This window comes from Poecilia mexicana, unplaced genomic scaffold, assembly GCF_051168715.1.
Source record: "Poecilia mexicana isolate PSO_F unplaced genomic scaffold, ASM5116871v1 scaffold_22, whole genome shotgun sequence".
NCBI lineage: Eukaryota > Metazoa > Chordata > Actinopteri > Cyprinodontiformes > Poeciliidae > Poecilia > Poecilia mexicana.
In genome coordinates, this window is record NW_028263391.1 from 14,527,088 (window position 1) to 14,815,445 (window position 288,358).

Below are 288,358 nucleotides of genomic sequence, written 5' to 3' on the forward strand. Positions count from 1 at the left end.
CCACCCAGTAGAGGAATCCATGTTTATGTTGCCTTTTTTTCCCTTCTTTTTTATACGGTTGATTACAGTAGCTTCACTGCAACGTGACAAAGCAGTGATGTAGTCAGAATTAAGGGCCATTTGCAACTCTCTCCTTATTTGCCTTGCTAAGGTTTTGAAATGCAGCTGTTTACATCCACCTTGGCAGAACCCCAGTGACAGAGTGGTATGTACAAAAGTAAGCCAGCCAAATGAAGCTCTGCAAACAAGGACTGGATAAACTGCAGGCATCAGTAGTTCACTGGAAACGTATGAAAGGATTTTAAGGCAGTCATCCAACTAACACAGTCTTCAGAAACTTTGTAATTACTAAAGGACATCAGCAGGTAGATGGAAGATTGACGTTTGTACCTGGTTGTATTCAGACTTTTTAACAATAACAAACCTTTCCCTTATTTTCCCTAATTTGCTAAATTACCTTATTTTAGTTTTAAGTTAAAGAACAGCATCATGGAGATAAAACTGTCAATAAAAAAAAGATGCTTGACACATGAAAAAATGATTTCTTGGGTAGATGCATTTACTTGTTAAAGAGGTTGAACTCCATCTACGCTAGACAACATTAACATGTAAGAAAACATACAAAAATAAAACATAAAATATATACAGTTTGAGAAAAAAAAACAATATTTGCATCAATGAAAGCCTAGACAAGTGTGGTGTGTAGTTAATGAGAAAAACAGGATATACATTTTGACTGCAAAGGTAGAGCAGCTGAAATCCCAGCCTGGGGTCTTTCTGCATGGAGTTAGCATGCAGAATGACCCCACAGGTCTGTGGGGTTTCATTTCAGTAAGCAGCTTCTTTCAGTATCCTAAAAAACCTGACTGTTTGGTCATCTGAATTGCTCTTGGGTATGTGCATGTGGTTGTTTAGTGTACTCTGCCTCTCACCCAAAATTTGGGTGAGAGGCAAGTTTTAAGTGCCCCTCAAGCACCCAACACAGATCTGGTTCTTTTGTCTGGATATAAAACAAAGAGCTTCGTTGTAAAAGTGTGGAGTGGAAAGTGGAGATCAATGACATCCTTTAGTTTTGTCTCGTCTCTGAAGAGAGACACTGGGAGTATCATAGTTTGTGACCTTTGTTTGGGATATCAAGTTAACTTGTTATTGTTGATGAAACAATTGATTGCTAAAAGATATTTTCCCCATACAGAAAAGACAATGAAACAGAAATGAATCTCTTCTACTAAGAGATTAAATGATATCAAAAGTCCAGATTATTATAATAAAAAAAAGAGAGAGACACTGACGTTCTGGTTCTGGTCGCCTTCAGTTGAGTCTGACTGTAAATTCAGTTTTTTTGAATTTAGCTGATTCATCTTCACACCCTGAAGTTTCACAATGGAGGTTTCCTTGATTCACGTGTCTGTCAAGTTGGTCACTTAGTTGTTTTTACCTGTGACCTGTTTATCCAACTAATTTGTGGACAACGTTTTGACCTAAATCCAAATTAGAATGACTAAAGTATGTCATCGTTGCATTGGTTAGTTGCTGACTGATGATGCCACGCTCTCTTGTTGTCTTCAGATCTTTTCATTCTTCAGTAAATTCATCCTTCATAGCCCTGACGAGCTCCTTCTCTCATGTTTGCCCTTTTAGATGGAAACTGGTTGATCTGTCCTTGTGGGATAAAGATAATCTAATCACCGTTTTGAACTAACCAACACTAAAAAACAGGAGTTTTAAAGGATATTATCTTTGTACAGTAATGTAAAGAAGTTGCTAAGAATCGCCAATCTCTGGGACAACTATCTTAATTTCAACATTTCGATCTCTATTTCACTTTTAGGAGGAATTTTGAATATTTCAGGGTATAAGAAGAAGAAGAAGAACTTTGATTTTTTTCTAAAGAGTTTCAAGACCAGATGCTCAGTTTGGAGCCACTTTTTCCATCACAGTGGCTTGACAATTCATACCATAAATTCCAGGAAGGTATTGGAAAACGTCCTTCAAGATTTTGGTCCTTATTGACACAGTAGCAACTCAGAGTTGCTTCATAATTATTTGCTGCACATCTACAGTTCCACCACATCTTACAGGTGGTCTGTTGAATTGAGATCTGGAGACTCTAATGGCCACTGAACTCATTTTGCTTTATGACATGATGCCAAGGCTGCATGCAAGACTTTCTTGCCATCAGAACTTCCTGGTTTTTGATGCTAGTTGGGGACTTTGTGAACTTAGTTTTAATGTTCTCCCCATATTCTGTCTGAGTACTCCGGCTTCCTTCCAAAAACAATATGTGTTCAATTAATCAACTATCCTAAAATGCCTTTACACGTGAGAGTGCGTGTGTATGGTTGTTTGTTCCTGTTTTATCCTGTGATGGAAAGAGAGACAAGGTACACCCTGCCTCTCTTTCATTGAACTGTTAGACTTTGACACAAGAGCATTGTTGAAGGAGGCAGCTAATTGAGCAACGGTTTACTTTCTATCTTGTCAAACCAGTTTCCCCAATATTAATGTCTGATTCTTGTTTTAAACTTCAGCAAGTCATTTTCTGGGTGCCTAAATGCATCAAAAAACTTTTTTATGATTGATATTGTGTAAGGAAGTAAATGTATAGTTTTCCCTGAATTAAACCATTCACAGGAGGTACTGGGAAACTTCCTTCAAGATTTTGTTCCTTGTTGACGTCGTAGCAACTCAGAGTTGCTACGATGTTACACATGTGATTGCCTTTGGCCGTTATCCTGTCTCTCCAGTCGGACTGTGTGCCTTTGTAAACAATCCTGCTCTCCCGCTCGCGATGGGAACCTCAAGGGTCTTATGGAAAGACCTTCTCACACAATTTATTGGCTTCCTTCCTTTTTCAGAGCCAGCAGTTGAAAGCTATGTCTTTCAGTCTGTTGTGTTTGTCTTGTTGGGACTTGTCGCTGGCAGAGGTTGAGTCACACGAGAAAATTTCTTCGGGTGTGTTCTATCCAGACTGGAACCAGTTCTTCCTTTAGAGTCTAGAAAAATCGTTTGCACCCCCCCTCCCAGTCTGAAAGAGATTATTGTCCACTAAAATGATAAAAACGCAGATGTTGAAGCAGCTGTGGAAAACATGACTTTCCTGAAAAGCACAACAGCAATTAAAAAAAAGCAATATCGAGAGGCTTTGTCCGAACAAGCTACCAGTTCATTCTCCATTTCTGACATGCAAGACTTGACTGCTTACATAAAAAATGATGATCGTATCTCACGCCACATTTTACTCGTTCCTCATTTTTTTCTGTTTGTCACTTTTGAGAACCGACTTCTTAGAAACTAAGGGTTTCTTCTTCTGTTCCTTGAACATAGTGGCTAAATTATTCAAACTGGACCTTGGAACCAAATGAAAATACGTGTTTTTTTTATTTGTTTTTTTTTTTATCCTCTGCTATGTAGATAGAGAATGTTATTGTTCTGAGCAGGAACAAGTCTGCAAGAACTAGCTTGCTCTGGCACAGCCGATGGATTTTAGCACACAGACTAAAGAAAAGACACAAAAGCTACACCTTACATAATTTCAGAAGGTGAATGATACTGAGACCCTTTGGGAGGAGGTGAATGGTTGAGCTGTTATTTGAGCAGAGTAAAGTTAAAACATTATAAGGAACACAATGCTCCTTTTTAAATAGTATTATGATATAAATCTCCATAAAAGAGCATGTGAAAAGTGTTTTGTTTTGGGGGATTTTCAAACCCACAGCAAATCTCTAAGTAAGACATCCCCCAAGCAGCAAATATGTACAAGTCAACGGATATGCACAACAACAAAATATGCATTCATGTTAAGGTGTGTCTCTTGCGTGTGCTGTCCAGAACCGTCACACACGTTCAGACAAGGAGAGAATCCTGTTCCTGGAAACTTAAAACATGGAAACAATAAGACTGAGTGTTTACCTATAAAAACAGAGACAGAACACCTGGTAGATATGCTACAAACTTAGACTACAAAAAGCACTGAATGCTTCCAAATGAGAAAAATCTAATAAATTATTCATGCCATAATTTGGTTTTACCTTTCATTTCTCCTCTAACTTTGATATTGTCAATACATTAAAGGTGAAGCAAAGATCTCAAACATGTCAAGTGTTACAGTTTAGAGTAAGCGTTAAGTTGTTTTTTTTTTTCAGATTAAAGAAAAATCACAATTTGAACAGGTTTTAACAATGGTTTTTATTGATCTGATGTTATATTCTATTGTAATGTCAATGCCCCAAGCAATTGTTACACATGGTGACAGGAACGAGGCTAAGAAAAGGAGGGGTCTGTAAAGAGACTATGTAATTACAGTTTTGCTGTGTTAATTTCCTGTGCAGGTTTTATCCAGTACAGGACCATCTTGACAGCTAGATGACAGCCTGTCAAAAAATACACAATATTCCTCCACTCTTGGCAAATTTAAGTGAATATTTTCATTGAAAAAGATGATTTTGACAAAGGAGAAAGATGACAAAAATGAAAAAGAACCCTAAGAGTTTAAATCTGAAGAAAAGTCACATGTTTCTCACCTAAAATCCAATTTATCCACCTGTATATGATTAAAAAAAAAAAAAAATGCTTTATTTGGAGTTTTGATGATTTCTACTTCAACAGCACAGGGTCTCTCTCACATACACACAGTATTTGTACACTACGTTCTAGTCAACATGTTGCTACAGTGTTTCGAACTAACACATCTAGATAAATGTATTATTTTGGCTTGCATTGCCAAGTGGCAGCCCACTCACTTAACATTTCAATGAGCAAATCGCACTGGCTTTGGAACTTGAAGCTGAAACAAGGTTAAAGTTTAAATTCATATAATTCCCAGATCTAAATTTGATCCCAGGAGCTGGATGGAAACTTATAGCCACCAGCAGTAGTTCCAGCCCAGGGAACACTTACATATAGGGCCCATGTGGCTAGAAATCCAGATAACACCGTCTTACATACAGCAACTGTCTGATGTGAATTGTCTGTATCAGATTCCAACTGGACAACTCTGGGTGGAACGTGGGACTCCCAGTGTCCTAGATGTGTTGTGAACTTCGACGAAATCTGAGCTAATATTGTGAATATCTATTACAGATCTTACTACGGCAACCAGATTGGATTTTGCATACTCTGAGTAAAATTCATGTGGATTTTTCTCCTAACTCTTGGGCTGAGTGGTTCACTGACATCCACTAAGACACAAGTTGAAGCAGTGTTGTATTACGCCCATGCAACATTGCTTTTGAGTACAAGACATTCAGATGAATTTTACGATGGAACAAAGGATTCAAGTAGACAGAGAAATGAAGAAAACAAAGGAAGACCAAAGGCAAAAGAGTGGAATGCTAATTAAAAGCTCAGCTCAGCTCAAGATGTTGTAAAAATAAGAGCGGTTCTGTTAAAAGCCTCTTATTGTCAGTGGTTTGTGGGTCCGTTTTTTTTTTTGTTTTTTTCCCCCCCAGATCCAGCGGAAACGGGGAGGAGGGAGGGCACGACTCTAGTTGTGAGATCCATGATTTTTGTTTAAGTTTCTTTTGGTAAAGTATTGATGGTAAAACACAAGCAGCTCGAATCTTGCCAGTGCCTTTTCAGATTCAATATAAAACAGTGCTTTGAGAGTGACGAGAAGGGAGCCCACAAAGGCGAAGGGAAGGAGGGTGGAGAGGAACATCTGGGGGCAGTTCTAGGGTTTCTTCATTATTTTAACCACACCCACGGCCACATTTCTCCTGTGCTTTCTACCTGTCAACGGGAGCCAAATCTGTGTAAAAAAGATCGGCACGAAGTTGAACTGAGACGTAATACAGAGGAAATAAATAAGCCGGTGGTTCTTTTAGTGAGATATGGATTGAACATCTCAAAGTAAGTGAAAGTAAACTATTTTGAAAATGTCGTGGAAGGATTTGGCAATGTTCATGTTCGCGTTTCAGACAGAGACGAAGTCTTGAGTCCGCACTGAGCAGACCTACTCATTATCTGTGATTTGGGATATAAGAATACTGACTCAGAGCGATTCTTCCCACGAAAATATTTCCAGAGAGCGCGGACAATTAGTGCGTAAAAGTCGTTTTTTCAAATGTACCAAGATTTAAGACGCTTTATTTGTCAATATTAGATTTTCTTCAACGAGAAAATACTCACAAAAGGAGACTGGCATGCTCTAACCTAATTTTGAATGTGACTATTTGCCTAAAAATGCCCTAAAGAAAAGACTGAACAGTTTGTGGTTGTGTAAAAAAAGAAAAAAAAACGTTGCTTCAGCTTGTCTCCTTTGTTGGCAGTTTAGTCACGGGCCTTTACATGGCTGTGATTTTACAAACGCTCTCTTGATATGATTAAGACTTCGGAAGTTGGAGATGTTTTTTTTTTCTTTTTTTTTTTCCCAATCAGCTCTGAACAGACTTCCTGATATTTATCTCCCTAGAAAAATGTATATTGGCTGAAACTCAACTGGCTCTGAAAACATGATGTTCGTGACCCTTTTTTTTACATTTCCACTTCCAGGTGAAAGGAGAAACGGTAACCATAGAGAGAAGAATTTCAGACAACAGATATTTGATTACAAGTCAACAACATGGACTGGAAGACTTTCCAAGCCCTCCTCAGCGGAGTGAACAAATACTCCACTGCGTTTGGACGGGTATGGCTGTCGGTGGTGTTTGTGTTCAGGGTGATGGTGTACGTGGTGGCAGCTGAGCGGGTTTGGGGGGATGACCAGAAGGACTTTGACTGCAACACCAAGCAGCCTGGCTGTCCGAATGTCTGCTACGATCACATCTTCCCCATCTCCCACATCCGCTTGTGGGCCCTCCAGCTCATCTTCGTCACCTGCCCTTCGTTCATGGTGGTGATGCACGTGGCGTACCGCGATGAACGCGAGCGAAAGCACAGGGCCAAATTCGGTGAAGACAGCAAGCTGTACACCAACACTGGCAAGAAACACGGTGGGCTGTGGTGGACCTACCTGATCAGCCTTTTTGCAAAAACAGGTATTGAGATTGCCTTCCTCTACATCCTACACCACATCTACGACAGCTTCTACCTACCGAGGCTCTACAAGTGCGAGGTGGCACCCTGTCCCAACGTGGTCGATTGCTATATCGGTCACCCAACAGAGAAGAAGGTCTTCACCTACTTCATGGTTGGAGCTTCGGCTCTCTGTATCGTCCTGAACATATGCGAGATCATCTATCTCATCTCCAAGAGAATTGCACGGATCATAAACAAGTGCAAAAGGCGCAATCACCACATGGCTGTGCAACATGACGACTACAACAACGACAACTTCCACAACTACAATGTGGCTTTGCCAAAGAGAGATATGGATGACAAGCCTCCATCCTTCAAGAACGTCTGCAAAGCATCAAACCAGCTGCAAGTACTCGGCTCAGATCCAAAGATACGGGCCTCTGCTCCCAACTTGACCCTGTCATGGTCATGAGGAAAGTCAGACAACGGGTCAAGAGCTAAAAACTGCTTTGGCTGGATTTTAAGGTTTGCAAACCTTAAAAAAAAATACAGATGCAGACCCATGAGCCACATTGCAGAATGTTTCAGAGCTGGATCATTGGTACTGGATTCATTGTGACTTTGTGTCCGCATCTAAAACTCTCAAGGAATTGTTTGAACTTCGGTCTCCAAGTCAACATCCACAATATTTATAAGTCAACTGTTAAATGTAAGTTTGATTTGTTGGTGATACGTGGTTGTCCTTTTTAGATACTATAAATATCTCTGTGCCATTTCAGCTCTTCTACTTTTTAAAATAAGCCAGTGAAAGTTTTATCAGCTTTACTTTTGAGTAGTTTTGGCACGGGGGGGAAGGGAAATAAGTATCACAAAAGAAGCAAAGACACACCTGGTAGAGGTATTCACCATCCCTACCCGTGTCTACACTGGTGTGTCAGAAACTGATGTCGTAATCTACAGGTTAGCTGTTAAAAAAGGATTTTTACAATGTAGTTTGCACTCAGATTATGGTTTTAGCTTCATGATTTCATGTAAATTCGAAGAAAAGGACACCCTTCATCATGGAAATATAGATGCTTCAGAGCTTGTATAAAAGTACTTGAAGGTGCCCAGAAATGAGCTGTTTTATTCTCACAGACAGAATTAAATGCATTTGTTTTGCAATTCTTGTTTTTGAAACCCTTGCTCTCTCTGTCAGGTTTGTGCTGCTCAGACTCCTTGTGTTTTGACACGCTTGTGCACAACCTCGCGCGATCCAAGACCACTGTTGATTCAAGTCAGTCTCAAGGGCAGCAGGGCCGAGCGCAAATCGTGACACCGCACCTCGTACTGGCACTTCCGGTGGCAGGTCTGACACCTGCCACAAGTGCCACTGCGTTCGGCTGACTTCGGCTGACCTCGGCACCTCTTACTGGCACTTCCGCTGACACCTGCCATTAGTGCCACTGTTTTCGGGTCTAGCTCTCAGTGTTGCTACTGACTTAGGCAAATGGACTACATATCCCATGATGCTTTATTACTAGTAGAAGAAGAACTTAAACACAGACGAAGAAGACAGAATTTAATAATTTTTTTTTCGCATAAATACTTATGTTAGCTGAATTCCTACACGTTTATTATATCATGTATGATTCGTTCATCCTATTTATTCACTAAAGTTCATCTGAATAATCCAGCCGACTCCTTCCGTCTTTGAATTAATCAAATACACAGAAGGTATCAGGGATGCCATTGGTTTCGGCACCTTTGTAACAGCTGAGTCTCGCCTCCACTAGAGCTGCTGTTAGATGTCCAGGATGTTTCAGAGCTGTCACAACTGTTTCCGATGTTTTGGGGGATGGCAATGACAGTTTTTTGAAAACGTGTTACTTATAATGCGTGTTTATAAAAAAAATTCAATGGTAATTGTATATTTATCCATTTAACACTTTGAATATTTTTGACTGAGTTTAATTCAATCAAGATGGCCAATTGAATATACTATAAAGTGTCACTATTACAGTGGAACCTGTCACTATGTTCAAAGACACATCTGGTTAATCACACATCACTGATAGTTAATAGGACTTTTTACTTAATCAAAATGACATTCAACCCTTGCCCATGTTTATATCGCAGAACAGTGGCTGACATAGTGCAACAGGAAGCCAAATGTTGCAACTGGATAATAGTAATAATAATCAGACTCTGTATAACGTATATTGTAGAAATTAATAAAGTTTGAAAAATAAATTTAAGCTTAATGATCATAATTTCTCATGGAGGAATAATAAGTTATTTGATCCTGATGTAGTAAATTCACACGTTGACTAAACATGAATTTTACAGTAGACTTCAAATTGCTGTTTAAAGTATTTACATACAATGGCTAATAAATATTGACAAATCAATTACTATGCATATACTTTGTGACATAAACTTGAAAAAATGTTGAAACATATCTGCCAAATAAAATAATATGTAAACAGCACAATTTTCTTTGAAAAAATCATTTGCATCTTAAGTATAAACTAAAGTAATTTTTATTTCCAAAAATATGTAACATTCTTGTTCTTAATGCTGCTTAAGATTCACACATTGTCAAATTTTTTGAGGTGTAAATAATTTGTGTTTTGACTTATCAATATTCAATATTGGTGTAAAAAAATTGAAGTTGTTTTAACTTGAAAGTGAAAATCCTCCTGCTGCCTTGAAAATGCTGTTGAAATGCATTTTTTAGCTCAGATTTTAGTCATTCTCTCATCTTTGAATAAGAAAACTTTGAAGACAATGAACCGAACCAGAAAAAAACACAGAGAAGCAACCTTCATTTATGCCACACAAATCTGTAATAAACTTGACAAATAATGAAAAATAGCGGGGATTAAATGTAATAAATAAAAACAAGTAATAACTATTTAAAAATGATTAACTGGCATTTTTGGAAAATTATGATAACATGTTTCTTTTTTTAAAAAATGCATTATCTTAACAAAAAACACTGAAAGTTATAGTGGCTGCCTGGTCTATTAGATAATAGACCAGGCAGCCACTATAACTTATGACATCCTGTGCACTGTCATGGAACCAGGCTGAACATAATGTCACTCTGGAATTGTCAATATCTCATGTTGCCACTGTCAGAAATGTTAACTAATAAGTCAATATTAGTGAACTTACCCGGTTTAATAATCAATAGCATTATATTAAGGTCATTGTATGAAAATAATTATAATCCGGAACTGACAGGAGCTTGTCAGCACTGACATACCATGGCAACCGAGTGTCAGTTGTAGTGGTAGGTACCTACTGGTAGCTATTATCACCTGTTGCAGAAGAGGTCCCATCTGAAAGCGCAGGAGTTGTCTTTCTCTGTTTAAGTCTGAACACCGGCTGTATATTTAAATATGTATGAGAATTATGTTGTAATTAAGATATATTTTATTTCTATTTGTTTGATCTAAAGTTATTCATATGCTACATTCTGTCTGAAACAGATAGAGAATGAGGTTAGCAGCCTGTGGCACCCATGGCCACCTTACTTGTGTCACCTTACCCAGTGGTAAGGTGGCACAAGTGGCACCTTACCCAGAAGCCCGTGGCACAAGTGACAGCTTATGGCAACTGTCAACATGTTTTCACTGAGGCTGTTTATTGGAAACTGAAATTTGAGACTGTATAAAAAATAGACCAGGGCATATTTGCTTTTTTTAAGGGAACAGAATACTTAACAAGAAATGCAATACTTTGTGCCAGATCCACCATTATTTTCATTAATTATAAATTCATTCATATTAATTCTGACACAGAAGCTGTCACCAAAGAATATTATATTTCTATTCTATTGTTTTCCCCACTAAGCATATTTAAATATGCTGAAGTATGTATAATACAATTAAAAATACTTTAAAAATACAACTGTTTATAAATATGGCTGCATGTATAAGGTTTCCAGTAACAAAACAGCGTGTTATGAAAGATTAAATGTTCAAATACGTCATTGTGCCTGTTAAACATATAACGCTGAGTGGAGCGGTCGAACGCTATAAGATGGCCGCCCTAAATCTCGTGAGCAAAAATAGGCGAGAGGGGTCCGTGAGGCGTGGGAGGTGCCAGTATGAGGTCGTGGCAACCCTTGGAAGGTGCCGAAGTCAGCCGAAGTCAGCCGAACGCAGTGGCAACACTGACAGCTAGACCCGAAAACAGTGACACTAATGGCAGGTGTCAGAGGAAGTGCCAGTAAGAGGTGCCGAGGTCAGCCGAAGTCAGCCGAAGTCACCCGAACACAGTGGCAACTCTGGCAGCTAGTCCCGAAAGCAGTGGCACTTGTGGCAGGTGTCAGCGGAAGTGCCAGTAAGAGGTGCCGAGGTCAGCCGAAGTCAGCCGAACGCAGCGGCAGCACTGGCAGCTAATCCCGAACGCAGTGGCACTTGTGGCAGGTGTCAGACCTGCCACCGGAAGTGCCAGTACGAGGTGCCGAGGTCAGCCGAAGTCAGCCGAACGCAGTGGCAACTCTGGCAGCTAGTCCCGAAGGCAGTGGCACTTGTGGCAGGTGTCAGCGGAAGTGCCAGTAAGAGGTGCCGAGGTCAGCCGAAGTCAGCCGAACGCAGTGGCACTTGTGGCAGGTGTCAGACCTGCCACCGGAAGTGCCAGTACGAGGTGCGGTGTCACGATTTGCGCCTGCTGTCTCTCCTCAAGGGGATGCTGCTGTTTAATTCTGTGTTTTAGTGCTGAATCATGTGGGATGAAAACTGGACAGACCTGGATGCGGCTTGTGGAACTGTAACAGTCCAATCTGGAAGTCATGTGGAAAATTGCAGATGCTGTTAATATTTGTCCTTTTTATAAAAGTGTAAATGTATGAAAACAATGTGTGTCTTTGTCGTTTTTGAATTGAGATTCATTATTAGATAGAAGCAAGAGAAAACATGCCATAAATATAGATTTTAATTATGCATGTGGATCCCGACAGTCTTCATCTAAGGAGCTGGTCATTGTTTTATGATGAATCCTGACGTCGGCATAAATTTGTGCCAGACATGCATCTGAATATACTGAGTCATAATGATGTACCATTTAAAATTGTTTCCAATAACTGTCAAGTGCTTTTCCAGGTGTTTCTTGGATGACGTAACAACCTCAGGTTGCCAGTTTTACTTGTCATTCAGGTTTCTTAACTTACATCAACTGAAATGCTTTGTTTTGTCCTGGATGTTTTCTTAGAACTGGAAATTTTCCACAGAGACAATAAGAAATTACGCACAATAGTTCCTCGGATGGTGATTAATGGCTCAAAATATGCTTCTTCCGGAAGAAGTATAAAAGCATAAAAAGGTGCATGTGACGCCCTCTACTGTTACTTTTTCAACTATGAAGTTGAAAAAGCTTTCAACTTCACAGCTGCCACATTTTTATAATCGGTGTCCTACAAAATTTCATTTAAAAAAACTCCAAACTTTTCCAGACACAATTTTCTCAATAATTTTTGGGAGTCTTGAAGCTATGATTGGCATTCAAGTACAAGCCATTTTCCAAGTTGGGTTTTAGGGGTTATTTTCCACAAATGCAGTTAAAACCCTGATGCAAAGAGTTGTGTAGGCTAATGAAGCAAAAACCGGTGAAACGGCTTTATCTCTGTAGGCAACACAATGTGCCTTGCCCAGAGGCACTCAGACACGCAGCAGGGGATGAAACGGGAATTTTCCAAATTCAAAACAGCTACTCTTCCAACTGTTGCCCTCGTTAAGTAAGTGTGTGAAACAGACAAGAACTGAAGCTGAGCTGTGGGAAATCAAATCTACAATCATCTAAATTGACGTAACATGCCACAGATTGTTTTCTTTAGATAACGGAGTAGGAAGTTTCACTTAGTTTTCCATCAAAATAGAAACGACAAGAGAACATTCCATTCAAGTGAGGCAGAGAAATGATATTGCAATGCATTTTCACTGTGTTTTATCAAGTCAGACAACTCAAAAATGCCTTAAACTAGACGCAGTCAAATCAACAACACACTGAAGGCGGTGAGCTGACAGCAGACTGACAGAAGTCAGTTGTGTAGGCCAACATCCTGGTTACAGGAACTACTTGCTGAACTACTCTTGCCCCATGCGTGTTGCTCTTCTTAAACTCACAAATACCAACAGGAAAACAGGTAAACAAAGGAGGAATGTGTGGAAAAGTTACATTTGCTAAGAGGTCTGTGGAACTCCCTGAGCCACATTTTTTTTTAATTTTAAAGAAAAATCTTGTGGCCACAGTCAGAAACTAAAAAAACATTTAATCAATTTTGCAGGTTAATGGTCTAAAACATTTTGTCAAATCAACAAAGATTTGATAAAATTAGGACTCCTCTGGTCATTGTGAGTTGACTTGTTAGGTGAGCTCTGCCTGGGTCTGGTCCTCAAAAGATAATATCCTGGAACCTTTTGATGGATTCCTTCTCAAGCACACCCGACTCAAACGAATGGTGAGGCTGTTTGATTCAGGCGCTTCAGATATTTATCTGGAACTTGATTGAATGATGATAAGCTTATTCTATTTGATCTGTTGGATCAAGGCCACACCTAAAACTTGCAGGACCCTGACACTTGAGGACTTAAAGCAGCCATATGTAACTTCTATCATAAACATTTGTCAAAACTATGACTATGTTGACACAGTATGAAACACAAACTGTGGAAAAAAAAAACTGAGGTCCTTTGCCTTCTCCCTATTGTCCTGTGCTCTGTCAGAAACAACCAATCAGAGCCAGGAAAAGGGTCTTAGTGCTGTCAATCACTCTTGTGTATACCCCACTCATAACCTCCCCCTAACTCTTTGCAAATATGTTTGCAAAAAACATATTTTTGCAAAAGCTACGTACTGTAACTATACTTTATGTCTAAGCTGATTCCTCAGTTACACATAAAACAAATAGACTTAAAATCAGGATTTCTCAAAGGTTTCCAGTATGAGATGATGCTAAAACAAATATTACATCCTAGCAATATACATCAGTAGACAAATGCAATCACAAATTACAATGTAAAATAGTTTTATTTTTGAAACTTTCAACTTTCATAAATATGTACATTTCAAATTTAAAGAGATAATTTAAATAAATAACCTTAAGCACTATGTTAAAAAAAAGAAAGTTTCACTAACCATTATATTGTCCAAACTTCGAAGGCATGATGGTTTCCACGGGTACATACTGAACTAAATCTTCTGCTGTGATATTAGTGATTTAATCTGTATTTACAGGACCGTGTGTCATTAGAAACTTAAAGTTAAGTCCATTCTTCATCCACTGACCACAAATTGACAAAAGCATTCATTTAAAAGACAAGTGCTCTTAAGAAACACAGATTTTACATAAGGCACTAATACAGAAAACAATATTTAACAACAATTTTTAGAGCGGTTAAATCAAACCACATTTTATTTTGCTTAAGTTTGGAAACTGAGGATGATATAGCCTTGGAAAAAGCCACCATTTCTTTTTTGTGTCTACAGTTTGCAGGTGGCTTGTGCCACTTTGGAGCTGGTCTTCCTGTTGATGGTTCGACAGATAAAAGCTCCAGCATCCATCAGCTTTGAGAGGTCCACTCCCTGACGTGAGAACACAGAGTCACAGCTTAAACGATTTGAGGAAAAGTTCAAGTAAAACATAAGTAATTCATCTATTTTTAAAGTTTACAAGCAGAGCAGCAACAACATAAGCAGACTGACAGAAAACAGGAACAGAATGAAATTATTCTCGATTGATCTAAGGTGAAAATTTAACTGCAATGTGATTGCAGTTAATCAATCTGCAATCATACATTAATAAATCCTGATTTAACGTTAATGTACTAACATTAAATTCTAGTTTTTAAGAAAATGTACAAGTCATTTAATATGCGACTGTTTCACCCGGAAGACAGAAAATGGATCAACGTGGGCATTATAAACTAATAATTGATGGAATAACTGCGGTATGTACATTTACCAGAAGTGTAATTAACAACTGGTTTTCTTATCCCTCCTCGCTGACTCCAAAGTAAAAAAAGGTAGATAAAAAGTGGATCTCTTACCGTTTTAATTCCAAGTCCATGCAGCATATAAACAACATCTTCGGTTGCAACATTCCCAGAAGCCCCCTGAGCGTATGGACAGCCGCCCAGTCCAGCTACTGATGAGTCTACCACGCTGATTCCCATCTGAGAAAACGAAACAAAACAAAATTAAAAAAAAAACAGAAAAACTTCACTTTTATAATAATACCCTAGATTGTTTCAGGGAAAGCTTTTAGATTCAGAAACATGAACTCAGCCTGACCTGCAAGGCTATGAGGATGTTAGCCAGAGCCTGGCCATAAGTGTCGTGGCAGTGAACAGCTAAAGCACTCACTGGCACCTCTTTGGTCACAGCTTCCAACATTTTAGTCATACTTCCAGGAGTCCCCACTCCAATAGTGTCACCTAGAGAAATCTCGTAACAGCCCATAGAGTACAGGCGCTTCGCCACCTGTGACACAGAAACAAATCTTAAGTACTTAGCGTCTGGCCGTTTTACAAAAGATGATGAACGACTTATTTGCTGAACAAACGCAACATCTTTTGAGCCATAACTCACATGCGCAACTTTCTCAGGCGCCACCTGGCCCTCATACGGACATCCCACGACGCACGAGACATAACTGCAGTGACGAGAAACATGAATGAAAGAGTTTAAGAGCAAGTCCGAATGATTTAAAGGTTTACTGAGAGTGGCGTGGATGCTGGCAATTATACCCCCGAACTGGCACGGCAGCTTCTTTAGCTGCCTTCATGACCTCCTCGAAGCGCTGTAAACTCTCCTCCACAGAGCAGTTTATGTTCTTCTTGCTAAACAGCTCAGATGCAGCACCAAATATGGCCACCTCTGAAGCCCCGGCCTTTAGCTACAGCACAAGAAATCAAAACATGTTTTAGAGCTATCACCTGCAGTATTAAAAACCTGAACATTCAGTGCCTATTCAGGGCTGAATCAGAACTACAGGAATGTGCAGCACTCACAGCAGCTTGAAAACCTTTCAGGTTTGGCGTGAGGACTGGATAAGATACTCCTGGTTTCTTACTGATACCTTTCATCACCTCCACCTGATCTGCCATCTGATAAGTAAACAATAGAAGTCAATCAGCATTAAAAAGAAAAAAAAAAAGCTCAATTCATTATTGCATCCTGAAGTCGGAGTGGGTTTTGTTCTAAAAGGCTTACCTGAGGAACCCATTTAGGGGACACAAAGCTGGTGGCCTCGATGACTGGAAGTCCAGACTCTGACAACATGTTAATTAAATTGATTTTTGCCTCTGTTGGAACGACAGTCTAAAGGGATAGAATCATAAAACCAATAATGAAGAACAGCTGATAAATAATGCCAACTATGCATGACTCATGTAATTTCACCAGGTTGTACAAGATTGCCACACCTATTCTTTTGCTCCCTGAACCACTGGGGCAAGGGTGCCCAAAGTTGGTCCTGGAGGGCCGGCATCCTGCATGTTTTAGTTCTCTCCCTGGTTTAATGCACCTGCATCAAATGATGGCTCGTTAGAAGGCCTAAGAGGAATATTGACAAACTGAAAAGGTTGTTGCTACCACCAGGGAAAGAACTAAAACGTGCAGGATGCCGGCCCCTGAGGACTGACTTTGGACACCCCTGCACTAGGGCAACAATTTAACTTTATATTTAAAGTTATTTTACTTTTTTTTTTTTTAAGGTAGTGTCTTAACCTGAATACAAAAATCAGCATCGTAACAAAACAGAAACAAAAACAGCCAACATGTTAGGCTTAAAACATCTTTGCTGTATTACATAGTAAAAATGAAAGAACAAATTGTATGCTTGTAATTTCAAAATTAATATGCTGTAATGCCTGTACCTACAGTTATTATACAAAAACACAATACAATAAAAACTATTTAATAATATAATTGCACCGTATTAATAAGACAAAAATATTTTGTTGTAATTGTAATTTTTTAAAGCAATAAATAAATAAATAAAAGGACCTGCTCTCCTTGGGTAAACATTTAGTTGTAAATCGTGATTAACCTTCATTTGGTTAATCTTATGATTTGAAAATCAAATAAAACCAAACAAAGCTAAAAATAAAAACATGATTTATTTATTTATACAAGTGTACCTTTTCATTTTGAAGACCGTCTCTGGGTCCAACTTCCACTATTTTCACAGTTTGTGGGAGAGCATGAGCAGCTTTTACACATGTCTGAGGGCAAAACACACACATATAACCACCAACAGTCAAATAAAAATAGAGTTAAAGCTGAACTGTAGCGTCTCCTCAAGAGTCACCAAACACTCTTGAGTGTTTGGTGACTCAAGAGTGTTGAGCCAGTGGAGGCTAATGGATATTTGGAGACCGACGTTCTTTACGGCACCAACTGTAAACGTTTAGTTCAAACAACGGGGAAATAAAAACCCAGAACTAACCGTCTTCTCCTTTGGTGCGGAGCTGAACGACATATATTGCTGGCCCATTCTTAATCTTAAAGTTGTTCTGTTGACAAGCCTCATTGTAGCAGCCATCACTAGCTAGCTAACAGCAGCCTGACGTCATACTTCCTGGAAACGCGAGTTGTGACGTTTTCTTTAAAAAAATAAAAATAAAAAAAATGCATAGGCGCCATCTACTGGCAATAATTAGGTAGTGAATAAGAAGCGTTAGGACATAGAACAAAAATCACATTTATTTATTTCACATTCTTTTAGTCACTACATAGAAGATAAAATATTTATCTGGCCTTGTGGTGCAATTGAATGTCAGCTTTCCAGAAGACCTCCAGGTCTCTTTAAACACTGGGTAAAAACGGGACCCTAGAAGTGTCAGTATAGCAAAGTAAAATATCTAAATATCTAAATATCTAAATATCTAAATAAATAAATAAATAAATAAATATCAGAAAATATAAGCTGGGCTAGATCACCTCTTCACACGTTCATATCCCCGTTTTGGACAGTGTTGATATTTTGTCCTAACTTACTTAAATCTGTACCTGAAAACAAACCCATTTCATACACCAACCACACAGCACCGGTTTATTTCACTTAATAGTTTAGGTTTAAATTCAATTTGAAGAAGGGAAGTAGAAAACAGTTCAAATATAACATGAAAATAATTTTATTTCTTGAAGACTGAGTGTTGTGGTTCATTTCTATTGATTGTAGTTTTGATTCCTGGTCAGACAACTTCACTCATGTAAAGAAAGCACACATATTTTCTCCTTGAACAAACAAAATGAAGCATAATTTGACATTTTATGGTTTTAAAACAAATGGAAAAAGTTTTCTGGAGTGTTAGTACTCAAATTTTTTGAAAGTAGGCTTCACAAAAATTATATTGTGTTAATTGGATCTCAAAATGTGCTATGACACTTTATTCATTTGAGTGACAAATTTTCCTTAAAAATTGTTTTTGTAAATACTTTCTCTAGTTTTTCAACTTGATGATTTTTCATATTTCAGAATATGAAAGCTAGGTTCTTTTTGAAAGTAAAATGCACAAATGAATAGCTGGTAGAGATATAGTAGCTTAGTTACAATTCACATCTAATGATGACTCAGGTACAGGTGTATAAAAATATCTTTAATGTGTCAGAAAGTAAAAATAAAAAGTAATAAATAAATTACAATTGATTATACCATAGTGCATATAATAAACAAGAAATCAGAGTGCTTGCAGAAAAACACTTAAAACAAAATTATGTCGCCTTAAACTTGAAAAATCCTTAAAAGCTGCCATTTAGTCTGAATCAACATTTTGGGTTCACTGCTAACAAAAAGTCCCAAATCTCTGCAAAGACATAGTGTCTTTTCATGCATTCAAATGAAGAAACACTTATTAAAATCATTGTAACACAACAACTCAATCAAAACAATAGAAATTAATATGCATGCTTTGGATACTGCATAACTTCAGCAACATTTACAAAAAGCAGGTTTTTTTTTTGTAAAAACAGTCTCAAAAAGAATGATTCCTGTGTTGGATACACCCAACAAACTGAGAGCCTACATCTCCAGGCTAGTTTTTTTTTGTTGTTGTTTATGTTTTTTATTTTTTTATTTTTGCATTGCTTTAACTCAGAGATGCACACTGCCAATATATCTGCACGTAGTTTGGTCCTTCTTCACTGCAGCTCCTCGTCGCTGTCATCCACTTGCTGGATGATGAGATCTGCACCTGAGTCTTCAGCGAGATCATCTTCGTCATTCACCATCCAGTTTCTCTTGGCGTCGCCCTCCTCCTCACCGTCCACACCTAGTAACAGCGCTGGCTCCTCGTTGGGCGTCTGCAGACCGTCCATGGGTATGTCGTCACAGCCCACTTCCTGGATACAGGTGGTGCAGATCCGGTAGCGGCGTGTGCCCTCACACACCACATGCCCGGTTTCCTCTGTCACCTGACATTTGCACTTCCTGCACACCAGTTTCCTGGCTTGATGAATCTGTGGAAAGCCAGAAAACAGTTAAAATGCAATTCTGTTTTTCTTTTATAATTAATTCCAGATTTGAGTAATTTATATATGGTCATAAAAGTGGTTAATATTGGTTGGAGTCTACCAGCAGAGATCGCTTGGCAATATTTTCCCTCTCTTCCATAAGTTCTCCAAATCTTTCAGACTGTGAGGACTTCTCTTACCCACAGGCTTCTTCTGGAGATTCAGCAGATGTAATATAGTGAGTGGTGGGGACTGTGGAGTTTCAAGAGATTTACGTAAAGGGTGGGCTTCCCACTCTCAGCCCAGAAAGCCCCCTGTGACATCAATGATGGGCAACATTTTGCCCATATTTAAAAATAGGGTCTCCGACTTACATACTAACTAATGTTTATCCAATAAACATTGGTGGATTTGGCTAGAAACACAGTTGGAGGTTCCACTGTGGGTCAAGTTTTTAGTTTGGGGTTCCACATGCATATTTACTGATGATACTGTTTTCTTCTAACCTAAACGTTTTCAATAAAATGTTGTAACATTTGGTACATCTGGATAGTATAAAACCTCTACATGTCCTGTAACCTGCACATAAAAAGTAGAACAGCCTGTCCCAGAGTGATGAAGAAAAAAAAATAGCTCAGTACTTTTACCTCGAGGCAACACAAAGGTATCATGACATCCCAAAAAAACATTCCTTTTTAAAACAGTTCGTTGCTAGGTAAGACTCCTAGTGCCTTTCCAAAGATGGGTATTCCCTATCAAGTCTCTCTTTCCTGTCATGCCACCCCCATTCGTCCGAGGCAGATAGTCACCCTTCCTAAATCTGGTTCTTTTACATTTCTTCTTGACTAAAGGGATGGTTCACCTATTCAGTTTACTTAACGCCTGCTCAGAATGGGAAACAGAATCCAAGTGACTGTCTGATGCATTTATTTCCTCTAAACTATAAAGTGGGGTATAAGAATCAAGCTAAACTGAACAGCATGTAGCTTCTTTTTAAATGTTATCCACTGAATTTTGTATTAACAAAGCTATACCAACTTTTTTACTATATTTTATGTGGTGTTGAATAAAAAAAGCACAGCTGAATGTTAGCTTCAGACTCTGAGAAGACATACTGTCTCAAAGTGACTACGTAGGTGCTCCAGGCGGGTGAAGCGCTTATTGCAGGCCTGACATGGGTACGGTCTCTCTCCGGTGTGACAGCGTAGGTGACGCTTCAGGTCTGCCTTCCTCTTCACGGTGTGTGTGCAAAATGGGCATTTAAAGCGCATAACAGGGTTGGAATCTGCAAAAAATGATAAGATATGGCTGAAATATTTGTCTTACCAAACAAGACTCATGTCATTCAAGTCTGTCCATCAACAACGTCTCTAGCATAGCTATTGATGGTGTGTACAGACAAACACACCTTTATTAAAGTGGCCAATAACACCAACGATTGGAGGTAGTGTGGCGTAAAGCTCCTCTGCTTTCTCAGCCTTTAGGGTTCTCGCCTCCTGAATATCCAGGTCTTCATGCTGGCCAGAACGAATGCTGTTGGGAGCTCTCCTTTTGGTCCCTCCTTTCCCACGTCGGCGCTCTGATCCTGGCAGTGTGTACAGAGGGTCCTGAGGGTCATGCAGGTCATCTGTCTCTGCACTGAGCTCATTAGTAGGGCTACTTGGGTCAGTCTTAAGGGCTGAGACTGCAACTTCCTGCTCCGGCTCCTTCCCCATAAAACTGGACTGGGACCTGGAGTTGTCCCGGGTCCAGAGTGCAGGTGGTGGGCTGACGGAGCGGGGGCCTTGCTGCGGATGCTCTGTAGACTCTTCTCCTGCTCCGCTGGTGAAAGAACAGGTCTCAGACAGGCTGTGGCAGCGGTCACTGTCTTCGTCCTTTACACTAATGTCCAGGGAAGATTTGATGAAGTTTTTGCAGTATGTGATGACACTGTTCATCTGCAAGTAGCTGGCCGCCGACATGACCTCGATCACATTGTGACTGGACAGATCCAGCTGCCCCGAGTAGATAAAATCCAGGATGACGGTGAAAGTCTCTGGGCTGAAGACGTCGAAGGTTGCGTTGACAGTTTCTGGCAGCCCGTCTGGCCCCCGGGACAGCAGCATCCGGAAGTAGCCGCTGCTGGCAAACAAGACGTTCCGGTGAGCCCTAAAGAGCTGGCCCTCAACCAACACACTGCAGTCGCAAAAAAGCTCCTGCCGGCGCTGCTCGTTTAGCTGCTTCAAAAGGTTGTTCTGGTGGGACGCAGTGATGTCGGCCGTGTTGAACCACCTCTGAGGTTGCCTGCAGGAGACAGAGGAGACATTACCAGTACTTGTAAACGAAAAAATGCAAACTGACTGCATTTGTCTCAACAAAATATTATTAAAGCAAGAGTTTTATATTTACAACCACTTAAATTACAATCAATATCCCCTGAACTTTTTCACATGTTGTCATGTTGCTGCCACAAATAAACAGGTAATTACGGAATAGACTGAAAAAAGCAGTGCATAACTGTGAAGAGAAAGAGGACTGATCATTTATTTTCAAAGTTGCTCGTGGATATAAATCTTTATAGTGTGGCATGCACTTGTATTCTGTCCCACAGAGTGAATAGTATGCAGAACTATTAGTCACTGCAAAAATACAGGCAAATCTGTTTGAGTATGTCTCTACCTGCTTTGGACATCAAAAGGTTTTAGCCATTTTTCTTTGCAAAACAAGCCAAACTCAGTTTGATGGGATGTAAAGCATCAATGAAGAGTGATTTTCAAGTCTTGCCACAGGCTTTAAATTGATTTAGGTCTGACTTTCTAATACCCTTATATTTTCATCTAAGCTATTCCAGTGTAGCTCTGGATGTGTGTGTAGGGTCCATCTCAAAACCTCTAATAGATTTTGTTCTTAAAAGTGTTTTGCATTCAGGCCAGCAAGGTACATTTTGGTTTCATCTCCCATGCACCACCTCCTTTAGTGGCACCCTGTGACTGGATTTTTGCACTACTTTGATTTGATCTATCCAGTACCAATCCCAATAAAATCTCCAGTTGCATTTTTGTTTTGCACGGTAAATTCACATTAACATAACAATGTAGTTATTGGAACATAAGTCTATAATGGAGCCAGCACCTGCTAATTGTTTGCAACCATTTTTTACACCAGCTTAGTCCTTTTCAGGTTGTAGATGCCTTTCTCCAGCAGTCATTTGGTGAGAAGTGGGGAACATTAAAAGTTGCCAGTTCATCACAGACGTAGATCTAATGTCCCTGCATACACTCACATAACATCTAAGGGCAATTTAGAGCAATCAATTAACTCAACATTTTTTTTAACTGTAGGAAGAAACTAAATTTGTATCATGTACTAATGCATATAATCACATTTAGCTCGATTAAATAGGAGATAGGCATTGAAGCAAAAAAAAAAAAAATTAACAGGCCAGACCTAAATCAATATAAGTCAGGGCAGGCTTACATTGATTTACCTGGACATTGTGTCTTTTATTTTAATTATGCTTTAAACCCAAAAAATGATTTCAATATTATTTGTAATATTCATGTGGGCAATATCAAAATAAACGAAACTAAATACACCCCAGATCAACCTGTAATTTAATGTATCTTTGTCTGCACTAGACGACCCCGCCTGCATGATTTCTTTCTGCACTGTGATTGGCTAAGAGATCCTTCAGTCAAAGGAAGCCCTTTTAATGGGTTACGCCCGACTCCAGTCAGAGAGGTTCGGGTGACAAACCTTTTAAACACCCCCGTATGCCGAGTTCAAAGTGTTTAAGGAACCCCTGATGATGAAACACATCCGACTAGTAGAAAATGATCTAAAAACGACTACAGCTGGACATGCAGCCCAAAGGAAAAGAAATAATAAATCTCTCTCAACCTCATTTGAAGAATGGTGTCTGTTTTTCTGAGGCATGAGAAATCTGATTCTTAAAGCTTTCGTATGCGAATTGCACCGCCGTGCCATCTGAAAGGCTCGGCAGCGCCCGATAAACCCACGGTGAAACACCCGCAGTACTCCGTGGCCATTTATTTCACACTCAAAACCAAGGGAAATATCTGAGCTGAGCCATTATCCTTTCACCGAGACACCATTCGACCTACAAAACGACACGACAGTGCTGCAGTCCTGCAAGAGAAAAGCGGGCAGCGCCGCACCGGAGCAGCCCAGCCTGTCCTGGAGCGACGCCCACTTCAGGCTCCAGCCAGCACACAATGGAGAAAACAGACAGGCGACCGTCCTGGGTGCAGAGCAATAAATGCACTGACACCGTTAAGATATGATGCGCTAAAAACGCCCGTTTTTTATATCCACAAGGCCACCCCCTCCCCATCCCGCCCCACTCCACTCCACTCCTCGCTGGAGGTCCGGAGCGCGACGAGCAGCGGGGGAGGATTCGCCTGCTGCCCAGATCGAGCGGCTCGTTCTCAGGCGAGAGGTGTCGCCGAGACCCGCTTACGCCCCATATCCTGATCTGCCCCACTCTGAAAAAAAAAAAAGAAAAAAAAAAAAAAAAAGAACACCATCAATACTCACTGGTGGCTGGATTCACCCGGCGCCCGATAGAGCCTGCTCGCCCCCAAATCCGCCACCATATCCATTTTATCTTATTTTACCTCGCCGCGTCACCCCCCTCTGTTTTCTTTCCCCCTCGTCCAGGGTCCACAGGCAGACACTTCCTGCTCAGCCCTAAAGACCGAAACCCGGTCGGAGCGACTGGAGCTCTGTGCTGACGTGGGTGTTTATTAACTGGGTGCCCGAAGGTTCAAGGAGCCATTTAAAGCCCCAGCGACCCTTTTAAAATGAACAAGTGAATAGTGCAATATTTACACAGTTTTTAGGAGTCTGTGATGAACTGAGCTCATTTTAACCTTATAAATGCAGATGGGTGCATATTGAAACCAGCATTGTTCTAATTTGCTTCTCTGAAGCCCTTCTATATTAATATCACAACACATTTCAACTTTAATAATATATCATAGATTTTTTTATGGGACACAAATCAAACTCAAAATGAACTGAGACAGAGAAAGTGATTTATTCTGTAGGAACATTTATTTATTTTCCCCATTTGTAAAGAATCCCTTATTAAACCTGAATTGCAAGGAGAAAAAAAAAGATTTACACACATTTCCTCTTGTATAAAATATCTTGAAACAGTTTATAGTTTACAGCCACAGTTTTCTGTGGGTGATTTCCAAAGAAGCAGCTGCAGATGCATCAAGAGGGTACGCCATTGGTGAATCCAGTGGGGTTCATGGATTGCCAGCGCCACAGGTCTTCACCTACACAATACAGGATGCAGAAACATTAGGAAGTTATTGTGGATGACATCTAGAGGCAGTTTTCTTCATTTTGTTACTTAAAAAAAAAAGAGAGAGATGCCTGTATGTTTTATTTGATGGATCAATATATACCGCAAACCTGTGAGTGTGGAAGAAAAATTATCACATGCTTTAAATTTCTTAAAAAAAAAAAAAAAAAAAAAAAATCTGAAAAGTGCGGTGTGCATTTGGTTTCTTCACCTCTTTTACTCAGATGAGCTGTTTGTAAAGACTGTTCAATCTTATCTGAAAGTGGAAGGACGAAGCTCTCAGAGGCCACATTTGCATTTCAAAGATTTTTATGTTTCAAGAAATGAAAACTAGTCCATCTGTTTCACACAAAAAAAATCAAATAAAACACACTGAAGCTTGTGGCTGTAGTGTAACAAAATGTGATACAGTTTCTGAAATGCTTTTGTAAAACAAAAGAATTAGTAAAAATTTAAATTTTTACTAAATTCATCAGATAGTGACGTATGGCTCACTTACACATTCTTTCCAAGTCAAAGGCAGCTGTCCAGCCAAGCTCTTTCTCAGCTAGTGTGGGGTCCGCATAGCAAGACGCTATATCCCCTTCTCTACGAGGTGCAATCTTGTATTTAATCTATACAAGGAAAGATAAAAAAAAATAAATTATATATATATATATATATATATATATATATATATATATATATATATATATATATATATATAAATAACAAAACTTGAAGAGAGAAGTCATCTTATTCTTTAATATACTGCATATTAGTAATTACATCTTCCAACAGGGATGCAAAACAAAACCATGATTTTGTGCTTGTGGGACTTTTATCACTTGCCTCTTTTCCTGAAGCCTTCTCCATCGCTTTCACCATCTGGAGCACAGAGTAGCCCTTTCCTGTGCCAAGATTGTAAACCTAAACACAAAAATAAAGAAAACACAGATAATAGACCAGGACTAACTATATCGGGTCAACATATATGGCCAAAAAATAACTGAAAAATACCTGGCATCCACAGTTGTCCTTCAGTTTCTTCAGAGCTGCTATATGTCCCTTTGCCAGGTCTACTACATGGATATAATCCCGAACTCCTACAACAGACAAGGAAAAAGTTGCATCATTCTGAATATTTAATTGGTACTTTCAAAGCTAAAAAGAAAACGCCTCTGTCCTTGCCTGTTCCATCGACTGTTTCATAGTCATTTCCAAATACATTGAGAAATGGTCTTCTCCCAACCGCGACCTACGTAGATCACAAAAAGGCAACAGATTCAGTGAGATGACGGTAGAATTTACACCCACAGAGTCCTGTAGATGCTGCCGTGCTTTTACCTGAGCTACGTAAGGCATCAAGTTATTCGGGATGCCCTGAGGGTCCTCTCCAATCTGACCTGAGGAATGAGCTCCGATAGGGTTGAAATAGCGCAGCAGCACAGCATTCCAGTCCTGCACACAAGAAGCAACAGTTATCCTCCGGCGAGGAGCAACGGTGCACGTCTCTGAGATTCTTTAAGCGTGGCGAATGGGTACCTTCTCAGATTTACAGTGATCTTTGATCATCTCTTCTATGAAGTACTTGGTCTTGCCGTAGGGGTTGGTGCACGCGCCCACAGGGTGCCGCTCGTCTATGGGGAGGTGCTGGGGGTCTCCGTACACCGTGGCAGAGCTGCTGAAGACCAGATTGTGCACGTTGTGAGCCTGCATCACCTGAGACACATGACGATGCACACAAAGATAGCAAGGTATACAGTTATCCGCAGAAAACTGAGAATAAGCAGAAAGCCTGATCTAGCAGAGAAATATTAAGGCAAACTTTTATTTCATATTCCAACAAAAAACTTTTTTTTTTTTTTTTTACAAATGAAAATATCATATGTGGCTGTGATTTGCATTTATCCAGCCCACTTAAGTAAATAATGTGCAGAAATACAATTTGTTGTAATTAAAGTTCATTAAATATAACAAACAGCTTTAAAAATCTACACTAATCAATGTAATGCTTTTTGTTAAACCAAAGTATTCTTCTAAAAAGGTCAAACTTAGCCTCAAAATGACTCACTTTGTAATTGTGATTTGGACTTTAACTAGGCCATCCAAACACCTGATAGAAGGTGAACCTTCTTCAGAGGCATTTAAAATGTTTTCTTGTAGGATTCTCCCGATTTCTCTACATTTTGTGCTGTGAACGATAACCAGCTTCCTTTTTACTGGCAGAGGTGCCGTTTCCATCCACAACTTGCATATTGAACGTATTGTTTTCTTTCTCCACCAAAATGACATACCATGTTCTATGTTCCCTTAAGCTGCAACAGAACGCCCCTGTGCCGTTTTTTCATTGTATTTTCCAGGGGTGAAGGCTAAGGGGTTTTTAAGCTCTCACATATTTCCTAATAAAATACATTTGGTGACAAACTGTGGCAAGAAATGCAAATACTTTGGTAAGAGACTGTGCATGCGGTAGCAGATGTTGTGAACTCGGCAAACAAAGGTGAGGAATTGTGCAAATACAGCTGAGCTTAGAGCAGGATGACGACAGAGTTGTGCAGACTGAACGGAGGCTGGTTGTGTAAGATGGAACTGACCTCCATCAGATTCATGGAGGCAGTGAGGTTGACTCTGTAATAACGCAGCGGCTGCTCCACCGACTCCCCGACTGCTTTCAGGCCGGCAAAGTGCATCACAGCACTGAAAGAGTGCTGCACAACAGATGAAGCAGAATGAAATTCAAGTGAATGCATTGTAAAACTTTTTAGCAGCAGTTAATGTTACTGTAAAATGTTTTTCTTCATGTGCAAGAGTAATTAGAAATCTCAAGTTGACTAACTCAAATCTAGCCTGAATCCAAATATGCTCATCAGTAATTTATTTGCATGATGATGGTGAAGAAACAAATGTGTCCAGAAATTGTTTTAATTCTAATCAATTTCCTAACTGCAACTTTCAGCAATAGTGTCACAATTAAACATTTTTGGTAACATTTTATTTGAAGGGGTGTGCATAAGACTGACATGACACTGTCATAAACATGACATAACACCTGTCATGAACATAAAGAAGTCTTGATGAATGTTTATGACAGTTGTCATGAGGTGTCATTCGGTAAATAATGACACTTTTAATCCATAGTTGCTCTAAAAATTGCATTAAATGTCCATTAAAAGTGCCAACTTTGTATGATTTTGTAAATTATGATAATTTAATGCAAAGTTGGCATTTTTAATGGACTTTCAATGTAACTTTTAGAGCAATTTTGCATTAAAAGTGTCATTACTTACCGAATGACACTTCATAACAACTGTCATAAACGATACATTACAGATACCGACATAGCAGAAACTAATTATCATGTCTAACAAAATTCTGACCTTTTTGAAGAGTTTTTCCAGTGCAGGTCGATCCAGAAGGTCTAGCTCATGAAATTCAATGCTGGTGTTGAGGAGCTTCTCTATCCTTCGAATGCTCTCTGCCACATTCCCCTCTCCTCCATCAAAACACAAAAGCACACATGGATCTTAATAATCAACAAGCTTCATTTAATAATAGTTTTTTAATCCTTCCTGGAGGAACTGGAGCTCACCTCGGACAGCGTTGCTGTAGTTATCCACCACCACCGGCTGGTAGCCTGCCTCGATCAGCTCCACCACGCAGTGGCTTCCGATGTATCCGGCTCCACCTGTGACCAACACCTTCTCCGCCATCCTGTGGGTCTGTGACATCATGCAGCAAGTCAAGCAAAGGATGCATTCTTCAGAGAATGCCGATCTACCTCATTTCTTCTGAACACACCTCAAGCGTTTGTTGGAGCCTATTAAAAGCTGTGTGACTCACCTATATTGTCCCACGTCAGCAGGTTGACCCTGTCTAACTGCAGGACACAATATTGAACTATAGGAGGTATTAACGTCAGCAGAAGCAGGTATTTTATTTTGGAACATTCCTAGTCTAAAAATAAATTTCTCTACTAAATTTTTTTTTTTTTTTTCATGTGCTTACATATAAAGCATGTTTTCTTTTTTTTTTTTTTTAATTAATTGCCACAAAACTGAAAAAAGACATTCAGAATTGATAGAAACACAATTTATAGCCTTTTATTTGCATTAGCAGTTTGTTTTCAAGTTACACAGAAGGTCAAAGTCCAAACTGCACACGACTGAAATAAAAAACTGACAAATAAAACCCCGAATTCCTGCTTAAGCAGCCAAATTACATATTTTTGCCACAATTGGACTAAAACTGAATTATATTTTACATACAACATGAGCTGTTTGTAAAATACTCACCTAATCTTTCTGTGTGGTTGGAAGACTGTCGCTCCAGGTAATGTTTCTTTGTAAATCTGGTCAGAGCAGACTTAAAACGAGGCGTTTAAATCAGTCTGCCCATTTAAAAAGACTTTACTTGACACATAAAGTCTTTACTTCCTGGTAAACGTGGAGAAGAGTTAAGTACTTGAATAACTGGCAACGTAAAGGCTATTAGTTTTCAAAATAAGAGAGTATATGTGAATATTTGAAATTTAACCCATAATTTTACGTTGAAACCCCCTTAAAAATTAAATAGTAATTTAAAACACTATTCAAAATACCATTCATTTCAGACATACTTGTATTGTGATTTTTAAAAAATACATTTTCTAAGCTTTAATTTTGAAGGGCAAAACGGATTTAGCTACAACAGAACTGTACACATGATTCCCATGGTACGTGAACGCCCCCTCGTACGTGAAGTTGCGTCAAAGAGTGTCATGATGATACCACGCCTCTTCTCAGCGATACAAGGAAGTGTTTGTGCAGAGCACCCGCCACAGAGGGCAAATTAAAGAGTGCCACGTTAGTAGGAACCCATGCTGCCAAATTAGGACAGCACCAAATGTAAACATACGGTCACTTACTGCAGATAATACATCCTTCACTCCATCTGGGTCCTTTGAAAACAGAAAATGCAGAAAGAAAAAAAAACATAAATGCCAACCCCCACCATATATTATTCATTTATTTTTAACCTTTTAGATGCCAGTTTTTTGTTTGTTTGTTTTTTGGAGGGAATTGCTCCACATGCTCCAAATGTGTGTATGAAAAACTTACATTTGTGAATCTTGGGAGTTAGTTTACAGCTTCAATTCCAGTGTTAGAAGTTAAAATTAAATTGGATTGTTCTCCAGTCTCACATATGTAAATTGGGAATATCAAAAATCAGCTGCAATATTGATCAGTTTTATGTTTTGGATACAAAATTTAGAAAAGGGACTAATTTGTTTTATTGCTAAATTGTAAAACTAAACAGAACCACCCTTCTATATCGGCTTGTTGAGCTTTTTAAAGTCTTCAGTTCTGATGCCGCTAACCCAACAGATGATGGGAAAAGAAATCTGACTCTACAAATGATGTACAGAAGATCTGAAACATCTTGCTGCAAACTCAAAAGGACCAAAGCTTCCTAGGACGTACAGTCTGTTCACTCCCTTTCTTGTGACTTCATCACTAAACACTGATGATTTAATGAACTACATCTTGATTCAATACAATGAATAATGTGATGGAAGTTTATTACTTGCCATTAACCATGACAAAGCAATCTATAAAGTTGCCACACATATTCCTTACTTTTGAGGCATGTCATTATGACATATGTTCTCAGAAAATTGTATCCTGTTTATAAACGTCTCTCATTTGCTGATATTTATTACCTAAAATGATCTTTTCATTGCAGACTTTCACAATAATAACAAACTTTTGCCAGTTTTCATGCAGGCACAAAACCATACAATGAAAATTTAAGAACGTATGAAGATACATAAACCTAAGGATGATTAATCATTTTTCCTTTATTAAATTATGAAACTATTTAGAAATAATTCTTGTCTTGTTTAAACAAAGAACATGAGGAAACTCCTTGAATTAAAACTTCCTGACATCCCCTTTTTGTATGACCTACTAAACACGTTCTGCCGCAGCCAAGCATCTTTCAGTTCTCATTTGGGTGAATCAAACTTGTGACTCTTTTAGGCAAAAGTCACGCTCACTTTCTTTTAGGATTTAACTTCCTGTTTGAGAGAGAGTGATGCTTGTCTCTTGCTTGGACGGATGACTAAAAGGGAAATGTGCTTTTTATTTCTTTTTATGACCTAACTATTGGGACATAGGACTTGTTTCTGAGTCATATAAAGGTTGTTTAAATGTTCACTTGAAAACTTCAACCAGATAGTTTACTGTTAAAACAATGACTGAGCTATCAAAATCTTTCTTTTTAGGAAAAGTCAGCATCACTTGATATTTGGATTCTCTCTTTGCATACAGTAAAACAGATAACAGTGATTGACACGTTGGTAGAAGTTGTCTGACCACCGAGGATATTGTTCCCCCAGCATGATGCTGCCACCACCACATTTTGCATTGTGTTCAAGTTGCCACGTTAGTAAACACAGATTCAGCAGACTGTGCCACATTTCTTAAACCACCGACGGTCCCGACAAACCCAGAGATATTGGCATTTGAAAAAAGACGCAGTAGGAATGGGAAGAAAGAAAATGAAGAGATAAGGAGATGCCTGGGAGGCGAAGTTAGTTTCTAAGAAATGGTTTTTCTTTGTTATTGAGGAATGTGGGACATATGAGAAAGGTCAAGAGGGTAAACAAAAATGGTAATATGATTCAGTACAGATACAGTGGAATAAGAGCAGAAAGCAATTTGAGTATTTAAAAGAGGACAGATAGGGCAAGAAGAAAACTAAGAGAATAAAAAATAACTGATTACCAATCAAGAGCATTTATTTAGGAATCCTTCTGATTTCTTTTTTTTAAACAAGATTTGTTTCAAACATAGTTGTTCTCTATTGCAAGTCATTGGCAAGAAATTAGTTTGTACACATTTTGATGCAAGGTCAAAAAAAAAAAAAACTAGAATGACATTTTCAAAATGTTAAGCCTCTTAGTTCTTGACATGGCACATAAGTGGCAGAGTCCAACACCTTTAAAAGGAATCTCATACCGTATTTCACTCTGCACTAAATTTTACATTTGAGCAGAATTTAACATCTCTGCAGCAATACAGTCAGGCAAATGACATTATCCAGACAAATCTCCAAAACCCGTCTATTTGATTGCCAAACAGGGAGGAATAATTCACCACTCCACAGAGTACATCTCCACTGCTCTCGAGGCCAGAGGAGGTGTGCTTCGTTCTGCTGGATTCTGACACTTTGTATGTTTGGTGTAAAGCTCGGATATAGCTGCTAGATTATGAAAACCGATTTCCTGAAGCAAATTCAGTCCTCTATGCTTTTAGATCAACTTACATGTCTAAGTGATGGATTTTACACACCTTTTGGCCATAGAAGGGATTAAAATATCCCAATTTAATTATTTGGCAGGTGAGTGAACAGTTTTGCGTTTTAATATGCAAAATATGGAAGAGGTGGACTTAAAGTGGAAAAAAGAACGCAGCTCTAAGCTCTTTGTTGTTTGGACAGGTGCTAGCACTGTGATGTTTCCTGACAACAATGTGAACGACAGTCATCCTTTCATGCAAGCAGAATACCATAATGGCCATAACTTCTTTTAAGAGGATAATACACACTGCCACAAAGTAAATATGGTGGAGGAACTGTTTGAGAAGCACAACATTGAGTTTGAGGTGTTGACTTGGCCTCCATATTTTCCAGATCTTAATTCAATGAAGCATTTATGGGATGTGCTGGACAAACATCAAGGTGGTGTAGGGGAAATTAGAACAAGCACACTGTTAAGCCATATTGTTTAATATTTCATTTTCTAACAATTTTATATATAAACAAGAAACAGATTTTGTCGTGCACTACTACTGAACTCAATTTCTTTTGTCAAGACCAACGAATTAGATAATCAGCTACATAAAAGGGTAGAGACTCATTTTGGTCTATCTTTGTGAGAGGAAGATGGAAGTGACCCTCAGCTGGCTTTTAGAGATTAGCTGCCATTAATTTAATTATTTTATAAAAGCCCATGGCAAGAATGGATCAGAACTAAATGCTTCAACCAAGAGAATTGACTCAGAGGTTATTTTTAAAGACATACAACACAGCTTCACAGTTCACAAGAAGAACTTTGTCATGTTTTGCTTTTTAGATGCGTCATAATTGTCACTAGAATGAGATTTTTTTTTTTTCATTTGAATATTATTGAGTCATTCTCTGTACAGAATGAAATGAACACAAACCCCTCAGGCTCTTGTTATACAATGATTGTTTTCTTTATTACTCTTTTTTTTTTGTTTACGTTTTTTAATCTTTGTTTCTTCCCGTCAGTTCCGAATTGGATTTTATTTCGCAGGCTGCTCAGGAAGGATTTCAAAAACTCTGTAGCTAAAGTAAAACAGTTCTGCAAAGACATTCCTGCAGAGTGTCGTAAGACTCATCGCCTGTTTTACAAACACTTGACAGAAGTTGTTGTTGCTAAAGGAGGATGAGCCAGAAATCCTCCTTGGACCTTTTCATGTAGCCAGCTTTTCCCCCCTTGCTGAATGAAACAATCTTTGAAAACATTTTGTATTTATGTAGGTGATCTAGGTTTGATGTGAAGAACTATTTGATGATCTGAAACAAAACAGAACAGCCAAAACCAAGAAATATGTTGGAAGCAAAAGACTTTTCACAGCACTGAAACGTCAGAAGCAACTGGATGAAATCTGAAGCATATTGGTTTATGCTGATGTGCTTCAGATTTCATCCAGTCAAGCACAGCAAGTTTGACTGCCCCGGGCATCACAAAAAAAAAAAAAAAAAACAGGAAGGGGAGTAGAGAAATGAGATATTTTGCAACAGCTGAGACCAACACTTGATTCAGCAAACAATAAGTTAAAAAAAAATGCAGTTAGAGCAGAAAAATAACTGCAATGGAATGAGGCTTTATATTTAGGGGATGCATTTAGGCATGCTTGCAAAATGTGCCTTTATTCTGAATTAATTGTACAATATAAAAAAGGGAAAAGCTCTTAAATGAATGCACATATTTGACACCTTAAACATAACTCTCTCCTAAGAAATAGTAAGAAAACGCAGCTTAATTAGATGTTATGTCTAAGTCTTGTCAAACCATAGAGTGAAATCATTTTTGGCTCCGTAACACGTGTCATCAACTCATCCACAAGAGAAGAAGAGAAAGTCTTGCCTCAAATCCAATCGGACATAAGTCACCCCTGAATTAAGCCACTATCATTTCCTCCTGCTGTCACTACTCCACCCAGAAAGCACAGAGCGCCGATGTACATTTGTTCTTTGAAAATGAAGGGAGAAAATGTGATGGATGGAGTGAAAGAGGGCGTGACCGTCCACAGGGTCTCCATCTGATTCTCTTTATCTCTCTCCACCTGAGTGCCAGTTAATCCCCCCCACCCCACTCCTCATCCCTTGGACTCCCAGCTGGATACACCGGCTCCTTCCGAGTGGCAGCCTGCATTAGCACTGAGGAACTTTCCCCCGCTGTCTGTTAGTAAAAGCTGATTGGAGATTACGGCCTGCTGCAGAAACACAGCCCTCCATCTCATCTCAAATCTCCTCTCTCTGCTTTATCTCTCCCACCTCTCCTCGTTTCTTTATCTTCTTAATCCCGGCTCTCCTCCTTTTCAGTGTCATCAACTTTTGCTCACATTTTTTGGCCCTCCATCACTACTCTTTCTCAGCAGCTGAATGGAGAGGCAGATGAAGATGAGTAAATGGGGAGAAAAGAAAGAAAGAAAAACCTTCCCCTCCTGAGTGGAGCCAGAATGATGTCATGGGGGCATTTGTCCTCCTGGTGTGGAGGCTTCCCTTCCTCTGCTAATTACCTTGTACAAACTCGAATCTGATATGGCGGATATGAGGCCCAAATACAATTATTGTGGGCTAACAAAGAGATATTGAGATTCAGGGAATGAGGGAGAGACCACAAGTGAGATAGAAGGCGAGCCACGTGCACGGTCCACGCGCGCGCACAGCCACCCACACACACACACACACACAAACACAACCACTTGTCCTTCCCCTCCATTCCCTCAGATAGGCTAATGTTATTACACGGGTAATTATCCTCATTAGTGCCAGCAGCTGTAGAGAGCCCATTGCTCGCTGTTCAAACTCCACCCCAAACCTTTCTGTCTTCAAAACCAGTCTTTGTCCTCTCCAGATCTCATTTAGAGACTTTGTCGTTATCCTTCTAGTTGTAAAAATAGAACCAATCGACCAGCTACAGGTGCATCTAAATGAGTTTCAATATTATAAATACCACTCAGTTATGTCGGTAATTCAATCCAAAAATCAAAACCGAAATACGAGGTAGTTTTACTGCACATCGAGTGATTTATGTGAGTTAGTTTTAATCTTTTTGGGGCTTAAAGAGAAAGAGAACCCACAACCTGGTTTAACAGAACATTAGAAGGTCACATCAGGTTAACAAATAATTTCTAATACAAAAATATTGTGCTTTGGCCTGACAGTTGTTCAACAGGAGTGCAACAAGTAGTATAAGCCATAAAGGGTTACTGGTAAAGAAACTGGTTTGTTCTCAGGAAGTGTGCTAAAGGAAAGTTTAGTGTAAGGAAAAAATATGGTAGAAAAATATATAAAAGTTATGAAAACTACAAAGATACGCAGAGAAGCTGTCTGATCTCCTTTGTTTGGCCACCCAGAGACAAAGTCAGAAGCATCTCGCCTGGGCCAAGGAGAAACGGGATTTCTTTTTGTTTTTGGAGATGAAAGAACATTTTGTATTTCTTTTGGAAATCTGGAGGAGGAGTGGAGAGGCACAGATCTCACATCGCTTTAAGTCTAGTGAGAAGTTCCCACAGTCAGTGTCATCTGGTGGTGTTGATTCACTTTATTAAGTCTAAAGTCAGCACAACAATCTACAAGGAACTTTTCGACCACTTCTTACTCCCCTCACCGGCTTATAATCATTTAGTTGTCTGATATAATTATCTAATTTTAAAAAAAAGTAAATAAATTTGAGCTATGACAGCTAAACAACAACAAAAGACTTGAAATGAATCACTTTCTGTGTAATGAATTATTTCACTTTTTTAAATGAACTAATTGATGTCCTAATTTACTCAGACTCGTAAAAATAACAGACCTGAACCAGGTCATCTGTAATGGTGAGACCAAAGGATTCTCACAGATCTTTAAAAGTTTGTAAAAAAAATAAATAAATCAAATTTTAGGGAAGGGAAAAATAAAAGGAAAGTTCTGTCAATCGGAAGAGTCTTCAACACAAGGTGGCACTGTTTGGTCTTCTGTGGCTGCCTCTCCTCTGATCTGCCTCATGTTTTCCTGCGTTTACAGGCCATTCTTCTTCAGAGTAAATTAGCTGTCAGAGTCCTTCCTCCTCCTGCATAATGACACTCTCTAAATTTGATGTCCGGCAAAATGGAAAACAACTGTATGCGGATGGCTTGGAGACTCTGGCTGTTTCCTTCTTGCATTTTAACTTTATAGAGAAATTATGGAACCATCAACTGAGGCGGGCAGCTTTATGCACAGCATCCCTCTCGCTCTGTGAGATTGCCTTTTTTGTTTTTATTGCCAGGGGCTGCTGCTGCAAAGACAGACAGTGAGTAACCTGTATTCCTCTAAGCCTTGCATCAGGCGCTAAATGTCACGCATTGCCTGTTTTTATTGGCTAATGTGCCCTGTTGTGCCCTTCTCCTTACTTTTTTATTTATTTCTGTCTTTTTGCAGGACGCCTTTGTTAAAGAGATGGTTGTTAATGCTGCTGACCAGATGGGCTCCTTCCCCCCACAGGTCTCACTCAGGGTGTTTACCATGCACTGGGTTGTGGATAACAGGTGAGATCGCTGCTGGGCTTTTCAGCCAATCAGAGAGCAGCAGCTGCCTGGCCTCTGCCTGTAAACCTTTATTTGGCATTTGAGTCCCTCCTCACCGGGAGTGCGTTTGATAATAACACTGAATCAAAGTGATTTCTGGTTTATGTGCTTTTCTTTTTTTCTATTTCTTTTTTCCCACATATGAGGTTTTTATGTGGCACCGTCACGCATGTTGCCTCACTCAATCCTCCCCTGGGTGTCATTATTTTCCCAGTGAGCAGCTTGGGTTGAGTGAAGCTTGAGTATCATCACGGGTATCTAACACTGAAAACCCACTCAGTCATTTAATTTTCGTTTCATGAAGTTTAGAGATAAATTGCTCCCCAAATGTTCCCTCATGTCCTGTGTGACAAAATGTTTCCATCGCTATCGCTGTACAAACAGAGTGGACATTCCTTTCCCTTTTTTTTTTTTTTTCTTCTTTTTTCCAATCCAGGCCATCCTGAATTACTGCAATTTGGTATCATGGCAACAGCAAAGGTAAGGCCGGGCCGGGGATTGTTGAGGAACGGCCCCTTAAAGCTTTGAATCAATCTGCCTTAATGGATGACCTGTGTCGAGCATGCATATGTGGATTAGTTTAGCTGGGAGCACCTGTCCCCGTTCTGTCAACAGCAGATCGGGTTACAGGCCCCTCATCCACCTGGCTGACACCACTTCCTGGGACTGGCAACGCCGGCACTCGCACTGCCACATGTCGAATTACGACATAAGCAGGAGATTTCAAGATACGTCTGGGTACAATATGTTTTTCTAAGTGTACAACCATTTGGTACATTATGATAAAAAAAAGAAGAAAAAAAAAAGAGAGAGAGAAAAATGCAGCTCACAACAAAGAGGTCAGCAGAGGGCTTTGTGTGTGGATCTCAGCACCCTCCCCATCCTACGACCCTCTAAAAGGATAAGCGAGAACAGCTAATGGATGGCTGGTTGGGTGGCATGGAGTAAATAGATGATAACCAACTCATTGAATAAAAATGCCTTGAAACAGAGTGGACTTAGGATGATGATGGAGTTAGATTGACGGAGTGACCCAGTGAAGTGAAGCCGTTTCTGGACTTAATGTCCTTAAAGGGAAATCTTTTGTCTACACCGAGGAGATGACTTTTGTGAGGAACAGGATAAATATTATATACAGAACACTGAAAAAGCATTCACGCATCTTGAACTTTTTTGCACAATCTCTTGCGTTACAACGCCTACGTTTGCTCAATAAACTGTTTCTTTAGGGATCTGCGAGAAAGATGTGGGGTAAAATGTGAGTCTGGTGAATGTAATATCCTCACTGCCATCATGTAGCCTGCAATCCTTAGACGAAAACATTTGATTTAAAGCAACATGCTGAACGCGAATGCACTTAATCACCTAGTTGAAGATCTACAGGGGAAAATGCAGCCTTATTTGCTCCAGCTGGAGTAAAGCTTGCTCATGTGTCCTTTTACTGGTGGTGCACTGTCTTCTTCCCTGATGATGGATCCCCTGAAGATGAAACAATTAGCTAACAACCGTTGTACTAACCACAAAGCTGGGCAGATGATAGATAGGGTATCTGATAGACTCTGCTGGTTGGTCTAGGGGCTTTGTCCCGGATCCCTGACACCTTCTATATTGTGATCAATGCAACCCCCATGTTTCTTCCATCTCTTCCCCAGATCCCCCCCCCACAGCTGCCTCTGACCCCTCATCATAGCCCTGACTCTGCTTGCCATGTGCTGGGAGTCAAAGGGTTCCCACCTATCGCTCATCAGAATGGAACCCCACCATCTCCTGCTCCTGTGCGCTAAATCGCAATCAATCGCTTGGCAGACAAAGATGGATTGGGACGTCCACGACCCTGTACCTTCCAGGGAACCCACCCACCCTTCAAGGGGCTGCTGTCACTGACGAATAATAGGTGATTCCAGGAGGAGTCAGCGGGTCAAGTCTGCTGGCCTTACAAGGAAGTTGCCACAAAGGAATGGGGGGATATTTTTTTCTCTTTAGGAACAATGTCTAACAGCATGTCTGACTGAAAGGAGAGAAGCGGTGGCTATGCAGAAAAAAAAAATATATATATATATATATAAAATCAATTTAAATCAATCTAATTTTCAGTCAGATGGTAATGAAAGGAAGTGTTCTCATTTGTAACATATGCTAAATATGTTGGGTAAAAGTATCAGTGCAGAAAACATTTAATTATCTTAAAGCAGGTTGTTTTTGTTGATGTTAATGTGTATTTTGAGTTAGTTTATGGAGAAAACAAAATCTATTTCAGATAAATCAGATGACTGTTCTGAAAATGACAAATTTCACACAGGAGCTTTAAATAAATTACATGTATATACATATTACGTGACATTCTAATTTTCGGAGAAACTGAATGATTATGCCGTCGCCCATAATCATTCAAAGGAAAGAATGGATGTCATTAATCTAACTCCTTCAATTGCCTTTCTAAAATAATAAAAAAAAGATGCAATAATATTCTAATTTATTCACATGCACCAAATGAGTAATGGTAATCCTGTTAACTAAGTTTAAAAGAAGTAAATAAGTAAATTAACAGCAGTGAAATTCTCTAAATCTCCTTAACAGAATTTAACGGCGTCAAATATCTATTCTAACAAAAATGTCGGTAGTTTACTCAGGTACATTTACTATCGTAGGTTTTTAGAAAATAAATTGGTTGTAGCTTTACTACACCATACTTTTTTTTACTTTTACTTAAATAATATTTAATTAATATTTATTATTTCTGCATCCTCTGCCCACTGAATGAAGAACACATCTATTTTAATCAGAATCATCTGCAGAGGAAAATTACCTGCCTGTCCGGCGTATTTACATGACTCATGTTTTGCGAGGTCCCCTTCTCCAATGATTTCAAATTTAAACATCCACCAGATCCAGACGCAAACCTGCAGTTATGTTAAAGCGAGACTTCTTGTTTGCACAAAAAGCTTTTGTTGTTTTCTATCTGTACCTTGTTAAAGCGTACACATAATTACCTTTTTGGTTTTATTTCTTTTCTCTTTAGTCTTTAAAATTCCAGAATTTGCACATAACATTAAAATACTAAAATAAAATAAAATATGAATAAAATATTAAAACAGACGTTATCAGTTACTCAATACTTGAGTAACCTCCTTCATTACTTTTACTTGAGTAAAAATGTTGAAGCAGTGCTACTTTTACTTCAGTACAATCTCTGGATGCTCTAACCAGCTCTGTGTGAACCTACAAAAAAAAAGAGAGAGAGAAAAAGAGAGAGAGAGAGAGAGAGAGAGAGAAATATCATTTTAACTATGATACAAGCAGTATTTTGCATATTGTATGTGCCTACTGTGCTCTGTCTTTGAGCTCTTTTCTCCACTCAGAATAATACAATCTTGACATTGTTCTGCAGACCATTGTGCCCATTTGAAGAGTTGCTGCCTGGTGCCTCCTGATTTACTTCACAACAGGCCGAGTGATTGCATCATTCACATGAGCACTGACAACAAATATCATTCAGACATGCAAAAGTCTCCACAATGCCATAACACCATGATTGGAAACGAAAGATCTCATTTGGTATTCACCGCCCGGGCCTCAAGGAGGATCATTCACATGTAGATGTGTCCTTCTGGAAGTGCCTCGGATATACAATTTCCATTTAGATAAGGTGTATACACAAATAAAGAAAGGACATTGGGTTCTTCATTTGATTAACTAATCATAGTCTTTGTAATTCCACTCTGGGACCTTTAAGGGCAGTGCAGGGCCACGCACCCTGATTAGCCAACGCATGATTGCTGCAGCTACGGCACAAATCAGTTCAAGTAACTCAGCCGACGACACAGTGGCAATGATTAAACAGGTGATTAAGGCAGAGAGAGTTTCTGTCTAATCCCTTTTCCCATTGTCTAAAGAGATAGCCGGAGTGTAGTCCCAGATCTACAATAACTGGACACCACAAGAATTAGAGTGGGAGGTGATTAGGGCCTTTAAAGCTCCCTGGAGTGTGGAGGCAGGTTGTTTGTGATTAGCCTGAACTTAAAGGTACATTGTGTCCTTATTGCCTCTTGCTGGACAGGGGAATTCATTATCTGATTCTTAAGCTGAGAGGGGGAAAAAAAATATATACACCCACAGGCCTCGGGGCAGATGAGGAATGGAATAATCCATGTTCGTGGCACCAGCAAGGAGGATTCAGACTGGCAGCATGTTGACAAACCAACAAAAACACTCCTCAAAGTCCTTTAACCCTCTTCCCACTTCTCTGCCAGCCCTCTTCATGCACTGCAGTGGCGTCTGCGCGTCATCTGAAGGCTGTATAGAAACTCTACAGCTCCTCTCCATGACTGATCTCTTTTGATAGGCCTCATTATGCAAACTGCTCCCAACTCCCGCCGCATAATTAGTGCTTAATTAATTTGAGTGAAATCTTTCATCTGTCTGTGTCCGGCCAGCTCCTTCCTTCCATTTACAACATGATATTAATTTCAGAGCTGGGGGGGGGAGAGGGAGGAGTGGTAGCCCAACGGATGAAAAGGCTGATATAATTAATCAAGTACTGTATCTTTTCCCTTCGTTTTTTTTTTCAGGAATAATAATAAGTGTGATGAGCAGAGTCTGATTAACCCTATTATGCTCCCTAATTAGGGTGATCATTTAATAATCAAGGAAGCAGCACAATTATAAGAGAATGCAAATTATGCCATCTAATGAAGGAGTATGCCAATTTTTGGGAATTCTTTGTTTGGAAAATCCTGCATTCCCAAACCAAATGCGAAGACAAGGCTCTCCTCTTTGTGTACGTGTTTTATGGTTGCACTCACATAGTCCAAATATCTGCATTTTGCATTTTTACACATTTAGATACCCAATGTTGACAGGAAAATCCTAACAAAAAAAGAGTCTTGTTCACAGTTTCCCACAAGCCATGAAGGGGCACACAGCAAACACAAAATAAAACACCAAAATTTAACATGGCATGCAGAATACCATGTGGGATGGAAAACTAACTTCTGGACACATTACGTACACAATGACACACGGTGGTGGCACAGTCATGATATGGGGAAACTTTGGAGGAGAGTTTTGGATGATGGATGTTGGTGGTAAATAAGGACTGGAGGTTCACCTTCCAGCAAGAAAACAATCCTAAACATGCAGCCAGATCACAGCATATTGATGAGTTAAAATGGCTCAGTCAAAGTCAGAGAGCTGAGAATCCTTGACAAGACATATGCCATCAATTTATACTAATCATTATTAATTCTCACAGAATATTAAAAATGTGTTACGGTTCGAAGGGACTTTGAACTTTCACTTTTTTTTTCATTATTTCTACAAAGTGCGACATGCAAAGTTCAACAGTGAATGTAAAAGTCAAGCTTTAACATTGTGCATTACTTACGTAGCGCTACGCTGATTCCATGTTTTAGCAGAGACTTTTGATGACAGTTTCGTCCAAAGTCTGCTTAGAAAGAAATCTCATTATAACACATCGCTTCAGCAAACTGCATCCATTTTGTGGCAGCTTTTTTAGAACCCTGTCAGGGATATTATACGAGCAATCATTTTTTCCGTTTTATTAGACTGTTCAAGAAAATGTATATGCATATATATGTGTGTGTGTGTGGGGGGGGGAGGGAGGATGCCATAGTCAGCTTGGCAGAACTTCAGCACCATGGCCAGCAGCCAGGAAACACAAACACATTTTGAGGCTTTGTTTAACATATAACTTTATGAATAATTCAAACAGCAGATAGTCGTGAATTCAACAGAGGTTTCACATGGGCCTAATGCATCTTTAGATGAACGGATACTAGTCAACAGATAAAGGATAAGGCCCATTAGGTCTGCCAGAGTCCATCTTTCATGCTCCTCAATGATCCAGCTGCTGTCCACACTTTCATCACGATAATGGCAACCTCATATACGGAGCCCATGAGCAATGGGCTTGATTTCATTTCTCTTACCAGCCACAGAGAAACAGAAGATGGACCTTCTTTTTTGTTGTTTACTTGTGTGAGAAGTGTATTGACTACTAAGCAAATGCCTGTCAGTGAGATCCTTTATATGCAGGCTGCTCTTGATCCAGCGTGCATGCCTCCTCCATGTCTTTGTATCTGGAAGGTGTGTACTGTGTGTGTGTCTACATGAATGTACCTCAATTTGCTCCTCTTTACCCCCATAGTGCAGCTGTGCCTCGGAGAACTCTTGTGAAGTAATTGAATGAGCCGAGGCCGGGTGGGGAGAGGAGGAGGAGGAGGAGGCAGGGAGGGGGGACCTGTGGCAGTGAATGTGGTGCCCGCTGGCCTTATTATCCGTAATACGGCAGCCGCTCTGCCTGTGCTTTCTCATCCACTCATGAATACAGAAATGAATGTGATGGACGTCAGAGGTGAGCGCAGCGGGGGGAGATGGGCCAGAGCCTGTTTTAATCAGCTCCCAGATAGAACAATCACTTTATCCACCTCCACAGCTCAGAGGTGAATTAGCGTTTAACATTCCAGGGCATGCTTTCTGACAGGGGACTCCACCCCAAACAACCAATGGACTGCAGAGATTACCGAGAGACACTCCGCTGTTTCTGATGAGGAAATTAGGGCTAAACATGCCCCTGGGATTCAAGCGACTGATATGCCCGGTCTGCAGGAAGATCTGTTTCTTTTTCTTTTTTTTTCTTCCCCCAATAAGAGGCTTCTTAGAATAAAGAATGGTCTATTGTTGTTCCTTTGAAGCGTTTGTTCAGGTGAACGTGCACGCACATTTTCCATATTCTGTTAGCAGGGGGAAAAAAAGAAAAAAAGAGCACTTCAGTTTACAGTTCAGATGTTGCTCATTTTGCCAAAAGGCCAAAAGAGCGGCACGGTACTTTTGCAGAAATGTTCTTAAAGCATGAGAAAAGAAGAAAAAAAAAACAAACAAAAAAAAACACATGTCCTTGTCTGCCAAGAGTGATCTGCATAATTGTCAGAAGTACCAACCACATCAGGGACATTCCCAGTCAAGTCCATGTGGTCCATTAGCCTTAAGCTCAGAGGTGTAGCACTTTGCAGAGCTTTTCACAGCAACTGGGTCTCATGGGCAACCTTCTAAAGTACACTTTAAAGTCTAGACAGTGACCTCTATGTTGCTCTGATGGCCAAACAGGCAATTTTCCCATTGATCTTTTTTTTTTTTGGTGCCGCAGCAAACCTCTTACAAGTGCTGCCTTTTCTTTTATTTGCAGCTGGAGTTAGAATGTATTTTAATACTTTGGATTCCCATAGTTTGCCCACAGATGGCTTCCATGGGCTTTGGAGAAATCAGGGAAAAAAGTGTGACCCAAACTTCCAGTTAACTGACGTGAGCGGCCTGCAAAGACCAACAGAAGAGGAAGTGGGAAGTAATTGTCTGTGGAGAAACTTTATGTGAATTTATGATCATATGAGTGATCATATCTGACATTTTATCATGCTACTGCTACAACTTGTTTTACTGAGACTTTATATATTTGACAAAGAAAAAAGGAGCACATAACAGTGTGGGAAAATAGAAGGATGCATAGCTTTTATTTACTCATTAAAGATCGTAATCTAATTGATTTGTTGAGTTCCCCAGGGTCAATCATTAGAGCCACATTTTGAACCAGTAACGCCTGCAAGTCTTTTGGAATACATTTCCAGTCATATCTAGAGACTGAAACTTTTGCTCGTTCATCCACTGAACTCTAACCGGCTTCCCCTGTTGATGAAAAACATCAGCCCCAGTATGATGCTGCCACCATCATCTTTCATCAGTGATACACAAAGGATTTTCTTCTTGTGGTCTGTGTATGTCTGCGGATCCTCCCGTCTTACCAGAGGCTGTTCCTCTCTCTGGGCTTTTTCAGGTTCTCCTTCTTCAGATTGTCAGTTTGGGTGGCCATGTGTTTGCAGGTTTTTAGTTAAACCATATAGATATATTTTTTATTTTCAGGCAATAGATTCAAGAGTTCTCGTTGAGATTTTTTTACCTAATACTGCTTTAAACTTTGCAATTCGTTTACTAATTTTCTCTAACAAACTCCTGAGTTCTACAAATAATGTGGATTTGCACTGACATGGTACCAGATGGACAGTCTCCCCCCCTCCCATTCTTACTTTTACATAACTTTTGAAAACCCGTTTCATTTTCCTTCCGCTTTATAAAAACACACCACTTCATGTTGGTTTGTCATTTAAAATCCCAATAAAAGGAAATATGATTTGTGATTTTAAAATGACAAAATGTCAAGATGCTCAAGGGCAGCGAATACTTTTGCGGGGCTTTGTAAATGTGATTTGAGAAGCTGAGCTATTTGACAGTAAGCTTAAGTGAAAGAATAGTTGTATTGATCACAGCTGAAAACAGTAAAAAGAATTTGACTAATTTTGGCTCCAAAATCTTGTTAGATCATTTGGAGGTGTTGCCCATTGGTGCAACAAGACTAATTGCGCTTTAAAATTATACTCAAAAACCAATTGGTTCATTACACTCTGGGGCTTTTGTGCTACACTCCTATTGTCTCTCCTTAGCTGGCTCTTTTCTACTCCCAGTTTTGGAGTGGACAAAGGCTGAGGCCGAGGTTGTGCTGTGTTCAAAGCCAGCGTGATTAAATCTGGATCCCTCACTGGCTCTCTCCATGGTGCTGAAAGAGCCCTGTATCAGATTACGAGCAGCCAGAATAGGACCTCAGATAATCCATTACAATAATTGATTGACGGAGCATTGAAAGTGGTCCTGTAGTGAGCACCAATTACAGTCATGTCCTGTTGCACTTTCAAATTGTCTCAGTTTGGCGCAGCACATGGAGGCAATCACTCATGTGGGAGTGTGCTCCTGTAAGAACAGGCATCCCCGCTGCACTGAAGTTAATGTTTAACAGCGTCGACAGCACGGTGTTTGCAGAAATGTTTGTGTGGAAACCTTCAGTCACAGGAGGAGAACTTTCCTGTTGTCCCCAAGATTAATTCTTCCTCCTGTAGGTGGTGCAATGAAGTAACTTCTGCTCTCTGATTGTTCCTCAAGCATCTGACCCGTAACTGTATGAGCCCCATCTGCAAATTGCACAGGGGTTTAGAAGTAGGTCTGGTCTTGGGAAAAAAAAAAATTATATATATATATATATATATATATATATATATATATATATATATATAGTACATATACATATGTATTTTTAATGATCATTGAAAACTTACTTTACTTCAGATAATAGAAACACAAAATTTCAATATTTCAATATTGCTAAACACATAAAAACAATTATACAAGAATGTGGGCCTCCTGATAAGTTTATCCATGTCGTGTACAGCATCCCATGGAGGCAATGGTGGAAACATAGCTTGGGAATTTCTAAAGCACAGTTGAACAAAACGACAGATGATGGAGGACCTCAAACAGGCAGGAACCTCAATTTTATAAATGAAATGTAAAAATGTACATTCATCTGAAAAGGGAACTTTGGACCACTGAGCAACAATGGTCCAAAAACTTGATTTGTTTTTTTCAGGCTTAACACAATACATGCAAAACACTCGTGTTTCTGTGTGGTGGTTCTTTAAAACAGCGACTCCAGTCTACGCCTTGTAATGCCTCCAACCTCTTGGGCTTTAATTAACATTTCTCTCTAAGCTGTGCTCAAGCTTTTTCAACGACACTTTCTTCTTCCACTAAACTTTCAATGAATATGCTCGCACTCTGAACAATCCAGCTTCCACACTGACCTTTAGTGGTTCATCCTCCTTGTGGGGGCTGTCAGTAACTATTTGCTGGACAATCATTAACACGTTGTATCAAAACTACAGTTTTCAACCTGGTCTGAAGTTTTGTTCCTATTTACTAAAAGAATACATTTTGAATTTTCATTAGCTAGAAGTCATAATCCTCTAAAAGAATGGAAGTAACCGCATTAAATATGTCATTTTATGTCACTATAAACATCGGTTTCACTTTTTGATTAGAATTACTGAAGTAAAACAACTTTTCAACAATAATTAATTGAGAGGTAATTGTAAAACCTATTTAACAAGATGAATAACATAAAGTTTAGAATAAAACTATAACTTAAAACAATAAAATAAAATCTTAAAGCAAGTGAGGAGGTATTGGAAAATATGGTCGAGTCTGCAGTGAAAACAAACGGCTGCAGCTGTATGCTAATTAGGCGCCTATGCTTCCCGTCCGCGCGGGGCAGCACGCGCCACTGAGCAAACACGCGCATGCGAGGCCGGCAACACGGGCCCACGCGCCCCACAGAAATTATCTCGAGGGAAAGAGGAACTCGTTAAAATGCCATCAAAGCTTGTAGTCCCAACAAACCACGACTAATAGACGAGCAGAGTTGAAGAACAACAAGAATCAGAGCAGAGGAAGCGAAGATGGCGTCAGGAAATTTAGGTTGCATTTTACAAGCAACATGAGCTAAATAAAGCAAAAAGCAAATTATTTGAAGTTATGAACTGGTTAAACATCTTCAAACCTTAAATAATAGATATCCGTCCCATTAAATCAACGCATTAAAACTTCCCTCCTCCTCCCACCCACTTTATAAAGTATCCCCCCAACTGCAGTAAGTTTTAATTCTTAAATATGATTCTTTAGTCAGCCCAGATCAAATGTATAATTTTGCTCGAACAGAACCAACATAACGGTGTGTTTTCAAGCAGGTGAGAGAAGGCTCTGGGACATAGAGGCCTATTGAAAGGGGGGCTGCAGGCCTGCGGCTCAGCTTCGATTGTGTAATTATTTGACTTGGTCATACTGCAGCTTTATGCAAATGAGGGGAACAATGAACGACGATGGAGATTAATTCCTCCCTGGTCTGCGCACTGAAAGAGGGGGAAAGAATGCGCCCTCTTCCAAGTGGCGCACTGTCGCATATAGGCCTGCATTATTAGGCAATAAATGGAAACCCAGGCAAATGTGCAAAATGCGAAGAGAACAAAGAGGACCTGTACTTGAAGAGAGAGAAAGAAGTAAGTTAAGTTAAACACTTTTATCACAACATTTGAAATTTGTCAAATTTGAAAACTTTTTTTTTTGTGTGTGCCTATTTTACAGCTACAGTAATAATAATACAAACTTTAGAGCTTCCGGAAAACAATATATTTCCTACAAGCAGATGCAACACCGGTTTAAAATATCAGTGCAGAATGTCCCATCACAAGCTTTGGCTGCTGCTGCCCTCCTCTTTGTCTACAGCGCTGATTCCGCCCAGCACGCGTCTCGCTGTGGCCCAGATTGCCTGCGAGTCCTTTTTCACAGTTAAGAGGTCAATTTGCCTTTGAAACGATGAAAAAAAAAAAAAAAAAAAAAAAAAAAAAGATATCCACGCACACGCAGACGTGGCCATTGTGCACAAAGACCAGAGGGCTTTCTTATTACTTATGTATGCAGCGAGATGTCTGATTTATATGTCGGGTTAAACTACCGAGACAGACGCGTGCCCTCAAAATAAAGAAATACTCCTCCTCCATAGGGCTTATGTTATAAAATAAAATCGGACAAAAACGAAAGTTGCTATATTCTGTTGTGAGCAAATAGTGTGCGTAAAGGTCGTGCGTAAAGATGGAGCAAAGGTATAGAGAACGAATATTTTTAAACCTGTTTTTGTGCTGCACATTTTTTTACCAACATCTCAGGGAATTTTTTTTTAGAAGAAACAAGCATTTTTACAACCTTCTGATTCTAAATAATAATAATAATAAAAAAATGTTAAATCGTGATGATTTTAGCACTGATGGACATTTCCCTTTTAGCGACTCAGAGGCCCCCCAGAGGAGAGCCACAAAGCAGTGGCACGTGTGCATTTGTGTAGGGGCCCATCAGACCGTAAAAAGAGGAGGGTCCCGGCGTGTGCCTCGGTCGGGGGAGGGAAGCTGTGCGTGCAGCATTAATGTAATAAACCGCCAGTACATCTGCTGAGCTATCTGCACATCCTCCAACGAAATCCACCGACCCCAGGCTCAGAGCCCTCCCACAATAAAATCCACTGGGATCTTGGTTTCATCCCATTGGTCGGGGATGCTGCAACAGGGGGGGGCGAGAACAATAGCATCATTCCGGCATAAAAAGAGTGGAGCTATGCCTTGGAGACGAAAACATTTCAGCAACAGAAGGATCGATATAGAGGGGAGTAAAAAGTCCCTAAAATTCTGGTGTTGCCATATTTTTTAAACCAACCTGGATACTCCAGATTTCAGCCACCTCTCCGAAGTGCCTTCCCGCTGTTACTCGCCAAGATGCCCAAAGGATTCCTGGTGAAAAGAAACAAGAAATCCGCACATGTTTCCTACAGGACTCGATCTGATGAGGATGATCTCCAGGAGCTACACACCCCAGCTGCCTTGCCAAGTCAGACGGACCCCTCCCCGCCGATGTCCGTGGCGTCAAGCCCCGACCGCGCCTCGGTATCACCAGATTTCGTCGCAGCCGACGCGCCGGTGCCAAGGCTGGAAAAGCCGGAGCAGTTCGGCAATCCAGAAGCGGTGTGCCAAGCCATCTACAGCCCCACCCGACCCATCAGCAAGGAGCACGACAGGGGATATTTTGAGCGAAGTTTCAATCTGGGCTCGCCCGTTTCTGCGGAGTCATTCCCCGCAGCCGCCTCGCTCTCCGGCCTGGACCACCTCCTGTACGCTCCGGTGGACCTGAAAATCGGCACCAGCAACAGCAGCCGGGGCGGCGCAGCCATCACAAACACCACCACCAGCAGCAGCAGCAGCACCAGCAGCAGCAGCAACAGCCTATCAGTACCAAACAACCGGGTCGCAACCAAAAGACCCGCCGCCGAGGGAGCAGAGCGAAAACCTAAAGCCGCCTCAAAGAAACCCAAAGCCATCAGAAAGCTCAACTTTGAAGACGAGGTGACCACTTCTCCGGTGCTCGGGCTGAAAATCAAAGAGGGGCCGGTGGAGATGAAGCCGAGGGCGCAGTCCTCCGGGGGAACCAAACCTTTAGGGGAGTTTGTGTGCCAGCTGTGTAAAGAGGCGTACGCGGATCCCTTCTCCCTGGCTCAGCACAAATGCTCCCGCATAGTCAGGGTCGAGTACCGGTGTCCCGAGTGTGACAAGATGTTCAGCTGCCCGGCGAACCTCGCCTCTCACCGCCGCTGGCACAAACCGCGGACCAGCACCGGCGCGCCGGCGGCGGCTCCGCCCGCGCAGGGCGTCAAACCCGACATGGCCAAAATGCAGCCGCTGGGCGTCAAGTCAGTCTCCGACGAAACCAAAGACATGAGTGACAGAGACACCCCGAGTCCCGGGTTGTCCGAGTCGGGCTCTGAAGACGGCTCGTACGACTGCCAGTTCTGCGGGAAGAGGTTCAAGCGGCAGGCGTACCTAAGAAAACACATCATGGCTCACCAGGCCCTACAGAAGAAGGTACTGGAAGAGCACGGGTTTCAAACCAGCGACCGTGCAGCGGCCGAGCAAGCTCCAGTGTCCGCCCCTTCCTCCTCCTCCACCTCCTCCTCCTCTTCCTCAGCATCATCAGAGGAAGCCTCAAACCAAAGCCCCCTGAATCTGAGCCCGGTGGACTGCCTGCTGTGCACGATGTGCGGGGAGAGTTTCACCAGCAGGGCCGGCCAGGAGAGACACCTGCGCCTCATGCACCCCTCCCAGATCTACCCGTGCAAATACTGCCCCGCCACCCTCCCCAGCTCTCCGGGGCTCACCAGGCACATAAACAAGTGCCACCCCTCGGAGAACAGGCAGGTGATCCTGCTGCAAATGCCGGTGCGCCCTGCCTGCTGAAGACAACACAGAACTTGTGCCTTTGATGGGGGAAATACAAAAAAAAAAAAAAGAGAGAAAAAAAAGAAAGAAAATAATAATAATAAAAAATAGAAACAAAAAAGTGGCTTTGGGTTTTAAAAAAAAAAGATAATAAAGTTGCCCACTGCCATAACTTTAGGCCAATGAAAGGCAGGGCTGTTTGATGTTTAAGTGGTGTCTTTTTCATGCCAATCAGTGATTGTTGAATGCTTGTCTCGATATTTAATTTACTTATAGGCCTATTTTGAGATTTTATTTCTCAAATTAGTTTATCAAAAGGGGGAAAATGAATACAAAGCGTTAGTTTGACTGTTAAAGGGTATTTTTCTAGTACAGCACATGCTCAATGATAGCTTCTAGACCTAAGAAATGTCTTAAGAAAAAACAAAATCTCAGAAATCTTTTTTTTTTTTCTCCCCATCAAAGTCTGTTGAATTCACCGACCGTGAATGCTCTATCACTGTAGCTTTACGCTTGTTTGTAGAGGACAGAACTTTATCAACTTTGTCTTGGTGGAAAAAAAAAGTGTGACTGAAGAATTTTCCCAGTTTAGTAGAACCACAAATGCCTTTAGTAAACAGAAAAGCCTAGTCTTAAATAGCCTGCATACACATCCAAATCCTGCTGTATAACTGCCTTAAAAAAGTCAACATAGATTGTTTTAATTTTGAATGCTGGCACATATTTTATTCGATTTATTATTATTATCATCATCATCATCGTTGTTATTATTATTGAAGATTGTTGCAATATTTTTCCATCATATTTATTTATTTATTCTAATTATTTTATGTAACTTATTGTTGTGATTTATTTTCTCTTTTCCTCCCCTGTGAATCTTTCTGGCAGTTTACATGTCGTATAGCCAAATGTCTTTCAATTTTTTTTATTTTTTTATTTTTTTGGTTGCTGTCTTTTATTTATTAGTTGTGATAATTGTGGTGGGTCGGGTTTTAATCATCAATCTTCACAGCTCTTGTGTTTTAAAAAAAATAATAATAAAGAAAAACGTAAAGCTCTTACCTTAGATGCAATCTTTTTTAAGGACAAGTTATTTTTCTTAAATGTTGGCTTTTATAGCGCTTTGATTGTATGTGTACATCGTTGGTGTCTATCGAAATAATAAAAAAAATATTTTCAAAAAGACACGCGGGCTGCTTGAACTTTTTCAAATTACTCCCTTTAAGAAAAAAAAAAAAAAATATATATATATATATATACATATATATATATATATATTTGTAGGAATAAATGCACTTAATCCAAATGATATTTTTTATGCTTTCAATGTGTCTGTACCCTCTCACTTCAAACATTAAAGCATAACAATCCAAAGAAAACAGAAAATGCCGCAAAAACGACAGAAAAAAAACACATTCCGACTTTTAGAAATGACATAACCTAATTTCTAACTTATTTTTCTTTTATTCTAATCGCGCAAATTGATAGATCTATCATGTGCGCACACCAGGACGATTAAATAAAGAGTTTGTAAACTTATTTATCATTTATTAAAATGATCTTTATGTCCGAGTTAGATCTTATTTCCATTTGTAAGTTTTACACTTTAAAAGCTTGAAAGTTAAACCAGTCGTCGGGAGACTCTCCCCGTGAATAACTAACGTCGGAACCGAACCTCTGCATTCAGTACCCCCCCCCCCCCACCACCACGTTCATCAGAGCGATTTTCTGTAAATCATCGCTGCAGAGGCTCAAGAGAGGAGAGGAGCACTTAGAGCCTTATCATAAATCCCCTCCTGCCTTTAATACCATGTCAGGACATGACAGCGGGACAAAGGAGGTGGTGGATCAGAGCTCACCTCTGGAGCAGTAAAACATCTGTCTGCTTCTTGAAGAAAAAACAAAGAGAGAGAGAGAGAAACTCCCAGGGTTTGATTTTTCCTGAGTTGTAAGATGATTTATGATTCATCAGGTCCACAACTGACTTTAGATCTAACTAGCAGGACACGTAAAGCTCGAAGTAAGACGCGTCAATTCAAACTTAAACGCATTGAAGTTTTTTTTGTTTTTTTTTTTGAAGTTGTGGCTCTTGTGTTGAAGCACCAAAAAAAAAAAAAAAAAAAAAAAAAAAAAAAAATCTAACGCCGGACAAAATTTCAGGACATTAAAAATGCTCCCAAGCGTCTCGCAGATGTGTTCACGTCCTTAGGGGTTTCCAGATTTCGTCACCTTTCAGCCAAAGAGAACACAGCAGAGCAAAAACATGATGCGAAAGGAAATTAAACACGGATACAAAGTGAGGCATGGATTTGTAATTTAGTCGCCTCAAGTCAGGACTTTGTAAGACCAGTATTTTTGGATGTAGTTATCAGCTTTGAACTTAAAATGTTGCCTCTTTTCATGAAAAGAAAAAGAAGCATACTCAGATTGGATGCAGATAATCTGTTAAAGTCTTGACAGTGGATTTAGGTCTGCACTTTGACTGAGCCATGAATGTTTTGATCTATGCCTCATCATAGCTCTGCAGTCCTGCCGGTAAATGAACATAAACACTTCTGCCATGCATCTAGCTCCATCTACCTACCTAGTGCCTCAATACCATTTTGCTGCCACTCCCTATGTTTCACTATAGGGATGATGTGCTTTACTTGTAGGTCAAACAGCTTAACCTCACCTAACCAGAGCGACTTCTTCCATGTCTGCTGTGTTCCCTGGGTGGGTCGTGACAAACTGTGTGACTTTCCATCAACAGCAGCTTTCTGGCTGTCATTCTTCCACGAAGGCCAGCTACGAATGTGGATCTCTGCAGCTCCAGTTACCAGGCGTATCTTGGCTGCTTCTGTGTTTTCGGATAATATATTGAACAGAGCTATGAAAACTTTTCTTCCTTTACAACCCAACTCTGGTCTAAACTTTTCAACAACCTTTACCTTCACCTGTCTTAATCTGCTATTTGTTCGCTAATGTTTTCCAACAAACCTTTGATGACTTCGCAGAAGAGTTAGGTGTGGTTAAGTTAAGCGACTTGTGAAGCATCTGGCTGCAATGGATTTTATTTAGGGATATTAAAATACAAAACAAACCAGCACTTTGTAAGATTTGTACCTGCATATACTTTCTTCACTTCACAAGCATGAACTATATCTGTCACGTAAAATCCCTATCCAAGACTACAGATGTGTAGGTGCACAAATGACAAACTGTTAAAAATATAATACACAAAAGTGTAGTTAAAATAAATAATGCAAATCAGTGAAATGTGTACCTACACATATTAATTTGTATTATTAAATAATATAAATACAAGAAAGACTTTCGTCACCTCGACTACCAACAGTAAAAAAAAAACAAAAAAACTTTCACCTCAACCTCTTCTGGCCTGATTTCTACTATAATTAACCATGTTTTATGAATATTCCACACCTGTTCACAGCAAAATAAACTTTTTTTTTAACAAGCATCCATCTCCCTCGGCAACACGCAGAGATATTTGAAACGTGAGAATGGACCACAAAGACATGAAATAATACAAGGCAGCAATCACAGTGTCAGCCTGTTCTGCTGTAACGTATCTAAAGTCAATGACGAGCGCCGAGCCCGGTGAAAATTAGGTAACATTAGGTTTATTCCCCACACACACATACAGATTCGGGGCTCCAATTATGGTCAAGTGCTTTTTCGTGTGCCTTTATGCGGCCCAGGAGAGGCAGGGGCACCTGTAGGTGCTGCAGCCGCTGCACCTGTACCTCCTGGTGAGGTTCCATTACGCAGGCCTCCTCTAAGTAGGTCTGAGCAGCAGGGGAGACAGATGGGAGGAGGGTCAGGTTACCCCTGCTGCTGATGGCACAGCCGGGCTGGGGTCAGAAAGCCCACGGAGACAGGCAGCATCACAGATTAAAAACCTACACTCGCAACTTCCCAGTCAGAAACACAGCAAAAATGTAGAATTTTAAAAACGATTTAATGAAATGTTTCAATTTTCACATTTCCAGTGAAGATAGCAGGACCTCGGTCATTAAAAACAGTTTTGATATGTTGACAAATGATGAAAATTTCAAGCTTTTTTTTTTTTTTTTGCTTTCTTATACAAAGATTATATTACAGGCATTAATATATTTATATTAAGAGGGCAATGAGGCCCCTGAAATTGACACAATGTACAAGGATTTCTAAAACGAGAAGAGGAAAATAACACGTCTAAGAACTAACTCATTTTCTTCACAAATATGAGACACACAATCTTGGTCCGAACACCTCCAGCGACTAAGCCACTAAAAGAGGAGTAAAACATCCCTTCAAAACACATTATTCTACAAGCTACAATCTTTAGATCCACACAGCGGGTTTTTCCTTCAAGAGACTTTGGGGGAAAAACAAAAACCATGGTTGCGATCCAGGCCTATATGTTCATACATTCTTCAAAAAGACAACCAAATAAAAAGCACAACAACATTTCTGCGAGACCCCCTGCTGTTTGGATTCCCCATATTCTGCTGTAGGAATGAGCAAACAAAAGGAGGTGAGATCTTGGAGAAAGACGGTAAGGCATAGTAGTGCAACAGATGGGGATAGTGTTGCAGCTTGGGTGGAGCTCTCAGAAAGTGTGAGTGTACAGTGTGAGTGCTGGAGGGTGGAGGGAAGAGAGGGGTGGGGGCGGGGGGTTGGACACCTGGCTGCCATGACGACCACGAGCGTGCAGGTTGTGAGCGCTGCTTGCCTGGCTGTTGCTAAGAGGTCTGGTGAGAGTTCAGCTCTGGCACGCCACCTAAACCCAAACTCAACCCCCCTCCTAAGCAGCCGGGGGCCTCAGGAGGACACATGGAGACAGAGAGGATCATGGGAAAGAGCAGGAGTTGGTTACACTCCATTCTGAGATGAAGATGGAGCAAGACGTTTAGAAACAATAAATAAATCCTAAATCCATCTGTTGTTTTTGTGGGAGGCACAAGACATGGATGTTTAGAGATGATGGAGGAGAAGGATCAATTATACCAATGAGATGATCAGACAATGTTCAACACGGTGGAAAAAGAAGCCTTAAATTTAGAGAAGCACCAAGAAATGAGCTTTCCCAGCAATTTTCAGCTGAAGCAGCCCATCAAAATTAACCTTATTTTCTAGTGGGCCATATCTAGCAACGCCACACTTCGGTGTGGATGCTGTTACTGAACAAAGACGACTCAAAATTGGCCATTTTCAGTCTTGGTAAGTTCTTTAGTAATGAAGTCATAGGAGGCACAGGCATAAGGGATTTGTAGTTTCCACTATATTAAGCTGAGAGAGCGTGCAAGAGTGCAAACCTTTCAGCAGATAACAGGAAGGCTAAATGGAAAATAGAAAAGTTGCTTGTTTTATCCCTTTGAGCTTTCAACCACTGTCTGTCATGGATGTGGTGACTTGGAAAGTATATGCAGCAGGGCATTAAGATTTTGTGTACATTAAAATGACACCATTTGTCGTCGCAGTGAAGCCGGTCTTGAGTGGCCTTATCCAAGTGGTATCAGAATATAACAAGAGTCCCCCAGCACATATGTTTGCAGCTCTAATTTTGAAGTTAAAAAGGAAGTAGTTCTTCAGCTGCTGGGCTGTGTTAAAAGTGTTGCCTAATAAAGATGTCAGGCTGACCAATAACATTTGGTAAAACCAGCTGTGAAGAGTCCAGGTACTCGGGTAGTAATATGTGGCAGATGGACAGACTGAATATAATGGATTTAAGAGGAATGACAGAACACTGCGACTAGCTAATAATTAGCTGCTAGCAAAGCTAAAGTTACAATCTACTTTGAATCATCTCTTTGGTGATAAAGGGCAACTAAACTGTTTTTATTGAGTCTAGACTTTATTAATAAACGACTGCTCAGACCTGAACCGGATTATTCTATAGCAAAGAGCGACTCTTTAAAACACAGTTTGAAATGAATGAAAATGAGAAAAACTGGATTTTTAGCTTTTTCTTCCAAAAATGTTTTAAAACACAATCCGATTCTCAAGAACCAGATGTATATCATCTTATAAGCTGGCTGGAATGTTAAATTTGGGTTAAGGATCTACATTCTCTTGAAATATACATGGAGTCCGCTGTTTTAGTAATGCTCGGTGTACCAACTGTGCTAATTGCTAATTTAAGTCTGAAAAGGCAGTTTTAAATGTCAACTCAATCATTTGGCCTTTCTCTAAAAAAAAAAAAAGTTCAAACCTGTTTTACAGCAACCAGTCAAAGCCGGAAGAATAGAAAAAATACTTTGAAGGCTATTATATCATAGATGTAGAAGAAAAATCTGGACGTGATAAAAATCAGCCACAAAGCTCATGTTGGTGCATCTCTAGATCTATCGGCATTTCTTATTACACAGATATTGTGAGAAGCTTCATAAGAGAGATTCGAGTACATGAAAACACTAAACTGTCACATACATCACATATATTTATACACACACACACACACACACGCACACACACCAGTGCATGGAGTAAAGTTTCACCTGAGGGTCTGGCGTTTTTTTCCTCTAAACAGCACAGGATTCATATTACAACAAAATGATTAATCAATTCATACAATTTAGCAAATGCAGAAGAAAAAAAACAAACAAACAAACAAATGAAAGCAACTTGAATCCCAAACAAACTCAGCAAAAGAGGAACATTCAATGCTAATGATGAGTGAGTGCAAAACACACCGGTAGGTTGGGAATGTTGGAATGTCAGTGTCATCACAGGACAGGGCAAACTGATGGCGGAGGAAAGAGACAGGAGGAAACTTATCCAATTACCGGACATAAGCCCAGGTTAATGACATCATATAACGATTATAAGCGTGGTCTTTTCTCATTCCACCAGAGTTGCATAAATCAAACAGTGACAAAATCTATTGGAATCCATTTAAAGTGGAAAATGAGAATGGTAAAAAAAAAAAAAAAATCATTTCAAGTTCAAAGGATGCCATCGATTGTACGATGGGGGGTGGTGAAGAAAAAAACAAACAGAAAAAAATAAAAATAAAAAAATAACTCGGACACTGCAGAGACTATGTGCCCAGGTGTGGTAGTGCATGGCGTACGTATCCACCGGGAAAAGTTTCCGAAAATGCAATCAGTCTTCCACAAACGTTGAATGAACTGGTGCTACACAGGAGGACAAGAGCTTGAGACCTCACCTGATGTGGAGTCACTGGCGTAGGAAGGCAGAGGCGGGTGCAAAAAGAGGTAAAAGACAAATATCTAAAAGGACACCAATCTCCTGTGCAAGTTTAGCACAAACTGTCATTCAGTGCTTTACATAAAGTGTTGAATTATCTGACAATGAAACGGCTTGCAGCAGTCTCCCATTTCCTTACTATAGTAAGAACCTCAGTTTTTCTAGCGCTTTCAGAGAGCGCTAGAGTCTTAGAATAAAAGTCACACTTGGATCACAGATTTGCATTAAGACTCTTAAGTCTTCCTATGATGAACATGGTTTTAGTCTCGTGCCTGTCTCAATTAAGCCAGTACAGCAAACTGAAATGTAGAGACAAAAAAAATCATCGATAGCCACTTAAATTAACAATGACACCACACTCAAATTAATGTTTATACGACACAAAAAAAAAAAAAAAAAAAAAAAAAAACCCGACAAAAATAAAACAATCTTGCAGTCCCGGCAGTGTGTTTGAGGTTCTTCCACAGCAGATTCAAGGCTTCACTCTTGAGGACGGGTGACGGGCTGAGGAGCTTAGTTTGAAGATTTGCTTATAGCGCTCGCTGATCTGCGGAGTTTTCCCGAAACTCTCTGTTTGGTGGAACGGGGCAGGGTGGGAGACACCTGCTCGGACGAGTCCGCCGTCGGATTTCCACCTTCGGGGCTCACGCTGCCAGTGAGGGATCCTAGCACAGAGATGGATGGAGAGTTTGCAGAGAGAGAAAAAGTTTAGCAGCTTCACACAAACTGTCTGCGCGACGTTCATCCCAGCATGCCGTGTCATGCATCTGACTCTTCATTAAACCAAGTTCATAGGATTTTCACCAACATTCACAAAGCTACAACCGAAGCTGCAAAAAGAAAAAATAAACAAACACTGGTTAGGATCTGAATTATTTCAACTCAAGTTAATTAGAATTAGACAGCCCATTATAAAAGTTACATGCTTCTTTTTTTTTTCCCACATGCTGCTGAAAAGCAAAGCTTGCTAAAAGAGAAGCCCATTTCCCCTTCCCAACCCCCTTGGCTTGCTTATATAATGCAAAAAGAAAGGCCACCTTTCCAGCTTAAAGGAAAGCATCCAGTTCACAGCGTGACGGCAAAATGCTCTGAATGAAAACAAAATTACACATTACACTCTTGTTGTGAATATTGGAGCATTCCCATTGTAGCACCTTGTCGTTTTTCGGACAAAAAAAAAAAAAGTTCCCATCAGTGATTATGGGACGACTAACGGTAATAATGCCGCTGAGGACAATCAAGTATTGTGAACATCGACTTTCTCGCTGTGCCCCCCGACTAAATCCGAACTACTGGGGTGGAGAAGGAGGGGGGGAAGGGGGAACTCCCCCCTCCGCCCGTTTAAACAACTTTTCTGCTTTGTTGAGATGGCATCTGCTTGCCTATTTTCTTTCCTATCCTTTTATTTCCTGCCATTTTTCCGAGGCATCTCAAGTTGCAGCGGCTAAAAGGGATGGCAGATGGCAGGAATAACAGACTCAGGCAGCACAGTGGACACCAGCAGCATCCAGCGCTGCAGGTCGCTGGGAGAAGAGGCCGGGCTGAGGATGGAACGCTGGGTGTGAGCATTGTGCAGGGCTACAGGAGGGGAGGTGAAATTGCATTCTGAAAATTCGGCATTTAAATGTAAAAGAGGGACAAGCTTGGCTGAAGCTGTGTGCCGGGGAAGTTTTGCATTCCTATAATCTTCACTGGAAGGCGTTCATTCCAGCAGTGAATAAAAAAAAGAAAACAAAACAAAAAAAAAAAACACATCTACCGTAAACACCTTCTGGCCAAAATGAAAGGAAGCTGTTAAAGGTAGAACACGCTCAGCAAGTACCGGTTACTGGTGACCAGCGTTTTTAAAAGTTATGGTTGAAAGCTGCTGAAGTTTTCCAACACATCAAAGGCTTTACATCCTTTATTTAGATGGAAGAGGAAACGCTGGACTGGTCAGTTTTCTTATGAAGGATAAAGTAATGCAGCCCGGAACAACTCCCCATTTGATGCTGTGCACTGCCAGTCAGCTGACTGAAAGAAAACAACTACACTATTTTCTTTTTAACTCTTTCACAACTGCAGGTGTGAAAGAGTTAAAGTGTACAAATAAAATATATAAAACATTTCCAAAGAAAAAAAAAAAAAGAAAAAAAAAACATTCTTTCAGCCAGCTGACTGGGAGTGCTCAGCAACAAATGGGGAAAAGGCAGTGCTGTTCCCCCCCGGCCCTCCATGGCTCTATATTTCCGGAGAAAGCTCTGATCACTCCAGGATTTTTTGCAGTGTCTCTGTGAAACTGATGTCCAACTTTATCATCTTTAAAACTTCACATTCTTAAACCCTCAATCTACCAGTAACCGGCCCGTTAACAGTAATATTCAATTATATTAGCAGCAGAAGGAATACCTGATGCTTTTCTCTCTTGAATAAAACAATTCACTACATACAAGCAACACATTTTTGGTTAAATATCAAGAAGCAATGGTATTTTTACTCCAGGTTGAACTGTAAGGATCTTATACCAGCCATGCCTACAGCTGCATTTGTCTCAGATTTATATTTACAGTGAACAGTATTATAGCAAAATATCATAAATCAAGAGGAATTGTGTTATCTGAATGTATATATTTCTTTGTTTTGAACCCACCCATTTAGCGCCCCCACCCTTGCACTCCCGTTTGTTTTAGAAGGAAAGAAGAAAAATTGAAAAAGGGCAAAAAGATAAAAAAAAGGGGACCCTTTAAATGGCCCTGCACTCCCATTGGTCCCCAGTGCAGCAGTTCAAACAAGGCTTTAGATGACAAAGACGTCTTCCAGTGCGGCAGGTGTTAGTCTCAGAGTATGCCCCAGGCAAACAGGCACACTCCAACAGGAGGAAATAAGGGGGTGGGGGGGTTAAAAAAAAGGAAAGAGAGAAAAGAGAAAAGTGTTTGCAGGGGGAAGAGATAAAGGCGCACCACATGCAGAAGCAAGGGCCAGAAGTGTAGCTTTATTGTTCATGCTGCTACTTAGTCAGGTGCTAATTGTCGCCACCGTACATCGCTCTCAATTACCAGGCTGGCCTGAACAGTAGGACACCCCCCAAATAAACAGCCCGGTTTCTCTTTCTTTTCCCATTCTGAAGCACATTCAGTAAATAAAGCTTGGTTAGTACTGAATTTAAAAAGAAGAGCGGCTTGGGTAAGAACAGTCAGGGTGAGTGAAGGGTAGGTAAAGCAGCCGGACCGAAACAAGCTTCCAGTCCGACTTTGGCTTACCTTCACCACATCTAGCATTTGGACCTTTAAGATATTTTTGTTAATCTAAAAAGGAAAAACAGAGTACATATTCATTTGTGAGGAAAAAAAAAAAAAAAAAGTGGAAACACCAGAAAAACAGAACAGCAACACATTGCTGCTGAAAATACAAATATTTGAATGATTCATGGGAGTTAGATGGATTGAGCTTCAGGCAGCATGTGTGGTGTTGTTGTTAGTTGTAACTTAGAGCTTTAAAGAAAGAGGAGGTTAACCAATTCTGGATAATGAGTTAATGAACAAGTGGCATTTCTCTGAAGGTACCGTTATGTTTGATGGTGCCCAATAACACAGAAGAAAATAAGAGCATTTTGAAAGCCAGTGAACAAACGGTGTGCAGTTCACATGGAAACAACAGACTTAGAAACATTTACCGCCAATGTTACGAGCAGAAAAGCAGTTTGGGTGAAAGAGCAAAAGATGCTGGGGCACCTCAAAGGGTCACGGCAGCTTTTATGTAGTTTCATCCTGAGAGAACCTTTATTTCTCCTCTGCCGTTAATCATTTTAAGAAGTACGGCAAATGACCACCAAAATCCTCCCCCCCCCCAAAAAAAAAAAACACTAAAGAGTGAAGAAAAGCAGTGGAAAGTGTAACACACTGATGGAGAGTTCGTGGGAGAGATGGACCGGTTCATGCAGGAAGCCATGATGTTGCACAGAAGCTGCCTGGTGAGAGTGAAGTTACATTGAGGATAACAGCAGCTGCAATAAAGTAAAGGATGAATGTGGGCTCAGGTCTACAGAAATATTCATTCTACTTTAACTTTTTTGACATTTTTCCACTTTACAACCACTCCTAAATTTTATTAAAATTTTATGCAAAAAAAAAAAAAAAAAAAAAAGGGAAAAAAAAATCATATTCATATACATTGACGCCTGTAAATAAAATCCAGTGCAACCAATTGGGACAATTATTAATTGCGCATATTTAAGTTTGACCTTTATAGTGGAGTGGAAAGAAGAAAAACTTTATAAAAGAACGTTTAAAGTTTGGTATATATAAAACATACAGCAATGAAGTGGAAGAAGGTGCAGTGGTCAAGTGAAACCAATATTAAATGCATGTTGAAAAAGTCATCATTGCACTCCACCTTACACACACTGTTCCTACAGTGAGACATGGCAGGTCAGGGAAGATGAAAGGGGCAAAACACAGAGGAATCCTCAAATAAAGCCTGTTAGAGGCTGCGAAAAAACTAAGAGGTTTACTTTAAAGCAAGAAAATTATCCTGATCATACAGCCAGAGATAAAACGACCAACGACACATTCAGAGGACCCAGTCAATATTCAAACTTAATTCTAATTGAGAACCTTCGTCAAGGCCTTAAAACTTGTATCATATTTGCAGATTCTTTCCATCTAATCTGACTGGGAATCAAAAATTAGAAACCGGAGGAAACTTAGGTCTTTACATCTGCAAAGCTGGTAGCGACCGATCCCAAAAGGCTTGCAGTTCTAAGTGCACAAATTGTAGGTTCTACAAAGTACTGACTCAGGGGTGCCGAGTACACATCCATGAAAAAAAATCCGAATGCTGAGTATTCTTTGTCTTCCACTTCACATGTACATTTAGTTGGTCAATGACAAAAAAACTACCTATAACATTCAATTAAGTTTTTGGTTGTAATGTGGCAAAAATATAAAAAAGCTCAAATGGTATGAACACTTTTGCATGGCAATGTATGTTATGTTTGTAATGTTCAAATCAGCATGCAAGGACCTGCAGTTGGAGTCAAAACCTGGATGCATCAACAGAAATGAAACGCAGCCTCTAGGGATCTGATGATGTCAGGATCAAACGACTGAACGGGGGATGTCAATGGGCTGAACGCCATGCCAAATATGAAGGAAACAGGCAGTCTTACAGTCCAGCTTGGCCCAGGGGTACTCCATGTCCCAAACCATCCCCGGCCAACGCCTGCACGCTGTCATGGAGGATGGATGACATGTTAGTGGCAGCAATGGCAGCCGTAGCAGGATGGACAGACGAGCAGATGGGGAGGACAAAGTTGCGTATAAACACAGCCCTGCACGAATGAAAGAAACTGGAGAGCACTGTACAGGGGAGTGAGATGGAGAGCAGTCAGCCAGCTAACACGGTTAAATGAAATAATATACAAAGCAATAAGACTTGCATGGTGTTGAGGGTCCTCAGAACTGAGAAGTCAGCATTTTAGGCGGATAATTAATGAGCAATTTTAAGCCAAGTTTTTACCTCCATGTATATCACGTACAATGCTTGTGTAGGGGTGGTGTGTAAAATCTATACAAACTTGACTGGCAATAGTTACATGTTTCCAAATGTTCCTCCAAAAGTCCTCCTTATTCTTTTTTTGTCAAAACATTAATATAAAATGATGGCTCATTTATCAAGGGAAAAAGCTACCAGAAGCAACTTGTCCATATGTGAAACAAAAGAGTTAGTCCTCCCAGCCCCATTAAATTATCAATCAATTTCTTTGTCTGGTCTGATTACTGTCTGACTTGAAGAATCACAAATCACTTGAGTCAGCTAAAAGATCTGAAAAAGAAACATATAATGGTCCGATTAATAGAAATTCAAGAACAAATGAGAATGCCCTCGACAGTCCGAAAGTTTGGGCTCCTGTGAACGAAAGATTGAGCAAAAATGGAGAAAACATGGAAGAGACGTGAAATTAACCAGGAAAAGCTGGAATATAAAAAATGCTCCAAGAGGGTGTCAATGCTAGGAGGTCACTGAAGAACTCAAAACAAGATCTTCAGCACCGCAGATGTGCATCTGCAGTGCTGAAGATCGTTTCTTCAAAATGAACAAAAAGGTCCATTACATCATTTCCAAAAATCAACTCGATGATTTGCAGGACTTTGAGAAAATGGTGAGACAAAAGTGGAACTTTTAGGAAGGTGTGTGTCCCAATACATTTAACAACATTTAAAAAAAGAGAGAGAATAATCTGCACAGTTAAAAATGGTGGTGGTAGCGTGATAAGAGTGGGTCTGGTTTGCTGTGTCAGGACGTGGGTGGCACACCAAAATTGACAGAACCGTGTTCTCTACTAGGTGGGCAAAAAAAAAAAAAGAACAAAGGCATGCCACACTTTTCAAATTGTGTCTGTAAAAACAATTTGAAAACCAGGTATATTTTTCTACTTCACAAATATGCAGCACTTTGTACCTGTTTATATATATCTATATATATCTATATATATATAAATCTGATTAAATATTTTGTACTCTGAAAGTTTGTGATTTTAATGGAAAAAGTAACTAAATTAACATCTGCTTTTTGTGATTCCACTTTTTATTATTCTGTTATGATTATGTGTAAATAAGATTTTATGCTTGATTTCTAAAGCATGTTAATTTAAAACATGATATAATTACTGACTTTTTTTTTTTTTACTTTTTTTTAAACAAAATATATAAATAAACACATTTAACACTGTAGAAAAATGTGCTTTCCTTTAATGTGTGGGTATTTTTTTCTTGCTACTGAAGAAGATTTAACACATCTGCAGGAAGGAGCGGCCGACGATATGGAAATGTGACTGACAACTTCTTGCCTGCCTGAATGTCACACCTGCTCCTTTCTAAAGTCCAACACAGGCGGAAACACTGGAAAATAGACTGCAGTTAATTTTCACTTGTCCACGCTCACAGTAAACACACTGCATGCACGCTAAAGCGCCATTAATACGTATAAGCCCCGACATATCTGAAAATGACAAGGCATCTGTGGTGTGGTATTGTGAAGTGCTTTCCTTGTCAAAACAGAATGTGTGTCGGGATCCAATAGAGTAGAAAAGTGCAATCTTGTATTGATTTCAGGGCTGCTGCAGATCGATCAGAGCTGCTACAAGGAGGAAGAACAAGATAAGACACGTTTTCCATTCTATTCATCATGGACTGATAAGAGGGCTGTGCTGACATCCGCGAGCTGCTGTTTGTCGGTCAGATCTTTTAAGTGTTAGTGACTGAGCTCATGAGGAAACACACACAAAGACATAAACACAAACAGGCACTCTGCAACTGGCATTTAAGAGGCTGCTTATATTCACGGGGGAAGTAATTGCATGGAAAGATGCAGTTTGAAAAAAAAAAAAGAAAAGAGGGATGAACAAAGTAGCGTGAGTGGGGCTTGAGGAAGTGGAGGAAGCAGTGTGTTTGAAGTCAGTCGGAGCGCATGAAGAGCCAGGGCTTGTCGTTTGATATTCATCAGTGAGCGTAGGCGTTGAAGAAGAGTGGAGGGGAGGGAGAAGGGGGCAAACAGGTGTGTTGTGAAGGAGGGCAGACTAATGTAGCAAGGGTGCTAAGAAAACAAACGAAGAAAGAGGAGAAAAGAACGGAGACAAACGATGCAGCAATGAGACGGACCGAGGGGGAGTTTTGTTTATTTCTCACCTGTTCCGCTCGCAGAATAGGCAGGGGAGGGAGAGAAGACCTGCGAAGCAAAGTCTTCAAAGGTCATGACCTCTCTGTGGTTCTGAACAATGGCCTCCAAGTAGAGTGCTCGCTCCTCGTAGCTGGCGGCGACTCGTTAAAGGAGCAAACAGTATGTGTAGAAAAAAAACAAAAGCAACTGGTACATGCGTCAAGTTTTTTTTTTTTTTTACATAAATTTACGTGAAACAATTCCTGAAGTCAATAAATGCATCATTTCCTGTATAGAGGAGAAAAAAAAAAGATTAATTTCTATCTTAGACACAGATAAATGTAAGATATGCTCAATATACTGCAAATATTTTGTCCTCACAAAAACACTGTCAATGCAACAATGCATGCGTGTCAAGAGTTCCCCCTTTACGTAGCTTTTTTTTTAATGAAATCTCACAGCAGGAGGCTCTCATACCACACATAGATAACTCCAACCATACTAAAGGTCACAGATATCGTCGGATGCACAGGAAAAAGAAGTGTACTCAGTACACATGTTCGGAGCCTTGAGATCAACTGGAAAGTCAGGACACAGAATGGTGTGCATGTGTGGGAGGTGCAGGGGTTTAGGTTACCAAACCAATTTGGTTCTGCGATCCCAAAAACTTCAACTTCTAAGTTGTTATTGTCTTAGTAACCATGTTTTAGGTAAAAAGGGAAATACTTTCCTAAAGTCACATTTCTGCAATTCTCTGGCATCTGGAAGAAAACCTGATGGCTGATCTGAGAGTCCCGTCGGCTCGTTACCTCCTGTGTTGGCCAAAAATAATCCACTCTGTAAAATTTAAATTTGCTTCTACATTCTTTCCATTGGAATCTGTCATCTCAGATGAGAAAATGAAAAGTATCTAAATCTTTAATTTAGATGCTGTAAAATGATAATCCGAGGCTCTACAACACTCTTCAGACGTTTTATGGCTTTAATCAGTGTCTTACTGAAAACACGCTCCATCCATTGTAACTCAGTCAAAAATAGTTTATAGTTAACATTTATGTTGTGTTATGTTTTACATTTGCTCTTGCTCATTAGTTAAACTGGGTTTCTTTGCTTTTTCTGGTCAATAAATAATAGGTAGGCAATCATCACAAAATATTACGGTATTTGTTCACATGACAATTGCTCACCTTTTCTTTCCTGTGTGAAAGGAAAGGCTTCCTCTTCAGAGACAAAGTTTATTGATAAGTTATTATTTAATCTTGATCATCGGTGAGAGGGGCTGAATTATTGTTCTTAAAGCCATTTAAAGGGACTGATAGTTGCTTCATAAAACACCGTGATGGTGTGATTTAGCTTTGCTGGACCAGGCAGCCCCATCATCATCATTCCAGCCAGAAGCAGAAATGGAACAATCAGCCATGCCACATAGCCCCAAATGAGAATGCAGTCTCCAAAATAATCATAAAAAAAGAATACATCAATGCTGGCGTGATGCTGAAAAGCTCTCCTCTTCCTACTCTCGTCCCTCTCCTCTCTCTAATAGAACCCCTGCTGCAGGCAGCATGTCTAGGACCACCCTCCCCGATGTGCTGCCTGCCACTTCTCCGTGCCATCAGGGGGAAAATTGGAGCCATTTGAAATTCAGAGTGACAAGCAGCGACTGAGGCCTGGGCAGCCAGCATGCAGGATGGATGGCTGGATTTGGAATGGAGGAAACTCCAATAAATAAATAGATAAATAAGCCTCCAAAATGGCTTCTGGGTGAGGGTGGAAAAACATTCTGATAGCTATTATCATATCATTATCATGGATATATCCTGCTAAGTCTGTTGTGGAATGGAAGGAAGTGTGGGATAAAATATGGGGAAGGGAACCATTGGGGTAAAAAGGACTATTTGATGCCATGATGACAGTAAGTACCCTGAGATTTAACAATGTGTGGGTGAGCGAATATCCGAGAATGAGTCGGACTACTCTCTGTGACCATGTTTTCTTCTCAAACAATGCCTGACAAATTGCTTGACAAACGCATGAACTCCCGAGCAGACAAAGCCGCAGTTATTGAACGCTGATGCCCTCCTCCCCCATCTCATTATGACTGCCTGGGTAGAGTGAAACTAGGCTGAAGTGGACGCCAAGGATGAACCAGGCTAAGCTGAGATAGGCTGGACTGGGCCGAGGGGCTGTGGTCTGGGTTAGATAGATAGGACAAGACAGTCACTGGGCAGGAAGCCCGTGGTGGGCACATGCCGCCACAGCAGGGGCCAAGGCAGCCATGACCAATGGCTTTGAGGGGAACCATGGCGAAGCAGAGATGACGGGCACCTGTGCAGAGACACACCAGCCGGTACGACAGCCAAGCTGTTCAGGGTAACGGACAAAAACCGGACAGAGGGCAGAGTAAGACAAAGGATTAGGTAGGAGAGCATGTTCCTGAAAAACAATCTCATTAAAAAAAGTACACCGTACCTTGCAAACACACTTATCTATTTATATGGATATTATCAGACACCAACCTTGAATCATCTTCTCACTTCATAGTGGAAAGACAAATTTTCAAAACTAAAATTAACCCACTTTACTCAGATATTCCTAAATAAAGTTTAAATGTTTAAAGCGAGATTAGATTACAAAGCAATATTCCAGGATTTGGACATCTTAAAGAAGGTCATGCCATCTATTGTCCCAAAACCCAAAGAGTATTGCACAAATGAAAACCTACCAACACATATCTGTCCACCTAATGGATGCCATTTTTCAGAATGAGCTAAAAACCTATGATGACTCTGAACGAGCTGCAGAGATCCATGACTCAATGTAATGACAGGACAGCTATTCGTTATGTTCTCTATAAATATGGCTTTCATGTAAAATTGAACAGAAGAAAGCCATTGTCGGTAGGAAGCTAAAAGAAATTTGTTCTGCAGTTGACTTCATATACAATGGCATAAAGCGAAGAAGGTCAGAGCTGATGGGGAAAATCCATTTCTTGTGGATGAAAACAATAAGTTGCAAAAGACTTGAGTGTCTACATGCGCAAACATGAAAGACAAATGCCCCAAAAGATATGCAGACTTAATTGCAGTGGAAAGTAGTTCATCAAAGTATTTACTGAAGAAAACTAAATACAAATCAATGCCACACTTTTCAATTTTTAGTTAAAGTATGCATCTCTTTCTTTCCACTTTACAGTTATGTACTTGTTTGTGTTGGTCTATCACCTAAAATCTCAATTACACTCCAGTATATGTTTCCGGTATGAATACTTTTGCAAATCTAAGAAGCAAAACTCAAACGCCTGCATACAGACATGTTTATAACACGGTTTGGGCCACAGAAAAGTGTCAGAAAGATATAAAATGTAAACATTAACACACCATAAAAATAAAAGCTTCTATTTTACACTTTAAAACGTAAGAAGACGACAGAGTAGAAATACTCAAAAGTATGTATTGGCTATATAAAAGCTCTAAAAGCTGCCAAATAATATGGTGTGACTAATTGATTGTTCCTCACAGTAGAGCAGCATGACTTTAAGCACGTAAAAGCACTTCCTAATGTGCTCTTTATCCGTCTTCCAGACATGCAACGTCACCGTTTTCTGTCACTTGCTGGAAACTGTGCTGGACAAAGAGTGGGCATCCCAGGCCCTGCTGCTATGGTAACACGGGTCACAGCTCTGTGTGGTGGGTCATGTCCAGGGTTTAGTGGATGATGGACAGAAAGAAAAGAAGCTTGCAAAAATAAAAAAATAAAAATAACAAAATGTACCTAGAGAGGGGACAAGTGGAGAGGGGGGAAAAAATACAGAAGGAAGGAAGGGTTTTTGATGAAACGACTTTCAGGGAAGCCGATAAATGAAAAACAAGAAGGGATGGGGACAGAGAGAGAGCCTCAGCACAGCGTGGGTCAACAGAGCCATATGGCGGTCCATTATCAGAGATGCAGATGACTGTGGGCCTGTTATTGAGATTCCTAAAGCAAATATTGACTCCAGCTGGAGCAGGCGCTCTCTGACTCTGACACACGCCTCTCCTCCACTACTTCCTTCCGCTGCCCTCTTTGTAAGTTGGACAAATGGATTACAGTGAGTAACAGAGAGAAAGTAAAAACTTAAAATAATAACAAAAAAAAAAATTACAAAATAGAGTAATCAGGAAGCGGGAGAAAATAAATGCACAATGGAGGTGAAAGATGGGTGACAAAAACAGGGAATGATTCAAGGTATTTTTAGCACGGGGCATGGTCATGCTCACTCACTTTAATGTTCAATGATATGTGTTGGCAAAAAAAATACCTGCAAAGAAATTTGACCTGATGTACATCAAGTAGCAATCATGTCTTCTCTCTCCCACTCTTTTTTTTTTATTTGCTTGTCCCTAATTGCTAATCCATGGGCACAGCTTGTTCCACTGCAAATGCACAGCTGCTGCCATCTCCTCACAGTAACCGAATCAGGGGACACATCCAGAGCAGTGACGCAAAAGCTATGTCCGAGCTATGGATACCAAGCCTGCTGATTCTGACCTACTTTTGCTGTAGAAGCATGAAGCATGAATTCAAACATGGGTGGTCAGAGCAAACATGCAGAGCAGGTAAATAGCAACAAACAAGAAATTAGCCTTCAGGATAAATTTATCATCCTTTAGGAAAAATACATGTTGCCAGTGAAATCTCCCAGCAAGATTCAAACACATTTGGGTAATAGACAAATGGGAAACCAAAAGGAAAAATTCAAACAGGTCTACATTTTCACAGATGGACTGCAACTCCAGTCATCCGTGACATAACTGTTATTTACAGCTGGACTGAGTGGAAGACTGTTGCGCCACTTTGGGAATTTCCAAGGAACCCCTACGTTCCAAGTGGCTGCATTTCTATTAGGGGGAGGAGAGGGAAACCAATGTAATGCCTATGGAGTGTGGCGAGCACAAGGACAGTAATGAGAGGGCGGGAAAAAAAAGGAAAAAAAAATCTTCCAGGTGTGAGGAGTTGTAAAACAAGTTGGGTTAGGACATCGCTTCCTAGGAATGGGGTGGCTCTGTAAGTGGATCTGGTATTGGGATGAAAGCGATGGCAATAAAAAAAGAGCAAGGAGTTTAATGAGACATTAGGATGAGAGCTCTTCACACCGAAATGCCACAATTTTTCTTGTCAGAGTGAAATCTTCTAATTGTCCTTTTACTTTAAGCCTCCATGAGCCTGTAGGACTCACCTTCATATATAGGGTTCATAATATTAGCTTAAAGTAAAACAAGAACTTTTTTCCAACAGTCAGACTTCACTTTGATGCTCTAACATTGGTTAATATCAGTCTCCTAACACCCCTATTAAAGGGCTGTAACCTTCTTATATTCTAACCTTCTTTTCTTCTTGAAAGCTAAAAAAATATATAGACTGATCAAATTTGGAATAAATTCTTCCATTCTGACAAAATCTTGTAATCAGTATTCTACACTAATCAGAAACACTTTAAATGGATACATATGTGTATGATATGCAAATCATCATACACCAAGATTTTCATCACGGGTTGCCTAATTGTTATCACTTAAATTTTACTACAAGATTTCTGAAAAATAGAGCCAAGAAATACTGCTTCCAAAAGATCTTCTGCAACTGAAATACTGCATAAACTGATGTTGCCATCAATGCACCATGTAGCTCTACAAGAAACCTGTTCTGTATTTGTGAACAGAAACAGCATAAAGTCATAGTTTAATCACAAATGCTAAATCGTCATCTCTAAAAATGCATAAAATGTTACACCTCTAACATCTACACATTTAGGATAATGCTAAAAAAAAAGAAGTAATTTTTTAAACCCTCTCCTTCTAGATATTTTATTCTTTAAGTTTAGCAGAAATGTCATTCTCACTACTCGTACCTGTGTAGGCATATGTGCATGTGTGTCCAGGATAATGCATGTGTGCATACATATGCATCTCGGGTTGTGTGCACATTTCGTTTACATATGCATGTGTGCTGTCCAGATGGCAGGGAGGTAGCTCTGGGGGAATGGTGGGGGTCAAACGTCTTGGTGGATCAAAGCCAAGGTCAGGGCAGCTGCAGTGGCCCATGTTCAAGGTGAATAGAGGCCTCAGATGGCTCTTCATTAGAAGGCTGCCCCATCCCTGCTGGATCCCAGCAGCCAGTCACTACCCTCCTGGACGAGCTCAGTTGTCTCACCTTTTTCTCTCCGCTTCTACAGAGACCCGGTATGAAAGCACTCAACTACTGAGATTCATCTAGTACTGTAAATAACTGAGCATAGGTAGAAACATACAGATACAACACAGTGTGGGTGTGTCGACAGACACAACACAGACATACAAAAACATCAAACCCCTCCATTTATAAGAGCAGTTGAAAGAAAATGAGCCCAGATTGACCTCTGAACTGGTGTCTCTCTGGAGAGAAGCATCCTGACAATCAGACCAGCCTGACTCTTTGTGCTCCCCAGTTTCCCTGCTGACAAAAGTCCTCACACCATCACTGGCCTCTGTCACACACACTCAACACATCTAAAACAAATTGAGTCTTCATGCACACATGCACAGCCAGCAGGGATGATTATGCATTATGGCCTCTGAACATAGTCCTGTATGTGTGTGTGCTGAAAGCCAAAACACGTTTGCTTAAACACCACATTTGAACAGATGAGGGTCTCAGTAAGAAAATGTCCAGGAACCCACCAGATCACTGCTACAAAGCTAATTTGAAAATTATAAGGGGCTGCAGAACAATTCTTTATCTCTGTAAATAAAAGTGAAATTATCTTTGTTTTTGTTTCCACATGATAATACATGAGGGGGAGGGGGAAACGGCATAGTTTGAACCTTTATCCCCCACGTGCTGGTTGGACCAATCAGCTTTAAAGGCCTACCTTCCAAAGGTTTCTCTAATGTCACTGCATAACTCAACCGAAGCCCAAGGACTGAAAGATTTTATTGAATTTCCTCCAATGAAAACATGGAGAAATATAGAAAGAAGCTATGAGAAGTAGGACGTAAAAATCCAGATGGGATTAAGGAGTAGTGGGGTCTTTAGAGCATCTAGACTGATATTTAACTATGTAAGCTCTGACTTCATCCAACAGAAGTCGGATGATGGGTATGTGGAGAGTGACTGCTTCCTCTTCTTTTGTCTATATGCCTTAATCATGCTGAATTTTAAGTAAAGCACTCCCCAAAGCTAAGAATATTTAGCTTAATTAGAACATTTTTATATTAGAATATGGTGAAGAAATGGAGGTCTGACCAGGTTTGAAAGTAATAAAGGCTTCAGATCAATCCTGGATTTATGACATCGTTTCAGGCAACAGAACTCCAACTCTAGGTTGGTCCATTTTTTGAAAATGATCCTCTTCAAGGAAATACATTTGGAAAATTTGTCCCTGAATGAACTCTACTCCAACAATGACAGTCAAAAAAAAAAAAAAAATAATAAAAAAAAACACAACTAAAATCCCACAGCAACCAAGCAAACAGGCGCATGTCTATTTCTTCCTAAAACTCTGACTCATGCATGTGGACAAAGCCATGCCGATGGCCCTCCGGCCTCCACACCAGCACCCAAGGTTAATGCTGTTTGTCAAAGCGCTTCTAGGGAAAGGGGCTCTTGTTGTGAAGAGGGACAGTTGAGAGATGAGGTGGAGGATTCCTCTGTGTGCTCGACCCCCTCCTCTGTCAGAACCCACATCTGCCCATTAACCTGGGCCAATCAGCTTGACCTTGGTAAGGAGAGGGCCTCAGGAGTAGCTCACAGTGCCATCGACTCCAAGTGGTCATGTAATTGGCCTGTTAAGAGGAAGAGATTTGATGGTAATGTTGGAGGGGTGCTTGGTTACTTTGGGGTGCGAGCACAAACCAACTAAAAAGCAGATGTTTCCCTTTCTTAATAGGCGTTTCATCTCTCCTCCCTACGTGAAACGGAAACTCGAGAACCATTTTTAACCACAGTAATGTTGTGTTCAGAGTAATGGTCAGTGCCAGTTTTCTGTCACGCCGAGCATTTTGTATGTAAGCGAAAAGTTAAAATCTTGGTCTCACCGGAAATAGCACTTCTTCCACATGTTTGCTGCATCCTCTGCATAGTTTGTGGCAAACCGCAAAGGGATTTTTGGTTTTATTTATCACTACTTCTCTATAAATGGCAGACTTGTACAGTACACAAACGCTCATCCTGTCAACAAAATTCTCTACTTCACAGAGAAGTAGAGAATTTCTCTGTGAAATTCTCTTATTGGTCTTATTGGGTATCCCAATAAGATACCTGTAAGTCTTTTATATTAAAAATGTGAAAGAGTTGAAGTGGTAACAATTATATGCAAAGCACTGTATGCACCAATATTTAAGTAAAAAAAAATGAAAAAAGAGGAAACTAAGTTATTGGGGGAAAACCATTAGCTAAACCATAAAAAGAAGGGATTTCACTGAAAGGGGGAAGAGGGTGGAGACTTATAGGAGGGAGGGGTAAGATGGAAAAGAGGAAGGAAAGAAAAAGAGATAAAGCCGAGCAGGTGTTGATTGGAGAGAGGCCGAGCAGTGAGTGCCAGCGGTACCTGTTGTCACAGCGCGGGCTGAGGTGTGAAGCTCGTCTCAGCAGAGGCCCTCGGAGGTGTGAGGTGATTATGGGCAAGAAGACAGAGAAATTTAGATGGAGAGACACAGGGAGAAAGATAGACACGGGCAGAGCGTGAATGTGGCAATAAAGCTGGCTGCAGGAATAATGGCAGAGTGGGAAGGAAAAACAGATTGAGACGGATAAAGTGAGAGCATGTATGACAGAAACCAGCAAGTAGGGTGATTGTACAGTGCATGTGTGTGTCCCTTTTTATATAGCAGCTACTCAACTCTTGGTGTCTCATTAAACAGCTTTTTTGGGGGTATAGACAGCTTTAGCAGCAGTACAGAAAATGTCTGAATGTGTCACAAATGCATTATGATGAATGGAGGTGTCTGCGTGTCCATTTTCAGGGAGAGCGTGGACTTTGACGACAGGGGATTCTCCTGAGGACTAGATGCTTTCAGAAAGTTTTAACAAGTAGTCTAATTAGTGGGCCCAGGATAACTGGAGCTGCAGGAGCACCGAAGGAGTCAGGTCAAACAGTAATCCCAGGTTAATGACACCTCCTGAGGGGTCGGTTTCCCACTGCAAGAGCTTTCTATGCTCCAACCTCCACACCTCTCTGCAGTTCATCTGGCATTCAGACAGCAAGACGAGGAGTTATGGTCGTGACATCACTCTCAACCAGTGACATCATCACTGCCCATCAGTGATTTCACGCAGGCTGGCCTAAGCTGAAGATCAAACATGATGTCTGACCGGATAATTTACGGGCTGCAACGGAAAAAGTAGTCACCCATTTTCTGAAGTCTCTGGCAGTTTACCGTTTCTCTGGGGGACAGTAAAAATTGATTTTTTTTGCCAAACAACAAATCACAGTTGTAGCACCTACACAGAGGTCAGTGGTGTTACCTGATTGTTGGGAATAAAGCTTAAAGTAATAAGCCACCGTTTTTCACCAGAGACTTTGGATAGCCATAAGAATCATGGTGACCTAACGTGGTCTTGCCCAACGTGGCAACTGTCAAAGCCTACTTGGTCTTATGTATTTAGATGAATCAAGTCTGTAACCAATCTCCTTTTCAAAGGACTCTGGCGTCCATTGATGAGTCCTAATACAGCAGGCTCAGATGTGAAACACAAAGGGTCGACATGATTAATCAAACACAGACCCATTATGGCCAGACAGTCACACCAGCCTCCACGGTACGTTAACAGAAAGTCATAATAAGATGAGCTACAAAAAGGCTGATAGGGATGAAGATTAACAGATACAGCTCTACGAGTGGCTGGGTGACGGTTGTCTCTGAAGGTCTCCTTTGTCAGTGACGATCACCAGAGTGACATGAACGTCGGAGCCCAATGGAAACATTATTAGGTTGGGACAAAGGTGGGCACGATATGAGCTATCTGGGGTGAATGTGAGTAATTTTTTCCCTTCAGTTCCTGACATTTGACTTGCTTGGAGTCGCGTCAGAACAACAGCATCTATCTGATCTCAATTTGAACTTTTAATAAAAAGTCGCTGATGAAACACAGAAGGGCATGTTGGACTCAGGTAGTGATTGAAATCCACCTGAATGCTCACAAGGCGGTTCACCCCATATTTTTTGATTAAATTTATAGAACAGCAATCATTATCAGCTTACAAACAAACTCTTAACATTAGGACTCTTGCTTAAAAGCACACACACACACGCACACACACACACACACACACACAAACACAAATCAAACTCCCCTGTTGTTCTTCAATCTGACACATACAGAAAACAGGCCAGACACTTAAATTACAAGAGTACAGCGCAAACTCTAGGTCATGCCAAATGACTCTGATTTTAACCATACGATAACATTACTCAGACAAGCACTGATGAAATATTAAAAACAAAATGAGCAGAAGCTTCTGCAATTTTAATGACGCTTGCGGCATGTGCAACAGAACAACAGTGATGCATTAATGCCAAACATCTCTGCTGACATAAAATCTCCTGTCCCTCCCGTCTATGGAAGGTTTATTGTGCCAATTAGGCTGTCTGGCCTTATGCAAAATGACAAGCATTTAGTAGGAATGATAATGATCAGTGCTATGCTGCACATGATCACATCTGTGGTAAATGTAAGTGCTAAGAGGATTTAGTTCCTGGAGGGTTAAAGAGATTTCATAAGATTTTAAGAATCTTATATTTGTGGAATAATTATTGTATTGAAACAAAAATATTTTACTGCACGTTTTATATGTGCATCTTTAGAAATTGTAATATTAAAAGTGAATTTATTAATGTAATTCAATTCAAACAGACATAAAAAAGGCCAAGCAATCAGATAAAGAAGGGTGGTCCTGTTCTGGGGACTGTGGAATAACTGCTTTACAACAACAGAGTGTCTTCTGTCAGAGGCTTGTCAGGACCGCTGTAATACAGACTGTTACAGGAGGTCCTTTCTGCTTACAGCTATCAGCATCTACAACAATGTTTTGAAGAACCCTGAATAATATGAGCTACAACAAGACTTAATTTCCCTGTGGGGTTATTATTTTTGAAATTGGATCTATACGTTTCATTTTTTAAATTAAATTTCTGAAATTAATTCACTTTTGCATGATATTCTAATTGAGATGCACCTGTCTTGTGCACAAAGATGCATTTTGTAGACAACGTCTTGTTATGATAAAGGACTGGAACTAAGGCAGAAGCAGGACCAAGCCGTCTCATTGTCTGTATATTAATGGATAAAGACGGTGAGGGGAGATGTATATGTGTATGCACACAGAAAGAAACTCGCACAGAAAACCTTGGGCAAAGAAGAAAATAGACTTCTGTGTTGGCAACAGCTTTTCCCTAATCCTCGCCCTTGGGCTATATTGTGCAGTCAAGCAGGCTATTACATGGCAACAATTAGGGGGGCTGCAGCCCAACACCTGGTCGTCCCCTATTCTGGCCCTTCAGTGGCAGCTGACTGTACAGTCTCACAGCCAGGTGGCCCTCCTTCAATGACATTAGCTAGTCACTCCAGGGTTAATCAGGAGCCAGCCATCATCCAGTGGGCAAGCATGAAGGCCCATTCAGACTGAAGGCTTTTATAGTGAAAATGGATGATGGAGACAATGTCCGTTATAAAAACTTCTTCAACTGAAGATCTCTGACAGAGATCCCACATAATCGAAATGGACTTGGGAGGGAAAAGGGATAGGGCCCGTGGCCCCTTTGGATTCACGGCATACGTTTGCTGCACTGTCTTGATTGGGTGAAGCATAGCTTACAGCATGTCAACTGTGCATCCTGCAGCTTATAAAGGACCTTTTCATGGGTGGACAAAAACAGATGGAGGAGCGGGAAGTACTATACATACAGGCAGACGGGCGATGATGTGGGGGGAGGGACACTGGATTTTTGTCAGCCGCCTGATACAAAAACAAGTGTGCGTAGCTAGAGCAGCTCCAGATATTTCAGCTTTTAAAAAGGGGGGAAAAAAAAATCCAAAGCCCCCTGGCTTGGAGATTCGAGGATAAATAACAATCATTAGAATAACAAAAAGCTATAGATTTGTACCCAAATGAGCTAGCATCTCATCAATAGTAATTAGAAGCTATACATAACTAATGAAGATGTGCACACTACATTAAACAAAACTATTGAGTTGTTCTGTTATCTAAAATTAAACCACTAAATAAGAGGAAAACTAAACCTCATATTGCATTTCAAACCACTAAGAAATATAGGCCAATACAATAAGAGGGGAAAAAAGGCTAAAAGTCAGGAGTTAGAAAAGTTAAATTTTACAGTAATGACACAGAAAAAACAAAAATGTCTTTGACACCAAACAACTCTGGAACAATTCAATGGTTTGCCAATCTGTGACTGAATGTCATAAGTACATAGGGCCACTTCCTGCTTCAAATTTGGATCCATGTAATAATACTATACTCAATTTGTAATCAAAGTCAACATGGAACTGGGAATAACATCACAACAGTGTTGAGAGCATTCTTGTTACAAGTCAGAAAACATTGAGATTTTCCATTTGTTTTGGTGCCAACTATTGCTAGCAATATAGGTCAACATATTTTTCTACACATTACAGTAAAATTACTATATAGCATGCTAAAGTAGTCGTCTTATGTCTAGTTTTTATTGGTTCTGGTCTGTATTTAGAACAATTTACTAAATATATATGATAGATGATTACCCCTGAACAAACAAAATACCCAGGTGACCGCCTGCTTGAAGCTGTTATTTCATTCTGAAAACTACATTTCTGTATAGGTGCCGACGGGTACATTAAAGAAACAGACCCTGAAATGTCCCACTGGTTGGCATGAATTGATGTACTGTTGGTATGAATCAACCAAAACCAAAGATGCAATATGGCGAAGGAACAAAATGACCAGCACACCATCAAACTCAGTATTATTACAGCCTGTTGCAGAGGAGGGACGTCAGAAGATTCAGCTAGCATCTCTCAATGCTTCTCTTTCAGCCACAGCCACCACTTGACAATAAAAGACAGACTATCAGAATTAACACATCAAAGGCTGCTTTCTGTAAGAAGAGGCAAACAATGCACAGCGATGCACACTTAAATGTTTTGTTTTTGTTATTGCTTTGTTTGCAGCGCTTGTCCATCAATACAAAAAATTCCATTTAGTGCAAAGATGCAAATGCTGGGAGGGACAAGGACGTCCACTGAAAGAAAACAATAGCCACAGGCCAGCCGAGAAGCAAACAGTGCCTTTGAAGTATTTAAAGAGGCATTAATGTGGAACTTATGAATAATCAACTAATTCCTTCTTAACACCATGAATTAAGTCTGCAACATTAAAAGCAATGCGGTCTTATAATAAAAGAGCAGAGTCCTGGGGAATTACAAAATAAAATGGTTATTTAGAAAGAAGAGCCTGATGATGTAACGACGCAAAAAAAAAAAAAGAGTTTACAAAACGAAGTGCTAGATCAGAGACGAAGAGATTCCAGCGGAGCGAGAAGAGTGACATTTCACTGACATTTCCCAGCAGCATTCAATGTGAGGCTGCCTCACGACAGCGTCGGGAATATCTATGGATATGCTTGAATGTGACACAGGCGTTAAGGGATGTGGGTTCTTTCAGGGGCCGGCCTCAGCTCTGGGGCCAGTGATGAGGAGCCTGGACCCTGTGAGATTGAATAGTAATCACTGGAGCACAGATAATGGATGATTGAAGGCTCTTTCTACTCCGCTGCTGGATTTCAATATCAGAGAGGCCCTAGAATTGGGATTCTTATCAGGGGTGGTGTGTCAAACAAAGGAGAGCCGAGCGTGAAATATGGGGTCCAACTCAGGCACACGACCACGGCGATTAGCACAAGGATAAAAAGGGCCGCACAAACAAAAGAGGGCAGCTTTAGCTGGACAACGAGCTGTTTCTGGCCTTGTAGTAGGAGACACGCTAGGAAGATGGGACATAAAGGAAAAAAGACAGACTACTTGCTGGTTACAAGAGAAGGGGACAAGAGTTTTTCGGCGATGGTCTGGAGATGAATGGTGACACAGTTGACTGTTTAAAGAGCCTTTCCATAGGAATAACAACAGACAAGCGGGGATCAAATACAAAGCACCTCCAAGTTATTTGTGCAAAAGCGCACATCTTTCACATTTGCAAAAGCGTGCATGGTGGCACGAGGCTTCACATCAATGCCAAATCTATTACAAAAAAAATATTATTCCCATTTATCCCCTGATTCCAAGCACCACCGCTTGCCAGTAAAGCTCATTAACCCTCCCTTCAAGAACCCTGAGACAAAAAAGAGGGAAAACAAAACATAACTAATCAATGGGAATGCACTGGGTTGGGAGGGTGCGGAGAGGGGGATAACACGATAACCTGAGAGGACTAACAGCTTTTGCTTTAGTGCTGTGCTCACTGGGTGTGGGGCGGAAAAAGAAAGTTCATTAATTAAACAGGGCTAGGGGTAACAGATGGAATGGCTAGCTGGATGCTAATCACTTAAAGCGGAGGGACAGGTTTTTTACACTTGAGCTGGAAACGGCAACAACAAACCAATCACACTGGACCCTGAGGCGTCTAGGGACTCTGGGATTACAGTATCTCAGGGGTGGGGCATTGAATTTATTTATTTTTTGTTGATATTAATATTTGAACTCATGTTCGGACAATACTTTGATAGACATTTCCAATCTAGATTTAACAATTCCTTCATATGGAAAACTATTTCAAAGGCTGGTTAATTTCAAATGTTTAAGTTTCTTTAAAAAAAAAACTTGCACAAAACAGAAACAACTGTACAAAATGATTCCAGGAATACAGAAAGTGACTTCTCTTATATATACAATATATCTAATAATACAAGAAAAGTAACTCCAAAAGTCTTTCAGACCAACAGGCTTATCCATGCACTTGCGCCTAATACTCTGTCTTAGGTTATGGTGAACTCAGTGACTAAATATTACGCCAAAATCACTAACCCTGCAAATTTAAGAGAAATTATACAACGTGTTCAAATTATAAGCCAAGTTACATTTACTTTAAATCTGGAACTGTGCAAAAACATATCTATATCTCTGAGTTACTGAGTAATGTTTAGTTCATATTCTAATTGTTAGAGATGCAGTTCTAAAACAACAAAACTGTAAGACAGTTTAGTTTATTTACCATAATGTCAAAATACAAAATGCCCCAACAGTGTGACACCAGACGGGTGTGTGTGTGTGTGTGCTACCCTTGGCGGGTCTCTGGGACCCTGCTGTCGGCCGTCTGGTTCTACGCCTGCCCTACCTGTGTTTTTAAAGGGGGGGCCCCCATGAAGCCCAGGCCCTGGAGTGCAGGCTGGGCAGGGCCTCCGGGGCTTTTCAGGGTGTGGGTGCCATGCAGTGGACGCCTTTTGTTACGGGCTGGGTGGCAAGAGGAGGAGGAACTAATGTGGAGGGAGGAGGGGTAAAAAAAAAAAAAAAAGGAGTAATGCTATGAGTCATTTTGCATTAGCAGCGGGAGTGGGAGACAGGGAGAGGGGGAGTAGATGAGAGGGGACGAAGGGCGAGAATACTTTTGCATGTTGTATGAAGCTAGACGCCATATGCCATCCGAGCTGGGCTGCCTCCTGAGTCAGGGCTCTTGGTTTGACAGGCCTGCGCTTGCCCCCTCCGTACACCCAAAGCTACCCCCTCCCCCCAACCCTAACACCCTCCTCCTTCTAGGCCTTTCTACGCTCCAGCAATGGGCTTGGCAATTGCTTTGGTTGTGCATGGTCTGCACTCTGTTCATCTGTGTGTGCATTGGAAGAAGTGTGTGTGCGTGCGTGCGTGCGTGCGTGTGTGTGTGTTTGTGTGTGGGGTGGGGGGCTTACTCAGTGATCTGAACACATCGGACATTGTCGTGAGTCCCGGCAGGAACAGCTGGTCAGCTGGAGAGAGAGGTGGGAGGGGGGAGGGATAAGGAGGGGAAGAGATGGGAGGCAGTGCGCTACACTGATAATGGGATTAGGTTAAAACATTCAGAGGGGGAGAGAGACCCCTCCCCTTTTAGTAGCCCTCCAAATAATGCATAAACTCCCAACCACCCTATCAAAGCCAATGCCAGCCACCGCCCAAAGAAGAACTTGCCAAGTCCAAACGGGGGCCCCTACCCACTCACTCATTCAGCAATAACTCAGTTTTAATAAAGTCGCTCCGTAAAGTTCAGGTGATGAAATTTACTTGCATTTTAAAGCAACTTCCTGGTAGTGAGCTTCGTTTCCTACAAACAGGAAGTTGGCAAGTTACACTCACATGAATCCTGTATATAATGACTTGCATGGCACCTCACTGTGCCCAGTCAAGCACCGTGTACCACGGCGATCCAGACTGCTGAGTATTATCTATGAGGCTGCTGACAGTTATGGCACAACAGCTGGCAAATTAGACCTATCAGCAATGCTAAATAATTCATGTGAGACAACACTAACATGGCAGATCCTATTCATGACACCCCATCATGCATATGGGAGCACTTTCATCTCTGCTAGGTGAAGAGTTTTACAGTATACAAAAGAAAAAAAAAAAAAGAAAAAAGATTGTGGTCAGACAGAGACAGGGCTGAGAGTGGGACAATAACTTGGAGGAAGGGCTGTGAGAATGTGTCACTAATAATTACAATGGGAGTCTGGGGATGAAGCATCAACACACAAAGGCGTGTACACAGGATATCATATCCTTTATGTTTTCACTTTCACTTTGAAATTATGTCCAGATATGTTAATGTGAGCCTGTTGGGGGAAGCATGACAGACTTCAGCAGCTTTCTGGGTTCCAACCAAAGAATCAAACCTTCTTCTCTTTGCTACACACACACACACCCTCACACACACCACCTAAAAGCCTGGCTCGCATGACTGGCGATGGGCAGAAACAGATTATGGTTATTGATCGCTGCCTGGAGATGGATCTGCGTGTGTGTGTGTGTGTGTGTTTACTTGTGTGTCAGAACAGAGGATGGGGACTGAGAGCAGTGTGCAAAAGCTATTGATTCTGTCCGGTAGGGAGGATATGTCTCTGAATCAAGGTCAGTTTTGCATTGTCTCACCTATTAGTAACTTGCCATCTCACAAATACACATGTTGACACACACACGCACACATACAGATCCATTTTTATCTTTAACAATGGCCCTATCACAAAAAGTGACGGACGGAGCATCAAACTCAAGTGGTTGTCAAAGAAAGAAATGAATCCCACCCTCTGGATGAGGAGATTACTCTATAGTGACAGCATGAACGACCTTCATACACAGTAAATGGAATTGGACAGCGAGGCCATCCTGTGACCGACTGCTTTCAAATGAAACAAACTTAGCTCTGTAATGCTACGATGCGGTATATTTTGGCCGAAAAAAATGGAGAAGGTGTAGTAGAAAAAGATGCAGTATTAGCCACAGCCTTGGGAGAATTGTGAAGCAAAAACCATTTAAGATTTTTTTTTTTTTGAGAAATTAACAAGGTGTTGAATGCCATTGGTATCAGGGCTTCAAGAGGGAGCACATACAGACTGGAGTGAGGTCGAGTGTGACGTTTCTTCAGTCAGAGAGGATCGGGTGAACCATGCCATCTGCAGGAGCTGTTTCTTCAAGTCCAGAGTCAGTGCTGCTGTCTATCATTAGTTTTTAGAGCGCCTCATGCTTCCTTCTGCTCACAATGTTCGAAAAGACAGTCATTTCATTTTCCAGTGGGAATTTTCTCTGGTCCACAATAACAAAAGTGCAAATACCTGCTTTGATGTCCGTTTTATCACTGTGCTTCATTGACTTGCAAATTGACATGACCTAAACTCCAAAAACGATTTGTGGAGTATTGCTAAGAGGAAGTCGAGAGACTTAATACGAATACTGAAGTAACCAGACCTTCCTTAATATATCAGATGATCGTCTCCATCCCACATCGCATTATATTTCATGCACTGTCCCGAAAAGCATTGGGTGTACATGGCTGGCGTTTCTGCTTTAAAAAAAAAAAAAAATCATCTATTGTTTTTAAATATGCCAAATTTCCAAGAAAATGAGCTAAACAGAAAGAAATGCTTAAAATAGATTTATATCCCTCTGGATTTAACAAATCTAGTCAATAAGCTGTAGCTTTTGCTTTGAATAACTTTTCCATTATATTCTATTTCATTGGGATGTGGCCATATGTGGATTTAAAACATGTAATGCTATAAGTCACAGCATTTAACTGTTAATCTAAAAATGTATTGGTCTAAAAAAAAAAAAAAAAAAAAAAGACATGGTTCAACTTTGTTAGGTCCTTTTCCACCATATCAGAAATGTTGATGAAAGAGATCCATTGATTGTTTTTGACAGGAAACCTGAATACTTTGCTGTTTTTGTTTTAAGTTAAACAGAAGAAAAAGATAATGTAACTCTAAGGGCTTTGCACATGGCACTCAGTGGTTCAGCCATCCATCTTCCACGTACTCCGGGGTCAGCAGCCTAAACAGAGGAGTCCAGACTTCGTTCTCCCCAGTCACTTGGGCCAGTTCCTCCGGGGAAATCCCAAGCCATTTCAAGTTTAGAAATGTAGTCCCTCCAGAGTGGCCTGGGTCCTCATCTGGGTCTCTCGTCCGTATCAAAACCCTGAGATACTTAAATTCATCCAATTAGGGCAGCACTTTGTCCTCGACCTGGAGATGGCACTCTACCCTTTTCCAGCTCAAGACCGGGGTCTTAGTTTTAGAGGTGCTGATTTTCATCAGAGCCGCTTCTCAAGTGAAATATTCTGGAAGTGGTTGAAATTCTTTCCCTACTGATTCAGACCTTAAAAACGCTGAAAGCAAATAATATGCTTTTCCAACCCTTTCAGGACTGTGTAGGAACCCAGCATACACAAGTGCAGAAATTACTCAATAAAAAAAAAACTGTGGTTTAAAAAAAAAAAAACAGAAAAACATTTTGTGGTCACCGGTGTTGACAAAGCCGCTGTGAAGGATAGACAAGCTACAGATGGGATGCTCTGACCACAAAGCCAGACCAGTTGCATTTTCTATCAGACATACATAAATAATAAATTATCCATGATGAGTTGTTTGTAAAAGGCTTGTGATAAGATTCTTATTAGTTTGAGGCCGATGCAGTGTCCTGACAGAGGAAGCTGAGACAAAATGTGCAAGAAAAGTGCAACTAGCAGCTGTGGAGCTCATGAAAAAGTGGATTGAGCAGGTCGGATTTAACAAATCAGCAGGAGAGAGGAAAAGGGGAGATGGAAGGAAACAGGACATAATGGGGAAAGATATTACGAGGTGGTATCCTACTGAAAAAACATTGTTGCCCATCCGTGTGTATTTTCCTGCAATGTTGCTGGTGGACATTTTTTAATATCAAATCTTATTAGCTTGAGAGATTCTGGGAGCGTTGCAGCGGACTGCTGGAGTCCTCTTGAGCCTTGTGACGGAGCGAGAGAGGGGGCTGCTGAGCCACACTGGCCTTTTATCTGGACACACAGGGGTCATATAGCTCCTCTTTGAAGAAATATTCTCTAATTACCTTGGAGAGTGGCCTCACAGGCAGAGAGCAGGCTGTGGATTGTTAAGGCATTGTGGAGGGGTAAACTAAGGATGAGGATTTTCTTCTTGCACAGAAAAAGGAAAACACACACACATCCTACAGGGAAAAAAAAACAAAAAACACAAGTTGTTGCTCTGACTTGTTAAAGATATAGATCTGCATATCTAAAGAAGCAAAACAATGCAATAAACGGGGAAATAAAACCGGAGCAATGCACATCCAGTGTTGAACACGGCTCAAAGCTAAACTTGAAACGGCATTTCCAGTTCCTACTGCCACTGCTGAACAATCAACACATGAAAGAACCTCAACTACCCTAAAATTTGTTAATATATAGCTTTAACAAACCATTACAGATTTCGCTATTTCACTGCCACTATCCTGACAAGAACTCTCATTCAACATACAAACATCAGACCTACAGATATTGGCAGTGTGCTCTGCCTGGCTCACTTGTTCATCTACTCTTGGACAGTGTGAGGTCTGGCTGCCTATCAGTGCCAGACCTCCAGAGGCAGCGCTTATCTCCTCCCATAGATCGCGCCTTTGTGCTTATTGCTCCTCTGCTAAGGAATGCCAGGTGAAGCCGTGCGACTCAACACAGGCCTGTTACTCGCCCCTCTCTCCATCGACTCCCACCACCCCCATACTGCAACCTCCCTGAGGCTCACACAGGCCGGCAGTGGCCCCACCACCTCTGCTCCCCCTCAGCTCTGGCACAGACAGTCACACTGGGCTAATTCACTTGGCGTTGGGTAACAGACATCTGTCACTCAGGATGCCCCAGGGGACACACAGACACAGCCTGATACTGGGTTGGGGGGGGGGGGGGGCGATGCGATGCATTGTGAAACGCACACGGACGGATGCATACTTACACACAGGCAACGCGGCGTGTGTCGCAGCTTGATTTGGGACAGACGGTGGTTGATGCATGAGTATGACGACAGGAAAGTTTTAAAAACAACAAGTACGTGCACCTGAAAACACAAATACAAGAACTTCCTTCCAAACTGAACACACTCCTTTGGGGGAGGTTTCTATAGCAACTACCAGTGGGACGGAGGCGCTGCGGTGAGAAGGTGCTGTACATGTAGTCCGAGGAGGAGCAGGGGCGTTTGAGGAGATCGGATTTCTCCCTCAAGGGGCCATCCCGATTCTGCCCCCCCCCCATCTCACCCTGCACCGCCAACAACTCCATGCTGCCGGTATTCACATGCTAATTTATCTCCACTGGTAATTACACTCTCTTTAAACCAACTGACAACTACAGCTGGAGTCAGGCTCTTAACGGCACACTGTTGGATGGGTGGAGGGACGCAGGCGTGTGTGTCTGAATGCACTTACATGTATTTGCTCATGGCGCTTTTATTTTGGCTCTCTTTTTCGTCCATATAATGGTAGTGATAGATGATGACACATTATCTCTGCTCCAACCCAAAACAGCCCTACAAACCTCCCATTTTGCTCCAGGCTGTGAAACAGCCCAACCTAATAGTTATATGTAAATAAGGCAGCTCATAAAGATCGCTGTCAGCACTCAGCTGTGTACACCGGCTAACACGACATGCACGCCACATGTCTCAATGAATTTGCCCAGAAGGGGTTTTAGTTTCACTATAAACTGAAGCTTTGGAAAGTTTTACCTCAATTGCTGGTCTTTTTCTTTTTTTTTTTTTTTTACACTAAAGCATTCAAGTGATGATCTGTTGTTATATGAGATAGTGAAGAAGACACGGTGGAGGTGTAAAGGATACAAGCTCTGGTAGAGAGTCAGCCGGGACTTGACAGCTCTGCTGGCATTGATACAAGTGACTCGTACCAAACTTGGCAACAGCGACCCGGTGACGATGGCGCCATTAAACAGAGGTCCAAAGAAAGGAACCTAAAGAGTTTCAGAGAGAAAAAACAAATACATGAGAATTAAAAGAAGAAAAAAATAATAATTTGAGTCCAATGATTATTTGTACAGTGCTTTTTTGTCACACGATGAAAAAAAAAAAAAAAAAAAACTGACCAAAAATGTATTTTATTTTGGTAAAAAAAAAAAAAAAAAAATCTATCCAAACCAATTAAAACTTCCAATTTACAAAACTAATTGCCCCTTATATCTAATAACAGGTCACGCCACTGCAATAACTGCTATCCAGTGTTCAGGCTAACTCACAATTAGTCTTTTATGCCATTATGAAGGAATTTTGTCAGACTTTTTTTTTTTGCAGAATTGTCTTGAGTGAGCCATTAATTGTAATGTCATAATCAGTTTCAAGCTTGGACTTTGACTGGACCACTATGTTCCTATTGTTTTTTTTTTTTATTGTTTAGGCTATCAGAGACTGACTTGATGGTTTGCTTCAGAACAAATTAATGCTGTCAAGTGCTTAGATTCAATGTGATTCACTGGAGCCCCTATGCCTTCAAAATATCTTTGTAACCCATCCCAGACTAATACATGTCTACCTTGTGATCACACAGGTTCTGTTTAAGGGGTTTCTTTGCTCTTCTGGCCTGGCAGTAAACACGTTGGGGTGTGGCTACTCATATAAAAAATGTGTGTGACTGTCAGGTAATTATTTTAGCAGGTGGGCGATTAGTTTTTCAGGTGCAGCTAGAACAATGTGTGCATTTACCTACATATTATATAATATAATTTGAAACAATGAGTGTGAAAAAAAACAACAAAAAAACTAAATTTTAAACAAATCTGTTATGGAGCAAATCCTTTTTCGCAGCACTGCAGGAGATTCTTGGATTAAAAATCTTCATGGATATTTCTTCCAAACGGTTGCTCCATCTGTTTAGGGCAAAGGGTTCAAGTTGAAATTGAATTTTTCCTAACTTTGCATGACAACTACACATATCTAATGCGAATCAATGTTAGGTAAATGAAATTAAAATGACAATCAATGCTATACAATGCCCTCATATTGAGCTGCTGGACAAATACAAAAGGAGCAATATGAATTTTAGCAACAGCCTGAGTGTGTGTGCGTGTGTGTGTGCGGGAGTTGTACACGCGTCTGTTCATGCATATTGGAAGGGGCCCTTAATCACCAGAGCTCAATAGTCATTGACCTGGAAGTTGACGCGAATGTCAAAGGGTTCCTGAAAGGTTCAACTTGGCAGTTCAGACACTTTAAGAGTCCAGTTGAATTAAAGAACATTTTTTATGGAGATGTTGTTCAAAAAAAGAAAAAAATATATTTCTTTTAGATGCAATCATTTTCTTTTATTCATAACATCCCACAAATATGTTAAGGATTTTTTTGAAAAAATATTCATGCAAAAAGAGTGTAAATAGATATTTTTGACCATCTGAAAGTCGTCATCAGTGGCTTTAGGAGTTTAGACATTTCACTGCCCTCTGTGAGGCCACACATCGAGTACAGCACTGCAAAGTAACCAAGATGAAAGCTAACCAACAAAGGGCAGTAACCACCTCTGAGAGCACATACCCACAGTGTGGGTAATAATGCACTGCTGGAGGAGAAGAGGACTGAAAGCCTTCAGACAGAAAACAGAAAGCAGAAACATCTTTTAAAAATTCACAAGAAAAAAAAAAGAACAGGAAATGTAGGGAAGAGATTGCATTACCACATAAACAGAGACAATATATTAAAACAGCACCGTGCTGTCTGAACACAGTTGAAGACTTTATGGTGTACAATTTGGCTTGTCACAGGAGGGGACGTTTGGATGTTTGATGATGGATCTTATCCATTAAGTGTCTCAGAAAGCTTCAACTGCGAACCAGCATGTGGAAAAGCAAAACCTTCTCTCAACTAAATACGGCAGGGTCTTTACCAGGATACCAGTAGGTTTTTACTGCCTCCACCACCTAAATGTTCAAAAACAGTATTTAGAATCACAGCTTTTTGGGTGGGCATTTGCTTATTGTGGGTTAATAATTTCTATTAAAAAAAAAGTACCGTAATAACCAGACTATAACACTCTTTCAAACTCTGACAGTCCAGATCACATAACAAGTCAATCCAGACTCAGTCAGTGGTTTGGAAAATTGCATAATTGGACATATATTATACAATGTGTTCATTTCTAGATTTGACAAATGTGGGGTTTTCTCCACAGTCTAAGTGTCAGTGCACCTTTGCAGACACTTTCAGTGAGTGAACAGCTAAAAAGAACCCGTCATGATCCCTGCTGCTCTCTGCCTGCCTGAGTGATGAGGCCTGCTCAGCCCCATTTCTGCTCTTTGAAAGTCCTATAGGAATGAATTAAGTTAAGGAAGAGAACACTAAGTTTCACAGGTTAAAGTGTTGTATATTATAACTGCTCTGTAAAACCCAGATAAACTTGTGTTAGAGCAGCAGAGACTGTCCAGGAATTCCAGGGGGACAAAAAAAAAAGCTTTTACTTCACAAAATGTACTGTTTCTTCCTTTTTATATGAAACATGTACACCAACGCATAAGCGTTAGTGTACATGCTTTCCAAAGAAGTACAGTGATCCCTCGCTATAATGCGGTTCACCTTTCGCGGTCTTGCCGCTTTGCGGATTTCTTTTGTGCAGTTTTTTTCACAGAGCATTGTGTTCTGCATCCTGATTGGCTAAACAGTCTCCGAGCTCCTTCTCTACCTGTGTGCCAATAATGTTACGGTATTTAAATACAAGTGATACAGAAAATACAAGTAATACAGATTGGCCATTCAAGAGATGGAAACTGAAACTTTGAATGCCTGCTGGAAAAAACTGTGGCCAGAGGCAGCGCGAAACCCGACCGGAGGCTCGCTTGACGAGATCCTTCGCTCTGCCGTAGATACAGCTGTGAATCTCGCGGGGCAGGTTGGAGGAGACGCTTTAATGACCCGACTCCGGATCACATTAAGGCCCGATTGATGCACACGCACATCCGCTGACCTGAAAACAGGTTTTGTTCTTTGGTTTCAATGTAGAGTATTTAATTATGCTGTGTAATAATTGTAAAAACTAAAGGTAACTACTTCGCGGATTTCATTTATCGCGGGTTATTTTCGGAACGCAACCCCCGCGAAAAACGAGGGATCACTGTACTAAACATTTTATTGGTATAGAGAAGTAAAAAGTCTTAACATAAATTAAACGAGGATTGTAACAACTCAAAGCTGCAGTAAGTGACTTTTATAAATGTTTTTATTCATATTTGCTACAACTGTCACTATGTCCTTTTTATTATAATATAAGACAGTCCAAAAAAAAAAAAAAAAAAAAATCGAGTTTCCTCCCCTGTGGTCCTTCTCCTACCCCACTCCCAGTCAAAAACAACCAATTACAGCCAGACAGAGGGTCTATAGTTGTATTGATTCAATTAAAGGCAATTCTCTCTTAAAGTGTGATTATTTGACTGAATTTAAATTTACTCTGGTAAAAATTGAATCCTGCAGTTTAACATGATGTCGTCCTTAAACTGCTCTCTGTAACACTGGTAGCCGTGTTCTGCAACTTTCAGATCCGTCTCCATCTCAGCACACCTGAATCAAATAATTGTATAATTAGCACGACTTTGTGGAACTTGAACGAATGCTGAGGATGTAATTTGGACCAACGATGCACGGTCACCGGACCTGAGCCCTCGACTCCGCTGCCTTAAAGTGACGATTAAAAAGCTCTACCACAGGAGAAAAAAAAAAAAAAAGATTTACAATTACGTTACAACGTCTATAAATATTTACCTGAGGCTTCTTAATGACCTGGATGAAATACATGTGATTCTTCATTGGGTAGATGATAATGAGCACGTCTCCAAAGTCAGTTGGGATGATGCCACAACGGTAGTCCCTGGTGTGCTCGGACCACACGATGTGCACCTCATCGTTGCCCAAGTGACGCAGCTGCCAAATAAACACAAAAATCATTCTAATCAAGAGCCTTGGTAGTGCATGTTATTTCCACTGTTACGGTGATGAAGGAAAGACGACAAATTTAGGCGGATTATTGCAAAAGACTGTATTGCTAGTCCGTCTTGTATTACCTCTAGAGACCAGGAGAGAAAACTAGAGCTGAGGGAAAAAAAAAACAAAAAAAAACAAGGCAATAAGAGATATAAAGAATATTTACTTGAAAGGTGCCCCCCCAAAAAAGTGAAACCATCTTTTATCACTGCAATCAGCAGGTGTAAGAAAAATCACAAAGTTTGTTAAAAAAAATAAATAATGGTTAACACTGGGGGTTGAGGTCCTGGATTTACCTCCTTTTATAGATTTTTCATTACAAATTCAAATAGCAAACACAAAATAGACAAAATTGCACTTTTAAAACCAAAGTAATTCAAATCCAATTAACCTTCCCCATCAGAGCTTAAATTGCTTCCCATTTCCACTCTATTCATAAACACAAATGAAACTGGGCAGGACAAGAAGACACTCTTAAATGACAGGAAATAGGTTGACAGTAGTTTATAAAAGGTAAACAGGTTCCCCCCCCCTTTTTTGAAGGCAAACAGGTGAACAAAGTCGCATTATATTCTCTTACAGGTTAATATTAACTATGGCACCTTGCCACAGTATTCCCACCCCTTGAAGTATTACATGTTTTGTCACATTACAATCGCAAATGTCAAAATCTTTATCTGAATTTCATGTTACAGGTCCACATAAAACAGTGCATACATTTGAAGTGAAAGGAAAAGAATACAAGGTTTAGGAAATTTTTTAACAAATAAAACAATGGACCCTTTATTCCAATACTTCTAAAAAAAACAATCAAATGGAACCAACGTTCCTCACATCAAATCCACTTGAGTGTCATTTCATTTCAGAGAAAATTGTGGAGAAGTTGAACACTGGGTTAAGTTATAAAACACTACTCAAAGCTCTGAGCATCTCAAAGGGCATTAGCCAAAAATAACACAAATGTATACCTGACAGTCTACCTAACCAGCGTCTGGGCAAGAAGAGCTCTGGCCAGAGAAAAAGTTAAGAGGCCCATTAACTCTGGAGGAGTGCACAATAATAACCCAATCTTTCAAACTCCATTATCGAACATGGTGGTGGTCGTATCATGCCATGGGAATGCTCTCTAACTGGTAAAAATGGATTTTGTCACAGTTGAGCCTCTCACAGAGAAATACTCAAAGAGAACCTTTTAGAGCCTACAGAGTTTCAACTTCGGTCTTCCATGGATAAAAAAATCACATATTCTGTTCCTTTCACTTGACAGCACTTCTTAGTATTGGTCTGTCTTAAACAAAATTCCGACGAAATACAATGATGTTATGATGTTAAAATGTGAAAAAGTTTGATGCGTCAGCTGCTAGTCCTGTGACCAAGCACCCTTTCCGATTCCCCCCTTCCGATTTCTATCGAGGACACTGAGAAGTGAGCCTCCACTCAGAAGAAAACATCTGCCAATGTACTGTTGGCCTAATGAGCCATTAAGAAACATGCCCTTGCCAACAAAAAATGCAATTAGCACATTCTATTATAAGCCCTTAATTATGGTAATACGGTAATCTTAAACAAATCCACGGCATGCTGATTACTGAAGCTCGGCAGTTCAGTCTGTCTGTCCAAGGATCAGCAGGTACCAGCCGGGTCAGTCACTGGGACAATTTCAGAGAAAATGTTGAATATGCATTTGCAGGAGACAATTAACACTGGGATGTTAATTTGGGTTAAGATATTAGCATTTGGATGAGCTGAATGACAAGTTTAATGAGGATGCTTATGCTCTAGTAAATCATCTTCTGCACAAATCTATTTACCCCTCTGTTAATCACATCCAAATGTTTGAGACTTCTTTAATAAAATGTGATTCGAGTCAAAGGCTCTTGTCCAATTATCCCTCTTTGACCTCCCATCCAACCACTGGGCTTCACACACATGGAAACAGAAAACCAGAGGACTCCAGAACAAAAGAGGCTCCTTATAAAAACAACCTGCAGCAGCCTAGTTAAGCTGTAGTGCCTGGGGGGGTGAGTGTGATAGCTAAGGCACCCGTCTATCTCGCTCCCTTTCACACACATGCACATAAGAACTACATGGCCTGACCCCAACCCTGCAGGTCGTTTCAATAACCCCATTACTGAAGCCAGCTGCTACTGCTGCAGCCTGCACTGCACTAAAACCCACAATTGGATTCAGGAATTTGTGGTTCTCTTCTTTTTTTTTTTTCTTTTCCTTTTCAGGATTGTCTGCCCCCCTTCTATCATCTTCAAAAAGACAAATCTGCTCAGCCAGAGCTACCCCATCCGTATCTCCCCACGGTATGCTTCTATGGTTACAGCCAGTAAAGTGGGTGACTGCTGGACTAAGTGTTATTTTTAAATTGACAGAGAAACATCCTACTTGGACAGAGACAAAGCCTGTTTTCTCATTCCAATTCTTCTTCTCCCTCCTATCTTTTTTTTTTTTTTTTTTTTTTTTTTTTTAAAGCATTTGCACCAACAGCCAGTCTGCCAATTTTTTTTGTCAGACTTGTGGTTGGTGTGGGGATCTGAGCAAGGTGAGCCAGAGCAATTACAGAAGTTTCTGGTGAAATGTATGGTGATGGGATAGCACCACCCTCCAGCGCCTCACTTTGGTGAGGACAGGAGAAACTCTTCCTTCAAACTCTACACTAATTTTCAGTGGCCGTACGAGAAACTTAGGCGCATGTTTGGAATGAGTAGTGTACCATTTAAAAAAAAAACAAAAAACAAAAAAAAAAAAACACAAGAGGGAGAAAGCCTGAGAGTGGGATTGTGGTTGGATATGAGGAGAGCCTGATGAATTTCCCTTCCCAGCAGGGTACTGTATGAGAAGATTGGCAGTGCGGGCAGGGGCCTTGCGGCTCATTTCTCCGTGCTAACTGCTACCGCTGCACTAGAGCTTAGAATCCCACAGCAGAACCCTATCGATTGCTCCTGTGGCGGCAGCAGGAATTGGATAAAAGGATCCTGCCGGCATCCGGCCGGCGCCTGCCCTAGCAGGGAGAGCTAATGGCTGAATCCAGGCCCTGGTCACAGCGCGCAGGGAGGGGGGCAGGGGCTGGCAGAATCATAGTCATTACCACAGCGGCACATGCCCTCTCTTCACTCACGCGCCTGCGATTCTCTACTCCTCAGGCCTTCCTGACCAGGGTCACTAATCAATGCCCGTACTTTGGAGTCACACCTCCTGATCACAGCTTAACACAGAAGTGGAGGCTACACAACACATGGCTCTGGGCAGGCATGACTGTGGAGCCATTTCACCGCATCTAATGTATAAAGAAGCTTTACACAAGTGTCTTTATGCACTCAGGTATGTAAAACCTTTAAAGAAGATGATAGTCCACATTTCTACAGGGTGTTAGATGAGCTAACAAGATTTTATTTTTACCTTTTTGGTGAGACAGTCATCAGAATCAGATGGCATCCGCGTGGATACATGGAATATGACTTCTACAGTGGAGGTAGCGTAATAGGGAGCTGTTAGACCTGTGCTGCCATTCCTTTGGAGTCCTCCCATAAAACCGCAGTGTGTGGCCAGGTCCACCTGAGGAATACAGCTGAGTGTATAATTTACTGTAGTCTGGAGATGTTCATTTAGGTTCAGCAGAGATGTAGTGAGAAAGGGCTGGTGAGGAGAATCAGATGGTTTTCAGTTTGATCAGCACTGATTGGAAACTTAAATATCTGATCTTTCTCCAACCAGCAAACGCGCCACTCTGACTGCTGCCGGTTGAAGCTGACAGCAACTCTTCAGGTGACTGGAGTCAAAAGGCATAAAGTTAAGCTGAAATGTATCTATACAGTTATTTTTTTTTTATCTCAGAAAAAACATTTTCTGTGGTGAAATTTTAATGTTAACGTCAGGTCTTTAAGGTTTCTAAGTAACTCAAGAAAGTTTTAAAGGACAATAAAAACGTTACACTTCTCGTGAACATGGGTCGGTTCAGAAACGTTGTGCAAACTCACGGATGCACACTTCCTCCTACCAACAGGTAGGAACCGTCCTACCTGGTTCATACAGAGACGTTCATACAGATCACGTCTCTGTATGAACGTGTTGAGCAAGACATTAACCAACATGGTAATTTTCATCAAACATTTTTCAGAGCACCTTCAATAGTGTGCTTCTTCATTTCATTACCTGAGATTACGACCCACGATTAAACCATTAATTAAAGCCCCCAGCTAGGAGAACATTTGAAGTCACATACCCAAGGCAGTCGTTTTCTGCTACGAGACAATTTAAGAATAATGCTGTTAATTTGAGCTCACTGCCTTTAATCACCTTGTGCAGTCGGCAGAGAGCTGTACTTGTTTTTATTTTATTATCAGTTTTTTTTTTTTTCATTTTCTATGTTTCCTGCATACAGCATTGACCGGAAAATTGGGAAATATCTGACATGAACTGCTCTTTTTAGATTTACCACAATGACAAGAAAATGCCTACATAAATAAAAAGGTACTGCAAAGTTCACTTCTTATGAAGAAAGCATTCAGGAACCCATTTTGGGAATCTGCCTAAAGTTGCTTTGTTTAATTCCCTGCGGTTTCCCTTTGCTGTTCGACATACAACATCCTCTTTTAAAAATTCTGCCAGATCTAATTGCTAATAGCAGATACTAAGCTCCATAATCATTTCAAAGTTGTTTAAAGTATTATTAAAACCCAGTATTACAGTGAATGCTCTCTCTAAAACATGGTGTTAAGTCGCCTCTTAATAACCACTCATGTCAGGAAGGCTTCAGAAAAATCCTTTTCACCGTTACATTTTAGGAAAAAACAAAGCTTCAAGCAAATTGGAGCATAGACAATTCACTGTAAAAAAAATAAAGTAAAAAAAAGAGCTGTAGGTGTTCCCACCTCCCATCCCAGTCCAGATACAAAGTCTTCATAGGCCTGACTGCCTGCGTAGTTCGACAAGATGGAGCACTTGTCTTCCTGGCCTTCTCTGATGTAGAACACAGCAATTTTGTGCGTCTCTCGGCTACAGAACATCATAAAAAGTAGAGAAAATTAGAGGTCAGAAAATATCCCGTAGTCAAATTGATAAACTAAGCAAAACTCAAAAAGAAAAAATAAAGAACATTTGCCAAATTTCTACAAAATTTCTCCTCTTTTCACTTGATTTTTGAAAGAACTGCAGCAAACTCTGCCCGTCCATTTCCCCTGTTGCCATGGCAGTGCATTGCTCTACGCTAGGTTTTGGGGCACTTTGCATGCTTGTGCACAAACTGTTATTGTCCTAACAATCTGGTACATCGGCGAAAATAAGCTTCAATTCTGTGGATTTTCTTCAATACACTCTTGTCATCGGTAGTGTGGGAAGTTTGTATCGATTGGGAGAAGAGGTACAAGAGAGATGGTAAGGGATTTTCAGAGTTGTGGTTAGTTGGGGCTTGCATGAGGAAAATAATGGTGTTACAAACAGGGGGGCAATATATTGCTGCTTTCACTCAGGCTAAAACAAGTATGGCAGAAAGCTGCAGCGGTAGTTTGATGATAGAAAAGAAGGGCACTAAATTACAGACAATTGTTTTCTCTGGTATCTCAAGCAAAACCTAGCGTAATTTAATCTAATTTCTGCTGTAGACGGCGAATAAAAAACAACTTACCACTGCCTGGAGTCCAAGTTCTTCAGCTCTCTTAGAAGTTTAGAGTTTTTCTTCAGCAAGTGGAAGCTTTTTCTTTTTGAAAACAAAAAAAAAATAAGATTCAAGGTGAGTTTTTTTAATACAGAGAAAAATCACAATTCATCTATCTATCAAGTTACCAACAACCAACAGGCACTGACTGTATGCAAATAGCTTTCAGGAGAAAGTTCAGGTGCTGATTTAGTTATCAAACCAAAAAAAAAAAAAAAAAAGAAGAAGAAAAAGGCACAGGTGCAAAATACAATCTCCTATTTGCTGTGTGCCTGTTGCACCATCACTATTAAGAGGTGTAAGCTTTTAATTTACGGGGCAGCACTAGAAAGATGTGGCTTTGTAGACGCTGATGAAAACAGCTGGGCACCTTTACCCTGCGGAGAGGAGATTAAGACCCAGCAGACTCCAATATGGCTTTAGTTTTACTCTCTCTTTAACTAACAAGGCAACAGCTGAGTTACTACAGCTGTGCTTCACAAGTGAATCCTTTGGAAACATCTTTACAAAAACATAACTATAACATCATTCAGTGTGTAAAAGAGGGGTCCACAAGTAGGAGAAGAAGCCATTAAAACAACTGAAGCAAACTTATTCTCACTGAGAAACCCTGAGGGACGATGTGCAAACATAACTTCAGCACCCGACAGCGCCTCAGCCAGCATAATTTTAAATAAAGTTTAGGACATTAGTTCTAAAAACTCCCAATTATCCTAATCCTAATCAAACTGTCCCTACAGAAAAACAGTTTATCTGATTAATTGATCTCTGTCTGATTCATTGGCACATCTCTACATATAACTGTAGCCCATTTCATTTGATAATACCTGCGATCCCATGAGTTCATGCCCAGATCATTAAGAAGCAGTCTGCAGAAATAGAAAGGAGCTTTTGGTTCCTGGTGGGAGGGTTCCCTCTGGCAGGCAGCCCGAAAGCTCACATCGGCATCCCACTTCCTGACTTGCTCCTCCTCCTGCTGAGTCTGACGGAGAATGGCCTCCAGTATAGTGTTCTCTTGTTCCAGGTTCATGCCATGAGGTGACGGGGCTGGCTGATTGAGCTGGAGCCGTGGCTGAGGGAGGCATTCTGGGCTGCTGTGGCTAAGGTCCTCCAAAAGTTTATCCAGCACATCGACCTCGTCCTCTTCGCAGAAGTTAGAGAGGGAGTCTGAGACGGAGCAGTGAGTTTTGTAATGTCCTTTCAGCGGAGAGGTTGGCTGGTTTCTGCCGTGTGTATTGGAGGTTTTTGAAAGAGGCGGGTCAGCTGGATGGAAAGCACCCACATCAGGGTCCTCCTGCGCAGTGCAGTACAGAATCGTTCCATCCCAAGAGTACTTTCCTGAAATGTCTCGGACGATGATGCGAACTTGGGAGGAAGGGTGCGGGGGTTGACCTGCGGTGGGCGCCTCGGCTGGGATCTGAAGGTAGGACACCAGCGTGCTGTCGTTGAAGACGAACAGCTGCAGGTTGGGGCTTTTAAAGACCTCAGAGGACAGCTCGGACGACTCCACATACGGATTGTCGTGGTTTTCGCTCACAAGGCTGTGAAGGAGAGCCGGGCCACCGCTGAGGGGATGGTGGCCAAGATGGTTCACCAGATGAGTCATGACCATCCGCGCCGTCAAAGGGATGAGCTCCATGTTTCGACGCCGCTTCTCTGACAGGACAAAAAAAACAAAAAAAACAAAACAAAACAAAAAAGGATTAAAATACTGAGATATTAGCTGAAGGAAAAACACATTAGAGAACTCTAATCGAACACTGGCTGCTTCATAACGTATCATATTCAATGCAGAATTTAAAAAGCTCAACATTTGTGTGCAGACATGCCATCATCTCTATTAGCTCCTTTTACACAAAGCCAAATCTCATTTATGATCACTAAAAGGTGGTGTTTTATTTATTTCTCACAATAGCTTGGCCAGCACACCTCTAAGTAGGTAGAATCTAATCATAAGAGACAAGTCTGAAAAGCCCATTGAGTCTTCCTACAATAGATGAGCATTGAGACCAGCCAGGTGCTAATGAGAACGAGCATCTTTACAGGCCGCTGAATAGAACTCTGCTCTGTGGATTGCATTTATGTAAATACGCAGGGTTTTTTGCTCCCCAAGTGAAAGGCATGCAGCGCTTTATTCTGCAGTGATGTGGGGGAAAAACAAGAAGATGTACTTTTGCATTGTGACAGTGCTATCAATACCATCATCCCTCATCAAAGTGGAGAAAGCTCTTTAGAGAGCAGGCCAAGCTGCATTAGAGATGTGCTGGCCCTTTGATGTGACTTGATCAATATGAGGTGAGGGCATGAATATAACTAGGCCGGCCGGCACTCTTTGGTTTGCCCTTTTGATAGTGTTTTGTTATTTCTACCAAGACTCCGTGCTGCAGTGCACCAAAACGCAGACGTGTGGCGAAATTTTACAGACAAAAGCTTTTTATTTCTAGGATATTTATTTTACATTGTTTCAGTTCACATTGGCACTCTGTATCTGGGCTTTGATGACTTTTAGAAGTTGAGGACACGAAGTAGGGAGAGAACTGCGTTGCCTAATGGAATCACAAGGTCATAAAAAGGGAAAAAAAAAAGAGAAAAAAAAATCAACAATTTTATCTAAACCCCATAATGGGTCTTCTCTTTACGGCTCGGCACTAATGCAAAAATTCCATTCCCTCTGATGGCTGATTTTCTTTTCATACTTTTAATAAGATATTGACATCTAATGGAGAGGCTCCAAATGGATGGACTACTTAGAGTTTGCTTTTACCTGTAACCATTTTTGGTTCTTTTTTTTTTTTTTTCCCCAAGGGAAATGTTGTAGTAGAGAGGGCGGGCATCGTCCTAATTTGCTACAGACAGGAACGACTAAATGCCGGTTTTCTCTCTCCCATGCTTCTGTTTTTACATACCAACACATGCCTTTGGACTAACATTTACCGTTTGCGAATTAATGTAAACATGACCAGAATTTTCTCCAATTCTATGGAGGATAAAGTATTGCTGAGCCGTTCCTTCCCCCCTCTTCTTTCATGTCAAAAACATGGACAACCATGGTCCCATCACCTCTCATTAATTGGAGCCCATTTTAAAGATATGCTTTGCAGACTAAGAGCAAGGAATAATCAATTTTTATCAATTTATGACTTAAATTTAAACTTAGATGTATTAAAAAAATGCATACTTAGCCTGATGACTTTTGTATTTGTAGGAACAATTACTTTTATGTTGCATTATATTGAACTTAATGTTTCATTCCACAGATTGTGCTTGTCATTGTCAAAGCTTTTTTTTTTTAAATGGAGTCTGGGGAAGACTGAATGGGATCAAATCCTTTCCACAGAGCACCATGCCTGCATAATGAGGCTTGTAGTTTTGCTACAGCACAATATCCACTAGAAACAAGGCAGAAGTACAAATGATGAAGCAAACGATTGCCGCCCTTTCTCAAATACAAAAAGAAACACATCCATTGTCTATACGCTCTTGTCCTGTGCAGAGTCGCAGGGGAGCTGGTGCCTGTCGAACATTGTGTGATAGGCAGGATGCACCCTGGAGAAGTCGCAAGTCCATCACAGAGACACAGAGGACAAACAATCATGTGCACACAGACACACACTTACACCTATAATTTAGAGACCAATTATTCCAACAGTCATGTTTTTGAACTATGGGAAGAAGCCAGAGCATCCAGACAGAACTCAACCATGCACAGGAAGAACATGCAAACTTGAACACAAAACTTTCTTGCTGTAAGGTTGCAGGCTAACTACCCAAGCAGACAGGCTATCCAATTAACCAGCTAATATTAGCTAGTAATACAATGAAAGTTTACCGTGCTGTATTCAGCTAAATTCAACATTTATTTTAATTACTCCATGAACTGAAATACATTAAAAAATAAATAAATAAATTGGCCAATATGGACAAAAAAACCTAAAAATCAACTTTGTATTAAGTGATCATTATTTCAACACAGTTTCAAATCAACAATCTAGTGTGAAATGGCTTTTGTTTTAAGAAAAACTAGAAGAGAAATAAAGTATTAATATCTAATGAGTTTTATAGAAGAAGAAATGTCAAATCAACAATTGTGGGACATTATGGATTAAAATAACATTAAGAAAATTACACTTTCTCAACTAGCAACATAGTGATGTACAAAACCCATTTGCAATATGTACAATAAACAACAGATAACATAATTTACACTACTAATTGCAATCACTTCTCCATCTTGTAAAATGTGTAACTAAAAGTGGCCCCAAATACTTCTGGACAGGCCACATATATCATCTATAGGTACTTAAGCTGAAAGCTTACTTTTATCATTATTGTCATCTTTTATTCTTTGATCAAGTTATTTCAGTAGAAGTATGAAAAGTTATTGCTCTTCCGTTTTAAATAAAACCCATTTAATCATTTTGTGCAGTTCTGTTTTGTACTTTTGTGTTAATGCTCTGAAACTGTAGGATGTTTACTCAATGTTACTGTGGGAAACATCACACTGGTCCATATTGTTGCGCCCTTACCCTCAGCTACTGTCAACAGGTTGCCAAAGTCTGCTGTGGTCATTTGGGAGGGTGGAGGCTCGAAGCTCTTCACCTGACCCAACATCAGGTCGTATTCGTTGGATAAGTCCGACAGACTGAGCAGGTAGTGGCTCTGCTGGGTGTGCAGGTTGGAGCCGGACACACAGCAGTGAAGCACCTAAGAGAGAGAAGGAAAAAATAAAAAAGCAGGTTGATCATGTCCAGACGAAGTGTGCTTGTGTTGTTTTTCTGTGACGTGAGAGCACGCTGCACTTTGAAGACTTAAACTCAACACTAATGCGTAAAGATAAGATCTCTTTGTGCCTGGCACGACATTGCGCAGAGATGCTCCTGCAGACCTGTTTGAGACGGACAAGATCCTGGAGCGTGCAAAGGGGGTAATATACGGTCTATTTACATCATAAGGCGAGGCCGAGTTGAGGAGTGGGGGGGGAGGGGGGTGAAGAAAAGAGGGTCTTTATTGCCACTAATCCATTTCTCCTCTGATGTGTGAGTGTATCGATCTACATAACAGATGGCAGAGCATCCGTTGGCAACACTAGATAAGGCGCACTGGGGCAGTTGATTACAGCCATTGGACAGGTTTACACTGTTTGATTTAATTAAGACATTATCCCTGCGCTCTGCTCTCACCACAAACATACACACACAAACACCTGTATAGAGCAAAATTTGCTGATAGGTAGATAAAAAATTATCAGACAGTGCAAAACGTATGCTAAATGTATGTAGATGAGGGCGCCTCTTATTCAGACTGGAGCAACTTGAGTAAAGCCATGCAAAAAAAAAAAAAAAAAAAAGCTAATCCCATTCAGTACACTTGGCTGAGAGACGCTTGGAGAGGCAGTCTGGCCCTGCCATGTGAAACAGTATTGTGTAGGGCAATGTAGACAGTATGTGGATGCTTCTACCAAGCTGAGTGCATGGGGGAGGGATTGGCGGCTTGATGCTGAAAAGACCTGAACCAAACAGCTGCTACACCAAAGCCCCAAAGAGCTTCCTCAGTGGAGAGGTAAAAAAAAAAAAAAAAAAAGAGGGAGGGGGGCACGGCTGTGCCTGACAAGTAAGTGAGTGCACCTCACATAGCAACAGTTCCTGGAAGGTAACAGAATAAACAAGCATAGCTCAGTTAGAGGGGCGCATATTGCGCAGAGATGCAAGTACACTGTGTACATAAAGATACATCAAATAACAAGGGGGCAGATGTATGTAAACAAAAATGCAGATATGATATTCTTGCCGTCTTCCTCCTTATGCACACACATACACACACACGCAGACACACACACAGAGGGTGGTGCAGCTGGCTGCTGAGGCAGGGAGAGAGAGAGCAGATGGAGAAGCTTGAGCACAACTCCAATGAACCACCGAGGTCTGGAGCAATGTTGCATTTTAAAGCTGTGAGCATCCACCAAAATCAACTTCTTTTGCCCCATTTTTTCCCCCCCCAGCAGTGTCTTTTTAAGCTGTGTTTTGAAAAATATATAAACTGGTAATTACAGGAGGCATAACACTATCTGTTACTGACACAAGCAAATAAGGGAAGAAAAGAAGTTGTTTCCTATTAGCGAGGTAATTCTCTGCTTGGTAAACAGAATAATTAGAAGCCAACGAGCCCATAGAAATGTAAAGAGATTTTGGTCCTGATATTGCACTAATATTGTCACACCTCAGATGGAAACCCAGAGGGACCGCGCCTTTTGTGTGCCGATGGACGACCAATCATGCCTAATTGTATTTGCTTTCATAGCAGCTGCAGTCTCTCTCATATTAAGACATATTCCATTCAAATCTCCAGGACAAGCGTTTAGAGCCTGAGCTTATCAATTGGACAAAAGGTCCTGTTTGAATAATTGGACCATTTCTTATCAGGGGTGACATCCTTACAAAGATCTGCCGTTGACCGCATCTGCCCAGACAGGAGGGAATGAATAATACCTCATTCATTTGTGCCTAAAGCCTGGCCCTCATCCTCAGGGTCAGAACATAAATAAAAAAAAAGTTAGAGGAATAAAAACGGATATGTAGATTAAATGTTGAATATTTTGCATGTTTTAAGCAATCAAATAAAGGTTAGAGTGGACTTGTTAAAGGTTTTCTGCATATGACAAATACCAATCATTGGTGTCAGCTACGATGGATGCTTCTATATGGTTATTCCACCATAATGTTAAATGAGGCATGGTTATGAGGTCATGGTGGAGGTGAGTCTAATTAAAGCTACAATCCCATGTGGCATTGTGTGCTGGTGGAGGGAGTATAGTTAAGACTGCTGTCTCTGTGAATGAAGGTTATGAATCTTCCAGAACACGCTAAAAAAATATGTATATATATGTTTGTTTGTTTTGTTTATTTTTAAGTGGAAACTTTCGGATTTAAACGCTCACCCTGTAGATGTAGTCCAGGAGCGGGGCCTTGCTGGGTGAGTGGGGCTCCAAAGACGACTTGGTGATGGGTTCTAGCAGCAGGCTCAGGGGAACAGCCATACACCAGTCCAGCAAGCAAAGTAGCAGCGAAACCATCATCTTAAAGTGACAAGATACATAATATTTTAGGTATATCTACAAGTGAATCTCGGTATATTAGAACATCAGGTTTTATTTTATTTTATTTTTTTCGGAATTCTTTTCAAAACAAAATGACAAAGTAATAAATTTAGTGTGTTTGTTATATTGAAAGCATAAATTCAGCTCTTTTGAAAACAAGAATGTTAGACAAACAAAGAAAAACAAATCAATCCAGAGGTGTCGGTTTTATGGTACAGGTTAAACTCTCTACATATATTTTTTTTTCTAGATTTTTCCATCCTAATCATGCAGAGCATTTTAGTACCAAGTATTGCCTGTGAATCCACTTGAATAGCAAGATCTTATTGCATGTAGTATCCACAAATAGCGAAAACAACAAATTGCTAAAATTGGTCTCTGATTTGGAGGGGCTCTCAAGTAATTTCTAACACTGTTTTTGATTCTACACCCACTTAGATGACCTTCATTTAATTTCAAAATATGGAACACTTGGAACTAATGTTTAGACTTAAAGCAGATTATTTACACCACAATTTGTACTTTGGAATCTTTGATAGTAAAAAATCCCAAAAAACAGAACTACATTTCAGAGTCTTTGAGAACCATGGGCCAACCTGAAGTTAAAGCTGTCTAAAAGCCAAACTGATAGTATAATGTGTCCTTCTTTGCTTACTAAATAAATGCATTCAGCCAGTGAAGCAAAATCAAAATAATGATGGGGGGAAAAATGTCAAGCTAGGACAGTGGTTGATTTCTAGACCTTTCTAGGGATAGATAAGATCGACCAATCACTGAACTCCAAAAATTAAGAAAACCTGGGATGATTCGTCATCTGGCTAACTTATCTGTGCACCACTATTTTCGTGACTTGTGAAGACTCAGTAGGAGTCAGGTGTCTCTCTGAAAAACAAGTCTATGTAATGTTGCTACACAATCCTCACAAAGCATTGTGCATCCCTGTTGCTTGTGAACCTTTTTTGTAAATGGCGTGTGCTGTGCTTGCATACCGCTTTACCAAGTCCAGAGGATTTTTTGTATCACATTTTTCCTACCACTGAACTTCCCTTTACTATATTCGGAAACAGCATTCTAAGCAGACAGTTTTCCACGAGTGTATAAGTTATAATGCAGCCCGTCTTTGCTGAGAATTCATTATTTTCCATGTTTCTTCATAATAATTAACATTTTTACATCAGTTGCATTTTTTTAAGTTGATTAGCAAAACAAATATTAAGACGTAACTATACAAGCATCAATGGTAACTGCATTACCACAAAGAAAAAAAAATGTGACAGGAAAGCCTTAGAGAGATGAAGGTACAGAAAAAAAGGATAACAAATCACTTCAGTGGAAACATTCCTGCAAATGCACCATTCCGACATGATAGATCAAGGGCCTTTAGATCTATAGATGTACCTTTTTGTCTGCTTCCACTGTCGAGTGCTCTGCGCTTGGCAACAAAAAGGCTATTGTAGCCACAAAGATCTGTGTTGGGACAAAACAAGGTGAAAAATAATTGGATGACACATCTATTGTTATGCTCTCCTATTCATACGCAGAGCCGTACTTGTGTAGGAAAATAACTGTGAAATTGTTGAATTTGGAGTATTTACATGCAAAAGTAAAAAAAAATGACTGATCCACCACTTCCTTTTAAAACAATAGAAATTTCCATCCATTACAGTATATGTGTATGTGTGATACCTCAATTATCTTCTTGGGAAGAGTTGGATCCAGTCTCTGGAGATGTTCCCAGTGAGAAATCAGCAGCTGAAACATGTCACAGGTGACTTGGGCCACTACTTTGTTCCCAAACTAAAGAAAGAAGAGGTGATATTAGGAACTTAAAAAGACAAATTGTCTTCCAACTGTAACAAAGAGTTCAGATAATGAGTAGTTAATTCAGCAAGCAGGAAAAAGTGAAGATGTTTATGCCCATCTCAGTAATAAGGTAAAAGGTAAAAATGTCGCATTGGTGACACCTTTTGAAAATCAGAATCAGCTTTACTCATCATACTACTCAGGCTGAAGGATCTTCATTGTGTTCATCAAGAAGAAAGTGACTCTGTGGTAGCTGAAATTTGCAAATAGTGCTCAGCAGTATAACAGTTTGTGTCCAGGATGTGTGGGGTCTGCAGAGGTATTAGCTGGCCTTTTCCTGATTCTACACCTGTCCAACTGCTGGATGAAGAAAAGGTAATCTCTGATGATCCCCAACAAAAAAAAAAAAAAAAACACATTCTACTACATAACAAGTGTCATTTGATATGTATTGTTAGTATGGATGGGCTGAAAGTACATATTCATATGGTTAGCAAATATTTATTGCCGTACAAGCAGATATTTGTGATGACACCAGTAAATATGCAACATGTTGTGCAGACCAAATCAAAAATTTGTTGACAGTGACAAAAACAGTTTAAACAATGTACAAAATATTAACCAAATAGTAGGACTGTGTGTTTTTGCTTGGATTCAGTTGTATAGTTTTGACCCTATTTGGATTGGATAAAATTCACGGTACGTTCAAAACTTTTGCATTAAGTTGGTTTAAATCCTATGTTTTGTCATTTTATCATAGAAATTAGTTATTCAACTAAATCACTAAAAACTAAACATTAATTTGCGATACAGGTCCAAATGAATGGACAATTTTATAAATCAATTCACCTCAATGTTTCAGCCTAACTGTGATTACTGCATGTAGGAAATGTGCTGTTGGAACAACAGTAAAGTGAAAGAAGTGAGCTGGTTGCTTTAAGTAAAGCAAGGCGCTTCCTCAGTGTCAGATCACGAACAGATTGATAATTTACAAGGAAGGAAAGCGCCGGGAGGAAACTGAGTGTGGTGCATCCAAAGCACCATCAGACAGACTAAATGTGACCACACTTTATCAGAAGATCAATACAGAAATCCTTAGACTGAGAGATAAAGACAACCTCATCACAGACAAAAAGACTACCTGGGAGTTTAATCATCAAAAGTCGTGACAAGAGAACATTTTACTCATCTATGTCTCAGAGGATGAATAGTGAGGTTTCTAAACCACTTTAAGGCTAGGGAACATGGACAGATGCTAACAATTGTTCATTTTAAAAGTCAGTAGATAAGTTATTAATGTTTTCTTTTTCCTGTGTGTGTGCTTCCGATCAGCTCAACAATCTGAACAAAAACCGCAGTGAGCTACTTTGCCATGTAAAGGAAGACTGGAGAGTGCTGAAATTTTCCCCTTTTTATCTGTGACGCGCGTTTCTATGCAAAACGATTATAGACAGACCAGTATACTTTGAAGCTTTTAAGTCTTTCAAACTTCCCAAAAAGTTGGCCCTCTGTGATGATCACTGTGAAGTTCATTTTCTGCTACTTGCTACAGCAGGTCTCACTCAAAAACCTGAATCTTACAGAAGCAGGAAGCCAAGGCTTATTGAAGATGGTGAATTAAAGTTTTGGCGAAAGTCGCACTTTCTGGAGCAAAATTCTCCGTAATTCTCCTTAAATTTAGTTTTTTCACTTACTGCGCAGATTATCAGCATAATTTCATTTCACTTCACCACCCTGCCTCATTTTCTCCAGACTCATCGGAGGAAAGAATTGAGCTGTTGACAATTTTCCTTCAAATGTGGATTTCTTCAGTGATTTGAAATTCTTTGTGGAGAAATAGAATTTCCCATTTCTTCCAGCTGAATGCCTCTCAACATGTAACAAGGGCAGACAATGTGGGGAGTACAGAAATGGCCAAACACAAAAAGGGGCCCTGAGAGTTCAGCACCTGCTTTTAGAAAAGAGACTCTCAGTGCCACTCTTCCCCCTAGATCCCCCACCCAGCCTATACCCTCTATTTTGGGGCTGGTTGAGTCTGTGTGTCAAGTTGTACAGGGGAGTGATTACTGCTCCATTAGAGAAGGGGTGGGGTGGGGGAGGCAGGGGGTGCTTGAGCAGGAAGCTGGGAGATGTAGCTGCTTAAATTGGCCCACATCTACCGAGAGCGAGCAGCCTGGAAATTACGCCACCGCCCAAAATCCTTTTCCATGAGGGGGAAAAAGGGGCAGCCTCCTCTGGTTCTCTGCATCTCTTCACTCAGCGAGAAAAGAGGGTTCTTCTAAAATATACCTGTGAGTCACATCACATCATGGACATGTTTTATTCTAACACTTTTTTCCTCGGTCTTTCACTATGTCCAAATTGTTCCACAGTCCTTTAACGCAATCAACTCTCATTTTTGCTAAAGCCCGAGCCCCGATAGGGATTGTAAAATAACAACAGCTATTATGTTCCTATTTATTTAAGACACAATAATTATCTGGATTTTGTTATTTTTTTCCCCCGTAGAAATATGATGCATTAAATTGCAAATGATGAAAGTAATTTAAAAAAGTGAAGCTTTCTGCTTCACAATTTGTGAACATAACTTATTTCTAAAGCTACAAACCTTTAGTGTTACTCCCAGAACATTGATGGCATCTTTAACCTGGTGGTGAATGTTGTTTTGCGTGAGCTCTTCACACACCCACAGGCCCAGGCTGCACACAGCAATGCACCTGAATGGCATAATCAGAACACGACACATGCAAATTAAGAAGAAGCAATGTTATTATTATTATTATTATTTTTTTATAAATCTATAAAAGTATTTCTGCAGTTAGAAAATATTTCTCTTTCCAGTATAAACACATAAACAAAATGAAAAAATGTATTTGATTGTCATTAGTTGCAGTACTATTAATAGAAATAAATGCTTCAAGTCACTCTGTAATTAATCTATCTTAATCTGTATTTTATGATGTTATGTCTTACTCTTTAAACTGAATGAGAAAAATCTATACATGTTTCTATGACATTCTGATTTATTGAGATGAACCAAGAAAGATATGTAGAAAATAATGACTATTTATTAAACTAAAACAAAAACTACCAGTAGTTCTTTAGAGTAAAATATTGAGACCAGCACAGATGATCATTACCTTGCTCCTTCAAAATATTCTTTTGTGGCTGCATCCAGAAGAATTTTAACCAGATAATTCTGAGCAGAAAACAAAAAAGAATAATTTCACAATTAATTCTCAAATAATCATTTCAAAGGCACTTTACTTGATTAATCTACAGCATTAAACCACAAATCAGCCTTTTAAGAGATAACCTGCATGAATTGCAAACTTTATGCTTCTGTGCAAAATGTGAAATTTTTGTGGAATAGTGAACATTGATCTGTAGCGTTCTTCAGCTTTGTGCGCGTTTGTTTCATTTGCATTGTGGACACTGAGTGGAATGGGTCTCATCTCTGCTCTGACAGCAGTCGGTTCGCTGAAGGATGACTGTGAGAGATTCACTGCAGTACTTAGGATACGGGAAGGGTTCAGGGCAGCACTCGCTCCTCACTCAGTCAGGACAGTTACTGCGATTGGGGTTTTCTATGTCGCCAAAGTCTTCAATACCAGAAAAATGTAACTAGTAGCTTTTTTGAAAAGAAGTCGCTGGATGTGTCTGAAAAGTCACCAACTATAGAGACAAAGGCCCTAAGTTGGCAACAGTGTTTTCCCTCCTCCTGAGTAAACCCCCCTCTGCCCATTCCCCACACTCGCCCCTCAGTGTCCCTTGGCACTGCCCACAGGTTGCATTTTTCAAAAAATGTCTGGGGACAAGGCTATGCTTTCACAGTGGGTTGTTACACTGCAAAACTTGTAGCCCTACTGACTTAAAATCAGCAGCTTAGAACTTTACAAAGGTTGGGAATTGGTCCCAACGTCTAAGAATGAGGCATCTGTACAACATTTGTAAGCTAACATGGTGATATTAGGAAAGGCATTAGCAGGAATCCCTATACAAATGAAGTCATTTGTGAAGATAAACTGCATACCTTTATAAACTCTACAAAAAAGGAGGAATGTTTAACATTTTCCAAGAGAGACCTTATATTGATGAATAGATGCAGCATCAAAGCTGCTGTCTTGTTGATGATGACAGAACCAGTTGACAAACAGCTCTACCACTAACATTGGTTTGCAACTGGATCCCCCTATTTGCTACCATCATCCTGCTGAAAAACATAATTTGTTAGTTGGATATAAACTTCCTTAAAAATGTCTCTTGGAAATGAAGAGCATCTGCTGTAAATATTTTTGTGGGGGCTGCCAATTACTACTTTGTCCTCTATTTATCCAAGTCCAGAATTTTTAAGGACAAACTGCATCTCTTGCTAAGACATGAATCACCTTGTTACAAAATACTTTACAGCTGTCAATTTTGGTATGTTTAGCAAGTTCAACTTCAGAAAATTAATAAAAACCAAACAAAAAACACATATATTCTTCCCCCAGACTGAAATGAAAGGGTAAGTCGACGTCAAGTACCCCCACCCCCCAAAAAACAGAAGCAAATGTTAAACCCCTTTAAAATGTGATAAAGTCTATTTTGAAGCACAGTAAAAAGAAATAATGTGAGCTAACAGTTTGCATGTATTGCACATATAAATGCAGTATGTTTTTTTTTAATGTCTGACTTCATAAAATTGAATTTTCAAGAATCTGTCTAGCTTCATGATTGTTAAAATCCAAGATATGGCTAGATTAATTACTGAAACCAACACTGATGGGCTTTTGTTTTGAAATGTTATCACTGTTTTCACCAAACTCACCTTGATATCCTCATTGCCTACACTGATGTCATTAGAGCCAGGCACAGAGTGCAGAACAGGAATCTGGAGGTACAGGTTGGGGAAACACACAAGGGAGCCCAAGATTGTCTGAGCCTCTATCCTTGGAGCCTGGCAGAAATGAACACACACCCAAAAAACAAACGTCAAGTGAAAACTTACAACATGAATGCAACACATTTATAGGACACCAACAGGAACATTACTATTAACTTTAAATTTTCTATCTTTACAATTACAAAATAGCACCACCTCTCTTCATGAGCGTTCAGATCTTGAAATGAATATGATTTCCTACCAAGTCTTGCCTCCAAATAGACCTTTATGACTGTAATATTGCAAACACACTGATATATAAATATAGTTGTGCTTCAATATGTTGTTCAGCACTCGTTCTTAACCAGTTTGATTTGTGTTATTTTCAAAATTAAATTCCTAGTTTAGCATTTACTTGCTTTTATTTCTTTTTAAGTCTTTATATTAGTTAGTTTTTGTGTTTTGTTAGGATTATTATTTCCATAGTATAAATAGATGTTGGCTAAATAATAGCATTCGTCATACCACTGACTCCTTATAATCAGCAGTAAAAGTTATAAATAACATGGTTATGTCAAATTATTACTAATCTTGAGAAATATAAAGAAATCTCCTTGGATTACCTTTTAATGCAACAGATTGCTCATTGAAAAGTTATAAATAAATTTGTATTTACATGGGGTCTGACAGCTTAGACTGATTTAGGAACGCCAATATAGTTTCAAGCATCTCAATATTGCTGCAGTACAGCATTGTTTTTGCAACCTTTTCTGGTAATTGTTTCGAATATTGTCAGAAATCATATCGAGTCTGTGTACACAGCATCACATGACTTTCCTAGCTCTGTTTGAAGTAATAAAAATGGTGTACATTATGACATGGACCATTAAACACGATACAGGGTTAGTTTACCATGGAGAATATAACAGCCATGTGTGCTTAGTGATTTATTTTATTAACAATGTATCATTAATCAGAAGCATTTGTTCAGTTTCTAATAAAGTACTGTTTTTGTCACAAATACAGTCATGAGCTAAGATTTTTTTTATTTTTTATTTAGTTTCCAAAGACAGTAGAACAACCTTGTTCCATTTTTTAGTAAATCACAGGAAAGTAATTTGTGGTTATAAATTCTGCCATTGTTGCTCACTCCAACGTTCAGGCACAATAAGGCAAGAATGCTGGAAGGTTTTTCCCAAAATTACATTCTTGAGTTTTGTCCAAGTCATACAAATGACAGACATTTCAAGCATTTCTTATATCTTCTCCTAATGCTTTCTTTTATGCCATCGGTAGATAAAAAAATAAAAAAAAGACAAACAGTGAAAAACAAAGTGAATCAACCAATTTACACACTTTCAAAATGTGTTCAATTAATAAAAAGCAATGATCCATTAACCTCAGATCTTTATTTTAAAAGAGTGATTTGAAAGTTTTCTGTCCAGCATTCGACATTAACCTTCATCACATTTAATTCAGGCACTTCACAAGACGGTTCCAATCCACATTCAGAAATACAGAACCAAATTAAATCAACACAATCAAAACCATACAAAAAATAACATTAACTACTTATTCCAATTTGAATTAGTCGTAAAACAATGTGGCCAAATTTGGTTTATGGTATTAATTAGTGAAAAACAAAATCATGAAAGGAGCCAAAGAATGTTTTACTCAAGCATGTTGTGGTTTATGTTTATGGATATAGTCAAATAGATCTATAAATAACTTGCAGAGCAAGAACTAAACTAGTACACAAAAAAATTTAAATAATTCAAAAAATTACATCACAGATAAAAAAAGAACAATCTACAGTAGGATTACCATAACTTCCAGGCAACTGAATGCATCTTAATAGAAGCTGCATTCACAAATTTTGAAAAGAAAAAAAATGACATATGTAGGGTGCACTTTGTTATAAGTTGCAGGTGTCCTTGTGCATAAAAAAAAAACTTTAAAAATGTTTTGTCTTTTTATTCTATTTTTCCCCCATTTCTCTTTTATTTTTCTCAAAACTGTTAGACAAGAAAAAAGGTCTTTTGTGTCAAAGCATTCTGGATGCATATTTGTATGAGTCTGTGGGGGTGGGTGCACATGCATCATTTAACTTATTATGAAAAAAATATATTGATTGAAAATGATTTAATCGAATAGAATCCGGTTTTCAAATATATTTTTCATAAAAAAAATTTTTCATAATCTAGATTTTTACCAGTTGTACTATTGACGATCTACATAAGTTCTTGCTATTATGCTTTTTTATTTCAAAAATAGGATCTCAAGACCCCACTCTTGACATTTCACTCACCCCAACTCTGGACACCAGAGATAGACAATTATTGATAAGACAATCAGATGCAATTTATATACTTAGAAGTATGTGTGGAAAAACTTTGATTGAATCCATATTTCGGTGCACCATTAATACTCAAACTAAATCTGAATGTAAAACTTATTTGTACCTCTTTGGAGTCAGAAGAAAGGACACGAGCAGCAGCAGTGATAAAATCTCCAAGCAGCATCGTGAAACCTGGTAGACCAAGGAAGAAGAAGCGGGGCGAGCAGGAGCGGACGATGGTATTCAAAACATCCTATAGAAGTGAATGGACACAAATAAATTAATAATATAACTAAAAATTTATAGTGACAGATTTCTGACTGTTACCTTGGAACAAACTAACATTTTTACCAATCTAGATTTACGTTTTCTGCAGGCCATGAGTTTTGAAGAAAACGGACGCGATCTTTCCTTAACGGATGAAAAGACGCAACATGGTGAAAGCTTTTCACTACAAATGGAAGGCTGGTCATTTAGACCAAGACGATTAAAGTTAAAGATTCAAGAGTAAATGACAATATGGAAGAGGGGGGAAAGAAAGACAGACGAGAGGCAGCAGATGGATTGTTCACACTGGATAAGAGGGAGGACAAAAGACTTCAACTTTCATGAGTCGTATGTAGGTACACACACCAGCAAACCTGTAATTAAAGCCAGAGACAAGGTATTGTTTTGAGGCGGTACAGCGGCTCAGTGGCAGATGGGTACTCTTTCAACACCAACATATGCTGTGCAGCAGAGGGTTACGCACAAACCTCTTAAATGTGTACAGTATAACACCAAACGCACATACAAAGGGCATTAAGACGTTAAAGGGTTGACACCAAACTGAAAATACTCATATATACAAAACATATACACAAAATGGTATAAGAATGTTGCTTCTCCACAAGAGCAAAATTACTCCCCCTTATCTGCAGCGTGTATGTGAATATGTGTGTACAAAGCCAAGGTCCAGCTCGGAAACACCTGCCTTCATGGCTATAAACCTGAGCAAATCCGACAGTTCAAACATCAGCCTGTTTGTACCTGATCCGAGGGCCACCTTAACAAAACGCATGCATACAATTGCAGCATCGGAGACACACAAACACACTGTGCCACCTATGTATTTGTGACAGAAGTAACCCCAAACCCTCAGTAAACAGCTATGCAGGTGAACAAAAGGAAAATAGAATAAACACAGACATAAAAAGCAGGAAGTCAAACCAACATCAGTGCTGCATGCGGAAAATTGGTGGGAAGAGCTTTAGAGCTGAGGGGCCAATTTTACCCTCATTTTGTTGGTAATTGACCTCTGAAGCATAATGTGCAGTGCAGTCAGAGGTAATTAGCAGGCAACAAACTGTTTCTTGATTGCCTGAAATAAGCATTTTAGAGGAAGCTACAAATGCAGACGGCAAAGTGCTTTCGATTGTGTGTGTGAGCAGAGGGGACCTGATTTTAGGTGTGAGTAAAGAAATCAGCATTGAGGAAAGTGGAGCTGTGTTGGCAGTAGGATTGGCCGACTGCATCAACAAAAGGTGCATTAACGTCAATACTGAACAGAGCTACCACAGGACTTTTTTTTTTTTTTTTTTCTATAAATGTGGCCTCATCCTCAGGAAAGAATGCACTCCGGCTGGCCCAGGGGTGACAGGGTTCATTCTGGCATTTTATCATACTATAAAGTATCAAACAACCTTTACAATTATAAGAGGAAATATTTGATTTCAAATGTTTTATAAAGAAATGATAACAGAGTTCACAGGTCAGAGATTAACATTAGATTTTGTGGGAAAGTTTGAATTAATCTTAGCTAAAAAATATATAAAGCAATTTAAAGGTTTCTGCAAATTTCAGTTATGAAAAATAAGCAAGTTACTTTTAAAAGTTATTTGCTCAATGACATGTCTCACTTATTCAGCAACAAATAAATCAAAAATAAACACCAAAAATATATATAAAAAAACATGTGTCGACTTGTCATGGTGTGCATCAGCCCTGGTGTGTCAATTAATTGTGTTAAAGTTGTCAAACTTTACCTCTGACACGGCGGCTTGTTGTCCTAATTAGACGTTTATGAACTTCTAATCCCAATTCCTTAGCAACACAGAACAGACCACTGATGGAAATGTGTTTCTGAATTTATTATATCTAAGGGCAAAAGGAACTTAAATGGGTGAAAAAAAAACTAGAGATGTACAAAATTATTATGCACCTTTATGAATTTTAGCATGTAATGAAATATGAACATATTTACAACTTTTGAGACCGACTTTTTAAACCTGGCGGAAAGTCCTAGAAATGTCTCTAGTTGCTTCAAGCGTGCTTCAGGTGCCAATAATTGAATTTTAAAATAATTGGTAAAGATTACTAAACTCTGCGGTTGATGACTGTTGTGGGATGGACCTTTCTTATTAACCAAATCACAGCCTATTTATGAGTGAGTGAGTTGCAAAAATGTATTCTTGTTTGTGTATTTTAGTTTGTAGACCAAATTCAATCTGTTTTTGTTTACGGTCTTACACAGACATTTACAGTGAAACCATGGAGAGGCTGTGGCAATTCCTGTCTACGTCATCAGAACTAGACACTAAACAAAAGAAGCAATTCCCACAAATCTGGGTTTTATAAAAATCGATTTGGCAAATCAACCAACTTGATAAGCAAAACTATGAACTTATAAAAATGAACCTTTGGCAACTGATTCTGGATCTGTGTGCATTTATGTAAAACAGGTTGCGTTAGAGGACCAATCATAATGAAGCAGCAGGAAGAAAGATGGTAATGGGTAAGTAAAAAGGCAAACCACCACACTTACTCATATCGCAACCAAATAAGAGAATTAGAAATGATTTTGTTATTGTGAACTTCAATGTATTAAACACAACAGGTGTCACCTCCAGAACATTTCAGTCTTAATCTCTGTGTAAGGATCCCGACTATTACTAATCCTATTTGCATAAAATGATTTGTAAAGCTAAAAATGATTCAGTCCAGGAGGTTAAAAATAGTTAGTCCAATTTCACCATCCAAATGTGTTGACATCATATATTTAAAAAAAAAAATCCTGGCAATCTGATTAGGATGATCCATTTTCATAATTGACATTATATGTTTAATGCGGTTGTTTATTTCTAATAAATGACCAGGAGATCTTCTTAGAGGTGAACATTTTACGTAAGGAATTAATGTTTGTTTCCAATCTTCAGCTTTTGACAGGAAGTGCTAACCCAAAACCAGCACTTCTTAATATTTGTTGGAGAAGTGGGCTGTACAAGGTGAGAAAGAGTAACAGACACATACACACAAAGTCATTTTCCTGAGGTTCACAATAAAGCACACAGCTTCTGACATGTGAAGATGCTTCTGTAAGACTTGTCTGCACATGATTCAGTCAAATTGCTCATTAATAGTTAAATTATTAATGAAGTCAAAAACTTAGAGTAAAAACACTAAGCAACAACTGACTAATATATGTTTTCTTCCTCTTCGTGACGCAGTTATTGATTGTTGCGTTAAATGTTAATTCATGCTGACAGACATGAACCAAGGATTAAACATTACCATCAGCAGCTGCGGGGGAAAGCGCTTTATACAACAAGCTCCAAATCTTTGAGATTAGAAAGCCTATTTGCCATCATCCTAATCTTTAGCTCCGTCCAAAGATTCAAGTCTGGAATCTGGCTGCGCTGCTCTTTAACATCCATATTACATTTAGTCAGATGAGACGTGTTGGTCAAATCAGGAGAGCAGTTTCTAATCCATATAAATAAGTTTGTACTTAAACGTTATGCATGTTTTAGGACACGTGTTTTGGAGTAGCATGCTAAGGCTGTAATGCATAAACCCTGGTTGTGGCAAAATATCTGTTATTGTCAGGCAAAAAATGAAATAGGAGAGAGTGTGGCATGCTGCATGCCATTATCGAAGTAAAGTGTGATACTGATGAAATGTATTGTTATTTTTCAGCTTTTTGAAGTTAAACAGGTTTTCAACCACTTACGTGGAACTGATTCCATTAATTTTAACTAGGCACTGGACCTCAGTGGCCTGGATCAGTATTGAGGAAAAAGATTCCTGATCCGGGACACTCCTGTTGTTTCAATCACTAAATGTCACAAAAATACGTTGATAACCATTTAACTCTAGATTGCCCGGCTTTTAGAAAGACTGTTATTGATCGATTACTGCTATTGTGCTGCCATCTTGCCATTGAGACCAGTGACCGGTAAGTGACAGAGAACCAGGACAATAGCCCTGACCTTGGCACTCTGTCAGTTGGAGGAAGAATCCTACTAACAGAAGAGTGGCTGATTTAAGCAAAAATTAACCACAAAAAAGACTATTTAGGTGAACTATCGACTTTAGGCAGAAATAAGGACATGGAAATATCTGGGATCTCTTGCTCAGTTTGCTTCAACAGATGACAACTTTTGTTATTTAGGTTATGTGTAAAATAATGTGTTATAAAATTAACTTGTTTGATTTGAAAGGTTTTTTTTTTTTTTTAAAAAACAAACAAAAAAAAAACATTTCGTATTTTTTTGGGGGGGGGGGTTGCAGAGGGGGTTGGGGGTAGAGGCAAAAAGGAAGGAGGTGGGGGAGAACAAGAGCCACTTTCTTATGTTAAGCAGGCGTGCGGCTGTCCTCTATTGTGTAGCGTGAGGACTCTTTTCTCTGGCCAATTTGAGCATGCTTCAGTGGCCAGCCTGGCTCTGGCCCCCTAACGCATTATACAGAGCCACAACAAAAGCTGGAGAATGCTGCCTGGTCTCGCAGTGCGCCGAGCCCCCCTCATTGCTCTACTCTATGCTGCGTTCCCCAGGCTCCCCTCCCGCTCCTTCACACACACAGGCAGGCAGGGCCGCTCTAACTCTGGGCCCCCGGCCGACGTGTCAGTCTAACGGAGCGCGACAGACGTCAATCCTTAATTAATCACGTATACACGGCAGGGGCTCAAAACATTATTTAACGACATGGAAAACATTCTAATAAGCTTGTCGCACTGCCAAGGCGCAATAGAAACCCAGCCAAGAGGGCATATATGCATATATATTCACACACACATTTGTATCCAAAACACCCCTTGCTCACCCAGACTTTTTTTTTTTATCCCTGTCCCTTTGTTTTGGGGAACTCTATTCATCTCCACTCATCTTTGTCTAGGACCAAAGGAGCTACGCCAGATTTGAATACAAGAAAGGGTGGGGCGAGAAAAGGAGGAAGATGCCAAAACACAGCAGTGCTTCTCAACACCACCGGTTGGCAGGCAGACTGAGCCTCTATTTTAAAACTGTAGTGTATTTACAGTTTATGGTTTTACCTATGTTGAGTCTAACCTACCTTTAATTTGAACATGCTTATTTCAAAGTTGACATATAAGGTTCACAGGAAATATCTCAGAAAGCACTAGCTGAGTAGAAATGAAAATTGCAAACACATTAAAAAGTAAACTGAAATCAGCTAATTCTGAAAAAGTTCTTGAGCGCATCTTAGTTTGATGCGCCATCTATGGGTGATGAAACAATCTATTTTTTTAAAAGAAGCCTGACGATCTCATAGTAAAGAGCCATCTGCTGGTTGTACCTGGTCATCGCTGGTGAAGCCCTTGTGCATGACGTGGTACAGGTGCACCAGGAAGTCGCTGTTGGGGAGAACGTCTTGGTGCCTGGTCATCATCTCACAGATCAGCTTGTATGCCTGCAGTTTGCCAGCCTTGTACTCTGCTTGGAGCATGGTTGCCTGTGGAAAACAGAGAAGCACAGAGGTAAAGCATTTTATGACGAGCTCCTGTTTTTGTCATCTTAGATCTGCATTACGTTTTTCAAACTGCTTAAAACTTAAATAATCTAAGGAGAATGTGTAAACTATAATTGTTATAACCTGCTGTTTTTGGAAATTAAGTGAATAAGATTTAAAAATAAACAATTTGGTCTGATCAAGGACATGTTGCTGCTGCCACATTAAAGATATGCAAGAATAATAATCAAACTTTATAGTAAATTAGTTTCAATTGTTCTGTAATACTATCCATAATGTAATTTTAGAGAAAAAATATGAAGTGGGATGATTAAATGATGCTGCTGCAAAATAATGTGGAATAGTTACATATTAGAGGTTAGTCATTATCAAACAGTGTCTTCTTCTATGTTAAACATATAATTATCTGCAACACTGGAGCTTAGTGCAAAGCCTAAGAACTAATTTTAATTTATGTTATAAGGACTTCATGTCATAAATCAACATAATGTTTTCGCTGTACATATGGTTTTGAAATGCATTCAAATTTCTCTCGCATCTTTAGCCCGCTTTACTTCTTATGTGATCTTCTTCACAAATAAAAAAGCAGTAACATTTTGAAACAACCCAGGAAAAGATGTCTGGATTTCATGCATTACAAGACAAGATGGTGCTGGTATCATTACTTATTTGACGCATGCAAATGTCCTGCATGCCGTTTGTTGTGTCCATGTCTTGTTCCTACCCTGAAGAGCCATGGTGCTAGCATTCGAAGAGGAGGGATGAACACAGGCTGGGGAGGAGAGGACTGGTTATCCACGCTGATCCCCAGATTGTCCCGGATCTGTGATCACACATTTAAATGAAAGCACCACATCGTATTCATTAATGCATCTTTGCATGACTGTTAAAAGAAAATTACGTTTTCACAACAATATTTGGGAAATCTTTCTGACATTAATGTCCTTTCCTATATGTAGGCAGCATGGTCTGTTTTTTTGTTTGTTTGTTTTTTTACCTTGGCCAGCTTGTGCCAGAGATCATAGAGATAGGAGAAAACCTTGGCATGGATCTTAGGGCATCGGATGTTATTGACATCTCCCAAAATACCCAAAATCCTCCTCCACAGGACAAAAGCAGAATCAGGATGCCAACCAGTCAGCGTCCCCCCAGCGATGATGCTGACATCATCGGCAAGACACTCACTGCTGTCTGCAAGATCAGAGACAGTTTTGGTTTGAATGCAGTACAGATTACAAAACGAGGCAGAATTTATTTTTAAGGAAATTGGATTTAGTCAACATGTGCTGAATAAATTTCTGAGATAATTCTAAATACTTGAAAACAGGAAATGAATAAGAACAAAATTCAATACTTATTTAGCAGCTGTTGACTGAACCTTACAAAATATCTGTGCTTTTGCCCCAAATGCATTTGACCAGTAACATTTTGCTGTACATGAATAATAGGCCTAAACACTTTGGGGGAAAAAGGCACACGACACAAGGATCATTGAAGTATGGGAGAACAGTGCCACCGAGTGGGCAGAAGTAGAAATGCAGGTAAGAGGGAGCAGAGGCCAGGAATGGACTTTCTTGTTATGTTGTGATATTTTTGTTGGAAGAAAAGAGAATGTTCCCAAAAAAACATTTAAATTATATTCAGTTCAAAGGTCTGAAATATTATGTAATAAAAGAAAAAGAGAAAAGTAATTTGATGCTCAGTACGTTCATATCCATCAATGTCAAAGGGAACAAAATGAGTACAAAACTAAAAGATGCAGCTACAATGCCTTGCAAAAGTTTTCTTACTACTGAACCTTTTTCACACTGTGTCGTGTTACAACTGCAAAGTTCAACGCATTTCATCTGGGTTTTATGTGAAAGATTACATTAAGTACTGTATTATTTTTAAGTGGAAGGAAAATTATATTTTTCAAACTTTATTACAAGTACAAATCTGAAAATTGAGCTCAACTGGAGAGGGGATTAATAACCGGCAGCCAAAAAGCCTGTAGTAACTCTGGAGGAGCTGCAGTGATCCCCAACTTTCAAAACAGCCACTTCGTTTTATGAGTTTTACCAATCTGGCCTTTATTAAGAATTGAAAGTAGAAAGCAATTGTTGACAGAAAGTTCTAAGAAGTCCTGTTTGCAGTCAGACAGAAGGGATGTAGAAGACAGCCAAGAAGCAGAAGCTCTGATCTACCCAGATGAGACAGAAATGCAGCTCTTCTGTGTACAAATGCACACTGAACTTTCCAGATTTGTATCGTTTGTGTTGGTCTATTGCAAAAAAAAAAAAATGTAATCAAGAATTTAAACTTAAATTCTGGTTGTAACTTGGTAGAATTTGGACATGTTTCATATTTTTGCAAGTCACTGTGATTAATAAAAGATCTATCTCAGCTGAGGGAGGAGAAAAATAGACACATGAAAACAGAATTTTTCTGATGCAAGAATCCAGGTGGAAACAATGGAAGCAAAGTTGATGGTGGCGGTGATTGATAAATAACAGTGAGGCAGCGGTACCCAAGTGGTGTGGCATGTGTAAGACAGACTGATGCATGGTGTCGTCCAGGGGACAGTCCCGCGGGCACTCGGTGTGCACCAGCAGGGCCGGTGAGGAGGGGGGGTAGTGGTAATTGTGGTGGTAGGGAGGAGCAGAGTGGGGAAGGAGGGCACACTCAGGACCTAAAAACAACAATGGAAGAGGGATAAAAAAAAAAAAAACTGGCTTTGAGGAAGAGGGAGCACAGAGACACACGGATCACAATGCAGGGAAGAGAAAAATTAACCTCAAACGGTGGGGCGTGAGGAGACAACAACACATTTTCTCACAAAACAATGTTAGGAGTAAAATAAAAATCTGAGCGAGATGAAGACCTACAAGTACCTGGAAAAGGACTCAAGCTTCCCAGTGAGCTGTATTTAAGCTTTTTAACTTGAATCTATTCTGTGTTTCTGTTTAATATTTCACCTTTTTAAAATCCGACACGTCTAAAGTGAACATTTTTAACCTTTAAGAGTATGTGTTGTTAACTGTCTTTCCCTGGCCTTACCGGCTAGAGCGTCATTGTGGCTGAGCAGCAAACTCCCTTGGTTCTGGGGGTCAGCTGTAACGTCCATGTGAGCCGACTGCGTGGACTGAGTGTCGGCCTCCTCGTCGAATGTTTGCCATGTAACTTCAGCCTCATTGAGGTAGCCGTTGGATGTCTCGCTACTCACACTTTCACCTATTTAGAGAAGAGAATGTGTGCTTTTTATAGCAGAGACATGCAAATGCAATCTAATCTTTGGAAAACATGCTCTCTACGTACACGTGTAATGACCTGGAGCTAAACAGCTAACACATAGGTAATTCAAATTACACAAGCGCCAGGTGATCTCTCACTTTTATCTCTGAGTTTGTGTCCTGTGTAGGTTGGGGGTCCGTCAGTGCTCGACTCTGTCTCGGCTGGACTGCTGCTCCGTCGGATCAATATCTAGATATGACGTAACAAATTAAAAAATAAATAATCTAGCACACACACAGTGAATACTTCATTATATAATAGTACAAGTTTAATGTACATACCACTGGTGGCTCTATGCTCTCAGTCCTGCCCTCAGAACCACAGGAAGTGGGGGAGTAGTCTCTCTTCTGGGCTGTGAGAAAAAAAAGTTATTTTATTTAAATAGAGAGCATGAAAAGCTCTCCATAAAATGGTCTTAAATATAAATTTCCCTTAAATTATGACCACGGATACATCTACATGAATTAAAATGTTATTGAAATGTTATTTTATTTTTGTAGCTCAATTCAAAAAGTGAAGAGAGGAGATATGGTATAATGGACATATTTCTCAAAGGGTGAACTTATATGTGTAATTTTCAGTTTTTTCAATTTTCTGAGGAAGTCAATTTTGTGCTTTTATTAACTGAAAGCCATATTGTTCAAAGTAATACATAGAAATAAATGTGTGTAAGAAATCACTTTATGAATTGCACTGCTGAAATAAATGCTAATTTAATTCTAGTCTTCATTAAATGTTATTTTCTTAATGTGGGTCTAATAGTGACATATCATAATGTTCCTATTATATCATTGTAACATGGACATATTGACATTTTGCCATAAAAAAGCAGAACAACACAGCCAAAAAAGTAAATGGCATGCAGGCAACTCTGCTCATGAATGACTCAGCTGAATCGTGTCTTCTCAGGTTAAGTTATGAATGAGAATGAGGATAGAAGTAAAATACAGCAAAGATTTTGTTGTTGTTGTTCAATACCTGGTAAAGTGTCAGACAGCTGCTGGGTGATGTCTGAGGTGCTGCTGCTCCGCTGCAGAGGACTCTCCCTGCCCCCCGTCTCTTCTTCTCCTCCACATTCTGAGAGCTGACATTCTTCTACATCTGGAGGGGGAAAAAAACAAAACAAAAAAACAAAAAAAAAAAAAACCAAGGTCAGTTTGTGTCACGACATCATCCGAAAAGAAAATTAAAAGCATAATCTGGGACATGACTTGTATTATTTCCAAGGAGATGAAGAAACGTTCATGATGCAGAACAGACTTTTATGAAGACATGGAGGAAAACATCACATGAAGACATGCATTAGTAATACTTAACGAGATGCTTTTGTTACAGATTGCAATTTCGTAATAAAGGGAGTTCAGTCCATAAGTGGTTTTTAAGGAACTATTTAAAAAACAAACAAAACAAAAAAAAAAACAGGGTTCCTACAGCTTTTTGATGATGAAATTTTTTGCCCATTTTTACAATGAATACAAATGCTTACTGAAAATGCAAAAACCTAAATGTGAAACCTGGATGGATGGATGGAAAAAATAACAGATGGATGAATGGATACAGTTTCTCAACACTGCGACTAGAAGTAAAATCTGGGAATATTTTTCCAGACTTTGTTTCTTCCAAAGCTATTCCCCTTGGAAGAACAATAATATCTAATCCAAGCTTCCCCCATTTCCATACAGCATAGGAACCCTGTAATACGGCCATAAACACTATAAACTGTCAAAATTTGTTAAGAGATGGATGAGAATGCATGGCGGAGGTCACAAACACACAAATACATGCGGCTCTCGCAGTGCACGTTACCTGAGAGTCTATGAGAGCAAGCAGAATTACCAGAAGAGATACCAGGCAAGAAAGAGCTCACAGTGTGGAGCAGCATAGGAACACTTTTAGTAGTGGGCAAAGCCTCGTAAAGATGGACACAGTTGCTGATGGACTGGCTTCGCTTAGCTTCCATCAGGCAAAGATAGAGAGGGAAGAAAACAGACAGTGGAAACAGCAGAAAGGCAAAGGGAAGAAGACAGAATTCAATGAAACAGTCACTTCTAATGATAAATGCTTTTTTTTTTTTATCACAGAAGTAATTTACATTATGCAGAGATAAGTGTAGTTTGTAGTTCTGTGTGGGTCTTGATATAACGACCAGAAAAAAGGAGAAATGATCAGTAGAAAATACAGCTACTATAACCCATAACAGCTGAGTGTATTTATACCATTCGTGGTATCACAGCCATGCACAAAATAGCTAGCTACACGCAACTTCTCCCATGAATAAGGAAGTTATTTGAGGAAAAAAAAGTGTCACATTAAGTAGGAAAACTTGAGTTAATTTTCTCTTTTGAATGGGGGAAAAAAACACAACAAAACTGAAACAGAAAACTAAATAAATTAAGCAAGTGAAATTATTTAAAAAATAAGAATATAAAAATACTCAAATAATTAAACAACTTAAAACAATATTTTAAAAGAATATTAAAAATTGGTAATTGTTGAAAATCTATCTCGATATAGCTCAAAAATGTGTAATTTAATCTCAAATACTACATCTGGTGCAAGACAGAAAGTGCAAAAATATCAAGGTTGCAAATTGAAAAGAACAAAGTTTTGTACAAGTACTGCAAGAGCAAATTCAACATGTATGAATTACAGAATCATTTTTGACCTTCAGAGAAACCCAAACATCTGCTGAAATATCTCATCACAAGATGATGGAATTCTTTATCCTGCATTAATGGGATATTCACTTCAGGCAACATTATTAATTTCCGAGTTCACAAAAAATATCGTTCAGAAGAAAAACATGTTTTTTGTCCTCCTTTTAACTTACAGCTTTACAAAGCTGTACGGGTCCCACATGCAGACGATTCATAATGACGCATTTGGGTAACCACTGAGACAGCAAATAACTCATGCTGTAAAGTATTATGGACATCCCATCATCATGAGATTACAGAAGTAGTTATTTTGTGATAACCTGATAGAGGTTGCTCCACTTCAGCTCATACAGAATCACCTGGTGGAACTATGAGTCTGCTGAGATTACTGTATGAACTACTTCCCAGTACAATGTCCCCAAGAATGGTTTAAATGGGATAATGCAGAAGCATAGCTATGATGACGTGCTGAAGGCTGAATGTTGGAACGAGTAGGAGCTTCTTAAAGAGCCAGAAGCTAATTTCAAGGCGTAAAATTACAAAGTCAAATTTCTTTTAAATCGTGATTGACATTTACAGAATATTTTTATAACTGAAGGTAACATAGTTAATCAGTTGTACTATAAAATAGCACTATGTGCATAGAAAACACATAATACTGCCCCTTTAAAATATATCATTGTGTTTAATGAAACTATTTTAGAGTTTTGCTTTCTGAACTGCAAAAAATGTCATTCTTTTATATCCCCAAGATTTGTTTCATGTACTTTATACAAATATATATAAAAAAACTAATTGCATTTAAACAAGTTTCTGCCCAAAGTAATTAGCTGTTCACATCCAATATAACATAAATAAGATATTGCAACCAGTTAGTAGCCATCCTATCAAAGGCAAGGGCAAAGTTTATTCACCTGGATCTGTGTAGTTGCAGACGCTTAATGAGTTCCATAATTAAACGCCCTTCTTCTTCATTATAAGGACAAGATCTCACAATAACACTGTACATTTGCATGTGTAAGAGCAACCAAGTTTTGACAGTTGTCAATGCTGATGCTTTATCATTGTGTCTGGATAGTACTTCAGGGTTACTCTCATAGAAAGCACTGAAAAAAAGAAAAAAGGTGCTTCTCTCATCTGCTTTCAGCACACTTTAATTACGCCTTTCAGTTAAGAGAGATGCATCATATCTCCCACAGCCCACTGCTGCTTCTCGTTTTGTGCATATTAATGAGCATTAATTACACTCTTAATGAAACAATCAAAAACTGCTGTGCAATTGATGTGTGGGGTTTCTCTTGAGGAGCAAGGAGAAGGGCTGTTGCTCCTTTGAAGATCAATGTGAGAGCAATCCAATTAGGCTGAAGAAAGGAGGAGAATCTGAAGCGGTTGCTTTTTATGTCCATCTTTACTTGCATTGAGATACAAATAAACAGGCTAAAAGAATAGATGCATAAACATCTACCTAAGGGACATAATTGATTTTTCAACACATGCATATAAAAGCATACAGACACATTATCCTTTAAGCAAATTTAAAAAAAAAAAAAAAACCCTCCTTTTCAGACAGCCTTGCAATCTGAGAGCAACGTTGGTGGATTAAATTGGGAAGGGGAAATAAAAAATAAAAAAAAAATAAAAAAAATATATATATATTTTTCTTTTTGTTTGACCATCCGGATTAAAACAAAACAGAAAAACAGAGGGAAGCATTGCAACGTTTGACAAGTCTATCAGTTAAACATATAATTTACTTCTCACTTCCCAATCAAATAAAAGCTGTTTGCAGCATTCAACCCTTATTTTTGGCATGCCGTCGAGGGAATTGGTCTGTGTGCCTGCAGTTAAACTGACATGGAATATACTGACCCTGACCAGTGACATGTCAAAGAAACAATGAGGGCCATCTGCTGCCCTCTTTGTCTACAGAATTGCATCCCAACTGGCACCTGGCCCCTTTCAAAGATTTCCACATAAGATCATTACGTCTGATAAACCCTGTGCATGGTTTTTGGTGTGCCGTCTGCCCCCGAAAAAATAAATACAATGCACACACAAGTGCTGGTCAGAAGTTTACATACACTCCTCCTCACCGGGAAGCACAATGAAGTTTAACTATCCTTTTTTTTGGAGGTTGGAATTATCATAAAATATACAAGATCAGTTAAGTTTGAATTTATTGTGAATTGTATGCAAACACACACACACAGAGACACTCTCAAATGTATGCAAACACAACCATCAGTATTTAGATGATTTTAAATAAGTTGTAAAATCCATCTCTTTATCCGTCTTCCGTGTGAGAAATTTACCTTGGACAAAGGGGTTACACACACCAAAGATAATAAATTGATAGATTAATTGATAAGAGAAACTATATGACAGTACTAAGGTTCTTGTCTAATTCTGGCTGGATTTCTTTTTCACTCTTATGATAAAAAGATCATTTAAATTGGTTAAATTCCTGCCACAGACAAACTCCTATTCATTTCAACAGGGTTGAAATTTGGGCTGTTCCTGAAGCTTAGCGATAGCCTGATTTATCCATATCAACACCACTGGTTTCAATGTGGTGCTGAAACTTCATCCAAGTTTCAACCTTTGATCTTTTGTAGCTATTCACTCATGTTGACAAAGAAAAATTTGAAGGTCATCCATCATCTTTATTATTATGTCCAGTTTGCACAACGCACTGCCGCCGCTGATGGCAAAAAAAAAAAATTAAAAGGCAAGATTTTAGCACCTCTATAGTTAATAGGAGGTACAGCATCCGTAGCTTTGAAAACTTCAAGTTGACCCCATCAAAGACACATCACTGTCACCGTCACTAAGTAGCTCATTCTTTTCCTTGTCTGCCTATAAAACTTTTCTTCAAAAGGTCCATGTGGTTGGCTGAAAGTCTCAGTTGTGCGTCAAGCGTTTATTTTGGAGGACATGATTTTGTCTTGGTCAGGAATTGTTAAACTGACTTTACTGTGAATCATCTCACTGGTATTCCAGCATATCCTAGTTCATCGTGAACTTTAGATAAATAAAAAGATAAATAAAGTTTAGACATAACTAGATGTTCTAACCAGATGATGATCTGAAACACACATTAATACTGATTTTGGATTATAATTCCAGATTGGCTCAGACCCCAGTCCTAATGAAAATACACAGGCTATGCTCAAAAGCCAAATCTTGGTCAGAGCACAGCAGAATCCAGGTAGAATCGTGCTAAGACTGTGTTAAAGGACAAAAACAGTAGATGGTATCTGTAGCACATGCTAGCAGACATTTATCTAAATATCAGTGGGAATGTATGTGTATATTTGTGCCTGAATGTGTGATTTTAATCTTGTGTGTATTGGACAAAATGTCCATAATATTAAAAATTGTACACCAACATTTTGTGAATTCATGTAAGTTATCTTGCACCATCATTCCTCCCTGAGGAAAGAAACTCTTGCAAATGAATCAATATGACAACAATGTTGATTTATATTTCTGGATAGTGCTGTAAAACAGTGTACATGTGGGAAGAGCTTTATAAAAGCCAGTGGTGTGGAGCTGCTAGTGGACCGTGGATCATACTAACCAGAGGCCTTCTGGCGGACATTGTTCCGGGCTTTCTCCACACCGGGGGCTCCTGAGGTAGTGGCAGAGCGAATCCTCATGGGCTCCTGGGCTCCCGGCCCACCCTGCTCTCCGTGGTTTCTCCAGCTCAGTGAGAACGAGCGTGCAACTGCAGCAGCCTTCTGGGAGTCCTGGATAACCCCTGGCATGCAAAGAGAGAGTTTTAAAGGGCTAAAATGCCAGTGGGCAGTTCTGGACAAGCTCCTGGTATAAATTCAGATTCAGAACAAAGGATTATCCTGACAACAAAGAGAGATTACTGCAGGGTGCATAATACTACAAAGACTACAATCTCCACAAATAAAGGCTTTACAAATGTTGTGCTGATTCACCAAGAGCCTTGAGTTAAATCTAAGTACAATGTACCAAACACACAGTTATTGTTAATACAACTGAATTGAAGCAAAGTTTAGTTTAAAAGAACCAAAATTATATCGCTTGAGGATAAAGTTAAATACTATCTTGCCAGCGTATTTCACTTCATGTTTTTCACATTTTGTCACATTACAAATAAACTTTGGGGTATTTTATTAAAGTATTTTAGTATTGATGAATACTAAACAAATTCAAAGTAGTTCATACCAATGAAGTGTGTACAAGAATCATTTACAACCAGTAGGGGTCATCATCATGTCGTTTATCACTTATGAAAAATTTATTTTGGATTGTGATAAGAATTATTTATTGAAAATGGTATTTTTACTATTTCCTCCACCGTTTGTTTATTAAATGCAGTTATTGTGTGTTGCTTAGAGGTATAAGTGACACTGTTTTAAGTAACTGGCATTCTGAAGAAGCCTATCTTAAATGTGGACGTTTTTCAAGAATGGTATATTGTGTTTGTGGAGCTACGAATGCTGTGGCATGCAATCACAGCCATACATTTGCCTAAAATTGAAAGTGGCATTAAAACTTTTGAAAGACTCCGCGTCGTTTGCAACTTTTTTAAATCGTATCCCAATATTCATGTTTTCACATTTAATCCCCTTACCACGTCCTCGCTGCTTTTTCTCCTTCTGTTCGCTGAGTTTGTCTAAAGGCAAGTTGGCCATGTCCAGGCCATAAACGGAGCGCGCCAGCACAGCCGTCAGCGAGTCCATGATGCTGGCCCACTCCATCACCAGCTCCTCCCAGCAGGTAAGAGAGGACAGCACTGCCAGCAGCTCGTCCCACAGCTCCCGAGATATAAATACGCTGAGATTTGCTCTAACCCACGCCACAATAATAGTCTAAAAAAAAAAAAAAAAAAATCAGGAGAGAAGAACTCAGCTTGTTCAGTATCTACTGTAACTTTTAGATGAGTTCATGGGGAAACTGTGGATTAAAAATCAAAAATGACTAAACTTCAAAGTGAATTTAAATAAAATGGCAAACATTGGCTTTTACCCTGAAAAGCAAAGATGCTAAACTTTCAGCAAAGCTGTCTTTTCTTTGGTTTTCTTGTGGCCTCTTCATTACTGCCTCTGTGATCTTCAGTAGCACCTGCAGCATCTGCTCCCTGAGGAATGAACGAGCATAGATCAAAAAGGCATCAGACCAAAGAATCATCGAAGAAAATCACTCACATACTCCAAAGTTACTAACCACGTCTGTGTAGTCATGCTGTGCTCCATGATCATGTGCCGATAGATGCTGAGAACATTCTTGCACACTTCAACCTGATTTTCCAGGAGTTTCGGAACGTCCTGGCATGGCTCCAACAGGAACACATTGGATGAGTTGGTCAGGAAAACCTACACAAATACATAAAGATATATGTAACGTGTGTGTATGCGGACAGATTTGTTGGTAACCCTTTTAAAAACATGTTAAAAATGTATATTAAAAAAAAAAAAAAACAGAATTTAATTTAAACTAATTTATTCAGATTAGATCATGATTAGAAATGTAATAAAAAAATACTGCTAACTCACTGATCACTGCAAGAAAATTATAAGAATTATAAAAAAAGAAATAATAATAATAGGGTCCCATTAAGGGTGGTGGTCTTCCATCCAGACATTTTTCATGTTCACCTGCTTGTTCATGTAAGTTCACTCTGACAGATCACCATCGTATGGCAGGTGTTTATCGCACTAAAAACAATTATTTCTCAAGGTAATTTTTTCACGTGAACCAAAGTATTACTGACCTGTAGCGTGGGCTGCATGCCAGCTTTAACGTCTCTATTCTGCTCCTCAGTGAGAAAACCCCGATTGATGGCACTGCTGAACGAGTAAGTCCTTCCCCAGCTTGACGAGCGTTTGTGACCGTGACTCTCAAAAGCCTTGCCGAGAACAAAGAGACAACAAACGGAGAGGCCCAATAGGTTCGTAAGAACGTGGCAAACGTTCTGTCAACATTGAAACTTTCTGTGAATTTTACTTTTACATGCATGATGCTTGCATCTGTGCTGAGAACACGCTTTGAGTTTTTATCCACTTCATCTTCCTGGGTGGTTGGGTCAGGCTCGGTCATGAAGATGGGCTTTTCCTGCAGGATCCACTTTCTGTACACTTTGATAACCTTCCTGGTTGCCGAGGCTTCACAAGCCGGCAACAAGAAGGCCTGTGAGATCGGACGGAGAGGTTCTTAGAATGGAAGTAACTCGGTCAGGATAAACATACGACCAGCAGAGGGAGACAAAGTACAAGATATGAGAATAGTTCTTATGTTTGCAGATATTTGTTGTACCTGGTGGAAGACTTCATTGACAAAATTAACATTGTCTCTTGTGGACAGCAGAATGCAGTGCACCATGTCGTAGACATGCTTGTGCTCCTCCTCAATGCTACACAAACTGGAATCACTGGGCCTTCGATCAGAGAGCGTGCTGCTGTTAGAGTGGCTCTTTTCTGTATCCCCTGGTGGTCCGCTAGTATCCCCATCAGCAGTCTTATCTTTCTCCTTCTCCTGGCTGCTACCGCCTGCAGTGACAGTCTGCCAGTAACAAACACGGGGAGAGAAATTAGAAGTCAGCATAAGTTAAAGAAGAGGATCCTCACAGATAAATAACTTGGCTTCAACAATACATACTAACATTTTTTAAATCATCACCAGCTCTACTTAAATGCAAATTTAGACTGCATGTACGGTTCTTTTCTTTTCTGATGTATATAGCACAAAGGAAAAAGTAGGATGTAATCAAACAATTTAAGAATGCTGTAGTTTGTGGAGGAGTTGCACTACTAATCAGTAGGTCATAGAATAAGACATCTCTCCCATATTCCCTATTTATATAAAAGAGAATACAGACATTTTTTTCCCCCTTTGCATACCTTCTTGCTCTATTCACTTTTATATGGTTAGATTTCCCAAAAACAATCTTCCGTTCTTTCTGACAATAAGAGAAATGAACAGAGAGTGGCATCATATTCACCTGGATGAGTTTGGGAATGACCTCAGTGCCGTTCTTGGCGCTCTGCGCTGCAGCAGCACTGTTGACGTACTTCTTCTCCAGGAAGAAAGTGACCAGCCAGGTGATGAAGGCCACCCTGGGTGCCAAGTACTGATCCCTGGTGCAGAAAGTGCTCTCGTTGTTCCTCGTCACCGGCACATACAAGGGTTTTGGTCTGAGCGGGGGGAGTTCTGAACACAGAACAAAGGAGGGTAATATAAAAACTGAAAGGCAGACCTATGGCACCAGATCCATAGTTAGGGCTGTAATTGTTTGAATTACATGTTTTATTAAAAATCCCAGGAAATGAAAAGGACAAACGTGTTCCACTTTTGTTGTTTAAAACTAAAAGGCAGAACTTCCAGGCAATCTCCACGGGTCTCTCCCAATGCAGCACACACACTTCATATTTCACCAACACTGGCCAAGTAAAACATTGTGTCTAGAATATGCATCAAGAACAAGCTGCAAGAACTCGCAAGCCAGAGTTGCAAGAAAGAACTTCTTTTTTTTTCTGTTCTTGCAGAGTGCTGACCTTCAATCTTCAGTCATGAAAGAATCACACTGAAATATCTGCCCATTTGCTCAAACCATTTGGTCTGTGATCACAACCAAAGAGAATCTACAACAAACATCAAGCAGCAACTGAAAATGTGTGGGGAAAAGTCCTGCAGTTTTGACTGTTACTGCAACCGACATCTGATTATTTGCGTCTACAGTTGTCTCTTTTTCCTCACACTCCTCTCATTCCCCCTCCCACCCCCCAAGAGTCGGATTCCAATAAGCGTATAAACGCCCGAAACATCCTTTCTATTTATTATTATACAGACATCCCTGACCATGTGTCTGGAATTTTCAATTGCAACAGGAGTTCCTAGCAAGATTTGATCAAACTCATGCAGTCTGCCATGTTCAGCTGCTGAGAGCAAAACTAAACAATCTTCTTTGGAGTTTTTTTCCCCTTCAAATTAACAGATAAGGAGGGTCTGTGTAACAGTCATATTTGTAAATTTTTGTGAATTCACTTTTGTATTTTCATTTATTTTCACATTTTGTACTCTTATGTCGTTTTACCATCTGTCACTGGGGTAAAATAAATATTACAGATATTTAGTATAATGTGATTTAATTAATCATTTTATTTTTTAGACTGTTACTTAAGCAGCATGATATATGAAACTAACATTTTCACCAACATCATACCATGATAATCTCATACCGAGTCAGGTTTAATGTATAGTGTGAGAATAGTTGCTTTACAAGGCTTCAACAACAAAGAGACACATGTACTGAAAGAATAAACTTACCTAACAAAGGCTTATAAAGATTTGTGAATTTGGTGAAAGAGGGGAATAGATGTGGAAGGTAGTACTTCTTGAAAAGACTGAAGAGAAATCTGAAGCCCGTGTCTTCGTTCTCTTTGTTCTTCCATTCTAAACTGGATGCCTGAAACAGACAAACGGCACAAAAGCAGACAAGGTCAAGACAATGTTCATGCAGCGAGCGCTTATTGTCTGCGTGACAAGGCTCATCCATCATAAGAAACAAAACACAGGCAAGGTTTAATTGGGTTGAAATCAACATTCTGAGCAGCAGTTTTCTGCAACAATATGATTGAAATACATGCTGGTTAAGAATGACTGGTTATCACAAAGTACTCAAAAAGATGCACAGCATGCTAATGAAAACAGTTTACCTTTTGAACAGAATATTGTTCAGCAAGGTGTACTGTGGTAGTCAAATCTGTAATCATCACCACTTGAGCCTCAAGATTAACTCGTTACACCACAGATTTCTAATTTAAAGTTTTACACAACAAGTCCTGCATACAGTGAGATACAGAGAGGATATAAACAAAGGAAAAACACACACAAAGCACTTTAAATCACATAAACACTGATTGCCTAATGAGAGTGCTCTTTTTTTTGTCTGTTTCATAATAAACACATACTTCACTGCACTATAAACAGAACATCATTCCACAGTTGGAGGTCCTATGGAGTGTTTGCAGCAGAAATGGTAGAGATTAATACGGCACACCTTGATTATTCTGTAAACAACAGCTGCAACTCTCGTACGTGTTTCAGTGACAAATTAGGAATATGGCAGCATGTCAGTTGGGCCCCCACGGACAAAGATAAAAGCAAGTACAAAAAAGAACAACGTCGAGGTAGAAACGATTTTTTGAAATGTGTTTCATGGTTTCTTGCAGTTGAGGTCCGACTGAAACAATTTAGAAAGCCGCCAAGAACCAGATGAGTTTTATTATGTTCAGATACCTGCAACTCTGGATTTTAAAGAAGGTGCACTTACATTTTTCTCCTGGATTGAAAGTGACAAATATTTGAGTTATTTCACACCCAAAGTTTTATTAATTACCTGGATAACCATGTACTTGAGCAGGGTTTCAAGAAAGTAACAAGTCAGGTCCTCTGCAACCTTCTCTCCAGACACAGCTGGAACCAAAGGGGTGATCTCCTCAGGCACTACCTTGGCTGTACAGATCAAAAAGACACAATAAATCCAAAAAATAATTATATGAACTAGATTATGACAAAAAGGACTCTGTGCTAGCAAAAAAAGCCTGCATCTAAGTCACCTTCTAGGGTGTTAGAAGATGGGTTGTTAATGATGGTGTCAAGCGTGCAGGGTCCTCTGGAGGAGGGAACAGCAGGGAATCCCGGAACCAGACAGGCAAAGATAAGGAACTGCTCCTCGGCGCAATTGTCCCGTAGAGCCTGAAGCCACAGGAGGAAGAGACGGATCCCCTCACAGCGGATCTAGGCAGAAGATAAATTATTTTATTTTATATACAAAATCCAACTCAGTTTATCTTCAAAACCTCATGTGGCAGGAAAAGTAATGCTTCTGCATTTGGACGTTCATGTAGGAGTTAGACACAATCAACAACTTACTTTAAATGAATTTCCAGTGTGCAGAAGTTTTTTCAGAATAGAACCTGAAAAAGAGAAGAAAGAAAAAAAAAAAAACACGTTTAGATATTTTTGAAAACCAAAGTTGCAAAGACACAGCAACCCCACAAGCTGTCATCTTCACTGAGACAAATGGACTTTGAAAGGGCATCTTGACAAATGAACAGGCCAAGTGGCACATCACCACGTTTTTCCGATCCAAATTAACATTAGTTGGCAGTACAACGAATCCATGAAGCCAGTCCGTCTCCTCTGTAACCAGATGAGACGTGGCTCTGATTGCGAGCCAGAAGGGGTTCGTGTGAATTAGGGTACAGTTTTGACAGGCAGCAGGCAGCCCTGTTACTATGAGGACAAAATGGAAGGGCAACATATTTTAACTGATCCAAACAAGAGAGCTTTAGGGGTAGGTGCTAGACCATGTTAATTTGGAACATTACTTAATACGTAGCAAGGTAAATTACTAATCACAAAATAGAATAAATAAAACAAAACAGAAGAATAGACCAAGTTACCCTGGTGCAAAAAGTCATAAAATTAGGTTATTTACCAATGAGCTTCTTAGGGATGTGTATTAGTCACTGTACTTTGATTATTTCAATATATTATGAAGGGGGTTTGTGGTGTCAGCATTATGTTGAGAAGCATTTTTGCTCTGAATTTATGGTAGATATAGCGATAGTAGTTAGACTGTAGTAGCTCCCAGAAGCACAGTCAAACTAAGGAATCCATGAATGGACAACAGACTGACACGTGGATGGATGAAACAGGCTGAGATGAAGGTATGAGGTGGTAAAAAGTGGGGAAAAAGGGAAAGAAAAAAATCAAATTCAACAAATGACGGATGAATGGACGACATGTAGTAATGGAATATATTTTTTTATATCTTCCATTTGCTCTTTCATAAAAAAAAATTCAGACTCTGAACTTCATACACATGCTACATATTCAAGAACTAAGCAGTACAATAAATTGAATGATAATGTTTTTTACACACATGCAACACAAAAAAATAATTGGAAAATCACTGGAACAAATTGCAACAGGTATTGTAAAAACTAGAAATGCTAGTTATCCATAACCTGTTGGCAAGAGGATCGACAATAAAAAAAGATGATTCTGTTTTTTGTATATTTTTTTCATCTGGTGTTCTCATCAGAATGCCGGATGCACAATAGCGTAAATTCATCTTTTCATACTCGTGGACTTGAGCACATAAGTGTCTAAATAGCGGTGTAAAATGTCTGTGACCTTGCAATTCTCAGAATGAAAGGGACTAAACAACTAAGTCATGAAAGTCATTCCAGCCACCCAGGGAATTTGTCAGGAGGCAGAGATTTTCAAGCAGTACTGGAAATGGATGTAAAAATGTGATAACAAAAAATATGGCAGTTATCTTGTCTCAAATGTGGAAATAACTGCACCACAACTTGACCAGTGACACATGAACTGATGAGTGAAAGAGAAAATCCCCTGTGAATGCAGGGTGGGATAAGGGGCGCATCGCAGAAACGGACAGTCTGCAACACTGATCTAGTGAACAGTTTTAGCCACCAGAACTGATAAAAAAAAACAAACAAAAAAAAAAACTGTTATTACATCTTGAAAAAAATTGTATGCAGCAGCAATATTTTAAGTGCACCTCAACTAAATTACATTTTAAATCGAGTGCTTATTTGCATTTTCAAATGCCAATTTATTTTTCCTTCCAGATACAACACTCCGGAGTACTTGTGATGTTCTTTTATACTTATAAATGTCTCAGAAGTTAGAAAAGCTCCAAAAACAAATAGAACATACATATTGCATATTGTCCAAGTACATACCTATACTGTGAAATTGCCATCTGTTGTAGATTTTCTCAGGCAGAAGTTGAAGAATTTTCTGACGAAAACAAACAAAGTTATGGTTAGGTTTATGAAAGGTTTAGTTGTTAAAAGTTCTCAAAAAAAAAAAAAAACAGTAGCAACAAACTAAAACACCAACAGAAGAAGAAAGTAGAGACTACATAAAATAATTGGGCTGGTTTTCATTTACATCAGTTCTGACCTGTGACAAATACTTATTTAGTATCCATTTTAATAACCATTAGATCAGTTTTTAAGTAGCTATTAAACTAGATAGCTAAATAAAATAAGATTGAATATTGTATTGGAAATAAATGTCAGCTGCATTAGTGTAGGGTATACAGACTGCCAAGCTGTTACACTTCAGTTTTGTGTTGCTTCTTGGCTCTCAGTCAGAAGTAAAACTAGCTCCATTTCCCAAACAGACAGATAGCTGAACTCAGGTCTTCAAAACGAGAGTCCAAAAACCCATGGGCACCATCAGTGAGGCTGCATCTGCTTTCTAAAAACAGTATTAAAAAAAGGAAAGGTGATAACGACTGACTTTACTTTGGTAAGTGCCATCGTTTGACTGAAGCGGTACATGTTTCAGGAATACAGTACATCCACCCTTTGCCTCCACTTTCCCTAGAAAGTCTGCAGAACCTCGAGACACAAGAGAGCACTCAACACCTCAGTGTTAACCACGTTACAACTCAATTAGTGCACCCTAACCTTTCAGCAGCCTATCATTATTCCTGAATCCAGCGACAGGTTAGCTGGGTCCCGCTGGAGAGATTGAAAGAGGAAAAAAGCCTGGGGGGGAAACACTGCAACTGTGGCCCCCTCGCTACCCGATAGTCGGTTCACTGGGATCAACCTGTGCTTCCGATGGTTCAATTCTTATCAGGCCTAATCACTGACCCAATAAGTCTTCATGATTGCAATGTGGAGGTCAAGCCTGCCTTTTTACTGCTTTACGAAGGCAGTTCTGACCCACTTAACAAGACAAGCATTGCCGGACAGCAAAGTAAAAAGCTCATCTGCCCCGGAGAGTGAGAAACTGAGATAGTGAAGGATTTAGAGCATAACAGGAAAAAAAAAATGCAAGACCTTTAAGGCCAAAAAGATTAAGTCAGCCACAGCTATACAGAGCTGCAAGAGCATCGCACAGAGAAAGCTTGCAGGATGGAATCATTTTAAAGGTAAGGTGATCAAATTCTTAAAATGTTGAAGATATGTGTATTTTTAAAAATAAATGCATCAGTAAATGTACTAGAAAAATTCTGAAGAAATTTAAACGGGGGCTGCCAAAGTGTGCCCATCAGTTAGAACCCAGCAATCTAATGCTAAAAATTAGCATCGAGTCTAAGGTAAGCTACAATGTACTCAATAGCATGCGGAGAGTCACAAGCATGTTGAGTAACTCTATTCAGTATGCTGAAATTAGTGTAAAATCTAAAACGAGTCAAAATGCTAATGTTAGCCTAAATGCTGCAGGTGGCATATGAGGTATAACTAGCATGTTATCTTACATTGACTTCCTCCCTTTAGTTTGCTAAACATGGAGAATAAATCATTAAAAAAAAATGCTAAAAGGCTTATTTTAGGGAAAAGGCTACGGAAAAGGCACCACCACCAACTAGTGCACTGCTAATGTTTCTGCTAATGTTAACGCACTGCATGAACATTTTTACTGCTGTTGGTGAGTTTTGCAGAAAAGTGAAAATGTTTAGTGTTTTTTTATTATTATTTGTTGCAAGGATATTACAAAGCAGCCATTTCACACAAAAGTAAAAATCTAATTTATACTTCGTGCCAGTTCGTTACCAGAAAAATATACTCATTTCTTAACACAAAATTAATTACGAGCAATGTTATTGTTTATAAAACATAAGCTCTTTTGAGATACTCCTTATCTGCTTAGTAAATTTTGCAAAAGTAAAAATCTGATGTTTACTTCAGATTTTTGGATACCAAAAAACATACTCAAAACAGTGAAAATGATTTTTATTTTATTTTTTTTTGTCATTTGTTGTAAATATATTATAAAGCAGCCATTCAACACAAAACTAAAAATCTGATTAATACTTCATGGCATTTCAAGCCATATTAATGGTGACAGAAGAAATATAAATAACTATAATAATAAAAAAGAGACATTCTATTGACGGTAGAATAATAGATGCCTTCCATGCATTGTATGGCAGGTCCCAATAATAAACCTAGATATTGCTATGGTTAAGGGGAAATTCATGTCACATAGACATATGTTTCTATTTAGTTGAAAAATTTAGTCAGTAATGTCAATCTTTATAAAATGAAGCTGCTCTGACTGATGGCACACACTTACCCAACACTTTATTAGGCACAACCGTTTAATTACTTGTTAACACAAATAGGAAATCTGCCAATCAATAGCAGTGATCTAATGCATTTAGACATCTAGACAAGTTGCTGAAAGTCAAAATGAGTGTTTGAATGGAGAACAAAGGAATTAAAGCGTCTTTATACGTGGCATGGTTTGGCACAGCTGTGATACGGGTGGTAGCGCACGTAACTCAGGTAGAGAGGGCGGAGTCCTCAAAGCGGCCATTTTGAGTTTGAGTCCTGGCCTGTTGGCCCCCCGTTTTCACAACCCCATTTACTGTCAATCTATTGTGAGATTAAGGCCACAAGAGCAAAAAAGTCCTTAAAAAAATAAACAGAAAAATAAAGCATAGTTGTAGATGTCACACAAGAGGAAACAAAAAAAAAAAAAAAAAAAAAGAGTGTTAGTTGTGTGGAGAAAAATTATAGTTGGCATCAAAGCAGAATGGGCTGCTTGGTTCAAGATGATAGAAACGCAAATTAACGCCCAATACACAATTTACAATACACAGTACACTGCCTGTGTATGTTGCTACCTTGAGCGTACCCCCTGAAGTTACCTACTGACCAAGCAGGATAATATCCCATGTAACAAAGCTTAAATCATCACAAAACGGTTTCTTAAATATTACAATGAATCCACTGAACTCCAACGACCTCCACTGTCACCAGATCTCAATCCAATGTAACCAGCATGTGGTGTAAAGGGAAGTTTCCATTGTGAATATGCAGCTGACAAACATGCAGGAAGTGCTTGAATCTACCATGATAATAAGGGACCAAAATCTCTGAGGAATGTTAGCAGAACATTGTTGAATCTATTCCACGGAGAATTAAAGCAACTGGAAGAAGAAAAAGAGGGTTCAACCTGGTTCTAGCTGGTGGATTTAGCTGGTGTAGCTGTGGATCCTGTTTCTTGGATGTGTCTGTTTTTCAGCACCACACTTGCTTTTTTTTTCCTCAGACTAAATTCTATCCATTGACTGTAGCAGCAGAGATAATGAAGCATGTATCGCTTTAAGGGAAGACAGGAAGACAATCTGTTCTGTTTAACTTCTTTCTGATCCGATTCCACAGACACGATGATATGCGTGTCCAGATGGGAAGCTGCACCTTATTATTGATCCCACGTGGGATTCTTACATCCCTGTACTGGAGTTGTACTTCTCCACGGGTCAGCCGAGACATTATGGCAGGCTGCAGCACAGCATGGTAGCCTACTTAAGCCCTTCCCTAAGTGTGAGTGTGCACGTGTACAGACACAATAACATTGTCTTTCCTGTCTGAGAGCATCAACAGAGAGATGGATAGCTAACGCAGAAGAATTCCCTGCAGTGAGGGAACAGAAGCACCAACGTGATGAATTTAGTGGGCAATATGAGGCGAATACAGAGTCTGCAGGGCTAGAGGTTGGAGGAGTTACTGTAATCTGCAGCCATACTACAGCATAAAGATAGAGGCATTATTGTGGTACTACCGCTGCCTTAACGCATTTACATGATCCGCACTTAGGTTTCCAGTGGCAGAGCCAGAACATGACAGTGAATATAGGTAGTTTATGAGGGCTTTTCGAAGGGAAGCAACAGACGTATGTTGTTCTCCGAGGAACATTTGTCATTTGCACAGTGTTAAGGATTTTTGACGACATGGAGAGGATCACAACATCCAAAGGTGAAACTAATAAAAAAATTAAATAAAACTGAAAAACTACACATACAGCACTAAGAGCACATTAAATGTGGCAAACTTATGAGGAGCATGGTAACAACTTAAAGCTTTAAGAATGCCACTAAATACATGTGCTGAGTCAAATGGTTTACTTCTTATGCTATTTTACTTTTAAACAAAGCATTGGTAGCTAAACTAAAAAACATCCTAAATAAATTTGAAAAAGAAATGTCAAAATCAGACTATTAACATTAACATAAAGCAAACATATCCAATAGAATGACCAGAATTACATGGCAGGCTTCATTCCCCTCAAAGGCCAGTGGGTGGCAGCAGCAGCCTGCAATTACTCTAATTAGACAAGGCAAGTGTGTCTGTATTGCACAATTCATATGCAAAGTACTAATTTAAAATGCTTCACGTGAAAAGAGAAGAGAGGTAATAAAATCACATTCTAAACAAGAAATGCAGGTTTAAAACAATTAGCTTAGACATGATACAAATTAACTGATGGAATTTGACACATACATGAAATTATCAGTCCTGATTTGAGGGATCCACCAGTTTCTTCACATTTCAGTTTTTGAGAAAGATAAGTAGGAGAGGAAAAAAGGAAAACTGCTTTCCTTTGATTAGTTCTGATCCTGAGAACTGTGAGAAAACAAAGATCTAAATTATTCTTTCTAGATAAATAAAAATACTATACAGAATGTCATGAAAATAAGATTTTAAAATCTAACTTTTTACAAGCGGAGAGCTGGTGCAGTGATTTAAGGTATTATCCATTTTCATGGTATTGGACATGAGTCTTGCTGCAGCACTTTGAATAAACTGAAGCTCCCAGATAGTTGGCTATGAAAATTTATTTGGGTTCCATAGACCAACAGACATAAGACACAATTACAGTAATCTGAACTCCCTAAAAAAACTGCATGTTGGAATTTTTTTGTGTCCTGTTTTGACACAGATTTTCTTTTCTTTTTAAAAAAAATAACAGCAGGCTTTAACAATACACTTTAGCTGTTTTTAAAACTAAAGTCCCTAGGTTTAATGCATGCTTTGTCATATTCAGTCTTATGAGGTGCTTCTCTCTAACCTCGCATTTTTGGGACCAACAACGACGACTTGTGTTGGGGGTTTATTTGCATTAAATTGGTGGAAATTCTGCTTTGAGTGCTGCAGTAAGAAGGTCCTGGGTTTGATTCCCAGCCTGGTGTCTGTCTGCATGTTTTCCCTGTGAACATGTGGTTTCGTTGTGGGCACTCAGGTTTACCCGACAGTATTTTAAAACCGTCATCAGAAGTGATGACAGCGTGCCATGGATCGGTGACCTGTCTAATCTCACCATCTGCCCTGTGACATTTGTTCAGGATTCTTTAATTATATCTGTTAATTACAATTCTCTTGCTTCTCCCACAAACAAAAAAGGCGAATACCAGTAAAATATCCTTTAAATGTGGAAAGGGAGATTGGAAGAGAGGACAGTAGAGGGAATTTGGAATGCTGATTCAGGTCCGGTTGATAGACAAGAGGTCACAGCAAGGCCATATCCTGGAGAGAAAAGGGTCCTGGCACAGACTTCCTTCTGAATGTTGCTGGTTCCAAGGCTGTCCCTTAACCGGTCCCACAACCTCTCTGGCACCAAGATAAAAAAATGCTCTCTGGCGGTGAAGAGTCATGTGGGAGCATAAACAAGTCAGGAGTCTCTGAAGGGCTGAGAAACTCACCCTGGTCTTGTGACAGCAAAAACTGCCTTATAAAACAGACTCTGGTCTTACATTTACAGCTTTACTCAGTGTCTGTCATAAAAGGATTTGCCTATGCCTCTCCTTTTCACTTATGAAAACAAGCTGGGTAATAAAATGTTCTTCAATCTAGAGAACCGCATATTGTAAGTTCAATATAGAAATGTTTAGCAAGGATAAAAATGAATTAAATCACTCCGAGAATTATACTTTGACATAACGTAAGTATAATTTCAAAAAACTATATAAAAAACAAGTATAAATGTTAAGATCCAGGCATAAAAAGTGTATTTCAAATACTCAACATTTATAGAAGTCACTCAGGTCAGCAACAAAAGCCTGATATAGCTATCAACATTGCATGTCAAGGCTCTGAACTTCATCAGGGCATTCGTCCTTGGTGTTTGTAGTTCTCACATAGACTTAGGCAATCAAAACACTCATGCAGAGTTTTGATTTTATTTTGTCTATTTGTGAATTAAGGCAAATTGTATTAGTTGTAATTGTATTAAGCAGGATTTTCTGTAATTCAAACCACATGGCCTTTATTTACATTACACCAACTAAGAATCCATGTCAACTGTGAGCATAAACACAGTAGCATGCAATGTGTGAACATACTGCACTTGAAATATTGTCACCTTCCTAAGATAGTCATTTTGACCCCCCCCCCCAACACCCCATCCCAAACAAAAAAAATCACTACCTCTTTCACAAACACCATTATAAATGTGGAAATGAAATATTATCTAGAAATCTAACTTAAGTAATTCTCGCATAGTCTACTTAGGCAGACCAGATACACTAAATACATTATCAGTATGTATTTCAGTTATAATAGCAATTATAACTGAAATATTTTTACGTTTATAATAGTTGATGTAGAACAAATTAAAAAAGTAAGACTAATAATCCCAACAAAACTGATTTGAGTGATTACTGACATCCTCATTCAATGTTTACCATTATCATGATAAATCTCAACTCTTATGATTATTTGTTTCCAGCACTAATGACAAGTAATGCAATAATTGCCCATCGCTTTTCCATAAATACAGAAGCCTCTACATCTGGGCTAAATTATAACAGCTCCTAAACAACAACCGATCTGAAACAGAAGTGAAATAACCATAAAAACTAAAAAAATGCGGATATGGATGTAATTATTTTGCTTCCAAAATCTTTTTATTTGAAAATCTCTCTGGATTCTAACCCAGATGAGGGTTGTACATCAATCAAGTTGCAACATTTAACATATGCTTTATGCTGAAATCTCTGAGGCAGCAGACTCGAAGGAAGGAGCGATGGCTGCTGGTCGAATGGGGGTTGTGGAACTCCAATAGAGCTTATGGGCAGGGACAAAAGCGTACCCCCTCAAGGTACCAGGGATCAGCATGGGAGCTCACACTCCCCCCTCTGCAAGCCACAGAAAAAGGGGTCACATGCCTGATCATGGCTGAAAAGTAATCCCCATGCAGCAAACTCAAAGAAAACATGCAACTACAATGCACAACAAACATCTGAATGCTGCTGAGACACCATATTTAAATTTTTCTGGTGACCCAAAATATTTGTACAATGAATATAGTTAGTAGAGATGTGTTATTCTTTTTAACGTGTCCAATCGAATTAAAGCGTGTGACAAAGCTTTATACGGTCCTGCAAACACAAATTGGATTTTTTTTCCAGACAATTATTAAACTGGATTTGAAGCCAGATTTAATAAAGAGGAAATAATTTATTCTCTGCTTCTTTTGATTAAAATTAATGATACAAATTTCTTTCCAATTATTCCCTTGCATTAAGACTCCAGATTCATTCTTAGGCAACATTAGCCATTCATGTGTGGATTTGCTGCATACAAATATTCATCAGTGAACTGCATTTTCATACCATACAACTATCTTCTAATTCATCTGCCATCGTCCCATTAGTACATAACAAAACACCTGGTTAAACCAGATAAAAGACTCAACCTCTGATGGCAAATTTAAGCTCACATACGGTGAAAAATGACTAATATAACAGTTTGGATAGAGTAAGTTAATGTAGTGTACCAGAGCTCAGGATCAAAGAAACTCTGTATCTGTCCTGTACACACCCACTCAAAGCAAGCTTATCTACTCAGCGCACGGGTGAAAGCACACGTTGTCACAGACGGGGGCTAAAAGGGGACAAATGAGGGTTAAGCCGCTTTCAATATTGACTCCATAAATATGGAAGAGGAGTGAATCCAGGATCTATTTACAGGTCAGATGAGTGTCTGTGTAATGACAGTCAGGGTGGTGTTCTTGATGAAAAGCAGAGAGAAAGGTTGACAGAAAATGTTGAAAATGACATACTGAACAAAAAGGAACAGAGAGGCTACCTCCCATTTTGTTTTGCTGCCATCTTTAAAGACCTGCCCATAGCAAATGAAACTAGAGAGGTGATTGTTTGTACTTGAAACTTGAGCTGGCTTTGCAGTGAGGTAAAAAAAAAAAAAAAATGTAAAAGGACTTTAACCTCCAGATCCATCATCTCACACACACTTTGGACGTGCCCTCCGAGATTTGCATTGACTCTGGGGTTTTAAAAAGAAGTAATGATTGAGCTGAGCGTTTTTTTTTTGTTTGTTTCGTTTTTCACAATCCGTTCTTGCTATTCAGGTTCTTGAATACAGGTAGCTAGCAGAGTTCTAAGACAATTGCAATTATGATCCCACCCCAGAGCTGAGCTGAAAAACAGGTTGTAGACTACAGCAGGTTGTAGGTGGATCTGGGACATGAATAGAGGATAACTGACTTACTTCAAAAATAAAGAGGATAGAGTCCAGCTCTTCCCTTTGAGATTTGTTCCCTGAAAACACACAAAGGAAAAAAAAAAATAGAGAGTGGAAATGAAATATATTTGGCAAGAACATGATCGTTAGAAGCACAGAGACACCAAAGCGCTGAGGCTCCAGTGAAACTGACATGCTGGGTTCTTACCTTTTTGTTTTAAGCTGCTTTCCAGTGTAATGAAATTTTCATAGAAGATAAAATAAATCTGTGAGCAGTTGCTTTCAAAGAATGCCTTTAGTTCACTCTTGTCAATGATGTCTGTGGACACAGAAAAAGAATAAAAATGTTAAGAAGAGCATCATGATTGTGCGACACTGGATCATGTTTTGTTGACTGAAAATGTACACTAGTTTATCAAATAAAACCATTATAAAAAGAAATTAAAATATATTCATAGTTTCATTAAATAAATAAACAAACAAATAAATAAATAAATAAATAAATAAAAAATCTATTTGGTATCAGAAACCAACTTTAGCTTCATTCCATTCGGTAAGACGCACACAATTTCCCAAAAGGTAGAGCATCAGTAGACACAAATTTGCAACAATTAGCTAAAAAATAAATTGGGGTGGGCGATGTGGGGATATAGCTGTGGTTGAGGCTTAGAGCTCCCATCCTGGAGATCTGCCTCACTCCATTCATATTGTTTTGTTATCATTATTTAAGATGGTTTGTTGACATATGAGGCGTTGCAATTATCAATCAAGACAGTCTGCTGACATAACTACTGAAGTAATCGGGCACAATGTTCCGGGTCAGATCATCTGTAGCTTCTGGGTCAAACACACATTCTGTCAGAGTATCACAGCAAACCCATACCAACAAAGTGTTTCCTAAAATGTTTTTTTTTTTTTTTTCAGCCTAACAACATGTTTTTGTACACACTTAAACACGTTATTTCTTTCAACTTACAACTGATGTAATTTAGTGATGAATGAATTTGAAAAAAATAAAATAAAACTATGAACTTTAACCTGCAGACTAACAGCTTTCACAGACAGAGGACATGACCTCTTAGATTTTCTATTAACAACTCAGGTTTTAAAGTATTTATGGTGAGTTCCCATTTAGTACATTACATATACTTCTAATTCTGAACTGGTGAATTTGTACAATATTCAGTGTCAAAGCAAAGCCAGAACACATCTTATGTATAAGCCAGAATTGCAAAGTAAATCCATAATGTCCCACACTTTCACTCCCATAAAACCCAAAATGTAAAACATCTGTATGTCTGAGAACAATATGTAGTTTACCTTTTTCTATTACAAATTACCATGTAAATGAATGTATGATTCTATAAAAAAAAAGACCTTAAGCCCTCTGAGAATCACCAAGTTGTGTAAACAGAGCTCTGACTCGGTTGTCATTTATTTACAGAAGGAATCATTGGTCAGTACAAGTACATGTTGGTAGCTCCATACCATTAGTAAAGTTAAGTGAAATATTGCAACGAGACCTAAACAGACATACCATTAACATTTGATAAAGTTTAATGGCATGGGAGTTCGATACTAAGGGAAGACATTGAAGGGAACAGTAGATTCAGTTATAAAATGCAGTTAAAAAGATCATAACATCACCAAGAGACGTAGCTCTGCTTCTTTGTTTACATGGTCAACATTTAGAGAAAATGAGAGGTAGGTGTTTAACTCTGTACTGAGGGATCTAAAGGCAGCTCCACAAGAGGACTCTGCATACATAATGGTGTTAATGGTTGAACAAATGAGATGAAGTTTTCTCTCTGCTCCTTCACCTCATCTCCTTTGCCTTTTAGGTCCAAAAAGTCTTCTGCAAACATGTGGAAGAGATTATTAACTCCCTGTTTTTTTCTGGGTCAGTGCAGTTGTGTCAGTCAGGTGACACATCTGCATATTTAAAAAGGGTGACAAAGTTTATGTTTGTTGCACTGCTTATGGGTACGCAACCACTCAAGAGAACGTTTTTTTCATTTAGTGTTTCGTTGTAGGTGTTGGTTGGTGTCCTGCTAGGAAGTGACCCTCCACCCAATCTCATGTATTTGCAGCATTTAACAGATTTTCTTTAAGGATTTTCCTATTTAGCCCCACCTGTTTTTAGTCAAAGTGGTTCCAGACCTCATCTCAACATCATGACGGCAAATGGTTGCACTGAATTTTATTGAGGGGGGTATGCAAGTAAAGGGACTAAATACATGTGAATAACACTTTTCAGATTTTTATGTGTAAACATTTTTTGATTATTATTTTACTCTATTCAGAATTTGATGTCGCATACAATCCCCAAAACATAATGGCTATGTATAGTGACAAAATGGGTAGACGTATGCAGGGATGTAATACTTTTGCAAGGTAAGAGTTGGAGTGTAATGCTGAACATTGATTTTATCCAAATGCTAGTCATCAAAACAGGCGAGTGGCATGCTAAAAATCATACTTATTACATTTTCACCTCTATTGCTTAAAAAAGCTTTCATGATAAATATTTCTGTCTGACTGCTTCAAATTATTGTTTTTTTAACAATTTGCACAGCACAAAAAACATTACCATAAAAAAACCAGATATTGGGGATAAAATCATACATTTATGATACAAAGAAGATCCAGCTTTTGCGTTACTTGCAGAATATAAGATGGGCTGTTTCTGAATAATTAAATGTAGGTCAGGAGGAGTCCTGGAAAAATAACAGCAATTAAGGTTCACCTTCTGTTGCAACGTCTCCTGTACCACATGGTTAACTGGAAACCTTCCAGAAGCTGTCCAGCTCCTGGGGAGTGCTGGAAAGATGTACAATGTGAGAGAAGCCCAGACCACTTATCTCTGTTCCCAGATTAAAGCAGAAATAATGAGGACGCATGATGGGGAAAATTGAGTCACAGACAAAATTGCTATTAGATTTCAGCCTTGATGTAAAAGGACAATGCAGAGCTTTATGAGGGACATTAAAAGGTCTATCACTCAAGTAATGCACATCAAAATGCAACAAAATCACACACTAACTCCACCGGAGAATAAATTGTGTAAATGGAGTACCTAAAGCTGCGACAATGAGACAGAGTTTAACGGATTTCAGGAGAAATTTGTATTTCAGTTCCAACAATCAATTAGCAATTATTTCAACAAAAACAGGCAGTTTCAATATGTCGGCATCCTTGTGGCTTAATGTTATCTCATATAGATGCATTTAGCATGCAGGTTTTCAGATGCCTACTGGCAGTTAAAACACTTAAAAGAAATTATAATTATCCCAGTGGAGGAAAGACTAGTGTGTTCATAAAGGCAAAAGTGAAAAATAATATGCAGAAAGATTTAATTTAACATATGATTTATAACATTTTCAGTTCTATCAGATAGATGTGATAAAGTCAGTCGATGGTCTGTCAGAGTAGTTATTAAAATAGAAAAAGGATATGACATAGCTCTATTAAGGCTAATTTTGTCCTCAAAAATAAATAGCCTGACATGTTTCAGGCTAAGCCGACAAGTATATATAGAATAAGAAAATCTTTTCATGAACTTTGTACAAAAACACAAACCCAGGATTCAAAAGGTTGAGTTAATCAATAAGTGTCCATCTCTTCCACACATTTCTGTTACAGATCAAACAGCAACATCGTTTTGTTTAGTTGTATGCCATTTCAAATACCATTAAATTAATTAACTGATTAAAAATTCATTCATTTTGAGCGCAAAGTAGCTGCTTGCAGAGCAGCAAATATTTTATTATAATTACCAAGCTTTTTCTGAACCAACTATGAGTTATTAGCACAGGGACAATTTTATCCTGCTATATTGAATGTTTCTTGGGGGTGTTTGGCTGACAAGTAGCAGTATCTTATGTCAATTCTTTCGTTGTGAAATATCAGTAAATATAAAGGACATCAAGCCTTCTATCTGCATTATTAAGTTTGAAGGTTGCTCAACTAAGCGGACACTTTACAATCAGTATCCAAGAAGCGTAATCTCGGAGACAGAACGTCCAGCACTGTGGAAATTGTCAGTCCATGCCACCTAGAGCTGTGGCAGCTGGAACTGGTAATGGATTTTCACTAAAAGTTTTATACCTCTATTACTGCTGCCTATTATGCTAGTAATGAGTTTCACTATGAACAAAGATGGTGGAGATTTCTCAACCTTATACCTGTAGGGTTTGCTTTTTCAGAATGCTATTTTGGTCGAGTTGTACAAGTAGCCACAGAGATTCATTCACTGCCCAGAACAGACTTCTCAGGTGTCCTCAGCATAAGGACTGAACGATACAGAAGCTGTTCCCTGAGCCTGGGAATGCTGAGGATGACACTATATCCTCTGAGCCCAACAAAGTAACCGTTTTCCTCAAATGACACTTCTTCATCTGCTAAAACTCCCTTGTTTAAGACAAGAGGGCTTGTGTAAAAAGTAGCTGGGAAAAACACCAGAAAAAAGAGCTTTTAAGAGAGGCGGAGACCTTGACCTAAATACAAAATGAAATACACTGTAAGTTTGGCTTCATTTTCCAAACACACAAAAAGAAACAAACATAATTCTACCATTTCGAAGCTTTTAAAAATCGAGATGAAAGTAACAACAGCCCAAGCAAACTCAGAGCATACTTTTTGTGTTATACCACTAAAGGGAAGTTGTGATATTCATGGTGGTTACAAACCACAGACCTCCAAGGAATTACTAACATACCTGAAAGATCCTACCTCTAAAAATGTTTACAACCATCTACAATCACCAAATATATCTTCATATGCATCAATACACACTGTGAAAACCATTCTGGTACTAGATGCTAATATCCACGGTGTTCCTTATCTATGGGGATACAGCCAATCAGCACCAAGGAAAATGACTAGGTTGGTTGCCAAGATGAATTTTCTTTTGTATGCCCAATGAAGAATATGTCAATAGTCAGATTTTCACCAAATAATTTGGAATCACATTTCATAGAAAACTACTGATCCATGAATAGGTAAGAGTCCACCGTAGACAGATGCTGATAGACACATCAACTAAAGTTTCTACAACGTAGTCATTTACTACAAGCCCCAATATACATTTTGTCAGTTTTTATTCTCATCTCCACTGCAAATCATAAGTTAATCATAGGCATTAATCACTAATTTTGCACTTTCAATTGTGTTACTGTTTTACAATTTTGCATGACCTGAGAAGAACTGAGAGGCTGTTCCACCAAAAAAAGAAGCTGTTGCTAACAGAAAGAATATTTTAGAGCGTGGCTGAAATTAGGAGCTGCTCACATGGAGCTAAATACCTTCTGGTGAAAAGCTTTTTGGTCCCAATCACGAGAGGTTAGGGTTTGAGGATTTGAATACACAATATCAAGTCAAATATCCATTTGAACTCTTGAAATGGAGTTCAAATGGAACTCCATTTCATAATTTGACATAATTTTTGTCAAATTATGTAATTTGACAAAAATTACATCAATTTTTGTCAAAATTATGTAATTTTGACAAAATACATACATTGTCAAAATTTATGTATTTTGACAAAATACATAAATTCACATTAAAGATTAACCAATAATTTTTAATAACAGCTGATTAATGAGTGTTCTGAAAAGTTTTGATATTCTGGGGGGTTTTTACAGTAAATTATGCCATATTATATTCAAAATATTTAAGAAATATATGTGGTATTAAATATAAGGTGATCCTTGGTAAAAACTCCCAATATCACAGATTTTAAAAATGCCAATAATTCAAAACACACAAAGTAATTCTGCAGACCTGAAGGGACACCATTTGATTTTAGATTTCTTCTTGTGAAGTTTATACTATAAAGAAAGAAAGGTGTTTAATTGTGAAAGGGAACCACTAATATAACCTTGATTACTTAGCAATGCAGTAAAAAAGGCAACTCTGTGAGGTGTTACTTTCAACCTTTTTATTAAGAACTAAATGCTGCCTGAGCAGTCTTGAGAACTGCTGATGCTGATAACGTAATGATTTAGTGACCTACAATCTTTGATACGTGTGCTCAAGCTAAAAACTCCAGCAATAAACCAGTTTGGGTCAGATGAGAGGGTTTTCCATTGTGATACATTTCCTGTTAACCACCAGAGAATATTAGCTCTTCTACGTCCACATCAGACGACCAGCTGGAAAATGATAATGTGTGACCAAAGTGGACATTTATTTCGCAGGGCACAAAACCACTGTATCCTTTTGTAATGCTCTAAAGAAGCAGATGTTAGCAGTTCACTATGACTTAAAGATGGTTCAGCTTGTTGGTCTCATCTTCATCACAAATAAACTCCGTTTTTTGAAGCATACGTTCAGTTCATAAGAGTTTCACATGAGTAAACCAGGGAAAGGCTGAGTTTAAACTATTACTGGAGTTCCACATGAACAGTTGGTGTGCCTTTTGTTGTTGTTTTAAGCTCAGCTAACCAGATCTGTGTGACACTACTGTGTGCACTCTAAGTGCTTGCTGAGTAAACAAGTAGGTGAAGGTCATTTAGCCAACTAAAGCCTGTGGCAAGTTTAAACATTTAAACATCATCCTACTCTGCCCACCAACCTTTATTCAAACTTAATCAGCACACAACACATCAAATACATCTTTACCGTGGAAGCAGAGCTGGAATCAGATTTGATCCTCTGGGAAAAGTCCAATATATGCCATCCATTACACCACTTGAGGCAAAGTCATTAATATGCCAGGTCATACACAAAACCAGCCCAATCAAGTCTTTGATTAGACAAGCTCATTTGCATCAGCGCTGGGTAACTAACACTGCAGGTGCCCTATATTTGTGCCAGAAAGAATATAAGGGAGAAAAGAGTGATGTGTTTTTTTGGCAGCATCTTCAGGAAGAAAAAAAAAAACAGTACTCTTTAAGGACCCCAGTGAAGAACACCTGAAGGGTACGACTCACAGAGTGAAATAATGAAGAGAAGCAAACACTTCCCTGGAAGAAATAAAATAACCTCTAGTCAAAGATAAGTTGAAAGTGATGGGTTTTTCTCATTGCATATTGTAGATGTATTTTGCATATAAAAAAAGAAAGTCCAATCTTTTATGTAGCTCACATGCATACAAAATTATCCAATTTACCCAACTCAGTGGCCTGGAAAGATATGAAATAAGTACTGAAATCGATCTAGTGTCAAACGCTTGTATGATCATGATGAAATATTCCAAACCTTTAGGGATGATATTTTGTATTATGCTGAGCTACAGTGACAGATCTGCTGGTGAACAGCTGGACAATTTTACACAAGATTGAATGGTGGTGGGTTAAGCTCAAAAGGAAACCGTATTCTCATTCATGTAAATGGCCTTTTTTTTTTAAACAGGGTGAGATTTTGGCAAATAATAAGAATCTGCACAACCTTTCGGAAATCTTGCTGTCACGCCATTTCAACTATGCCATTCCTTTCAAATGTGTTTGAAGTAGGGTTATCATGCCAATAAAATTACAAACTCGATATCAATATTATTAAAAATATTCAATGGCGTTTTTGATGCTTTTGGAAAAGAGGCTTCTTTCAAACAAAGAGCATACAAACATCATTAATTTCATTATGACTAAAACTGCAACTTCCTTAAGTAGCACAAAACCAATTAGTGTTAAAAAATGTAATATCTATTTAAAAAGTACTACATAAAAGTATAACTTCCCTGTTTGGAAAAAGTAGACAAGAGAACACCTAGCTTAGCTATAATCTGTCTTGTAACAGATAGAGACAGGACTAAATAAAATATGTTGTAATTTTTCAGATGGATTTTATTTCTATAGATACATGTGTCAAACTGGAAGTCTTTATAGTTGTAGCTTTTGCACAAGGCACTGAGAAAAAGCTCCAACACTGGGTTGTTCTGAAAATGTTTGTTTTTTTTTTTCATTTATACACGCCTATTTTGTAAAGATGGTTAAGCTACTGACAAATTCAAAATATATATAAAAAAAAGTACTTATTTTTTAGCTCCTCAAGAGAAACTGAAAGCTGCTAAAAATCATTTTCAGTATTTCAGAACTTTACAACAATGAAAATAAGCCTCAAAACCTCTGATCAATGAATCTGTAATAACAATTATCAGAAGCATTTCCTGCAAAATGCTGGTAGTCAAGAATGTTTCACTTTGCTCGTGGTGCATGTAATTTCATTATGATACAACTGTGCCAAGCTCTGTCTGGGTGTGTCTTGAATTGTGGTCAATGTCTAGCTGTGTAACAGATTGGGATCTAAAGGGCTGCACAGAGCCCAGTGTGAAATTGTCACAGCAGCGCTCTTCACAAATGGGCATATCTCAGCAGTTGATCATAGAAGACCTGGCAACTTTCACTCTGTCATTTCAAGCAACATTATTCAGAGCATTGCAGTGTCATAATTATCATAGGACCAGTTTCAGACTTCATTTGCCAACCTAAAACTGGCTCCATATCATGTTAAGTACAAAAAAGCTAAGTGTTTATTTTTGTATGGCTTTAAATCCTCTAAAGGTTAACAGGAATTTGACCACTTAGATCTGCAACGTAAATATAAACCCACTCCATGATCCAGCCCTGATAGCATCTGCTGCCACAGCAAACCACAGGTCTTGGTTGTTTGATTATTCTGAAACAATATAGGTAGTGCAACTAAGCAAACGGGTTTTCCACTGGACATTACAGACATCATACACTTGGAAGCGACAGGAAAAAAGGTGTTTTAATATCTGCAGCTGGCTAGTCGAGAGAAAAAATAAGCCATTCATTCAGAACCACATGATTTGTGTCATATTTGAGTTCTGGTGTTTTGCCAAAGCTGGAAAACACATGACATGGCAACAATACCTCAGAGTGAAAAAAAGTAAAAACAAGGCCAGAGATAGGTCTGGGGATAGATGCAGTTGAAGTCACTCGTTTGCATACTCTTATAATAAAAATGCCATTATTTTAATGGTTTTATAGCACATAACTTAATTCTTGCTTGGAAAAATGCTTAGTGTGACAATCTGTACTTATTATGAATTTTCTTTAATCCACATAAACTGACTGACTTTTCAAAGATAACTTGTCAAGCAGTCACTGACAATGAGCTTTCTGCCAATCTGAGGTTACTAGATTTCAACTTACTAACCAGACAGTTGCAGCTCTGACTGTTTTTGCTCTGGTATAAATGCTCTCCAGTCACCAAAAAACACCAGTAGGAGCAGTCCAGTCACATTGTAGGGAACTGGTCCTGCACCAGCGACTCTTGATGTGACTTACCCAGCCTCCATGCATTTCCATGTCTAAATTTGCTATGCTAATGACTGAGGGATTGCAGGACAGGACTTCTTTGTGTTGCTAAAGGCTTATCTTAACAATACCACCATTGCTTCCACAGTGAAGCTATTTATTTTTTCCCACTTCTGCTTTTTCACTTCACTTGCTGAATAGTTTCTTAACAAATCTATTAAATAAAACATAGTCAATGACATGAAGTTGTTTTTTTTTTTGCACCAGCACGAATTGTCATATCATTAGGAACATATTGAATCAAAATGTTTGAAAGGGTTAAGTATCAGTCTTTAACTTCATCTTTCTCATAGAAGTATCATAGTGAGGATTAGGACAAATCTGAAATAAGAGTAATGTTTTGTTTTCATCTAGGATCAATTCGAAAACATATATAAACCAGCCTACATTTAATTAACAGCTTTGTATTCAAGCTTCTAGGAGGATAAAGTAAATATCCTTATATTAATTTTTTTTAGATTTCATAGAATACAAACTGATCATTTTAATTTTAATCCAGCCTCTAAGCATCTCGCAACTAAGTCAATCAGATATTGACCGATTAGAAACTGCTTTTTTTTTCTTTTTTTTAAACAAGTTCATACATCATTTACATCTACGACCAGGTCAAACTGAAAACAACATTATACGATTTTCAAACCTGACAGTCCAGTTCACTTGGGTTGACCGGGGGCCAAAATTGCAACATTTGTCGCTTCAGCAGTTGCGGTTCTCTTTCACACCACACTGTCAAACAGACCAAACCATTTAAAAAAAACCTATTTACCTCCTTGCCTGTGGTGGCGCTGCACCAAGAACCACCATAAAGGAAACAACACAAAAACCTTTGAAGAAGATACTGAAAAGAACTTCCCAAAACCCCCAGGAATTTCTCCCACTAAAACTAGACTTGCACATTTGATTTGGTTGCATTTACCCAGAATGCCCTGCGGTATAACCCGCTTCCTGCTTATGGAGCACTCTCTGGTCTGCTTGTATCCACATATGCATTCGAACCACACCAGAGTTCACTTGAACCAAACTGAGACCTATGTTTGTAGCCAGACCAGAGTTCACCTTTTTGGTCCACATCAGCCTGATTGAGCATTCCCACATCCCCAAACGAACTGAACTTTTCTAGGCAAACAAACTAGACTTTGATTAAACCAGACAAAACAGATTTGGTGTGAATCCACCCTTAGATGCTGAAGTTACATGAGAATATTCAATTAGTCAACTTCAATATAATTAAGGAAGTTAAAAATAAAAGTTATATGAAGGTTGTGTAAAAGAAGCTTTTCATTCAGGAATCTAATAGACAGTTGACAGGAGTTATCAGTAAGGTGAATGTATCACCGACAAGTCACTCCACTTTATCCTCCTCAAGAGCCAAATTAAACTTGTAATGGAACAAGCTGACTTCGGAAATGTTTGAAGTCTTTTCATAATCTCTGCTAAATTAAATGGTCTACAAGCAGAAAGTGTGTTTGTGACGCTTGCAACAGTAAACATACAAATCACTGCTGTTTGATTTTGGAATCAGTTTATAATGTCAACATTGTAATTATTTTGTCTTTGAAATATTAGAGAAACTGTTTAACTGCGGAGCTGTTTAACAGTGACTGCTCTCTCTCAGGTTCAAATATAAAATGAACAACCTATCATGAAAAGCTCATAGCTACAATAAAAAACATAATTGTCTAACAAACAACAAATTAGAGCTTTTTCCTCACAAATACTAAGTAAGATAGCTGCTTTTTTTGCTGTAAAATTGAATTTGTTTGTGCACAAAAAAATAAAGTTATTAAGGTGTATTACTATGCTATGATGTATTTTTTTTGTTGAGTTTTAATTATAAATACCTCTATCCCATAACCTGAAAAAATTTACTGGCTGAAATCAGTCAACTAAAATCTGTATCAAACTTGAAACTTGCCTTAAAGTTCATGATCAGAACATCTATAAAGTGCAGCTTTTCTGCTTTTAATCTTCTTGTTACAATACGAGAGACTGAGTGTATTCTCCTGCCAGAATTAAGAAAAAAAAAAAAAAAACACTTTACCACTTGTACAGCTTAATAACATACATATAGGGAACAAAACTGAAATGATCACAAAAATGTTTTAAAGAACCCTCTAATATTTGCTAAGTGTTAAAGTGACATACCATTAAGGTGTTGATGTTACACCTATATTGTGCCAGATAAAAGATAAGAGCTATCGCTGCCTGTAAGCCTAAATTAAGTGTTTAACAAAAAGGGGAGAATTAGAAGCTGAGTGATGAAGCGTTTACCTCAGCCTCACAGAGAGAGGACCTTCTCGAGGGCCCTTCTAGTTTTGTAGTCATGGCTTCTCTTGGTGCTTCAGCTTTTGATTTCCTCTAATAACAACAGCACTTTCAATTGACCCCAACAACACTCAAAGCCCACAATAAAGGAAGGTAAGGTATCAGACACGTCATTTACTTTCTGTAATTAAAATGCAGATCAGAGTCATCTATAATACAAGTTAAAATGAGAGTGCAAACTTAAACTACAACACACCCGTTATCACTAGTAACACTTGGTACACGTGCATTGTTGATCCCATCAGCAGTTCAGCATCAGATGCTACCTGAGCTTGTTTACACCAGCAAAAGAAGCCACTTCTGGTTTTAGTCAAACCAGAGGTGGGGGGGGGGAAAAAAGAAATATCCTCCCTCACAAGTATTTACTGAAATGATTTTCCACCACTTCTTAAACCTTCCTTTAAAGTTCTCTTTTTGCAACAAACTGGACCCGGCCAGGCATCATGGAATAAAGAGCAGGTTTGGACCAAGGAGGAGAGCAACCACCACAGAAAAGGAACTGGAAAGAATACGCAGGAAAAGCCCCCTGTGTGCCACCAGTGAGTGGAGCAGTGAGCGATCAGGTGGTTGGTTGGCCTGCTGTAATTAACAACCTCAGCCAAAAGCAGCCAGGCATGACCGACGAATTAACATGCAGCAGCTTTCACACAGTATCCCACAGATCCGTTCAGTGAGCAAAAACAATCTGAAAATAGCCTGGCCCGTGGATACTACAGTCTGATTTCTTGATTAAGAAATAACTGGGAACTGTTACAAAGCTTTCAAACGCAGACACAGCACATTTACAGCTTAACAGAAGCTTTAACAGTAACTTTAGCAGTAAGTAATGGTATTTTACAACAGTGGCAGCTTCTGCTTTATTCATGTTGTCTATAAAAGACATGTTTGTAGAATTTTCGAAGTCAGTGACGCAGCAGGTTAAAGAGGTTAGCATGAATCATCTCTACTCACAGGCCAGTAACTGATGTCGACATTTACTCAAGTTTTAAAGTTACAGTTTCCAACATCTAATATTTTAAAGTTTTAAGTCCTTATATTGAGATGCCAGAGAAAGTGATGGAGTAACCAGAACTATCTGTTACTGAATGAAATATGCAAGTAAAGGCGCATTGCCTTCCTAAATGGGTTGCTGCACACTGCTGGTTTGCTGGCTGAAACAAAGCTACAACAACTTCCCCTTCCTGAAGAGAGGGGCAAATTTTAAAAACATGTCTAGTCAATAAAAACATTGTGGAAAAAACTTCAAACCCAAGACACAATCATATAAAATAAAGTCCAAAATTGTCCATGCTACTGGCAGATTTAGATGTGAAAATCTTTCCCTTTTACCAAGAAGTTTCATCTGACTGGAAATCACAAACATTTTTGAAGCTGTCCAGTCAGAACCCAGACTTGAATATGAATAACATTCGGTGGAGAAAATTAGGGTTGCTCACAGACACAGAACTCATCAAAATACCAGCGGAAACATAAAAAATGTTGGTCTGCAATTATAGGAATGGTCAGACTACTGTAACACAAAGATGTCTCCATTGATTTATGATAAGGCCATAAAAAAAAAAATCGACATGCCATTTTTAGAATAAAATTTAAATAAACATGTAACTAATACTTGTTATCGACACTGCTTTGAAATTGTTTTAGGAATGGCAACGCTTGCATCTAACAATCAAAAATGAATTGGGCTTGCTTAAGTACAAATGCTCTTTTTTTAAAATCAGTATAATGAACAGAATTATCTTAAAAAGATAAAACTTCTAGAAATAAAAGGACAGCTGTTTTTTTTTGTTTTTTTTTCTGTCCTTCACTCTTCCTTTCCAAGTCCCTGTCCTCTCCTCCATAACACCCCATCTCTAATCACCACTTCCTGGCCACACAGGATCCAACATGAACAGGAGGAAATCCTTCCTTAGCTGAAAGCATAGTCAAATCAGCAAGTTTGGGACCCATCAGCATGTACCGTCATCAGCTGGAAAAACACACCAGCTTTATCTTTAGCCGCACATGGAGGGAAAGAAAAACACTTGGGGACAAGCAGCAATCTGTGTAGACCTTCACGTCATTCGCACTAGTCTTGACATTGTCTGTGTTTATGCTCCTGTAGCTGACAAGTCCCATTAAGTTAACTTTTCCAAAGTTTAATCCAAGTTTCTAAAGCACCATAAAGCAAAAAATGGCTGTCACTGTTGTTCCACTGTACAAGAAATCAATGAAACAGAGGACATGTCCCCATGTGAAGGTCACAATTAAACATGTGTACGTCAACAAATGTTCCAACCCCAAACATCTCAAATGCACATTATCCTCCAGCAAATTACTCTTTTTTCACCAGGATGTGTAAAAAAAAAAATTATTTGTACCGTGAGTGTATTAATTACATTTTAAAAACAAAATTGTATATCCACAACATTAAATGTGCTGTGGATATACAACACATAAAAACTTTAAGTTAGAACTTTTAATATTAACACTTCTACGTGTTCTTCAATGAAACACTTAATTCAGGAATTAATACCATATTTACGCTCTTCCAACAAGTCTGTTTAATATTTAGAATTCCCATTTACAGCCACATGATACATAAAATAATTATGCAGCAGTACATTCTGCTGTGATACAATAAGATTATTTATGAATATTATGCAAGATAGTGTATTTTTCTTTATATGGTCCACAACAATAACATTGATTTTTTTTTTGTACAATGTTCATATATTGACTTATGCTGTAGGACAGTGAATTTTGCCAGTTTTGTTAAGAAGTATGTTTGCTGGCCAAAGAATAAGACCAAGATGTTGTTCCCCAAAAATCAGCAGCAAGGTTGGTGCTGACACTATAAGCCCAGTATAAATAAGACTACATGTTATCATCAACAAGTCCCCATCATTTTGGCCACAGAGATTTACAAAAAATTTTAAAAGGTTATTATTTAAAACTGCTAAAATACTCTCACTATGCAGCTCCTACAGTTTAGCAGTTTAGAGTGCCACTATTCTTATCTTTCGCTGCATTAACAGGGATAATGTGTAATATGTACCATATATTAAAGAAAGACTAATTTGTCTGTTTGGAGATATTTTAGCAGTCTGTGAGCCACAAGAACATCTCTGCTAAAAATGACTGCAGACTTGCTAAACAAGCAGAAATTCTGATCAATTAAAAATATATTAACATCTTATGTTATGCTCACAATGATACTACTATAGAGAGCAGTGTAAATAAGTTATACTATACAGTAATTGTAAAACTACAAAATTAAGTGGATGTTTTATTCTGAAACTTTCATTTGCTTAGTCTATATATAAAAATGCAAAAGCAATGTTAGGGAAAAAACATTATAATAATTTACAGAGTGAACCGAAAACAAGAACATGCCCAGTAAGAGCGTATTCTTACTGGGCATAATTATTTTTTGGTGTCCGAGTTCACATGAAAACAAGTAGACCGGTCTGAGATGATCAAAAGGAAACAGTAACTCAAATACCCAAACAAGACGTATTACAACATCTCTCAACACACAACGTGAAGTAGAAGCAACAAAACACCACACCAGGTGCCTCTCCTGTCAGCTAAGCACAGGAAACTAGGGCTGATTCATGCATGCTTCCCAAAATTAGACAATAAAAGATAGGAAAAGCATTGTCTGCTGTAATTGGTCTCGATTTCAACAGCATTTAGATGGTAGGGGCAGAATTTGGTGTAAACAACACAAAAGCATTGACATATCAGTGGTCCAAGCTGGTATTAGTGGTGAAGAAGATCAAACCATCTCTCACATTGATCACAACGAGCAAGGATCATATTCCTGACTGCAAATGTTTAGCATTCTAGCCATGCGGCCAGACAGAGATTTAAAGTGGATCAGCAAAAGCAAATGAGGTGGATTAGCAGTGATTGCCAACAACTGATGCCGTCATCCAGGACATGTTGGCGTGTAATATCGTCTCTGCTGCCTGGATGTTGTGCCGTTAGCATGTCATGGCAGTCAAGAGTGATGCAGCAACAGTCTTCAGTCAGAGACCACTTCAGATTTGTTGCAAGATTGACTGCTACTGGAGATCTTTCCTACCTACAGCATCATGAGCCACTCTGGCCATACTTCAATAATGTGAGTTATGACAACATTTAACCCCCTTTTGGGATAAATTAAATAGTTTTGAATTTTAATATAATTGTATATATTAAGGTTTACTGTATTCAACAATGCAGCAGGGTGAAAATAGATTTAAAAAAAAAAAACAATACTTTGAACAAGTGTGGCAACAACAGATAAAACCTTGTCTCTTTAAATGATTATATTGTAGGACAAGGAGAGCACAATAGCGACTATTATGTCATAAAACCTGCACTTCCTTGTTAATAAACAGATCGAACCAATGTGATAAACGTGTACGTCACGCATTATTTTTCAAATAATGATATAGAGTATAGGGAATTCAAACCCCATAGTCTAGAAGATCTGCTTTCTTACATTCAAGGTTTATTTTTAAATGACTGATTTTATATTCATTCATTGGTTTATTTATTTATTTTTAAGAGTAACAATGACTCAGGAATATATAATAAAGACTGGCGGTGATAATGTATATTGATGCTCGGCAACATCAGCTAGCAATATTGGCTGGCTAGTTAGCAGCCAGGAAGCTAGCTCATATTAGCTAGCTTCCATCCGCATCACATTGAGACTTGTTGTTGCTGTTGTTGTTTTTAAGAAAGCCTTGTGAAATCTAAAAATGCAAACATTAGTAAGAGCGCATTTCAACAGCCCAGTGTGTTTTTTTTATTTCCACGCCGATAATGCGTGTCTTAGTCGTCAGGTAGCTCTAATTAGTAGCCGCTCAGACAGGCAGACAGCTAACCAGATACCGTGTTTGACGTTAGCTCCTGCAGCTAAGCCTCGACGATGCAGCATCCAGGAACCACCGCCGGTGACTTTTCACTCACCTATCAGCGCCCGCAGGTGCTTCAGTCGGGTCAAAACATCCTTCTTTGGGTCCAGAACTTTCTGTGTAGATTTCTTGACGTCCCCATGCCCCCTTCGAGTGAACATTCCGCTGTAAAATGCAACCGTGGAAGCAGAAATCACCTGTGTTTCACCATACACCAAGGCTCCAGTGTGACTGTCACTTTCCGCACCACCACTCTATGCTTGTTCGGTAAACATTCACCCGACCGCCGCTAGTGAGCCCTGTCCTGCGTGCGTGTGTGTGTGTGTGTGGGTGTGTAAATACGGAAGCACAGCCGACAGAAGGGACTGGTTAGGTCATTTGAACATATCCTTTTTTAAGCAGTTCCACCTTGCACTTCCAGTGTATTCAAAATAACCCGAAATTTTGCTTTCTGGTTTAGAAATAAACTACTGGATTATGATACCGCTCGATTCAAAAGCTTTCAGAACGCGAAAGATAAAAGCGTGTTGCAAAATGAATTAAGAATAAATAAAAATCTATAAATATTTAAAAGTATGCAAAGACAATAAGTTCCTCAAGTAGCTTATTTAAAAAAGGACTCGCGTTTGTCATAGCTCACAAGCGCCCTCTGGTGTATGCTTTTGCATTTTATCCTCAGAAATCAACAACATATAATAAATTCAATAGTCCTGTTATACATTTTCAGAGTTTTGAAATATAAAGAACACGAGACCAAGGCAAGTAGATTTTGGACATTTATCATTAAAGTGACATGTATGCTGTATTATACAAAAAAATGCTAAAAAATAATTAATATCCGTGCTGCCCTAGTGATATGCAATGCAAAACTTGCGGTGAATGTCTAACATCACAACGAAACAATACTTTGAACAAGGGTGCCAAGAACACTCTCATTTGCAGAAGTTTTTTTTTTTTTTAATTCAGCCAAACTCAGGATTATCAAAAGGGTTTTAGATTTGCCATTGCTGTATGTTTTCTCGTTTTCTCCAGTTCTGACTTTGGTTGCATGTAGTCTTCCTGTGTTGTTCAGACTGTCATGAAAAGATCAGATATAAGTTGCATTAGATCAAAAAAATAAAAAATAAAAAATCAGAATTGGGTCACTTCTGGCTGCAGTATGAACGCAGCCTAATCATTTTGTAACCTTTTCTGGACTGATGGATGTAGCTGCCTAAAATCTTACTGGTTGTTATTGGTGTTCCTTTGTGTTTTATCTGTTTTTAAATGGTATTGTTTTAATCTGTTTTTATTTTATGTTTTCTTCTAAGGGTTCAGCACTTTATTTGAAAGTGTTCAAAAATAAAGTTATTATTATTATTATTATTATTATTATTATTATTATTATTATTATTATTATTATTATTATTATTATTATTTTTATTTTTTATTTTTTTTATTATTATTATATCTGCAGGTCAGGTAATAATTAGGCCTTGGTTGGACTAGTGAATGTGAACTCACCTTTATAAAAAACGTAGCTTAATCAGCGTTTATTCATTATTTAAGAATGGGAGCAATTACTTTTTCACACAGGGGCAGGCTGATTTGAATTGTTTTCTCCCTTAAAAAAATGATTTTTTTATGGCTGTGATTTTATAACACATGTAAATATGAAGGCAGTTTGGTCAATTCTTCATATATATTTTAGCCCACCTACAATAGACTCCTGTTATGCATACAGGATGATGTCTAAGAGCAAAAAGAAATGGAAAACATCCCACAATTCACGTCAGAAAATCATCATTTCTGCTCAGTGCTTCAGTTCTGAATGAATTCAATTAATCAATTTACCATCATTTCACAAACAAAAATGATGTTGAATTGCTTTTATGATTATCCTTGTTGAACTTAGACAGGCTAATTTAGGGCTTGTTTGTTGTGTTCTGAAAGTTAGAAAATTGACAGATCAAATACAAAGGAGAGAGAAAAAAATAATGCGTAAAACATAACAATGTTCTTCAGAGAAACGAATGTTGAATAATGGCTTAAAACAATTAGGAAAAAACTCAAAAGGTTAAGAAAAGAATTCAAGGCTGGATTTAACCAGGACAAAAAAATGCATGTAAAGTTGGAATACAAAAATAAGTATAAGAAAAGCATATTTTGCAACCAAAAGGAGACAGTACACCAAGTTAATTGGATTTGACATTGGCCTAAGTTATTTAGATTGCTGACATAATTGGACAAACCAAATAACTTTTAATAGGAAGTTTATAAGTGTTATAGGTTTCTTTATCTTCATAATGTGTCTCAAAATGCTACCAAAACAGGGTTTAATAGGTTGTTTCAAGACTTCCTCTGGGTTTTAGGAGACACATTTCACTGTAATAATTACCGCTGTCAGTAGAACCCCAGCTAATATATTTTGTCATGTGAATAACAGGGAAAACATACTACCAAATGTTTGGTGGTTTTAAGACACAAAACAAATTGTCCTAAATGTTGTCCAGGTTGATTAGTTAAAAAAATACTACTAAATTAGATTGGAATCATACCACCTATAGTAAAATACTTTAATCCTAGCATTATACCTATAATGCAATGAACTGTAATGCATGCAAAAGTTTGCATGCACTGCAAATAATTTGCATCACTGAGTGAACCCGTTATTACAACATGTAATACATAAATGGGGTTTACTCATTAAATGAGATGTGATTATATTTTCTTTTATTCCCATTCAGTATGAAATCACTCTTCGTGGCACCAAAGCTACAGCTGTTTTTAGTCATGTAACACTTAAGGTTTTGATGAGAAAAATATTCTGAATCACCTATTTAAATAACCTCAAGCATAATTAGCTCCACACTACAGGCAGGAAGCTCTGGACAAAAATGTTTATAATTTGAGACAAGTCTAAAGTTTGGTAATATTACTGGAAAATATGCATCAGCAATTCTGAATTGAAATGTAGTTGCAATCATTTTACTTGTCAGTATCAATTTGCAGAATATGACTGTTGGAGCTAAGGTGAAACATGTACTTTTTGTTCTTGGTACAAATGACTTTATTTCATGACTAGAATAATCTCTCAGGGTTGTTTCTAACTATTCCTACAGAACATTTCTTTCTGGGTTGCTATGCTTCTGAATATAACCTAATGCAACAAAGCTTCATTTGAAATATATTTAAGACTATGCAGTGACACAGGTGTTGGCAGCACTGCCCTGCAACCAAAGGCTTTGGGTTTGAGTCCAATCAAGGCCTTAAGACATAAAGTTCCACCGATTGTTCTTAGTACGCATTCTGTCCAGGTTTCACTGCCTTACTCCCACAGTTCAAAACCCTGAATGTTAGGTTAAATGGTCTCTCTAAACCTTGGGAATGAGTGTGTGCATGCACTATTGTTTCAAAAAAGCTTGTCAGAAAATTTGAATATTTCATAAAACTTTTAAAGAAAGGATTTTTAACTTAAAAAATTGACATGAGTCGATCAGCTCATGCAGATGAAATAGCCCCTCAAATAATGACTGACTGTAAAACTTCAATGTATCTGGTTTAGTAGTGGCTAATTGCAAGCAAGGCAACAGTTGCAGCCTTGGCCTTGATAAATCTCTGTGTTGAAGCTGTTAAATGTCTTGTAGCTCTGACTTCAGCCACAGTCCATGCTTTGGATTGCAATGATCTGTTTTGGCTAGTCTACATCTTTTCCTTCCACTCAGCTTTCCAGTAACATGCTTGGATACAATAATTTTCCAAGCTGACATTTTTGGCTATAATCTTGTATGTGTTACATTTGCTGTCAGCAGAAAGTCCCACAAAAGATCAGGTCAGTAGTTTCCCCATCACTTTAGGCCACAGCATAGACATAACATAGCATTTTTGTGTTAAAACACCACGCTTTTTTATTGCTGTTATTAAGACTCACATTTTATCTGAAAATAAATTAAGATCAGCTTCAGTGAAACATTAACATATTTCACTCTGTGTGGAATGAATTACTAAACTGTATGCATTTTTTTGATTGTTTTTGATTTAGTACCACAACATATTCTTGGCTAACTAAAAATGCATAAAGTTTGAGCCTCTATGTTTGTTTCAAATTGACCAAATTTACCAGAAGATGGCGCCTAAACCATTAGTATGCATGCAAAGAAACAGGTCATTTTTAAATTTATTTTGAAGCATCTTTTTCTCCCCCTGAGTCTGTGGCTTGCACATCAAGTGTTATATTCGCCAGGGAAAGTGGTTCAGAATTAACTTGGACAAACTGTCAGGGAAGCCACACAAAATCTCAAAAGAAAACCAAGATTCCTGTGTTTTATAGGTAGCTGCACTAAAGTCTCTATCCTCAATAAGCGGGGAAGAAAGTATACTGCATTCCATCCGCCGCCCCCACATTTTGAGCACAGACAATATTGTGAGAGCATTTATCTCTCTTTTTCAAGATCTCCACAATGGATGCGTTGGATGATGGGAGAGAGAACCAAGGGAAGTGAGAACGGAGGCCGTCGAGGAGGAGGAGAGAGAAGCAAAATCAGCCTTTGCCCTGCAGTTTGGTATGACACTCATTATCTGAAGTGGGCCATTCTGAGAAAGAAGGAGGTTGCCTGTCACAACAGATGTTGATTACACAAAACAGGGTTGTTTGGAAGGATGTGTGAATAAAACACAAGCTCTTTATCTCTCTCTCTCTCTCTCTCACACACACACACACACACACACACACACACGCACACACTTAGGCTGGGTTATTGTTGATGCTTTGTCATCACTCTTAATTGATTGTAATCACCGTTCCTTCTTGGCAAACCTACCCTGTTCTTGAATTGCAAGTTACTGCTCATTATCCAAGATGGCATTGACCGAGAATAATCCATCACTAACAACAGTGGGCCTGGTTGTTTACTTCCCTCTCTAATTCTGCACCTGGAAATAGTTCGTTGTGGCCAAATTTTAAAATAATTTATTGTAATTTTATGGCTTTATGCTGTCTGGTTGTGTGTTCGGTTGGGGGTAATTACAGGCCTTTATTTTTTAAGGTGAAACCATTTCTTAAAAAAAAAAAATATATAGTAGTGTCTTTGGTTTCTTTGCCAAGTGCCAGGACGAAGCAGTCCTGGCACTTGGACTGCCAGGTTTTGATTATGGTTTTGATGATGGCCAAATGGTGGCACTGCAGGCTTAGAAATGAAGGCCACCTCTCACCGTGACCAGACCGGACTGATTTCAAGCCAAGGTTTGAAAAGCACTTGTCTGCTCTAAATTGTTCTTATAAAGAGCTTGGAAATACTTGACTTTTCTCCTTATGTGGTTATGGATTTCCTTTTTGGACAATTAAGTGCCATTAAAAGCTAATATCTCCTGTTAAACTACACTAACTTGACGAGGATGTACATTGAACAAGCTACCAGAAGCAGGATTTTCTTTTTTTGGCACAAGTTTTGACACTTAAATGGAGAAAATTAGGAAGAAAATTAAAAGCAAAAGTAATATAAATGGGAAATTTCCTGTTTGGCCACCTACAGCTGCTTTAGCCATGGAACAATGATGCAATCAGAAAACCAGTGTACAAAATTGAAGCTAACTTAATATGAGGCTCCTTTTAAGGATTTTTAAATTATAGGACCAAATGAATTGACTAAATAAAAAAAGAGTAATAATATATTTTCCAAATATATTTCACATTAGAAGTATTTTTTTTTTAGAATTAATTTACAATGTCCTATTAATTTAAGTTATTCCTCCCACCAGGGGTCATCACAGAGCAACCAGGTTTATCTCACAATTAACATGTTCAAAGCACAATCTGGCTAATTGTAATGACTATTTCTTTTATTTTGAAATCATTTTCTGGAGTAATTATCAGTTTCACCTTTTTAGCTGTACAGAAACCGACATAATATTAATCATCCTCAGAGGTGTAATATTTTTTAAAGCACACTCTCATTTTTGGAGCACGTCTACATAAGTGTTACAAGAGTGGTACAAGAAGTAATTCAAACAAACATAAGGCATATTCTACATATGTGTGGTGGTTCTGGAAGGACTGACTCCAGCCACAGTTTATGCCTTGAGAAAATCCCCCTCCCCCCAAAAAACTACTATTCAGTGAGTTTTGTTTCACAATCTTATTCTTCTTCTTCTACCACACTTTTTTCTTCTTCTTCTTCCAGTTTTAACAAAATGTGGATATAAATTTGGAACTCCCCAAAATGCTGAATGGGTTTTGGTTCCCTGTTGCTTGTGCACTTTTTTTTTTTTTTTTTCACTAAACTTGTTTTTCTTCTACTCAATTTTCTATTCACATTTTTGGATACAGCACACATTTATAAACAACTTGTTTTGGCATACTCATGTTCAGAGGATGTGAATGATTGTCTGCTCAATAACTCTCAATGCTCTTGCCCTAGTTTCTTTATGCCACAATGAGGCTATAAGAAAGCTTTACTTAAGGTATCTTTATCATCTTATGCAATATTCACATTTTCTAAGAAACCGAATCACTAGCTGTACATCTTAACCATCACAAGAAACAATTTAAAGCTCAATTTGATAAGTCATAGTAACATGTATTTTGAGTTTTTCTTCATGAGAATTGATGAGCTTTAGGGATTGATCACAAAGAAGTGGATGGAAATGTAAGCCTCCTGGTAGGTGCAGTGTTTGAATGCATGCTGGAGTTTTTTGTAGCACATCTCCATAAAAGGTTAATGAGGGGGCACTCTGAAGTAATTAAAACAAGAGCATTATAAGGCAGCAGTTTCACATAAGGTACTCGTAGCAACATACCCCACACTTAATTAAAGCTCGTTGCTGACAGCATTTGGTATCTTCTCAGGTAATCTGCTGTGAAATTAATAAGGAGGGAGAATTAAATGAATAATGTTGGCAAAGTTATTTTTTTTTTCCCTCTGCCTGCAGTATGCATGACAGGGGTCCTCTATCAGGAATGCATGATCCTTATTGCGATGTAAAAATACTTCTTCAGATTCCCTCCGTAATCTGATTCCAATTTAACTTGTGATGTGACACCGTAGCGACGAGCCAGGGGGAGGTTTAATTGAAATGCCAGCGCTTTTAATTGGATTCTGTTAAGATGTGAAATTACCTCCTGAATTGCAGTCTTGTACCTTTAAATGCCGACACCGACTGGTTTCCAGCGGTGATCAGTTAAGGAGCTGTAATAATGCTTCTCTTGGCTGAGACAAACACCACATTCTTGAATTTAAAGACAAAATGTTCAATTTGATGAGGCCTTAGATTTCAAAGACATGGAGTTTATCTATCAAAATGAATTCTCATTTCTAATGGGGTAGTGCTTGAGAGACAATTAAAAACTGAACCTGAGGCAAAACCTTAAGTCATGATAGTCTTGATCACAATACAGCATGGTTGGACTCACAGTTCAATAAAAAATACATGTGACAACACTTTTAAGGTGTAGACAAACAATGTGTGCTATGGGACAGTATTTGGTCATCGAATAAAGGTTTCTGACTAAGACTGCAAAAAAGGAGGCCAATTTTTTCTTTCTATTTCTCAGTTATTTTATTTTCCTTATTTTTAACATGAAAACAAAAACTCTCAATTATCCATTCTGACCTCAACAGTCTTTTGATTAAAAAAAAAAAAAAAGAAATCTAATATGAAACTCAAATAACCTCCAAGAATAACAAAGTATTTTAAGATTTCTGTATTCTGGAGATGACATCCAATAGGAAATGATTTTCTGATGTGCTTTTCTTCCTTATTCCTTATTCTCACCACTATGACAAACAGTGATAGATTCAGAATTAGACGTCTGATAAAGTATGCCATATTCATTTGTGCTAAGGTTAAGATCTCAATATTTACCACAGGACAAAAATTACCAAAGGACATTGCAAATTCGCCAGCTTTTAATATGTGGGACCTTTGAGATGAAAAGAAAAAAACAGAACTACCTACAGTCCCACTGTAGAATTTTAGGCCAACAAGATTTTCTCATTAGGAACCAATAATTAAAAAAAAATTAAATGTGTGTGTGTTTTTTTTTTTAGATTTTCATTTTAAAACACACACACACACATGCACGCACGCACGCACGCGCACACACACACACGCACACGCACACACACACACACACACACACAATAACCATAATAAGTCACTTTTATTTCTTTGTAGTCAAAAACAAATATGAAATCCCTAAGCTTCCCAACTTGTTCTAGTCTTACCCTCGTGACAAAATAACACTGTCCATGTATGGCAAAAACCAGCTCTTTTAATAACTGGCTCACAGGAAATGAAAAAAGTTAGAGTTAGAGTTTAGAAGCTATGTTAAAAATGATCATATGTGTGTTTATTTGATATATTTTGCAAAAATGTAATCCTCAGACTAGGAGGCAACATTTATTGTACACACCTCACTTGTGCTGATCAAGGTGTCCCTTAACAGCAAAACAAATGGATGAGAAAAAAAATAAAATAAAAAAGAAAGAAACATACATTTAAAAAAAACCTGGATAGCCTGAGCTTTTATATGGACAGGTATTTTTAACAGACTGCAGATAAGTCTTATGTCAATAACTTGCTCTCGTGCAATATGAGTAGGAATTGAAGATTTCTCTTTACTGGTTATTTTATGTTTTCTTATTTAATATTTTAAAAATTATTATTTAGAGTTGCCTTTCTAGGGTTATTAATATTCTGTGATTTTTTTTTTAATCTAAAAAGAAAAACCAAAACAAATTTAATCTCCTACTAATCCATTTTGGCTACAAGATAGAAAAATGGCCCACAATAGAATGTACTGTTTTGTATTTTAAAAGAAATCTGGGGAAACCCCCCCCACCCCAAACCCCCCACTTATTTTCTTGTTTTCCATTACTGACTTCTAATGACAAAATCCAATCGCCAAAGCACCCGGCATGTACACCCACAAATGTCCATCAGCAGATATCCATTTACGAGCATGAACCCAGTTATCACAGCCTGGCTGAAGGTGCTCGCCTGAGATCGCCACACATTCAGGTAACGTGTGGGCAGCAAACAGCAGAGCTTCCTTCACCTCCTTGAGGGTTGTGCTCTTCCAACCTCCCACACCGGGGGATTTGAGAATTTTTCTTCCCATTCTTCAAGTCGTGTCACTCTGCTGTGGCTTGTGTTGCGCCACCTCCTCCACCTACATCTCCGACCCCTTCTGACAAGCTTGGAGTTCATCCCTTTCACTGATTAGTTTGCTGGCAAACTGAACGCCCGCTTCTGCGGCCCCGAGTCACCCAAGCTGGCTGTACCTGTGTGTGGTTGGATCAGCAGGTGGCTGGCACGTTGTCCGGTGTGATAGTGAAACCATTATTTATTCACAGCAGTTATCCGTGTGCTGAACATCGAGTTTCTCAAGGGATTTTTTTTTTAATTTTTTTGTTAATAATTAAAAAATACCCCAAAAGATTATAGCTTGTTCTATATAATGTGGGGGTTTTCAAAATGCTCTGTGGGTTCCTAGATATTCTCTGTGAGTGAGAAGCCTGAAAATGTGAGGTCATTAGTAAGTTCTCCTTTCTGTTTTAGTACACTGTGCACGTATATGTGTGGTTTGTGTGATTTCACATGTATTTGTTTGTTTACTGTGCCACCGTCAGCCCAAGCTAGAGCCACAGGAGTGTGAAATAACAAGCACAAGAGGGATTTCATGCCTTTGCAGAGCCTGAAAAGATATGTTTTGGTCAGACAACTCAGTCCATTTCCATCCTCGACAAACTTTGTTTAGTCCCAGCGAGGTGCATTGCCACCTATTTCCTAAAAAACTTGCCAACAATTAAACTGCATCCTTACAAATATGGGTTCCCATGGGTGTAGTGTCCTTTGCTTATGCTGCAAACGGCGCCCTGACCAGTCTTTATCGTTGTTATTAATGGCACAAGGTGCATTGGAAGAAAAAGACAAACAGCCCAGTTTGTTTTATCTTGCATAGGCGCTGACAGAAAATCAATGCTCAGTTCCCCACGAGCACCTAATTAGTAGGACACTTGTGCACCGTTGAAACGCTTGGAACCATCTCCTTTTGTCCGACAAGTCGATCGGGGGAAATGCAAGAGAGACACCATCTGAGCTGATAAAGTGTCAGAGAGGTGAGGAGTAAACACATAAGTGACTCTTAGGTCTAGCATGTCTCACATCCACTACATGCTTTTGGCAGACTTGATTTGAACTTTATCATCCATGTGATGGAAGCATTTCAAATGGAGGATGTCAACGAGATCTCTCATCTTACAATCTCTCTAGAGCCTTTTAGTGCATTATTCCGGTGCTAAAAGTGAATCAGAATATAATTGAACGCATATGTTATTTCACTAATTTGATTTATAAGTACGGCTGCTGTGACAGATTGTTTTAATGGCTGCCTTTAACTCTTTCGGTGTCTCGTTGTGCTCTTGACAAACTCAAAAGAACTTAAAAGGTTCTTTTGAGTTTGTCAAACTAACTTATGCTTGGGGCTTAAGTCAAAGGTTTGGCCAACCAGGTATAGTTTTATATACAGTCATTGCTTTAGGTATTGACACTCAAAATGAAATCAGCATGAAGCTTCTCAACAGAGCTCAGAACCTCTAAGAGCTCTGGATGGCAAGCCTTCTCAATTCATCACTGACTTTGAAAATTTCAGCCTGAACCTCAAATAACTTGAATTATGTGCCTTTCCACTCATCCTCCATTCTCTGGTACCTTCATTAACCCCCCAAAAACAGTAAAGGCTTGAAGAGGACTTTGGACCACTGAGCAATAGTGCTGTTCCTTACTCTCTTGGGCTCACATAAAATTTAAGAGACAAGATCCAAATCCAAATATAATGGTGACCAGGCTGAGTGACAGTGGATCAGGAGGCAAAAACTAGTCCTGTAATCGCTGCGTTGCTCTGCCGATCTCCGTTGCTGTGTCCTAGGAGACTCTTCACCCACCTTGCCTACTGGTGGTGGTCAGATGGCCTGGTGGCTCCAACTGTCTGCCTCAGAGCAGCTGTGGGTGAAGTGTAGATAACTGCTGTCAGTGTTTGAATGGGTGAATGTAGTGCAAAGCACCTTGGTGTCCTCTGACTAAAGCACTATAAAAACACAGGCAATTTATGATTTTCCAGGAGCCGCCTCAACTTATTTACAGATTTATGCATACATCTTGTTTGGTCACAGCTGCATATAAATCCTGCATGAGTCTGATCTAAGCATTTGATTTCAATACAAATGGAGTTGTTTTCAGACATAGTTTTGCAAGGTTCATAGTCTGTTATGGTTTTCGATTCATATCACAAACTTGCTCTCATTTTCATATACTTCTTGTTCTTTTCATTTTATTTTAGCTTGACTGTAAAGGATTTTGCTGTGGCTGCTTTTAAAATGTTCCGTATAAATAAATGTGACATTTCATGTTTTCCCTGGTCCAGTTGCAGTGCAGGTCAATTATACATCTGTGTGTTTGCTCTTGAAACACTAACTTATTCTTTTGTGCTTTCATTTTTTTGTACTGCAGATTTTTCTTCCACTCAACTTTCCATCGCAATGCTTTAATATATTGTAATCTGTGAGCAGCCAGCTTCTGACCTTTGACATGGGGTGTAGGCCACAAAAAGGTGTCAATGACTGTCTCTGGTAGTTCCCAGTTCAAGAGTGATTTAATACAACAAATGAGATTGCAGTCTATGTCCTGGATATGTGTCAGTATTGTGGCTGTTGAAGCACTAACCCCAACCTCATCCAGGTGTTGAGAATCAAATCCTTGCATGAGCTGGGCTATGCTTTGCAATCTTCTCACAGCTGTCAATACAAGCTGGTTGTCCGCCTAATTTAATCACAGTTTTTCCTTTCTCTCAACTTTATACTGATGTCCTCAAATACAGCATTCTTTAAACAGCTAGGTTGTTTTCATGATCCCTATTACAAGTGACAGCCTGCTGGATAACTGTCCAGTTAGCAGTTTTTACAATAGCTTTATCAAACATGTTAATTTCCGTCATCAATGAATCATGGTTTTATATTGGCTGTAAGCCATAATCATCGAAATGAGCAGAAACAGCCAAAACATGTCACTGTGTGTGTAATTAGTCCATATTATTAATTTCAATTAGAGGTGATTTAATGAAATAAATTAACTTTTCACTATTGTAATTTATTGAGATGGACTTCTGTGTCTAATAATTGATTGTAATGTTGAGATTTGCAAATTCTGTCTCAGGGCCATGTTTCATTGAGCTTCTTTTAACACTGGGCCGGGAAACAAGTGGCTAAGGTAGATTTTTTTTTTTTTCACTTGAGTGCTATGCAGAAGGCAGTTTTCTGAACAGCTCTGACTCAATTGGTCTCTCACTGGAATTTCTAAACATTCAATAAAAAAGGAAAGAGCAGGGGGGGGCGAAAAAAAAATCTTAAATGTCCAATCTTATTCTCTAACCCGTTAGAGTGACACTTGCGAATTTCCACTATGGACAAGGTGGCAGTACAAACGCAGATAGATGAAGGGGAATAAAAGGGCCTTCTCATGACAAACTTTCTGGAAATGTCAGCCTTTCATGCTGTTGAGAAGACCTATTTCATATCTATTACAGCAGGCATTCTGTGTCCGATATTTCAGATTTCAGTCCTCCCCGCTCAGCAAATCCTCTGCCAATCTTCCACCCTTAAGAATCTCTGCCAGCCCCGACGCATTACCCCCCCACCGCCTCCCGTTCCACCCTCTCCCCTCTTTTGATGTGACAGAACAAACCGCGACCTATTAGGATTAAGGCTTTGAAAAGATCTTTGAAGCCGCTCAAGGTTCCTTTAAACTGGGGAATGACAATATGAGCTGTGTGGCAGCAGATGCTGAATGGAGTGATTGCTAGTCCTCAGCGAGGTCTGCTGTCACATCACACACACACACACACACACACACACACACACACACACGCACACACACACACGCACACACACGCATGCACCCACGTGCACGCAGACAGACACACGCATGCACACGCAAACACCTCGCCGTGCATACTCTTTACTCAGATGGCTCCAGTTGTCTTTTACAGGACAAATGCACAATTTTTTCTCATTTCTGCTGCCATTTTGTGTTGTCTGTCAGGGCCACGTCTGGCTTAGGGCCACTGCTACATTTGAACTGCTGCCCAGGATGAAAACAAACCTAATCATACCTTACCTTTTCTTTTTTAACCCCCCTTTTATGATCCGTTTCCCGTTTAGGATGCAGCCATCAGCAACCAAAACCGAAATGTGAAGGACAGGGTTTTGACTGGCAGGAATGCAAGCTCCTGGATGTAGAAATGAATGCAGCACGTCGTAACCCACTTGTGTATTCTTAAATAAATAAATAAACGAAGGCATGCTTTTGGAGATGTTTATTTAGCTGAAAATTAAGGGAGTTCAAGGTGGTTCTGTATTTATTGGAAAAGGCTCTCAAAAGCACAGAGGAATTTCATTTCATCTGTTTTCTTTTTTTTCTTTTTTCTTTTTGAAGATGTCTCAGCACCAACAGCTCATCTGATGATGTTGGAATGATGGAATGCTGCAATGACACAAAGGAGAGCAAATTAAGTAAAAGTGACACTTTGAATGCTGCCTGTACTCTTAACTTCAGTCACACAGACACGGCAGAGTGGAAACACCATTGCTATGCATCTCCCACAGTCGAGAGAAAGAATTTAGCTTTCTTTTTATCTAATCACTCCTCTGAATATCCCTTATCAGACCTGCCTCGCCCCCCCTGAGCTAGCCGAGGACTGACGGGATGTGAAATATTCAAACTGGTTGATTCCTGGAGAGATTTATCGAGACAAATTTCACAGCCGATCTTATTTAGATATTCACTATGTGTGTGTGTGTGTGTTTTTTTTTTTTTCAGGAGGTTAAATGTGGCCCCGGTGTGAGATGTCACAGAGAGACAGTTGCCATAGATAACAGTGGTCTGTGGTTAAAATGAAGCCATGGGACACAGAGAGCAAAGTCTTCTCAGTACACAGAAAAAGAGGGAAGTTCTCATGGAGCTGCCACCATAGAGCACATATTGATCTGCCAGTGCATCTTATCTTTGTGACTCCAGATTAAAATGCTCAACATTGACTCTTCCCCCCTCTCTCTTTCTCTCTTCCTCTCACTCTGCCAAGCTGAAGGCCTTTCTGTGTCCCTGAGTGGAGGAGCTGTAATCTCCCCATGAAGCAGTGGAAGTATTAGAAAGAGTTTAGATGCTGGCAGTTGTTTTCTCTCTTCAGAGTGTGCAGTTGACATTTTTTTTTTTTTTTTTTTTTTACCCCTCCCTTTTCTATCACGCTTTGCATTGAGGCTGCCGTAACTGTATGTATTCCTCTTCTGGGAATGACTGGGAATCGGAACCTCCTGGGTCTTCTTTAATGTCGTGGCCAAAAAAGGCATAAAAGAGTTGAAGCTTTTTCCAAAAACAAGGAGGGAAGCCTGGGCAGACAGACGGATGAGTCCCAGGCTCCAGGGCTTTGACTTTGGCCAAACAAACTTTTGTATTCAAATTTGATTATTATTTTTTTTTTTTATTTAGCACCATGGATTAAGGAGGATGCAGACCAAAGCCCCCTACCCATCCGGGGTCTCATCAAATGGTGCATTGAGAAAAGGGGGCTGCACCTGTTTGCAGAGCCTGGAGGAGCGCGAGCAGGATGATATTGAGCAGGGCTTTGTGGGTATCAGAGTCAAAACAAAGCTGACAGCCAGGCCTTATTCATTTTTGATGTTCATTGATGAGGAAACTGGTGGGCCTCAACAGGGCATTGTTTCCCCTAAGTGGTGCCCATTGATAAGCCAGAAAGCTACACTTGTTTTTAGTCTCTGACGGGTGGAGTTCAATTTAAAAGGCTTAATGGTGCATTTAACCAGTCCTAAACACTGCGCTTTTTGTTCTCCCCGCACCATTGGCTCGACGACACCTTCCCGCTTCCCACACGACGCGTTGCTACCGCTAATCATTGCTCAAATCTCCAGGTCTCTATATATTGTCAGTTCATTTAGTTTATTTCAGTTTAATTTATTTATCTTGCACTACTTCACAGCAAATGGTTAATATAGATCACTTTGCAATCAAACTGGTCAAACTCCTTCCCAGTTAAATAGAAACACACCAATTCTTAACGATGCAACTCAGTTATGTTGACAGATTAGAGTGAATGACACAAACACAATGACACTTAGTCAAAGTAAAACCTCCAAGAAAAACCTGTTCTATGATCTGTCATACCCGTAAATCCAGCATACTTTATGGTAATGCACATGCGCATATCGCTGTTACATCACATACTGCTTAATCAGCAGATTTCTTATAGATCCGTCATACCTGTAGAAGTTTCATTTGTGTGTGTGTTTTTTTTTCTCAGAAGTTTACAGTAATAGCTAATCTACCTTTTTAATATTTTAATACTTCTTTAGAAAACTGCACGGAATATGTCCTAAAAAAAAAAAGCACATGAATAACAGTGGATGCTGACCGAAGCTGTTAGGCAACAAGTGGAACAACACCTCTTTCTGGTCACTGGGTGGAAATAACTAGATTTTTCTTATTTTAATTTACCATAAACTTCTGAGAAACAAAACACACAAAATGAAACTTCTACAGGCATGACGGATTTATAAGAAACGTAACATCGATGTGCGCATGCGCATTACCACAAGGTATCCTGGATTGACGAGGTTGTCAGGTGTGGTGGTTGCGAGGTGGTGAGGAGATAAGCAGAGACCCAGGTTGTGATAAAGATGATGATGGATTTAATGAGGAAAGCTCAACAGTCCAGAACAGGCAGCACAGCAGAGAGTTAGCACACAGCTAATTACCGGTAGCAACTGAAAAACTAAGGAGTGAAAAAAAGAGCTAAACCAACACAGGACTTTATAGTTCTACTGTGATGGCAGGCAGACAAATGACATATGACATACGTTTGACAAGGACCCGACAAGAGACAGAGACAACAGGTGGACTTACGGGGTAATCAAGGGAACGAGACACACCTGGGAACAATCAAGGGCTGACAGGACAACACAGAGACACAGGCTGACAGGACAACACAGAGACTCAGGGAAACAGGACTAAACACAGAAAATCCCAAAATAACTAAACAGAAAAACACGGATCATGAGAGAGGTCAAAAAGAAAGACCCTAGTCCTAAATAGGCAGTCTAATATGGCTGCCCCGCAGAGAAAAGCGATTTAGATGTTAACCATTAATTAGTTTGATACAATAAGTACAACAAGAGGCACTTATAATGATGTGCAATCTATATTTGTGAACAAGCTCACAGACAGGAAAGTGGGTTATGAGAGAGGGGAGAAAGCATGTGGCAAAGGTCAATGGGCTGGAACTCAAACCCATGACAATCGAGGACTGAGGCCTACTTTACATGGATCATGCACTCTACCCACTGCGCCACTGTCGTGCTCCTCATAAGTTAGCCTTGAAACAGTCTAAAGCAGTACTCTATCAAATATCCATTCAGTAAAACCAATGAATAATAAATAAAAGATAACATTTGGCAGGGCCCTATGCTACTGCCCTGTAAGCTCTTGCTAAAGTCCAACTCATGACTACAGCAAAGCAAGATCCAGAAACGAGTCTGCTTTCTAGAACCATTATCAGCCTCTCCACTCATTGTTTAAAAAAAAAAACAAAAAAAACCTGGATAGCCTTCACAAAGTGCATTTCTCATGCTATTGTTCAGCTAATCATATCCTCTCCAACAATTTCAGGATGTGACAAGATAAGATAGGGGAATATTAATGCCATATCGCCTTATCTCAAATTATGAAAATGCGCAAATGAGGGGAGGCCATCAAGGGAGGAAATGGGAATCAATTTGTAGCTTTTCCATTTTGTATATCATCTTGAAAAGAAAACAGTAATTTTTCCACGTTATCTACTTCAGATCCTATTAGAATCAGGTTAATTTAGTGGCAGTGATTTCAAAACGTTATCATGTCAGCCTATCAGCTGAAGTCTTTGAGTGCTCTCTGTTTGTAAGGTGTGACTATTCAGATTTCATATCACTTCTGATGCAGAATCCGACTGATGCATGATCCTGGATATCACCTGCAGAATGGTGAATGCGTGAAGACTGCATGAATTAAATTCAGTTTCTGTGAGCTTACTGTGTGGTTCAACTTTAAATAAAGTGAAAGCAAGTGAGTCCTTGCTGCTCTTGTTAGAAAAAAAGTTGCTTACCATTTAGATCTTACCTTGTACTTACTCTCCTAATTCTCTGTCTTTGCAGTCCACAATGTTGCAAAAGCACTTATGTCCCTTCAGGGCTTCTAAACGTTCTCACCTTGCAGTCACAAACTTCAATGAATTTAGCTAGAATTCTACGTGAGCAACCAAAACAAAGTTTTGTAGAATAGGACGAAATAGATTATACTCATAAAACTCTGAAAAGTCTGACATGCGTTAAACCACCTCAACTCTCATAAGCCTAAGCAAAATATAAAGGAACAAATGAAATATAAAGCAACAAAAACAACCAATCAAGTCAATCAACCAAGTTTATCTGTGTAGCACATTTCAGCGACAAGCGAGTTCAAAGTGCTTGTCATCACAAAAACACAAAAATACAAAGTTTCCTGTAAGAGAAAAACCAGCATTTCACATCACCCTAAACACACCATCACAACTTTGAAACATAGCAGAGGTTCTATAATGATGTGAGAATTCTTATTTGTCAGGAGGCAACAGAGTTAATGGGAAGATGAAGGGAGCTAAATACAGGGCAATTCTGAAAGACAATGTGACAAAGGTTGCACAACTCTTGAGAACTGGTGGACAATTCCAGCAGGAAACCAACAAAATAGCTTGGGAATTAATGTTCACAGCTGTTCTCCATCAAATCTTGGTGAGCTTGAGCTACATTGCAAAAAAAAAATAAATAAATAAATAAATAAAAATATAGGGGGAATAGTGTCAGTGTACAGATGTGCAAAATGCATGAAGACATATCCACGAAATATGCCTTCATGCATATTTCAAGAGACATAAAACATGCTGCAAACCACATTACATACATAGTTACCTTGTTGTAAATATAGAAAACCAAACGTAAAGCTAAACTTCCTTTTTCTTTTTTCAATTCCTCTGAAGGACATTGTTGCTTTAATAGTTTGAACGTTTCAAACATCCCTTCTCCTATGAAGTAGCAGCATGCTCATAATTTACCATTACAGATTCTTAATTCATGAATATGAATGTGTCGTCCTCAGAAAGCTGGCTGGCATTGTGAAAAATTCAAGTACTCTTGCCTTGTCTCAGTGCAGAGGTGTATCGAGGAGGCACAGCCACATCTCACCTTAAATAAGGGCCTCTGCTAACACCTTCAAAGTGCTGCAAGAAGAAGCTCTCACCCAGTTCCTCTCCCTCTCTCCCCTCCTGATTGTTTGCAAGCTTGATTGGCCCGGATTACTAAATGATAGGCTCATATAGAGTCCTGGGCTTTGTTTGCACGGCCACGTGTTGGTTGGCTGCCTCCTTAAGCGCGTGGAGATATGCAAGAGCAATCAAATATTTCTATGACTTGTATAAATGATGGCGGTTGGCGGGGGAGGAAAGTTAGAATTTTTCACTCCTCATTTGCGGCTCAATTGCCAAAGTGTGTATTGCCTGTTTTTTTCCCACGAAGAAAATAGATGGCTTTGTCACTCAGTATGCATAAACTGTTGGTCTGTTTGTTGCACGCTGTCAACAGAAATGATAGCAATTCTATTTGTCTTATGAGAAAGACATTGTTACAAAGTCTGAATAGCAGTTTTCATGAAAGGAGGATTGTTTGTCTATTCTGAAGTTATTTTCCTAACACATTACATGACACATCCATATGAACTCTTTCAATTGCTTTAACCTCACGTCACAATCTGATATGTTAAGAAAACGGAAAAAAGGAAAAAAAAGAAAAAAAGAAAAAGGAAAGCAACGAGACAGTCTCTGCACGCTGGCACGCTTCATATTGTCTGAGTCTGAGCGTGCAGGTTTCAGATGCATCGAGGAAAAAAGTTGATATGAGTGCCGGTAATTATCAGCAACTCATCCTTCACCAATAGCACACCTGAGAGATTACAAATTGTCTATTTATCTGAAATGACACACTGCCAGGACCAAATCTACCTTTGCGGTCTTGTATCATTCAGCACTTGAGCCAAACATATATTTCTATCGAGGCGTTCGGGGAATAGCATCCTCTGTTTGGCACGGAGGAGGTGTGTCCCGTTCTATCTTGACGAGAAAGGAGTTGCTTGCGTTTGTGTATGGCGGCGGGTGGATAGGTGGGTTATCTCTCTTTTGTTCACTCCCCTCTCTAACTGGTAGTGTTTGACTTCCCCAAGCCAGGAGTGGGTAATTCTGGAGCCCTGTGTGAGGCTGTTAGATCACTGAGGCCCGAGACAGCACCATTCTTTGCAGACCCTTGACAGCAAATATGTGGTAATGATATTGTCTCCTGCTGGGTAATAACACACAATTCAGACTGCCACATACTGCAGTCGCTGGGGAAAAAATGGAGGGGAGAGGAGAAAAAAAAAGAATTACACTGAAGTACTGGAGGAAAATGACAGGAGAAATGTCTTCATCCTGAAGTGCTGTATTGGAAAAAAAATTCCCTTCTGCAGGACACTGTGGTGGCAGTCACTGCTTTACGAGCAGTGCTACACAGACAGCTACTAACATACAGTGGTTTGCTAAGTATCCATATCGTTGTCCTGTCAACAGATTTTTCCACCTGAGCAGTGGATCACTGCAGATCCACATGGGCCTCTTGGCTGCTTCTCTCATTTATGCTGTTGTTTCAGTTTGGGTGGACAGTCACGTCTGGAAAAAAAAAAAAAAACTCGCTGAAAAAAATAGGTAAGTCAATAAACTTATAAAAACTGGTAAATCTGGTTGTGTTAAAAAAACAACAACTAATTGTTAAACTTCATAAATATGCACTACTTTGCTTTTGGTCTGTCGCATAAAGTGCTAAGAAAATACATTAAAGTTTGTTTTGTAATGCACAAAATGTGAAGCATTGTAATTGCTCTAAACACGACACGTTTCCTGCTATGCATTTGTAAGCAGTTTTTTTTTTTTTTCTTTTGTCAATTATGCCTTGATATGTGGCAAATGACTGGCAGGTAAACAAAGCTTTGGCTTTAAATGAACAAAGTGCTAACACGCTGCATAGTTTGTGGAGCATGCTTCAACCATGGAGACCTTTCATTGTCACCCAGACCACACTGGCAGCTTCAACCTTGACCTATGCATTGCTCCACTTGGTACTCGGCTTGTAACTGTCAACACTATCCATCACTGGCCAAATGGGGGCAAAGGATGGCGGGGGCCCGGTCCCCCTGCTGTACTGTGAAATTGTGGCATGTGATCTTTAATGTGCGTGAAGTTTACAAGGCCTCGGCACAATGCATCAAGCTTCAGGGGGGCTGCCGGGAGCTAGTCTATTAGCCACCTGCTGTGTCCCTGGCTGCCTGGACTTACTCCTAGGGATAAGTCTCAATAATGGCGTAATGTCTTCATGCCTCCGAGACATCAGCCTCAGCTCTACTTTTTAACCAGATTGTCATTCAGAAACAAGAGGTGAAATCTATTTAACATATCTGCCAGTGCTAACTGCACATGGTTATAAAAAAAAAAGTAACAAAAGCATTTCTTCGGCTTTTTTTTTCTCCTCCAAAAAAAAATTAAATAAAACATCAGTCTCTGCTCACCTTGTCAAAACGATCTTACCCAGTATACATTGTCCTTGACTTCAACACAGACCTCGCTTCACTGCAGAGGTAGAAAGAGAGTGACAGAGAGTGAATCCTCCTCCTTATTCATGCCTTCGACTACCCAACAGGCACCGTGCAATTGGCTAAAATATAAAAAGCTAGCCTTGATACTGCGCAACTGGGTGAAAACAGGGAAGCACATTGAAACGGAAGAATTCATCTTTTCTATCAGCCCCTTCGCTCGTGAGCTGAACGGAGAGGCTGATGGGTTCAGTCTCAGCCGCTCAGATTTGCATAACACAGACAGATGAACTTGAGTGATTGAATTGGGCAAGGTGGAGTGAAAAAAAAAATGAAAAGAAAATGAATTTCAGAGCGAATTAGGAGATGACGGATGTGGCAATGGCTACAGTATTTATTTTTCCGCACTAAAATAATTACAGAATTAACCTTTCCTGTCTGTTTAACATTCCTCTAAATCCTCTTTATCACATGTCGAATTTCATTGACTTGACTTTTTTTGGTTTAGAACAAAACCACTGAGTCTTTTGTTAGCAATTGCCTGGACTGCACTCATGGGTTCAGTGGCAGTTCTTGAATAAATGCCGGTCTGGGCAAGCCCCAGAGCTCGCATTAATTGGGTAAAAACCTCTTTCTGTCCTCTCCCTCAAGGTGCGAAAAGTGATCTGAGGTCCTGGGGTGGAATAAAATGCAGCACCATAACCTAGCCTCCTTGTTCTCCACAGCAAGTTACTCAATCAAGGTGGGTAGAACCTCCCCATTAATTGGATATACATAAAGCAATAGAAAACTTGCTCATGGGAGACTTGCCAGATATACATTTTCTTTTGTCTGATGCTGATGCACAGGGACTACCCTTTCAAATGCCGACCAGGGCAATTGCACATGTGGCTCATATCAAAAGTCACAGGTGTATACAGTTGTGCTAAAAATGATATACATTATTCACTCTTTTGTCTTGAGACAGTTGCTTTTCACTTGTGCTCTGTTCTTCATGAAAATTTTTCGATTCTTAATTTCATATTTGTCTTTAGGAAGAAGTGTGAATGTAGTGTGAAGTTCCTTAGGGTCCTGTGGACTTGATAAACATACAGGTCATTTACTTTAAATTATTGTATCATTTTGTGTCATGTTTAGATCTCTGTGTTTTGGTTTCTGTGCTCATTGGTAGTTTTTCCTAATCTCCTCACTCTACATCCACTCAGATCTCATTCCCTCAGTTCACCGTCCTCCTGCAGCATCCCCAGTGCAGCCTGTACATTATCCTTGCTGCGTTCCTCAGTTCCTCCCATGTCTCTGGAGAATTTTTAAGTTCTTGTTTTAATGCATTTTATTCTGAATGGATACGAATGTCCTGCTAAATCTTACGCACAATCCAGGGGATGCACCAGTTGTTTGAGAAATCATAAGGCCTCGAAAATAGCAGATCAATAATTGTAGCAATATGCAAGGTACATTAATATATGTTAAAATATCAGTTTCATTAATTATAGTATGTTTCTTTAAATGCTTAAAAAGCTCTCTGTCTGAAGGATAAATTCTCTTTGTCAAGGAGCCTGAATTGCAGACTTGCAAGAAAAGAATATACTATGAAAATATATTTTTAATAGAATCACAACATTAATACTTTACTTCGAAATTAAAATGTTATATTGGATTTAGTCACACGTAGAAACATTACGTAATCATTGCTAATCAGACTAACATGTTGCAATGATTGATTAATCAGAACATAAAATAAAATGACAATTATAAAACCAAACTACAGATTTATTTTAGCTGATTATACACTTAACTTAATCAAATTGTCTCTCATGCATAATTTGGATTCTAAATGATTGTCTGTTTACTTCAGGGAACGTTTGACAAGAGAATGAGGAATTCAATGGAGGAAACTCTTGAGGTTCAGCATGTTCTAATCCCAGAAAGCAGCCTTCATGACTGGAAAAAGCATGGATCGACTTATGCCTGGTTCACGTAGCAAGGTTTCAAAGAGAGACCCCACACACAACAACTAAAAATCTTAAATATAACAGGTTTGGTTGTACACTCTGTGGTCTTGAGCCACATAGCAGTAGCAACACACCACAAATGAGCCAAGTTTATTCCCTGACATTCAGATTTCAGATGGGAAATCTCTTAGATGTCTCCAAATGTCACTGAACTTTCTGCACTATGCACTATGGGAGTTGTTCTGTCTTCTGTGGATTTGGATCCCCTCCCCTTGTGTTTCCATCAACCATCTTGTAATTGTTACATGTTGCACTGATCAGCCTGCATCCTCGTTTGTCCTCGGGGAGCATTCCACACACTGTGAATTAAGACCAAGACAATCTATCATGTGGAATATTCTTGATTTTGGATTGGAGTGGTCCCAACTCTCAATACACAATACACGGTGGGAATTGGGACAAAAATTGCCAGGTTCTGTTAGTTCTCGCCACTATTTGACTCTTACTATTGAACATACCAATTTCAAATACTTGTACATAAACAATGCATTTAAATGATCTCTGGAGCACTGTCTGTGGAACAGAATGTCATGACTGAATTTGAAACGATGTTCATTAAGGGCCAAACTGAAATCAATTTGTTTTTTGTTTTTTTTCAGATCTTGTGCCACCCTCTGAAAGAATGACACCCTGAGTGGTGAGCCACATTGGCCATATCAAAAACCACCACTGTGTATGTTTCGTTGTGATGTAATATTAATGTTGGTGAAGCGTCGCTGTGACTGGCAGTGACCATTTTGGAGTAACAACCCTGCAGGAGGGAAAAAAGCAATTTCATGGTTCACTTTGTGGTTAATGTGCTGCTGTAAACTTTAGAGGGGCTGGTCTTTTTGTTTAAGTTTCACTCAATAAAGCGATGGACTATTATGAGCTCAAGTCAATTAATCGTTGGGCGAAAAGGTGGCTGAAGGGCATTCACTAAGAGTATGAAGATGAAAGTAGGAGTGTGTGTGCGCGTGTGTGCGTGCGTGCACGTGTGTATAAGGGAAAGTTTCAGAAGGGGTGGCAGCGGAGCCACTTTAAGGTGTGTACATTTTGTGTGTATATGTTTGCCCACTGTGTTCACACAGCCAGGTAAGCTTCTCTAATTGCTGCTAGGTGCATTAGCACTCAGCCACCTCTCTCTTTCTCCCCACGTCTTTGTTTTTCCTCTCAGCGCCAGTCTGCAGGCCAGAAGACAATCAGACCAGAAGGGTCATTTTCTGCAAGAGCTCACCTCCCTCCTCCGAGCCCTGCCGCTGACAGGCTCACGCTCGGCAGGAGCCCTAAATTAACACTTGACGTCTGCGAGGCTCAGCCCTGATGAGGCCGCAGAGAGAGACAAAATGTCAGAAAACAAACACTCCATCATTTTTGCTTCATTTCCTCCACCGCCAGAGAAACACACTCACCTGGAGTGCTGGAGAGGGCTGCAGTGACATCCACCCACCTACCCCTCCACCTCCCATCTGTTGCTGTGGATCAGCCCTGTCGCTTACAGGCCAAGGCACAAGGCTGAAGCTAGACATTAGTGGGGGTTGATGCTGAATAATACCTGGTAATTGAGTAAGTGCTAGCTGGATTCAACTTGTAAAACGGAATTACGTTGCGACAAAAGATCAATGCAAAACAACGTGGACGATCTAATGCAAAACAAAACAACGGTTCTCATATGTTACCACATACTTGTGGTAACATAAAGCCTCTCAGTAAATTCAGCTTTTATTGCAATAGCATCATCTCATATCAGAAACATTTTTGTCAATTTATTTAGTTATTAGGTTTTTACACTAAAGCTGCACTACATTTTTCACTCTTACTAAATGTGTGTAAGAAGTTGCTAAATATATAAATTTATTCTTGCGGAACCATAAATCCTCACTGAGAAAATCAGGAAAAGCATTCAATTTAAGTCCATTGTTTCAATGAAAAAAAGACCCAAATTAAGAAACATCTTTTGATTTTTAAAGATTTTTAGTGCCCTTTACTTAACAGTGAACAGACATAAAATAGTATGAGACCTCAAGTGCATATAGGTCTACTAATTGAGCTAACCAGCGCTCCAATATCTTTTTACAGTGTTTGAAATGATCAAACAAGGCCTAAAAAATGTATGTAATGGAAGTATCACTGCAATGTATTAATACGTTTTTAGTTGACGATAGTTTTACAGAATTTTTAATTGATCATCTGTCTGTCTGTTTTCCTGGGGGATTTATATGACATGACATATGCCCATTACGTTTAGCTGCTCATCATTTTTGGGAAACACCGGAAACATGCTATTCAAGTGAGAAAGATAATGGTTGATCCTCACAAGTCAGGAAATCACTGCAGGTGCTTTTGTCGCTGTAATAATTAAAATGTTTCAAACAGCTGGAACTGAGAGGAAGAAGGCCGACCGCCACACACAGCGAGGAGGATGGATAAACAAGGAGTTACAGAAACGCTACATTTTTTTTTTTTTCAATGCTACTGCGATAAAAATATTTCTTAACATATTTCTTAATCGTCATCAGATATGCCAACAATTGCGGGAGGTGCTATAGCTTCTTTATAATTGTGTATTTGTCGTTGTCTATTCATCAATTCTGCCATTTGAACGTGAGCCATTTGTTTTCCTGTGCACATCTCCAACAGCAGTCATAATTATTTCTTCCTTGCAGGGGATTTGAACAACTCCAGGATTCCACACCGTAGAGTAGTATGATACTATTTGAAGCCCACTTCAAACACAGTGCCCCTAGTGAGTTCCGATAGCGCCCGTGCCCATTTTATTATTTGCTTTATCTCTTTGTTGCGGGAGGGTTTATTTGTTTGCCTGAGAGGTATTGTAGGTTTGGTGATCTGAGCAAATTGCAGCAGAAAGTACTTCAGATAGGAATGACTGTAATTAGCGTGCTCTTAAATGTGGAACGCTCTCCTAATGTTTTTGTTTACATGGGGCAGCTGATCTGTGGCTTGCTGCGGGGGCGTCCCACACGCGGGTTAAAATCACTTGTCATGCCAGAGATCATCATTATGAGCTTACAATTGGTCAGTGTTGAGGAACAATCAATGCAGTGCCAGGTAGACACTCAACTACTAGCCTGATGCTGTGAGGTTCTCTGAGTAATTTTGTATTTGTAGTTGTGTTTCCCAGAGTGGGTAATTTGAAAAGACAAGTGCGTTCATGTGTGTATATTGGCTACGTTTTGATTTGCAAATACTACATATTTATCAGGTATGAGAGATCTTTATGTATTATCTACTTCACTGTTCGAAAGATTAAAATCCTCCTTCATTTATGTAAACATATATATATATATATATATATATATATATATATATATATATATATATATATATATATATATATATATATATATATATATATATATATATAATGTTAGAATGTTAGAATGCATTTGAGATCCATTCATAAAATTCTCTATTCAATGATATGGAGGGTGAGCTGGTTTTTCAAAGAACCAATGGGGGAAAAAAACAAAATCTGCTCTCTAGATGTGCTCAGTTAGTCGAGGATGACTGTAAAAGACTTGGAGCTGCAACAACAGTGCAAAGTGGTTTGACAATGTCTTTACTCAGCAGGGATGATTACACATGCACACCGCATTTGTCAGGTTTAGTTTTTTTTAAATGCATTTATCTGTTTCCTCTCACTTTACAAAAATGTGATTCATTATGTCAGTCTGTCACGTTGTTTAAACTTTTTGGTTTCCACAGTCTGCTTGGGTGAGACATAGGGACTGGACTAGACACAATCCAAACCAAAAATAACAGCAGCAAAAAAAAAAAAAAAAAAGAAAAAAAAAACAATAACAAACAAACAAAAAAAAATCATTGTCTAAATAAAAACTTTAAAAGACTTCCAGAAAGCCTAGAAAACTGTTCATCAAGTTTGTGTTTTCCTTTGAAAGACTGGAAGACAGGTCTGACTCCTTCGAAGCAGAGATAAAAGCACTGATTTAACTTTATCTGAGTAATGTACACTTAAGCAAATGCAACATAAAATCATTACGAGCCAATTAAGAATTTCCTGGGGTGCCCAGCCATTCAGTCAGTGATTACGTTTCGCTGAAGGATGATATCCAGGTAAATTAATATTTCAATTTAATTTCGCCCTGGTTGCCGCTGCATCTCCATCTCATATCATGGGACAATTGAGATCTTATCAAGGATTAAAGTGGAGGATATTACTTCTAATTTAAATTATGCACATGTACAACTGCATGAACCAAGTAAAGCGTAATGACATTGTAGGAAAAAAATAGAAGGAAGAAGAGTGAAACAATTAAGAACGCATAAAACCGAACAGGCTGTGAGACGCAATTCATCAATTTGGCAGGAGAATTCAGGGCGGAAATGCTGCTTTAAAGAGTTCTCGAGTAAGTTGAAGAGAGATGGAAAAAAAAGGGGGGGTGGGGGGGACACACGAAAGGAGCAAAAGGGAGACAGGAAGTTTGGAAACATTAAAAAAGGGGGCCACTGAATGTAGTCCAGCTACTGTGTGACAAATGCTTAAAAATGGAAATCTTTTCAGACTTCCTCCTTCGACCCCCCTCCCACCTTCCAAACCGCTGCAAACACTAAGCTCCAGGATCTGAAGTGGCAACACTTGAGATGGTGAAAGTGACAACATCTTAACATAAGCTGAGGGGCTGAAGTGAAAGTCAGAGCAAACCCCCAAGCAACCTCTCTTTCCACCCACATAACCCGCTCCCTCCCTGTCATACCTCCTAACCCCCTCCTTCCAAAGTTCGGGCTACTCAGCACCACGCTTTTGTGACTGAAAGTCTAACAAGTTTTGCACTGTGGAAAAGTTGGAGATGGGCATCGAGAATGGGAGAGAAAAATGACAAAAAAATAGATAAAGTGAAACATTGACAGAAAAGGAGGGAAACTTGTTATTTCACGTTTGCTTTGGTCCCTCCTTCCACTTTCAGTCACAGGTGCTTCCAAACAGAACTGGAAGCATGTAATCCGCCCAAATCCAGCGTCTTCCGAGGAGTGTAAAACCGGAATGTTCTGTGGGGGTCACTGGATTAGACAGAAGGCATGGTGGTAGCTTGGCTTGAGAGGCAGAATTAGAGGAGTGGAGGAAAAAGAGAGCGGAGACCGAACTGGTTTTGTATTAAAATGAGCTTACCAGGTGGTCTCCCTCCCAAAAGTGGACACAGTGTGTCAAGTAATCTGAAAAGCCCCCGGGTGTTTGCTGCTCATTGGCCAGAGGCCTGGTGAAAAGAGAGAGCGGAGGGGAATAAGAGAAAGCGAGAGAAAGGAGGGAGAGGTGGGGGACTGGCTTGGGGAGGTGGCACTGATGTAGCCATTGAGGCCTCAGTGAAATGTCTGTCAGGCTTGGTTTACCACAATCACAGCAGTGATTAGGGATCTTTTGATGACAGGTTTAGTTTTCTATCCATTGGAAAGAAAGTGAGAAAGGACAAGAAAGGGGGTGGGGATGTAGAGTAGGGTTGGGTTGCATTGGGAGACTTTGGGGGTGGGCGTTTACGCACTGTTGCAGGAAAATGGGAGGGGTGGAGATAGAGATGGAGGTGTTGGGTGGGGATGCGAGGGGGGGTTGGGAGGGGGTGTTGTATTAATGTCTTGCACCAGGGAGCTTCTACGTAATTTCCCAGCAGGTCGTGGGGTCAGGTTTGTATTTAGTTAGTGGTAATGATCTCGTTAGGGATCTGAATGGACCACCGTCTAAGCCCATTGAGGATCGCGAGTGTGCCTCCCCATCCCCCACCTCTGCCTGCCTTGTGTGGGCTTACACAGCCTGTGAACTGTGATTAATGGACTTCCAGGGCTTAATAACTTGCAAAACAGTATTAAACAAGGGAGGCCCCAGGACAATCGGAGAGGCTACCCAGGCGGACTAGGAGGTGGCTGTAAACAGTGCCTGGCAACAATTGCAATGCATGGAATTAACTGAGATGGGCCACTCACAATGCTACAGCTGGCTAGTGGCAGGGAGCCAGGCCCTGGGAGAAAGCTCCACTGGTGCTTCCAGGTGGCCCGGACCAGGCCGAGTCCTTTCAGTTTTGTAAGTGTTAAAAAATAGAAGGGGAGAAAGGCTACGTTTGTGACGGGGGGACAGTGAGAGGAAGCCATTGAGCAGGGACAAGAAAGAGATTAAAGAGCGCAGAGAGTGATAAGCAGATAATGGAGGGTTTGGGGTGGGGGGTGCATTCAATAGAACAAGTAATCCTTGACATACAAGCGCAAATATGAAGCCCTTTTTTTGTTTCTTGTGTCTAATTCGAAGCGGTGTGTGCGTAAAGTTGCAAAGCAAGAATTGTGATCCACATAAACAGAGCAGGGAAAGAGATAAAACACACTCATCAGACCAAAACACACACAAACATTTCAATACACACACCTCACCGCAGTCCTAGACTCCTTTTTTTTTTCCCACCCTTGTGCCCTCTTGTCTGGAGACAAATGATCCCAGCATGGAGTCATGAGTACCGATGTGTTCAGACCACCCTCCACTCCGCCACAGACATTGTCCCGACCTCCCGAGCTTTAGTGTGCATTTAATGCCAGCATAATGTATCTCCGATTTGTACATATAAGAAAAGGGCAGCACTTGTGCTGAGGGAAAAGCACCTTTTGATGGACACAAGAGGAATTACATTGTAATGAAAATGGCTGATAAAAATCAAAGCTTACTAAAAGTACTTCTTGAAATTACCATCCGATGAAGTAAAAGTATTTATATGCAATTAAAAACGTTTTAATCTTTAGTGTTTTTAATCGTTTTCAGCAAATAAAAGGAACATTTTCTTTATCAGTGGGATTTAACTACAGAAAATAGATCCTGGCAACAGACAGGTAAATTGCACAGTGTGAGCTCAATTATAGGCAATTATGAAACAATTTGGAAAGCATTTGATTAAAATATAAACAGGTACTTTCCTTTTCAATTACAATGTACACAGATATCTTCTTTTTTAAAATCAGTTTTACAACAGATTTCATAAAAATATATAAGTATATATATAATATATATATATAATATATAAATATATAAATATACTTATGTAACATAAAATAACATGATTTTATGTTACATAAGTAATGAAAACATGTTTCTACTAGGTTATTTTTTCTAATGATTTTGTCCAAATTTTACCTCTTGTTGATAAAATTATGGTTCTCTTGGTTCTATCTGGTTCTACTGTATATTAGGTTTCATAATATCATCATTAATTTCTTCAGTGTGAGTCTTCATCAATGAAATGCCATTTTATTTGCTGGATTTGTCCAGTTATCATTTGTTTAACCCAAAATCTGAAACATCAAGTTGTTTTGGAACATCCTCTTGAAAAATGCATCACACTGTATGAATACCCAATTTGTTTTTGAATTTGTTTAAAAATTATGACACAAGAAAGGTAAAACAACAACAACAACAACAACAGAAACTTCAGTTGGTGTTAAATTTATTTCTTAATGTCCCACTTAAAACAAACATGTTGGGTACATCTATATTTTATTTTGCTTTTGTAAATTCATTTGAAACTTTTGTTTTGTTATTGCATCAAATGGACTATTGTTCAGAGGTCAAATTGTTTTTATTTGTTTTAGGGGGTTAAATGTTTTTTTTTATGTGTTTTGGAATTATTATATTTATATTTTGATTATTTATGCTGCTGGTGTTTCCTCCCCATGACTGCATATCCACAGCTCCATATTTCATATAATTTTCTACTCTACTTGTTAGTACTTCATTTTAATGTCTTAGTTTGGCCTTGTTTGGAGGGATTGTCTTTAGCATCTGTAAATAAATGTGCATTACATTTGACTGTATTAAAAAAAAGTTGTAAATAAAATCTGCCGATTAATTGATGTATTAAAGTCCATCTCATACCCAAGATTTATGCGTCGATTCTAATATTTGGCACTCTCCTCTGTTTGTTTGGCTTTCCTCAGCAGATACTCATCTCCAAACGAATGACATCAGGGTCAGGCTTTTCCAGCAGATCAGAGATGAGCTGGACAATAGCTCACTTTGTCATTCACTCCAATATAGAAGGCCAATATGTCTCCAAAGTATTTGCACAAATGCTTTACTTAATGAGCGGCTGAGAGGTTGTTCAGCACCAGAGTCTGATGCTCCTTCCAGGTTTGTGTGTGTGCATAAGATTACCATGAAAATGGAGAAAGAAAAACACTTGTAAGAAATTTTACAGCAAATGTGCAAAGTTGTAGACAGACAAATTAATTATGGACTGCTGTTGTCTTCATTCAGGTTTATTTAGGTTTACATGCAAAGACATATTTAATATGCGTGCGTGGGAATACATGCGGTTGCATTATCTTTCAATCTCATCCTCTCTGTTCTACAGCTGCTGCTCCTATCACCCCCTCTGCACCCACCCTCTCTTGCATAAGGATGTAGGTGCAACGGGTGCACTGGGGGGAGGGAGGGGGTCGTCGGCCCTGATGAGGCAGAGAAGGGAGCCACTGCTACACTAAGCTCCCCTCACATCATGAATAATGCAACAGAGAAATACATTTATCTTTTAATAGCCCCGGCCCCCTGGCTGAGACAGTTCAGTCTGGCCCGAGCCGACGCGGCTCTCTCACCTCTTCACCACAATGCACCACCCCACCCGTGATTGTCTCTGCTGCTTTTGAAGTTGGGTGCGTCTTAGTGTCCTAGAGATGGGTAATCAGGCTTGATTCTGGAAGAGTCAGGCCATCTTTTGAAGGGGGCGGTCATCGCCAAGTTCAGCAAAGGAGGGTGGAAGAAGAACTGTAATTTTATCATACATTCTCACTATTAGAAGTCAACTTCACAGACAGGAGAAAAGTAAATGAAGAGCAGAACAGTGCTAAAAAGTTTGGTGTGTAAAAACAAACAAACATTGTATTATACAAGTTGAAGTGAAAAAAAATGTTGTGTTTACTCCTTTTAAAAGTTGTTATTGATTTCATTTTGAAGCCTTGACTGACAAAAATATTAATAATTGCATTATTGACACAATGTTGTTGTGACATTTTTGTCCAACAAAGCTTTAAATATTTCTGTTGAAATACCTCCACAAAATCGGATCATGAATAGGCGTCTGTGCAAAAAAAAAAAAAAAAAAAACAGTAGCGAAATATTTTCAAGAATTCAGAAAAGTCAAAACGGATCAATAGACATAAAGCATTTATCAGACACGCTTTGCGTAGACCTTTATTTAGTACTCAGACAGTAAAGCGAAGACACCATCCACCTTCATTGACACTCTTTTCAGTAAGACACCACATGATTTCAAATCAGCCTGGACCTAAAGCTCTATGTACCGCTGCACCGTAATGTGGGAATAACACGGTCTCCCAGTGTTTAACAAGGATCAGGGGGATTTCTGCTCTGGCTTCTCGTCTTCATTGCTACCACATCTGAATACAGGGCTCCTGGGGGAGGGAGGGGGGAGGGGTTTGTGGAAGCAAGTGTAGCCGGATACCTTAACCCTTCCTCGGTCCGTGCAGATTTAAGGCTCAAACAGCCTTTGCAGTGAAACCTGCGGTAAAAAACAATGTGTGGGGGTGGATGAGTGGGGGTTGTTGGCTGCAGTGGCTTCAAAAATGTTTGACGGGCAGAAGGAGTCATTGATTGGATTATTTTGTTTTATTAACAAAATTAGATTGTTCAAGTGTAGAGGAAAACAAAGGTAGATTGACAAAATTTTCAAAGAATAAAAAAACTACTTTTTTTTCTAAGAATAATCTGTAACATTTTAAAATTATTTTTTCAATTAAAAAATATTAAATGCTTTTGAACATAAATATTTGGGTGTGTTCTTTGCTGCTTTATTGACATACTTTGTTTCAAAGAAAAAATAAAGTTGGCGTCTTTTTATTTTAGCATTTTTAAGTCACAAGTTTTGTGCCACTGAGTTGACATCAGATTATCACAGAAGTGAAAACAGGCAGAAACAAAACACACTCGAGAAACACTGAAGCTGACATCACTTTTTCAGCCAACAATGACAAGTTCAAGCACACACTTCTTCCTAACATGCACCCCTCCTCATCCTCTCCCAGCAGACAGACATGCACATACACACATACACATTCCCACTGGAAAACAAACAAACAAACAAACAAAAAAAACAAATCTGCACAACCCACACGGCACCCAGTCCCTCTTACCCACCACTCCCCAGCACCCAAAGCCTTAAAGCAGCCCTGAGCTCGTGTTGTCATGCATCGGTTGCCGAGCGTTGGGGATGAGGCCTTGCTATAGTCGGAGCTGGAGCTGGGTCCCAGCCAGCAACTCCTCAGCTCCCTGCTCTGCTCTATGGAAGGCAGAGAAGCTGAAAGCACCATTTATCATCACTTGTGTGGGCAGCATCACCACAGCAACGCTCGGGCTGGCAAATGCCACTGCTGTGAATACTAATGAGGCTCTTGGCAGGCCTGTGTTGGCGTAAATGGGGCCAGGGTTGTAGTCTGTGCGCGCGCGCGTGCGGGCCTCCAGGAGGGCTACAGTAGAGGTAAACAGTCCAAAGGAAATCAATTAAGTGTTTCCACAGCGTTTGGCGAGAGCTCTAATCTTCGGCAACACATTTTAAAATAAGGGCGAAATCTGCCTTTAATACCTCCTCTGCTTTCTGCATGACAATAAACAAGCAGGCAACAATAAACAGTCGAGCACAGCCGAGCTTGACTAAGTCTTTACTTTGAGAAAACACATGTGAAGTCATTATTCTACATTTCTTTTAGCTTGCCTCCCCATGCTGCATGTTAGTTCTCACAACCAAACACTGAATTAGGGAAAAGAAAAGAAAAAAAAACTGCCACAATTATTTCATCTGTGCTTCCAAGTTTAAGACAATATTTATTAGTGTTTGATATTATATAAAGTTGAAGAATCCCTCCCTGAACTTAAGAAAAGTAATTTTACAAAGTATGAGCGATACAGTGACATAACCTGGGAGCACTCCTGCCCTACTTTCTACTTCTGACACTAGTTTTCAGTTTTAGTTGAGCACTTATTCAGTGAAGGGAGAGAAAAACTCAGATCTCATCTAGAAAGGTGTGAATAAATTGGAGAGGAGTGTCAGCTCGCTATCTATCGATTCCTACGCTTTGATTAGGCAGGGGTGAGTTGGGAGATTTTCTTTTGTTCCTCTGATTCAATCATGATTATGTATCATTGAAGAGAGACAGGTGTGGCTTCTCCAAAGGTGGAAACTTTCCTGTTTGGTATGAAATGTTACCACATACTCATCTGTCCTGGCTTGTTGTTTTAAGATTGATTGTGGACATGTCTGATAAGACGACACAAGTTGCAGCAAAGTAAATGATGCACAGTTCAGCTAAATCTATCAGAAACAACAAGTAGCAGTCTGAGGTCCTTTAATGATCGGTAATTTATTATTAATATCCCAGGTTTTCTATTCCTGATTGACCTACTCAAATACATAATTAATGAGCTCTCAGCAGATTCTAATCTGTAGTACATGCTAGATGAACACAGAAATAAATTATATTTCTACCTTTACTGTGTTGCATCTGGGTGTATTGTGGAATCATCCTTGGCCCACACAGCGGCCAGTTCGTTTTGTTCTGCTGAAGATAACCCTACAATCCAAGCCCAGTGATGTGTAGTGACAAGGCTTTGACTAGGCCTTAACCGTCAGGATCTTGGGTTCTTTGAGTTGGTTTTGGGTTTTGCTACTTTCAATGCTCATTAGTTGCTTTTCTTTGATTAAATCAGTCATTTTTCTGTTTTACTTTGGTTCAGCCTTTCCTTTGTGTTTCTAGTTTGTTATGTTTATTTCTTATGTCTAGTTATTATTCCTTGTTTCTCTAGTTTAATTATGTTTATTAGGTCTAGTTATTCTTTAGTGTAAGATTCATTTCCTAGAGCCTCGTGTCTCCCTCACATTCTGTGCAACTTTCTCTCCCTCTCTCATCACACCTGCAATTAGTTAGTCAATCAGCCCAGGTCCATTGTTCCACATTCGCTCTCCTAGTACTTAAACACTTCTTCTCCTCACACTCTTTGCTTGTTCCTCCTGTCTAATCCTGTTACTTCCTTGTTCTATCCCTTGTTCTCCTCATGTCTCCTTGCTGATTTTTCCTTTGGATTCATTATTTTTCTTCTACTCTGGCTCCCTGTGCTCTCTGGGGAGTTTTTCCATTTAAACCTCTCCACCTACAAGCTGCCTCTGCCTTCTGCATTTGGGTCCCCCTACAAACACAACATGACATAATTAAATTACGGTGTACCTCAAAATCTTTTAGATTGTCAACAACTTCTCTGTTCATAAAAATTAACATGCTGACGTGTGTAATTGGAATCCAGTTCTCCGTATTGTTTTTCCATATTTTTAAATAATAAAGTTGCCACTGCTTATATTTAACCTGTTGAGGGTGAAGGCCTTCTTGTTTCACAATGCTATAATCTGTAATCTTGATATATGAGGGACCAAGAATGCTAGTCAAATATTACTCACACAAATAACACTGGTCTCTGGTTAAGGCGGATAGGAATGTTACAGTTCCTTGTAAGAAGCTTAGAAAAGAGACTGTGCAGTAAAAAAAAAAGACCTTCAGATGACAGGGATGCAAACATTTACTGAGTTTGTTGGGAGCAATGATAGTAAAGAGTCAGCTGCTGGGAGGAAGGACCTGTGCTAAAGCTTCTTTGTGCTCTTATGATGCAGACATCTGTCACTGAAAGAGCTCTCCAGGTCTACATCATCTTAATGTATGGAGTGGATGACAATGTCCAAAAGTGAAGTTAATTTTGCTACTGTTCTATTGTCTTCCACCGCCTGCACTGGGTCAACGGGGCATCCTAGGACAGAGCTGGCCATTTTGATGAGTTTCCTCTGACAGCGTAATCAGTAAATCAACTTTTTCAAGGGAAAAAAAAAAGTTTCTGGCGCTGTCTCATGAATGCAACTCAGCCGGTCACATGAGTGATCATTGTCAGAAGTGGATTTTCCAACAACTTACAACAAATCAACGGAGAAAAAAAAATTGGGCTTTATGTACAAACCCACAGCTACTGAAGGGAGGGAACAGCTAGGTCGGTTGTCCTGGGCCCTGGGAGGGGAACCGAAAACTGGGACATTCAGCTTTACGGCCAAGTGGATTTTTTATTTTTTCAAAAGAGAACTGTTGGTGAAGATAAATAGGCCTTGCCCTCTGCTCTGGATCGGGCAGATTCTATCACATTGATATAAAGAAACAAAACAGTCTGTCACCAGGTGAACATGCCTTAAGCAGTTGGCCCAGCCTACCTACAGACTCTGCATCCTCTGATCCAATGGAGCTACAGTAGATAATCATAAACGTTAATATGCTGCACTGTTTTGAAATTTGCTTTAGATTGACGTTGCTACGAGGCACATCATTCCTGTTTCATCTGCAAACAAGATTTGTGATTGGAGGTAAACAGTCATGAATTAAATTAAGGTAACAGTTAAGGTTCTGACCCGTGACTGTTAAAGGAAGGTTCAGCCAATGGCATTTGGAGCTCAAACATGTCACACAAGCAGAAGCTGAAAATATGAACAGTTTCAGCTACAACTAGAGTGGAAAATCACCAATACCACAATTCAATACTTTATTTATTTTTTTTTTTTATTTGAGACTAATGTAACTTCTTAACTAAAAGGTCAGAATGATGAATTATAATTCATAATTCACAATTCATAATTATAAAAAAATCTTCAGTGACAGAGATGATCCAGACTAAAATTATTTTAAACCAATAACCATTGAGCTATCTCAAATGGCTTCAATAATGGCACTTTTTGGCTTGCAACATGAGGCATTTTGGATTTCTCTTCCTATTGTAGGTGTTGTGCTCCTAGAGTCCGTCTTAGATTGCGAAGTTAGAGGGGAAGAAAGGATACATCTGTTTGTGTTTTGTGCACAGATGTGTTTACATATTTGAGAACGTGGAGGTGATTTGGCTCACTGTGCTTTCTCATCCTTGCTGAGTGACTTATTAGTGCTAATTGGGAAGGACAGTTCAAAACAGGCACAAGCACAGAGGAGTGGTTGTCACACAAGCGTGATACAAGTGGAAAGAGGCAGGCAGTGCCGGCTGCTTTTCACAGCTTCAGCCCTTCCCTTTCCCCAAACCCAGTGCTCCCTTCCATCCCCACCTCCTCCTTCTTCTGGTTATCCCTGGCCCCTGCCTTGGCCAGGCAGAGTGGCCACAGAGTGGGCTCTTTGTCTGGACCCAGCCATTAGCAGTCAGCAGACTTCAGAAATGTGAGCAGGACAAGGCAGTGGACAGAGGCGCAGACAGAAACACGGCTGTCTGAGACACTTAGGAAGTCAACAGCTGACGGAAGGGCCAACACAAAGGAGGGAGCTGCTGAAGGATGGTGAACGTGATGAGCATGAAACATAGACTTCCCTCGCTTTGCCCGTACACTTCATGTTGTCCATACACAAATATCAACATTGCAACTCAGGCACAAAAAAAAAAAAACATACTTGAAATGTCTCCAAGGAATGAAGCACACAAGACTGCACCCATCAGTGGCTCCATTAGCCGGTGCAGAAGATGCCTCTGCTGTATGATAGGCAGGGCATTCCCTCTGCCCTGAACCCTCTAGTTAATGATGAATCAACTGGTGGTGCGGCAACATTAAGACCTCGTCTCGGTATCTGCTCCCTACAATTATTCAAGCACCATGTTTTTTTTTTTCTGCTCAAAGATGCTAATTCTAATAATTATTTAGTGCCATAATAGCTGCAATTATATTCTGCACAAACTGATATAAGGTATAAGCACCAATTAGTAACTGGTCATTATCTTAAGCATTCGGTTCAGAAAAAGTGAAGTAATAGGCAGCCGTTCAGTAACCTTGCACTAAAAAAATAAAAATAAAAATGTCTGCGTAGTTCCTCAGTAATTAGTGGTGCATTTTTTTTTTTTGCCTGCACTCTTAAAAGCAGGTTGTACAGTCAGTAACCTGCTTTACTGCTTATTACTTGCAGTCGCATTGTGCTATTAGAGAGGCAGGTTTGTTATTAATCGGCAGTGTGAGGGTAGCGCAATATTTAATTACGCTACCTTTTTCTATTGCAAAAACGTAAATTGAGAAATGGACACATGAAGATGGCAAGGTAAGTTAAATTCCAAACACAAGTTCCGAGCTTCACTGAAACGTGTGGGATTTCGCCACAGTAACAATGGAAAATTCTGGGATACATAAGAAAGCTCTATGTTTAGTTTGTATATAATGGCGATGGCCTGTATTCTGCGTCCTGTGTGTGTGCTTTCTCAAAGACCATGGCAGCGAGGATCACAGGAGCGGTATCAAAGCCCTCGGCCACCATGCGAAATGTCTTCTCGCAGCAGGAGGTTGTGGGATTGTTGTCGGCGTCCCGGCTCTCTTTGAATGTCAGCCTCACTAACAGGGCAGTTTGGGGGCTACATGGCACCTCTGACAACGCGACCACACTTTCAACTTGCCTTTCCCCCCACTCCCCCACTAGTCTCAGAACAGCGCCTCTTAGTGGCATAGAGGCTGGCATGAGCATGAGCTATTCAAATGCCTTTTCTTATTCTAACTATAAGAAAAGTCCATCGCATCCATGCTTGCAGAGGCGGACCTCAGGCCAAAGTGTTTTACTTAGGTTGGGGATGTTTTGATCCTTTTTTTTTTTGAGACAGGATCTAAACACTCTAAACTCAACATGTTGCTTCCCTCATAAACAAAGCTCGCCCCCCCCCCCCCCCAACACATTGGACCTGCTTAATGGATGTTTAACTAAACCCTGTCATTGGAAACAGTTTGACCCCAGTTTGCTAAAACACAATGCAAGAACTCCCCAAGGATTAGGCCCTGACCTTGCTGAGGATCGTAGGGAATAGGCCACACCGGTTATAAAGGAGGCTGCCATTGTGCTGTCCAGGCATGGGGGAGGACAGTGCAAGGGAGATACATGCCAGTGGGTGGAGACAGCCTTGTTGTAACGACATCTTGATGGAGCATCTTTCCCACCCACTGAAGCAGCACAGGCTCTGTATGTATTTTAATGAGGCTTTGTGTCTGCCCACATACAGCCAACCTACTGACAGGGAACGTGTTAGCAACATGCTCTCCCTTTGTCTCAGCACCCAATCATATAATCGACTGGTTGCTGGATTTATTCCCTTGACTCTGTGTGTGTCCATATGTGTGGGGATGTAAATGGTGCAAATGACCCTTTGCAGACAGGGTGGTACATGGTCTAACGTTGGTTGTAAAATAAAATAAAATAAAAAATACTGAGGAGCTTTTAGTGAGAACCTTAAATCCCCTTTTACATGGTTTAAAACTAACTTTAGTTTATCCTGATGATTAATTTGCCTTTCATGTTTCTAGATTGTATTAATTCACATTACTAAAGCATGTTAAATTGTTTCAGCTGAGAACAAGGAACATTTTGGGTACTTTAATTTCCTTATATGACCGGGCTGGAGAGCACAATTGTGTGCCAGGATGCAATTTAGATTTTATTTTCTTGGTTACTGACCTTGATCAGGGGAACTAGAGGGTCAGAGCCTCTCCAGTGTCTATTGTAAGCTCCAATAGAATGTTAATGAATTGGTGCTGAATATTAAAATGCAGAGCCCCCCTATTCAGCACCCAGTCACACTGCTGAGGCATGTGGAGTGCTTTGGCGGCTAGACGTTCTGAGTCTGCCACTGACTGAAAAAAAAAAAAAAAAAAAAAAAATGGTGGGTGGTAGTACTGAAGCCCTTCCATCCATTTGTACCAGGGCGAGTGTTTTCTTTCCCGCAAAAGATGGAGGGATTGAACGGATGAAGAAACAGAGTTTGGAGCTTGGCAAAGGTGTGCAATTTGCAGATACAGTATAAGCGAGGCCTGGAGGGGTGTCACTTGGCCCACAATCGCATGCTTTGTGAGAGCACAATGGTTGATTTAGGGCGCGCCCGGTGCGCTGGCCCTCCTCGCCGGCCCCGGAAGTGCTTCGTTTTGTTCGAAGGACAGCTGCACAGCTCCGTTTGTCTCCGCTTGCCTCCTGATTGGCTTGGCATGCTTGAGAAAAAGGCACGAGTACTGATTGTTTCACACAGAACCTGGCACGTTATCAGCCCCGAGGACTGTTTATTGGGGAAGAGGCAGAATAAAATCAACAAAGAGAACCCAGAGCCAACAGCGGCTCTGGAAATGTCAATCTTTAGAGCAGCTCCAAGCCTCCATGAATATTACAAACGGCAACAGAATACTCACCTCTCTAGTGCCACCTCAATCGATGGCTTTTGTTGTCAAGCATTGATTTCTAACTGAGCCAGAATGGACAGTGTCGTTCCTGCGTTTCATTAATTAATAACAATTAAGAATAAAGTGGTGTACGAGAAAGGTACAAATGTTTAATTGTAGTTTTTTTTTTTTTTTCACTCTGGAGAATATATAGCTAAGACAATTTAAAGATTCTATCCACATGTATCCCTCTGGCAATAAAACATCACCTTTGTAATGAATTGTGCATTTCTTTTGGAGGATTTATTATAATTTGAAGAAAAACATGCTTCATTGTGCTTTACGATCATTTGAGATCACAAGAGAATCAGAAGAATCAGGCTTATATGGAGGCGTTGGTAAGCACTATGGCAGACAAAAAACTTTTGAAGCCAGTTACGTGCTTTGTTTCTCACATAACAAACAATCTGAAGCAGCCATACAAAAAAAAAATAGAAGTAAACACATTTTAAGGGGAACTTGTTTATTATTATAATTATTTTTTTAATTACTCAGAAGAGCTTTGATTATTTGTCTTTTGCCTCATGTGGTGTCACAAAAGGCACGTGCGAAAAGAAGCTTGTTTTTTAGAATGGTAGATTTGTAACGATATTGTAAAGTAAACCTAAAAACTGACCAAGGTATGTCGTTCTGTAGGTTCGAGTTTAATAAATTTCACATTAAAGTCTGACTCACAGCCTTGAAATTAAAGGGTTTTTTCTCATAAATAAAGACATTTGAATAAATCTAATATGGTCCCACAGTTCCACCGGTATCTATTTACTTATTAAATGATGCGGCATATTTAATGTCACCTGACTAGCCGAGAAGAGTTTCACCTTGCATTTGGTGTCTAAATGGAAAAACGGGGTTATCCTTTTTGAGGTTGTATGAATAGAACAGATCCCACAATTCATTTAGCCATGCCTATTTCTTTCTTTTTCCCTTTTTTTTTTTCACGGCCCTGCACTGAGTCGCTCTATACAAGGATGAGTGAGTTGTGGCCTCGTGCTAGCCTCCATCTCCCTGAAAGAGGACAGGGAGAAAAGGCAGCAAGTAAACAAAAAAACGCATCTTGGAGTTGCTTTTCCTTGCCTCTCCATCCTACTCATTCTGAAGCAGCTGTGCAAAGAATGTCAAAAAATTCAGAGTGCCCTCTTTTTATATACCTCTCTGTCAAGTATTTCTTTTTTTTTTTTTCCCTTCCTGTTCAGATGGAAACCAATGTCTGATGACACATCTGAGGTTTTCTAAAACAACCCAGACAGAACAGGAGAGCAAAAAGTAAAAGAGAGAGGGCGTGCATGTGAGCTCGTCTGTGTTTATTCCCCTCGGTGCACGAGCATTGTGTGCACCCATGTGTGTGTGTGCATTGACTGGTTTTAGGCAACCAATGTGAGAATGGTGCAGATGTCCAAGCAGCGGCTTGTTCAGCATCCCTCAAAAAGAAGGGATTTTCCCTCTTTGTTTCAAATTTCACAGGCTGCCCAAATGGGCGCAGACACGCTTTCGAAAATAAATAAATAAATAAATGGATGTATCAGTGGCCAACATCTGCAGATTATGATTAGCATTTGGAGACTGCGTCCTTGAATGAGATTTGGATGTCGACTGTCAGTCTTTCTTTACGAGTGCGACTCCCATTCTGGGAAACTAAAAGGGTAACGCTTTGTCCTTAAATTGGCTACAATTTGGAAGGAGAAAGGAATCCTCTTCTCTCTCTTTCCCTCTTGCCCGTTATGATGTGCCGTCTGAACAAGAAAGAGACACTATTAATTGTGTTGAATATGAATAGCTGTATTTGGTTAAACAGTTTCAAAGGAAATTGGCCCAAAGGAACTTCTTTTCCTCTTATTCCCCCTACTGTCTGTCTTTTTCTTCTTCGCCCTTTATCAAGATTTTCCCTTCCCTGTCTAATTTTACACTGAGCGAGCCGACTGCTTTAGTGCGGCTGCATTATCTTATGTATTCAGCTTTCAGCTCCTCTCCCTCTCCCGATGAGGCGAGGCTTAATTGGGCTCCGGCTTTAAAGTCTGTAGAGCTCTCCACTTGCTCATAGAAACACATTCAGGGGCTGCTCATTCACTTCGAGTATGTGTTAGATGTACAAATATTATTTACTTTTATACTCCAAATCAAAAGGCACACTCTTCCTGCCTCTCTCCGCACAGTCCGTGCAGAAGAATTCACAATTTAATTCAAGTCGGGGTAATATTTTTAGTCCCCCAACAGATTGACCCCGTGTTGCACTAAGAAGTACTTTGTAGGAAAATAGTTATAGTTATTTACATGTTAAAAAATTAACATTAGCACAATAAATAAATACAATACAATTATAATACAATGTTCAGTAGCACCGATTAAATTCTTATCACATTAATTCCTCTTGGTGAGAAGTTCAAACCTCATTTTGGTTAAAATTAAGTAAGACGTAGCCTTTGCCAACTATTAGCTATTCTCAGTCATCATATTGTGTCGGGCACAGAACAATCAGGGAGCTACGGTACGCCAGTTGCATTGTGAACGAAATACATCAGCATACTAAAAGTTAGGAAATGTCATGGTTGAGAGAGCTTTGTTGTTGAAGCAAGAATTTAGGTTTGAACCCAGCTTCAGGTAGTGCAGCGACAGAGCCATCACTGAGTCATTTGTGTGAAGGAACAAGGACATCTTAGTTGTGGTTTCTGGGAAAAAAGTTTGTGTGCAATCTTTTAAAAATAGACACAACAACTTTATGTCAGCTATAAAGGTACTGTCTAGTTTTCTTTGACATGATTTAACTGGTTTAGATTTTTTTTTTTTTTTTTGCATTTTAAGGACTAGAAGGAATAAAGAAAAAAAGGCAAAAATGTTGCAGGTTCTAAAGAATTTTTTTGTTCAGAATCGACCAAAAAAGTAGGAAATTGCATGATTGTGCATGAATGAAAGCATATTGTTTTGACCTTTAGAACATTTTCGACAACTAAAAAAAAAAAAAAAAAAATAGAAAAAGAATTCTTTAAAACACATTTTTGGGGGTTGCAGAATTTAAAGAGTAGAAATAGTAGGAGGAGTTTTTAGCATTGATAGACTTATTAAAAAAAGAAAAAAAATAATATTCATATTTTTCTATTTTTTTCCCCCCCTGCAAATCACTGGTTTAAAACTCTCACTGCTTGACTGGTGCATTATCTACTGATTCCTTCTTTTATTTCAGTGTTTTGTTCCTTCTTCCTGAACCAGTTACTATTTTTATGGGAGAATCTACTTTACGTCCTCTGATCTTTACTCATAGTTAGGATTTAACAAATACTGTTAATGAAGTACATTTCATTGTCTGGTTGGAATTGAATTTCTTCAAATGTCTTAATTTAAACTTGAATTTTTTTACACTTCATATTATACATCATAGACATGAATTTATAAGTACGGAATGAAATGCATGCAAATTATTAAACAAGTTTTATTGGATAAATACAAACATACTGTTTTATCTCAGAATAAGAATGTCCTGCTGGTTTGCAGCAAATTAATTATTTAAAATGAATATTTAATTACAGTGTAATGTCATTGTTCATGAGAACAATTTTCAAGTACCAGGAGTGCCTTGGGGTGGTCAGTTTTACAAGGAATTGTGTATTGTTGTTCACATTAAATTTATTTGAAATACAATTCAAACATACTATTTTTGAATGTCATTGCAATCTTCAAAAAATATTTAAAATTGTATCTTAACATCTATGCTGTTTTTTGCTTTTGTTTTTAGTGTGAAGGGGGGGAAATGGATGAAACAATCAAAATACACACAGAAGGCAGAAGTGGAAAATTAAGGTTTCACCTCTTGGAGATCAGGGAGAGAGAATGGCTTTGTACAGACACTCCTGCATTCCTCACAACTAAACAACCTGAGCAATTAGCTGCACCATTAGAGCCTGGAGAAGAGGAAAGAAGCTGTTAAGAGAAACACACTGGAAAGAGGAGGAGAGGGAGTGAGAGTGTCAGAAGCAGAGAGAAAACTTGGTGGCTCTTGTTCCACAGTGAGACCACAGTGCTGTTATGTGGAGTGTCTCGAAGCTGCACGCTGGCGACGCCGGGGCCATTTCGGGCGGGAGCTGATGAACTGCAGATGAACAATTTTGCACTTCGCTTAAGACCGGAGCTTGCAGACAAACTCCTCCTCATTAGTTTTTGTCCCTCAGCTTGGGTGCCAGGCGCAGGAATAAATGAGACCACTATCAGCGGCCGCCTTGATAAGCCGCCTTATCTCATTAGGTTCCACATCAAAGTTAATCAGTGATGGGAATAGTAATTGGCCGACTAGACAATGCCACAGATCATGGGGCTTTTGTAGTGTATGTCATCTCCAAAACATCAGCAGGCTGGGGCTGGAAGATAGGGTGCATCTGCTGGGGAGAGAAGGAAAGAGGAGAGTGAGTGGGGAGTTGGAGGGGTGTGGGGGAGTGGGAGTGAGAGCTGGGAGTGAGTGTGCATGATGAGGAGCAGGGGGTGCGAGAGACAGCGAGAGAGGGAGAGAGAGAGCAAGAGAGAGAGGGGATGAGAGGGGAAAGGAGTAATGGCAGAGGCATAACAAGCAAGCTGCTCAGAATTAATGAGCTTACTCAATAAGAAAAGAATAACCAATCAGTGTGTGTTGGGCAAATATAATTTGGGAATAATTGCTTGATTGCTTTTCTATAGTAGGCTGATTTGACCACACACAAGAACTGAGAATTAAGATGTCAAGACAAGAATTAATTTGGCAAGCGAGGGCACACAAATGTTCCTCTCGCTCCCCACTCAGGCGGCTTGGAAGGCAGCCGTCGCCGCGAGTTGGAGCGCACTAATGATGAAAACCCAGTAGTAGATTGCGTATTCATTTCCCCATCTCTGTTTTACATAAAGAGAGCCACGGCTAATGCCACAGATGTTGGGATATCATACAGAAAAAAAAAGTGTGTGTATGCTAACACATTTAATTGGCATTTTTGCATATTCCACTCCATTGTTGATAGCTAGTTGCAGCTGATTGTTCCGTTGGTCCCCTCATTGATTTCAGTGCGTTATTTTTTTCCCCCCATGCGTAACTGTCTGGGGATAGTAATTGGTTCGTTTTGACGCTTTCCATCCCCAAACAGTGCTTATTTCTGAAGTCTTCTCTTGTCTCTCAATTGCCAATTCGTGGTGGCTTAGAGTGTGTCTTTCATTACCCGCTACCTGCTTTAAGAAATCAGTCTCGACCTCACTCACACACACTTGGGCGCGGAGGCAATGAGGAAATGTTTTTGTCCTCTAACAAAGTGCCGGTGGTCAGAGTAAAACATTAGAGAATAACTGACAAGACTACGGTTAGGAGAAGAGCAAAACAACACCCACCCTAGGACCCTAATGGCCAGCTGCACCCTGCTAATGACCCGCATACACTCACACACACACGCAAACCTACAAGAGCCTTATTCCTACCAGTGAAATGTACGAGGTCTACAAATTTACAGTTTATTAATATATATCTTGCAGCATGATGCAGGATTTGGATTAGATTCAGCCAACTCACAGTCAATTTCACTCGGAATAAGAAATGCATCCCAACCTGACCGCATGCATATGAATCGCCACATATATTTGCTCCCACATGTGTCTGGTACTTAGTTCCAATTAGGCTGAAAACACAGCCACTGCAACGGAGGCTGCTCACACCATCTCAGTTATCACTTCTCTGCAGGTACCGCGGCTGAGACTACTCATTTTCCATACGCAGACGCGTGCGCGTGCGTCTCAGCGTGTGTATGTCCATGTCCATTGACATTATTTGAGCAGTGAGGTAAGTAAAGGGAATAAATAAGCAGGCAGAGGTCCTGTCATGATGATGTTATTACCGCCCAGGGTTTGCCTGCAGCATTACGAGGACAGGCACGCTGCCATATCCCTCACTGTCACATCCGCACTCACTTGCACACATACCAGGGATGTAGGGCACATGCTCTAGGTAAATTTGCTTTGATCCGCATTGCACCTAATTGAGTCACAGGCAATGTCCCTATTCCCACATCAAGGAATTTGAAAATGTTAGATTATTTCGCTTGGGGATTAAACCTAATTTTCTTGTGCTACGCATTAACCTATTAGGCTGATTCATCTGCATTGCTAATGCTCCGGTGCAGACAGCTGTCACTGCCCTGCAAAAAAAAAAAAAAAAAAAAAAAAACATGATCGTGCAATACTTGAATGAGTGATCCCTCTGCCGATTAGTGGCAGTGAACTTCGCTGAGCCCAAGTGATAAGGCTGCAAAATTCCCAAGTTGCCAATAGCTCTGAAAATTATCAGACTGTAGGCAAAGGAGAAATTGTGCCTTCCGGCTCAGGGGCTTCAATCCAGGGTTTGCCCAGATTGACATTATTTAAAGCTATGGAAATGGGCTTTGGCTATCTGGAGGATTGCTAAAATAAGAAAATTTCCAGCAACATTTATGAATACGCTGACAGGAGAGGATGGTGGGCAAAATACATATAGATATATATGCTCTGCACATTCTCGAAAAAGCAATTTTAGAGTAATTTCACGATTTTATGATCTAATCTGGGGAAATGAATAAACAGATATGTATGGAGGGAAAACTCATACAGCTGTAGCATTCTTAGAGGACCTCAACCGTTCTGACAGAGAAGCTACTTTAACTGCAGTCACTGTGAACTCCATGTGTTGACCAATTGCATTGTTTTCAAACCTGACGCAGTGGAAATGGAAGCAAAATACCTTCAAATCGCCACTGATGGTAAGCGTGGCCATACTGCTGTTTTGATATTAATGCAACCTTCCAGCAGAACCTAAAGCCATCTGCCGCAACCAACCATGGTTTGAGAAGTCAGAGATAATAAAAAAAACAACTCAGAATACAGATGTGCTGGTTTCCTTTTTATTAGGCTGCTTAATACAGTGCCTATAAAAAGCATCCACCACCTTGGAACACCTACCCTATCTTTTGGCTTTCATCAAAATGGGCAAAAAACCTTCCTTTTCTTTGGACCAAAGGACTATTTTCCATTGGACCATGGAGTCTGCCACAGGCCTTCTAGTAAACTCTTGCAGACACAGGTACCTTAATACAACAATCACCCGAGACACAGTCACTGCACTCAGGCAATCTCCATTCCACTTAATGTGAGACTGTTAGCACCAATTGGCTGGACCTCTGTTAAATTAGATACGTTACTTTAAATAGGGTGAATAGTCATGTAATTGACTATTTTGTGTTGAATATCTTGTAGTAGTCATTATTCTGTAGAAATCAGATTTCACTTTAACATTTGAAAAGATTTTTGTGCTTTTTTTTGGTAAAAACAGAAACATTTTATTGATTGTGATTGATTTGTAGAAGCAAAGAAAAACTTAAAAGATCCAAGCAGGTGAATATTTTTTTTAAAGACACTATACGTATCGACAGATTTCAACTATTTTCTCGGCTTTCTGTGCCATTTTGCAGATACTGTTTGTTATGTGCTCAAAACTGGCTCCATGTGCTGTTCAATTTATTGCACATAATCATATATATGTGTATTAAGAATGGTTTATTGCACATAAATAAGAATTAGATAAGTAATTCTTTGATTACTAATAGCCCCATTTTTCTGAGAAAAATTTAGACATGATAAATACATACTCTAACCATTACATATTTGCTGATAAGTCAAATGAATCTTGTACTTGGTAGATTCAGAAATGCTATTTGCATCTCTGCACTAGTGCATAGATGCCAGTCTGCTCTGCCTGAACTAAGTGTGAACATTGATGACAAAAGCATTTGCATGCTGTATCATAAAGCGTGCCTCCATGCATGTATGAGCACAGCGCAATTCTGTCTTTAAGTGTGAATGTGTCTGTGAGTGGATGAGTACGCTATCATCTCCCGTGAAAATGTGAATGTAGGGTGGAACACGGCCCCTGAGAGCCCATTTAAATGAGCACATCAATCGTTGGGCAGCCCCTTGTGTTTCCAACCTTGGAGGGTGACACTTATATGCACATGCCCCACCCAGGACTTGTCAGTGGTGTTTTAATGGCGAACACACAGAATATGAATACTGCCTGCCTGTTTATTCCATTTCTAAAATGTTTACTTTAATCATCTATGTTCCCGTTTTTGCTCAAGCATTGTGCAAATTGTAACATACGCATATGTGTGTGTCTGTGAATCTCAGGTCTGTGTGAATATGGTCCTGGACACTTCAGCCTGCATAATGGATCCAACTTCACTGGATATAGTCATTATCGTTGGTATTCAAGAATGATGTGGCTTCAAATTATCACAATAGATTCTGAACCATTCTCACCCACTGTCTAATTGCACAGGAGTGTCGGGCACAATGCATCATGCCCCCAAAAAATCTGCGCTGTCAAGTTGAATTGATTTGATCTATTTGTGAATGCTTTACAAAATCTACCATTGCCCCGCATGCTACAGTTAATCTTAGCAGGTCAAATTGTAGCTGAAACCTAAGACCACACCTCCAAATAGAGATTCGAGTTTGAAAAGGCCTGGTGTGGTGCTCAGTTTAGTTGTTGCCAATCAGCAACCCAGTGGCTGTATCCTTAATGCAACTAGTCCCAGAGCACAAAGGCTAATCAATGTCACAGTGGAAGCGGAGAATCCCCTGGCCCACCCTATTTGACTTAACTGCTCCGTTTGTGCTCCTACTGATCCTGTGGTCTTTGTGTACATTGTAATGAGTGCTGACATAATCCTACGGATTTTCCTGGAGGCCAAGCCTTCGCCACCCCCACCAGGCCAGGGCTTCTACCCCGATCCAGGAGGGCTGCCAGAGGGGAGAAAGGCAAAATCACAATACCCCTCCACCCCCATGAGATACTTACATTTAGGGATGGTTTGAAGCTCTCTGTGATTGAGCTCGTAACCCATTTTAATCCTATTAACACCAGCCAACAAAAGCCAAATCTGCTCCAGGACAGGCAAGGCTGGGGTTGAGGAAAGAAAATGTGTCTTCGAACTAAAGTGAGATAAAATTGTTGCAGCAAAAAGATGCTAACCTAAAAAGCTTCCTTTCAGCTTCTGTTTTTATAGTGAAAAATCATGTGAACAATGTAAACGCTAAGCAAAGCACACAAAAAACCCTACTTGTGCAAACTCTGTTTCAAAATATTAGACCACCAACAGCTACTCTCTATAGCCTCTTTCACAAAACAGTTAAGTCCGAAACCTGCAAAGACGATCTGCCTTTGACATACATTATCAATCACGGACATGATATCCAGCACACATGTAAGCTTTTTCAAAAATCAAGCCAATGTTTAGAACTGAAGGAGATGCGAAGATGAATTTTGCAATCACCAGCCACTTAATTAGTTGCACCGTCTGAGTTGTGGTTAGATGTTCAACACTTAAAAACATGTCAGAAACATTATTCAGAGATTTTGGTCCTTGTCGGGAGGATAGCATCAAAATGTTGCTGCAGATTTGTAGGGTACACATCGATGGTGCAAATCCACTGTTACATCATTTCCCAAAGTTGCTCTGTTGGATTGGGTTATGGTGACTCTGGATGCTATTAGAGTCCAGTGAGCTCAAGGTAATGTTTGAGAATCCAATTTAATCAAGTACTGTTGATCCTTGAGAAAGGGTGCATTATCCTTCTTGAGGCAGCCATTGAAAGATGGGTACCCTGCAGTCATAAAATTATGCATGTGGTCAGCAACAATACTGAATAAGGTGTGGCTTTTAAGTGATGCTCGGTTACGGTTAGTGGGACAAACAAAGAAAACATTCCTCACATCAATATATTATCACCACCACCAGCTTAGAATATTGATGCCAGGCAGGTAGGCACCATATATTCTTGCTTTAAGCCAAATATAGACTATATCACTGGAACGTAACAGCAAAAATCAAGAATCCTAAGACCATGCAGAGTTTTTCCAATTAATCATTGTGATATTGTTGTTTTTATTAAACCTGTGTAAATTATTTTCTGCTGTTGGTTGACAAGAGTAATAATAAGTGTGGTCCTGTAATGACAAAGCCCATCTGCTTCAAGGTTCAATGTATTGTACCTTTATAGAAGGTATGATGGCAACAAGATATTTTCCTCTACTCAACATATCACTGCTCACTTTTTTTAAGACCATTTGCTATAAACCAGAGAGTTGGTTCTGTATTCAGATCTAAGTAGATCATCAGTTTCTGAAATACTCAGATTATCTGGCAGCAACATCCCTGCCATGTTCAAAGCCACTTAAATCCCCTTTCATTCACATTCTGATGCTCAGTGAACTTACAACGCTGAGTTAATCATCTGTAGATGGCAGAAGGCATTGATTTGCTGCCATATGATTGTCTAAATTGCCACTTGTGTCTGTAAGCAATTTAACAGGTGTGCCATTTGAAATAGCTAAAGTTTCAGACAACTTCACTTCTACTCTTGACATTGTTGGTGTATGGTGTCTTATGAGTTCTGCTCTACTTTCAGGCATAATTGTTGCTGAAGAAACTTATTTCAGGTCGAGTTGCCTGTTTATATTTGATGCATTGCAGAGCGACCTGTCCAGTGTACATTAATGGCAAGGACTCATCTGTGTTACACTATCACAATGGATGTCCCAGAGCATTTTTGATGGCTACATAGTAGGACAGAATGTTTGTAATTGCTTTATCGCACTCTAGAACTGGGAGGCGGACTCACCCCTACGTAAATCAGCTGGTACAATACTGTGACCACTTTTGGGCTTGTGCTCAGTCTCTGATGGCATCTCAGTTCTTATATGACAAAAAGAGCAGGCAAAAAGGCATCTAAATCAAAGATAACTACACTCAAAGGGAAACTAATTTAGCCAACATCCATCTCCGAGGTTAGAGGGCAGGGCTCTGGAAGAAAATAGTAATAAATGTACAGCATAGTGCTGCACAGGAAATCCGTCCAGTGTCTTGTGGGTGTTGCTACCTCGAGGTCAAGGAACAAAAACTGAGAAGCTCTCAATGCACTTTTGTTTTGGGTGCATCGTGGAGCAAAGAGGCCAAGTATGTTGGTGGTCCTCGCCCTAGACGCCTCAGAAAGAGAGGAGTTTTACACATCTAGTGTGGCAGCTTAAAACCCACCATTGTCTGAAAACAAGAAGGGGATGACAGCGCCCATGCAGGCAGGGTGTGTTGTATAGCCAAACAGGATGGGATATGACTCTTAGAGTAGCCATACAACGAGTGAATAATGACTCGGATGAAAAATTAAACTCTGTGTAAGGAACATTGATTACTTCAGTTATCTCAGTAGTGTGCTGTCTGCTCGTACACTTATCCTCCTTGTCTCATCCACCTCCACTTTGCTCATCACAGCATCACTTTGTCATAATAGTGGTCTTATCCAGTAGGAAAAGCTATGTATGTGATTATAATTGTCACTGTGGGGTCTAAGTGATGAAGTGAGATATGCCATTACAGCGGGGCAGTGTTTGACATGGATCATTAGAGGCAGAAGCCTTTAACAAAGATGCGCCGGGCCATGAACCAAAACTCCAAGGGGAATAGTGTGCACCCCTGCTCATTGCGCAGACATCATTATTTAGACGGTGCAGAAAACCCTGCTTCTTTGCTCCCTTCCCAGTGGAGGTTCTCCAGCGCAGTGTGGGAAGTGTACATAATCAGTGAAGTGAGACAGGCGATTGGCTGACTGGTAGAGACAGACACTGTGCTCCTGTGAACCTCTTGTGAGGTCTGCCCTTCGCTCTTTCCAGGATGAGGTCCTTTAAGTATCCTTCTCTGAGACAGGCCACGCTTGTGGCAGCCTAGAATTCGTTTGCGTATGGCTCTGACCTTTCCTATAATGAGTTCGCGTCATAACCATTGACCTAAAACAAATTCAACAAAATGTTCTCCACTGCTGATAGTCAGTTGGAAAAAAAAAATTGAGAAAGTGTGACCAAGAAAAGCAGGAAAGGGGAAAATTACATAGTGTGGGACCACATCAATGAGTGGGACTGGTATCCTAAAGTCTCAGTTTACAAGCATTTTAGTTGATCGCTAATTAGGTAACAGCTTATCTCCGTTATGTGATGATGAAAGAGCTGCGTAATAGAGATCCTCAGATTTACTTGTAATGCTTGCGGCTGCAGACATGAAGCAGTGGGAACATCAATAGGCTGACTGAAATAAATAAACAACAGGCAAGTAAATAACAAGCAAGGTGTTTAAACTGGACAGTAAAGTATATTGCAATATTCATGTCAGTTTCTTATTTTTCATGGCCAATCCCAGTCACAAGAATGGATTACCAGAATCAGAATCAGTTTGATTGTGCACTCAAACAAGGAATTGGATTTCAGTTCTACTTTGCTCATCGTACCAATTAGTGCTCTGTACGTCCAGGATGTGTAGGGTCTAGAAACGAAACTATTCAATTAGGTCACATAAACACTACATAATTTTTGACACTGTGCATTTTTTGTGTAAAGGACCTCTGATATACCACCTCTGGTACATTTTATGAAAGGAGTAGTAGTTCCACCAGTTAAGGCTGCAGATTGAACCGAGGGGAGGTGCGCTTGTAGGGACAACACAGATATACTGGATGTGGCCTCCTGGCTACAGGTGTATGATAAGCACTAATCTGTGTGCACTAAACGTACATATGCATTCAGAGTTTTCTGTTGCCCTCATTTCTTCTCAATGCACTCCCTGCAACCTCCACTGATGCAGACTCCCCGTTCATGCACAAGAAAACACACACAGACACACAGAAAAGTTTACATCGGAGGAGTAATGTCTGAGCACAATAGAAAGAGAGGCAGCAAAATAAGTAGCTGCTCACCCTGCTCCTTACCCAGGCTCATCTTTCTCATAATTAGGTCTCTTGTTGTTGTGCATCGCGCACAGGCGCCACAAAACAAGTGCTTCACGGGAGGCTGTATTTATCAACATTTCCATTTACGGTGTACAAAAAAGGACATAAGCGGCACATTCTCCCCAGTTAACGGACAAACTCTTTTAATATTGCCAGGCAGCGAGACGGTTTTCCAGCACGAACCGCCAGACAAGCGTATCACAAATAGTGCAACGCAGACAGATAGGGGCTCATAACAGCAGATCATCAGTAATTTTCAAAAGTACTGAGAACGGCGCTCAGCGGGTCAGAAAGTGTACTTGACAGGAAATATGCATACTGAGTGGATCCTACTCCCATGCTTTTCATTTGCATTGTGTATTGATTTTTTTGGTCTCATTTAATACAATATTATGTGTGGGTCCATGGTGGCTTTTAGGTGTCTCTGGAGTGGACCCGTTCCATTGGAGGCTTAATGATAATTGCAGCTGGTAGAGGCAAGCTGAGGCAGATTTCATTGTAGGGCCATCAGGGCCCTTTCGCCCACCTCAACTTCCATTCCCATACTTCCTCCTTATGTTACAGACACAGAGAAAAAATGGACATGACAAAAATATCTGAGAATGAAGGAAGGTAACAGAAGGAGTCACAGGCTGTTTACCACTACCAAGGTTTTAGAAAGTTGTGATTTAAAAACTGCTAAAACATTTAATTGCGCCACTTCCACTGCAAATAATATTTTCTGAGATTCCGGGGAGCAGAGAAACACACTCGCCCCTCCTCCAACTGCTGCCACACACTCACTGCCTGTCAGCTGGCTAAAAAAAGGGTCCTACGCTTATATCAAGTTCAGATTTAGCTGTTTCAAAATATTTCTGGTTATGCAAAAACTTAGAAAGTCATAGTATAAAAATAAAAGTAGCACAGTTTGCAACAACAAATCCGTAAAGCAAGGCTGCAGGCTAGCTATCCTGGCAAAAACCCATTGAACTTCAGCCATGCTTGTGTTGCGCCACTAAATACGAAATTGCAAAAACTTTAAAAAATATGTGCAATAAAACAGCTCATCAGCCAACCTCCATTTGAGCTAATTTTAGCAATTTAAAACAAAATGATAAAAATACAGCAGTAAGGCCTTTAGTTAGGCTAGGTAAAATTATTTGAGAACAATAGTTGGTCTACTTCATCTGGTTTTCGGTTGTCTTGGCCAGAATTAAAAGGATGGTTAAGATTTTATAACATTCTCAAAGACTAACACCTAATCAGACTGACCTTCTTTAAGCCTATTTTAGCTATTTTAGTGGTATAAATGCAATAGTGGTATTGCAATTGTAAGTTAAATTGTGAAATTTACTCTTACTATTCAAAGTTTTTTTTTTTTGGCTGAGTCTGCTAGTTGTCATCAGTTGCAACTTGTAAATACAGTTTAAGTTCAACAAAAACTGAGAAAACATTTGTAGCTGGTTGTCATTTGTGAAACTGTATCAAAGTTGGTGCATTTCTGTGCTCTTCAAGACCTTGCAGCTGTTTGGAAATTATCCCTGTGTGCTTGCAGTCAGATGATTGGGTGGACAGTTAGTGGCCTCAGCCAAAGTGACTCGGTGTTGTAACATTAGGTTCATCAGCAAAGAAACAACAATTATTTCTTGTGAAATAATAGACATTTAATTTCTGTTATTGTGGCATTCGTCTGTATGAGATGTTTTATATAGCTAAAACTGATTATACCTGGGAGCTCCTGCATGACTAGCTTTGAGCCTATCATCCCTCTGAGGAGTTATCGACTTTTCTACACACTCAATAGTTTCTCTATCTTTGCAACAAATACTCAAGGGAACTTCACAGAACATCACTTAAGAAAAAAAAAATAAAAAATATCCCTTAAATCTATTTCGAGACCATCTGACACCAGTAAAAGTGATGTTATGTTCAAAATACTGACCATTAAGCAGTTTCTGGGAAGCTCTTAAAGTCTTTTAGATATAGTCTAATTTTCTACCAGTGCTCTTTCTCTAGGATGTACGGGAAGTCTTCTATGTACACAAGTTTAATATGGAGCTGTCAGCCGCTGCCATGCAAATTATCTTTGCTGTCCTCCAGGGAGACCCTGATTATTGTCATCGTTGTAATGCAATTGGTCACAATGCGCCTCCCCTTTGAGAAAAATAAAGGCAAATATGTAACTCCCTAATAACATGATACTTATCACCAGGCTGGCTTATAAAACTGTTAAACCATGACACTAAAACACACAAATCATATTAAGGTCTCGGTCACGCTCCGCCAGCTCTCCCTTCTCTCACACCCACACTGGGGTTACAGATTATTAAGCTGTCACAGACAGTAGGAGTGATAAGCGGCTATTTGGTCTACAAATTAGGCATAATTAAGGAGATGTGTTGCCAAACAGAGCCAGATATCTTCATCTGGCCCAAATATGACAGTTCCCCGTGCCTGCATTTACAGAGACAAATGGAGCTGAGGACAAACTGTGGTGTTGGTGAGCAGATAGTAATGCCCGAATGATTCGCGCTCCCTGTCTCTTTGGCTTAGAGGAAAGGTGACAGGAGTTGTATATCCATGAAGGATATTGTGGAGTTGATGACGGCTGTCTTTTCCTTTTCTTTTTTTTTTTTTGTAAGGGCTTAATGTTCATCCCTTGTTTATATCTACCGACACCAACAGACATGCACAAACATTAATGAGATTAAGAGGAAGCGCTGTGCAATATTTATTAGGCTCGACAAACACTTCTGGGCTTTAGTGTGCTGGGAACGGGGCTCTCTCCAGGGCATGGAGCTGGGACAGGCTGCCCAAGGAGAGGCAGATGTCTGAAATTGCTGAGAGAGGGTGTGCCTGCCTGCCACCCTCAAGACTGCTGTGCTACTTCTTCACGCAGCTTTAAAATATACGCGTGTGTGTGCGTGTTTGTGTGTGTGTGTGCGGGCGCTCTTATCCCACCTCCTCATTTCCACACATTAACGCCTCTCTAATTTTTTATTTTCTCTGTGACCGCTCTTATAACTTAAAAATGCAAATGTGTGGATTGTTGTGATCGTCGGTGAGGACCTTTTCTGTATTGTGCGTTAACCTCCATTAGGTAGGATTACGGGGCATACTGGCATTTGGTCAGTGTCACAGTGGCAACACTTGCGAGTGAAACGCGCCGCTGTCACAGTCAGCTTTATCACCGTGCCTTCTCTTCACCGAGAGCGGACTAATAAGCCTAGAAATTACAATTGCCTCCCTGCTGAATCCCTGATAGGCGGAAATAATGATATCAGTGCCCTACTAATCTCCGAGGCTTGCCGCTTGGCATCAGGCTATTGAGGCACCTGTCATACTTCCGTCTGATGAGTTGAATTTAATCTCTCTGCTCGTAATAACAATAGGGGTCATTTTAATATTACGCATGATATTTGTCAAGCTTCTGTCTCAGGTTTTTCCCTAATTTTCTAGCACGTAGGCGATTTCAGACATCCTGTCAAGGTGTCGGGGCCCTTGGACATTAGCTAAGGCAGACATAGATGGCAAGTCTTTAATTTTCTTATTTCATACAGACAAGGAGCTAGCTCCGCGCGTGGAGGGGATTTTGAATTTAAATTGATACGGCATGAATAATGGCTTAGAGAAAGAGCTTGCTAAAAGTATCAAGAAGCTCAGATGATGCAGCCATTTAATGCTCTTTAAGAAAATGTGTTCATTTATCTGCTTTTGAAAATGGTCTAAATTAGCTATTTACAAAACAACTTAAGACTTTACAAAATGAAAAATATATATTAATTTTTTTTGGTTATTTTTTAGGTGGAATAAATTTTCCAAATTTCTCAGGAAAATACCACATTTTCTTTTTTTTGTCTGAAAATTATGCTGGATTTTTTTTATAGTGCAACACAAAGTAAAGCCTAATAATTACATGGATCAAGTTGAAGGACAAAAATACATGGCTTAAAAATCTTTTCACAAGTTAAAATCTGAAAAAGCAAAGTATGTATATGGATTCATCCCCATTCACTCTTGTATTACTAAACAAAATCCAGCGCAATGAACTGTTGCAACGAATGAAATACTTAGCAAATAAAATTCATATATGTGTTGTTTAATTTTACATAAATGCAGCTGTTTTGTAAAAACCTAAGACATTTATTAGAGAACATTAGAGAACAAAAAGCATCCTAAACACTGAATGAGTCAATTATAAAGTTTATAGAAGAACCAAGTTGTAGAACTGTCCTAAGTTCTGAATGTCTCACTGTTCATTCATTGTCTGAAAAAGAACAGAGTACTGCAATTTCTTCTATTTAACCTTTATTTAACAAGGAAGTCACCGCTGAGATTATGAATCTCTTTTTCAAGAAAAACCTGAATCCCATCCAAAATTTGCCATCCACTAAAAATGACAGATTGGGTAAGGGATCATTAATAACAGAAGCATTCAAGATGCTCAAGGAAATCCAGGAGTAGTTACATAGCTCTGTGGCTCAGGTGGGAGTATCAATTAACAAGACATCTAATGGCTGAGAACTTCACAAATGTGGCCCAAGATTAATTTGTTGAAAGGTAGCCAGAATATGCCCCATTTGAATATGTGCAAGAAGGTGCATTTTTCCAGAAATTAGCATTTTGCAAAATGTTATGTGGAGCTTAATACCAACACCCAGAACTCACCACTGACATCAGGAAGTATGTTGGTGGCAGCATCATGCTGTGGTTATAGTGGTTATTTGGTGGCATAACAATGATGGTCAAAGTTGATAAAAAAATATTTGGGGATAAATTACAATCCTGTAACAAGACCTTTTAGAAGATGCAAAAAAGACTGGGGTGGAGGTTCACCTTCCAGCAGGATAACAATGGATGACAGACATGAGCATCAATCGGGAAAAGTCTGATGGTTGCGTCGCTAAAATAGTTGAATTATATGAAAAGCAATCTTTATTTTTATTTTTTTGTCTTTGTCAAAATTTAAAAGTATAAACCAATTTCAACACATTATAACTAGATCAGATACTGGCAACCTCTCAGATGCAGTAAGAAACCTATTTGGCAAAGAGTTATTTAGAGGTCCACAGGTGTGCAATGTGAACTGCTGAACACTACCTCCTTAATTTCTTATTAAACCTCCATTAAATGTGAAACATATTTTCCAGTGCTTTTTTTTTTTTTTTTTTTTGCAGCTTCTATGGTTCATTTCTTGGTGTTTTTCAGGGCCACTGTAAACATCCACCAGCTTTAAAATGTGAGAAAAGATGGTAGGAATGATGATATTTGACAGAGAAACTCCGGGCTAAATGTTTGAACCTGGACTAAAGCAATTATTGTTTACTGGAGAGCATCCAGCCATTCGTGTGCTGGAGGATAAATTGCATCACAACATAAGAGGTAAACATCACCAGTGGAAGGTATGCATTCTCTGGTGTCATGACGTAATTAAAAAGAATCTTAGGTATTGATGTTGTGATGTTGGGGGTAAAAAAACAAAAAAACATAAGCATTTCACCGAATCTGTGTATGACAAAAGAAGCGCCACTAGAACTATTTGGTATCTTCAGAATGTCTTACCTTTAAAAAACAAAAGCTGCACACTGCGACAAAGCCTCCCAGTCCCCTTATCCTTGAATGTTTCTATGTGTTCAACTAAAAAACAGCCTGTGGCAAATGTTTAGCGCCCCCCCCACCCCACCCTCTCAAACATGCACAAACCCACACACACAGCGAAGGCTGCGGAAGGATCGATTGTCGTCATAGAAACTCTGTCATTAGATAAATGACTGCTTCCCCAAGCTGTCAGATTAACTTTGACAGAACAATCAACACTATGTTATTTATGCCTCGCTGACAAAGAATCGTTCTGGCTTGGTGAGAAGCGAACAATCCTACTGTGTCCCTAGTTGTCCTATTCAGTAAAGTGTGCCATGACAAGGGTTGAGTTATGGAGCATTGGACTTCCTTTACTGTCTGTTCAGAGGCCAGCATTTGAATCGTTCCCCTATGCAGTGGAAACGGGGCCTCAGTTATTTATTGGCAGCTGGTTGGAATAGGTTTGTGCAAGCTGTGAAACTTAAACGTTCCATTTTTAATTACGCACAAAAAATAGTAACAGTGGGCTTCAAGTAAACTTCTCCTTTTTGTCCATATGCTGCCAATTATTTTAGCAAGGAAACAGATGCATAATAATAAACAGTATCTGTGTGAATAATAATCACGATTAGACGTGCAAGCTTCAACGCCACATGGGTGATGCAGATATAGGCAACATTTGTGTCGGCATGCAAGTGATTATATTTCCTATTATGTGTGAAAGAGTTTACATCATTACCCTCGGCCAAATGTTCTGTAACTTTAAGCCACTGCACGTGCAGATGAATCCTTGAGTTTGGGAACAAATTATCAATGCACGGCTGCTTTGTTTCCAGTCCCAGTGTTTTTCCAAACCGTTTGATTCTCTGCTTCATGCTCTCATTTTAAATCTGTTTGGGTTTGTTTTTTTTCTCCTTCTTCTCTTTTGCACGGAGGGGTATTGTTCTTTGCCTGCACAGCGGCGTTAATGAGTATGCTTAAGAACATCATTATATTTTAAGTATCATTTGGGTTTTCACAGTGGGTGATCTCGACAATAATCTGTTTTCTTGTTTCATATCCAGAGTGACAGCAGTGGGTGCCTCTTTAATACCCCAAAAATCATTAGCGCTGAGAATCTTTGGTATGCCGGGGAGAGAGCGCAGGGAGAGAGAGAGAGAGAGAGAGAGAGAGAGAGGAGGGAGAGGAAATTGTAATGAAGACGTATTAACTACGGGTAATTTGGTTGTTCTTCAGCTCGAGTTTCCCTTCGCTCTGCTAGTTGGTTTTATTTGCATTGATGTCTCCTCAGAAGTAGTTTGCTTCTCGAACAAAGGGGCTGGCGTATGTTAAGTGCTTTTGAAATCATGAACGTTCCAGCCACAAGGGTCGGGCCTGATGAAAGAGTGTGAAACGCAACGCGCAAATCGATTTCACTGTCTCCTCATTTGGCCTGGCTTTAAGTCCAAGACGCATGAACGGGACTTCTGCATGCATTTGTACATTAAACGGACTTTGTGGAATGGAAAAAGTGTGAGAACAAGCAAGGAAGAAAATCATGCAAATTCCCATATGAAAGCCTTATATAAAGTCTTTATAAGAGGACAGTGTGGCTTGAAAGGATGCTAATGCAGTTTGAAGGCCACCACAGCATAACACTAAGCCACTTGTAAGATACAAAGGTCAAATACTTGATTTTCATTTCCTGAACAACAGATACAATCGCATTACAGTCACACTAATGTGAATGCTGTCATTCAGCAAGAACGATGGGTGGGGAAAGGGGCAAGTGACAGGAAGCAAGGGGGTGCTTAGATAGTCTATGCACATCATTATACTCGTCGCAATCTGTCAGAGCTGGGCCACGCTGGCATCATTAATTTCCTTCCATTTCCAGAAAAAAAAAAGCCTGCTTTTTGTTTTTCCAAATAGCTGCGTTGTTGCCACGGCTCGACTATCCGTCCATCCATCTCCAGCGTACGTGTCTGCCGAATGTAAATGACAGCTCGATGCTGTCACAAAGGGCCCCAGAAAGCGAGGGCAATGCAGCGACGGTGTGAGAGCTTCTCTGTGGAGCGCTGGCAGTACCATCTGTGGGGATGAGTAAACAGGAAAAGGGCACACAATGAAATTATAAGGCTTCCTCTCACTCTCCCCTCTCTCAGTGATTGATGGCCGTGATATCCGTCAAGCCATTTCACCGTATTTAGTACTGGCTCTGCAGTCTGCAGCTGTATTTTTCAGAGCACGCAGCAGAATCAAAACCAAGCGGGAACGAGGAAGCACCGCCCGATGACGAGACAATTTGACATCAACCGAAAGACGACGCACAAACACCTCGCACAGCTCCACGCTTTTGCCCTGTGAGACAAAGCCTCTTATTGGTTGGGTGGGATCAGCGAAGACTTCAGGTCAGGCAATGAGCTCAGGGAGTCAATTAAAGCAGCTCCATCTTAATAGGGCTATGATGTGGAGCCATAACGCCGTTATCTTGGCACCCGCTTGAGGTGGCCAGATCTCTTTTGTGACACGAGCCAAGTAAATAAATAGCCAAATGAGGGCGCACAAAGGCATCCACGATATCCCAGGGCACCTATTATGCAAGGGGCAGGGGAAAATTATGCCCACAACAAATTGCTAATGATGAGCCAGTGATGTCTTGTTAGGCGACATTGTTTTCCCTCAGATCCCTTTGTGTCTGTGCCGTGTTCTCCATTTAACGAGACACACGAAAAAGCATCCGAGCAGCTCGGTGATATTTTCCCTTTTTTCTCTCTCCCTTCTCTTTTTTTTCCCCTCCCCTCCCTTTTTTCTTCTTTTTTTTCCCCCCAACTTCTTCTCCATCTCCCCTTTGCAGTTAACTTGTGCCTGTGCCTCTGTTTTTCCATCCCCTCACATCGGCGGCCACTCAGAGGGCCTGATTTGGCGCATGAGAACATGCTAGAGTGGGCCTTCTCAGCAGGGAAGAGCCTTTTGATGCAGACCCCCCTGGGATCCATCCACTGAACCAGCAGTACGCATCACAGATGTGACAGCTTTCATCTAACAGTTAACTTTTCCTAATTAAAGTCCCAAGTCTAATTACACACTAGCCTATCTGATTTTTCTGAGATGGTCATAGACGTTCTGGGGGCAGAGCCCATCAAAGATCCAAGCGTCGCTGATTGGGAGGGTGGGTGTTTTTTGGAGGGAAATGGAGCCTCGCTGGTGCCCTGTGTGGGCTGTTGCCTCACCTGGGTGTGTGGGGGGGGGGCTGTGGATGCCAAATGGCAAGGCCTCATCTAATTTGCAAAGATGCTGCTCCTGAATGTGGATGTGCAATTATGAATCCAGGAGAAAAAAATGTTAAAGGAAAAAAAACATTCCATAATTAGCAAGGCAACTCCAAGCACAAGCAATGGAAATTAGTCCTGGTGTAATAAATTAGCTTGTGCATATATTAGATGAGACTAACACCCTTGGGGCCTTGTATTAGCAGGTTTGGTTGCACACTTCTGTGTGCTGAAAAAAAAAAAAAAAAAAAGGAGTGACTTTTTTTCTAAGGGTCCAATAAGGGAAATTTCTCCTCTTTTATTTACAACTTATTCCCACCTTATCAGCTGGGTGTGGTCTCTTTGTCTGTAACACCCCGCATGGGCTACTACAACATGCAGCTTCAACTCTCTGCACAGTCTGGCAGCCTTCATAGATCTGTAATCATTAGATATTTTGTGCTGCATTTTTGCATTGATTAGAGCTACCCATTGCTCCCCAGCTATTTTCTCCGGCTCCGATAAACAAATCTGAAATTAGAACCAGTTGAGATGAGCTGGGAGGAAATTTGCATCAAAATAACAGTGTGCAGCTAACAAACCGAAATCAGATAGCAGCAACAAAAGCTGGCAAATTGCAAATTAAAAGGCATGATGTAAATGGTGTGTTGTCATTAAGCTGCAGCAGCCATATTTGGGGGCGAGGGGGAGGGAGGACGGGGTGATGGGTTGTTGGTGGTGGTGGGGACTCGTGCTGCTGGTTGCGATGAGTCTTATCCAGAGCGATTATTCATACTTGTCCTTCTGCTTGAATTAAAGCAGGAGTGCTGGAGCCAGTTAAAGCCAAATACTTGAATGGCTACTGAACTCTCACCTTCACGCGCATCCATTTAGCTCACAAATGAAAGCCAAGTACAGTCGGTGGAAAGGCATAATGGGTCTTTCTTCTTGCAGAGTGTGGCCATTACATACTAATTTCTTCTCGAGGCTCTCCATGAATTTAAACACTTGGCTGGAGCTGCTGAGTCTTGTGCTGATACAAGCAGCTCCAACAATGCCAGCATAGAAGGTGCTTATGCTGGTCTCAGTCATATGCACTGGCCACAACTGAGAGCTACAGTGGTGGACAGCGGCTTTTTATTTATTTATTTATGTATTTATTTATTTATTTTGACGATTTCCTTGGATCTTTGTTGTGCAGTTTTCAGCTGTACTTTACCTTACTATTTGCATTTTTTTTCTCCACACACATACTTAAAAGATTTAGTTAGTCCGATACATGTTTTTTACCACAAGTAATACGGCTCATTGCCCAGGGTGCGAATGTATCCTGGGGTGAAAGAGCCACATGGAAAAACAGCTTAATAAATGCATTTTATTTGTTTTTTTTAATTTTATTTGTTGTTTTACACTGAGGGCAGTGTCAAAAAAGGTATCTATCTGTTTGTCTATCTCTGTCTGCCTGTCCATTCTCCATAACGGAAGAACAGCCACCAGTTTCTTAGATTTGTACAGTATATACGGCTATTATGTATGTTTTTTTTTTGTTGTTTTTTTTTTAGATCCCATATCTTCCCCACTCTTTCTCCCACCTCAAAAAATCTTGGTAAGCTAATTTACTATTATGTTTTTGCAAGAATATTCTTCCTCTCATTCCAGTTTGTGTTATGAAAAAAAAATGCTACAGCCTATTGTGTGTTTGTAAAGCAAGTGTCCTTACTCAGTTGCTGTGGTCCGAGCCATCCATTACCATTATCACCCAGCCCACATTGTTGATGAGTGGTATTTTTGTGCCAGATTACTCACTGCACATCAGTAGCACCCAGGAGGCAGTGATTTAATTATGCAATTAGTCTGGTGGATGATTAAATGGCTTAATTAATAGAGGCAGATTGGGAATTTGGCTAGAGTTGACAATATTTAGCTAGCTCACTAGTTTGTGTGGATCCTTCAATAATTAGGCTTTAGCTCTTTTGTTCAGTGTAATGCACTGGTATGATGAGTGCCATGATGGAGAGACATCCTATTGCAAGATTTCAAAGCCCAATATTCATTTGGCTATTAGGGAATTTAAGTGGCATTCTTTTCAATGTGGCTTTCCATAATATTGGCCAGTATTTTTGTTAACTAGATAATAACTCTACTCGCTGATTCAATAAAGATGAGTATCAGTCACAGCAGCAAATGTAACTATAACTGTGTCTCACTTTTGGGCTCAGCTGTTGCTCGGTCGGAGTAAGATTTCACACTTCATGCCTGCTTTGGAGTCATTAGATTTCCCCGTTCCCTGGTTTTCTCCTGTGGTTTGAGGCTGGATCGTCAGACAGGATTTTTTTTTCTCTCTCCTTTTTTCTCCTTTCTGTGGTCAGTGCTTTTGTCGTATTTACTGGATTAGTTCAGCTCTGAGCTCCCTAACGCAGCGTAGTATACACTTGTTCATCTGATTGACGGCCTGCGGGGACCAGAGGCAGACAGTTATTTGCTGCCTGTTTGTTTGCTTGTGCGCCGAGATATACTTTGCCGAGTTACTAGATTGTGAGGTAGCGTCACTGGTGAGCAATGCAAGCTTTTTTTTTTTTTTTTTGTCAATCACAAATAGTTGTGGCAAAGGAACGATCACTGAAGCATGCCGTCTCCAGAGTCGAGCGGTGCTTGCTGTGAGTGCATATTGTTTGCAGCACTTGACATCAGAGCGTGAGGCTGAGAGAAGCCGCTCACCGGCCCTTAGAAGTGTGACGTTTTCTTGCTTGTGGAGAAAGACGACGCTGTCAGCTAGGATACTACTCAACATAATTACCGCCTGCACGTGAGAGTTTGTGTTATTTCGTCTTTGACATTGTGGCAGAACATTAATAATAGTGATATATATCTTTTTTTTTTTTTTTTTTACATCTGTAAGGAGTGGTGCTTTATTGCTTTCAATTTGCACAATCTGAAAAGACACATTCTGGCGGTAAGCCAGTGGTTTGACCCCACTAGCAAATCCCAATGCTGTGTATAGCTTGAACTTCCCAGCGAAATTTGGTAAATCCTGTTGTCACGCCTCATTTTTGTAGCTGGAACTTTTTAAATAATTTACTGCAGTCTGTCTCTCTACACTTATACTGTTGTCAGACAATTCTCTCTAGCTGAGCATGAAGCCAATACAGTAGATGTAATTACACTATTTTAATTGCACCTACTCAGCAGTCATAATCAAATGGACAAATTACTAAGTGAGCAATTTCCCATTTTTTGCTGTACAGAATTGCACTACTAGAGGCTTCAAAGCTGAAAATAGTAAATTGCTTTTTATTTTGCACAGTTACATTATCCCTGTTCATTTTGAGGCTTTTCCCTGTTGAACGGTTGGCAGTTTTGGGTTGAGTCCAGTGAGTCGAAGTGACATGTATCGTCTCAAGAAAGGACAATATAAATACATGGTGATTCACAAGGAAAATGATTTTCAGATATTTTTTTACAAGAAGAAATTGGAAAAATGTGGTGTGTGTTTATATTCACCCCCCTCCAATACCTCAAAAATAAAATCAAGTGCAATAAAACACTTTAAGAATTATCTTAATTAGGACTGACAGCAACTCATTGTCAGTACATTTATGGCATATTTTTTGCAGATGTTTCAGTAGGTTTGTAGTTTTACTAATTAATGCGCTATAGTTATGACTCAAAGAACAAAATTAGGAAAAGCTCTGCTAGTTTTTGTCCCCACCCCATGCAGATATTTCCAAATTATGCTGAGTTGATATTCATATTAAGAAAGAAGAATGAGAGTTCTTCTTTCTTGCTTTGTTCAACATAAAGGCAAGCAAAACACTAGATTCAAATGTAACACTCTGTTTTCAAAACAAGAAAAATAAACTCTACCTGAACGCAAATAATAGAGAAAATGTAAAAGGCACCTAAAAATGTTTGCGTTGCTATCTGCTCTTAGTACTTTTGCTTTTGTCCTCAAAGGTCATAGAAATTTGTTATTCAAGCAAGAATGATCAAATTATTGTCTTGATTTCTAAAAGTGCTCACCCTTCCAACTTACTTTTTGCTGGACTGCTTATTACAAATGAACACCACTGGAAAAAAAAAAAATCACCCAATGACTGTTAAATAAATATTAACATTGCAGAGAAGAATAGTTCCAATAAATCTGTATTCCTATTTTCTGAGTTTCTCGTGGAAGCTTCTAACACTCTCTTGTGACTTTTAGCATCTAGGACACCGTGATCTGTGTCAGGCAGGGACATTTGGTGCATTGTGACACCATCCAAAAGGCTGAATATGTCACTAGCATGCAAAATGTGCACCTACACAATACTTGGAATGTATCAGCCAAAAGTTTTTACATAACAAACTGCCTTCTATGTTATTAATATTGTGATTATGATACATTTGTGATATATTACATCACATTTTTTTTTTTTTTGTCTTCAGCTGAATTAGGTGCTTCATTTGTTATCATGAGGAATAACTTAAATAAAAGCAATTTAAATGACAAAGATAGTTAAAGTCCAGAGATTTGGTTTGCAGCAGCAATAAATACAGACGCCGTTGAAAGGAGTTGTGAGATGTCCTTGTGCTGGAATAAGGGACAGTGTGCATGTACTGTGTACCCCGTTGAACTTGAAGAGGGTGTCGCTGCTGCTGTCAGCAGCCTGTCTGTCAGTCTGCCATCGTGGGATTGAGACATCAACCTAATCCGTGTTTACACGGTCCTGCATGTGTCATGCCTAGCCGTTAACCACACAGAATTAGGCCCCGTGTTTGACACCTCCTGCAACCTGCCACTTGAACCCATCATCTACTTTCGGGTATCAAAGTACAGCTCCGGCACTCCGTAAGCAGTTACGGCATTGTCAAGGGCCCAGAAGGTAAAAATAAAACAGGGGTCTCTATAAGGGGATTGAGGTGTGTGTGTGTGTGTGTGTGTGTGCAAGGAGAGACGATGGATGGCTACGGGTAAGTGCCACTCCTTGAATATCCTCTCCTGCTCCCTTCCCCACTCTACCTCTCTGTCCTTCATTCTCCTCATGGCCAACTCTCTCCCTCATTCTCTCTATCTTCCTGTTTCCCTGTCTCTGTTGCTTACTCAGAAAAGCTGCCAGTGTTTACTTCTCCTTATCCGGGTTTCTAATCCGCCACCAGTAAAAGAGTCCACTAAATGGATGGCGTCAAGTAAAAAAAAAAAAAAGAGAGAAAGAAGATGGGGGGTGGGGGAGAGAGTAACAGGCAGAACCATTAGAGGAGGGTTTATCAGTGTCGCTCAATCTGTTATCACTCCTGTCCCTCTGTCCCCAACCGGCCGACATCCACCACCTCCCTCCCTTGTCACAGAGCTACTGATAATAACCTCAACCAGCCAGTAAACTCGCACACAAACAACCCACTGCCGAGAGTATTTGCGCGTGTCTGTTCTACACCATTGTTCATCTGCCTTGCCATAGGTGAGAATGTATGTTATGGTGGAGCGCTGCCAGTCACTTTATGATCCACGTGAAAATGGCTGCAGTGGAGAATAAATAATTACACACTTCCCTCTCTGTCTCTCTCTCTCATTTCATTCTTTTCATCAAGGGTATACTCTCAGTTAACTTCCTGAGCCCGATCACAAAGGGTCCAAGAAATAACATCATCTCCAGAAAACCCGAGAGGAGACTCTGAGTGTCCCTGAGGGCACTTTGAGGTGTGAAGCGGGTGCTCCAGCATATCCCAGCTCCGTTTTGTTAGCACAGGCGCCACTGGGACTGAGCGAGGAGGGCTAGAGTTTACCTTAAGGATAAATGTCAGGGGGATCGACTAAATTAGATCCTCGCTGCATTAAGACATCAATGGCCGCTGGAGTGAGTGTGTGAGTCTTATGTGTGGTCCAGGCCAAAACGGAGCTCGAAACTGGAGTGGCGAAATGAGCCGCTTGCTCCGTCCTATTTGGGACAAAAGACATGTAAGCAATAAAGATTCAAACAAGAATAAAATTCATCCTCATCGCCAATATACGATTAAGTCTAGCATTACTATTTTCAATTTTAAATGAAGGTTTACAGAGTACAAATTATTTTGGATGTAACTGCACCTGCTTTCATCTTTTCTGCTTTTTTTTTGTTTTTCTTTCAAAGTGTTTATCTTTTGCTCCTTTTTTATTTTTCCTGTTGACACCACAAACTTCAATGTATTTTTTTTTGGGGGGGGGGGGATTTCTTTACCTTTGAAGGAGCAGCACAGAGTACATATGATTTGGTTTTTTACAAATGGAAATCTGTGAAATGTACCTGGCATGTGGAACTTAGCATCCCAGAGTCAAAACTTCGCGAAATCACATTTCACTGTAATTACAAATGCATGTCTTTTTTAGCATGTCTCTATGAGTTTTTAATGCATACAGCTTGACCGCATTCTCCTGTGCTTTGCAAAGTTGCACAAGTCCAATCAGATTGAATGGGTTTGTGAATTGCATAGAAAATGAAAGACTGCTCAATGTTTGACATTGTCTCTTTTATAACCTAACCCTGCTTTGAGCTTTTTTACAATTTCATTCCCAACTAGTCAGGTGGGTTACTTTGTCTTCACAATGCTGTTTATTCAACTAATGTTCTCTAATAAACTTCTGAAATCTTCACATAACAGCTGTATTTATTTTGATGCTAATTAGGTGACTTTAGAAGGGAACATATTTTTATTTAAAGAAATAAAAGTAAAAGGGGCTTAGTACATATGCAAGGAACTCTTCCAATTTAACTAATAGAAATGTTAAAAAAAAAAGAAGTTTTCCTTCAGCTTTCCACCTGATATATTTTTAGGATAAAATAATGTGTTTGGTTCTGATGTAAACAAACATGGAACATTTTTAAGAAATGGAAATCTGCATCACTCTGTGGAGCTAGTTTGAGGTTAAATGGACTTAAAATTGTGGAAAACTCACAAGGCACATTCAGCTGAGCAATGTCACAGCGTGCATCCAGTTCTTCATTAATCATTCAGATTTAATAGAAAGATAAAGCGTAATTAGTGCTTTGGCAATAATTCTAGAAATGGGGACAGAATTGTTAGTTATAGCTCAAATTGCGGGTGTTGGAAACTGGCTGGAGTCGATGAGAGTGCTGCAGTTGCATCGTTTCAGGTTAGTCATCCCACCTACAGCTAACACATTTGAGAATACAGACAACAGTGCCCGATAAACATGCTGGCTATGAAATTTATGTGAAACTGCAGACGGGAAATGACTACATTTGGATACGGCTTCTGTAGGTAATTTGCTGTGACAATATTACCGCAGGCTTTATTAGAGCTTCTGTTTTACAGATTTTGATCTCTCCGGCTAGGTTTACGGGAACAGGAGAGGGGGGAGGGGGGGCGGAATGGCTGGTTCGGAGTGACATCTCTGCCACTTGGTCCACGCTCAGTCATTTAGAAGTAATGGCCGTGACCACTACCTCCATGTTTACATAGTAGTGGTCTCCCAGCACACAGCCGGTGACAAATTATAAAAGCAGGGCCTCTGCAGCCTGCCTGCATTTCATTAAACTTTAACTTCCCTTATCGGCAGCAACAGAGGATGGAATAATAAAGGGTGACAGGTATCTAAAGATGTATGTTTGGACTAGGGGACAGGAACAGCATGAGAGCCTCAGCCAGCTTTGTCACCAATGAAGGGGCATATGTTGCAGGCTATAAAAACCGAAGGCAGATGTTGCTGTTTTACTGAAGCTGGGAGAGGCTGATGGTGCCTTGCACATATGTCCACCATGAATAGCTGTCTGTGTCATGACTAATGTCCCTGGCTGACAAAATAAATAAAATAAAGATGGGAAAAAGGGAAATTACTGTTGTAGTTTTTAATATGTTTGTTTCCATCGAGCAATGATTTCATATTCCTAACTACCTCCCCCAATTTTTTGGAAGTGCAGAATGCCACACTTTTCTTTTAATTATTTTAAAAGATATTTTCTAAGATGCGTATAATGTGTCTGTCCACAACATTCCACTAAAGATGAGAAACTGAATCATAATGAGAATCTTTCAATAGCAATAGAAATAGCAACAGCTTTGGGTAGATGTTTTTAAATTGAAATTCTTTAGTTTTTCATAAGACAAAATAGCTTCAATTGTATTTAAAGACAATCTAGTTCCCAAATTTGAATGCATTGCTTTTTTTTTCCAAACCCATACAGGTTTTAAAATAATATAAAGTGGCTCCAACATATGTATAAATGTATCTAAATATTTCAGTAAGTGTGTTTAAAATGGTCAGACTAAGTACTAATAACTTGGAGATCCTAATTTAGACCAACTCTGTTAGACAGGAATCCTCGGATTGACGAATATTCAACAATAAAGTCCAAGAAACTCTATGAACATCTAAGAGGAACTCTAGATTTAAATAGGTTGGAAAAGTCTTTGGAGTCACTTCTGAAGACCTGCTGAGAATATCTCTTCCAGTAATTGTATATTATACAAGTTATTTGAATGCATCATGCCTTTGCTCTGCAGGAACAGAGGTGTCCCTGTCCACAGGGAAGCCAGCCATTACCATGGATTGAGTAATTTTTGACAATGAAAGAAGTAAGATTTGCAGCCGTTCTTATAGAGAAATCAAATGCTTTCTGGAGAAAGCTTTAAGATCAGACCAAAACAAGGATTAAAATATTTTGTCACAATAGCAGGAAGAAAACTTGGAGGATTCAGGGTGAGGGTTTAAAACTTAAAAAAAAAAACACAGCAAAATATGGCGGTGGAAGTATCATGCTAAGCATTGTCAAATATCTTACAGGACTTGAACCTAAAGCTTCATGACTATAGTGGCTTGGTATATCATTTTTATTCTGAAATTCTTTGACAGTGCATGTATTACTTTTATTTTAAAGTGGGTGTGTTATGTAATATCAACTTTTTTTAGCTTTATATCATTTTGTAATGTTATTCCCTCATCAAAAACGTACCTGAAATGCTGCTTTTTTCCTTCATGCATGTTTGAGAAATCTCCCATTCACGTGTTCAAAACGTTTGGTTTCATCGAGCGCAGTTTTATCACTCAGATTTTTTTTTTTTACCACTCAGTTTTACCACTCAGCAGTCTCCAAGCTGAGGTTCTGTCTCAGCCACAGCTTTCCCATTCAGTTCCTACAGACTAGTGGCAGCAGCAGTTAGCAAACACCTCCTTAAAAACAAGGACAAATTAGTATGTAAGTGATTTGAGTTTTTGGGAAATGACAGCAACTGAAATTAAGTTTATTCATACTACATTTGGTACTTTATTGCCAATTTTCTTTTTGTTTTTACTATTTTTATCAAACTTAATTTTATTTATTTTGTTGTCATTTATTGATCTGTGACGTTGTGAAGCACTTTGGTCAGCTGAGGTTGTGGTAAATGTGGAACTGCGAGTCACACAAACTACTTCTCAGTCCAATGCTCCTAAGAACTGCTCCGAGCAGCATAATGGAAAAGCACTGTAGTGATGATGTGCTAAAGGTGGAGTGTCAGAAAGAGCAAGAGCTTCGTAACAGGCGGAGGACAAGTTCAAGGCAACAAATTGAAAAGTCAAATTTCTTCCAAGTTCAGTTTGAAATCTTAAGTGTTTTTATAACAACTGAAGGTAACACAGTTTTGATTTTGCTCTAAAATTGCACCATGTGCCTGTAAAATACATGCTAAATTAAAATTTCAAGATAAAAAATGGCTCTACTCCTAATTTTCTTCTTCCTGGAAAGTGCCCTTCTGAAGGTGGGAACTGATATCTGTAAAAAGAACTGCTCCTAAATTTACACCCCAAAGAACTTTTACAAATGTCTACTATAGACGACATGCTGTCTCAGTAGATATACTTTCTGCTTCTGCACAAAAAAAAAAAAAAAAAAATCTTTAAAAGGCTGGACTGTGCATGCAACTGTAATATTACATTTCTGAGATATTTTAAATACATAAAAGGTGGGGAAAAATAATACATGAACTTTATATAATAGCAATGTACTCATAAAGCACTTATATTGCTTGTGTGTAAAAGCTGAACAAAAACTAAATATGGCTGATTTAAAGATGTGTCTTTGACTGTGCTGAATGAGTGAGTCACAAAAAAAATACTTGAGGTATGCTGTCATTCATTATTAGTGAGAACAATGGGCCTCAGCCTTGCCAGTCTCTCTCTCTGCTTGTGTTTTTTTTTCCCCACGCTGAGGCCTCTCTGAAATCCACTCTACACAAAAAGACCCCTCAGAAAAAGAAAGTTGGATCTCAGGCATAAGTTGGATGAGGTTTATATCTAAAAAGGACAATGTGGCAAGGCCAACATTAAACCATGTTAAGATCTTCTGAGAGAAGCAGTTGATTGATTCCATAGAACCTTGTTTATCAAGGCCACCAGGTTCGAACCAAAGATATTTGGAATGTGAGGAAGAAAGAGGCAGTTACTGCAACAAAAAGCCTCTGAAGCGGCCTTTGTAAGCATCTGAAAGGACCTATCTACAGCAGGCTAGGCTCTCCCGTCGAGCTGACGAAAGACTACCATGTAAATAAAAGCCGAGGGTGAGCTCACAATTTTGCCTGCTTGAATGAAAATGGCCACAATAACATTAGAGATGCATGCAAAAATAAAGCCAACCATCCCTTTCCCTGCGATGCTCAGCAGGAGATTATGCTTTATGCAGTCTTGCAAATGTATATGAATTTCTTGCGCAGCTCAAGTCTAAGTAAATCCTGTTCTCTTTCAAAATTTGATAATTATATTCATTTTGCCAGATGACTGCCAGGTAAAATGTGCTCAGTCTGCTATATTCGTTTTAAAGTCCAGGTACCTGGTGTCAGTTTGTAATTGCCGCCCATTTTGTGAGCGAAGCCGTTTCCTGGCTGACAGGCAGCCAAGCACATGCTAAGATAAGGTCAAATCTGTCGTTTTCTCGTAGGTGTTGCTGGATGGAGGGTATTGGGCAGCCCGGGGAGGAGTCTATGTGGCTGAGATAGTCTCCTCCTGCAGGCAAGAAGGGCTGGAGTGCTGCAGCTGCTCTCCCTCTCTCTCTCTCTACCCCCCCCACCCCCCCAGCAGCTATGTCCTGCTGGAGTGAGCCCCTTCACCGGAGCTTTGTCTGAGAAGAGAGTAGCCGAAAGGGCCCTCTGACACGCTGGACAAGACCTTTCAATGCACAAGCACCATCTCCAGCAGCCTCATAAACAACCTCGGCTGCATCCTGCATACATCCCCGTACTGCACCGCACGAGTGCCGGTGTTTATCTACCGCTTTTATGGAGTTTGAACAGAGTGCTAAACTCAAACCCAAACACGGGAGGTGGAGGCAAGACCAGAGAGGCGTCTGCCCCCTTCACGGCCTGCCAGCTTTCACCATCCATTTCTAGCGAGAGCTTGTCCGCATTCACAGCAAAAAACGGGGGAGGTGTGTGTGTGTGTGTGTGTGGGGGGGGGGGGTAAAAAGAAACAAGATAGAGTTGAACACCGTCTGAGTAAGTTTAAAATAGTTCTTTATCAGCAGTGTTTTCTGACTGCCTCTCTGAAAGGAAAAATAGAGATGTAATCAATAATGAACAACCTTGAAAATAGCTGTAAACAGATGGCTTATTGAAACGACTCGTTCTTTCACCTTATCCCCCCCACCCCCACTACCCCACCTCATGTTTGTGTTTCCTAATTTCCAATCAAAAAACACGGGCTTCTCCTGAAAAAAAAAAAAAAAAAAAAAAAAAAAAAGATTGCAAATCTCGTAAATACCGGCAGACGCACAATTGTCTTTTATGTTTTTACAAATAATAACCTGCTAACGCTTGTCTCTTAGCAAACGCTTCCTCCCGCTGATAACTCACACCACGTGTCACAAGGCGCGACAAAGCCCACGGTGTGACATATCTCGACCGGCGGCGGCGACACAGACGGCGACGGGAAGCGGGGGGAGAATGCAGAGGAGAGCGGTGGTGGTGGTGGGGGGGGGGGTGTTTTAAAGAGGAATGCAGTGTAATGTATGGTGGTTTTGTCCAGGTAACTGTTGGCTCAAATGCAGCTGTGACATATTTGAAATTGGCCCCAGCCTGCCCACAAAGACGGAGAGAGGCGCTGCGAGCGCTGGCCAATCCATACTCTCCAGACACCTGCTTGGCTTGGAGAATCCTCAGATATTGACCTTCAATTCAGCTGGCATTCAGAGCTGATGAAAAGAGATAAGCACTCTAATCTGTCCGTCGTCTCCGCTCTCCCATTTATTGACTAACTGACACGGACTCATTTTAGCTCCCGCTGCATGTTGTCACCGCACACCGGTGGTGCTACATAAACCTGCTACGTAAACCTAATGGATGTTTATTTTTGAAAGAATTTAAGATGGAAATTGGTGATAAAGGCGCACAAGTCAAATTAAAACAAACAAAAACAATGCAATATTTCTTGCGGTTTATTAAATGTAGATTTAATGACGAGGCAAATTTTTTTTTTCATTAATACCGGAAGTATAATTTTTGATTCAAGTAATCTTTAGACCTTCAGTTCTTTACTGAAAATAATAAATTATCCACAGAAATGTGGAATGTTGTTTAACACTAAAAAGTCTAACACAGGAACTAACTGTCAACAGAATCCTTGTTTTTAAAACTTTTACCGTTTTATTTAATCTTATATTTTATCATTAGCTTGCTTTTCCTTTTTTATTATGTGATACATTGCAATTTTGCAGTCATGCAATTACCATAACTAAAATAATGCTTTACAAATTTGAAAAGTAAGTAAATAAATACAATAAAATAAAGTAACCATCAAAATTCATTGGATATAGATTCTTAAAAAAAGTATCTTATCTTTGAATGCTCACCAAACATCGCCTTGCTTTCTCTCTTTTGTATCATATTTGATATATTTGGCTTTATTAGGAAAAAATGGTCCCTTATAAGAACACCTGACACACCTGCCAAACAAAGAATTTTGATGCAAGTACTCATGCAAATTACTCTTTAAGAGAGAAAAAAGATGATGCTCAAACATTTTAATCTTCAAAAAAATAAAAATAAAGCAATAAGAAAAAAGGGCTTATTATTATTTAAGCTTGATACAAGAAATAACTGACCAAAAATGTAGCTTTTTTTAATTGAACTCAGTTTGGATGTTTTTAACAAAATAAAAACAATCTTTGAAGCGTCACCTGTTTTTCTTTTTTTTTTTGTAGCACGATTGATACATTACGCGTTTGTTGTCACAAGTTTAATCAATCCAAAAACACAGATTTTGTATTAGCTACATCATAAAAACAATTAATCCCTTATTGGCAAATGTTGCTATTTTGATACAAGTATTTTCCTAAAAATAATACAGATATTAATAAATATAACTTACATTTTCTATACAAAAATGCAAACTGCTGTTTATGTGTGTTGTCTTTTATTATATGCAAGAAAAGACTTGAGAAAACCAAAGGATGTTAGAATTTTTTTTGTTAAAACTATCCAGTAAACAGCTAAAAAGTAAAATTATACAATTATTTCTTGTAGTAGAATCTAAAGGGTTAAAATCCCAAAGGGAGGACCGAGCATGTGTAACCAGAATGTGTGTTAGTGAGGATTTATATGCATGTCTTTTTTTTTTTTTAATTTTTTATGTTTCAAGATTCTAAATTACATTATACCACTTTGGGGTCCTTTTCTTACCCCTCCCCGCAAGGTTCAATGTTTTCGTGCAACATTTGTAGGCTGAACGTTAGAGGCACTTGACAACGAGTAGAGGAGTAGGAGGAAGTGCTTTACGGGGAGCTTCTGTGGAGAACGGTGATGCCTGCATGCTGTGTTACAAACCTGCCATGAAGGGCGACCATGTGGACACGTGCAGATTATTGCAACTTTGCGCGGTCTCACACCTCATATCAGAGAGACATCCGGTCATTTTCATATTCATATTTACATGTATATGAGAGCCAGGATGTTCTAGTAGTACAGATCCATTTAAATTCACAGAGAATCTATAAATACCACCTCCAGAGAGCTGGGAAAAGAGGAAGCAGGGGGGGGGGACGGAGAAAGAGGCCAGTATATTTATTTGAGTGACATTGTCTAAATTGAAGTTTGACACTCTTCACCACTCTAACCTTTATGCAAATGTGAAAACATCTATATGTGATGGACAGAATTCAATTAACTGAGATGACAGAAAATAATCTAGTGAACTGAATACATCATGCAGTTGAAAGGTAACATAATCATCCTGGCAGGAAAGGGTGGGGAGAAATGGTGGAAGAGAGACAGAGGAAGAAACAGAAGGAGAGGAGAGGGAGGGGATGGGGGCGCTGGAGGAATGGGTGGGGAGGGCTCAGAGGAAGTAGAAGATAGAGCCCATTTCTTCGCCGTCTTATCGAATGGCACAAGCTCTATTTCTCCAAAGCGGAGTCTTCAGTCCACTAAACTCTTGATCTCAAATGAGAGACCCTGGAAGACTGTTGCTAAGCAATTAGGGGGCTGAGGTTGTGGGGAGAGGGGGGGGCCTTATTGAGTCGCTGATTCTCGCTGCTCAGTGTCCGTCATTACAATTTCTTCTCACCTCATAGACTTCCATACTGATGAACAGTGGTGACCACACAGAAGAAAATCGGCTCCTCGGGGCAATGCTTGCAAATTACACTGCAGCGGTTATTTCACCGAACACGCGGAGACTGCCCCTCCACCCCCCAAATCAACAGTTGCTGAAGAGACCGGATGCTAAACGTCAAAAAAGTACGCCAAAAGAAAAAAATGCTTACAACTATTTTGTGTTTTATGTTTAATTCTACTTTGAAATGCACATTGAAATTAGGAAAGCACATCTACATGCACAACCTATTCTATCTATTAATTATGTCTACTCATAGAAATGAGTGCAAGAGTAAGTGATGGAGTAGGAGAAACCAAAGGAGCAAGGTAACTGATTTACAAAATAGGCAAACACTCTAGTGAGCTGATGGCCAGATGGGGGCACCCTTACCCAACATTTGAGAAAAGCACATCACAATGACAGATGCAGCTCTCCTTAGTAGGAAATATACATATGTAAAGAAAAGTTGTTGTTTTCTCTCTTTAACCTGAATCTATAAAAAAAAAAAAAAACAAAAAAAAAACACCATAAGTTAAAGTCACTTTAACCAGAGTAGCCAGGATATTTGAGAGTAAATTAATTTTCTACAATAAACTCTTGAATGTTGTTAATATTTTCAGGAAAAAAAATTACTGGAATTTGTCACAATGTCCATCTGTCACTGCATCTGTTGGTGATCCAGTGGAATAAGTACAGTCATGATACTAAGAGGGTCTGGCATGTGGTCACTAGATGGCTCTGTTTGTTCTGTAGTTCATTCTTAAGAGTATCGTGCAGAACATGCTGTTTCCTCAAAGATTCAATTTGAAATACCATACAACGTTAACATTTTGTTTTATTTTATTGTTATTTACGCAAGTACCACAAGTGGCACTTTGTAGCCTTAAGTGTTATCAAAGAGAAGCACGGACACCAAAAATAAGGGGAATATGCAATTTAACAAACTTCCAGCTACAACTCAAAAAACTGATGGTATCCTATGAACTAACTGCTGAGTCCAGTAACAAATGTGTATTTTTTTTGTATTTTTATGTTTTCCAGAACTACAACAGCATGTCCACCATGACATGTTGTTCAAAAAGATTTAATGAGGCACAAACTGTGAGAAGATCAAATAAGCAGTTTAATGTTGCAGCTATTGCTTATTTTTAAATATGAAGAAATCACATTGGATTTATAAATTTGGGACTGACAAGAAATCTTCAACTTTCCCAATTGGAAAAATGTATTTTCCAATTGAAAACAACACAATATCCGGGGGGGGGGGGGAGTTGCATGGTTTGTTTCTGTTTTAAAACTACTCTCAGAATGGTCCTATTTGGAAACATGAGTACTTGGTAAGTATACAGTAGTTTATATAAAAGTCTTGAGGACACCACATTGGGAAAATAATTTAAAGTTAGCTTGAAGCTGGATCATCAAGTAATTCCTCTTCAGATCAAAGCTTTATTGGCCACAAAAACGGACACTGTAACTTTCCCAAGATAGGCTCCAGTAACATGTCTGCAAATCATTGAGATTGGAGATACGTTAATCTCTATGTCCAGCAGTGTTGTGTTCAAGACCACCTAACCCGAGACCAAGACAAGACCAAGACCAGAGTGTATTGAGACCGAGACAAGACCAAGACTTTTGGGGTCCGAGACCAAGTCAAGACCAAGACCGAGGGGAGTCGAGACCGAGTCAAGACCAAGACCAGCGGCCCGCGCTACATGACACAATAAAATGTAAAATATGATCGAAATTGCTTCTCAAAATAATCTGAAAGATCCATATTACCATAAAACACCTAGATATTAAATACTTAATACATTTTACCAATATTAAATATTCCATTTATGTGCTAAAAAGTGTGATGGTCTCGTGCCATCCCTAAAAACATAACGCCCTGGGCATTTGCCCATATTGCTCATATAAGAAACCACCACTGTCTGCACCATTAAACATAGCAATTGAGGCAATGCCCTGACGGTAAATAACGCTCAACCATGAACACTGACCAAGGAGCAACAAGCAAGAAGTAACCAAACAGAAGGCGCTCATAGTGACTGTTTTCACTCTCTATCCCAGTACATGAAGCCAGATAGTCTGACACCATGGCAGACATTACAGCTGCCACTTTGAACAAAAACAATCAAAGAGCAATGTGCATGCTCTGCGTGCTCTTTCGTTCTTGTGTTTTAGTTATTTGTTAATTTAAATATCAATGTACATGATTAAATAAAATAATGATGCAGTGTACACAGAACAAAGAACGGGTGTTCTGTCAGGTCAGATCGTCATACGCTTAGCACGAACTCGCGGTGTTTTGTCAGATCAGCATACGTTGTTAGATAGTCGTACGCTTAGCTCAGACATGCATACGCTGTCATTACCATATGATTTTATTTAATCAGCAACATAGAATAATGACGTAGATCATCATACACTTGGTTATTAACAGTTGTATGGCATCCAGCTGCAGCCAGACCTGCTTTAAACACATTTTGAAACCACGACAACGCATGTATATCCATCTAGTTATCACATTATGTCATATTAGAAACAATTTAATTACTTATTTTCGTCATAACTTGTTGCGTATACTGACAACTACACTGACGGTCGGACTTAATGCGCATGCGCTGGCATGGTACTCACTGCATGTATGCTATTCTGACAGCGTATGGCTATGTGATAGAACACCGGCTATATCTGTCAGACACGTCATTACCATAAGATTTTATTTAATCAACATAGAATCATGACGTAGGTCGTCATACACTTTGTTATTAACAGTTGTATGGCATCCTGACTTAGCGGTTAAGTGAGTTTTACACGGGCGTGTGTTGTAGCTGACTCCAGCTGCAGCCAGACCTGCTTTAAATACACTTTAAAACCATGACAACACATGTATGTCTATATAGTTATCATTGAAAACAATTTAATGACTTATGTTCATCATAACTTGCTGCGTATGGTGAACTGACAACTCCTCTGATGGTTGGATTTCTTAATGCTTAATGCATGTATGCTATCTTGACAGCGTATGGCTATCTGATAGAACAACGGCTCTCAGTGAGTGACACTCCAGTCCAATCTAATAAGTAAAGAGCCGTGGAGAAGAATCGACTGTTTCTGAATGTCACCTCACTATATTACAGACTTTTGGACATAGCGTTGTCCCATATATGCGACAAGTCAGTCAACACCTCCGCACAATAATTCAGCACAGTGAGTGATAACATTTTTCATCACAATGCTTATGTGTCTCTATACAGCTAGCTTTGCTAACATCACGTCAACGGAGCTTACCTTCTTTGAGCTACTTTTCTAAGTGACGAAAAAAGTTAGACGTTGTCCCCACCGTCTGTGAAAGCGAAGCGCTGCTGAGTTAGCTGTGGCCATCAGATTTCTTACTATTTATGCAGAGCTATTATATTACTGACGATTAGACAAACATTTTCTGCCGCTGAGAGGAAACCACTGCGCGTGTCCTGGAGCGCCGCGCACGAGTGAAAGGTGGGGAGGGGAGGGGGAGAGAGAGTAAAAGGTGGGGAGGGGAGGGGGGAGTAACAGAAACACGTGGTTGCTTGGATTTTAATCGGTGCGTTTTGCATCCACTGAAAACAAAGATGTTAACAAAGTGGACAGAATGCTGTACGTTTAGTGATATTTTCACAGTTACGGTCTTGACTGGTCTTGAAATAAAATGCCGAGTCCTCAGCGCCCGAGACCGAGACAAGACCGAGACCAAATGCGGTCGAGTCCGAGACGAGACCGAGACCATCAAAAAATGGTCTTAAGACCGGTCTTAAGACCAAGACCAACTTCGAGTACCACAACACTGATGTCCAGAAACAAGCGAACTACTGTTAGTAATCCAAGTAACAGAGAATTTCTTTGCTTTTTGATGTATTGAAACTTTGAAGGAACTAACAAGCAACACAGTTTGTGATGTCCTATGTGTTAAACAGATTTAATGAGACACAAACTATCAGAAAACATTTATCACTGCATTCATCACAGCGGTTTAAAAGCTCAGCGGTTTTACTGTACTTTGGATTTAGGCTTTGTATGAACTCCAACTTTGCCACTGGTTTCCCACTTGGAACTTTGAGCTCAGGGAACATTTTTTTTTTACACTCAGGTCGTGAACATTTTTACTCCCGACTGAAAATTGAATGCAAATGATAAAACATTATTTCAGAAACGGTTAGTCATGCAGCATTTAATCAATACAGAAAAAAATAAATAAATAGATTGTAGTAGCCAAGTAGAAGTCATTATGCTTTTTAACTGCTTCTCCTGCTCACAAAATTAAATAACATGTTTACAACAAAGTAGGCTTGTCATGCAATAATAATTTACTCAGAACCATAACCTTTTTAATGCCTGGACATTAATCAACCTGTTTGACCAAGACATTACATAATCTCTGATTTTATTTGATTGGAGAAGGAATAAATTAATAAATGTGAATGAAGATGTGTAATGGTGTGATTGGTTAATGGGTGTGCTCAAAAAAAATGTCTATTTGTCAAGCGCAACATGACAAGCACTTTGTCACATAGCAAGAATTTTACTGGCAAAGTTTTTTGCAGTGTGTGAAAATTTGAGTTTTAGTGTTATTTTAATTCTGAGCCTGGACATGAAGGTAGATCTGCTTTCTAGCAGCTTTACCCTGCAAACCTCATCTCTCTCTCCACCTGTCATGCAGCAGCATGCATATATTAGGTGGAAAACCCACTCATATTTATGTTAATGGAAATTAAAAAGCAAAGAGCGTTGCATTCACCAAGACTAGAGCAGATTGCATTACATATGTATTCCTAAACAAGTAAAAACTACAACTAGTTGAAAGCTGTTGGCAAAAATGAAAATTTTTCAAATCTGACGCAACACGACAAACAAATAGTTTGTGCTGAATATTTGTAAAACATGGAGGAGATTGCACTGCTTTGCAATTTCACACTAAGTAGTATTGAGTGCTCATAAAAATAAAAACTGTCCTACATGTACCTTCTGCATTGTGTAATTACTATTGCTTATTGTTTAAACTTTTTTTGTTGTTGTTTTTCGCTCTCATTATGTTAGCCCCACCTCACGTTGCATGGTGCAGGAGGTCGGGCCTGTTCCACACGTCCCAGTGCACCATGTTGGGACTTCTCAGGTATAATGAGGGAGTTGTGGCTTAGCTGCTGAGAGGGAGAGTGGCAGTACTCCAGCTCTGACCCCCTCCGAATTCTGGGAAAGCCATCCTAGGTTGACTCCTTCCCCCACTTCACAGTTTCAGTCAGCCTAAGTTTACTCATAAGTTTTGCACCTATCAGGTGCTCTGTTTCTCTTGGTTAATGTCTAAATAATGCATCCCACCGCTATGAAATGGAACAACTTTTGCCATACATTTTATTTTAGAGCAAAGACTGCAACACAAACCAACACTATAATAACAATTACACTTTCCTAAATTTGTCGGGCAGTTTTAATTTAACCCGTCAAGAGAACTAATTTGAATATCTTTTCTACAGCTAAATCAGAAAATGTGGAAGAAAAGCCTTGTAGCAGGAAGGTAATAGCTGCATGTCTTCCTTTGACCCATACAAACAAAAGCTACTTTGTATTAAGGATTTTTTTTTTTTTGTGTGTGTGTGTAGAAGTAGTTTCTTTGATCATTAGTTTGGTTACATCACACTGTGAGGATCAAAGACATGCAACCTCTGGCAGAGAGAGGACGAATGAATAGAAAACTTGCTAGGAGATCAGAAATATCTTTTTTTAACATCACATCACTCCAATCCTTGAGGTTCGTGGCTCTGCAATGTCCACATTAGGAGCAGATCACACAGCAGGCGGGGAGGCCTCTGCGGCACTAGCTGTCGTCAGGTGACTCTCTCTGCAGCTTCGACAGCGGCACATCCCAGCGGGGGACATCGTTGATTGGTGACCACGCACACAATAATATCATCTATGAACCCACTGCTATTCGGCTGCTCTGGCTTTGATGCAACATCTAATTGGCCGAGATGAACTGTTGCTGTGGCAGCTTGAGGCCGTGCTCCGCTGTATGCCAGTGCACACAGCCACTGTCTGTATTTAATTAGGTCCCCTTTCCCTGATGTGTTGGTTGTGTGTACAGTATGTGTGTGTTCAGAGTACATCAACATATACATCGCCTTGCGCTTTCATCTTCTCCTGCATGTCTTTAGTTACTTGATACTTGATGGTTCGTCTAAAGCATTTAAGGTTGACAGGTTATTGTTTGTTGTAATGAAGAGAAAGCTGCAATTAGAGTTTACATCAAACTGAAGTAGGGGGAAAAAAAACAGGGCAGAACGTCATTTATCAGAATGATTTAACATGAAGAGGTTTTGCTGCCTGAATTGCCTTGACGGTTTGCTTCCTCAGTTATTACTAGCTGGTGCGAGCGATCAGTTTGGACATTGACAGGGTGCGTTCGAGCAGAAGAAAGAGTGAAGGGTGTCATAGAGGTTTGTTTTCGCAGACCCTTCACTTCTCAGCGTTTGACGATGGGTCTGGAGCATGTTGCCACTGCGGAGAGGCTGTGTGTGAGTGGCGCTTTGTTTAACTTCCTCTCAGTGAAGGAGAAACCAGCAGGGCTTGGTAATGAGTCTGCAAACAGGACTCAGAAGGAAGTGAACCAAGCATTGTTGCTAATTGCAGTGGGAGTGTATTAGCTGTAATTTTAACAAGTTGTTTTTTTAATTTTTTATTAAGATCTCAGCACAAGGAGACAAATGACAAATCCGCAACTCATATGAAAACAGCATAAAAGCTTAGGCTATAAATAAAATTGCTAAATACTCCTTTAAATTTGTGCAGGCAGTTACATTCCAACAGAAATTTTCATGCCAGAAACAAAGGGCAGATTCACGAATAATGGTGCTTTGTTTATTTGCATAAAATTGAAGAAACAGTGCAAAGTATCATGTGTTTCATCTTGTACTAAACTCACCAGCACACAGTGACTGATTATGGTAAATTACCATCCCTGTTTGAGCTCCCGAAAATCTGCTCTCCGTGCTGTATGCAGCCCTGAAGCAGGGGAAGAAAAACTGTTCCGCCCAAGTACCATAAAAACAGATTGGAAGCTCGGCACTGTGAATTAGCTGCACAGGAAGCCCCCTAAACCCCTTGTTTTATTCATGAGCGTGTAGGCTATCGGAGTCTAAGAAACCCCTGTGGCGTTGCCCGCTACATGAAGGTTGCGCGCTGCGACCATGCAAGGCCGCCTTCTTTTTTTTCTTCTTTTTTTTGACATGCCACATTAAAAAGCATCACGGATTATCATCTTCTGTGATCAGAAGGTAGATAAACAAAATCCAATCTAATTCAGCAAGAGAGATCAATGAAACAGCCATACTGAAAGATTTGAAACAGAGAGTTTTCATTCAAATCATGAAATCCTGCTTAGAAATGTTTACTGGTTATATTTTGGTAATGCAAGGCTTTTATTTTGGGGGGGTAAAAAAGAGGAGATGCAGCGGTATGTGAGCTTAGGAACTTCAAATAACTTTTGAGAACAAGTATTGCTAATAATTCTTTAGAAATTGAAACAGGGAGAGGTATTGACTCCCAAGTGAGACCCCATGCAGAACATATGCATGAGCAGGTACTAAGTAAGTAAATATTAAAAACCTAAAGTACAATCATGTAATGTTAGATGATTGGATTTACCCAAAATAAAATTCTAAACAAATAAGTGTTTCCAGAATGTCTCAATTGGGTCCAAAAAAGTAGATGAAAGTGGTCTGGAAAGATGGCTTCAATTGCCTAGACTCGCTTACCTTGATTTTTAAGAGCTGGAGACAGATAAGAAGCTCTAATCAGTCAACTTCAGAGGCCTCGCTGGTGCTGACGTAAGTCTGGAGAACATTAAAAATGTGTTGCCGTGTAGAGCTTTAAAGGTTCAAACCAAAACCTTAAACTGTACAGAACAAAGAAGCAGGATAGATCAAGCAGCAATGGCGTGACATGGGAAGGATCCATTCTTAGCAACCACATTTTGGAAGAGCTGTAGGCGAGACAAAGAAGTTTTACTATGGGTTGAATACCATCTGAACATTAGGTGTCATGGCACTCATTTAACCAGCATTTCAAAACTGATAAAATGAGAACAAGCAATATTTTTTTACATCTTGTTTAATTGATATATACCATCAAAGTCCAGCTCCTGGTATTTGATGGTAGTTTGAATGTATGTAGAAAGTCAACCGCAGAGGAAATCATCAGATAACAAGAATTTTTACACATTTCCTACATCCTGGAGGACTGAAACTTTATAGATATACAGAGGCTTAAAAATAATACAATTACTTAATATCACCCCCAATGTGATTACAAGAGAGCTCACCAAAAGATGATATAGGGAATCAAATTAAGCACATTAAGCCCAAATAAAATAGGGTCAAGCCCTGTATCTTGTGAAACTCGACACGTAGAAGTAATTAAAGCTCATTTGAAGTTAAATTTTCCATAAAAAAAAGTCCTTATTGATAATTAAGAATCAAATCGATCCAGTTGTACCATATATGCTTGCCCAACATTTTAGTATCTGGAGTTACACTGTGTGATGATGAGTATTAAAGACAAAACTTAGTACCGCACTAGAATTCTAGACTGGAGCCAAATTAACCAATACCTTTTGATGTGGAGGAGCAGTGACTCTATTCCAAGCTTCCCTCAGATGGTGCCCTATCTCTAGGGGTTAGACCAGGGGTCAGACCAGTCACTCTTTGGAGGACGTTTATAGCAGCCTATTCTCTCTGACCGCCATAAAAACCGCCATAAAAATAATGTTTTATATAAAAATAAATAATACATATAAAGGAACAGTAACATAATATTTTCAAAATTGCAAAAACCAGGGTTCTGGGTACATTGATTGATTGATTGATTGATTGATTGATTGATTGATTGATTGATTGTGTATCACACCCATAGCACAGAATCACACAAGAACAACTTACTAAAGAGGTATGATTTAAGTACTTTGTTATTGCAAAATTAAACAATAACAAAATATGTCCCTATACTAATTACACTACGAGGATAAAAATAATGCTGCATGTGTTTTAATTCCCTTAAAAGTTATTAAATGTACATGTGTGACAGTGTTGAGCTTGACAATGTGCTAAATTCAGTGCCATATGTGGCCTTGTTTATTTGGTTTGTCTCTGTGCCAGCATCTTCTTAATTGTCCTCTCTGAACTGAGCAACTTGGTCGCTTGTCATTATGGTGGCACTGAAGTCCTAATTAGTGCAATTGTTATCTGTAAGATGGCCTCTTTTTTTTCTCTGCTACAAAATCACATTAGATCCAGACAGCTCATTTCTATTCCCCCTGTCATCTCTCTAGAAATGACGTGCAGTGCTTGAAACTGTTTATTTCCAAATTCAGACCTCCTCCGCGGCAGCCATCGGCTTCAATTACCAGTTTTTCCTGAGCGGAGCCATCAGGCAGCCTGACACTGAGGTCCAACCTAATTCCCACCTTCTCCAAAGTCAAGAGCATAATGTGCAGATAAAAAAGGTGGAAAATAGCCTGCCGCTCATTAGCATGCGGCGCCTGCCTGTTCATTTGCTTGCTGCGAATGAAAGTTCTGACACTCAGCGCCTTGTGCAATACGAGAACAGTCCTCTTCAGACTGCCTCATGTCCTTACTGCCACGGAAAGGTCATCGGCATAGGTGCATGCTAACCAACCGGGATGGCTGCTCTTCACTGGCCCACCTGGGAGCGAGGTTAGCTGGGGGTATTGATTCGGGGAGAACCTCATTACCTCCTGAATCAACATATTATTGCCATGTTTCACCCAGTCGAATTGTTTACAAGTGTCTTTAGTGCGGGCAAAAGCCTTTTCTGGCAGGCCATGACCGCATTCATTAGTCCCTGACCCTGGTGATTATGTGTTATCTGATAGGCTGCTATCTGGCTTGGCCGCATGAGCAGGGCCACTGGCCTGCCTTGGCCTGGACCCATTACAACCAGACACTTTCGCTCGCTGTAATTCTCTCCCTCTGCCCGCTCAATCCCTCTTTCCCACTCTGTGTGCTCCCTATGAATGTATCCATTAGCCTGGTGATGTGTAAATTGTTTTCACCTGCACTGCGGGCAGATGGGGAGCAGTGTCTCTGTCGTGATTTCCTATGCATGAGCTTTCTAATCAGCAAGAGAGTAAGACGATTCCCTTGCTTCTTGCCAGAAAAAGGTGAGCTTGCGTGAGCATGCACAAATACATTACAGGCACACATGTTCTCTCACTCACGATTTGCAATCAATATGCATGCGCTGTTGTGGGTATATTGGTGCAGTGGCAGCAGTGACAGGGTTCATTACAGGAGCTCACCTTACAACATGATGATGGCTTAATGCGGAAGAGAGGGATGGGGCCTGAGTTGATCCTTGCCCCCCGCTATCCTCTATTTTACTTCAAATTGAAGGATGATTTGACCTGAAAGACTAAACCCACATAAGCACAATGACAACTGAGTGTCAACTGAGCATGACCCGTGGAGCAGACAGGAAAGGATGCTCCTCACACAAACAAGTAAAGCATTTCCTAATGTGTTACTGTGGATGTGAGTCATGCCTTCTGGGCCTCTTTTTTGAGCACTGGGTCAAATGGGCCATCCACATCTAGATTGGCACTTTGGTTGTAGGAAGAGGTGCTCAATTATTGAGTCAGCTTTTCTTAGCTCGACCAATCTGGAAGATCCGGGTCTTAACAGCAACTAAGGAGTCAAACTAAAACTTTTGCCCACACTTTCATTGATGATGGGGTGTTGTTGGATTTTTGAACTAAGGGTCTTATAATAAAATGTTAGAAGTAGTTTATGTAACATTCAGTAGATTACTTTGATAGTGTCTTCATTTGATGTAAATCTAAATCCGTTGGTCCTAGAGGGTATTGGCTAGTCACCTGAGTGCCAAGTCCAAAGGAGAATTTTACCATCATAAAATATCAACAGTTTATTTCTAAAAACAGCATATGCTGATACAAATGATGTTATGAACTTTTAAATTATTATTATGTTTCCATGGGACAGTTGTATTCATAAACGTCGTTGATTATCGGTGGCAACAATTATTTTAACATGTGAAACATGTTGAGCATAGAACAAGTTAAGCTTTTTAGATCAGAGTAACTGGAAAACTCATTAAAATGAGTCAACAATGGAGCGCATATAGTGGCTGCTAATGTGGCAACCCAAACAAACAAGCAATAGTTACTATCTCCAAAATAAAAGTCAATTTTTCAAAAATAAGATGCGAGAAGTTTGTATTTTATTTTCTTCACTTGAATCAGCTTTTAGCTGTTTCCTCCAGCTTTTTAACAGTCTCACTAATGAACAATTTGCTCTTTCATAGTGACTGAAATGCAAGAATGAAAATTAAATTGGTATTTTAGCATCAGTTTCTTTTTGTGCAATGCTCTTAGAGTTTAAAATATTGAGCTGTATTTTAAAGGAAAGCTTTAATTAGTTTACTTGATTTCCTGTAAAACCTTTTGGGTTATTTGGTGTAGATATGGTCCAATATTCATAAACTTGCCTTGCATTTTGCTTGAGCCTCCAGAACCAATAACATAGCATATTAATTGCTTATAAATTTTAATGAAACCTCACTTTAATAATCCTGAATTATTCCGTCGACTTCCTTAAAACTTCTGAAAGACTTAGAGTGGCTCAGTCTTATCAGGGTCATAGATCAGTGCTACCAACCGTTAAACACCAAGGCCTTAATGTCAAATATCTTGACCCAAAACACCGCTGTTGGGAATCTAATCTGTCAAAACGCACGCCATCCCGCAAATTAGCTGTCAGTCAAACTCAGAAGTGAACAAGATCAGCCCATGAATTACAAGCAGGTCAAAAAAGTTGACAAGTCACACAAGAGGCCAGTGTTCAAAGTAAAGAATTTAAAAAAATGAACAAAACAGAGAACGAATCCACTCTGCATCACAAGACGTGTGTAACAACAAGCCATTGTCATTAGACCTGAGAGTCTTTGTTTGAAACCACACTGACATATTGTGCTCTCAGACAGCACTCGAGACTGCCCTGATGTTTATTCAAATTACCAACAAGTGCAACATTGGCATGAATCGGATCTTCTTTCTTCCAACTAATAAAGGACAAAGGCAGTAAAACAATTTATCTCTGGCTGTCTTAACACAGCCTAGCTCACTTTCTGTTTTCTTCTTGAATCTCAACCGAAAAGAGAGCCACTGAATACTAGTTCCACTTCAGGCCTTTCTATTTGCTCAACTTTCTGTTCTATGAAATTATAAAGGGGACTTCTTGCAACTTTTTATCCACTTGATAGCACTTAGTTAATTGCTGTCCTTTCATCGACAAAAATGTATTCTGTCACAGAAGATGCACACACCGAACCATGTGCATTCACTGGCTTTGTAAAGATCTAAGTGATATTGCTTTTTATGTATTATAAAATTAAATGTGACCTGGTTTTAAACTGATGTATCTAATACCATTGTCGGCACACATTGAATCTCTTTAATACAAATTTTTGAAAATCAAACTATAGCGCTGCCGGCAGCTGTATAAGTGCCTACTTTCCGAAACAATCATAAAAGCCTGGTGAAATCTCTTTCACTGGAGTTATCAGCCAATTACAGATACAAGTGATCATTGAATTAACACATGAAACTTGAAAGCTTTTGCACTTTGATGCAAAATGTTCTCTGGGAAAAAGAAAGAAAAAAATTATGTCAGACCTTAAATTGCAATAACACAATGAGTCACCTGAGTTCTGGGGCAGTCAGTGGGTATTGTGGATGGTAAAATGAGAAAATGTCACAGTTGTTCTTTTTTTCCCCCTTTCTTACATTTTTGTAAATGCTAACTAGACAGAGATATGAATGCACAAGAAATAAAATCTCCACGTTTCTCTGCTTAATAAAGGAAATGGTATTTAGCATTTATCCCAAACGTTGTTCCCCTTTGAAATCACGGAGACCAGAGCAGTGGAAGAGCAACAAAAGACAGATAAACCCAACAGCACAGAGAGGTGAGCCAACTGTTCCAAGTCCTGCACAAGGGAGGATGGAGTAAAAAGGGGAGGAGAATGGGGAAATAATTTAGCATTTGTGTAAGCTGTTTATCAAATTATTAACTGCACAGATGTTTCCGACTAGGCTACGAATTGAACATGAGCTCGACCAAGCAGACGAACAAAGGTCTGAAGGATTCAATGGAGATGTGCACTGCATGTCAATTTAATTTACTAGCTGTTAATTCTTATGCAAATTGTGACCTCTGTTGGGGCGTATCAATGGCTATACCCATTGCATGTTGCTGCAGGAGCAGCAGAAAAGAAAAAAAAAAAAAAGTGAAAGATTCCTGCTAAAAATACACTAAGATAATCACTGCAAAATAGTGTTATATTTGCAGTATTTCGATTTGTTTTGTAATTAGAAGAAAATGTATTTAATAAACAAGCAACAAATAAACATTTTCAAATGGTTTATTACTATATATATATATATATATATATATATATATATATATATATATATATATATATATATATATATATATATATATATTAGAGATGTGCCGATCAGGTTTTTTCCTGCCGATTCCGATTCCGATCACCCATGAGGGCCGATCACCGATACTGATCACATAATTATTATTTTAATCATAAGCACTACCAGTTACATTATGTGGAAAAAGGAACCATGAATTCAAATTAATATAGACAAAAGTTTGTTTTTAATAACTTTTTTCAAGAAAAAAATCAAAACAGGCATTGTGCAAATTGTACTGCTATCAATAATACTATCTATAACAGACTGAAAACATATGCAGGCTCTGAAGAGGCTAAATAATGCAAAGAGTCAAAATATATCCTCTCAACATTGCCAAAAAATTCAAGTATAAAACTTTACATTCAAAGGCAAATACAGGTTCCATTACAATAAACAATCCAGAGTTACTGAATGAAAACTTCCTGATAGCATGGCGGCTAGCTGATTACTGCTAGTTCTGATTGGCTGTTTCTGACTGAGCGGAGTAATTATGCAGAACAGGGAGGAGATCGATTATTTTTTTCAGAGATTATCTGTCTCATGTTAGGTCAGCGAAAGTTTTAATACGTATGTAAACTTTATTTTTTTAAGTTAGATCCTGCAGCTTTAAGCAGAGGTTCGGTGTGAGAGTCACTACCAGGTGGAGCAGAAGCGGCGCTCCGTCTGTGAAATATTACTACCTGTAGCGTAGCAGCGGTTCAACAGCGAGAGCAGAACCAGCGTTTTACACCGCAGCTCGAAGACTTAAATAATTTTTGTTTAGCTTTCTGACCGTGATGCTAATCCGGGTGAGTGTTTGTAGCTGTGCGCTGCTTTACCTGCTGTCTGATCGCTCCATATGCCTTTTTTTTTTTTTTTACTGCAGTGAGCCTCGATGTAGCCAAACTCCGTCAAGTATGGCTTTGTTTTTATGCCATATTAGATTCGTCGGGTTGATGCATTTTGACGTGCTTCAATTTTCCGCCGCAACACGCAAACTTCCCCATTCACTCAGTGCGTTATAGTTCCACACGACATCGCTTAGGATTTGTTGCTGTGAAGAAAAGAGGAGACCAGCTGCACAGGCAGGCTGTGAAATAAGATGCAGGTGATCGGTTTGTTTCATCGGCAACAAGAGACCGTGATCGGCGATCACCGATCATACACTTTTTCACGGAAATCGGCCGATTATGTTCGATGGCCGATCGATCGGCACACCTCTAATATATATATATATATATATATATATATATATATATATATATATATATATATATATATATATATATATATATATAATATAATATCATATGTCATATTATATAATACTTATTATGAATAATAAAACTGATCCTGTGTGTACTGTGTGTGCACATCTCCCCAATTGTCCAACAAACCTCTTTCTAACATGCCATTGTGGAAATTAGGGGAAGGACATTAAGTTTAAAACAGTCCCTGTTAATATTGTCTGTACTTTGAATAATACTACAGTAAAGAAAATCATCACCAATACATGTTATGACTTCAAACAATGGTTAATCGCACAGCCAACAACCTTGGACGGGCTCAGCTGGAGCAGCAATGAGGCAAGTCTCATTTTCTTCATCACCTCTAAAGCACTGCCTTTCAGCTCTCTGTGGCACAAACAAAAAAACCTAGCAACAATATCAATTATACATGCAGGAGGCAAACAGGGGGATTTATTTCACAACAAATAGCCTCATAGAGAGATGCTGAATAGGGCAGATTAGCATTAGAAAAGGACAACAAAACTCTCCTGTTCAACCGCTAAAGAGCAATTTGATGGGTCTGGAATTGGGGGAAATTGGTTGATTGCAATGTGCATTTGAGGGGCTGGAATCCAAATCTCTGACATATAGTGTTCAAATGAACACACTTCAAAGGTTTTGGGCAATACTTATAAATGATAGTCATGGTCATTATCTATGTTTCAAAAGAGGATTATTCAAAATACAAATGACAGAGAACAAATACACTATTTATATATATATATATATATATATATATATATATATATATATATATATATATATATATATATATATATATATATATATAGTAACTGATTATACTCAGTTTTTATACACCTCAACTAATGTATTGACCAATAAACCACCAATGTACAGACAACATTTTAAAACTAATTTGTAATGGAAAGGTAGAAATTAAGCTTACAAATCACTGATGCATGTGCGGCGCTGTAAGGTTTTAGCATTTGTCTTTGTGGAAAGAAGCAGTGGAACAGACAGTGTGATAAACTGAAGCAATGCATGACACAAAGCAGTTTTTCTGTGAAGCAAAGGAGAGAAGAGTGCTATTGACTGGGCATTCTTGTCCACTATTTAGACAGTCTGTAAATTTAGTGCTGTGCATAAGTATTTACACCAGAAGTCCAGTTTGCCACAAGTCACGCAAAAAACCCCATGGAAAAATGAGCTCTGGCTACCTGTGACCAAAATTAAACCTCTGCAACCAAAATTAGATCTAAATAAGGCCTCCTCTCAAACTAAAGTACATGGTTTGAAAAAACAACACTGCAGTGCATGTCAGTCTGAACCAATCATCTAATACTTTTCTTCAGCAGGAACAAGGAAGCTGGCCGGGCCAGGATGATAGGAAGATAGATTAAGTTAAATTCAGGGCAATCCTGGCAGAAAACTAATAAGAAGCTACAAAATACCTGAGAGTGGGGAGAGATACACCTTCAACCAGGATGACAAACTAAAACACACAACCAAAGCTGCAATGGGATTGTATACCTTAGCACATTTATGTGTTAGAACAATTCAGTCAAAGTTGACCAATATCAAATTGGGAATCTCTTGCAAAATTTAAAGACAAATGCTCTTCGTTTAATCTGACTGAGCTCGAGCAATTTCACTAAAATAAATTGTGAGACATTTCAGTCTCAACATGTCTAAAATCAGTGGAGAGACACCCCAAGGATGTCCATTGATAATTGTGCGGAATGTTGGCTCGACAAAGCATCTATGTGTGGGGTCAAAATACAAATCAATGCCAGACTTTTCAGATTGTTATCTGTGAACAGTTTTAGAACAATATTGGGCTTTGATTTGAATCTTACTTCACAGTAGGGCTGTTGTAAACGAATATTTTAGTAATCGAGTAATCTATCGATTATTCTTACGATTAATCGAGTAATCGGATAAAAAAAATTATAAAATGAAATATTGGTAAATCTGGCATAATACCGGTGTTACTATCAGATATCAATATCAGTCCAATTTTTCATATTTGAGCATCCCTAACAGTTGCTTTTTTGTAGTTTAGAAAACTAACCTGTAACAATAATAGCTCACTTTCTAAGTTAACCAGAAGAAAAGTTATAGAAAAATCTGAAATTATATTGAATGTAATAACAAAGAGGCAGGCTCACAAATATGCTTATAAAAAATGTCTACAATCCAGCTTTTAGTTTATGTATTCATCTTCAGTGAGTTTAATAGATTAATTAAACTCACCTTGCCACCTAACCTGTCACGCTTTGGGTTTGAAAATACGGGAAATGCCGCCTGGAGTGGGAGGAGAGGGCGAATGAACGAACGTAAGATGGGGTGGAGGGGAGGAAATAGACCAGCGGACTGACGAACCGTTAGACCGGGGGACGAACACGGGGGGAAGCAATACGGGATATTTACGACACCTTCACTGGTCACACTCAGAAACTCATCTACCAGCCATGTACGATGCGCTCCGCCACCCGTTTCTTTAGACCGGGATATGAAATTTATTGTGCGGTTCGTCGGTAAAGCTACATTTACACGGTAAGCATCAGCTACTCAGCCGCCCGCCCTGTTCAGTCTATCCGCTCACCTCAGCGCTCTTCCCGCCGTTCGCTTTCAACCAGCAGCCCCGGAGGAGAAATGCTGCCGTACTCCAGGCATTCCCCCAGTCATTTTAAGGATGCTTATTGGTTCCCCAAAAACGATAAAAAGTCGGGCATTATCATCAATCCATAAAATCCCCACGGGCCAATCTTGAAGATTGGACTTTATGCCGCTGAGACTTAGCTTTTGTCAACAACTCAGAGGCGGAAGTGAGAGCTCCGCGCAACGCAAATGAAGTCCCGGCCGGAACACGGTGCGCTAACTAATAAAACATAAATTAACGAAGCTTCGAGGCAGGTAAATTTTCCTCGAGGAATTTTAGTAATCGAGGTACTCGAATCATTCGAGGAATCGTTTCAGCCCTACTTCACAGTAAGGCAACACAATTCTGTTGGTTTACCACATATGCAATAAAATATGCTTACGTTTATGGTAACCTGTCAAAATGTTAAAATGCCTTTTCAAGGTGTGTGTGTATTTGTGTACTTGTTTCTCTTGGCACATCATTGAGGCTATGTGTCTGTAAATTCTAAAAGGCACTTATGAGGAAAAAGGAAAAGTCATAATTTAATAATGGAGAGAGGGTATAATGATAATAGTAACAAGTTTTTAACATGCTGTGCTATCTTATTTTAACAAGTTTGCTTCATCAAGATCAACATGGTAAAACATGACATTTTGAGAAATGTCAGTGATAAACTGTGATCCAAGATGCTGTCTAAAGATAATAGGAAACTGCCATTATCTGTGAAAACGAGACATCAGTCTTTTTCTGACAGAGAAGGGAACGCTTATCAAACAAAAGACAACGGCTTTTGATGGATGATATTTAAGAAAGTCAGGTTATAATCCTTGATAATCAGAAATGGCATTTAGGCACTTGCATATGCATTTCTCAAAAGAAGACACTTCGTTTCTAGCATAAAGAGTTGATTCGAAAAAAAAATAGACCATGTGCATTTTGTGTTTACCAGCAAAGGTTTCTGGGAAGTCGTTCTCATGGTAACCACCGTAAACACAACCGCCTTTCTCTCTGCCTCCTCCTTGTGCCTACCCTTGCTGGTCTCGGCTCTGCCGCGGCTCCAAAGCCGGTGAAAATGGCGGGGTCGACTTACAGCGAGGACCGCTACTATGCAAAGATAGCGTCTATTCAGCAAAACATGCATAAAAGGTACGCTTTCTCTCTGTTCTTTCTTACCAGGAGCGTCGGGCCGAGGTAGACTAGGGGCTCGAGTTGTAATCTCTGCCGCCTGGTGGTGTCCTTATGCCGCGCGACTCGGGCTAGCTATGCGGCGAATTTGAGCGGCTAATTATCTCTGAGGCTAACTTAAGCTAACGGAGGTAAATCTAGGAGCTGCTCTTGTGTTCATACTTGAATACTTGTCAAAGTTAATCTCCGTTTATTGATTGAGCTATTGTGTTTTTTTATGAGACTGCATGCTTGTAAATAATAGCGTTAATGCTCTTAATAATTAGTCTAGAAATACCTTTTATGTGCTAAGCTATTTAGGTCTTTGAGGGTGCTGGAATCGCCTCCTTGTCGTTTTGGTCGTTTTGTACGTAACTTTGTCAGGTACAAAATGGAGCTATTTACCACCGGACGTTTCGGACTTACTATACCGTATTCGTACAAAGCAAATGGGCAGGTGTGAAAAGTTTAAAGTACAATACACATGACATTTAAGTTTTTTATGCAAGTGTACCTCCTACAAAAGAAAAAAACAAAATTATATGCAATGGTTAAGTAGTTATATGGACGGAAAAGGTTTGTTTGCAGACGCAATATGAATGTAAAGAGGCGACAACATGGAATTGGGTGGGTATGAGAGGGGGTCATTATTTCACTAAGGGGCAATTGACCAGAATGATACCTTTTGTTTACTTGTTTCATGTCTTTATGCAGTGAGAAGTGCAGACTGGAGCTGGAGAGGGAGCTGTTTGCTTACTCCAGATCAGATGCAAGAATGTAAGTTTCACCAGCTGACAAAAATAAGAATATGTGGACATTTGAACTTCTCATTTTTGCTTTTTTATTATTTTGTTTATTTTTACTTTTTTCACATTTGCTTGCACATGTGTGCTGTATGGTATTATTATTCACTCTCCAGAGGAAATCTCTACATTGCAACGAAAACAGCCGTTCAGTAAAGTATCAAACAATAGTATAAATTGATTTCTAAAGATTTTATTCTTATTGTTCTAAAAATAATTTTAAAATGCTTAAGTCTTTGCCTTTGGTGAGAAACAGTTTTACCTTCGTGTTATGAATCATTATTTTTTTAACAACGGCATTTAAGCAAAGAAAGAGGTCATTGTTAGTGTGAGGCAAAAGGTACCTAATATAAGGTTGTTCTTTATGAATATTTGCATCTGGACGACATGTCATTGGAATAGCTCCATTTTGTACCTGACAAAGTTACGTACAAAACGACCAAAACCACAAGGAGGGGATTCCAATGACAGCGACAACTTAGCAAGAGTATTATAAATGGTGTCTGAACCTTAGCAGGGTGTTTTCAGTCTCATTCATATTCACATTTCAAGTCAAAACAGCAAAGCTCATGTTGATATGAGGCTTCTGAGCAAGCTTCAAATTTAAATCATATTGTGCTTAACCTTTTCTTATGAGAGGTCTACCTCTTAGTTTTTGACAATGCTCTCAGATAATATTTCCCTTGAATAACACTTCTCCATTGCCTTCAGCTTGCAGATAAAGTGTTCCAAACTGCGCAGCTATCTCAAAGAAATCTGTGGCAGGGAAGCACGAGCGAAAATGAGAAACCTTCAGCTTAAGAGAGATGTGGAGTGCATGGAAATTAGCATGAAGGAGTACAGTTCTGACCATGGGCCCCTGCAACAACAAAAGGTACTACATTCACTGACACTGCTATGTATTTATTAACACAGTTTCAGATTGCTTATGTAGATTTTCCCTTGATAAAAGCACTATCAACAGACTGCAAAATCCCCAACCCGAGCAAATATTTTATTCATAATCTGATTAAAAAACACCTCAAGCAGTAAACAAATGACTTAAAGAAAAATATTACTTCAAACACATTTTGCACACATTAGCTTAATTGCCACATTGTACATTTACTACTTAGAAAATGCATAGTAGACAAGTAGCCCATTGAAATTGCTCGCAGTGGCTTGATGTGAGAAGTAAACACTCAAACAGTGCAATTTATCACCACAAGCAAATGAAAAAGGGACAAAACAATGAGCCAGTCAGATTATCACTTAAAACTCAATGACAGTGCTTGACAGCTTAATATCAAATTAACAAAATTGGCTAATTATGACTCACTGAGTTAATTGCCCAATATAGAGACTCTGAAGTGCTCCAGAGGTTTAGTCATTCTCTCCCCTCAAGCAGTTGGTTTATTTCCTCTGAATGATTTTGAGCCCTATATGTTTGTTTTTGTTTTGGCGATTTTTAGCATCGCTCTTGCATTAATGGTTTTATTACCACGATTATGACACCTGAAAAAAGAAATATTCCTACACTAATTGGGGAAGGTTTTTTTCTTTTTAAAATAAAGAAACATGTTAAAAAAAAGTGTATGTTTGAGCTAAACCAAGATTTATTGTTCGATTGAAATACAATTACTGTGTGAGTTTAGATTAAGGCAGTCAGTCAGATAAACGTTAAGGAGAGTATCTTATTCTACACCAGGCATGCTCACTTGAGTAAACTCGCTTTGACTGATAGCCTGCTGCTCCAAGGTTGCCACTTTAGGTTCTTTGTAGTCATATAATATTGAGCACTGTTATTGGAGGTATTCCTTTTCTAATGCAATGTGAATATGTTTATTTTTCTATATTGTATCTGGTTATTTAATACATTTTTTTTTATACAGGCTGACTTCTTGGAAAAGATTTCCAGATTCACTGAAGCGAGCAGCAAGACAGAGGAGCTGGAAGCAGCAAAGGTAAAAACTGTTCATATTTTGGTGCTATGAATTTTTTTTGGGATAAGACCGTCAAGCTTCTTGTGTATGCTACATTTTGTTGCTTTTGTGCTGCTGCTTTATATTTTGTGCTTATTTTGTTGGTTCTTTTTAGCTCGTGCTCGATGCTCGTATTTAAAAAATGTTTACAAGTTTTATGCAAATTACAGACAGCTCTATCGGGGCTCTGTTTTCAGATTTAGGAGAACAGAAGAAAGCAGACATTATGCCTGGTAAATCTGTAGAGGAGTCTACGTTTAAACTGTGTATCTGTAATAGCACAGGTGTCTAATCCTTGCTGGGGAATCTGCACAAGCAGTGTAGTTCAAGCCCATAGCTGCTTTCTCCCTTCACTTAAAGCAGTTAAAGCTCTTTTAGATGAAATGTCTAAGACATCTCACAATAACTTGGAGCATGCTGTCTAGAGCAGTCACTTGTAACTGTGTGCAGCCCCCCCCACCCCCACTCCCTCAGCCTGTCGATATTGTAATGAGCAAAATGGTACCGTCACTCCATTATGCATACAAGCCATTGGCTGGCAGTGTGCATGTCCCTCAGGCTGCAGCATTCATTAAGGAAAGCTTACCGGGCTGAAAGCTGGAGACAGATGATAACGGGATATGATTTTCATATTTAATACATTCCTTGGAAGAGCACACGCGTGCCGCAGATTGATAGAAGAATCAATTGCTACTTTAGTGAAACACTTTCTACTTTGCCCTGCAGCTACCGATGGAATCACTCAGCCAAGAAATTAACTTTTCCTCTTTTTTTACCTACTTTGTGGATCTGCTGGGCAGGCTGCATGGGTTACAGTGAATGTTATTAAGCAGCTAACTGTTTGGTATTTAAGACTCTTATCAGAAAAGAAACAGAAGCTACGCTTTTTGTTGTTATGTTTGGAGGGAGGCTTTTTTTTTTTTTGCTCTTTTCTCTCTCTCTCTCTCTTCCCTCTTGGTGACATTGCAGACATGAATCAAAACTTGTCTAAAGGATTTTTCACAAGATTAAAAGTTAAAGCATTGATCCTGACACATTAGTGTAAAAATAGTAAGAATAAAACTCTAACCTTTGCCCAAATAAACTACATTTCTTATGAATCAGGCTGGCGACATGTAGCAAGTGAATCTCAATAAATAATGGTATTATTTTAAATTGTGTTTATGTGAGTTGCAAATCTACTTAAATCATATAGAGATTAATTACACAGAGTGTGGAATTTGAAACCTTTTCATTTTCCATTATTATGGCTGACAAGTAATGGAAAATTCTGTGTTTTGGAAAACTTTAATATTACATAGCACCAATAATAAACGTAATTTTGATAATTGTGGTTATAATTGTAATACACAATCACTCGGAAGACTCCTGGCTTGATAGTTATCCAGCAGACAGTCATTGGCATCTTTCATGGATGAGGCATGAAACGTCATTGCTAAAAATCTGGCTGTTCAGACTGCTGTGTGCAAGGATTATTCTTGGAAAGTTTAGTGGAAGGGGAAAAACAAGCTGCCTAGTTAAAATTTTGAAGCAATACCCAAGAGTTTGCATGGAAAGTGGAGGGTTGAGAAGCTAATTTATAGTTGAGCTGGAATTAATGCTGCCACATTCTCCAATGCTGTGCCAAAAATACCAGCATAAATGCCACTTTCTGATCTCCTCCAGTGCCAAACAGTTATTAATACAAAGGAAACCCAAACCAAAGTATTGATTCTATATACTTTACAGTACCTGGACTTATGGCTCAAATAGCCGACATCGTTTTTTTTTTTAGTAGGTCTTATGATATAAAAAAACATGTTTTGTAATATTCATGCCAAATTTTGAGATGAAGGTTTTAATGTCTTGCTTTTTCTTCATTACAATGTTCCCACAACTCAGCGTCTAAAATCAAATACATTCACTTTGGGGATTTTGGAGAGTTTATGTTCATCCAACAGACTAAATATATTGTTGACCTTTTAGATTTTTACTCTACTGCAGTTGAAATATATTGTCCTGCCAGATATGAATCTGTATACTGTATGGGATTTGTTATTTGAATTGTTTAAACAATTTAACTTTTGATTATAGCTTACCAAAACACTTCTAAATGTGTTAAATAACACTTTCCTTTTCAGAAATAAAACTCCAGATGAATGTTTTTCTGCTTTTCCTGAATGCAGATTAAAGCTGTGCAAAGGCGACAGTGGGACAACAGCAAGAACTTTAAGCAAGTGAAAATTTTTATGGACCGCCAGACATCCAGGGGCTATGATGCCGAAGCTGGCACCACAAGTGTACACTCACACCAAGCAGTGCAGCGATCGCCCAATCGCAGCGTTCAGCCGTGCGAACGTCTACCGAGTGGCCTTTTGAAGGACTTCAGAGTTGGCGGAGAGGATGCCGCCAGTAAGCGAGCGCATTTATCAGATGACATTTCAAGCTCAAACGATTCCCCTGACGGCTGTAATTTGAGTGACAAACATGAAAGAGTGTCGGGGCTGCTCCCATCTGCTCGCGCCTCAACAGCGGCAGCTGGTTGTGTGGCTTCTGCAAGTGATGATGAACGAGAAGCTTCACCTCTGGTGACCTTGACGAGGTCTGAGAAGAATCCATTTCCCGGCAACGGTAACCCTGCGATGGCTAAGAATCCCGCTGCAGAACCCACTGACTCCCAAGAGGTGGCTCGCAAGCCTCTCATAATGGGAGATGAAGAGAGAGGTCTTAGCCATTTGAAGCCTGAAACCACTTTCAGAAAAGGAGCTCAAGAGACATCAGGTTTGCAGTGATATTTCTTCCTTACTTCCTTGTTGTAGCTTTTATCTGCCTTCACAGAAACAGTTTTTAGCACTTTATTTTGCCCTTTGAAGTTTTTTATATTTTTCTTAAAAAAAAAAACAAGTGATACTGTTTGGGTTGTTTACATTCAGGAAAATGTGAGAGTGTTGGAGAATCATGCTCAGATGTGCAGTTGTCAGAGAGCAGTTCCAGTGACCTGACAATTTCTTTGACACAATCGGAGCTCGAGGAGGATTTACCAGTGGAGGCAGCATCAGAGAGAAATACCTCTTGCAGAGGAAGTGGTGATCACAAACAGCATCGTCCTGATTCATCCCCCCACTCTGATGAGTCTAAGAACACAGAGCGGTTAAACGGTGAATCCTCAACACCGGGGGTGACTTTGAAAAGGTAAAGTATGTTTGAAGTGTTTTGGTTTCTGAAATTTTAAAGAGACTATCCAATGTTGTTTTGTTTTCACCTGTAAAGCTACACCGACAGCTAAAGTACTTCTGGGTAATGTTGCATGGATTTCCACTATTTAGGGTTTTACAAAATATAAGATTTGCACTGAAGAAAGAAATCTGCATTTCTTCCTTATTTGTGTTTGGGTTGATGACATCACAAGAGGGATGTGAATTTAGCTAATCATCGAGTCATGAACACTACATGACAAGAAACTTTTAATATAGCATTCAAGTTGTGTTTAAATACAAGGGGTTGAACTTTATGTTTTTGATGGTCCCCAAGACATGATGGATGGCGAACAGTGATAGTGATTGTCTTCTAGACTTTAACTCCTAAGACTTTGTTCTATTTTCAGTATTTTCCATTTGAGTGGTGTCCCTACATATTCCTTACACAAACATCATCTCTCTGATCTCTCTCATCATTTGGGCCCACTCTTCTGTACAAAGTGCTTCCAATTTATCTTACAGTTTTTTTAAATAAAATTTGGATACGTGACTCTGTTAAACAACATCTATTAGTAGAAGGTCAAAGTTTTTGTTTGATCATCAGACGTTCTGTGTTATGTTAGAAAATCCTTGTGATGTGATAAATTCACATTTCCTTAATTCTCTCTTTTATGCTTCCAACTTTTCCTGTGACCTTTAACCCCTTGATTACTGTAATCAGTGTCAAGTGTTTGCATTCTGTACAGACTCCATTCTGAATTATCCTATTGAGATGCAAAGGGTGAACTTATGGTACTTTGACACATATATTAATTCACTATAGAGATGCAGTAATACTATATTCATGATATGTTGTGCAGCCTTATCTGGAGTATTAATCTGTCATATTTTATAGAAGTCAGCAAGCCTAAATAGGGGATTTTGTAGGCAGTATACCTCTATATTTCCTAAAAATATTGAACTACACAGAAATATAGAAAATATGAAAACTGGTACAAAATTGTTTGTTTACAGGCACGAAATGGAAGCAGGAATAAATTAAATAGGAATGTGTACGTAAACAAGAAAACACTTGGAACAATTTGATAAAAACACAAAGAAAAATGGGAAAGAACAAAAAAATCTAATCAGTGGCTTTATGCCTTTTTTGTGTCATGAGAGACATTTTCACATAGACTGGTTTATGGAAGGATTCACTCTCCTCTTTTCTTATTTAAATAATTATTTGCATCAAACCAGCAAAATAAATCAAAACCAACTGACAACGGCACATTTTTTCTGTTTTCTTCTGTTATAGTACATTGTCCTTTTAGAATTGGCACAACTTAGTGAACCTTTTTCCAAAAACCTAAGCTAAGCTTGCATAAAAGAATGTTCTGCACGCTCATCCTGAACCACATTGCAGTTAGTGATAGTGGGTGAAGTTCTTTGCAAGTATCAAATCTGGGGCTGACAGAGAGGAGCTGAGGGAGTCACAGTCCATGCCACAGTGTTGTCTGCAGCTTCGCATTAGCAGCGGCTGTTGTGGCAGTGATGCATCTTATAGAGGGGAGAGCTCAGGACCTGTCCACAACAATATTGCCATAATCCAAGATAATGCTCTAACAGAGCAATTTTCTGCTTGAGAGACCTCAGGAAGTCCCCACTGGAGGAGGAAATTGTGGCACCATAGAGTGTTCTGGAGGGTGGGCATGTGGACAGCACTTACAGCCACAAATCCTTAGCGTGATGATGGCTTCTGAGTTGAAGGATCACTTTGGATGGAGTCGGAGTCACAGAAAACCCCATGTGAATGTTTTTGCACACAGTGCTTCTGCTTTTTCCCCTCTTCATATAAGCAGCCCCTTTTGTGCATTTTACAAACCACTTTATTTTTGTGCATTTGTAAACATATTTGTTTTTTTTTTTCTTCTCTCTCCCCTTATGCTACATTATAGATTATACTCTGCTTACTGTACCTGTTATAAATATCACAAACCTTTCTGAGCACTAATTGGAAGCACATTATTTAAAAGTTGGTACAGCCTTTGTGTATTTCTAAAGGAGTTTGAAAGATTATATTTCCCCCCCTAATGATGCAGCAGGCACATTTATGTGTGGTCTAGCATACTTTTTATGCTGTGACCCTAAGAGGAGTTGCAGTTAGCCTGCAATGGAGAGACGACGGTGGGGGCTGCTGCCACCATTGTTAACACAGAGAGCTTCTGTGTCTGAGGAGAGAACCAGAGGCTTTGATGTAAAGCTCAGAGAACATCCTGCGTCTATCGTCTCCCTCTCTTTCCCTCTCCCTTAAGGTTAGAGTTTATATCTCTCCTTCTATTCAAACCCCAGTCCCAAGCAATTCATTAGATTATCCCATTATATTTTCTTCCTCCAGCACGGACAGACTGAGAGAGACTGAAATATTGTCTGGGTTTCTTCTCATAATGGCCCCAGTGTGTCCGCCTCACAAATACAGTTTCACCTAACTGCACAATGGCTCGAGGCTTTTTGGTACTGCCAAGCGCCTTTAGTCCAAATTAAAGAGCAGTACATCATGTTAGCAGTATAGAATTAGTTATAATTAATTCCTATGTAATTACAATGTCGTTGTAGGAGCATGCAAGGTAAAGGAAGGAATATACTGCATGTATTGTACTGTGTATATTCAGACATACATATATATACTATATAATGTATAATAAGCACTGCATTCCATTAAACCTTTTTGTCCCTCTGCAAACTGCTGTCTGCTTATTAGATACTGGTGGTGATTTTCCATGAGTGTCAGCCTGGTTGAATCTTTCTTTCAAATCTTCCAGGCAAATTCATATTTTTTTTGCTGTTTGTTGGGTGCTTGTGCCGCCCCAGACACTATGCCGCCCAGGGTAGTGAGCCATATTGCCTATATCATAAAACAAACAAAAAAACATTTAGGTTTAACACCACAAAGGTCATTCTGGGACTAAAAAATTATAAGTCTTTCTCATGCAACTGGAGAAAATTCAGGACACTTCAGTGTTTTCAATGTAACCTAATGGAACTTTTTGGTACTTTGAAACCAGAACTTTTAAAAACCTTTCAGTACCTCGGTACTGCTAACAGATCCATGCTTAATATTGTTTTTTTCTTTTCTCATTTGTTTGCTATTTTTGTTGTGACTGGCATTGTTGTTTCTCTGATTCTCTGGCCATTTTCTATTTTCTCTCCCTCTAGTCCTGCTTGTCCCTGTAACAGATGTGATTTCCCATTCGCTCTCATTTGTTGATAAAATCTGCCCAACACAGTAAAGCAACCAGAACCTCCCATACTGTTTGCATAAGCTGTCAGACCAGGACACAATAAGAAGATAAATAACAGAGTCTGTCTCTTGAATTATCGTCTTATTGTGGAACATGGACAATATTTAAAGCCACAGCTGTGTTGGGACTATTTGTGGCTGTATTTGTCAGTTTGGTTGAGTTATTTTTGCCATCTGTGCGAGCAGTGTGCTTCCTCCTGACACTAATCACTCAATTTTGGGACCAATTCTGTGTGGTAAAAAATCACCCAAGTCAGAACTGTGTGTTGTACAGTATTACTGCTGACCTCTTCCACCTAGTTAAAACATCCTGTGAACAGCAGCAGCATACAAAGTAAAGATATACACGTGGACTATTTGCAGAAAATTCACTAATTTCCGAGATGTTTTCTATAATAATAAAGTGGAACAACTTGTGGCACACTAAGACACATGTTTTGCTTATTCTTTCAGAATGTTACCAGGAAACAATCTGCGGAAAAAAAGGGGGAGCAATTGTCTGCTGACCCTTAACCCGAGAGCCTATTACAGACTGTCATAAACTCTCTCCGGCCTCTCTTTAAAGGATGGCGGCTCAGAATGTCTCTGTTGGGGTTTCTGGGAGAATTCAATGAGGGCCACCCAGAGCTTAATGCACAAGAAAGAGATGAATTCTGCATATCCCCATGAATTAGGGATCCATTTCTCATTTCATAGCCTCACTAGGCCAGATTAAAGTTTAAATCTTCAACCAAAAGAAATCACCCAGACTCCCCTCTATTTTTCTTTTAGGATTTTTATAAAAAATTTTTGTGAGCTTTTACTGTGTTTATAAATTCACTCTGGTTAATACTACGTTACTTATTTTCTGCATAAGTAATTTAACTGGACAGGATTGAGCCTGCGTTTTACTACAGCAGCAGACAGAAGTTCTCCTTTCTGAGTGCCAGGTGTCACAGCTTTTCTGTGCAACCTGTTATTACATGTGGCACCATCAACAGACAGTGAAGTGTTGAAATCCTGCATTGTTGCCGTCACGTTTTGATGGCCGGATTCTCCGGTGGTCCTTGAGTATCTCAAGGAAATTGCCTGGAAAAAAAAAAAAAAAATGTGTCAGATTTTTGGATCAAATGGCATCCTTTTATTTTTTTTTGTTTCCTTTTACAATTTCAAACCAAATCGATTATATGACCTCCGCTTTTTATTTCCTTTCATCACAATATTTGCAATGTTTTTTTTTTTTTTAGCCTCTCCCTGGAAGGACTCTTTAATCTGCTAGACAGCATCGAAGGGCGACTCCACGGCGAGCAGAGCCACGTGTACAGAGATTCCTCAATAGATGGGAGACAACTCAATAGGATTATCAGGTACATCCTTCCTGTCTTTCTTCAAACTTTACAATCTTATCTCTCCCTGTCTAAATGGAAAGCCATGTAAATTTATTTAATAGCTGTGGAGCAGTTTGAGCAGACGAGAAAAACATATTATCCTTCTGCTGAGGGCTCTCACATTAGATGAAGTGTCATCACCATCAGGCGTGCGTCTTTATTTCTGAGGGGTTTTTCAAACGCATGGGATTGTTATAGTAACCACCCCGGCTCGATTGTTATTGGGAGTCATAGAGATAGAGGACAGGGAATGTGTTTCATTAGACAGAGCTTCTTTTTCATAAGGTTTTTATACTTCATAGCATGAATCATTTACCATAATTGCTGCTCCTGTCGTAAAGCATAAAAGAATAAATGTTGCACCAGAACAGGGCTGTCTGACTACATAGTGTGTACTTACCTCCGTCTGTTGTGCGACCGTTTGGTGTCACGACCCTCATAATGTTTAGTTGCGCTGATGTTTATGATTATGCTCGTTTAGGATGTTTGTTTGTCTTCGATGCGTTCTCCGCAATGCTGGCCTGGGGCTCACCTCAGGGCGCCATGGCAATAGCTGACCGCTTTCTATATATCGGGCAGCCTTTGTGACGATGGCGCGGGCTTGATTGACGAGGACCTTGAAGCATGTGGAACTGTCGTCCTTCATGAGCTTCGGAGGTTGTCATGGAGCACGGAGAAGGGCTGCGTCCTACCAGAGGAGCTGGTGAGAGCGCATCAGCCTAATGAAATAAGGTAAGCGTCAGTGGGTGTTTTTTTACTATCATGGTGCCTCAAAAGTGATAAGAGGCATTTCTGTTTGAATTTTGTTAATTGTTGCAGTAGTGCTGAATTATTTTGTCTCAACAATAGGTTTTTGTTATTGTTTGAATTATGCATTTACAATGACAATTGTGCAAAACTGTTTTCAATCTCTTGGCTTACTAGCTAAAATTTTGACTAATTTATATAAATAAGATTATTTATTTATTATTATTTTTTTTTAAATGAAATAGACAAAGGTTCTTCAGTTTATAATAGCTTTAAAACAGACATCCAAATCATTATTGCTATAATAGCTGGAGTTCAATAGTTTTCTTTACTAAAAGCATTCTCTCACAGCAGAGGTGAAATCTGCTTTGCAGACTGAAAGTTCGCTGTATGTTCTTTTTACTTTTATTTTATTTCTCCCTAAGGCAGTTTCTGAGATATCGCATGTTACAGTTTGATCGGTCTCCCTTGTCCACAAACCCGAAAGGTCATCTTTGGTGTCACCTCACACGGCATGGGTGAATGTCATGAGTAAATTAAAATGCCCTATCTGCGACTTCCAGTCCTTTTGGATAATGCGCAGTTATACTCTGAGCCAAATCTATGTTCTGCTTCACTAGCCTATTGATTTCACTGAGACCTTTTCTATTATATACTCCAATTCTAAGAGACACATCCAGCAGCGTCGTCCTCTGGAGATGCCAATTGGTTGACCTCGACCTACTATCCTGTTTTTCAGCCTGAGGTCATACCGGTATCTGTGTCTATTCCGTTTTAACTGGAAATTAATCGATAATCTATAGTTCTGACATTGTTTATAGACGTTATGTTACAGAAAAAAAAAAATCATTTCCACAAAACATCTTCAAAAATATTAACCTATCAAATGTAATTGCTCTAGTCAAACTTGCTCACATTTATGACCGCTTATGCTCATGATCTTTGTTTACATTTTTCTCCTAAAGAAGGCACATTTTTTGTTCATTTTTCTTGCTGCCCTACCCCCCACCTTAACTACAGCACCAGCCTCCCTCCCAATGCGGCTCGGCTGTGGGATCGCTGGTTCAAGCACGCCCTTGTGCTCAAGGAGAGCCGTGTCCTCAGCACTGAGCGCCTGGTCCAACTGTTTACGCCGCTTCTGCTGGAGCGTGATGCCGACTACAGCCAGCAGGTAGCGTCAAAGACACACATACTCTCTCATAGGGCACACAGAGAGCCATGCAGTAATAACACATCCACCCATTTTTAACAAGCGGACATGGCTTGTTATTATTCTTCTGTTTCTTTTTTTGTTTTGCTTGCCCTTGGAAGAAAGTTTTGGTTTTCCTGCTCATGAGATTCTTTAATGGAGGGCCTTTTCACACAGCAGTAATTACAAATCACTCTCAAATGGTTCACTATTAAGACAATACTTGCTTTTAATTAAGGTTTTACTCATCAGCTGAATCAGTTTAAAAAAAAAAAAACATCTACTTTTTAAAAACTTTCTTTTCTTTTTTATTTGTTTGACATTTTCCTGACACTGAAGTTGCAGAAGTATTCATACAATGCTTTCACATTTTGTCACACTAAAGCCACTGGTTTCATTGTATTTTAGAATGGATTTTTGTGATAGACTAATGTAAAGTAGTTCAAGGTTGTAAGCTGGAAAGAAAAACGACACTTTTAAAAAAAATATAAATGATAAAACATGTCATCTGTGACGGGATGTTGCTGCCTCCATTCTTGCTTTTCCACCAAAATATTAATGTTTGGTCTCATCTGTGGAGCACCTTCTTTCATTAGTTTGCTGCGCAAATACGGAAAGGTTTCAAGGGGTGCGAAAACTTTCATAATCAACAAGAGATTGTTTACGATCACTGTCCAGCTATGGACCCTTGTGTTTTGCTCATTTGTTTTGACTCATATTACTGGGATTATTGTGGCTTCAATTTGTTGCTGCAGTACACCCGACTCAATGAAAGAGGCAAAGAGGAAGGCTGTAGAGCCTCTTGAAAATATGAACTCACAAAAGAAAGAGGGGTACAGCCATCTACATCATTGTATCCAAGTGCATCAGAAAGAGGCTGAGTGAAATCTTTCTCTTCCTTTATTGCTTTGAGTCTCGCTCCATCTATTCCTCCCTCCTGCCCTCCACTCCCCCCATCTCTCTCTTTATGTCCCTCTGTCCTCCCGTACGACCGCTCACTCTCTGCACATGGGCTCAGACAGACATTTCCATTCACGTCCTGCCACGCAGCCTGGCTACTCCAACAAATGGGAGCATGCAGCTCGCATGCACACACTCAAAGTGGCCCTTTGAATATTCAAGTGCTAACAGTTGCATTCATTGATATTTAAAATGCAGTGGATGAGCGAAAGCCCTCAACTCACGGTACATTTAACTAAATCTAACTAAAAAAAAAGGGATTTTATGGACAAGGATTAAGACCGTTTCTTTCGCGGGAAAGTCAGATTGGCGTGTGTTTGCATCGTTTCCTCCTCTGAAAAAAAAATGAAAGCGTTCGCATTGTTGATCTTTTCTGTGACCTGCTGATAACGAATTACAATGCACTTAAGTTTTGTCACTGTCAAAATCCTCCTGATCATCCCCTTCATATTAGCGTTCATTTAAAGTTCCAAATGGCTGTCCAAGGCTGAGAGGCAGCCTTTGATCACAAAAGAGAGATCATGATGGCAGGATTTGATTTGGGTGTGGAGAAAGGAAATCTGTGTGTGGCATCTCCCTGAACAGCTTCTCTTAATTGTGTATCCTCATCACCACAGAGATAAAAATGAGCTGAAGAGGCGGGAAGGAGAGTAGTTTGTCTCGATCCTCTCAACCAAGAGGAAATATATCTGAAACGTGTTGCACATTAACGGCAGGGTGATTGCATTCTTTAGAAAATTCTCTAATCTCATGGATGAGAAGAGAGGGAGTGAGAAAAGCTAAAGTGATTGAAGGGGAGAGCAGGCGCAACGGCGTGAGAAATAATCTCTTTTTTTTGTTTTGTTTTGTTTTGTTAAACGAGTGAGGGGACTTTAAGGTTATTGGATGTTGGTGTATGAACACATATTATGGCTGCACCTCGGCGTGAGCAGCCATGGCCAAAGTTCAATTTGACGCTTCCTTCACAAAATGAGAACAATTAAGAAGGTGGTTTTAATTTGTGCTGTGCGCAGGCCAAAGTGTTGCTGAGGGCACTTCTCTCCCGGTCCAGTGAGGAGGGCCCCTCAGCAGAGGATGAGAGTGACTCTTCTTCTTTGTGCAATAATTCCTCCGCCTTGGCGGACGCAGACGTGGAGCCCTCCCGATCGGTACACACACAACACATCCAAGGTAACTGCAGATATTTATATCGCACATCATGCTTACAGTGAGAGCTCTAATACAGTTGTATGCAAAAAATGATACACTTAGTACAAAAAATAAAATAAAATCAGAGCTTTTAATTCATTTTAATAAGTTCTTGCATGTAATCAGATCTATAGGTTGCACCAATCGAACCGAGATTTGAACTCTGCTTCTTATGCCACTGTCAACTGTTGGTGTTTTCTTTTCCACAAATTTCTCTCCAGAAACTAATAAATAAAAGTAAAGAAAAAAAAATTATTTCAACCTTCCCACAGTAAGCGGTCATCAGTTATTAATATTAGAAGCAGAGGCGATGTCCCACTGGGTGTGGTAGAGGGCATTTTCTTTAACATTTATTTATAAATAGACAATGTAGACTGAAGATTTTCTGACTATATTTTGTCATTTTTATGAGATCAATAAAAAAGAGATTATATAATTATTTAAAAAATGATCCAAGTTTTTCTGGCAGTACATGTCACATACAATCAGTAAATAAATAGTCACATTATCTAATAGTCTTCTTCAGTGCACTTATTCTGTAGACGACAGACAAAATTTAATCATATTTTCAAAAATATTATTTATTGAAATTAAGTGGAAAAATTGACTAGACAGCAGAAGTACACATCTTGACTTACAAAAACCATTACTTATCACAATAAATCTTAATTTTATTATTTTATTTTACCAGGTAGTTAACCATTTAGTAAGGTTAGGTTATTGCAGAGTTTTAAGCTCACTTCAATTTATGCTAATACTTAACAGTCTGTGTTACTTTTGCTGCCTGATTTTGAAAGGCTTTTTCAAAATCATTGTCAAACCCAGTACGTTACATGACAATGGAGACTGAAGCTTAAAAAGGTCAAATACAGCAATGTTGCTGTCCTTGGTTCATCCTTCCTGTTAACTGTTAAAATACTTTTTTTCTCTTTTTCTGTATCTATCATGTTTGGAATCCAGGATTTTCCCTTACAGATGGAGGTTAAAAGCTTAAAATAAAATGGAGCAGTGTTCTACTTTCTTCAGCCTTCCTGTTATCTGCTGAAAGCCTTACCCTCTATTGCCATATTACAGCCTCAACAAACCTCAGGCATGTTTTGACAAGTCATAGAAATAGTTTCTTTTTAAATAAGTCTCTGCTTCCGCTTTCTTCACTGATGCAGCGAAGAGCGACTGTTAAGTACCGTTCTCTGAGTAACAGCATCCACACTGAAGAATGCTTTGGTTAGAATGACATGGAACGCATCACCCAAAAGGACTAGATTTTTGAGCTTACAAAAAGCCAACCAACCACTGGTCAAGGCCAAACAAGCTGGAAATCGTTCAATTCAGGTTCCATAGACAGTTTCTTTGATCTTCTTCATAGATGTAAACTCTATTCATTGCTATTTTACTTTTGTTTTTTTGACTCTTTTATACAGACAAACATGCATGTTCTTCTGTGGAAAGCATGTTTGCAAAGAACATGTTATTTACTTTGCCAGTTTTTATGCAGTCTTTCATTCAGATATAAAGAAGGACCCCCTTACCAATTTTTGCCCAAGACTCACTTTCTCCCTTGCGTTGCTTCTCAGTGTGTGCTTTCCTTTCTTACAGAACTACAAAGCACTGAAGAGGACAGCCAGGACAAAAGCCTGGTGGAAAGTGGTCCTATTAGAGGTAAAAAGGCATTGCTGGTGCCTCAGCATTCACACTGTCCTTATGTTGTGGTTTGTTTTTCTTCCCACTGTAGTGAATAATGGGCTCCTTTACACAATGGCTGAGGCAGGATGATCAAGGTGAATCCAGGGTCAAAGTCCCACCTGAAGAGCCATGCTAGTTCTCTCTAATTATCTCCCAAGAAAACACTAGCAGTGTTTCCAGCCTGGTCCGATGAATTTTGGCAGGACTTATAATTCGCTGGCCCGGCATAATGCAGTTTGCTTTAATTGTCAGGGCGCCAGTGTAGGCAGTGCAGAAGATCTGTCATCGGTTCTCATTATCTTCTAAACAATGCTCCGGCAGGGCTGGACTTGAAAAAGTACTAGATGTGACGGCATCCTGGAAGCAGTTGGTGTGCCCATCCCTCAGCTCACCTCTGAAATGTAAAGCCATTCCCACATTACCCGTGGCTGTCCGATTTCCAACTGGGCTTTTCATGTCTTCGCATCCCTAAGGTGCACAGCCTGCAAAATGAGTCCAGTTTGAAATTGTACACCTAATCAAAAGAGCTATAACCAGCTTAAAAAAAACATTACTTAAGATTTTGCAAGGAAAAGATTTTGCTTTTCTGAGCAACATCAGTGTCGCAATCAAATACCATGACCTTGGAACTGAGAGTAATTGCTCAGCGATGTGTACCAGTAGCCTTAGTGGGTAGATGTAAAAACGGAGGCTGCGCAAAGAGCTCTGGGAGATTGCTATTCTATGTCAACACTTTCAGCAAAATAAATAAATTTTGTATTATTCAGTGTCAGAAACTGAATAATTACTTTTAAAACTAGTTAGGTATTGATAGATTTGGCCACAAGAGATCACAATATTATTTTTCCTGATTTCAAATGTGGACATAATTTTCACCTGCATGGCCTTCTTCTGTTTTATTTAAGAATATTGTTTCAGTAATCACCCCAACTATACATTGTCTTAGAAAGTATTGACACCTCTTAAAAAGGGTTGGTATAGAAAGTTCTCACTTTCTGACATGTTAGACACTCAAACTGAAATATATTTTACTGGAGTTTTATGTGATACACCAACAAAATGTTCTACATAATTGTGTCGTAAAGAAGTTACGAAACATGGATTTCATAATTTTATACAAACTAAAATTTGAAAATCACATCAATATGCTTTGATCTAAATCATTCCATTGCAGCTCCGGCTGTTTGTTGAGGGTCGGTGTCCTGTTGGAAATTAAAGTTCCGACCAAGTTTTATTTATTTACTAATTAAGTTTATTTGACAGGGACAGACGCACAATAAAGAAACTGAATAAAGCAGCGCTCCAATGCCTGTGTCATGGCGCTTATAGAGTAAGTTGATTTGCAGGACTTGTCCCTTGATGAGCTTTTATAAACAGTACATCTAAGATATGAAATAAGACTAAAAGAATAAAATAATTAAAAGTGATGACATAAGCAATCACACACGAAGCAGAGTTTCAAGTCTTTTCCAGCTTTTAGGATTTCCCCATATTCATCTTAATCCGACTCGCCAAGTCTGACCAACTTCCCTGTCCCTGCTGAAGAGAAGCCTCCACATAGCATTATACTGCTGCTACTGAGACATTTTGGCCTGATTTGACCAGAGCACCTTTTCTGTTTGTTTGCTGTGGTTAATTGGCTTGTTTTTTTTTCTCCTAGCCAGTGTCAGAAACACCAAATCACTTGAGTGAATGATTAGTAATATTTAAACTGTAAGTGGTATGAACTTCTCTAGATCTATTCTAGTCATTCTGAAGACACCAAGTGCTTTTACACTTATCAGTTTCCATCATCCAGTCTAGCTCACAGCATTTTAACGGTCATAAACCGATATGCAGATGGTACACAACTTTGGATTTAATCCACATGTGACAGGGGAGGCTGGAATCACAATACTGCTCTACTTTTTGATGGTCCATCATCTAAAAATCCAATTAAAATACATTTAAATTTATGACAAATTTGTATTTTCTTTTCTCTCCCCCAACAAAACACCATTTCTTCCCCTTAGATATTGTTTCCCAAGATATTGTTTCAGTCACGGGTATCTCACTCCCATATCAGCAGTGAACCAAAAAAACAACTAAAACAAAATTCATCATGTCGCCTCATCAAACACTAAAACCTGTGGAAGTCAGAAACCCGGCCTTTTAAGCAAATATGTGACCGTGACTTTGTATGTGTTTGTGTCTGTGTGTGTGACCCCCTGAGCAGAGACAAAAGCATATCAGTTACTTAAACAGTCAGCCATGCAGAAAAGACTGCCGAGTTCTGAAGAGGAGGAGGAGGAAAGCAGCTTTTCGGGTGAGCGACTGCAACTTGATCATTTAAAATCTCAATGTCTTTTGTTTCCTCATTTGTGCATATTAAGAGGAGCCCAAGACTAGTTTTGAGCTTCCTTATAAGTATGAATGCAAGTATGGACGGTGAATTAGTCTGTGATGAGATCAATCAGGAATCAAATGGTTTTATCTGGGCTTGTTTGCTCTTTTAAGGAATAAATCATGGCCATGAAGAGGACCTGGGGAGGGCCAAACGCTCCTCACATCAAGACCCTTACCCTCGGTAAGAACATTGTTGTTATTCAACGGGCCACAGGAAATGGGCCACCAGACACCAAAGTGGTTGATGTACATTTGCATGGCGGCTCTCATAATTCCCTGTTCATTTCCATAAGATCAAGGGGGCGCCACCCATTAACTCGCTTACAAAGACAAAAGGCCCCTAAAGCCCCTCTTACTCACTGTTAGCCGGGTTCAACCAGGGTTCCAGGATTCAAAAGCAAATCAGCTGCCACGAAAAATAAATTGGAGCCGTAATACTACTGTTTCCAGCCTTGTTGTCAGAATGCAAACAGATCATGTCAAGAACAGAATCACCGAAAACTGTTTCAGAAGAAGGGGACTCGAGAGTCGATAAGGACAAATGTCCTCTCATTTGTCACCCTCCAAACATTATTTACCGTCTAATGATAACTGGCTCAGCAGAAGCTCACACCGTCTCGGTTGCATTTGAATATCAACACAACTTCATCAAATCTGCAATCGCTTTTTAGGTCCTCAGAGCGCCTCTTCACCATAGACCCATTTGGGCTTTAGTAATGGCTGGGTAAACGTTATGAGGAATAATCTTCTCTGATTTCATGTGATTACTGGGCAACACGCTGACACGAGGGCTGAAGTCTGTATCTCCCTGTCAAACAAGCGCTCCAGTCTGCCTATTAGACCATGGAAGGGTCTAATGGCCTGGCTCTATTGTGGTCCTCCTCACTCTTGCCCCTGCCAGCTCCACTGACCAACGTATTTAATAAACATGAGCCAATTTTGGGCAAAAAAAAAAAAAAAAAAGCCCTTCTCAGGTGGTGTCTGCCTCCCAGTCAGGGATGTGCATGTGGAATCCACAAAGTGTGTGATTAAACAAAATTTGCTGGGCAAAATGCGGACATCCCGAATGCAATGGTGAGACATAAGGTGTGTGTGTAAGTAAAATAGGACAAATGGGTAGTTAGGCATGCCTGACATTGTAATCTCCTCTCAGTTGGAAGAGAGACATCCTAATCTTCCCCTTGTCGTAACACAGATATCTCTAATTTTTCCGCTGTGCTCTGATTTAAGCATTCTCCTTACCGCAGCTACTTTTGCAGTTTATTGCTCCCACAAGTGGTCTGGAAGCCTCGCACTTCAACAGAAGCACAACACTGCAGCTTTTCTCCTTCTCTCCGTCTTTCTTGCCCCTTCCTCATCCCTCTTTGCCTTTTCCTCCCCTGTCATCCCGTGTTTTCCTCTCCCTCCTCTCCTCTCCCGCTTGTTAATTATTTGCTTTATTTTGTCAGCGAGCTGATGAGTGACTTCAAAAGGAGGACGGAGCTGGACTCGAAATATACAAAAATGGCTCTGTCTCTGTTGTCTTAGACAATAATTATGATTTGCCTGTTAAGCCTGGGACTACAGCAGAGGGATTGTAGTTTAAAGCAGAGGCTTTGGTACAAAAATGCATTTATAGCCCTTTGTGAAGCTCCTCATTATGTGTGGGCTCGATTCATTAAGTAATTGGTTTGCAGTTGTTTACATGAGTATTAAGGCCTTCTATTCAGGGCCTTTGAGAGATACATTGTGCAAATGTTGCATGTTATGAATGCAGAATGAGAGGCGGGGGGCCAGTGCTATTGGCCAAACACTGCTCCCGGCTGAAAAGCGAGAGAAAAGCTCTGGGTGCTGCTTTGCATAGTAATGACTCGGCCTTAATAAGCTTTACAGATTAAAAACATGCAGTCTATACAAGATGCAAGGAGATACTCTTAACACATTTATATGCGCTCATTTCTCCATTATGGAGTTGGAGAGATTTGGAGTCTTTCATATTCTTTTTTTTTTTTTTTTTTTTTCCCCCCTCTGCTTTGCTTTCTCCCACACAGCGTTTTTCAGTCTGATACTTTTTATGGACTGTTCTGTTTATTGTGTTATAACTTGGAGGGAGGCGGCTGATCTGCAACATTTATTACAGATTTTTTTTTCCCCCATTGTAAATCTTTTGCAGTCAGATCACTTTGTGGTTGAGTGGGGATGAAAAGAATAATGCACGAAGGAGTGAGTCTTAATAAGCAGCTGCACTCCATGTAAAGACCACTTGTTCCCCTTTGTATGCGAGTGCATGCCGCTGCTTCCTCTTGTGGAGGGAATAATCTTGCTTTTCTCTTCTGCAGGCATTTTTAGACGCCACTCCCTTCTTATTTTTCAGTTCAGGTTTTTAACTTACCATTTTAACCCACCCACCCTTTTCCACCCAGGAAAAAAAAAAAAGAAAACATCCTCAACGCACGTGCAGACGGACAAAACAAAAGGGCGCAGCCGTCCAACGGGATAATAAGTGCCGTGCCTAGAGCCTGCTTGACAAAAACCTTGACTCAACCATTAGTGGTTTACAGCTTTGGTTTGGACAACAGGATGTGCTCAAGCATTCGACCTCAAATCACTATGTGTCAAAATCAGAAGCTCTATCTGTCTCCCTTTAGACCCCTCCCCTCTGCCTCGCGTGAGGTGGGGGCTGCGTTTGCAGCATTGACGATTCACCTAAAAGACAGATGGAGGGCTGGAGGGGGACGTGAGCTGAGAGAGGGGAGGGAAAAGGAGGAAAAATAAAAACGAGAACAGGAGTGGGGATGGAGTGGTCTTTCTGCTACAAAATCCAACAGTGAGCTAAGTTAAACAAAAAAGAAAAAAGAAGAAAAGCAATGTGGCACATCAGAAGGATTATTTTTTCTTTTCTTCTCTGAATGTGTCATTGTGGAATTACACTTCATAGAAAAATAAAGAAATTACTAATTGTTTTCTGCTTTTTACACCAAACGTTGTTGGGTTTGCCACTTTCAGCTTAGGCAATAAGAGAAACCTAGAGATGCACCAATCACCTGAACTGAGATCATAATGAGCCAATTTTCTCCTTATTTTCTTTGATCAGCAGATTAGACTCTTAAAAATATATATTTTTTATTTTATTTTCATTGATTATATATAAAGAAAGAACTTTAAACACTTGAAGCACTTTCTAAGCACATAACAAAAAAATATATATATTTTTTTTCACAATAATGGAGATAATCTGGTAAAAATAGAAGAAAAAAAAACCTGTTAGACTAATGCATGTATCCGAAACATGTATTAGTTTCAGGATTGGTGTTACATTTGGAATTGACAGGTCAGACCTCAAAGTAATCTGATATCACTCACACCTGATAACCATTAACCCTTACTCCCTAAAATAACTAAGAAGAAAGGCAGCATTTAGAAAGTCTGACCAGTGGAGGTCACTGTACTACACTTGCTTTTTAGGATTTAACATCTTGTGCGATTATAAAACATGCAATTCTATTTTTTGACATGTTCTATTCTTGAATATTTCTGAATATTTATATCGGTGAGTTCAGACCTTGGAAGAAACAAGCCCCCAAAAGCACAAAATATACTATAATAAAAGGGCTGGTGTAATAGGCTGTAATAAAAGATGCTCTTTTCTAAAGTGTAGCTGCAGAAACAGCCAATCAATTTCTGCCACCCCTTGTCTGGGCTATAAAGCAACAGAAGCGCCATGAATGCGCTGCCCTTCATCCAGCCTTTACACCGACAGTCTCCACTAGACCGCCACCAGTCACTGGGAGAGCGTGTTGTGTTGAAATCAGTGGCCCAGATACCTCTCACGTTGAGCTGCAGTACTTGCTCGCTGCCAGCAGAGAGCACTCACACGTTGGAGAGCACCCACTCATGCTGCACTCACAGGCGCCTCTCACTGTTTGCCCCCACGGAGGGGCTACATCCTGCTACCATTCAGGCCCGTTAGAGCACATCTAAGCGGAGCCTAAACAATGTTTTTGCAGGGTCATAGCTGGGATGGGAGTAGGAGTTGATGGGAATGATGAGGTGATGGGTCTCCCTTTACCTTTAGACAAGCACAGCCGAGCAAAAAGTGCTATTGTGCTATTAGCATTTGTGCGTGGGCGACAGGGGCTTAAAAAAAAAAAAAGCCTAGGATAAATAAAAGCAGGTTGTAGCTGTCGGCAAGGCAGTGATAAATGCTTGGTAAGCATTATTTTCCTTGACAGTCCTGCTTTTTCCTGGTGAGACTCCTGGATAAAATGGAAAATGCATCTGTGTGACTCTTGGACACTGGTGTTATGAATTTGCTTGATTTGCAGTTAAAGGTTTTATGGTTGTGTATTTGAGTATAGGCATTAACTCACCTAATACGCAAATTGCTGTTGCATTTGTTTAAGCATTATACTGTTAGGTGCATTAGTCTGAACACTTTTGTTGTAATTTGTCATTATTAATATAATTGAGTACTTTTTTAAGTGGCTGCAGATGCTGCTTGCAAATGCTAGATCAAATGAGAAATGGATCCCAAATTGAGAAATAGGTCAGAGTTCTTTTAGTGAGTTGTAAGTTGCTGTGATATTCTTAAAGTAGTATTGTTTCTTTCACTAACAATTATTGTGCATGAAATAGGAGACAAGGACTGTTTATTAATGTAAATATTTGTATGTTAACTATATGTCAGTGCATTTCTGACCTCAAAAACATACACTACTTTATAGCGATCACCAAAAGCAATTCATACTTTCATGATATTAAAATTTGCTCATTTTTATGCTGTAACTTTTCAATGACTATATTATAAAGTGGCAAATAGAATGTGGTGGAATTTGAGAAAACTTTTAGTAAATGTAAGCTGCTTTAAGGGTATCTTGGTACTTTCCAAAATTAAACATAACACAAAAGCTGGATAATTATTCAGGCTATCTGCTCCGGTAGCCAGCTTGCAATTGATTGTCTAAGTGATCTACACTTTTAACACCGCCTTAATAAAAGGGATGGCTTACCCTACTTTAGTTTCAAATTTCCTTTCATGCTGGGATTTTTCTCAAACCAACTGAATTTATCTTCTTGTTTCTGAGGGACATGTGTACAGTTTTTTTCATTTTATTGATCAATTATTTTCAGCTGACCGGCAGCTTTCAGCCAAATATGCAGATTTACTCTGAAAAATACAGCTGGAAAAAAACCCTCAAAATTCTCTTGCATCTCTTTAAAAGGGACTTTGAAAGTTTGGAAAGGTTTGATATAAAATTGACAAAAAAAACTTTAACTTTAAAACCTTGCTTTACCATGTAATGGTAATGGACACATGCCTAGTAGTAAAACATCAATTACCCTAAATCAAAGTGAGAACTAAAAATGTGTTTCCTCAAGATTAGAAAAAACAAAGTCTGTGGGGTCAGTTTGGTTTTAAAGATTATTGGGAACAACTGCTATATTCAGAGATAAACAAAAACATGAAACAATTGCAAATCCCACATAAAGTGAACAGATACAACAATAGGGGGGAAATACATTACAACAACTGTAATTTGCATCATTTCACACATAATGTCCACCTCTGTCTTTCTGGCCTGTGAAACACATGCCAGCCAGTTCTTACATATTCAGATCATTGCCTCGTTTAAGGGAAATTCGGGAAAAGATGAACTGTGATAAATGTTTGTGGAGACTGAATTTTCAGGTCCGTGGGGTCAGATCCAGGCTTGGTTCATTGTGGTAATGATTCTGTCTTAAAATCAATACTGCGCCTCACTGAAGTGGAATTGTTGATAGGCCGTTCCCGTTCTGTGGGGGGAAGTTCAAGAAAAGAAATGCGCAATTTGCTCTGTGAAACGGCTATTACTGCGGCAGAGGAGAGGAAGTAATTTCACCGATTATTGCTGTGTTTTTGCTGCATCGTGGTCCGCTTTGGGTCCTCTATACCGCAGCTTTAAATGACTATCCCTCCATTGGTGTTTTTGTTAAGCGTTACTGTTTGAACTTATCTGTTGTTCAGCGTAAAAACATGAACACTACTATTGTGAGAGTTTCTCTGACTTTACAGGAACTCATTATCTTTATGCTGTAGCAAAGACGCAAAACCTGTTGCGTAACCATTTTCAGGTTTATTTACTCAAATGAAAGACTATTCATGTGTGTTCAAGTATCAAGCTTTTAAAAATTTGCAGCTGCAAAAATATGAAAATCTTTATAGTGTTAGTTTGCTTGCGACAGCAAGGTACGAGTGACATGTCTACAACCTAGCTGACTGGAAATTGGCTAACTGAGCAGATACTCCAGCTAAACCATTGAATATCAGCTAATATCTATCAAGAGCAAAACAGAAAATATGTCAAATATTCTACTAATACTACTTTATGTAGTAAGTGTTTGTCAAATATTTGTGCTGCACATTTCTGATTTTCAAAATTTCTGAAATAACCCAATGTGGACATTTTACCCATTGCATTTGCTAGTTTGCTAATTATCTGTTCTTAACGTTCACATTTTTTGTATGGTTCAATGTATTGTCTGAACAAATGTATGAACTATTCATTTACTAGAAAACACTCATATGAATTTACAGGTTATACTTGGGTAATTGTTATATAGTTTCTAACACAAAAGCAATCTTCCAGTTTGGCCACGGAGGTTCATCGTTTTCTCTCCTTTAATCTCGAGTCTTGCAAAGCACCAATGTATAGTTTTAAGCATGAACAACTGGAATGGAGCCAAGGTAATTTACTCCTCATGCTCGTTCAGTCATATGTGCCAAGATTTAGCGGAGGAGATGAGGGTGATTGAGAGGACAACAATCAAAGAGGTCATGGGTCTGTAGTGATGCAGATGGAAGAAATCGTAACACAGCTCTTTTTCCGTAGTGCAGCAAAACAAACGGCATTATTTCTTACTTTCTTCAAAAAGTAAAAGATAGACATTTCATCTATGTGTGAAATAGATGACGGAAAAGCCATGTGGATCTGTACGCTAACCTGGGAGACGATGGGAATATGATGTAGGGGCTTTGAATAGGCTCTGTCATGATGTAAATTAAAGAGGACGCCTTTAAAAGTGGAGGGGGTGGCCTTATTGCATATGCATCGAGGTAGATCAAAGCCTTTTCGGAGGTCACACATTTACATAGCGATATCACCGGAGCTATGGGAACCTGGCAACCCGGTCTTTGGGCTATTTTTGAATAAAGAGGGCCTTGTGGAAGTCTTTTGCCGTCAACAAACTTCCTCCCGCTTCAGTGTCTGAGTATAGCTAAACCTTATTCACTTCTGTGTGGCAGAGTTGTGTCAATTTTGTGCAACTGATTGATTTGTGTCTCTTTATTCTCCAAGATTCTGAGTGATTTTTATGTTACATGTTTTACATTTGAAGTATAAACTTTCAGCTTAGTTTTTAATGTACTGTGTGCACAATTACTGATTTTGGTGTAAATTTTATACTTGCATTTTTTGTGTAGAAAAAAATAAAAAATTAAACTTTTACCTGTCTACTAACTAGCTCTGTATTTCCAGGAAAGGAAGTTCAAAGGTTCATTCTGCTTTGCAAACAAAAGGTGAGTGTAGACGCTGGTGTCTAATGTAATATATGTTAATTACACTAAACAGACCACCATAAAAAAAATTGCCTGTTAGCATAGTGGAAATTCTTGTAAAATTGGAGCTTCACAAAAACTCTCAACCGTTTGATTAAAATTTTCTGTGATTGCAGCTGAGTCTTTTGAAGGAAAAAAAAAAAAAAAGATCTTGAAGCCAAATCTAGTCCGCTGAAAGCTTCTTTTGAAGCCACTTATTCAGATGATAAACAACTAAAACAACCTGTTTGGGGGAAGATTCTGCCTCTTATTTATTTTTTTTAATAAATATACTAACATTTTTATTGTTTTATAATTTACTACTAATAGAGGAGAATATTTTTGGCTCTTTTGTCTAGCAGACTGGTAAAAATAAATGATAAATAAAAGCAGCTTTCTTTGCTCTTTATTATCTTTGTGTTAAAAGTGAAACTGGTTTTATTTATTTTATTTTTTTTGCAATGTTACACAGCGCTCTCTTAATATTGTCTTTTTTAACTTTGTTGTTTTTGCAGGAGATTTTGCTTTAATCATGTGATTTTGTGTTTTGTAAAGACTTTTGGCAGGAATCTGATGACAGCGACTTCGAGATTGAAGCGGCCCTACGTCCTCCGACTTTCAGCGCAAGCAGTGATGGCACCCATGACTTTTATCATTGATGTTTCTGCAATGCTCCGTGCGAGACACATGGCAGATCGGCTCTTAGTTATTCACCCCGTGACCATACTTTTATTGGTCTGCATTCTAAATCATATGCACAGCATATTGTAAAAACAAATAATAAAGTTGACAGCTCTCACGCTGGATAAAGTATGTGAAGAGTTGTCCAACGCTCTGATGTTAACCCCGCTTCAGTCTCTTTATCTGAACAACTCTCCCGGCTCATAATAACAGCTCGAAATAGATTAAACTGATCTTTTAAAGCGATTTGTTTGCACTGGGCTGAAAATCCTGCATTTCGAATGCTGCAAGCATCTCAGAGTGCTCTACTTGCTGCAAGCTGGAGTGTAGTGATGTGAGTCACCTGTGAAACGACAAAGCACAATGGCCACTCTGCTCGCTCCGGTGTGACCCGTGAACCCGCTGAAGAGGCTCATCTCTCAGGGCACAAAGTGTAGCAGCGCTAGCAAACTCAGAACATTTAGAGACCCCAACAAATGCTCTAAACATTTTCTTAGGGCCGGGACAGATTTGTGAACTGAAAGTACAAAGATATGGTTAAAACCTCTCTCTTTTAGTGTGCTAATGACTCATAAGTAGCTGAAATTATGCTTATATTGCAAAATAGTCTTCTGTAATTTAGGATTTTCCCGCACATTGAACACCCTGTGTCTATTATTAACTGTGTGGGAGGCTACATTCCAAGGTTTACATTTATAGTTCATTATTTCTGCCGTGTAAAATTTCCAAGCTGAGATGTGGTAAAAGCCCCCTGGCACACAGTGTCAGCAGGATTCCATTAGTCAGCTTTTGGTGACTTTATATGCCTGAACCTTTCAAAGTAGAACTCCACATTCATTACCAATAATGGCTTCAGTCGGCCCTGACCCAGCACAGGAAAGGGAATGGGGCAGAGCAATTTACAGTTTGCTAAAAGGTTCCCTAACATAATATCCAGTTAAGGAGCATGTCAACAGATACTTGTGTGCGACTGATGGCTCATGGTGAAAGTGGAGTTATATTGTACTAATGTGTACTAACAGGAATATTTTTTTATGAAGATCTTCTTTGAGTCTGTGCCACTGAGACAATTGGGATGCTATTCATATCATTTCTTTCACTCTGTTATTGGCGCAAGTACGTGCTGCAGTTAAAAATGGGATTTCAGACTCAGGTTGTCAATGGATGGAGCTCGTCTCTTATGCTTGTTTGGTTTTATCAAAGCAGCTCATGTTTTTCATTGACATTTTTACCTACATTGCCACTCTGAGGTTTACATACAGTCATTGTTGCCATTAATGCTTTTAACGTGGGACCTTAAATGATTCGACCTGTCCCTTTATAAGGTGCAATAATATAATGTAATATTGCTTCAGTTAATTTTAAAACTATCAATTTGATGCACAGGCTTGAGTTTATTTGGAATTTTACCTAAACGTGGGTCAAAATCATAAGGACAAGCTCGACTATATGCAAACACCCCGCTCACGTTTTCTTAAATGCTTCTGGGCAAGTTACATAGGCACGCACTTTCCACAGTGATCAGAAAGATTCTGGGATCATTCTGAGTATTTGCCTCCTGTCCAGGCACAGACCTGACTTTAAAGCCATATACTTCATATATTTAAGTCTTGTTCAGGTTGAGGCCAAACGAGAAGCTTAATGTTGCTTTTTTAAAGCAACAATTCTGTCCATGTTTAATTCATACAACCCAAACTGCCACCATCAAATGAGATATAAGAAAAAAAAAGTTATCACAATGCTTTTAAGCCAGCTGCTGGATAGAAAAACTTGGATAAAATTGGTTGTTGTATCAGTGCAGTGATCCCAAACAAACAGGATTTCCCCCCCAAACTGGTGTTGGAATGATTAAAGCAGACTGAAAATACCCTGACTTCAAATCAATCAAAAATATCAAAGCACTAAATCTAAAAGCCTTTTAAACCAAGCTATGTTCTTTTTAATAGGAACAGTGTTTAAATGTCCAGTCGCCAAGTTCATTGGTGAGAACAAAAAGTTATTTGTTTTTTTAGCAATTTGAGAAGGGTATGTTCAAGCATTCATATACAATTTTGACTCTGTGGATTTGAGAAATTCTGCCCCAAGGCTGACATTGAAGTTGAAGGCTACATAAATGTGTAATCGTTCCAAAAAGGAAAAAAATAAAATAAAATAAAATGAAAAGCATCCTTAAAAGCCAAATAGATCCAACATTCATGCCTATGATTAGCATACAGTAACTGATTGGCACGGTACGCTATGTTTTTTAATGCAGAAATGTTTTGATAAAAATTGTTTATTTTTATGAGTGCCAAAATTTCAAAAGCTATATTTTTTACAGATACTTTACATATGTTTATTGAAACTAATAAGAGAGAGAGAGCAAGGAAAGATGTTTTGAATGAGCCAATCTTTCTTGTAAGTGAAGTCCCCTAATCAGCTGTTTCTGGGAAAGTAAACAGTGAATGAGAGCTGTGTCTACACATTGGGAGGAATGTGTGCATGTAAAAATGTGATTCGTGATTCGTATCTTTGGAGACTTTGCTAAAATATGTAAACAGAAACAAGGGAAATTCACTACTATGATTGATCCCTCACTGAAATGTTAGTTTTTTTAGGATTTGAATTATTGCCTCAGAGAGAAATGCTAATATATTTGCAGAATGGTCCAAAAACCTTTTTTGTTTTTAAAGGTTAAAGGTTAAAAGACCTTTTCAGTTATTTCCTCACTTTGGGGCAATGTCTTTCACATAGGCCTCCAAATTACCATTGATAAAAGGAATATGTATCTCTAGGGAAAGTAAAATAAGGCAATATTGTGTAAATCTGAAGCTGTTTGATGGTGTAGCTACACCAACAAACATAAGTTGAAATCTAAAATAAAAATAAGAATGTAAATTTAAAATGTTTTCCTCATTCATTCAGCTAAATGAATAATTTCCTTATTACTGGTTCTACCTTCGAGTTGCATTTTTAGCATTTGAACTTTTTGTTGTTACTTCTCATTCAGATCCATCTATTTTACTTAATAGGTTATGTTAATACTCATGTATGTGATCATTATTTACTTGATTTCAACCACATTATAAAAATAATTAAAGTAAAGAACTGCTTCCCTGAGGACTCTTGAGTTGTAGAAATATTTTTTGTCTTTATTAAATGAAACAATTTCCTAGATTAATTCAACATGTCTGGAATGAGCGTCTCGATTTCCATTACATTTCAGATTAAAGCCAATTATGAGAAGTGGTCAGCTCATCATATCTAATTTTTTGGTTAGAACTCTGCAATTTGACATAAATGCTTCCTGTGTAAGTGTGATGAAAAGCTGATCTTGCTAGTAAAAGTTTCTTTTCATTGTGTCCAAATACATTTAGTCTTTTTTACAAACAATATATTTTGGGAGTGATTTAATGGAATTAACACTTATTATTTCATACATGTAAAGTGGAAGGATATATATTTTTTTTATTTTTACAAATAAAAACTTGAAAAGTCCAGTGTACATGTTTACTCTGGTTATTGATTAACATCTTACAGATCCACCTGTTACTGTTACAAGTCTTCCTGGATTCGTCTCTACCAGCTTTCCACATCTAGTCGTAATTGTTGTCCATTCTTGCTAAATAGATCAAGCTCTGACTTAATAGAGAGCATCAGTAAAAGGCATTCTTTTGTCACGGTTTGATTTTGGTTTGGACTTTAACTAGGCCATTTTAACATGTGACATGCTTTAGTCTAAAACAGCCCATTGTAGCTCTGGCTGTAGGTTTAGGAATCATTCACCTGCTGGAATGTGAACCTCCACCTCAGTCTCAGGTTTCTGGCAACTTTAGGTTTTCTCCCAAGATTTAGCTCATCCGTCTTTCAATTAACTCTCACCAGCTTCTCCATCCCTGCTAAATAAAAGCTTGTCCACTTCATGATAAAGCTGCCACCATGTTTCAGAATTAGTTGCAGTGCTAGTTTTCGACCACTTTTTTTCATTCTGGTGGAAAAAAAAAAAAAATCAGTTTCTTCTCCATTGTTGTTCTGTCCCTGCATGGCCTGTTGTACACTTCTGTCTTCTTCCTACTTGTTATATGTAAAATCAACTTTTTTCAGCCTTGTATCATGCTATAATGTCATTCCCTTATCAAAGCTCCTCCTTTGAACTGCAGTCTCCAGTCTTTGTGTCTGCTGAGCTTATATGGATTACTTCTAAGTCCAGCACTCCTAAGAACAATCATGAAAAGGCACCAGGAAGCACTGTGGCAGTGATGTGTTGAAGGGGGAGTGTCGGAAAGGGTAGTAGCACAGAGGCCAGTTTCAAGGCGTCCGATACGTCTATGATGCTGAAGATAACATAGTTACTTAATTTTGCTATAGAATGGCTGTCCTGTCAACAGGTTCTTCCACCTGAGATGTGGATCTCTGCAGTTCCACCAGAGTTACAATCAGCCCTCTGGCTCTTTGTTTTAATTATTTCTCTCCTTCTCGAGCTCCTGAGTTTAGGTAACCGGTCACGTCTTTATTGGCTTGCAGTTATGCCACACTTTTTCTCTTGTTGTATATTCAAGAAGGCAGTGAGACATTTACTGTACACATAACAGTGAAGGTACAGTACAAGTCCCAGTTAAATACATTTTGTGGTTGTAGTTTGACAAAATGTCAAAAAGCTAATGAGGGTTAAACGCTTTCACAAGGAACTCTGGATGAATCACATCAAGATGCAGCTCTCATATTTAACAGTCATATGCATCTTCTTCACTGTGTAGCCATCTACTCAAAATATTAAAATACAAGGCACGATTGTTATTTTGAACAAGAAAAACTAACTAAAAGTGCTTCTTGAGGCTGCTTCACTGTAAGTCAACTATTTTTCCCTTTAGCTCTTATATAGAATATTTATTCCTTCATAGAATGTTGTAGATGAGAAGAAACTCACAGCTGAAGCTCACTTTTTCAAATTCCAATGTCACTTTATAGTTGCCATCAATCAAAGTAGTTGACCATTACAATATCGTCTATCAGTTGCATGTTGAGTAAATACAAGGCTTTCAGTAAATGGAGTGATGCACTTGTGATACACAGAAAAGCTCTCCTGACTGACGTAGGTCAAGGTCTGATATAATGTGGTTTCATTAGATGTACATGCCTGCAGAAGCAGCTGTATTCCTGCTTGACAATCAAGTAACATTTCAAAGCTGATTTAAAAGAAGAACCAAACATCGAAAGCCTGCTACCAAACAGCGGGTAGAAAATGGGAAAGAATGGCTTCCCCATTCCAGTTTATTCAGCCTCATTTTACCTACAAGTTTACGGCATGAAAGGAAGAAATACTGTGATATGTTGAGATGCTCAGACTTCTGATTGCACTCAAGTCCATTATTCAAAATACGACATATCTTGTGGCTGCATTATGGTGCACCGCAGTTGGAGAAATTGTGTCCTGTACTCCAGATCTCCATGTTTGATTGTTGAGCAGCGTTGCAAAATGGCTCTTCAGTGTGCGGCTTCCATTCTCCACACCACCCTACTCTTACTTTGCTCTGAATAATCATTTAAAGCAAGGTCATTTTGATCTTCTGCCTCAATAGACCTCAATTAAATATTCATTCATTCTGATGCGGCCTCTTCTGCATCTTCTTTGGTATGTGTGTTAAAGAGACAAAAGCTTTTGCGTTTGATTATACAAGCCTGTGTGTGTGCGTTGTTTTTTTTAAGAGATCAGACATCATTAAACCTAGTTAAACAATCCTTTACCCCCGATCAACTGTGTTTAGTAAAAATGTTTGCCTAAGCTATTCTGATTTATGTCCTTGAATGTTTGAAGAGAAACAGTTTGTTCAGTTTAGAAAGCTCCTTTAAGCTATGCATCCAAGTCTTTTGTTTATGATGTTTCATGCTCTGCTGCACATCCGTCAATAGGTTGTTTTAAAGTTTGCAGAAGGTTTAAAAATGGGCAT

The 288,358-nt window shown here is 39.5% G+C and overlaps 7 protein-coding genes across 17 annotated transcripts; 3 read left to right on the forward strand and 4 right to left on the reverse strand.

Moving 5' to 3' along the window:
* The first annotated feature begins 5,697 nt into the window (after positions 1-5,697).
* On the forward strand, positions 5,698-11,806 carry gjb3 (gap junction protein beta 3). 2 transcript variants are annotated; one of them, XR_015761912.1, is made up of 3 exons: positions 5,698-5,850; positions 6,493-7,666; positions 8,156-11,806. XR_015761912.1 is itself a non-coding variant. In XM_014973622.2 (2 exons), the coding sequence occupies exon 2, from the start codon at positions 6,563-6,565 to the stop codon at positions 7,427-7,429; it is 867 nt and encodes a 288-aa protein (XP_014829108.1). In that variant the 5' UTR covers positions 5,698-5,850; positions 6,493-6,562; the 3' UTR covers positions 7,430-11,806. The 2 variants fall into 2 exon arrangements, 1 of the variants encoding a protein (XP_014829108.1); XM_014973622.2 differs by having other exon boundaries at positions 6,493-11,806.
* A 2,149-nt stretch (positions 11,807-13,955) lies between these two features.
* Positions 13,956-17,648, reverse strand: hmgcl (3-hydroxy-3-methylglutaryl-CoA lyase). Its single transcript, XM_014973619.2, has 9 exons — positions 17,396-17,648; positions 17,088-17,171; positions 16,159-16,266; positions 15,957-16,052; positions 15,693-15,841; positions 15,535-15,598; positions 15,238-15,426; positions 14,994-15,119; positions 13,956-14,529 (listed from the first exon to the last, which is right to left on the reverse strand). The coding sequence occupies exons 1-9, from the start codon at positions 17,489-17,491 to the stop codon at positions 14,428-14,430; spliced, it is 1,014 nt and encodes a 337-aa protein (XP_014829105.1). The 5' UTR covers positions 17,492-17,648; the 3' UTR covers positions 13,956-14,427.
* Positions 17,649-18,529: 881 nt separating this feature from the next.
* On the reverse strand, positions 18,530-24,314 carry zbtb8a (zinc finger and BTB domain containing 8A). The gene is made up of 4 exons (XM_014999939.2): positions 23,938-24,314; positions 20,810-21,684; positions 20,517-20,686; positions 18,530-19,407 (listed from the first exon to the last, which is right to left on the reverse strand). The coding sequence occupies exons 1-4, from the start codon at positions 24,000-24,002 to the stop codon at positions 19,090-19,092; spliced, it is 1,428 nt and encodes a 475-aa protein (XP_014855425.1). The 5' UTR covers positions 24,003-24,314; the 3' UTR covers positions 18,530-19,089.
* A 123-nt stretch (positions 24,315-24,437) lies between these two features.
* Positions 24,438-29,146, reverse strand: gale (UDP-galactose-4-epimerase). Of its 3 annotated transcripts, XM_014999942.2 has the most exons (11): positions 28,990-29,146; positions 28,287-28,416; positions 28,075-28,190; positions 27,292-27,405; positions 26,240-26,416; positions 26,042-26,155; positions 25,886-25,952; positions 25,715-25,800; positions 25,547-25,624; positions 25,215-25,329; positions 24,438-24,686 (listed from the first exon to the last, which is right to left on the reverse strand). In XM_014999942.2, exons 2-11 carry the CDS (start codon positions 28,405-28,407, stop codon positions 24,622-24,624), a joined length of 1,053 nt encoding a protein of 350 aa, XP_014855428.1. In that variant the 5' UTR covers positions 28,408-28,416; positions 28,990-29,146; the 3' UTR covers positions 24,438-24,621. The 3 variants fall into 3 exon arrangements, with proteins under 3 accessions (XP_014855428.1, XP_087858700.1, XP_087858699.1); XM_088002574.1 differs by having other exon boundaries at positions 28,075-28,187; positions 28,287-29,135; XM_088002573.1 differs by having other exon boundaries at positions 28,287-29,135.
* Positions 29,147-48,637: 19,491 nt separating this feature from the next.
* insm1b (insulinoma-associated 1b) lies at positions 48,638-51,437 on the forward strand. The gene has a single exon (XM_014999938.2). The coding sequence runs from the start codon at positions 48,759-48,761 to the stop codon at positions 50,268-50,270; it is 1,512 nt and encodes a 503-aa protein (XP_014855424.2). The 5' UTR covers positions 48,638-48,758; the 3' UTR covers positions 50,271-51,437.
* A 2,422-nt stretch (positions 51,438-53,859) lies between these two features.
* ralgapa2 (Ral GTPase activating protein catalytic subunit alpha 2) lies at positions 53,860-161,124 on the reverse strand. Of its 7 annotated transcripts, none has more exons than XM_014999928.2 (41): positions 160,842-161,124; positions 144,500-144,610; positions 144,319-144,368; positions 135,748-135,805; positions 133,904-133,947; positions 133,588-133,768; positions 133,368-133,483; positions 132,296-132,434; positions 130,971-131,179; positions 130,286-130,531; positions 129,983-130,159; positions 129,744-129,878; positions 129,197-129,345; positions 128,999-129,110; positions 128,604-128,841; positions 127,575-127,754; positions 123,144-123,290; positions 122,316-122,438; positions 121,619-121,689; positions 121,436-121,526; positions 121,104-121,277; positions 120,574-120,735; positions 119,062-119,255; positions 118,789-118,887; positions 117,891-118,046; positions 112,444-112,572; positions 109,928-110,056; positions 108,258-108,316; positions 107,726-107,834; positions 105,001-105,111; positions 104,713-104,781; positions 103,156-103,293; positions 100,748-100,925; positions 97,049-97,877; positions 96,192-96,263; positions 95,440-95,563; positions 93,968-94,123; positions 90,341-90,499; positions 86,429-86,556; positions 65,111-65,232; positions 53,860-58,111 (listed from the first exon to the last, which is right to left on the reverse strand). In XM_014999928.2, exons 1-41 carry the CDS (start codon positions 160,945-160,947, stop codon positions 57,960-57,962), a joined length of 6,132 nt encoding a protein of 2,043 aa, XP_014855414.2. In that variant the 5' UTR covers positions 160,948-161,124; the 3' UTR covers positions 53,860-57,959. The 7 variants fall into 7 exon arrangements, with proteins under 7 accessions (XP_014855414.2, XP_014855413.2, XP_014855422.2 ...); XM_014999927.2 differs by having other exon boundaries at positions 129,977-130,159; XM_088002335.1 differs by lacking the exon at positions 123,144-123,290 and adding an exon at positions 60,686-60,730 and having other exon boundaries at positions 57,987-58,111; positions 129,977-130,159.
* A 94,154-nt stretch (positions 161,125-255,278) lies between these two features.
* Positions 255,279-285,910, forward strand: kiz (kizuna centrosomal protein). Of its 2 annotated transcripts, XM_088002538.1 has the most exons (15): positions 255,279-255,441; positions 256,174-256,236; positions 256,974-257,136; positions 258,134-258,205; positions 260,389-260,983; positions 261,136-261,394; positions 265,906-266,025; positions 266,626-266,778; positions 267,814-267,964; positions 269,956-270,112; positions 271,727-271,789; positions 274,029-274,118; positions 274,310-274,379; positions 281,692-281,732; positions 282,306-285,910. In XM_088002538.1, the coding sequence occupies exons 1-15, from the start codon at positions 255,368-255,370 to the stop codon at positions 282,407-282,409; spliced, it is 2,175 nt and encodes a 724-aa protein (XP_087858664.1). In that variant the 5' UTR covers positions 255,279-255,367; the 3' UTR covers positions 282,410-285,910. The 2 variants fall into 2 exon arrangements, with proteins under 2 accessions (XP_087858664.1, XP_087858665.1); XM_088002539.1 differs by lacking the exon at positions 256,174-256,236.
* Positions 285,911-288,358: the final 2,448 nt, after the last annotated feature.

Coding starts and splice junctions, on each gene's coding strand:
- gjb3 (XM_014973622.2), top strand. CDS start 6,563: ATGGACTGGAAGACTTTCCAAGCCCTCCTCAGCGGAGTGAACAAATAC.
- hmgcl (XM_014973619.2), bottom strand. CDS start 17,491: ATGGCTGCTACAATGAGGCTTGTCAACAGAACAACTTTAAGATTAAGA. Junction 15,427..15,534: donor CGCCTGAGAAAGTTGCGCAT/GTGAGTTATGGC, acceptor TCTGTGTCACAG/GTGGCGAAGCGCCTGTACTC. Junction 14,530..14,993: donor ATGGACTTGGAATTAAAACG/GTAAGAGATCCA, acceptor TTCTCACGTCAG/GGAGTGGACCTCTCAAAGCT.
- zbtb8a (XM_014999939.2), bottom strand. CDS start 24,002: ATGGATATGGTGGCGGATTTGGGGGCGAGCAGGCTCTATCGGGCGCCG. Junction 20,687..20,809: donor TATTGGCCACTTTAATAAAG/GTGTGTTTGTCT, acceptor CATTTTTTGCAG/ATTCCAACCCTGTTATGCGC. Junction 19,408..20,516: donor TACGTAGTCACTTTGAGACA/GTATGTCTTCTC, acceptor GGCTTTCCACAG/ATTCATCAAGCCAGGAAACT.
- gale (XM_088002573.1), bottom strand. CDS start 28,428: ATGATGTCACAGACCCACAGGATGGCGGAGAAGGTGTTGGTCACAGGT. Junction 27,406..28,074: donor TGGAAAAACTCTTCAAAAAG/GTCAGAATTTTG, acceptor TCTGTTGTGCAG/CACTCTTTCAGTGCTGTGAT. Junction 26,417..27,291: donor CCTCCATGAATCTGATGGAG/GTCAGTTCCATC, acceptor CATGTGTCTCAG/GTGATGCAGGCTCACAACGT.
- insm1b (XM_014999938.2), top strand. CDS start 48,759: ATGCCCAAAGGATTCCTGGTGAAAAGAAACAAGAAATCCGCACATGTT.
- ralgapa2 (XM_014999927.2), bottom strand. CDS start 160,947: ATGTTCACTCGAAGGGGGCATGGGGACGTCAAGAAATCTACACAGAAA. Junction 133,948..135,747: donor ATGGCAATTTCACAGTATAG/GTATGTACTTGG, acceptor TCTCTTTTTCAG/GTTCTATTCTGAAAAAACTT. Junction 100,926..103,155: donor TCCTGGACTACATCTACAGG/GTGAGCGTTTAA, acceptor TCTCTCTCTTAG/GTGCTTCACTGCTGTGTGTC.
- kiz (XM_088002538.1), top strand. CDS start 255,368: ATGGCGGGGTCGACTTACAGCGAGGACCGCTACTATGCAAAGATAGCG. Junction 255,442..256,173: donor CAGCAAAACATGCATAAAAG/GTACGCTTTCTC, acceptor GTCTTTATGCAG/TGAGAAGTGCAGACTGGAGC. Junction 256,237..256,973: donor TCCAGATCAGATGCAAGAAT/GTAAGTTTCACC, acceptor CATTGCCTTCAG/CTTGCAGATAAAGTGTTCCA.